Source organism: Cervus canadensis, chromosome 31, assembly GCF_019320065.1.
Source record: "Cervus canadensis isolate Bull #8, Minnesota chromosome 31, ASM1932006v1, whole genome shotgun sequence".
NCBI lineage: Eukaryota > Metazoa > Chordata > Mammalia > Artiodactyla > Cervidae > Cervus > Cervus canadensis.
In genome coordinates, this window is record NC_057416.1 from 15,551,080 (window position 1) to 15,808,551 (window position 257,472).

General features: G+C 38.8%; 4 long non-coding RNA genes across 6 annotated transcripts; 3 read left to right on the forward strand and 1 right to left on the reverse strand.

Moving 5' to 3' along the window:
• Positions 1 to 26,451: 26,451 nt before the first annotated feature.
• Positions 26,452 to 30,947, reverse strand: LOC122432571. The gene is made up of 3 exons (XR_006266881.1): positions 30,857 to 30,947; positions 29,805 to 29,899; positions 26,452 to 26,976 (listed from the first exon to the last, which is right to left on the reverse strand). It is a non-coding gene; the product is annotated as an uncharacterized LOC122432571 (long non-coding RNA).
• Positions 30,948 to 30,991: 44 nt separating this feature from the next.
• LOC122432570 lies at positions 30,992 to 100,065 on the forward strand. Its single transcript, XR_006266880.1, has 4 exons — positions 30,992 to 31,159; positions 72,369 to 72,501; positions 92,926 to 93,032; positions 99,913 to 100,065. It is a non-coding gene; the product is annotated as an uncharacterized LOC122432570 (long non-coding RNA).
• A 338-nt stretch (positions 100,066 to 100,403) lies between these two features.
• LOC122432516 lies at positions 100,404 to 211,127 on the forward strand. The gene is made up of 30 exons (XR_006266852.1): positions 100,404 to 100,455; positions 101,254 to 101,344; positions 102,917 to 103,074; positions 106,728 to 106,826; positions 107,940 to 108,177; positions 115,708 to 115,880; positions 129,204 to 129,485; positions 130,046 to 130,123; positions 131,115 to 131,181; positions 131,984 to 132,042; positions 145,392 to 145,583; positions 149,165 to 150,141; positions 156,731 to 156,823; positions 161,141 to 161,230; positions 161,567 to 161,847; positions 162,420 to 162,601; positions 162,839 to 162,912; positions 165,717 to 165,774; positions 166,135 to 166,258; positions 170,055 to 170,130; positions 170,673 to 170,799; positions 170,933 to 170,989; positions 171,435 to 172,131; positions 172,754 to 173,680; positions 174,611 to 174,687; positions 178,748 to 178,942; positions 204,577 to 204,662; positions 205,553 to 205,638; positions 206,087 to 206,187; positions 211,083 to 211,127. It is a non-coding gene; the product is annotated as an uncharacterized LOC122432516 (long non-coding RNA).
• Positions 211,128 to 214,017: 2,890 nt separating this feature from the next.
• On the forward strand, positions 214,018 to 230,536 carry LOC122432518. 3 transcript variants are annotated; one of them, XR_006266855.1, is made up of 6 exons: positions 214,018 to 214,141; positions 217,092 to 217,234; positions 218,291 to 218,396; positions 227,289 to 227,451; positions 229,425 to 229,560; positions 230,301 to 230,536. It is a non-coding gene; the product is annotated as an uncharacterized LOC122432518 (long non-coding RNA). The 3 variants fall into 3 exon arrangements; XR_006266853.1 differs by lacking the exon at positions 227,289 to 227,451; XR_006266854.1 differs by lacking the exon at positions 227,289 to 227,451 and having other exon boundaries at positions 230,331 to 230,536.
• Positions 230,537 to 257,472: the final 26,936 nt, after the last annotated feature.

A 257,472-nucleotide genomic window follows, 5' to 3' on the forward strand; every position in this document is an offset into this window, starting at 1 on the left:
TTTATATTATTTGAGATCAATTTGTTGATTTTTTTCTATTTTTAAGAAAGTGGCAACTTTCAGTAAAAATAAAATTTAAAAACACAGTAAATAGAAAGGTATGCAGATGTAAAATTTTAATTCCATCAGTAAGATAAAATAATTGTTTTTTTTTTTCCTGTCTTGTTTTCTTTGTTTAGCATTGAACAAAGCTGGCACTAGAGTAGACACTCAAAATTTTTTGATGGAGCATAAATACAAAATTCAGTGTTACATCAGCATACATAAACAGTGGCCAATATTTATGTGTATGAAATAAATAGTACATCCTAACCATGAATTTTTAAATAAACTGATGTGCACACTTAAATTTGTTTTGCAAAGTGACTGTTCCAATGGAAGCATAGGAAAGCATAGGAAAGTAAATCATGTGACAGACATAGGTTCCACAGAAGTGATATGAAATAGAAATTTATCAGGGATGCTGAAGGTAGATCTAGTTAACTTTGGTTGGTGGTTGAAGAGGATTTATTAAGCACTACTGCAGATGTAAAACTTTGTATGTAGCAGGGGAAATTCTTTCAGGTAACCCTCCATCTGGAGGGTCTTCTCTTCCAAAGTCTAAGATACTGAAATATTCTACAGGTAGGGAAAGTGTTTTGTGGACAGTATCAGAGAAAACTATCCCTTGTGCTTCCAGCAGTTGAAGGGATTTCAGCATTGCTATTAGAAAGAAAAAGAGTCTTGAGCTATTGGCAAATCATTGATTATGGTGTCTGAATATTTAGAAGAAGTTTACATGCTTTGAGTATTCACTGCAGCAATGCTTCAAAGCCCAATGTGAGGAAGGGATTGGCTGGTACACAAAGCTGTCGGTCATTGAATTACCCTAGGGTGAGAGCAGGATGAAATACAGGGAAGGGCACCAAATGCTGCCAAATTAAATAGAACAAAAAATGAAATGAATGCAAACCTGAGCAAAATCATTTTCCAGCCTGCTCCTAGCCAAGGGTTTAGAAGAAAACTTTTTAAAAAACATTAAGACCTTAAATGCTCATTGTTTCAGATTCTTCGTAATTTGTAATATGTGAATATATTTGTGCATATGTATATCATATATGCTTCCCTGGTGGCTCAGATGGTAAAGAATCTGCCTGTAATGCAGAAGACGCAGATTCGATCCCTGGGTCAGGAAGATTCCCTGGAGGAGGAAATGGCAACCTACTCTAGTATTTCTTGCCTGGAGAATTCCATGGATAGAGGAGCCTGGTGGGTTGTAGCCCATGGAGTCGTAAGAGTCAACTCTCAGTAAATTATTCATTGGATAATAATAGTGGTTCAGCTGATTTTATTGCAAAATTTTTTTGTTGTTTTTTCCCCCAGCTTTACTGAGATAGTTAACATATGCATGTTCAGTTGCTTAGTCATGTCCAACTCCTCCGCGGGCAGAGGAGCCTGGCGGCTACAGTCCATGGAATCTCAAGAGTCAGACATGACTTATATATATATTATCCTATTAACAACTGAAAGGTCTAGGCTGTTATGTTTGACTTGGGGACACATGTCAGACTCTTTTCTATTATGATGGAAAATGTGCAACATGGAAAGAAGGTTTGCTTTGGAATAGATTTATCTTAATCTAAATTGCAGAGTTTTTGTGAAGGTTACTGAACTGATGTTTTCAAAATTCTTTGACATCTTCAGACAAAAGTACAAATGGTTATTTTCACTATATTGATAGTATTATATTAAACAAATTTGCTTAGGTATTTTTCATTTTCAATCCCTACTTCCTCCAACAGAGCAGCTATGGTTAAAATGACACATCTTTCTTCAGTTGTGAGGTTATGAGAATATTTTGAAATATTGAAGATTTTTAAATATCAATTATACATGCATATAATGCCTAGTTAAATTTTAAATGTACTTCATAATTTGGAAGGGAGGGTAGAGTAAATACTTAATTCTGCCACTTTCTCTATGGTTCAACAAAGCATCTTCTTGGCCATTGTCCTAATTGAATCTGAGCTGGGATGTTCCATAACACTGAACTTATTATAATTCTGAAATGAGAATTCCAGTAGAATGGAATTGTTCCATTCTGTTGCCCCTCTAACCACTCCAAGGTTTCTTGATGTATCTGGCTCATGATAGTAAAGAGGGAAAGAGCTACTCAAAAAGCCAAAAGGCGACTTTAGAAAATTATGTACATTTTATCTTTTAAAGTCTTTCAACCTTTGGAGTTGAGAAAAATTGTTTTTTTGTGTGTTTCAAGCATGTGTTACGCAGTCACCTTGACTCACTCAGTAGACCTGGAACACATTATGCTGAGATAAGTCAGACAGAAAAAGATAAGTACTTTGTGATAGCACTTATATGTGGGATCTGAAAAAGCCAAACTCATAAAAACAGAAAGCCAAATGGTGGCTACTGCAGAATGAGGGATAGGGAGATAGGAACATTTAAAGGGACAAATTTGCAACAAGCAGTAAACACGTCCTAGAGATTTAATGTACAGCACAGTGAACATAGACAATGATATTGTATTATAATTATCAAACTTGCTAAGAGGCTAAAATTTAATATTATCCCACCACTAGAAAGAAAGGATCATCATGAAACGTGAAAGACGTGATCACTACAGTGACAATCATATTACAATATATAATGTATCAAATTAACATGTATACCTTAAATTTGTGTTATGTTATATGTCAAATATATTTCAATAAGAACACAGTAAAAGCGAAAGTGAAGCAACTGAAAGAAAGCAAAACAAGTCCCTCATGTAAGAGATACAGGAGAAACTTCAAAGAAAATTATGAATGTCCAGTACAACCACATACTAGAGTGAGAGGTAGGCTTTCTTGCGAACAGTTCAGTTCAGTTCAGTCGCTCAGCCGTGTCCGACTCTTTGCGACCCCATGAATCGCAGCATGCCAGGCCTTCCTGTCCATCACTAACTCCCAGAGTTTACTCAAATTCATGTCCATCGAGTCAGTGATGCCATCCAGCCATCTCATCCTCTGTCGTCCCCTTCTCCTCCCGCCCCCAATCCCTCCCAGCATCAGGGTCTTTTCCAGTGAGTCAACTCTTTGCATGAGGTGGCCATAGTACTGGAGTTTCAGCTTCAGCATCAGTCCTTCCAATGAACACCCAGGACTGATCTCCTTTAGGATGGACTGGTTGGATCTCCTTGTGAACAGTGGACCAGAACTTTCTTTGCTGGCATTATCCCATGACCCAGCTCAAGATATAAAATAGTTTAGTTGGAAAAGAAATAGTCACATCTTTTTGCTCTCAATTTTCATTGATATGGATGTACCTCCTAGAAGAATCTGGCATATTACCTACCCTGTGGGAGTTTATGATTTTGCTGTCAAGAAAATAGTTACATACAGGAATATGTTACTAAATATTAAGACACCATATCATATGAAATAGGCTATCTTTATAAAACATTATGCCAGTATTCTAACTCTAAATGGGACAAGACTTCAGAGAAAGAGGTGTTCAGAAAAAGGTTTCTTAGAGATGATAGTATTGTTCATGCCACAGTTTTCAAACTGATACAGAAGCATTGGGAATAGATCATCCAGGATGTGATGTGAACTGATCTGAACTGAACCTGAACTGATGTGTCTGAAAATTTTAAACATTATTAATTTTATATTTTAATCTGAGGAAAGACTTGACTTTTTTAATGGAAAAAATGCTGTTTTATAGAAAGAGTTTTTGAAGGTTATAAGCACTTCATAGAATCAGAGCCTGTGGCCAAATTATTAACACTAAAGATGCTGATTCAGTTGAGAGAGATTTAATGAGGTCTTATTAGATACAGAGCAGTGTTCTAGACTCTTGCAGTATATAAAAACGCACTTGGCTTGTACAATCAGATAACCTAGAAGTTAATATAGGTTGCTAATGATACAACAAATTAAGCTTATGATATGTGCAAATGAGGGGCCATAGAATAACAAAAGACATGGTAAGGAATTTGGCCCAGATATCTACTAAGATCCAGCCAACGTTCTGAGGGCTGCAGTACCTTGGGACCTGATTTGATTCTGAAAGTCGACCACATTAACTATTCTTGTGAACTTTAAAAGCTATGTTTATAAATGCACCCCGGACCCTGGGAATAAAAACTGAGAACTTTGTAAACTCCTGACAGTGACAGGAAACGTGTAAGTCCTTAGGATAATGGGTTTTATTTCACTCCACTACAGAATTGTTCATGATCTCAAGTCATGTGGTAGGTAAGCAAGACTGGACGAAAGACTTTTTTTTTTTGAATAAAAATAGTTGATTCCAGCTGGATTTCCCCTTTTAAGTAGCTTGTCCTGAGGGATACGTGCTTGCTGTGATGGGCACAATTTACTAATGCTGGGTAGGATCTGACTAGAGAAAGTTATTCTAAAGACAAGTAAGAGGGGATTTGGTGCTTTGTGGGAGACACTGCATTTTGAGACATACTGTCACACAGCATCTACTCCCATTGTTTCCAACTTCCATTGCCTCAGAGCCAAGAAGAGCCCCTGACTTTGAGATGTTCCTGCTGGGCAGATAAGGAAAGGAAAAGCCACTGAAATTCACTGTTTGGGTGGGAAATAAATATGTAACTGTCAAAGTAGTAAATGAGGGTATCTTAACAATAGAACCCAATCCAGTAGAAAAAAAATATTTTACAAGTCAAGTTTGAAAAGTTTATTTTTGGCTAGTTTTTGCAGCTGTGGGATCTTAATGCCCTGACCAAGGATGAAACCTGTGCCCCCTGCAGGGGAGGTGCAGAATCCTAACTGCTGGGACCACCAGGGAAGTCCCTAAAAGACTTGACTATAGTGAAGAATAAATTAGAAACATCTCAACTTCTCTCATACATAGACTGTACCTAAATAAACTTGATTATTCACCAAACTTTCTTGGTATACATTATTAAGATTTTTTTTTTTTGCTATATAGAGAGAAGGCATACACAACCTTTTGCAAATATCTAAAAGGTAGTTTTAGAAGAAATATGATGATTAACTATAGAATGAAATACATAGCTAATTCTCAAAGCATAAATTCTGCTTAACATAATGCTTTTTGCATTTGGTCAGTCTAAGGGAGAAGGACATCGAGTGTGACACATTCTCGGTAAAGGTTTGACTGTGGATTGTATGAATCAATAAATCTCTCTCTTTATGGTATATATACAAACACTTGATTGGCCAGTGATTGATAGATCCAATACTTCAAAAGAGGAGCATGTGGACGTATGCTACTCAAGAACCGTATTTTCTTCTTATTGCCAAAATTAGCTTTCAGATGTAATTGAGGTGCTTGGATATTTGCATTTTGTTCAGTCTGGATACCATTCTCCACTCTACTAGAGCAATGCTTTCCAGCACTAAAAAGAAAAAAAAAAATGTATTTTTGAAAAGGATTAGCTTGTGATCAGATCAAAGCTTGGAAAGTTTGAGTTCAAAATCCATTGTTGTCATACTTAGACATAAAAGGTGAAATGTCAGGCCCTAAAGTGTGGGTCTATGGTGGTGTGCTTTATCTGCCTTTGCCCTCTAGATGCACTCTCCACCCTTCTCCACCCTGCTCTGGGCTTTGTTGTTTAGTCGCTAAGTCATGTCTGACTCTTCATGACCCCGTGAACTATAGCCCGCCAGGCTCTTCTTCCATAGGATTTCCCAGGCAAGAGAATACTATAGTGGGTTGCCATTTCTGTCTCCAGGGGATCTTCCTGACCCAGGGATCAAACCGTTGTCTCCTGCACTGGCAGTCAGATTCTTTACCACCGAGTTACCAGGAAAGCCCAGAAAGAGACAGACTAAAGACTGAGCTTCAGACTGAGGGTAGGGTCAACACTACGACTGACCAGAGTAGGTTGTATACTTTCAGCTTTAGAGTTGACCCACAGGCTTCACATAGTGAAACTTGTCCTCAAGATTTGTGCTGTGTCCTACCTAAAGGCAGACTGGAAGGAACAGGCTAAGCTGGTTGCATTTTCTCTACAAAGCTCATCTCCTCCATCATTCTTATCTCCAGAATACTGCTCTTACCCTCACAGTTTCCAATAAGCCTGCCCTCCCTTTATAAATAGCCCTTTTATTACACTTTTGGCAAATGCCTTGCCTCCCCACTAACTACGTGATACATGCTTCAATCACAAAACACATACTATTTGACCGATGAGTTGATAACATTTGTTGGACATCCATTGACTTTGAGACACTACTCATTTGCAAGATAATCAAAAAACTCATCCCCCCTGTGAGACAGAGAAAGGAAAACAGTTGTTCAAAAGAGTGTAATTTAGGCATGGTTTTAAAAAAACTCAGTGTTCTCAACAAAAACATAGGCTTATGGTCTCACATACTATTTGTTTCCAGTTCTAAAAGCATCTTGAACATACCTGTGTTTCATGGTTCAGTTGAGTTCAGGAAAAGCTAATATTTATGTGACAGAACAACCTGAATCAAAGAAGCTGATGGGTGGTTCTGGAGAAAGGGCAATTAATATCTCTCTAAAACTATAAGCTTTTTCCAAACATCTATTCTATAATTGTCATATGGAGATATTAAACTCATAGTCAAAGTAATTCTACATAAAGTGATTACCATTCTTCACTTTTGGAGAAAGCAGTGGCACCCCACTCCAGTACTCTTGCCTGGCAAGTCCCATGGATGGAAGAGCCTGGTAGGCTGCAGCCCATGGGGTCGCTAAGAGTCAGACATGACTGAGTGACTTCACTTTCACTTTTCACTTTCATGCATTGGAGAAGGAAATGGCAACCCACTCCAGTGTTCTTGCCTGGAGAATCTCAGGGACGGGGGAGCCTGGTGGGCTGCCGTCTATGGGGTCGCACAGAGTCGGACACGAGTGAAGCAACTTAGCAGCAGCAGCAGCATTTTTCACTTTTACGTTGGTCTGGAAAAGATGATGAGAAATAGGGCTATACTTAAGCACATCAGATATATTTCTAGAATTTTGGAGTTTGCTAAAAACCTAGAAAATATTATACAGTGAGTTGGTTTGACGTGATGTTCCATACAAAGTAATTAGGTTTGTTATGTTTGAAATAACACAAACTTTCTAACACTGCTAAACTGACAGTCTTGATTTTTATACTGAATGCTGATTAAATTACATAACACATGAACTATAGATTTTAAAAATATATGAGTATGACATGCATAATGTATTTCTTCTTTAGAACCTAATGAATGGGAACATGGTCTTAGTCTGGTTTTCCCTATATTTTTGTGATAGGAAAAAAAATTCACCCAGCTCTCTCTGTGTGTTCATAGCACTGTTGCTTTTCAGCCAGCAAATGAAAATTTAACTTCTCATGTCCTCCTTTATGGAGGAAATTCAGCTGCATTTTCTTTCGAAAATGGAACTGGAATGGAAACAAATCTTTTTCCTCTACCGTATATCACAATGAGGCCTGATATTGTCTGGAGCTCAAATAAGTAGTAATAATTTGCTCTAGGGTATGCAACTTTACACATTTTAAAGTTTTCTTTTATCAGTGGTATGGAAATAAAAGATATGTATACTTTGCCAATATCCACTCTCTAGATGTAAACAGCTTTGGTAAGGACTACACTTGAACCTGCTACAGAACTGCCTTGTGGAAACATTCTTCCCTGGCCTGGACTCTCCCATTCTCTCGGACCATCACACAACCAGCTCCAGCATCTCAGGCTGTCCTGCGCTGTGCTTATTTGCTCAATCCTGTCCAACTCTTTGCAACCCCATGGACTGCAGGTCCCCAGGCCTCTCTGTCTCGGGGGACTCTCCAGGGAAGAATACAAGAATACTGAGTGAGTTGCCATGCCCTCCTCCAAGGGATCTTCGCAACTCAGGAATCGAACCCAGCTCTCCCGCATTGCAGGCAGAGTCTTTACTGACTGAGCCACCAGGGAAGCTGGAGGCAGACCTAACTTGATGCCCCTGCTGACAGAATTTGTCATTTGCTGCTTTGCCTCTGTATGGGCCACCGACATGTATCATCCTGCATATTATATGTTATTTCCAGACCACACTGCAAATTCATTTTGGCTTCCAAATCTAGTCTTTGATGATTAGCAGATCTTAAGAAACTCATTAGCAGGCAATCAGGCTGAACCTAGTCAATACTATTCTGCTACTCATTTATTTGCAGAGAAAATAGAATAAAATAACTTACTGGGTTTGTGAGAACCAGCAATTTAACTTGAGCATAGTTCTCAGATACAAGCTAAAGGAGAGAAACTGTCTTGTTTGTGATTGTATCCCCAGACAACTCTATGTCCATTAAGATCAGCAAGTATTGGTTAATGAAATTAGGAAATAACAAATAAACCCCAAACCTTTACTATATAGTTTGTTTCATTCCATAACAGCCATCAACTTATCCACTGTCCTCCCCCACCAGTTTTTAGCCATTTGCTGACTTGCTCTTACATTCAAGCTTGTGTCCCTAAAGACAGGCCCATTTTTCTTTCAATATATTTCTCCTTTTGTATTGGAAAAAAGGAAAGCTCCGTGTGTGTGTGTGTGTGTGTGTATGTAAACATGTAGTTTATCAGAAAGGAAAAGCCTTCTTCCTTGATCAGACTGAGTTCACCACACACACAGCCCTGACAGTGGCTTAATTGACATCTGTTTCATAGAAGTGAAAAGGTGAGCGAGGTTGTCCAGGCACCTTCCAGCACATCCTCTCTGCTCTGCAGAGAAGAGACAGCATCCTTGGCTTCCTGCTGCCCTTCCAGCGGGAGACCTGCCTTTCTGTCCAGTTGAAATATTTTCTTGGTGAAGGCCTCAGGGTGGAAAGGTTGGGGAGTGGAGGAGAGAGTTTGTTCTTGAATTTATGAACTGTGTGTGTGAGAAACTTAAGCGGCACAGTTCTCCCATCAACATTACAGATATGGGCAAAATAATAATCCTTTTTATCATCCCACAGTCCATAAAACCAATGCCTTTTAATGGTGTGGGCATAATGAAAGGAAATATTAAGTTAATTGGACAGGCACCAATGTTAAGGTCTCAGTAGTAACTTCCGTGCATTGCTTTAACTCTCTGAGCTCATATTTCAAATGACCATTGCTGAGAGAACTCCCAAGTATATTCTTGGCGAATGTGAGTTCTTTCTTTCCTTTTTAAAGTTCATCACCTCCGCTGGGCCTTAACAATCACATTATAAATGCTATTTTGTGTTTTCACATAATTTTTCCTTCACTGAAAAAAATGTTTGCTCTTCTTCTGCAAGGTTGCAACACTTGAAACCAGAACCAAGGACTATGGCTACTAAATTCCAAGTCTTGTTTTATGTACTTGCTTCAAAACAGACATATTTTTCTTAGTATCTTTTACGAGTATATCAGTCACCAATAAAATAGAAGAGGGTAATCCTGGCCAAATTAATAGCCATTTTTCATGGCACATCTGATAATACCGTTTATAGATAAAAAGAGTAGTATGCACTTAATATAATCTCTTAAAAATCTTTCTTCACAAACACTCTTTTGGGGGTCAGGTCTTCCATTATTTTTCCCCTCTAAGTGTCTAGATTGTGTATAATAGAGAGCATCAATTCTCTTTCCAGTGACTGCTATATTCACTCTTCTGTATTTTATTCCTTCTGTTTTATGGATTTTGCAAACTTGACTTTCAGTTAACCTTATGCCCCCTGAGGCTAAACTTTTGATTTAAAATTATTTGAAGCTTTGGACTCTCAGAATTTTGTCTGGGTAGAGATCCATCTAAGGCTTTAGGCGACTTAGAGCCGAGGAAGCACATCTTTCAGAGTTGTGCCGGGGACCATCTGTTGGCGCCAGATAGCACAAAGGCAGTCGCACTAGCTGGCTGGGAATTTGACAGTGTTCTCTGAAACTCAGTGATGCTGCCAGAGAATTCTTCTTTCAGGGTCAAGTGATGCTATAGACTCAGTTCTAGTAGTGTGAAGCCCATTTAGGCCTCTTGAGCATTTTCTAAGCCATTCACCAGAGACCTCACCATTTAGCCCAGCCTCCCTGTGTTCACACTACCTTGTTCCTCAGTTGCTCAGTCTTGTCCGACTCTTTGCAACCCCATGGACTGCAGCACGCCAGGCTTCCCTGTCCTTCACCATCTCCCGGAGTCTGCTCAAACTCATATCCATTGAGTCGGTGGGGCCATTCAGCCATCTCATCCTCTGTTGCCCCCTTCTCCTCCTGCCCTCTATCTTTCCCAGCATTAGCGTCTTCCAGTGAGTCGGCTCTTTGGATCAGGTAGCCAAAGTATTAGAACTTCATCTTCAGCATCAGTCCTTCCAATGATTATAAAGTGTTGATTTCCTTTAGGATTGCTGCTTGGTGGGGTGTTAATGTGTCTGGGTGCCATGCCCTGCCTGCTCTTCACACTCTAACTGTTCTACAACCATGCTTCCCTCTTTCCATTTCTCTCAACCCACTGGGCTCCTTAGAGCTTCTCTCCCAGGCTTTGCTTCTTAAATCAGAGAGAGTAGTTCTCACCAACACCGTAGACTTCTTTTTTCTGTTAACTTTTCTTCAATTGTGATCATTTATGGGGGGGGGGGCGGTGCTCACTAGTAATTGCTTTATTTGATAGATATAATTTAACATCAACCAGCAGTTGTAGCATTTACATTAAAAACTTTTTTTATTGAATGAAAGACTCTTTAAATTCTTTGGTCTTTCCAATTTTCAAAAGTACATGATCCCATATAATCCCTTAATAACCCTTTTCTTCACAAAATAACTCTCTTCTTCCCCCTACCCCTCCAAGGCCTCTCCCCACTGGTGAGCACTTGTTTACTGAGTCGGTTCAGTAATATCCCACTTCACCTCCCCATCAGTCCTCTTTGTTGTTACACCAGGCTTGAAAGGCTTGTGAACTTTCCAGAACTATGTGAATTGATTGGGCCCGGTAGCTCTGTCTCCCTCTCTAAATAAATAATGTGTTACCGTACTTCACTGTAAAGACTAATGACATCTCTGGAAACTGTTTTCCTAACTTGTCCTGAAATCTACATCTCTAGGTTTTAATTTTTTTCTGAGTTTTATCCCTGTTACTTACTAAATAAATGATACTCTGCTGATGTTCTGCTATCAGTTCACACTCAGACTCAAGTGTCAATTCAAGTTTATCTTCCCTTTTACCACGGTGTGTTTATAACAATACGGAGGTAGGAGTCCATCATTTGAAGCCACAACACTTGAGTTTGTGCACCTGGCGTAACTTCTTTCAAATTTATGTAAGTCCTTGAAGTGTGAATAGTATTAGCAGTATTACATGTGTTATCTTAATACTTTTATAATGCATTTTTCTTCCTTTTTATTCTTCCTATGAGTGCCCTAGCTCATCTACTCACAGAAATATCAGGCATCTCTTTGTAAAATACTTAGTAAACTACTTGCCCAAAGTCAAACTCTTTGGTGTGATGCTTTAGAACTACCTTATACTTATTCAAATATATGTTTTCTGATCTTCACTTTTGCTAGAAGTTCTCAGCTCTCACCAGCCCTGTTATCTCCTGAAGACAACAGAGCACTGTGTTAACTCCTCAGTCACATCACCACGACCCTTGTCTTTGCCTTTTTATTTCAACTTGTTCTTCAAGCCCTATCTCACCCTGATTTTCTGGGTATTAACCTATTAACTCCATTTAATACCTAAATGAAATAACCACACTACCTAACATTTGCCTTGTTCATGGTCTACAGGCCTGACTTGTATTATTATGATGATGTTAATTACTCTGTAGACCCTGATTATTGCTTAACAATTCATACCTAAGAAAGTATTTTCTTGGCCTTGGTTTTCTGACAAAATGAGGGACATTATATTTTCTCTTTATAGGTCTTTATGAGATTTTATAGGTTAATTAAAACATTCTGAAAAGCTTCTTGAATTAAGATTAATAAAGTTATATATCTTTATGCTTGGCTGTCGGTTCTATTTTTCTATTATTGATGGCAAGCAATTTTTGAAAAAAATTATTTTTTCTTAGCCTTTAAAAAACAGTTCTTAAAGTTCAAACTGTGACCAGTGACTGTTGTGTAGATGGATAAAACAAAACAAGACATGCTGTATAATTCCCTCCCACACAGGTATTTATATGCACTTCTTAAATATAATGAAGAAAAAAAGAAGAAAAAATAAAGAAAGCAAGAAAACGAAGGAAAGAAAACATGAAATCCTATAAAGCAAATGACTGAAAATTTCCTAGCAAGGTTTTAATGCAATTCGTTTATTCAAACTTTGATTTAAAGATGGAATATTTTGTAATGGAACCATATCCGAGTCAGAAATCTAATTGCATCCTTAATTTTGGAAGCAAGTGGATACAGTGTTATGTCTTTTTTAATGTGGTCTTGAGCAAAAGAGTAATTTGCAGCCAAGTAACAGCATCCAGTTTTTAAACCCTTATTTGTTTCCCCTGGGATGAAGATCTTTTCTGTGTCTGCCAACAGGTTTTTTCTTTTTTAATCTGGTGACCAATGAAGAAACTTGACAGTTTTCATAGACTGAAAAGTTATGGGGAGATATAAACTTCCAATTAAAGGACTATAAATGTGATTAGGTTTGTTTGAGTGAAAACAGCTTCCCTTTTCTGGTTTCCTCTCTCCTAGCCCTTGCGTTGATTTAACTAATGGATGTCAAGTGTAATCTCTTCATCTCTTGGGTCTCTGGTTCCTTCCGGAGATAAAGTTCTGTGATTCTATGCAAAAATGATTCTCAGTTTGGTTGGGTGATCAATACTTGAAAGACTCTGACAGAAGCCATAAATTATCTCCCCAGTAAAAAGTACAGATTCCTGAAAGACATGTACAGTTGACCCTTGAACAATATGGGTTTGAACTGCATGGGTCCGTTTAGACACAAACTTTTTCCACTAAACAGGCACTGCAATACTACACAGTCTGCACTTAGATATGGAAGGACTTCAAAAACAGACAACAGTAAATTTATGGATGAATTTTGGACTACACGGGGGTTGCTGCCCCTAACTCCTGCATTGCACAAGTATTAACTGTATATGTACATAATTATATTTATATGGCTTCCTTGGTGGCTCAGATGGTAAGGAATCTGCCTGCAATGCAGGAGACCCAGGTCTGATCCCTGAGTTGGGAAGCTCCCCCGGAGAAGGGCATGGCAATCCACTCCAGTATTCTTGCCTGGAGAATCCCAGGGACAGAGGAGCCTGGCAGGCTACCATCCATGGGGTTGCAAATGGTCAGACACGACTGAATAGCTAACACTTTTTTCATGAAATATGTGTATATACATATGCATATATGTGTGTGTGTGTGTAGATATATATAGTTTTCTTTTTTCTTAAATTGCCTAAAGTTAGCTGTTAGGTATGCAGCCATTATGCAGGTTTTCATAACAACCAAGCCCCCCCAGTAGTATGGACCCCAGAATCTGCAGAGCCCCACTGCAGTCTCTGAGATGGCAGATAGAAGGCTGGCACATGGCCTGAGCTCTTGCCAATTGAATCATCCTGTCTACTCCTGGGACTTTGAGTCTAGATCTAATGTTACAAAGAAACAGTGATTGCTATATATTTATTCTGGAGGCACAAGTGGGTTTAGTGCTCCAAACCAGCAAAAGCTGTGTTTCCAGCAGTGAAATACTATGTCTGCTAGCAGTGGGGTCCTAACCAGTCTCTTTTTGTGGTGTGATTTTCACTATTATTGCCTAGCTTCCTTTGGTTTCATAACTGATTTCTAGGTTCTACAGTATCTTTCCAGTAAATTTGTCAAACTAACCAATATCCTTCTAGTGAATTAACTTTCTGTTTAAGGTCACCAGAATGGGTTTCTGTTGTTTGTAAACAAAAGCCCTAATACACATAAAAGTAAGAAAATAGTTTCAGTATTTTATTATAATGAGTCCCTAAGTCCATCCGTGGATACTGCCTCTCAATCTAGCGGTTTGGTATTTTGGGGGAATTGGTGGTTGGTGCTGCTGCTTGCTGTGAAGTCGCTAAGTCATGTCTGACTCTGTGTGACCATGGACTGCAGCACGCCAGGCTTCCATGCCCTTCACTATCTCCCGGAGTTTGCTCAAACTCATGTCCATTGAGTCAGTGATGCCATCCAACCATCTCATCTTCTGTCACCCCCTTCTCCTCTGGCCCTCAGTCTTTCCTAGCATCAGGGTCTTTTCCAAAGGGTTGGCTCTTCGCATCAGGTGGCCAAAGCATTGGAACTTCAGCATCAGTCCTTCCAATGAATATTCAGGACTGGTTTCCTTTAGGATGGACTGGTTTGATCTCCTTGGAGTCCAAGGGACTCTCAAGAGTCTTCTCCAGCACCACAATTCGAAAGCATCAATTTGTAGCATTCAGCTTTCTTTATGGTCCAACTCTCACATCTGTACATGACTACTGGAAAAACCATAGCTTTGACTACATGGAACTTTGCTGGCAAAGTAATGTCTCTGCTTTTTAATATGCTGTCTAGGTTTGTCATAGCTTTTCTTCCAAGGAGCAAGCATGGTGGTGGTTAGGATGGGGAAGTAGCATAAAGGGATGGTTAAGGACATCTGCTCTAAAGAACATCAAGTTAATTGTTAAAAAATATTACGGGTTTGAAAACCTCAACTTTCTCACAGTATTAGTATGAGGTTAAAAGTCATGAATTTATGCTTATCATTTCTAGAAAGTCAAGTTTATTTTAAAAGCGTACATTAGTAATCTAAATTATTTACTTTAGGTCTTGGTACCTCTTATTTTTAAGCTGAGGAGTAAGTTAGATCTCTATCCTCTGACCAAAGTAAATTAAATAAGGCTCCTCATAAATTCATCTTCTGTAGTATATACCAAAGAGGCCTTTTTAGTGAAGGAAATAAAACAAAAGGGCTTATATCTGGGTTATAAGTGGGCTCACATTCATCTGACCCAGCAATTCTCTCACACTGAGTCTTTTCATAAAAAATTTCAGAGTCGAAATATAGGAGACTGTTCTATGTAAGTTAGTCTACCTAGTATATTCTGCAAAGACAAATTTTAAAAATTAACCTCAGAGTGTTTATAGAGTAACAGATGGCCTGCAATTGAATGTCTTAAGTTAATATATAATGAGCCTACTACATGTTTAAATGGCCTGTATGTATAGATTTTGTTAAAGTATAAATGATTGACACCTAAGCTATGAAGATTAAAACTGTGAAGAGTGTGTGTGTGTGTGTGTGTGTGTGTGAAATCTCTTTTCCAAGGTAATCAAGTTCTCTTAGAATTTATCACTTGTGAGGCAATTAATACTAAAATTTTAAATATAAGGAAACTAGAAAGTATGAGATCCAGAGTAAGTGAGCTGGGCAGGTCATGTGACTTCAGAAAATGAAAAGAAAGGCAAGCAAATCTGTTTTCTCCAATCCTTAGTGCTTTCTTTTGATTTGATTATGTGATCCCCATCTAGACAGTCAAAGAGAAGTTTAAAAGTAGGCTTTCCCTCTTCAGAGGTCAATTTCCTTTGAAACACAGAGATGAAATGTTTGTTATATAGTTTGTTTATTAAAATCCATTGTTTTCCCTCTTCTTGTAGCTAAGTCCAGGATGATCTTCGGTGTTTACTGTAGTCCTTGCCTGTAGCTAGCAAATCAGCATCAGCACAGGCAGCCAGAGAATGCTTCTTCTGTGAAAATTAGCGCTCTTCTTGGTAGGCAAAATTTATCTTCAGTGCTTATAAAAGTCTCCAGATAGCATCTTCTCCCCTGGTAGGCTTTACACGGAGCAGAGCAGACCTGTCCTACTCAGGCTGGAACTGAAGGATCATCTCCACAAGAAAGCACTTCTTGAGAATTGAATCTCTGGTTTCTCAGCTACCAAGGGAGTACCTTATGGTTTTTACACGTATTATATGTATAATAAGAACCCCCATATATAATATATATAATAGCACCTTATGTATAAGGACTTGTTGTTTACTTGCTAAGTCGTGTCTGACTCTTTTGTGACCCCATTTCCAACTCTCTTGTGACTCCCATGGACTCTAGCCCCCCAGGCTCCTCTGTCCATGGGATTTCTCAGGCAAGAATACTGGAGCGGGTTTCCTTCTCCAGGGCATCTTCCCAACCCAGGGTTTGAACCCTCATCTGCATTAGCAAGTGGATTCTTTACCATCTAAGCCACCAGGGAAGCTTATTCTAATAAGGACACCTGTTTGCTAATAACTAAACTGAGGGTATCAAAACACAGAGTGTTAAAAAGCAAAAAAAGCGTGGGAATACAGTGCAGATCACACATATACACAAATAAGTCCTTGTTCTTGGTAGCTTAACAGACCATAACTTTTTCTAAGTGGCTAAATAGGCTTACAGATTTTCTAGTATTTATTGCATTTCATTTTAATAAGCAGTTATTACAGTTAAATAACTAATTACTTTACAGCAGGTATAACAAATATCGTGGGGTGTCATCATTAAAATGCTTTATTGCCGGGTTTTCAGTGTCACAAAGTAATAATCAAAGGCCGACCTTAAAAGAAGTAAAATGAGTTCCATTAGAGAAGCAAATTAAGATTTCATTTTCAGGGAGACTCCGTATGCTTGACTGCTATATGAATAAATTAGCGTAGGCTAGAGACAATAGGTCTATTGAAATGGCTTGTGTTGAATGAGTGACTGGACGGAATATCCTCTGAGTCCACTCCAGGGTGTGTATTCCTCCTGCCAGGTGATTGGGATCCTTTTGTCTCTTACTGGTTGACAGACTATAGACGAGAAGGCATTTTTCAGTTTTAATTTGTGACTGTGCTACAGAAGACGTGACTGAGAAGTTAAGAGAGATTTAAAAAATAGGAAACTTCTCATTCTTCTATGGGTCTATAAGGGGGTAATGTTTAAAATTAAAGACTAAGATCAAGATGTGAAGGTATTGATTTTTATAATGTTGGTAGCTAGGGATGTTGATTCATCTCTTTTTCAGATCAGGAAGTCAAACTGTAATAGGAGCTTACTAGTTCTCCAGGGATATCACTAAATGTACAGTTGATATAAAATATCAAAAGTAAAAGTAACTAAGCAATCAAAGGATTTACTCCCAAATTATAAATCCTCTCTTTGATTATACATATATATAGAGTCATATATATTTGTACATAGAATCATATATATCTGAATGCATATGTATCTTTGAATATATATAATATTTGAAGTGGTTGACAGAATCATGGACTATTTGAAATATTGGAATTAATAGAAGATTTCACTGTTATGTTGTTTATCCCTTTATTTTTGTAATAAAAAACTGAGGCCAGAGAGTTGAACTGAGTTATTCAGTTTCCATAGTTAATGGTCAGAATAACACTTCCTTAAAGTATAATAATATTTGTATATAAATAATGATCTTTTGATGCCTCTACTTTAAAACTTCAATGTAACTCACTGGGAGAAAAAAGGATTTTGGTTCGGCCTGAAATTTCATCTTTTTATTTACCAGTACCCTGGAGAAGGAAATGGCACCCCACTCCAGTATTCTTGCCTGGAAAATCCCATGGACTGAGGAACCTGGTAGGCTACAGTCCATGGGGTCGCAAAGAGTCACACGACTGAACGACTTCACTTCACTTTCACTTCACAGAGGGTATCTGCATTATTATGTAGAGTAAGAAGTTAATCTGCATTGCTTTTGAAAGTCATTTGCTACTCAGTTTAAATATTCTGAACTTCATTATCTTGCAAGTAAAAATGTGATCAGTTTAACATCCACACCCAAATCTATTTAGCTCCAAATCCTGATCTACCCAGGCAGGACCTCAGGGCTAGTCCCTTTCCAAGTGATCTCAGGATTTCTGAGTGAACATGACTCACTCAGTAGTACAGCTCTTAAAATTTTCTTCCAGATTCAGATTCTTGGTGGTCTGCTCTCCCTAGGTCCTAAGCCAGTGCTTTAAGATGCTGCTGTTGTATTTGGTGCAGAACCAGGGAGACTATTTGTGGCTACTTGGTGACCAGTGCATTGGTAAAGAATCTGCCTGCAATGCAGGAGACCCTGGTTTGATAGCTGGGTCAGGAAGATCCCAGGAATTGAACCCTGGAGAAGGGATAGCCTCCCCACTCCAGTATTCATGGTCTTCCCTGAAGGCTCAGACAGTAAAGAATCTGCCTGCAATGTGGGAGACCTGGGTTGGGAAGATCCCCTGGAGGAGGGTATGGCCACCCACTCCTGTATTCTTGCCTGGAGAATCCCGTGGACAGAGGAGCCTGGTGGGCTACAGTCCATGGGGTCTCAAAGAGTCGGACACGACTGAGCGATTAAGCATGGCACAGGTGTCCAGTGGAGAACTTCAGAGCCCCAGAACATATTCATACGCTGCTACTGAATCCTCGAGCTTCAGTATGCAGGCATCATCCATTTTTCTACTTCTTCTCTACACTCTCCCCTAGCCTGCCAAAGCCTCTTCCTTTTCCAGAAAATATTAATAATATGAGGCAAAAGGAAACTTCCAGAGTGCTGTTCATGTCACTTTTGAAAAAGCATTTATGTTCATCTTCATCCAGCTAAGATAACATTTTAAGAAGATTTTGAGATACATTTTACTCTCTGAGAACTGGCGTGAGTGATGGATCATCATTACTGTAATTAATCACTTCTTGTAAGGATGATGAAGATTTGTGTGGTTTGGCCAAAATATTGAGCCTCCATTAAGACATATTTTCTCAATTATTCAACTAAAAACCCATCTCTGGAACAACTTCACAAAGGATAACTTCGTTTTAATCTGTATGTCTAGTGCCTTACTTTCTATGAGGTCCAAATGGATCTCAAGTCTTTTTCTGGGCCATTGACATGGAAAATGATAGTTGGCAGTCAACGGTCATTAAAACTACATTCTTAGGTTGATGCTATAGCATTGGGTAGCTGTTACTGTCATGTTGTGAGTGAAAAAGGTAGAATCATAGTATTTTAAAAATGGAAGGGAACTTAGAAATAATTTTGTTCAACTCCCTTGCCTTATAGATAAAAGCAATCATATAACAATTTGTCATTTTATACCCAATTTAGAAGTTTTCAATATTCTTCTATAAAAAGAAGACATACAATCAAATAAGGTACTATTCCTTGCAGAGACAGTTTATTTGAGCATTTAGTTTCTATTCCATTTAACCATTGCACTGGTGTATCTGGTGGTAATTCTTTTCCTTGATTTATAACGATCCCAGGTACATTTTATACTCCATCCATGAAATGACAGGAACGCCTAAAAAATAATTCACATTTTAGTAAAGAATTCCACCGAAATTCTTTCTTGGATGGGAATATTTTGCAATAAAATGAAATTAGGTAGATAAAGCAATTTCTAAAATAGTGGGATTGTTAGAGCACTGATAAAATTAGGTGAAGTCTGAATGAGTATCTTGAATGGCTGTGGAGGAGGGGCTCAAAGATAAGAAATTTAACTTTATGTTTTTTTGGATAAATGCAGTAACATTTAAGTTTCTGAAAACTCAATCAGAATGTTCAAATGTACTTCCTACTGATTGCCTTGTTTCTCCTGTATCATGTTAAACCAGCCTTGGCTCTTCATGACTCCCCAGGGATTTCCAATTCTTTGCCCTTCCTAAGAGCCATCTGTTGCATTGCTGTTCCCACTAGATCTGACATAAACATTTATGTGTGAGTTCATCTCCAGCAGAGACTGTGCCTAGTAAATTCCTGCAACTCTGTACCGCCCAATGCTTAGTTACTAAGTGTATTTTTTCTCAAGGTATCTTCTCTGAGAAAGGTTATATTGTGGAGCTAATTTAACTGAAGCTAGCACACAAACTTTTTCTAATTAATTAACACCTTGGTGATAAAGGTGGTGGTGGTCACTGAGCACCAAGGTAAGAGCTCTTTTCACAGATGTTGAAAATCTTCATCTAAACAAACAAAATGGTCATAAGAATTGAAAATATTCATACAGTATTCTTCCCATGAGTCAAACTCAGATAATGGAGATCTACCAAAGGGATTGTATTGACATAGTTTGTTTAAGGGCCGTCAAGGCACCATTGACTAGAAGCAAATTGGTTATAATTCACTTGAGAATGTTGTGGTGCCTGTGTTCATCGTCTTCTGAAGCTGGCTTATAAAATCAAACCAGCGTCCTCCTGGACATATTTAATAATGTATTCAAGCTGGCATTTTGCCAAATCCCTTTGAGACAGTATTAAATTGAAAGATATTTTAAACATTCATTTTTATGAATGTCACATAGGTAACGACCTTGTCCAATTCGCAGAGCCTAGTACACAATGAAGCATTGACTAACAGTTTATTAGAGTAAAATGGGATTCATTTTTCTACATTGGATATTTATTTGCCTCAGTGTGTTATTTCAATTTTATAGAGTTTTTTGTTCTGCTTAAGAAATTAATACATGTTCATTGTAGAAAATTAGAAAAATGCAAAAGAAATGAGGAATAATTTAAAAAAATAACTTGATTCAGAAAAATGACCACTATTTCTATTTTGGTCTCAATCTTTTAAAATGAAATGTAAAAATACATATTTATTTTTATATATTTTCATTTTTTATAGTTTTTAAATTTAATTTTATTTAAAATTTTGTATCAATTGTTATAAAATTAAACAATACATATTGCATAATTTAATATTTTTATACAATGCATTTAATGGAAATATTAATATAATGTGTGAGGTATTAATTTTATGTAAGCAACATAATTTATTTCTCTATAATTGGGTACTTATGTAATTTCTCTTTGTTGCTATTATGCAAATATTATTGAATATTTGTGTTCTTAAATTCTGGTCTTTTTGTAATTATACAAAATTTAAGCATAAGATTCTCTCTCATGCCAAATTCCTAGAAACAGACATTTGGATAAAAGGAGGGGAGAACTGTTAACTACTCTTGCCTTGCAGTGTCAAATTGCTGTCCACAAAATTTGATACAATTCTTTCTTCACATTATCAATTTAGGAGAATCTGTTTCCTCCTCCTTAATTAATGTTATCAATTTCTATAATATATTATCAGTTTATAACCCATGTGTTTCTATGAGAGAAAAATATTTTGCTCATGATATTATAATGTCTAAAACATTTTAATAAGCCTTTTACTTTCCCAATGTAGTATTTGTATGTATAATTTATAGGAAACTGTGATAGTTCCTACTTTTCTTTCTCATCTCATATTGGAATAATTTAACATCAAATATTTACTGAATGGCTACTATGTATAATGCCTCACTAGAATAATAATGAACAGAAACGCCAGATTCATGGAAAATTGGAAAAGGTGTGTATAATTAGGTATCAGGTTTGGCCCATGACCTGGAAGGCAGACCTCTGGATACAGACTGGGGACAGTAGTTGGCCCTCCTGTTAGCAGAAGTGGTATTTTATGACACAGCTGGGACGCACAGGTGTGGACAAATCAGAAGGGACAAGATTGTTAGATAGTAAACTAGGGAATTGGGCTTCCCTGGTGGCTCAGTGATAAAGGAATCCACCTGCCAATGCAGAAGACACGAGTGCAATTCCTGGGAAGATCCCCTGGAGAAGGAAATGGCAATCCACTCCGGTATTCTTGCCTAGGAAATCCCGTGGAGAGAGGAGCCTGGCAGGGCTACAGTCCATGGGGTCACAAAGTGTCGGACACGACTTAGCAGCTCAACAACAACAAAGCTTGGGGATTGCCTGAGGATACTCAGTGAGCTAATCCTTGAGAAATCATGGATGAAATCTTTCATCCATGATTTCATCCTTGAGAAATCTCTATCTCCTTGAGAAATACCTACATCTTGCCTAGAGAAATAACAGCCATATTTTTCAGGGTCAATGTTCAAATTCTCATTGTTATTAATTTTTCTTATTTTAGAAAATGCCATTGGATAGTCTGCCCACAAAATACATATTAAATTAAAGCACTATGTATGTATTAAATATAAATATCTTTAATACTACTTTAATACTGTAACTACTCCTCAGATCCCTTTTACACATAACAAAATAGCCAACTTTGGTATTATTTATCTTAGCCACTTTGGCATTATAATCATCTTCCTTGTTCTGAAGCTAATTTTATTTCTAGAATTTGGAATTTCTTTGTATGATGAAGTACTAATGGTAACTTTACCAACATGGAAAGTGTAGAGAATTCCTCTGGGGCTCCAAAAGAGTTTTGCTCTTTTAACCTTTAACTTTATAGACACCTAAACTACTTTAAAGTACCACAATATATAACATTAACAATGCATTTATTTGTAAATAGGCAAGAGTGCATGGTGGGCCCTTCAAAATAACATCTTTATTTTCTGTAGCAATTCACAAACCACTTGGCATACACTATTTCATATAGTTATGGCAAAATAATTCACAATTTATATATAAGGAAACTGAGGCTCAGAGAAATCAAACTATTTGTCATAAGTACACAGCCTATAAGTAGCATAATCATAGCCAACTACACACTCCTATGTATAAAATAGATGACTAATGAAAACCTACTGTATAGCATGGAGAACTCTCCTCATTGTTCGACTGTGACCTAAATAGGAAAGAAATCCAAAAAAGAGAGGCTTCCCTGGCAGCTCAGATGGTAAAAATCTGCCTGCAATGCGGGAGACCCGGGTTCGATCCCTGGAGCGGGAAGATCCTCTGGAGAAGAGACTGGCTACCCACTCCAGTATTATTGCCTAGAGAATTCTATGGACAGAGGAGCAGAGAGTCAGACACGACTGAGCAACTAACACCAACACAGGGAACTCTACTCATTGCTCTGTGGGGACCTAGATAGGAGAGAAATCCAAAAAAGTGGAGCTAGGTATACAAATAGTTGATTTACTTTGTTGTGAAGCAGAAACTAACACAACATTGTAAAGCAACTATAGTGAAAGTCGCTCAGTCCTGTCTGCTCCTGGAGACCCCGTGGAGCCTGCCAGGCTCCTCTGTCCATGGAATTATACAGGCCAGAATACTGGAGTAGATACTCCAATTTGAAAAAAAAAAAGATCCTCTTTCTAGATGTATGATTATAATGTATCAATACATGTATTGATTTTATTGTATTATAATTTATCAATACATATATTAAACATATAAATATTACATATTTATAAATATACATTTGTATATCATATAATTATGCTATCTAATGTATATGTAATATATATCTAGAAAGAGATTTAATATAAGGTATTAAGGTATTTAAAATGGTAATATGTATAAAATTATATCTATATCTGTATCTGTATTCTATTGGTTATGTTTCTTAGAGAACCCTGTCTCATATAACCGTAAACATCCTTATTTTCTGGTTGTGCTGGATGGGATGATGATCCTTCCACCAATATTCACATTTTAATCCTAGAAGCCTGTCAGTGTGACCTTATCAGGAAGGAGACTTTGCCAAAATGATAAATTTAAGTGTCTCCATATGGAGAGATTATCCTGGTAGTCCCTAAATGTAATCACAAGGTTCTATATAGGAGAGAGCAGGAAGGAGATTTGATTACAGGAGAAGATGATACTGTGATGACAGAAGCCAGACACTAGGCGCTGGATTTGATGATGGAGGAGGGCCCCCCTGCCAAGGAATGGAGCTGGCCTCTAAAAGAGGGGAAAGGCAAGGAAATGGATTTCCCCCTTGAGTCTCTAGAAGGAACCAGCCCTGCCTTCAGCCTGCCTTCAGTCCAGTGAGGCTGATTTTGGACTTTTGACTTCCAGAACTGTAAGAGAATCAACTTGTCTTGTTTGAAGCTGTTAAGTTTGTGACAATTTGTTGCAATAGTAATAGGAAAAAATTTGTAGGAAAATAGGAAATAAGAGGAAAATAACAGTAATAGGAAAGTAATTCCTATTACAATAGTAACAGGAAATGATAAGTGATGAAAACTATTCTGAACTTAGTTTTCCTCTCTCCTGATAAAATTCCTCTACTCTGTGTCTCTTAAGCATTTCACAAGATGCATTTGCTTCTGGAAATCCCAGTCCCATAATCTTGAGAGGTCATCCTTTACAGAAAGTCATGTGGATAGGGCCAGGTGTGAGTCCTGGGGCTTGATGAAAGTCTTACTCAAAGCTTCTGGAATGGACCCAGGAGAAGGCAGTTAAGGATCTGTAGGTCTGGTTGGGCTCCAGGCAAGTTTGCCTGTGTACACGTGACACGGTGTTCCTCTCAGTACACAGTGGTCAGTGGTCAGTCCTTAGGAGGGAATAAGACAGCCTGAATCTTGGCTCTTGGTCCCCTGCTCACTCATACATCAGCATACGCAAGTAGATGATGGATAAACCAAGACAGCAGGCCTTGTTCTCTGTGAAATATCCCTCCAAAGTGCAGTAAATTTCTAGAATAATTTGATCAAAAGAGAGACATCTGAAACGATGAAACCCAGAAATTGTCCAGGGAAAAAATTTAACATAATTCAAGAGTAAGTTTTTTGGTTCATTTTTAACAGACCAGAGGTAAAAAGAAAAAAAAAAAGTCTAACACCTGAAGCTTGGGAATCTATGCTTTATTCCCCCTGTGCGGCATCCCTAGGCTTTTCTCAAGTCAGAACTGACAAGAGAATGCTGACCATAAGCCAGCTGCTCTTTCCTGGCAGGTGAGCTGGCCACAACGAGGCAGACATATCAGGGAGGAAATACCAACTTTCACTTCTTTTTTGCTGGCTTAAGACTTGTTAGTTGCTTGATCAGCTAAGAAATCTAAATTGCAAAGCACAGAGTCTATACTTCTGGATAATAATCTGTTTACCCCTGGGAGCCCTGTCCTCTGCTTGACTCATTTGCTGCTCTTCTTTGAGTCACAATCTACTTGAGATGACATAGCCTCTTTAAAAATTGTTTTTAATTTATGTATTTATTAATTTTGGCCGTGCTGGGTCTTGGTTGCTGCTGTGTTGGGCTTTTCTCCAGTTGCAGTGAGTGGGGGCTGCTCTCCAGCTGTGGGGCATGGGCTTCTCATTGTGGTGGCTCCTCTTGTTGCGAGCACAGGCTTTAGGTGCACAGGCTTCAGTAGTTGTGGCTCATGGGCTCAGCAGTTGTGGCATATGGGCTTAGTTGCTCTATGGCATGTAGGATCTTCCTGAATCAGGGATCAAACCCATGTCTTCTGCATTGGCAGCCAGATTGTTTATCACTGAGCCACCAGGGAAGCCTGACATAGCCTCTTGAAGTGACTTTTCTGTGTTGCTCTGACTTGCAGGGATTTCAGGATGCAGAATTTTTACCTTTGACTCACAGCTCTCCTTTTTCCTTTGAACACGGACTAGGAGCAAACCTAACGATTACAGTAGTCAATCTTTACTCATTTTGAATCTCCTAAGAATTGTGGTCAGTCAGCTTATAAGTTGTAGGATGAGTTCTTTCTTGGAAGTCTCCTTGGAAGGAAATTGAAATAAGCCTTAGAAAGGCAGTTCTGGGCGTCTTCTATGGTTGAGATAAAGTATTTGAATCCTGCATAATTGAGTTATTTTCCCAGAAGATTATCAGCTGAATGGCTATAGACTTCTATTGGGCTCTGCTATTAGTTTATCAGGCTTGATCAGAAATAGACACGGAGGGGACATAGTCTGTGCTCAGGCTAGATTCTGACAACATGTGGAAGAAGAGTGGGTCACAGAAAGGATCTGAGGCTGCAACGTCTGCAGTGAGCACTGTTTAGTCTGTGATGGGGCAGCTGGAGAGAGTGAGGTCCCATGGAACACCTGGAAGAAGAGCTTTGAAGGAGAAGGTAGATCAACACCTCTATTTGATCTGCACTATGTGAGACATCACCTGATACTGGCTTTTTACTCAATGCCCTGATTTTTGGCTCTTTCTGGATCTCTGTCTCCTATCACTGTCTCTTGCTCCTTGGTATAGGAGGGGACAGGCAGGTAAGAGAAGGCACAGGAAAAAGGGGAATGAGAATGTGAGGATAAGGCTGACCTCTGGGAAAATTTCCTGTTACCCGCTATGTGTAGATAATTCAGGTTGTACACACAGTGGTGAGGGCAGCAACCCAAGTGGATTCACCAGACCTCCCCATTCTCAGCTCCCTGAGACATTTGGAATTATTGCCAGTGGTTGTCAATTGATATGTGCCATGAACATTGCCATTGTTTATAGACTGAATAAATAACGTTTGCCATCTACTAGTGCTACGTTTCAAATATAACAGAAAATAAATTTACTTTTAAATGCTAGTGAATTTATGTGAACTATTACTTTTTTATTCTTCATTTGTTCCCCAGTTTACCTTAGTAAAATAATAGTACCATTATGGGGACACCTGGAAAAGAAAGATTGTTTTTTTTCTTCAAATTTTATAAAAATACGAGTAGACAAATTCTGGCACCTTTGAAGGACCAAGTGTTTTGTTAGATAAACATAGCCATAACTTCCCCCAATACAGTGGCTATTCTGTCCACACAATATCCACTTGTCATTGGAGATGTTGGGGGGTGCATAATTTCCTCAGTTCTGCCTCACCACAGCGAAGATTTGAAATGATGGGCCAGTGTTACAGTTCGGTTACAGCTCAGAGTTTTATTTGGCAAGCAAAGGTAAGTACACCCTGGAGGCGTGAGGGCAGGCAACCCCAAAGGAGGGGCCTCAATCCATCTTGGCTTCCTCCTTTTGTTCATTTGTCTCCTCCCCGCTGAGCCTGCCCTGTGCAAATTGGGGATAGCCAAGAAGGGGGTGTGTTTCTTTTACCTGAAGTTCTCACTCTGGTCTGTGGGTTTTCTTTTGTTCTGTTTTCACGGGCTTTCCCTTTCTTTGTCTTTTAGCTACTGCCATTTTGGACTCCTTTTTCCTATTCTAACTACCTAACATTCACCCCTTAAGAGATGGGAGGCCCAATTCTTTGGGAGCAGGGTCGTTGAGGTCTCTCTGGCTACTTCCTGCTGAGCTGGGATGGCGAGGGGCATTGGTCCTCCCCTTCTTGCTTGTCTCAAGCCTCCAATTCCTTATAGCAGTGTCCATTTAAGGGTGAGTGGTATTTTCTGTGGTCAGGTATAGTTTTATATATCCTTGTTGAACTGGCACTGCATGTTGTGGCTTGTTGACCTGGGCAGAGACCAAACGGGTTAGACAGTTGATAATACATGGAACAATCATAAGCAGCATCAATATGGTGATAACAGAGACTAGTAGGGGCATTAGCCAACCAAATTCCCCTTCGCCAGGAGAAGGATCCCCAAAGAGAGATTGTAGCCACCCTGCGAACTCTCTGGCTCGTTCTTTGAGATCCTGTAGGATCTGAATGTTTTTCTTTTTCCTATCCTAACTACCTTACAGATGTGTTTTGTGTTCTTTCATTAAAATGTGCATTTGAGAGTTCACCTATTATCTTTCAAATTCAGTGGTTTTCCATCAGATAACTGTGTCATTTATAATTAAAATATAAACAAAATTTTTCTCTTTATAAAAAAGCATAGACTGAAAAGGGGGAAATGCTTCACTCTTCTGCCACTCAGCATATTTACTATTAATCTCTGGGTGTATTTCCTTCTATAACTTTTAAAATATCCATGATTATATATATTATTTTTTTTTATATATTATTTTTTAAAAGAGATTTTTTTCCTGGGTTCTCTGTATAGCTTTTTGTCTTTTTTTTCTTTGATTTATGAATTTAGGATTAACGTCTTTCCATGAGAAGACATCTTGTTAAAATTTGGAATTCCTTATTAATTCATTTGCAAAAGAATCTGTGATTGAGGTAAATCCAAGTTTCTAGAGAGCAGAAAGAAATTCTTGTTTTCCTTTGAAAGCATGCCTGGAAGGTATGACAAGTTAAGATGATGGCTCAGATTTTTTTCTAACATGTCTTTCTTCCAACTAAATAATTATGCTTTCTTTCCTTATGCTGCATGTTCTTTTATGCTTTTATTCTTGGTCTGTGATTAAAACCTCTTTAATTAGGAACTAGAGAAATCACTCTAATTTAGGATTCATTTAAAATTTACTGGCCTGCACTTAATTCTAATCTTTCACTGCTTGTGTCCATTTACTAGGGTGATTTTAGCATTACATATCTTCCTCTTCTAAAAATAAGTTTTTTTCTGAAGCCTATTTAAAAGGCCCTCAGGATTGCATAGATATCAAACAGCACATTAGTATTTCACATTTTAGTTTAAATGAGATAGAAACTTGCAAACCAAATTTCCTTTAATAAAAACACAAGCTTGAAAATTACACTCTATAATATTTCCCTGGCTATAACCTCAGGAAGGGCAAAATGCATCTTCATAGGATAAATGTTAGACTGTAAGAATAATAAAATGAGCTCAGAGGAGAATAACAGAATAATTAAAGGCTTAGACAATAATATCTGTAGAGCAAATAACAGAATTGTATTTATTGCCTTGGTAAAATGGCTGTTAGTGATTATAAATAGAATTTATAATGGCAAATTGAATATTGACCACTGTTCACCAATGTGAAGGATGAAACAAGAACTAGAAGCCTTAAAATAAAGATCTAAGTCCTATCCCTCTAAAAGATTTTTTTAAGAACAAAAAAGTCATTTATTAGAAAGATAGCAAAGTTGATGGAAAGTGTATTGAACCAGCAGTGAGGAGATCTGAGTTCTGTTTGGGCATTGCCTCTGACTCATCAGGCAATCCTTCATACATCCTATTATCTCCCTGGATGAGCATTTACCATCTTTTAGATAAAAAGATGGATCTAAGATATTGATAATATTCCATCAGCCCTGACCTGCTCCAATCATGGTAATATCATTCTTGTCCAGTGTGGCAGAGACCATCAGTTACCTTTCCCACCATCTGTCTTCCCCTTCCACCTCAGAAACAAATCCTAATCATTTTAGCTGGCATAATTTTTCTTAGAATAAAAGCTGTATATCTTCGTTTCCCTGTAGTGCAGTGTGGCTATGTAACTAAGGACTATAATAGTAAGTGAAGCGGAAGCAGATGAATTGCGTGGGAATCGTGGGAAGGTAGATTTAAGGGAGCTGACCTGGCTTCAAGGGGTTTCTTTTTTTGGTCTTCTCCTTTAGACACAAGACTCAGATGAGCTGGCTTAAACTTCAGAAATCACCTTAGACCATTAGGTAATCCTGAGAATGAAAGCAATTGTCTAGCTAATGGAACAAAGATAACATCCTGGGTCTCCTTAATGACACCATGGAGTCACCAAACATGTCCTGGTCTCTGATCTGTGCTTTTTTACATGTGACAGAAGTTTTATCTATTTTTGTTAGGCACTGCTAATTGTTTCCCTCTTAAAGCAGCTCTATTGAATTCTAACTGATGCAGTCAATAAAATGTGATTATTGTTGATTTTTTTTTTTATTGTTGATTTAAAATCACTACAGCTAGCAATTATTTTGCAAATGCCAAAATGTAGTAGATGCCAAACATTGTTCTAGAGGTTTTATGGACATTGCCTGACTTGATTTGTCCAATATAAATACTTAGGAGTTGGCTATTATTATCTATAATTTACAACTAAGAAAATGGAAACTTGGAAAGATTAAATAGTGGCTACAGGATCATCATGGAACTCAAAAATGACCCAGCCTGGATTCTAAACCAGTTTGGGATGATTCCGAAGCCTGTTCTCTCCATCGTTGTCACTAGTTTCATGCAGTCATTCTTTGTGAGTAAAAGATGTACAAGGAGCACCATGTTAGCTGATATTTTGAGAGAGCCTTATAGAATTATCTATATGTAGACAACATGGCATTCAGTCTATTTCCTGAACAAATGTAGGAAACAAAGATCCATTATGCCTGCAGTAATGCAGGTAACTGTCCCCAAACCTTACTTAGACAAACATTTTACCTTTGTAAGAGATTTCTTTAAATGGAAATAACATTCCTTGATATCAAAGACTATGTTGGGGATTAAATACAATGAAATACATACAGTTCATAGTGGAACACCAGGTACACAATAGGTGCTCAACGAATGACACCTGACACCATCATTATTTACGGAGTCCACAGCGATGTTGTGAAAATCTAAGGGAATCAGAAATATTAGGTGCAGATGTAACCTCTGCAACTTGGTAATTACATGAACAGTTTAGTCGTTTAACCTTGAGGCATTTAATTTTCTAAGGAATGGGTAACTTATTTTACAGAATTGTAATTAGAGGTGATGTTTTTCAAGTGCCCATTCCAATGCTTGACATGTCCTAGAATCCCAGCAAATGGAAGTATTCATATTAGCATTATTATGATTCTCAAAGGACTCTAATAAACTCATTTGCCAACAGTAATTTCTCATACGTTTATCAGCTCACATGGAAGAGTGCTTGCTTTGGGGTGTGGCTGAGTGACAGCAGTGTGTGTCTGCTTCAGAGGCTGCCGTGGGGAGGTTTCTGTCGGAGCAGACAGCTGAACTGCGTGCCGAGGCAGACAGTGCGCTGGGCCATTCTGCTGGCCCTGCCAAACTGCTGTGGAATTCAAGTTTGTCTCCCCCGATTATTGTTTCTGTGCATGCCTTGATCTCCTTTCTGCCTTTGCCCTGTAGCCAAAGTCGTCCCAATCTCAGGAGGCCAAAAGGAGACCGGTGCTTGCTGGAAACACAAGGCATATGTATCATGGGAGGGATGTACCCCCGGCTAGATGAGATGTCACAGAGTGGGTGTTCCCCGTGAGAACATTTTCATATATTTTTATTTATCATTCTTTTGGCAAATGTTCATTCTTTTGAAAAGTTTGTCTCATAAGAATCAAATAATAGAGAGTATAGAATGCAAACAAAGGTTTTTGTGTAAAAATATCACTTATTGAATTCTTTTCAACATTAACAGTGCATTGAGAACTCTATTGGAAGGTTGTCCCCAGCTATTTAGAGTGCATGACTCTCCAAGCCTCACTCAAAGTCCTAAACTAGTAGAAATGTTTCTCCATCTCTCCTGATTCCTTTCCCCTCCCTGTCAACTTTTATCTAAGATTAAAATATTTACATACCTTTTTTTTTTCTCATTTAAAAATTTCCAAATTTGACCACATCCTGCATGGAAAAAAGTGTGACTCTAAACTCTTGCTTCTAGGCTGCTCATGATGAAGAATCCACTGGAAGCTCTGGAGGACAGGTGCTCCTGGTCTAATGTTACATAGCTCTCCTCTCAACTTACCGCCCCAGGAAAGGAATTTTCGCCAGAGCGGGCGGGAGCTGAGGAAGTCTGGGCGATCCACGACGAACCATCTGAAATCATTTTCCCAGGCAGCGGAATAAACACCTAGCCAGACGTTACGTTGCTTTTCAGAGAGGTGAGTCCTTTCCTGTTTCCTAGATGCCATCTAGAAAACTCTAAACAAAAATTAAGCTGTTGGTGCATGCATGAAACCTTAAAGCAAGAAACAGTTCTTTAATTTTAAAGGAAGCCCTTTTTTGGGGTGGGGTGTGGAGTGGGGGTAGGTCTGGGTGAGTCATTAAATTGTGGTTTTGAAATCAAGGTCAGTTTTCTTTGATGATAAGGTATGTGTAAATCAGAAAGGCTGAGATTACTACAAAAGAAAAAAAAATGTGTAGAGGATTGAGTGGTTTAACTGTGCTTAGTTCTTTTTATAACTGCATTCTTTGAAGGCAAATGTCAAGTTCTGTTTAGATTTTGTAGAGAAAACTTTCAGAAAACCTAGCTTACTTGAAGTATTTCTCTCTCTCTGCTTTTTCTGTTACCATTACTCCTGCCACCTCTGCAAGGATGACATTAAAAACAGCAATGGTGTTAGCTTAAGGGCTGCTAGACTACAGGGGCCCTCGGAGTGCAAAGTATGCTTCTGACAATCAGTTCCACACCTGCCATTATTTCCAAAGGTGTTATTGTCATGTCTCTCTGATTACTTCTTCTTTTGGGCTCTCATAGCAATTTGTATGTAACACTATCAAATCACTATTTAACTAGCTGTTTATGTGTCTTCCGTACACATGATTTTTTTTTTTTTGTATCAGAGAGCACTATTTCAGCAAAATTTTTTGTTTCCGGGGACTGGACTAATGCTTGGTACATGCATGTATACTAAGTCACGTTAGTCATGTCTGACTCTTTGTGACTCGATGGACTGAAGCCCACTAGGCTCCTCTGTCCATGGGATTCTCCAGGCAAGAATGCTGGAGTGGGTTGCCATGCCCTCTAGGATCTTCCTGACCAAGGGATGGAACCCTTACATCTCCTGCTTTGGTAGATGGGTTCTTTACCTCTAGCGCCACCTGGGAAACCCAACTTGGTACATAGTAGGTGAGCAATAAATTTTTTATTGATTGAATGAAAGTTCTCTAGGCCATGCTCTTTACTTGTAGACAGAGAACCTTAGGGTGTAATTGGATTTAACATTTGATCTATGGAAAACATTTAGTGAAAGTGTTCTAGCAACACTCTTTAACAGAATAAATTTCAGTGTGACATGTAAGAATGTATCTAACCCTGAAATTAGCTTCTTAATCCATGATGAGCTATTACAGCAGGTTGTGTCTGGATGTACTGTATTGGCTCACTCTGGGTGTGATATCAAATCATTTTCCTGCTTTTCTCCCCATCTCAGATGTTCTATGGAGCCCCTGTCAGAAGTTCAGGGCCAAAGGGAGGGCCGGGCACAGTGTTCCACTTCCACAGAGCATCTCTAATTCGAGCAGAGACTGTAACCTTCATCAGGTCCACTAACCTATACCATTCAATCCTTGCTGGTGATTTTCTCTGTTTCCACATCTGGCTCTTTAATAAATATAGCACTTCATGTTCAGCTCTGCTTCTTGGAGCTAGTGAGTCTGGGTGAGTTAGGGCTGCTCCTGCCACTGCTGGTAGGCTGATCCCCCAGGGGGAGTCTACTGCTTGCTGAATTAGCCATGTCTGCTGAGTCAAGCTGGTGGTCAGCTGATGCATTGAAGGCATGCGTATGTGGCAATTGAGTGCTGCTTACCCACAAACAGAAGCATTTATTCTACCAACTTCTGAGAATGTTGGCAACTGAAGGGTTTGCAAGCTGTTGTTAGAACTGCATCACAGTTGAACTCTTTCATCCACCCAATCCTACTTCTTTCAATTCTCCCCGGGGTATTTGTCCCAGAAACTCCCTGAGGGCAAATCTCCATCTCAAGATAGGTTTCCCAGAGAACCTCACCTAAGACAGGTGGGAACTCAAACCTACATACCTGTTGAGACTTCATGGTAGATGTAGGGAATAAATGTGGGAGAAAGGGAATGAAGTCAGTACCTTATAGACACATGACAACTAGTTTTGCAGGCTCATATTCATCTGGGTCCCTGAATTCTCCCAGGCTCCAGTGGGAAAACTCTGACATCAGCTATGATCAAAGTCCTAGCCTTTCACGGCTGAGAGCCTGTGGTAATCATTACCACAGGGAATGTCCTGAGCTGAGAGTCATCAGGCATTCATAAAAATCCATCTTTGGAAATCACAATAGGGAAATAAAAAAGCAAAATTCTTAACATTGAGTAAACTTGAGCTCAAATCTTTACTCTTGTAATCATGAGGTCAATAATTCTAGGTTATTTATTTCATCATTCTAAGTTTCAGTGTATTTGTTAGATGGTGGTGTTGATGATCGTAATAATAATGGGCTTCCCAGGTGGTGCTAATGGTAAAGAATCTGCCTGCGAATGCAGGAGATGTTAAGAGATGTGGGTTTGATCCCTGGTTCGGGAAGATCCCCTGGAGGAGGAAATGGCACTCCGCTCCAATATGCTTGCTTGAAGAATCCCATGGACAGAGGAGTCTGGCAGGCTACAGTCCATGGGGTGGCAGAGTTGGACATGACTGAGCATACTAATACTACTAAAGACCATTTGAAATAATTCTTGTGATGTTTAAAACAGAAAGCTCATGCAAAGTATACAATTCCTGACATATTGAAATCACATGGGATTTTTAATTAAGAGATTCTAATTCTAGGCTTGAATGTATTATTTCAGTCAGTTCAGTCGCTTAGTCTTGTTGACTGTACTATTTATTCTCTATCTGAATGTACTATTTATACTCTGTTTAAAGACTTTGTGGGAGGACTTCCCTGGTGGTCCAATGGCCGAGACTCTGTGCTCCCAATGCAGGGAGCCTGGTTCGATCCCCGGTCAGGGAACTAGATCCAACATGCTTGACCTGAGATTCTGTGTGCCCCAACTAAGACCTGACACAGCTAAGTTAATTAATTAACTAAATATTTTTAAAAATACTTTGTAGGATGGGCTTAATAATCATCATTTCAAGATAAAGTATCGCAACTTTTGTTGTAGAAACCTCTTCTTTCCAACAGACTCAGAATCTTCTGCAGCAGTTTCTAGCCCCTTCTGCATATGGCTATCCATGTTTTATATGAATGTTCTAGCTTGTTGCATATTCTCCTTAACCTAGAGTTATGAAAATTTATTCAAATCCTCAGTGAGTTAACCAAACTTCAAAGAGAATATTTTCATCTCTGTTCAATAGGTTCTCTGTAAAGTAGGGGGCGGGGGGAGAAAGCCTTATGATGAAACCCATGAAAACTAATGTTTATCTCAGGCTTTCCTCAACTTTGAATGTTGTGCTACTTCTAAGGCAATCAAAGGTTTCCAAGCAAGTTTATACCCACACTGTTTTAGAACTCTGAAATTTCCTGTGTGGAATCTTTAGACTGGCCTGTGTACATAGTTTTTGTGCACATGCAAAGGGCATATGGTTGGATGGCATCACCGACTCCATGGACATGAGTCTGAGCAAGCTCCGGGAGTTGGTGATGGACAGGGAGGCCTGGCGTGGTGCAGTCCAAGAGGTTGCAAAGAGTTGGACACAACTGAGCGACTGAACTGAACTGAAAGGGCATATGAGCACCCAGGTCCTCGATGGCACATGCTTCTCATTTCACACGAACCTCCACCCAGTCCTGGGCAGATCCACGGCCCCTGGCGTTCCAAGTCAGCAGATGGCACCTGCTTTCTCTTCGCTCTTGGGCAGTAAGTGGTGTGGTCACTACCTCCTTACTGGGGCCCCCTTTTCCTGTCAGGACCCCATCCTCCGGTTTCCTCATTCCCTCTTAGAGGTGGGTTCATCTGGGTTTCTTCCTGATATAACTGTTACGAAGCAGAAGCCATCGGCTTGGTCTCAAAACTCTGGGCAGGCCCTTGCCAACCAATTCAGCTCCACAGACCCGCTGGTGTCTACCATTCCCAGCATACTCCTCCTCTTCTTAAAAACACCATGTACATGACTTACCAGGAAGTAAAATGACTAATATGTATGGGAATACCTTTTGAGTGTGATGGCAAATATGAGTGAGATAAGGGTTAAATATTTACCCTAGACAGAATTCGACTCTGCAGTTTTCATACTCTTGGGTTTAATGGGCGGATGGAGGTGAGGGAAAGGAAGTGAGGGAGCGGTGATGAAGAGAAGAAAGCAGGAAGCTCCTGCAGGTCTGCCTCCTGCAGGTGCTTGTGACCCAGATCAGGGCAGAGCTGGGCAGCAAACTGGGTCTTCGTTCAGACAGACAGGCTGTATCCTGGCTGGTTCTCTGCTCTTGCCCTTTCATTAGGTATGCACGGAATAAACTTTTTCTCTGGTGACCTGGGCATTTAGAAAGCTGGTTCAACCTCCACACCACGCCTCTGCCCTTCCCCCATTTATTTGTTTGTCTTTTTTAATCACGAACTGAAATGTAGAGAGAGATTCATTTTTATGGAAGTGAGTTCTTTTCACAAGGTCAGTTTTTGCCCATTACCCACCGAGAGGGGGACAATTTGAGCAAATGATCACCCTTAATTAGAAAAAGAATGAAGCTCATAATGACAACGGGCAATTTGAGTAATTAAAATTATTTTAGCCAAACATTGATTTCTTTTAAATTAAAATGTGCCCAGAAGCTTATTTATATTTTATATATATTCAAATGACTTTTTGGTTATTCAGTTTTTCTCATTTTAAACCACTTGTGAGCTGACTTTTCCATTTATGCTGGAGGATGTTCAGTATCTCAGAATAATAATTGAGAATGACCCATAAATACTTTAAATTTATGAACCTATCTCTTACTAGCTAAACCACGATTTCTTCAGTGTAATAGCTGGGGAAAAACATAGTAGAATTCTAGAGAAAACAGTTCTTGGCTTACGTTTTTATGTTCAGCAGCCTTATTATTGTTGAGAGTCCCTAAAATTAAAATGCAAAACTAAGCTTCTTGGCTCGGCTCGCTTACTTAACCTTAACAAAATAGAAGGGTCTGTTTCATTAATCAGAAGAACACCAGACATAGTGCATGAATTTTATCTTCCACTTTGTCCTCTGTATTTCAGAATGATGATAATAATAATAAAAGTCCTTGCATTTGGCAGCCAGACAATCATATTCTTTTTGTTTCTATCATGCTCCTATGTAAAATGAATTTCTCAGACAGACTAAATGCCTTAAGGGGCAAAAATTCCTATGATCCTCTCCCCAGGAAATCTTTAAAAATAGAATAAACTTTCATTTGTCTGGGTGTGGTTTTTTAAGCACAGTATGTCTTTGGCAGAGGGATAGTTGAGCTGACCTATGGATGTTGCCTGAAGCTGCACGATCACTTAGGTGGAGAATTTTCCCTTAATCTTTGCCAGGTTTAATTTATCACAACAACACATGTGCTTATAAATGTTGTGAAACAAAAACAGGGTGCAATCTTCTTTTCCATTGAAAAGTAATGAAACAGCTTATTTCTCAAATTTGGGAAAGTAAGATTACATCAGGAAAAAGTATGATTTTTTTTTTTCCTCTTCAAATCTCTCCTGAAAGATAGTGAAATATGATAAATAGCATGCTACTTAAGACAATGTGTTTTCAAACAACTGGACCAAATCAGCAAAATGGAACCACATGCTCCTTCAAGACCACCTTCATGTTCCTCACTTGAATCTGATGCTGGGTGTCTGGACAGACAGAGGGGCCTGACAGTGCTCAGATGTGCTGATGGGCGCTGACAGGGTGGGTACTGGGTGAGGGCCAGAGAAAGCGATTTCACAGATACGGTTACAACCTGTTATGCTTACATCATCTGTCCTCCTGCTGGCCTCCTAGACACGTTGCGGGCAGCCACAAGTTCCCTGCTGTCCAATCTCCCCTGCTGGGAGTGATTATGCTATGAAAGTGTTCACTTTAGCATAACTCCAAAAGAAAAGAATAATATTATCATTTCAGTATGTTGATCATTAACTCACATACACACGCATACACAGAAGGTGACGGTCGATTTTTAAAAACTATATTTGTCTATGGGCAAATTCCAAATCACATTTATTCTCATATTTACCAGTTCCTTTTTTTCCTCTCTTTCAAGAGGAAGTCCAAAGTTAGTCTGTTTTTTTTTAACAGCCAAGCTTTTTTAAGGTATTAGTTACATTATGTTAAAATGCAGGCATGCGTGAAAATTGATTTTTTTTTTAGTGGATTTATAGAACAGTGTAATTATCACTACATCCCAGTTTAAAAATGTTTCCATCACTCCAGTAAGTTCCCTGTGCCCATTTGCTGTCAATCTCATCTCCCACCTCTAGCCCAAGGCACACACCGATTACTTTCTGCCCCATAGATTCACTTTCCCTTTTTTTTTAACTTATTTTTTATTGAAGGATAATTGCTTTACGGAATTTTGTTGTTTTCTGTGAAACCTCAACATGAATCAGCTATAGGTACACATATATCCCCCCTTTTGGACCTCCCTCCCGTCTCCCTCCCCATCCCACCCCTCTGGGGTGACACAGAGCCCCTGTTTGAGTTTCCTGAGCCACACAGCAACTTCCTGTTGGCTCTCTATTTTACACATGGTAATGTAAGTTTCCATGTTACTCTTTCCATCTCACCCTCTCTTCCCCTCTCCACATGTCCATAAGTCTGTTCTCTATGTCTGTTTCTCCATTATTATCCTGTAAATAAATTCTTCAGTACCATTTTTCTGGATTCTATATATATGTGTTAGAATATAATATTTATCTTTCTCTTTCTGACTTACTTCACTCTGTATAATAGGTTATAGGTTCATCCACCTCATTAGAACTTACTCAAATGTGTTCCTTTTTATGGCTGAGTAATATTCCACTGTGTATATGTACCACAACGTCTTTATCCATTCATCTGCCGATGGACATCTAGGTTGCTTCCATGTTTTAGTTACTGTAAATAGTGCTTCAGTGAACAATGGGATACGTGTGTCTTTTTCAATTTTGGTTTCTTCAGGGTATATGCCTAGGATTGGGATTGCTGGGTCATATGGTGGTTTTATTCCTAGCTTTTAAAGGAATCTCCATACTGTCTTCCATAGTGGCTGTATCAATTTGTATTCCCGCCAACAGTGCAAGAGCATTCCCTTTTCTCCACACCCTCTACAGCATTTATTGTTTGTAGACTTTTTGATGATGGCCATTCCAACCAGGAGGCCTGGCATGCTGCAGTCCATGGGGTCGCAAAGAGTCGGACACCACTGAGTGACTGAACTGAACTGATTCGGACTGGTGTGAGGTGATATCTCATTGTAGTTTTGATGTGCATTTCTATAATAATGAGCGATGTTGAGCATCTTTTCATGTGTTTGTTAGCCATCTGTATGTCTTCTTTGGAGAAATGTCTTAGGTCTTTTCCCCACTTTTCGTTTGTTTTTCTGGTATTGAGTTGAGTTTTTCTGGTATTTGGTTTTTGTTTTTCTGGTATTGAGTTGTATGAGCTGCTTATATATTTTGGAAATTAATCCTTTGTCAGTTGTTTCATTTGCTATTATTTTCTCCCATTCTGAGGATTGTCTTTTCACCTTGCTTATAGTATCCTTTGCTGTGCAAAAGCTTTTAAGTTTTATCAGGTCCCACTTGTTTACTTTTGTTTTTATTTCTGTTACTCTAGGAGGTGGGTCATAGAGAATCTTGTTTTGATTTATGTCATCGAGTGTTCTGCCTATGTTTTCCTTTAAGAGTTTTATGGTTTCTGGTCTTATATGGAGGTCTTTAATCCATTTTGAGTTTATCTTTGTGTGTGGTGTTAGGAAGTGTTCTAATTTCATTCTTTTACATGTAGCTGTCCAGTTTTCCCAGCACCATTTATTGAAGACGCTGTCCTTGCCCCACTGTATATTCTTGCCTCCTTTGTCAAAAATAAAGTACCCATAGGTGCATGGGTTTGTTTCTGGGCTTTCTATCTTGTCCCATTGGTCTATATGTCTGTTTTTGTGCCAGTACCATACTGTCTCAATGACAGTAGCTTTATAGTATAATCTGAAGTCAGAAGGGTTGATTCCTCCAGCTCCATTCTTCTTTCTCAAGGCTGCTTTGGCTATTTGGGGTCTTTTGTGTTTCCATATGAATTGTGAAAATTTTTGTTCTAGTTCTGTGAAAAATGTCATTGGCAATTTGATAGGGATCACATTGAATCTGTAGATTGTATTTGGTAGTATAGTCATTTTCACAATATTGATTCTTCCTACCCAGGAACATGGAATATCTCTCCATCTGTTTATGTCATCTTTGATTTCTTTCATTAGTGTCTTATAATTTTCTGTGTACAGTTCTTTTGTCTCCTTAGGTAAGTTTATTCCTAGATATTTAATTATTTTTGTTGCAATGGTGAAGGGGACTGATTTCTCTTTTTGATTTTTCATTGTTGGTATATAGAAATGCAAGTGATTTCTGTGTATTGATTTTGTATCCTGCAACTTTTCTAAATCCACTGATTAGCTCTAGTAATTTTCTGATCCTATCGTTAAGGTTTTCTATGTACAGTATCATGTCATCTGTAAACAGTGAGACCTTTACTTCTTCTTTTCCAATCTGATTCCTTTTATTTCTTTTTCTCTTCTGATTGCTGTAGCTAGGACTTTCAGAACTATGTTGATAGTGGTGAAAGTGGACACCTTTGTCTTGTTCCTGATCTTAGGGGGAATGCTTTCAGTTTTTCACCATTGAGAATGATTTTTGCCATAGGCTTATCATATATGGCCTTTACTATGTTGAGGTAGGCTCATTCTATGCCCATTTTTTGAAAAGTTTTAATCATAAACGAGTGCTGAATTTTGTCAAAGGCTTTTTCTGCATCTATTGAGATGATCGTATAGTTTTTATCTTTCAATTTGTTAATATGGTGTATCACATTGATTGGTTTGCATATATTGAAGAATCCTTGCATCCCTGGAATAAACCTAACTTGATCATGGTGTGTGAGCTTTTTGATGTGTTGCTGAATTCTGTTTTCTAAATTTTGAGGATTTTTGCATCTATGTTTGTTGGTGATATTGGCCTGTAGTTTTCTTTTTTTGTGTTGTCTTTATCTGGTTTTGGTATCAGGGTGATGGTGGTCTCATAGAATGAGTTTGGAAGTATTCCCTCCTCTGTAGTTTTTTGAAAGAGTTTTAGAAGGATAGGCATTAGCTCTTCTCTAATGTTTGATAGAATTCTCCTGTGAAGCCATCTGGTCCTGGGCTTTTGTTTTTTGGGAGATTTTTTATTACAGCCTCAATTTCAGTGCATGTGATTGGATTGTTCATAATTTCTGCTTCTTCCTGTTTCAGTCTTGGAAGATTGAACTTTTCTAAGGATCTGCCCATTCCTTCCAGGTTATCTATTTTATTGCCATAGAGTTGTTCACAATAGTCTCTTATAATTCTTTGTATTTGTGCATTTTCTATTGTAACCTCTCCTTTTTCATTTCTAATTTTGTTGATTTGATTCTTCTCTCCCTTTATTTTTTGATGAGTCTGGCTAAAGGTTTGCCAATTCTGTTTATATTCTCAAAGAACCAACTTTTAGTTTTATTAATCTTTACTATTGTTTCTTTCATTTCTTTTTCATTTATTTCTCTCAGATCTTTATGATTTCTTTCCTTCTGCTAATTTTGGGTTTTTTTGTTCTTCTTTATCCAGTTGTTGTAGGTGTAAAGTTAGCTTGTCTATTTGATGTTTTTCTCATTTCTTGAGGTAGGATCATATTGCTATAAACTTCCCTCTTAGAACTGCTTTTGCTGTATCCCATAGGTTTTGAATTGTGTTTTCATTGTCATTTTTTTCTGGAAATTTTTTTATTTCCCTTTTTTTTCTTCAGTAACCTCACTTTTCCTCTTGATAAGGGTGAAAGAGGAGAGTGAAAAAGCTGGCTTAAAACTCAGCATTAAAAAAACTAAGATCCTGGCATCTTGTCTCCTCACTTCATGGCAAATAAGAGGGGAAAAAGTGGAAACAATGATAGATCTAATTTTCTTGGGCTCCAAAATCACTGCTGAAAATAAAAAAGACACTTGCTCGTTGGAAGAAAGGCTATGACATCCTAGGCTGTATTAAAAAGCAGAGTCATCACTTTGTGGGTGGTATAGGTCCATACAGTCAAAGCTATGGTTTTTCTAGTAGTCATGTATGGATGTGAGAATTGGATCGTAGAGAAGGCTAAGTACAAAAGAAATGATGCTTTTGAATTGTGGTGCTAGAGAAGACACCCTGAAGAGTGCCTTAGAAGGCAAGAGATCAAACCAGTCAGTCCTAAAGGAAATCAACCCTGAATATTCATTGGAAGGACTGATGATGAAGCTCCAATACTTTGGCCATCTGATGTGAAGAACTGACTAATTGGAAAAGATCCTGATGATGGGAAAGATTGAAGGCAAAAGAAGAAAGGGGTGGCAGAGGTTGACGTGGTTGGATGGCATCACTGACTCAATGGACATGAGTTTGAGCCAGCTCTGGGAGATGGTGAAGGACAGGAAAGCCTGGCATGCTGCAATCCATGGGGCTGCAAAGAGTCGGACATAACTGAGTGACTGAACAACAACAAAAAAGAAATTTATAGATATCATATAAGAGAATACAATGCCATTTTTTAAATGCTTCTTTTACTTAGCATATTATTTTTGAGGTTTACCTGTAGTGTTGTACCAGTAGCTTGTGTTTTTTAAATTATTATTGATGAATGCTATTCCATTGTATGGGAATACCACATTTTTTTTTTCAATCAGTTTACCAGTTGATAGACATTCAGATTGCTCACAATTTGGGACTATTGTGAATGTGCTGCTGTGAGCATTACAGGTACAAATCTTTGTACGAAAGTCAGTTTTCATTTGGATGAATGGCCAATATTCATTGGATGGATAGCCAATAAAGGAATTTTTGTGTCATAAGTTTGCGTTTAACCTTTTTTAAGAAACAAAAATAATTTTCCAAAGTGATTGCGTTATTTTTCATTTGCTTCAGCAATGGGCAGGGGGATCCAGATTTTCATCAGCAGTACTTTTTATTGTCTGAATTTTGATTATGGCCATCCTAGGGTGTGTGAAGTGGTATCTGTGATTTTGATTTGCATTTATCTAGTGATTTATGATGTTGAGCATCTTTTCAAATGCTTGTTGGTCATTTAGATTTATTTTTTGGACAAATGTCTATCTAGATCCTTTCCTTATTTTTCAACTGGAGGTTTTTATTATTGAGCTGTAGAAGCTCTTTATAGATTCAGGATGCAAGTCCTTTCTGAGATATATGATTTGCAATATTTTCTGTTAATCTGTGACTGGTATTTAATTTTAAAATTTAGAAAAAAGTTTTGAAATTTTGATGAAGTCCAATTCATCAATTTTTCTTTCATATATAATAATTTTAGTGTCATATCTAATAAATCTTTGCCTAACCTCTTTCAAAAACGCTTTTCTCTCATGTTTTCATTAGAATTCTTAAAAATTTTTCATTTACCTCTAGGTCTATGATCCATTTTAAGTTGATTTTTGTGTGTGGCATCTGATAAAGAGCTAAGATGATGATTACTGTTGCTATTTTTTTACATATGGGTATCAAATTATTTCAGCACCATTTGTTGGAAAAAAAGTATTCTTTCCCCCTAAATTTCTTTGGCTCTTTGTCAAAAATCAATTGACCATAAATATAAGGGTTTATTTCTGAATTTTCTATTCTATTCCATTGATTTATGTGTCGGTCCTTATGCTAATCACACTGCCTTGATTATTGTAGCTTTATAGGAAGTTTTGAGATTGAATAAAGTCCTCCTACTCTGCTCTTTTTTTCTAAGTGGAGCCAAATCTTACCTTAGTAATACTCCTTCCACCATAGGAAATAGTTTAATTTCTAGTCCTAAAAGAATTATAAAAAATCATGAAAAAGTGCTTTCATGTAAATTGATCTTTGCAACATAACAAGCCACCTCAAAACTAGTGGCTTAAAACACAACCGTTTGTTTGGCTTACAATTCTGAGTCAGCATTCTGAGATGTGCTTAACAGAACAGTTTTTCCCCTGATCTCGGTCATGTGTCTGTGGTCAGCTGCCAGTCACCGTGACTGTTCTGCTTCTGGAGGTTAACTGGGTGTCAGCTGGGGCAGTGTGGGTAAGTGGGCCATGTGTTTCTCATCATACATCTGACTAGACTGAGCTTGTTCCCATGGCAGCAGGGTAGCCACAACAGCAAGAGGAAAGACTTCTGAAATCTCTGTTCACATCACTTTTGCTAATGTCTTATTAGTTAAGCAAGTGACAAAGCCAAGATCAGCATCCTCTGTGAGGGCTCTACCAAAGGAGAATAGAAGATTATATAGGAACTAATTGAAGGTGTTACTGGGTCCATCCACCACAGTTTCTAGCAACCTGGAGGAATTAAATGCTTTGAATGTAAAGAGAATCACATTTCTGGATATGCCAAACCAGTTATTTCAAAGCAACAGTTTTTTGTCATTGGAACTGACTCTAACACAGCTTCCTAATCCATTGGGACCCATGTACCATCCAGTAGCTACTCCTAGAAAAGAATACAGAGAAATAAAATGGTTCCTTATAATTTTCCTTCAGATCACAAAGTTTTGAGGAATCCCAAAGGAACAAAAATGTTCCCTCAATAAGAACAATTAGGGATTTCCAATTCCATTCTTGCCTAACTTCACGTGATTTACGTTTAGAGCTATGTAGTTTCAAGAGATCCTAGTGGTCGTTGTTCAGGCATCCCCTGTGGCTCTGACGGTAAAGAATCTGCTGCAACGTGGGAGACCTGGATTCGATCCCTGGGTTGGGAAGAACCCTGAAGGAGGATGTGGCAACCCACTCTAGTATTCTTGCCTGGAGAATTCCATGGACAGAGGAGCCTGGTGTGCTACAGTCCATGGGGCCGCAAAGAGTCGGACATGGCTGAGTGGCTAAGCACAGCACAGTGGTCATTGCTGTTCAGTTGCTAAGTCTCGTCCAAGTCTTTGTGACCCCATGGACTGCAGCACGCCAGGCTCCCCTGTCCTTAACTACCTCCTGGAGTTTGCTCAGATTCATGCCCATTGAGTGGGTGATGCCATCCAACCATCTCATCCTCTGTCGTCCCCTTCTCCTCCTGCCTTCAATCTTTCCCAGCATCAGGGTCTTTTCCAATGAGTCAGCTCTTTGCATCAGGGGGCCTAATGGTCATATAGACCCAAACCCGAAGGTTGTACCTTATAGCTCCTTCAACAAGATAGACATCCTGACATTAGGATCCACTACTTTGCATAAATAACCAAGTCATACAATGTTTTCCTATACTCTTCTGGGAGACAGAAGCTACCAGTATTTTGGTGGGAAGACAGACCTTTATTTCCAAATTCACATTAGTCTAACTAATTCATTATTGTTTTTTTCTTTATATGCTATGGACCAACCATTAGCTTTAGTATTTCTGCTGACACTGCTTTTATGAAAAGACTTGAAATGTTTTGGCAAAGGGGAGGCTTGAAAGCAGATGAGAGGAAGGAAACTGAGTAGTCTGGACATAGCCCATCAAGTAGAGCTGCATGGCTTCAGTGAGCAGTTTTATGTTAAGAACAGTAGTTATGGATTAAATATACTCTTTGAGCCATCCAGGAAAACCAACTAGGAATGACGTTTATATGGGAAAAAAATAATTGAGCAAATAGTTTTACAAAACTGATCCATTTGTAAATTAAGGTCAACCTGAGGTGTGTTTACTTCAGAATATATAGATAACAGCAGGGTTTATATGAGATGTTGGATAGACTCTTTAGCTAATCTAACTAATTAATTCAGTTCCACATGGGCAATTCATACACAGGCTCCTTGATTTCATTTTTATCTGACAAGTTTGTTGATTAAAATGATTACTTAAGTGTATTATGTTGGGATTGTGAATATGGAATTGGACCAAAAAGTTTAAGCTATTACAAGGTTAGATCACTCGAGGTGCTTAGTGAGAGACTAGTTTCTTAGTGTTGATGGTCATGGCTATCATTATTTAAAGGAGTTTATGAAGAAATGTGGTCCACTGAAGAAGGGAATGGCAAACCACTTCAGTATTCTTGCCTTGAGAACCCCATGAACAGTATGAAAAGGCAAAAAGATAGGACACTGAAAGATGAACTCCCCAGGTCAATACGTGCCCGGTATGCTACTGGAGATCAGTGGAGAAATAACTTCAGAAAGAATGAAGGGATGGAGCCAAAGCAAAAACAACACCCAGTTGTGGCTGTGACTGGTGATAGAAGCAAGGTCCGATGCTGTAAAGAGCAATATTGCATAGGAACCTGGAATGTTAGGTCCATGAATCAAGGCAAACTGGAAGTGGTCAAACAGGAGGTGGCAAGAGTGAATGTCAACATTCTAGGAATCAGCGAACTAAAATGGACTGGAATGGGTGAATTTAACTCAGATGACCATTACACCTACTACTGTGGGCAGGAATCCCTTAGAAGAAATGGAGTAGCCATCATAGTCAACAAAAGAGTCTGAAATGCAGTACTTGGATGCAGTCTCAAAAACGACAGAATGATCTCTGTTTCTTTCCAAGGCAAACCATTCAATATCATGGTAATCCAAGTCTATGCCCCAACCAATAACACTGAAGAAGCTGAAGTTGAATGGTTCTATGAAGACCTACAGTACCTTTTAGAATACCCCAAAAAGATGTCCTTTTTATCATAGGAGACTGGAATGCAAAAGTAGGAAGTCAAGAAACACCTGGACTAACAGGCAAATTTGGCCCTGGAGTACAGAATGAAGCAGGGCAAAGGCTAATAGAGTTCTGCCAAGAGAACGCACTGATCATAGCAAACACCCTCTTCCAACAACACAAGATAAGACTCTACACATGGACATCACCAGATGGACAACACTGAAATCAGATTGATTATATTCTTTTCAGCCAAAGATGGAGAAGCTGTATACAGTCAGCAAAAACAAGACCGGGAGCTGACTGTGGCTCAGATCATGAACTCCTTATTGCCAAATTCAGACATAAATTGAAGAAAGTGGGAAAAACCATTAAACCATTCAGGTATGACCTAAATCAAATCCCTTATGACTATATCGTGGAAGTGAGAAATAGATTTAAGGGACTAGATCTGATAGAGTGCCTGATGAACTATGGACAGAGGTTCATGACATTGTACAGGAGACAGGGAGCAAGACCATCCCCAAGAAAAAGAAATGCAAGAAAGCAAAATGACTGTCTGAAGAAGCCTTACAAATAGCTGTGAAAAGAAGAGAAGTGAACGCAAGGAGAAAAGGAAAGATATACCCATTTGAATGCAGAGTTCCAAAGAATAGCAAGGAGAGATAAGAAGCCTTCTTCAGTGATCAGTGCAAAGAAATAGAGGAAAACAACAGAATGGGAAAGACTAGAGATCTCTTCAAGAAAATTAGAGATACCAAAGGAACATTTCATGCAAAGATGGGCTCAATAAAGGACAGAAATGGTATGGACCTGACAGAAGCAGAAGATATTAAGAGGTGGCAAGAATACACAGAAGAACTGTTCAAAAAAGATATTCATGACCCAGTTAATCACAATGGTGTGATCACTCACCTAGAGCCAGACATCCTGGAATGTGAAGTCAGGTGGGCCTTAGGAACAAAGCTAGTGGAGGTGATGGAATCCCAGTTGAGCCATTTCAAATCCTGAAAGATGATGCTGTGAAAGTGCTGCACTCAATATGCCAGCAAATTTGGAAAACTCAGCAGTGGCCACAGGACTGGAAAAGGTCAGTTTTCATTCCAATCCCAAAGAAGGGCAATGCCAAAGAATGCTCAAACTACTGCACAATTGCACTCATCTCACACACTAGCAAAGTAATGCTCAAAATTCTCCAAGCCAGACTTCAGCAATACATGAACCGTGAACCTCCAGATATTCAAGCTGGTTTTAGAAAAGGCAGAGGAACCAGAGATCAAATTGCCAACATCTGCTGCATCATCGAAAAAGCAAGAGAGTTCCAGAAAAACATCTATTTCTGCCTTACTGACTGTGCCAAAGCCTTTGACTGTGTGGATCACAACAAACTGTGGAAAATTCTGAAAGAGATAGGAATACCAGACCACCTGACTTGCCTCTTGAGAAACGTATGCAGGTCAGGAAGCAAGAGCTAGAACTGGACATGGAACAGCAGACTGGTTCCAAATAGGAAAAGGAGTAAGTCAAGGCTGTATATTGTCACCTTGCTTATTTAACTTACATGCAGACTGCATCATGAGAAACGCTGGGCTGGAGGAAGCACAAGCTGGAATCAAGATTGCCGGGAGAAATATCGATAACCTCAGATATGCAGATGACACCACCCTTATGGCAGAAAGTGAAGAAGCACTAAAGAGCCTCTTGATGAAAGTGAAAGAGGAGAGTGAAAAAGTTGGCTTAAAGATCAACATTCAGAAAACTAAGATCATGGCATCCGGTCCCATCATTTCATGGGAAATAGATGGGGAAACAGTGGCTGACTTTATTTTTTCTGGGCTCCAAAATCACTGCAGTTGGTGATTGCAGCCGTGAAATTAAAAGATGCTTACTCCTTGGAAGGAAAGTTATGACCAACCTAGACAACATATTAAAAAGCAGAGACATTACTTTGCCAACAAAGGTCCGTCTAGTCAAGGCTATGGTTTTTCCAGTAGTCATGTATGGGTGTGAGAGTTGGACTATAAAGAAAGCTGAACGCCAAAGAATTGATGCTTTTGAACTGTGGTGTTGGAAAAGACTCTTGAGAGTCCCTTGGACTGCAAGGAGATCCAACCAGTTCATCCTAAAGGAGATCAGTCCTGGGTGTTCACTGGAAGGACTGATGTTGAAGCTGAAACTCTGATACTTTGGCCACCTGATGCAAAAGCTGACTCATTTGAAAAGACCCTGATGTTGGGAAAGATTGAAGGTAGGAGGAGAAGGGGCTGACAGAGGATGAGATGGTTGGATGGCATCACCGACTCAACGGACATGAGTTTGGGTGGACTCCAGGAGTTGGTGATGGACAGGGAGGCCTGGTGTGCTGCAGTCATGGGCTCGCAAAGAGTCGGACACAACTGAGCGACTGAACTGAACTGATGAGGAAATGGAGGTGTGCCCTTGGTCAGAGATAGGCATTGTTGCTGCCATCTACAGTGGTGATAGATTAAATCACTTGCAGACTTCAGGCTCTGTTTAAATTTGTGGTTGAAGCAAGAAAGATGATATCTGTCAAAGATGAGTGCCTTCATTAATTAAATTAGCAGGACATTTTACTAGCTCTAATTAGTAGAAAATAAGCCACAGAAATATAGTGATTAAAGCATGCTAATCTGATTAGCATCACAGTATTGTTACAGGATACTTGAAAATGGAGAATCACCGGACTAAGACTGGAAAGATGCAGGGATCTGTTTGGAAGTAGAGTGTGTGTGTGTTCAGTTGCTTCAGTGAAGTCTGACTCTTTGCAACTCTCTGGACTGTAGTCTGCCATGTTCCTCTGTGCACGGGATTCTCTGCAAGAATACTAGAGTAGGTTGCCGTGCCCTTCTCCAGGGGATCTTCCCAACCCATGTATCAAACCAGTGTCTCCTGCATTGCAGGCAGATTCTTTACTATTGAGCCACCCAGGAAGACCCCTGAAAGACGAGGGTAGTTGCAAATGATAACTAAACCTGGAGCTGCTGTTGGATTGCCAGAATGTTTGAAGGAATATGCCTGAAAAACAGCCTGAAAATCATGAGATATTGTTGAATTGATAAAAAGCCTTCTTTCTAGAAGGAGGGCTATAAAATACAGGACCATCTGCAATAAAAGGAGCTAAATATTAAGTTTAGTGCTTTCACTAGCTGAGCAAGAATTTAGCCAGTAGAGGCCGAGCCTCTCAAAATTTCATATTTATGCAGTCTGTAGAGTAGAAAGGTTATGAGCTGCCTGTGCTTTTCTTTATCCAAACCTACACAATGAAGGCAGTGTCCATTTGAGACATTTAGACAAAGGGTATCCAAGTATATTGTGGTTTGGGAGAAATGCAGTTTTGTTCCATTCAATGCAGTACAAATCATACCATTAAATTATCATGTGCACCCTCTCCAGTGTTCTGTTTCTTGGTCTCACTTTGTATAGAACTAGTTTTAGTTTATGGATGTAGATAGATGGAAACTGTCCATTTTCTTTCCACCAGTTTCCAGTCCTCCCTCTCCCCCATTTTCTGGTTTGTAAAGATTCCAATCACCTCAAAAACTGAATGCTATACTAGATCATCTGTCTCCAGTATTTTCTGTATGTATATACGGTGCATTGTTTATGAGGCTTTCGTAATATTTAGATAACCATAAACCAGCAGAAACCATAACAAAGGTTCACTATTAAAACAAATCATAACTGAAGTTTTTAGAAGGTATTCAATTATAAATTAAATAAAAAATGGTATAGTTTATATTGACTTAGTCTTCTAATATCTGGCATCGACTATTTTAAATTTTTATTTTTGGTATGGGCTTATTATAAGAATAGATTTTCCTTCAGTTTGGCAAATGCTGAGACATAAGAAAATCATTTTAAGCGGCCAGTATTATAACAGAAGGTTATGGCTATTTCAAATCAAATCATTTTAAAAAAAATAGACATTTTATTGTCAAGTCAATGTCATAGATTTCAGCCACACTTGTGTCACCCTGCCTATTGAAATGATTTAGTTCAAAATAAAACAACATATTCAGTATAGATTTTTTATTAAAAATTTCTACTAAGAGCAAAGAATTGTTTTTGGTGCTCATGGCTAGAAAGCAAAATGATGCAGTGAACAATTTCTGGGATAGTCTCAAGTTAAATTTATTAATCTAGTTCCTTCTATGTATTTAATTCATCAATTATTATTCACAATATATAATTTATAGCTCTCACAAACTATGATATGAAATTTGATTTCAACTGAACTATTACGTGTTTGGTAAAGGAAATATATGTATTTTTAGCCAATGAATATTTGTTGAGAACCCCATAAGATGCATTATTCTGTCCTGTGCATTTGTTATCTTTTTCCAGGAATATATATGATCTGGTGAATAGATAGGATACTTGTCTTAGATTTTTAATGGAGATATGCTGATGTGTGTTCCACACAGACACTTAACGATACAAAGAATAACCAGGTAGAACACTGACTGTTTCAGTTCAAAGTCTGTTCTTCTTCCTTCTCTCCTTCCTTCTCTGTCTGGAAGCTTTTAGACAGGGCTGATCAAGGTGAGCCCCTGTTAGTGGGGAGGGCTGTGACACAGCAAAGGTGTTATTGCTTGAGCAAGTTGCAGGTGGTATCTGTGCCCTTGGAGGTGAAGTTTTAAAACTCAGTTGGTTGAGTGGGTTTCTGCACAGGAAGTGGTAGGTGGGAGCTTTTGGGAAACCCAGGGAGGGGTGTTGGAGTTACAGCAAGGGAAGAAGGTCTCTTTGAAAGGAATCAGAAGCTTTGGCAGTGATGGCTGTAAAAGGCCAGTTGGAGGAAAAGGAGAAAGTCCATGTGAGGAGTGTGGGGAAGCTAAAGTCCAATTTATCCATTTTTCTGTTATAGATCACAACTTTAGTGTTCCATCTAAAAAAAGTCTTTTGCCTAACCCAGTTTCAAAAATATTTTCTCTCATGTTTACATTAGAATATTTATAGTTTTATATCTTACATTCAGGTCATGATCCATCTTGAGTTGGTTTTTTTGTGTGATGTGTTATAAAGAACTAAGATGGTGATTACTATCGTGATTTTTTTTGCATGGATATCCAATTTTTCCATTTGTTTTCCATTATCCAGCACCATTTGTTGAAAAGAATTATCCTCTCCCCACTGAATTTCTCTGGCTCTTTTTCAAAAGTAAATTGATGATATACATATCGATATAAAGGTTTATTTCCGAACTTTCTATTCTGTTCCGTTAATCTATATGTCAATCTTTACGCTTGTCACACTGCTTTGATATCTGTGGCTTTATTGCCAGTTTTAAAATTGAGAGGCGAAAGTCCTCCTACTTTTGGGGGAGAGGTGGTGCTTCAGAGGGTACAAAGGGTGTGTGGATAGTCTGACAAGAAGCATCAGAGCCCAAAAGAGAGGAGGAGTTTGGCTCTGCGTGGGTATTGGTGATGAAACCCACCATGGGTCATGAAGGCTGAGATCAAGGTGATGAAAGCATCCTGGTGGGAGATAGAGGTAATGACAGTAACATCCATGCATAAGTGTTGGAGCCCAAGCCGTGTGTGCGGGGCATCTGTGCAGGCATTGTGCCCGGGGGTGGGGTGGAGAATAGGACATCTGCAGGAAGATTGGTGATGGGGATGGTTTGATGAGGAATTGGTTACCTTCTGGGGGACTGAGTGAATAAATAAGTATACTAAAGATAGAAACAGGTTTCTCATTATAGGAAATAAGGAAAAGGAAAACACTGGAATTAGCTCTGTGGTGTTAGTTTGGAATTGAGGTATAGGTTTGAACTCATGGTTTTCAATATATAGATAGATAGATATGCATGTGTGTATGAAGCTGATGCTCCAGTATTTTGGTTATCTGATGTGAACAGATGACTCATTGGAAAAGTCCCGGATGCTGGGAAAGATTGAGGGCAGAAGGAGAAGAGGGTGTCAGGGGATGAGCTAGCTGGACGGCATCACTGATGTAATGAACATGAACTTGGGCAAACTCTGGGAGATGGTGAGGGACAGGGAGGCCTGGCGTGTTCCAGTCCATGGGGTCACAGAGTCGGACATGACTGGGTGACTGAACAACAACAACAAATAATATAAGGTATAGTATGTGCATGCACATACATGCATATACTAACTAGCTCTGTCCAATGAGGGGACTTGAGACCAGTGACACACCAGTGCCATCCTGATGTTGCCATGTAAAATCCATGCTCCAGGAAAAGAACCAGGATTCCTCAGAGAAATGGCTGATCTAGGGTGGGATTTGGGAAGTTTGAAAATAAATGTAAGGCATCTCGTTATACTGGAAAATAAGAAAATACTGAAAGAACAATCGGGACATTTCAAAAGGACATAGAAGCCAGGCAGCCAAATAAGGGACAAGCTTAGCATCAGAATAAAAAAATGATAGTTGACCTTCTCCTAACAGTGGATTATTGACTGATTAATGTTTAAAAAAGAAGAACGTCATTTGACAGCCATCGTAGTAATAATGCAGGCCAGAAACACCCATGGCTATTCATTAGTGGTAGAAACTTTGATGAGGAATGGATATTGTCTTGAAGCACCTTCACAGAGGGACAAAGAGCGATTTTACAGTGAAGACACCTGGCAGACTACAGCTTAGTCAAGGGGAACATTACCAAGTGAGACAAAGCAAAATGATGCAGCACCTACAGGCTGTCCTGAGAACAGAGCATCACATTTGAGATTCCCACCAAAAATATATAGGGCTTTCCTGGTGGCTCAGATGGTAAAGAATCTGCCTGCAATGTGGGAGACCTGGGTTTGATCCCTGGGTTGGGAAGATCCCCTCGAGAAGGGAACAGCTACCCACTCCAGTATTCTGGCCTGGAGAATTCTGTGGATAGAGGAGCCTGGCAGGCTACAGTCCATGGGGTTGCAAAGGGTCTGATAAATAATCATGAGGAAGCATCAAACAGTCAGAGTGAAGAGCATCTTCTAAATAACTGGTCTATAGTCTTCCAAAGTCTCAGTGTCATGATAGGCAGGGAAACCTTGAGAAACTGTTTGAGACTGAAGGAGATTAAAAGACATGGTCACCAAAAAGAGTTTTAGATTGGAACCTTTTGCTGAAACACAATTTCTGGCCAACTGGAGAAATCTGAACATGGATGAGATGGTTGAGGGCTTCGCTGGTAGCTCAGCTGGTAAAGAATCTGTCTGCAATGTGGGAGACCTGGGTTCAATCCCTGGGTTGGGAAGATCCCCTGGAGGAGGGCATGGCAACCCACTCCAACATTCTTGTCTGGAGAATCCTGGCGGCCTGCAGTCCATGGGGTCACAGAGTCAGACAAGACTGAGTGACTAAGCACAGCACAGCACATAGATGGTTGAAATATATTAACACTAAATTATCTATTTTAATTACTGTATCAGAGATTTGTAGGAAAAGATATTACTTGTAGGAAACACATTCTATAATAATTGAGGGTAACAGGACGCCAAGGCAGCAAAAACTGTTGAAATTTGAAACTATTTTGAGAGAATAAAAAAAGAAAAAAACATCAGGAATCTGAAACAATCTGTTTTCTGGAGCAGGTTGTGCAGTGACCTGGCTCTTTGCAGGAGAACAAAGCACTTCATCCCCTTATGTTTCCATTTCTTTATCTCTTAAATGAAGGAGTTGGATTCACTTATCTTATATTCCCTATAGATCCAACGCTTAAGTTTCTCAAGTTCAAGAGCACTGCAGTTAGGGGTTAGATGAGACTGGGATAAGGGGTCAGAAGGTCTAGAAGAAGAAACACTGGTTGTGTTTTGTGAGAGGTGAGCTTCTCTGTGAGGCCAGGCAGAGGGTGAAGATGTCGGAGCAAGGAGAAGCCTGCAAACAAAGGATTTGAAGGAAGTTGCACAACGGGTAGAGACAAGGTTTTATTTTTCACTGGGAGGTTTCTTGATTCCTTTCTCTTTCTCTTCCCTCCCTTCCTTTCTTCCTCCCCCCTCTTCCTTCCTTGCTTTCTTTCTCCAGCAAACATTTATTAAGCATTTCTCACATTCAAGGCACTGAGTGAAACACTGCAGGGAGAACAGGCAAAAAAAGATAGTTTCTGTTCTCAGAGTGTTTACAGTCTAGCAGAGAGAAGCTCAGCCAGCACACAAACACACAGCCCTCTGCTCAGACTTCTTTGCGCTTCTCCCATTCTGATGGTCAGAGCTGAATAAGCCTCTTGACCTTGATGTCTTGAGAGATTCCTTCCCTCTTCCCTCCCCTGAGACACTGCTTCCCCTTTATTTGATTTCTTTATAGACGAGGTGATAGGTGCCCTTTTTTTCACTGATGGCTGCAAATTTTATCAGAGAAAGGAAATGCCTTAGTCAAGTGAGCAGTATTCCAGAGACTTTATCCACCTAATGACTCAAGGGATAAAATGGAAGTTATCTCTTTGATTTTTAAATCTCAGAGAAACTTGACTTTCCCTTTCCTATCACAGAGAAAACTGCAATTTAACAATTTATGTGTAGAATGGATAACTATATTAGGGTAAAAACTGTGAAATGCAACATGAATGAGGTTTCTCTTAAGGAGGTAAACCATGTTTTGAGCAGGTAAAATGATAGCACATATTAATTTACATACTATTGTTATATTATGATATTATACTATAATGTTGGAGAATTTTATATGTATGCCAGTGAAAATCAGTAAGAGAGTTCATCCTTAAAAATTCATATTATTTTCTTTATGAGTAGCTTTGGAAGAGACATGGAAAATGATATGGTTTGAATAAAATATGTTTTTAATGAATTTCCAAATAAATTTTCCCTAATGTTCATCCTTGTTCATTAAGCCTACATAAAAGAGACTGAAGCAGCCATTAAGTAGTGGTTCAATGGCTCTCTGTTTAAAGTGTGTGCTACTGTTCCAACCAATAATGTGTCTATTGTCTTGGAAAATGCTAATTGCTAAATTGATTGTGATATTCATGTTCCGACACTCCAGTCGAACACTGAACAATGTCCCACGTGATGATGGAAAATAGCTTGTTGTTTGATGCACAGTGATAGCCGGTCCACATCTATCACAATCATGAAAAGTGGTTTCTGTACCCTGATTGCTTTTCTAAATGAGAATGGCTCAGACCAGAGAAGGGTAGTACAAGATATTAAACGATGCTTATTCTTCTCATTGGTGAAGTTGCCCAAGATTAATAAATGCTGAGCAAGGAAACAACATGTTACATATCTGTGCTCGATCCTGTGAGTGGCTGAGGAAGCTAGCATGGCATGACAGAATGCATGGTGCTCCAGTGGTTTGAAACTTGGCCCTCCCAGTTTTGTAATGTTAGTAAGTGACTCTTTGAGATCTCATCAAAGAAATAAGAGTTTGGATGAAATAACTTCTGAGTCTCACTTTTTAAATGAAAAATATCACTGTCAAATTTTTGGCTTAGTACTTAATATGGGAAAAACTGACAAGTAGCTTCCAACAAGTCTTTCATAAAATAGTTACTAAGTCTCTTTATGTGGGACAACTGTGCTTATGCCAAAAGTACAAAGATGAAAATAAATATTAAAATATCGTATGTGTCATCAAGAGTTTATGATCTAGCCTAATACTGGGAGACTGGTGATAAAATTAGTAAAGCATTGTTACAATAAATAACAAAATATCACCAAATGTAATGCAAGATCCTGGATTGGATAGTGAATCAGATAAAAAGTTGCTGTAATGAACATTGTTGGGAAAATGTATTGAATGAGTATCAAACTTATAAAATGTGGTAATTGTGTTGTGGTTTTTAAGGAGAATATTCTTATTCTTAGGAGATGTGATAAAGTATTTGGGGTCATGAAATGTGTAACTTAGTCTCAAATGATTCAGCAAAATCACACACATATACACACACACACATATGTATGTGAGAGAAAGAAAATGTAGCAAAATGTTTACAGTTGATGAAAGTGGTATTTGGGTTATTTCTTTATTGTTTTTACAACTTAAAGTTTGAATAAATAATGAGTGATACAGTGCTACAGGAATGCAAGATAAGTGCATTCAAAATAATTGTAACAGCAAGTCCATTGAAACAGGATGTTGAATTATCTCATTTTGTGTCTGAGACCCCAAAGATGAGATACACTGGTGAAAAGTGTCCCGTGATTCTGAAGTAGCACTAGGCATGTACCAACATAGGTAAGAGATGGCCCACACCAAGCAAGGTAGCACTAGGCATGTACCAACATAGGTAAGAGATGGCCCACACCAAGCAAGGTCATCAGCCTCTCCCCGCTCATAGCAGAGAAGAGGAACAGTATTCTGAGGGACAGAGTGTTTAAGTAACTTGCTCAAGGACACACAGTAGTGAGTTGAGTTGAGGAATCAAAGTCACCCGCTTGCCCAGCACTTTACCTGCCTTACCTCTCCTCTATACCGCTTCTGATAACAGTGTTGAACTCAGTTCGGATGTTAGACTGTTTTTATTTATTTATTTTTCTCTCTACACTTTCATCTTTAGTTTGGAATGAAAATTTCCAAAAGAGCCCAAATTACAGTTGCATGATTATTAGTGAATTAGTCAAATTGAAACTTTGCTGATTTGATTACTTCCAAAGCCCTAGTTAATGTGATTTGTACTGTCATAATGATTATATGTGATTATAAATGGTTTGTCCAGGCACTGATTTTGAAGACTTTCAGAGCAATCAGCTCCACTATGCTGCAACTTGGGTCTTTAAAAATATTATATACTTTAATACATGTATCTAAAAGGAAGCACTTACCATCCAGCTCTTGATTAGTAGGACTGAGATTAAAATATGATGAAAGTGATATTGAGCAAACTTCCTCAAGTTCTCATCCAAGATGCTCTTCTCAAGGGAACAGTGTGTCACAAGAAAAACACTAGATCAAGCTGAGAGTAGACAAGACATTTTGAATTTGGGGGAATAGAAGGATTTCAGAAGATATTCAGGACCACAATCATGAAAATGTTTACATTTTAAAAAAAAAGGTACAGTCACCTGCTTAGTCAAAGATATTTTGGAAAGACAGTTGTGAAGAGTAACACCTTTAGAATAATTCTCTAAAACAGTAGAAGAAAATGGAGACAGCATAGGGAGAAAGAGGCTAGTCTTTTTACTGAAAGTAATGGTAACCTTTGGATTCTGCAATTTGGGGTAAAGTAGTCTTACATTTTATACCTCTGAAGTTTGTTTCTTTTCACTGTGAAGATTCAACCTTCGAAGCAAAACCTGACGGGATGTGCTTTGTTAATCTAGCTTTCTGGGAAACTGTCTTCCGTTGAATAATAGCCACAGGTCTGTGAGCTCATTCACATTTCAACCCAGTGGCAGCTGCGAACTTAAAAGAGCCATATTGAAGTGCTTCCCATAAATAACCTCAACTGGAATTTTGAATAATGTTACTTTTAGGTGTTTTTAAAAGCTTTAGTATGTTCATCATGAAGTCTAATGGAAGGTATTTGTGCACTTTGAGAGGAATTGTAGTGTGACTGTTTTCCAGAATCTAAATTATTTAAACGGTAACCCAAAGAAGTTACATCTCGGAAGTAACATTGTTTTACGCATGCCATGGATGAGGAGTCATTGTGCATCATCACAATTGGGAATGGTCAACAGTGGCTAGTGCAGTTAGAGAAGTTGTGCAATTAATTACTTACATGTAATATGTTCCTTTTTGGGGTATCTGATATTATTTTTAATAGTATTTCTGTAAATTCTCTTGGAATAACAGTTTCCCTGCATTAAGAAAATTTTTGTTTTTTATTCACAATTTATACTTTTTTTTTTTTTTTTACTTTTTCTTTATATTTTTATTTTTTTCAGTTTTGTTGTGATATAATTGACATACAGCACTGTAGAAGTTTGCTTACAGCATAATGACTTATGTGTTGTCTGAAATAATTACTGCAATAAGTTTAGTAGACATCTATCATCTTGTACAAGTACACAAAAAATTTTTTTCCCTTTGTGATGAGAATTTTTAGGATTTACTGTCTTAATAACTTTCAAGTATACCATACAACAGTGTTAACTATAGCCATCATGCTGTACATTACATTTCAGTACTTATTTATTTCATACCTAGAAGTTTGTACCTTTTGGCCACCTTTACCCATTTCTACCACTTACTACCCCTTGCCTGTGGTAACCACCAATCTGATCTTTGTCTGTGAATCTTTTTGTTTTTTTTTTTTTAAATTCCACATGTAGTTACAATCGTACAGTATTTGCCTTTCTCTGTCTAACTTACTTCACTTAGTATAATACTCTGCAGGTCCCTCCATGTTGTCACAAATAACAAGATTTCCTCCTTTTATGACTGAATAATAATCCATTATCCACTCATCCATTAATAGACAGTAGGTTGTTTTCATGTCCTAGCAATTGTAAGTACTGTTGAAATTAAATAGGTTCCATTTGATATTCTCCTTTGACATTTGAGGGCTGTACTGCATGAATTTTAGTCTTCAATTGTATTTACTTGGTCAAGTATTATAAAATGTTTGCTCTACATTCTGTTTTGTTGTATTGTTTTTTCTCAGTTGTGAGACATGCAGGGACCTCCACAGAGATGGGGAGGAAAAATAAAATAGAATCAGGCCAGTGGGTACCCCTTGTGGGGTGCTGATCTGTACATGGGGAAGGCTGGTGTTATATTTAACAGTGTCTGAGGAACAGGGGTGACTCTGATGATAGGCAGCATTGGGTTACTATTCCAGAGGTCCCCAATCTGTTGTCTAGGACGTGGAAGTAGGAAGTCACTAGATAGGGGTAATGAGGCTGTGAGGGAAATGCTCTCACCTAAGCTTTAGCGTGTTCTAGCTTTTTTTGGTCTTAAATCTATATTTTAAAAATTGAAGTATAGTTGATTTACAAGCTTGTGTTAGTTTCAGGTGCATAGCAAAGTGTTTCAGTTATGTGTATATATATACACAGACATATATATACACACACATATATATGTTCTTTTTCATATCCTTACAGGAGTGTTTGTCTAGCTTTAACTAAGGCCCCACCTGGCAATAATTACCAATCATTATCAAACAATATATACCTCAAGTCATGAAAAGTTACCAACTTTTATCTCTATCATTTTCTTTTTAGATGATAGTGTACTAACATACTCTGAAAACCCAAATTAACTTTATTTAAAATCATATTTTATATGACAACATAGCCAGTAATTGGCCATGTTTAAGCTTTTCTTTGAAAGAGATATTAAAATTGTCATAATTATCATTTGAGTTGAATTCAAGTTTATATCTTTAATTATGCCTCAGGGACTTATATTGCCTTAGGGTTTTATGATTTACTCTTATAAAGATAAGAAACAATTAGTTGAAAGTAATTGATGGGATTTCCCTGGTGGTTCAGTGTTTAAGACTCCCTGCTCCCAATGCAGGGGCACAAGTTCAATCCCTAGTGTGGGAACTAAGATCTCACATGCTAACCAGCACAGCCAAGAAAGAAAAAGTAATTAAACTTGTACTATGGTATATTAAATGATATTTAGCTTATTAACTATTCATTATATACATAAATATTACATATTTAATTGATCTAACTATATCTGTATATAGCTACTCATTTACATATACACACTCTTATTCATGTATTCAGCACATTTAACAGGAACTTACTTGATTCCAGGCATGTTGTTAGGACAGGAAATATAGCCTGAACAGGACAAGCATGAGGGTATCTGCCTTCCTAGATCCTGCCTGGCACAGGGATGTCCCTATTTTCTACTCCTGCTCCCTTTGCACACATCACTAATCAATAAAGGCATTCTCACCCTGGAGCCTAGATCTCCTCAATGCAGTGCTCCATGACTGGATCAGAGCCATCATGGGAGTTGAAATTGATTTGCCATCCCTGGCTCTATGTTTAATGACCAGGCAGACTATTAAATTGGAAGATACAAATGATTAAATAAAGTTCAAGCTTTTTATTTGAGAACCGGTTACATGATTTTGAGTCTCTTTCCAGGGACTCTTCACCAAGATAAAATATTGAAAGGCTGAGTAAGATTGGGACAGGATTTTGTCAAGTAATGATTGGGAAAATTTCTATGTCGAGACAGCATCAGGAACCACAGTCCCCTTAAGGAGTCACACTCCCTTCGCTCAAGATTATTAAGGGATATTTTCAGGGACAACTTGACGAGTCTGTGATTAAAAGGCCATAGCACCACAATCATGCTCAAGAAAGTCAAAGAGGTTTGCGTGGAAGAGAAGAAGTCTGTATCTGGGAAGAAAATGAATTCCCATCAGTGCAAGTCAACAGAGGTGTGGCTACTTGGCCAGAGGACGTCGTGATGATGTCATTTCAAAACGAATCTTGCCTGAGGGCTTTTACTGCCAGGGACCGAAGTGGTAACTGGCTGAGACGTGTACCACCAGGGGTGCAAGCTGATGTGTGATTTTCAAAGCTGAAGACTCAAGGAAAGACACTACCCATGTCACAGGAGTGGCAAGTGATGGGGCCCAGCAGAGGAATCAAGGGAACACACACAAGCACCCGCACAAGGGAATCAGCTTTAAAACATGTGCAAGGGCTGAAAAGCATGAGGCAGACCTGTGACAGCAATAGTCGTGTAAAGAACATGAGTATTCCTGTCACTTTTATATCCAACCTCCTCCAACCCCGTCTGGTAAAAACAGGAAAGGAATTTCACCCCCACTGCTAACTATAGGCTGCAGTTGAGGGAGGAACTGAGATTTAACTTGAATCAGCTCAGAATTTTTCAATATTACCTAGGAAAGGAAATTTACATTACTTGAGATAGTATTCATTACTTAAAGTTTTCATGGGCCTTTCTATTACCTACGTCACCTAAGGGTTGCACAAATGTCTTCGTTGTTCTGCCAAGGGCAGGGTTTGGATTATAAGTACCAGCTAGGTTTAATGGGACAGTTGGAAACAAAAGTAAAATTGCTTCTACAGTTTATTCATTCATTCACTCATCCATCCATTCATCCAGAATATACTGATACAGTGTTGTTCAGTCACTAAATCATGTCTAACTCTTTGCGACTCCATGGACTGCAGCATGCCAGGTTTCCCTGTCCTTCACCATCTCCTGGAGTTTGCTCAAACTCATTTCCATTGACTCAGTGATGCCATGCAACCATCTCATCCACTGTCAACCCCTTTTCCTCTTGCCCTCAATCCCAGCATCATGGTCTTTTCCAGTGAGTCAGCTCTTCACACCATGTGGGCAAAGTATTGGAGCTTCAGCATCAGTCCTTCTAATAAATATTCAGGGTTAATTTCCTTTAGGATGGACTGGTTGGATCTCCTTGCAGTCCAAGGGACTCTCAAGAGTCTTCTCCAACACCACAGTTCAAAAGCATCAGTTCTTTGGCACTCAGCCTTCTTGATGTTGATATATTTTACCACTTCTACTTATGATAATTAACCTCTTACCCACTGGTTTAAGTTAGTTTAGCAAGAACATTATTGCTTTCATACTCTGTGCCAGACATAGTCCCAGTTTCTATGTCAGATAAAATAGACTTGCTGTCTTTGAGGAGCTTATGATATCATCTAAAGAGCTGTGAAAAAAGAGACATGGAAATGTGTAATTTAAGCTTTTATAATGCCTAGAATATGAATTTATAATTTCAGGGAAATACGTCAAGAACTCTGGTAAAGATACACATTATTACCTCTTTCTTTTTAATTCTCGCTGTGCTGGCTTCTCTTGTTGTGAAACGTGACCTCCAGGGCGTGCGGGCTTCAGTAGTTGCGGGCACATGGGCTCAGTAGTTACGACTTCCGGGCTCTAGAGCGCAGGCTCAGTAGTGGCAGCACATGGGCTGAGTTGCTCCACGGCACGTGGGATCTTCCCAGATCAGGGATCGAACCCGCGACTCCTGCCCTGGCAGGTGGATTCTTTACCACTGAGCCACGGGGGAAGCCTGAGAAAAGAGCTTTTTAGTAAAGGTTACACATAATATGAATTGTGGGGTACCAGACAGATTGTAAATGCTGATGTTGTATGTGTTAATTGCAAAATGTGGACGTTAATCCTGAAGAAATATGTGTTAATAAACAATGTATATTGAATATACTGATTAAAATTGTCTGATTAATCCAACAGTAAGTGCTCTAGAGGCATTAAATTGAGCTTTTAAAGAGTTATTATCTACTAGAATCTTTTTAATTTCTCAAATGCTCCTCATATATTATTTAACACTTGCTAGTTTTTAAAATCATGAGACTAATGTCATTTGGATGCTGAAAAGTATATAACTAAAGTGATAAAATAATAAATCTTTCTTCTTCCAATAATCTACCTTACCTTTCTAACCTTACTTTGTAGTTAGCTGTTATACACAAATAAATCCCTGGAGACATTGTAATACTACAAGGCTTGGTTTCAAAGTGTATATTCATACAGAATCTCCTTTGCTTAGCACTTAGAGTTGGAATTATGAACATAATACATATATATATAAAAACCTAATTCAGAAAAGGAGAGTATGTCAACCTTCTATGGTAGAAGATAAATAGAATTCAAGTGCTTAAAGCTAGAGCATTCAAGGAAATAGACACTTATTTCTTATGGGGCAAGGAGAATTAGGCCTCGGCAGGACATGAACCTAGAATTTCCATCTGTATAAGCTGAATTCAGAAAAAGCCAAGGAACCAGAGATCAAATTGCCAACATCCATTGGACCATAAAGAAAGCAAGGAAATTTCAGAAAATGTCTACTTCTGCTTCACTGAGTATGCTAAAGCCTTTGACTGTGTGGATCACAACAAACTGGAAAATTCTTAAAGAGATGGAAATACAAGACCACCTTACTTGTCTTCTGAGAAACCTGTATGTGGGCCAAAAAGCAACAGTTAGAACCTTAAATGGAACAACTGACTGGTTCAAAATTGAGAAAGGAGTGTGGCAAGGTTGTATATTATCACTGTTTATTTAACTTATATGCAGAGTACATCATGTGAAATGCTGGGCTGGATAAATCTCAAGCTGGAATCAAGATTTCTGGGAGAAATATTAACAACCTCAGATATGCAGATGATACCACTCTAATGGCAGAAAGCAAAGAGGAACTAAAGAGCTGCTTGATGAGGCTGAAAGAAAGTGAAAAAAAAGCTGGCTTGGAACTCAACATTTACAAAATTGAGATCATGGCATCCAGTCCCACCACTTCATGGCAAGTAGAAGGGGAAACAGTGGAAACAGTGACAGATTTTATTTTCTTGAACTCCAAAATCACTGTAGATGGTGACTGTAGTCATGAAATTAAAAGATGCTTTTTCTTGAAGAAAAGCTATGACCAACCTAGACAGCATATTAAAAAGTAGAGACATCACTTTGCCAACAAAGGTCCCAATAGTCAAAATTATGGTTTTTCCAGTAGTCATGTACAGACATGAGAGTTGGACCATAAAGAAGGCTGAGGTCCGAAGAATTGATGCCTTTGAATTGTGATGCTTGAGTCTTCTCTTGAGAGTCCCTTGGACAGCAAGGAAATCAAACCAGTCAATCTTAAAGGAATCAACCCTGAATATTCATTGGAAGGACTGATGCTGAAGCAGAAGCTCCAATGCTTTGGCCATCTGATGCAAAGAGACAACTCATTGGAAAAACCCCTGATGCTGGGAAAGATTGAGGGCAAAAGGAGAAGGGGGTGGCAGAGGATGAAATGGTTGCATGGTATCACTGACTCAATGAACATGAATTTGAGCAAACTCTGGGAGATAGTGAAGGACTGGGAAGCCTGGCGTGCTGCAGTTTATGTGGTCACAAAGAGTGAGTCATGACCTAGTGACTAGACAACAACAAGGAGAATGAAGAACATAAGATATCCACAGAATTTGGCTTCCATGAAACAACAGAATTTTATAGAACATAATACTGCATGTTACCAGTTTTATGAGTAAAATTAAGAGAGTTTAGACAGCATGAGCCCACAGGGGCTAAACATCAATCACAGAGATTTGAAGACCAAGATGACTCTACCCATAGAGCATATGCAACAAGGGGATTTGCAGTTACTATGTATGAAATGCGGTGTGGCTCTGTTTCCGTGTCAATTACACTGGGTGGTGCAGAGTACAATATGTCTATTGCATATTGACATATCTTTGCCCTTTGTCACTTGCCATTTTTCTTTCCCCCAAGGAAATAATCTAGAACCGGGGACTCTCAAAGGTAATTGTATGTGCTTGGCATGGGGAACACAGAGAAGGAAGTGAAGCATAAGAGTGGACGTGGGAGCAAGTAGGACCCTAGTATAAACTATAGGAAAGTGGGGTCATACTCTTTTTAAAAACTTTTTATTTATTTGTGGCCGTGCTTGGTCTTCACTGCTGCGCGTGGGCTTTCTCTAGTCGTGGCAAGCAGGGGCTACTCTCTAGTTGAGATGTGCGGGCTTCTCATTGCGGGGGCTTCTCCCGTTGCAGAGCGCCGTCTCTAGATTGTGCACTGGCTTCAGTAGTTACGGCTTGTGGGCTTAGTTGCCCTGCAGTGTGTGGAATCTTCCCAGACCAGGTATTGACCCTGTGTGCCCTGCATTGGCAGGCGGATTCTTAACCACTGGACCACCACGGAAGTCCGAGTCATAGTCTTTATAGACATATTTAAGGGTAATCCTTAAGTTCTGTTTTTAGGAGCTTTTGTGGTATTTCTCAGGTCTGACCAAACTTGGGTCCTCTGGACCAAGAGGGCAACTCTTCTGAGGGATGTTCTATGTATGGCTTTCATGTGCGTGTGAACTTTCATTCTTATGCAGAGATTTCTAAAAGCACTGGTTTGTTGACAGTCTGGATCTTACAGTCACTGTTGTCATTTTCCCAGTGATGGGGAAAAATAAGGTTTCACTTGACCCCTGTTATCAAGACCTTGAGGCATCCTCTTTCTATGAGATATTTCCTAACACAGCTTATGAATTGAAAGCTGAACAAACTTTATTAAGTGGCTCCTAAATGGTTTTTAGGTAAAGTGGATCATAATAATTCAATTCCAGTCTTCCTCACCTGACCCTAAAAGACTTGGTTTTAGTTTATTTTTGTCAACAGTTTCTTATTCTATACAATATTTAAACAAAGGACTGTAAGAAGAAATGTAGAATTAGTTGTAGAGCTAAAGACTATTGCTGTGGTATCTTAGTGGGTTGGAAATTTGGGTGTTAAGGGCTAATCCTATCGGTAGAATTTTGTTGTTATTTAGTCACTAAGTCATGTCTGACTCTCTGCGACCCCGTGGACTGTAGCCCACCAGGCTCCTCTGTTCATGGGATTTCCTAGGCAAGAATATTAGAGTGGGTTGCCATTTCCTCTTAGAATTTTGTTAGATGATATCAAATATATCACAAATATGAGCCTATCCCTAGAAATGCCAGTTTTATATAGAAAAGTGGCTAGTTTTTGTTGAGATTCAGTTCCGTTTCTAATTTTGGTGCATTTCAACAATGAATCTTTTGTTATATGTGCATACATAAACTTGTCATCTGAATCGCATTCCAATACTAAGGCTATGGAGATGTGCTTAGAACATAGAGACATATTTTTAGAGAAAGTGTTCATTCTCCCTATTTAAATCATTCTTTTGAAAGCATTTTGTAGATTTTCTGAGTATGAAGGATGTTAGCTAGAAATCTAAATTATATTCCTTTGGAGTGTACCTACCTTTCATATACCATCATCACTGCAAAAGAGGTAATTCTTATTGCCTCATTTGTAATTCTGTCATATGACTTTTAAAGTTTCACAAATCGGCCATGACGGCTAATATGCTATTAACATGGCTACACATCTCTTTGGTTAGTTTACATGCTTAATTAATCACATTTCATTTTCTTTTTGGCTTTCATAGCAGCGTCTCTTAATTTTAAATCGAGATTTATAAAAGAGAATGTTTCCTGAGGACTCTTCAATTCTCCTATCTTTAAAGAAATTCCTTCTCAAAGGACCCCAATTAGTCAACATGGAAGCCAAGAGAAGAAAAAGCGGCACCTGATGTAGGAGGTGAATGCTGACGGGGACGCAAAAGCGAAACTTTTGAAGTATGCTTCTGTCACTGACCGTGTGGCCTGTGGGACTGTACTTCATCTTTCCTGGCTTCATTTCACTTGTCAGTTAAAAAGGGCATAATATTTATATCCACAGTGTCTTGTAAGTCATTCATTTTTCAATTTTTGTAATGAACACTTTGTTCATATTGAAGCGAGCCTGTACTATGAACAAATGATAGGCCACAATGAAAAACTCCCTTCCTTCACGAGAGCCCCAGGGACGGCTCCGTTTCCTATTCAGCGTCACACCTTCTCAGATGGATGAGCCCTGCCCTGCTGCCTAAAGGTCAGTGTGCAAAGTATTTGCTGACTCAGCTGAAAGGATAAAGCCTAAAGTTTCCATCTACCTGTGTTAAACACCTACTCTCTAGTACTTGTGTGTGTGCTCAGTCATGTCTGACTCTTTGCTGCCCCATGGACTGTAGCCCAGCAGGCTCCTCTGCCCATGGAATTTTCCAGACAAGAATACTAGCGTGGGGTGCCATTTTCTACTCCAGGGAATCTTCCCAATCCGGGGTCAAACCCGTGTCTTTAGCATCTCTTGGACTGGCTGGTGGTTTCTTTACCACTAGTGCTGCCTGGGAAGTCCCCTCTAGGACCTACTAGAATAAAATCTGGGAACACTTGGGGAAGAATAAAATCTTGTTTTTACTGAGAGCCAAAAGTTTTGTGTTCCAGGACACTATTGTTCCGTAGCCATACCAGAGAAATAAGATACTGGGTGTAACTCACTTGGCTTTCGAATGTTCTCAGACCCGCATGTGAACAGGCCTTGGCCAGGCCACATCTCTTGGGCTGCACTCGTCTGAGCAGACCTTGCCAACCGGACGCATGCCAGAGCAGCGCTTGGCTGAGTGGTCCTCACCAGCCGAGGAGTGACCTGGTTTCCAGAGGGCTCTGCTGTGGCCCCCAGTTAGTGAGGACTGAGGGGGCTGGAGGCACTGGCCTAGTCACTGCTAGCCGGTTTTCAACATTTTCCTCAGAATGTGCCATGGCGGCTAAAGCTATGAGGGTACATTAACGTAGCCTCAAGCATACCCCTGTTTCCTAATTTGGTTTTAGAGGGGAAACACGGTACCGTGGTATTTCTCATTAGGCAATAGACAGTGTAACACTTGGCAATTTGAGAAAATGGGATTGTTTTATAGTCCAATGGGCTCCAAATTGTTGTCCTCAGATCTTTATTGCTTGGTCCTTATTAATTCAATAAGCAATCTGTATCATTAATATAGAAGACGAATAAGTTTCACAAGTGAAGTTCAAAAAAACTAAAGTGATAATAATATAACTGAGAACAGAGTTTCATTTATTTTTTATCAGCAGCCGACTATATTTTTGGTAACTTCCATGCAAACAGACCAACATGGTCTTCTTCTGAAGGTGGTAATTGAGATGACAAAACTGTGGCGTCTCCATTGACTGTGCTACCATGGAAACACATATATGTTTGTGTGTGTGTGTATGTGTGTGTTTAGTCACTAAGTCACATCTGACTCTTTGTGATCCCATGGACTGTATCCCACCAGGCTTCTCTGTCGATGAGATTTCCCAGGCAAGCATACTGGAGTGGTTTGCCATTTCCTCCTCCAGGGAATCTTCCTGACGCATGGATCAAATTGAGGGCCACAGTAGTTTAATTATACCAAGAGTTACTATTGGAGTAAGCAAGCACAGACGCAAAGAATCTTCTGCAGTCCTTCTCACCACACCCTTTGCCCCCAAACACTGCTTCCGCTTTGGGGAAAAAAATCACTTTTCTACAATAGCAGTTAATTAAATAGCATCTGTCCCATTAAACAACTGTACATTGAATAATAACTACATTAACAGAAAAAAGCCTCTGAAGAATAACTCTTTGGCATCCTTTTCTTTGCCAAGGACTCTGGGAGCCATGCCAGGAAAATACAATAAAATTTCCTAGCCTAAAAGTTGTGTCCTTCCTCCCCCACTCTGTGTCTCCAGAGTCTATGCCATTAAAAAAAAAAAAAACACTTTATTATCTTACTAGAAATTTGAGGGCCTTTCTTTAGTTTCTTTGAAACTTGCCTTGTATTTTCAGTGTTGTGGTTCTGTTTCAGTGGGATGATACTATAACCTCTTCATAAGACTATCATCTCTGTAGCTGATTTCCCACATTTTCAGTGATCTGTAGTCTCCAGAGACAGATGCAAATGCTTCATCGCTGTACTTCATGGGGCTCTTATACCAGCCTTGCTACACTTCACATAGTCTCTTCCTTTCTCTGAATCTCAAAGCATAAGGAGGCAGGGCCATTTCTAAAATCAATTCCTGGCAGGAGAGAAAGGGCCTCCATGCATCAGGAAACCATTTCAAAGGTTAACAGTATATCCAAGGGCATTAATTAAACTTCTTTCTTAAATGAAGGCTCAGTGCTGTCAAAAGGTGGAGTGCATGAGGAGACAAGTCCAGAGCTATAGCTTCCTTCAGAAAAAAGAAATGAAGCTTTTCACAGACAAAGCCTATTAAGCACATTCACCTCCCGATTGTTAGATGTAACAAATAATAGGGAGAGATACAGCGGAACGGCCCTTAGCTCAGGGAACAAAGGGCGCCTTCTATATTCTCTGTCACTATGGTCTTGCCTCTAATTCAAAGAGCCCTGAAGATGGTGATAATTAAGCAAATGATTGATACCAAACCAGAGATGAATTTTAGATGCATTTTATATCGGTTTTCTTCAGGGAGAGTATCTGTTTATTCATTTTAGCACTGATCCCTGCATAGGAGATTAAAAATGACATAGCCTTTGTTAAACAGTTTAAAAGAATTGGAGAATTTTCTTTCTGAGGCTTTGACTGATGAGATCCTTTGCCAACTTATGAAAGGAGAAAAATGGGAAAAAATTACTGAATAACAATCACAGTCACTTTAGTTAGGGCATTTTCATATTTACATCTGCTATCAGCATTTGACAAAATGATGTCAAGGGCAAGGAAATAAACAGCCTGACTTTTGTTGTCACATGGGTACTAAGCCATATCAAGATGAAGTGCAGGCATTAGAAAATCGTAAGGGAACTTTGGACACACAGACAGCCAGAGAGGCTTATCCAGTTACCAGGCAGTACAGTATCTCATATTTCTTAGATGTGAGTGAGTGGCATGTCAGAGATTAGGTAGAAAGTACATGATGCAGAACGAAAAATCCGCTTAAAATATGTCAGAAAATTTCAAAAGATTGTTTCATTTAAAAATTTCATTTTTGTATTAAAATGATTCAACCTACTTTTAGGTAGAGACATACCATGCTCAGATGCTCAGTCGTGTCCAACTCTTTTGCAAGCCCGTGGATCCTTCTCCAGGGGATCTTCCTGACCCAGGAATGGAACCCATGTCTCTGACATTGGCAGGATTCTTTACCACTGAGCCACCTGGGAGGCCTAGTAGGGACATGATAGCTGCTAATGTTCCATGAGAAGATTGACATGAGAGAATAGTCAATCCCAAGTCTCATCCTCAGGCCTTTATTTTCAGTGTCAGGAGAACACTTTTCAAGCACCCATTCCCAGTGCCTGCCATTTCCCTTTTTCCTTCTGGAATCGTCTCATCTCTGTCTCAGTGGCTCACATCCCTTTACAGACACAAATAGTAGAAGAAGAGAATGGAGTGGACTATTTTTGAGGTGGAGGGTGTCAGGGGTGGCCAAGCCTGGATAATAGCTGAGTAGATGAAGGCCAGGAGGAAGCATGGGAGGGTCTGAACCTTGGCCAGGTGCAGGTGATGGCATCGTACAGAATTTAAAGCTCCAAAGGCAAGGCCACTGTGTGAGGTGCAGACGAGTCAGGAGAAGATGGAAAGTAGCTCCCAAGACTCAGAGACTTGCTTGGTTCCATCCTGAGTGTATGTTTTCTGACTGAGACAGGATTGGCTTAGAGCCTATTCCTGCAGTAGTGGGAAGTGTCTGATCCAAAATGAATCAGGGAAATCCCAGCTCAAGGAGGAAGTGAGATGGAGGACCATGCAGGATGCTGGTTTTCATAATCCAGAGGAGAGACTAGAATTGTGGATTATACTGTAGACACATGAAAGTCAGATGTGGGATCCAATAATCCAGAATTGGAATACATGAAAATAAAAATCCCACAAAGGAAATCAGGAGAAGGGAGAGACAAATAAATAATACTATGAGAGAAAAGAGGTCCCTCCTCTAAAGAGAAATTAAAAAGATAATAGCAACACTATCAACAACTATATTCTTATGATATAGTTGAAATGGCCAACTCTGAAATCTGAGTTTAAATGGCCAAATTCCTGAGAAAATATAATGTGTAGAAGAGACCTAAAGAGAATTAAAAGCTTGAATAATTCTGTAAGTATTAAAATAATTAAATCAGTCTTCAAAAAACAGGTAAGTAATAAAAATCTTCAATTAAAACCACAGAATCAGGTGATTATATAGGTGATTTCTACCAAATTGTTCAAAATGTAGAGTATCCTTAACTTAATTTTTAGTTTAACAAACTCTTCTTAATCGTCAGAAAAAGAGGGAATAGCCAACTCATTTTCTATCTAAAACCAAAAAAGTCATGTAAAAGGAAAATGTGCAGGTCAATTTTACTTTATAGTATAGGTGTAAAAATTCTAAAAATAATTTATATTCAAAAACTAGAAAATCAAATCCAATGTGTATTAAGAAAATGTACCCAGACAAGATTGGGTTTATTTACAGCAGGCAAAGAAGATTTATATTAAAAACTATAATTCCCGTTAATAAACATTTAGATAGTAAATAAAATTAACATTGAGCTTTAACATATTAGAGGCTCAGAGAAATCTTTCCATAGAAAAACCTATTTGAATTTGTTCAACTCAGATTTTTTTCAAATTTTCTTTGAACACAATTCTTGTTCTCCTTGTTCATTCTCTAAGTCGTGTCTGACTCTTTATGACCCCATGGACTGCAGCATGCCACGCTTCCCTGTCATTCACCATGTCCCTGTGTTTGCTTAAACTTATGTCCATTGAGTCAGTGATGCCATCCAACCATCTCATCATCTGTCGTCCCCTTCTCCTCCTGCCCTCAATCTTTCCCAGCATCAGAATCTTTTCCAATGCGTTGGCTCTTCACATCAGTTGGCCAAAGGATTGGAGCTTCAGCTTCAGCATCAGTCCTTCCAGTGAATATTCAGGACATGAAGAATTACTTAAGCATTTGTTACTGAATATTTAAGCTATAAATATATAAAAATGTTTGAGTCTCTCCAGATAGATTCTATATATGTAATTTTTCTTTTAGAACATCATGGTGTGATGCATTAGAAGTAACTCTGGGGCAAGAGGCAGGAAGGAGACTGTAGCCCTTTCATTGCTAAGTGAGCTAAGGACTCTTTGACTTGTTTGCATCACATCTTTCTAAAATACAAAATTATAATCTTTACCATTTACTTCACCTCCCTAGAGTTTTGAACTCTCTAGATTAGAAAAATATATCTTTTAACACTGAACAATTCGTGCACATTTTGTATTTGTGGTACTTTAATAAAACTCACCAACTAAAATTTCTTCTATCACTTTTGATAAATTGTGTGGTACCCATTGTCTAATAAAAGTTTCAAGGATTGAAGCCTCTAACTTCCATAATCAAGAGCCCACAAGGAACGACAAGGCCCTCCCTTCTGAGCATGTGGCATTTTTAAAAAAAATTTATTTATTTTAATTGGAGGCTAATTACTTTACAATATTGTAGTGGTTTTTGCCATACATTGACATGTATCAGACATGGGTTTACATGGAGCACATGGCATTTTGGTGTGGTCATTCTGTCATGCCTGCTCCAACATGAGCATGTTCACTTAAGAATTATTCGGACACTGTATTTTTTGCATGGAGTACATGATATTTATGCAGATGTCATGATGAAAAAATAGCAAACCATTAAATTTTTCACTACAAAACATTATAAAATTTTGTATGAAACATACAGCCTCCTCCAATCTCTGATTCTCAACTAGAACCTAAGCTCCAACTTCTCCCTGAGTGATAACTCTATCCTAGAGAATCAAAACGCCTTATGGCCAGAAGGGAACCTGAAAAATAGTGGGCACTAGTTGATGACTTTTAAAGGACTGAATGGATGATAACTAGAATTTTACTTTCCATACTGACTCCCCACACCCACTCTGGAATGCAGGACTTTTTTCTTCCTTTTTAAAACTGTGTGTGCCTAGTTCTCAAAACAGATCTACATCTAGTGGATGGATTAATAATTATGGCAGTTGTTAAAGTGAATGACTTAAGGCTGTTCAATCTAACACAATAGACATTTATTGAAGACATACCACATTTTCATATGAGATGTGTATGCCTTTTAAGGAAGGTTATCGAGTATGCATAGTACAAAGAATAAAAGTAATGAGGCCTAAGGCAAAGGGGAAATCTGTATAAAAAAATAAAAACAATAGCCTCTGAGTTGGCCCCCAAGGACCTCACCTCTTCGTCACCATGCTTTTGTGCAATTCCTTCCCTTTGAATGTAAGCTGGACCTGGTGGCTTCCTTTTAATTGAATAGAATGTACCAGAAGTGATCACTTCTGAGATTAGGTTACAGAAAGACAGTAACTTACATCTTCTCTGTTGCCCTCTCAGTCTGCCATGAGTGTGAGCTGACCTGTGGACAAAGCACCTCAACAAGGAACTGAGTGAGTCCTCTGACCAACAACGAGAAACTAATGACTTCAGTCCAACATCCTGTGAAGAGTCATATCCTGTCAGCAACCAGGTAAGGGATTCCAAGAAAGCAGATGCTCCTTTCCCTAAGCCTTTAGTTGACAAGACAGTCCTGGCCAAAATTTGATCACAGACATGTAGGGACCTTGGGACAGAGACACTCAGCTAAGTAGCACCCACAGAAACTATGAGATAATAAATGTTTATTGCTTTTTAAGCCCTAATGTTTTGGATAATTTATTATGCAGCAGTAAGAAACTAGTACTTCAGAAATAAAATTGACACATCAATACATATATTGTATTGTGTAAGTTAATGGCAAGCCAAAGCAGAGAGAGACACCACTATTTACAAGAAATAGTATCCAGACAATAAATACAACTCAATTGTTTGTAAGAATCATTGCTTTCCTACATGTTGGAGTCAGAAGAAATATTTCCCTTTAGTCCTTTTTAGGTGATCCCTGGTAGTATCTTTAATATCATCACTACAGTGAATAAATAGTGATCCATAGGTTTACTCTCAGTAGATAACATCTCTAAGTGTATGTCAGTGACAGAGTGCTGAAGCTTTGTTTGTGAGTATTTTTCTAAAAGACAACAAAAATAGTGTAAAATACATATTATTTTGATGGTCAGGGTTGATCTTAGGAGAAAATTTAGAATATGCAGATATATGTATGAATTCTAGCTCTTTTCTTAGTAAGAATTGGAGAGTGTAAGCTTTAAGGTTGTAATCAAAGCAAGAACCAAAAGTAAAGATATTTTGTTTGACAATTTTAATGGTTATTTAAAATTTTATTTTATTGAAGTATAGTTGATTGATAATGTTGTGTTAGTTTCTGGTGTATAGCAAAGTGATTCAGCTTCATATATTTTTTTTTATTTTTTTTTTCATTATGGTTTTTTACAGGATATTGAGTATAGTTCCCTGTGCTATACAGTGGGACCTTGTTGTTTATCTGTCCAATGTATAATAATTTGTATCTGCTAACCCCAAACTTCCAATCCCTCCTGCGCTCACCTCCCTGCCACCAGCAACTACAAGTCCCTATGCCTGTGAGTCTGTTTCTGTTTCATAGATAAGTTCATTTGTGTCATATTTCAGATTCCACATATAAGTGAAATCATATGGTCTTTATTTATCTTTCTCTTTCTGACTTACTTCACCTGGTATGATCACCACTAGATCCATCCATGCCATGTTACAATTTTAAAAGATCCAAAAATTTTTAAAAAATCAGTAGGGTAGAGGGTAGAATCAAGGTCCTTTTAATAAAATTAAGTACAATGGTTAATACTTTTGTAGTAAAGGTAGGCAAGCTACATTAGAAAGAAGTTGTTGAAAGTGAGGGTAAGACAAGTCGTCTCCTCCTCCAGCAGCTGTTCAGACCAAAGTCAACGAGACATAAGCTTGTCTGAAACAGCCCATGGATGGCGACCAGAGCTTTCTGGTCCTCATGGTCTCAGCTGTACTGAGTTCCTCTCTGTGAACCTGCTCACTTTATCCTGAACTAGGAAATAACTTTACAAGGTGTCCAGAAAGGAAGAGCATCTGTTTTCCTTTGCTCACTGGTTGTAGCATGTATTCTCTCAGAAGGACAATTTATGCTCTTTCAAACAGACAGGATCCTGTATTCCATGTGTTATTAATGACTGGGTCATAATTTTTTTGATTAAGAAGTTTTATTGACTTGACTCTTTACTACAAATATTATTTGTCAAATTTATATCCTTGATATAATTGTTCTCCTGGAGAACTTTAAAAACATACTTTCCACTTATGCAGCCTTCTAACAGAGCAAAAATCTCATTTTCTGCTCTGTCTTTTCCCCGATTTGATCAAAAGGAACATGAAATTGTGGAGATGTATGGAGGGAGATTTGTCAGTCTTTTCTTATTTACTTCGATGGTGAGGTATAAATTGAATTTGGGGCCCTCTCTTCAAGAATACACTATTTACTATCAAATAAGTTGATGTTAGTGGATTAGATATAGGTAAGGTTTTCTCTGATAACCTTGTAAGGTGGGTTAGAGTGCTTTGGGGTTCTGGAATAATGGCTTGCTTTCTTTCATGTGCACACTTGGCTTTTGTTTCTGACTGTCTCCTTTGAATACCTTTGGTCTGCTGGAAAGTGAGTATATTTTTTATGTAAAACTGGATGGTCTGGGGACAGCTGAATCATTTATTACTGCCATTTTAACAGACACAGCAGATGATCACATGATTGACTCAGTGATTGCGAAGATAGACTACAGGAAGCAATTAATACTGTTATGCCTACTTCTTTGTTGAACTCATGTGACTTTACTCATTGGTAATTGTGGCTTGCCCATGTTTGAGGCGTGACTAAAACTTGAAAGCTGAGAAGATAATGAAAACCATTTTAAAATAGGAATGTGGCATATGTTAATGTAAATCAGCCATCCAAATTTCTTAATGAACTCACTCATTCAGTACTTAGATAATTATTCAGATATGGAAATGGTGGAGCCATCCAATAATACCTCAAATGCATTAAAGAGCATCCATATATGTGGAATAGATTATCATCCAAAATAATTTAAATTCAGCTGCAATTATAGAATGAACATGCTGCTGCTGCTGCTGCTAAGTCACTTCAGTCGTGTCCGACTCTGTGTGATCCCATAGACGGCAGCCCACCAGGCTCCCCCGTCCCTGGGATTCTCCAGGCAAGAACACTGGAGTGGGTTGCCATTTCCTTCTCCAATGTTACCTCCTATATCTCAGCACTGTTATATTTCCTTTTTTAAAGTGGGACTTAGTTATTTACTGATTACTCTGGGATATTCAATTATTTGCTGTGGGGCTCCTCATCATTGCTGTGAATTAACGAAATGGCTCTGTTGTCCTTAGTAATTAGCTGAGTAGAAAGTGAGGGGAAGACAACACAATCTGAGGGCTGCTCGGCACTACCTTTGTCTTTCTTTAACATTTGTCAGCTAAATGTGGAATTTTAATTCCCTCCCTAATTACCAAGGACTCTTGCTTAATGGACATACCCCTTCAGGTACCTTGCTTACTTGTACTCTATCTTTTCACCTTATTCTTTTGAGATGTGTTATTTATAACCTGGCACAATAGTCCTCAAGCATTTCTATGGAAAACAAACAAACAAAAAAAGCTTCATCAATATTAAATAGCATCTGAGAGTTTTGAGCCTTCTCCTGGGCATCTTCTGGGCTTCCCTGATGCTCAGAGGGTGAAGAGTCTGCCTGCAATGTGGGAGACTGGGGTTCGATCCCTGGTTCGGGAAGATCCCCTGGAGAAGGAAATGGGCATCTTCAATGATGTTGTCTCATTTGATCCTCCAGGAAGCACTTGAGAAATAGCTATAAGGGAATGTGTTTTTCAAGGAGGAAATGAACTCGTTGGAGTAGCCTATGTGTAGGTGGGTAAACTGAGATTCAAACTTAGGTCTGGTTGTAAAGCCCACAGTTGTGACAATGCAGCGCGTTCTTTCATTTATCCTGCGTTGGCTTAGATTTGGCCATCTCATCAGCATTTCTCTTCCGTTTTACTACTCGGCAAGTGACAGTTAGAATTTTTCCGACCTTTACCTTGTCATGGAAGATCAGAGATGTTCAAGTTTATGTGCCTCTATTTTCCCTAGGCTTTGTGAATATTATGTAAGCTAATTCTGTGGTAAACAAAATTCTTATGTTAATATCAATGGGCATTTTCAACCCAAGTAGAAACATCGGAAATTTGAGCTAAAATTAACCCTGCTGTTCTTCCCTGGTGGCGTGGATGGTAAAGAATCTGCCTGCAATGTGGGAGACCTGGGCTCACTCCCTGAGTTGGGAAGATCCCCTGGAAGAGGGCATGGCAACCCACTCCAGTATTCTTGCCTGGAGAATCCCATGGATAGAGGAGCGTGGCGGGCTATAATCCCTGGGGTTGCAAAAAGTCAGACGTGACTGAACGACTAAGCACAGCATGTGTCTACAATCCAAAATATACTACCAAGCTAGGTAAAGACTTGTCATTTTGGTCAATTTCTACATTGCCAATGTAATATTAATAATACCAACAGTTACTGTAATAATGAACTCTATGTTTTACTGATTGTGAAATATAGTCTAGGCTTTCACCCACACCGAAACATTGCTAAGTAGGTTATGATTATCCAAGTTTATCAAAGGAGAAACAATACGGTATGTCATGGTTAAGAGATTCACCCAAAGTCTTAACAGCTAGTAAGTGATTGTGTTAAACTAATATTTCAAAACTTGCCCATCCCTGATTAACATTATATATTTCCCTGGTATTAGTTATATGTAACCTTTTCTCCTAAAACCTGCCCTTGGTATTGCGTTTATTGCATTTGAGTTTTGTTTCACCAAGAGTTATCAGGGTGACTGCTGAAATGATTTTGAAATCAGTAGTAATTACTTATAAAAGAGGATTTTGAAAATTCACAATTCTTCACCAAACATCTCATTGAGAAAGTAAAGATCTCACTCCTGCTTTTCACATGAGGGGAGAACAGAGCCTTATGCATTATAATCTGTCTTTCCCTGTTTGTTCCCACTACATACCTTGAGAGAGTTACCTGTGGATGCCAAGACAAGTTTTGTTCAGAAAATGCTTTACAGGTAGGGCTATGTCTTCTACAAATCCCACCAATTAGCAGATTGTGGTGCCATGCATATGGATAACTGACTCTGAGAATGATGAATTCAGATTAAAACAAATGAAAATGCCATCTGCTACATGGTTAGATTATTAACCTCACTATGATCAATAATCAGATATGGGGATCTATCTACAGCTTTCAAAAAAGACCTTGATAAAGCCCACATATTAATTATGACAAGTCTGAAAATAGTCAAAACTTAAGCCAAATTGAAAATTACCATTCAAAAATCTTGAAAAGAGAACATTATAAGAAGTCTTATTTGACATGGGTAAAAATGGGAAAGATTGAAGGTGGGAGGAGAAGGGGACAACAGAGGATGAGATGGTTGGATGGCATCACCGACTCGATGGACATGAGTTTGAGTAGACTCTGGGAGTTGGTGATGGACAGGGAAGCAAGGCGTGCTGCAGTCCATGGGGTTGCAAAGAGTTGGACGCAACTGACTAACTGAAGTGAACTGAAAAATAGTATTTTAGGTACAGAAAATACTCTTATCTAGAGGTCTTCCAAAACTTCAATTGCCTAATGCCAATTTATATATATATGTGTGTGTGTGTGTGTGTGTGTATTTACACATTTACATAATACATATAAGCTTCCCTGGTGGCTCAGACAGAAAAGAATCTGCCTGCAGTGCAGAATACTTGGGTCTGATCTCTGGATTGGGAAGATCCCCTGGAGAAGGGAATGACAACTTACTCCAGGATTCTTGCTAGAGAATTCCATGGACAGAGGAACCTGGTGGGCTACAGTCCATGGAGTCTCAAAGAGTCGGACATGACTGAGCAGCTAACATTTTCACTTTTCATAATGCATACACAAAAGTAAAAAGGAAAAGTTGTGAAATAAAATATATTCCTTCTGCACGTGTAATGGGTTATAAAAATTGTAAAAATCCTGGAATTCTGCATTGCATCATGGAGCCTAATCCAAACTTTCTCCCCCATAAATCAGTTCATATAAAGTTAGTCAGCTATAATTTGGTACTTTCTGTCCTACTCTTATCTTGTTAGGTAACCCATACGTTTTTCTAGCAAAGTTACAAGCAGTAGATAAGTCTCTCATTTTGTACACCCTCTAAACCATGATGTAAATGTGATTGGAGAAGAACATTCCTATTAATACCCTGTATCAACCATACAATCGCTGTTGAATGTGTATTTTACCCTCCACAAAGAGATGATACAGTCACAAACTGGAAGAAAGAAAGGCATTTGGATAGTATTTCTTTGTCAATTCATATTCACCACTTCTAAATCACATCCTCTTGTTTTTTGCTGCAAGGATGTAGACAGAGAGATATATTTAGGAAACAAGGAAACGGAAAAAATGAAAAGGAAAGGGACAGAAGAAGAGAGTGGAATGAAAACAGACCAGGCCATTTGTGAAGATGTTATCTACCCTGGGGTGGGGCAGAGTGAAGCCAATTTTTGTTGCTGTTCTGTCTTTAGTCGTGTCCAACTCTTTGCAACCTCATGGGCTGCAGCACGCCAGGCTTCACTGTCCTTCACCATCTCCCAGAGTTTGCTCAAACTCATGTCCATTGAGTTGGTGCTGCCATCCAACCATCTCATTCTCTGCCGCCCCCTTCTCTTTTTGCTTTAAATCTTTCTCAGCATCAGAGTGTTTTCTAATGAGTCAGCTCTTACCATCAGGTGGCCAAAGTATTGGAGCTTCAGCTTCAGCATCAGTCCTTCCAGTGACTATTCAGGATTGATTTCCTTTAAGATTCACTGGTTTGATCTCCTTGCAGTCCAGAGGACTCTGAAGAGTCTTCTCCAGCACCATGATTCAAAAGCATCGATTCTTCAGTGCTTAGCCTTTTTTATGATCCAGCTCTTACGTCTGTACATGACTGTTGGAGAAACCATAGCTTTGACTATATGGACCTTGGTCGGCAAAGCAGATGTCTCTGCTTTTTAACATGCTGTCTCAGTTTGTCATAACTTTTCTTCCAATGAGCAACTGTCTTTTAACTTCATGGCTGCAGTCACCATCCTCAGTAATTTTGGAGCCCAAGAAAATAAAGTCTGTCACTGTTTCCACCTTCCCCCTTGTATTTGCCATGAAGTGATGGGACCAGATGCTTGCCAATTAGGTTACCTAAAGATGCCCCTTCACTTTAGCAACCCGCAAAGAGCTGATGGCTTTTTTTCTAGCTGAGTGGGGAAGCCGGTTGTGTAAATTGCCCAAAGTGCTATTGAAATCCATCTCTTGGAGGATTCTGAAACATGTCTCTATTTGAAGAGTCTAATAATTGTGACGATGACAAGTATCACCTGCAGGACATTGAGTGATGATAGAAAACCAAAATTCAGGGTTTTGTGACTCACATACTGCAGAATATATGCCTACTGCTTTTTCTTTCCTTCTAAGAAAACACCCCTTTGATATGTTCTGGCTGCAAAATGTTCTAAAAAGTGTGGCTTGTTTTGTTTTGATTTTGTTTCCCTAAAGAGAAATGATCCATAGATTCTTGTGGGGATAGAAAGTTGTCATGTGAATTGTGATGTTCCTATAAATCATCTGGCCCTTAATTATTGGCATGTCTGACACTTGAGTGATATGTAGATTCCAAGGAGGGTTTACTCTTTTCTTTCCTCCAAGTTTCAGAAGGACAAAAATTACCAGGAAGTGGTGATAATAAACTTCACTGTATTTTTAAGATTCTTATTTTTATTAAAGATGAATAAAGCTCATGAAAATAATCCACATATTGATGTTCCTTACATCTTCTTCATCATCACTCTTTTGTGAGGCAGATTAATCTATCTCTGTATGTATAATCTATGTATAATCATAGATATATTTCTCTCTGTTATTCTTAGTCCTTTTGTGTTTTTTAGGATGAGAGGTTTTTTTTTTTTTTTTTCATTTATTTTATTAGTTGGAGGCTAATTACTTTACAATATTGTAGTGGTTTTTGTCATACATTGACATGAATCAGCCATGGATTTACATGTATTCCCCATCCCGATCCCCCCTCCCACCTCCCTCTCCACCCGATTCCTCTGGGTCTTCCCAGTGCACCAGGCCCGAGCACTTGTCTCATGCATCCAGCCTGGGCTGGTGATCTTTTTCACCCTAGATAATATACATGTTTCGATGATGTTCTCGAAACATCCCACCCTCGCCTTCTCCCACAGAGTCCCAATGTCTGTTCTGTACATCTGTGTCTCTTTTTCTGTTTTGCATATTGGGTTATTGTTACCATCTTTCTAAATTCCATATATATGCGTTAGTATACTGTATTGGTCTTGCTGAGAGGTTTTTTTAAATTAAATTTTATTTATGTATTTTTGGCTGTACTTGTCTTTGTGCTTTGCATAGGCTTTCTCTAGTTGCAAGTGTGGGATACTCTCTAGCTGTGGTATGTAGGCTGCTCATTACGGTGGCTTCTTGTGGTGTGGAGCATGGGCTCTGGGGTGCATGGGCTTCAGTAGTTGCGGCACGTGGACTCAGCAGTTGCATCTCCCGGATTGTAGAGCACAGATTTAGTTGTTGTGGCGCATGGGATTAGTTGCCCCATGGTATGGATCAGGGATTGAACCCGCGTCTCCTGCACTGGCAGGCAGATTCTTCACCACTGAGCCACCACAGAAGCCCTCTTAGTGCTTTTGTTAATGATTGGAAAAAGGTCAACAAATGGGTTTTTTGTTTTGTTTACTTAAATGCAGTTTTTAATGCAGCATAAATATATTTGACAAATACTACCTTCATGTACGTGATTTTTTGCATGAAAATCATCTTTAGCTAGCTGTTTTTAAATGTCTGTTGTTTCAATGTTAATTGAAATCTAAATGAGAAAATAACCGCCCCCCCCCCAAAATTGAGAATAGCGATCTTAAGACAAGTATTTGCAGCCACTGAAATCATTATCTACATGGGGAATTGCACAGAAAGGAGCAGAAGCCACTGAATGTGAAGTAAGAAGTTTCTGCAATGGTTACATTTTATAATTTCCCTTTGACACCTGTCTAATTCCTAGAGCAAAATAATTTTTGACTCATCACTGGCTAATTTGAATGTATTTTGTGGTCTACATGAAGTAAAGTCACCCAGGAATTTATAATCCAGAAAGCATTCTTGGTACTTTGAAATCTCTTTGGAGTGATGTATGGTTATTTCATCCAAGATTACCCTCTTAACAGGAGAATGTTACCAAGTTAACTGTGCCAGAAAGAGAATGAGAGCTAACTCAGCCAAGTGATAAGAAACTCGGAATAAATAATTTTATTTTAATCTCAGGTCTTCTAAAATATTTTTAGAAAGACCTTGGAAAAAGTCATTTAACATCCTTTCACCTCATGAATAGGCTATAATCATGGCTTCCCAGGTGGCATAGTGATAAAGAATCCTCCTGCCAATGCAGGAGATGCAAGAGACATGGGTTTGATTCCTGGGTTGGGAAGATCCCCTGTAGGAGGAAATGGCAAACCACTCCAGTAATCTTGCCCAGAAAATCCCATGGGGGTCTCAAAAGAGTCAGACATGACTGAGTGACTAAACAACAATAATGCTTTATTTACAGCATAAGAATTTTGTGAGATCCAGAAATATTGTTCATAAAATCAGGGTGAAAATAAAAACTGGCTCATGTGTTATACCTTACAAAGTTAGACTTTGTTGAAAACTAAGTAGGAAATTAATTTTTAAGTTTCCCCCCTTTGTATTACATGTGGATTTGTGGTTATGAAACAGTCATAAACTTCCAGAGCTGGAAAGATCCTAGGAATAATCTGTTTTACAAATGAGAGAATTAAGATGGAAACAAGTTAAAATGGCAGGCCCAAATCCCCACGTAGTTGAAATATACTGTAAGTGAGGTTGTTAATTTCCTGCTAATTCATTCTTTTTCACACTCAGATAAGATTGAAAATCATGATCACACAGTATCATGTCTTCTCTGAACGTGTTCCTCTCCAGCCTTATGATCTGGAGTTTAATGTGGCAGAAGCTTTGTGTTCTTATGTGACAAGGCCTCCCTGATGGTAGGGATGATGGTGATGATGGTGATGCTAAAAATAGCCATCACTTGTTCATGGGTTGCCACAAGCCACACACTCTTTGAGGCCCTTAAAATGCATACATTTTTTCAATCCCTATAACACTTTGGGATGGCTATCTTTTCCAGATTTTCTAAATGGAGAGACTGAAATAGAGGTTAGGTAGTTTATCAAAGATCACACATCCGGCAAGGGGCAGTGTGGTTCTGGAATCTGTGCACTATATAGAAGGCACTAAGGGTGGTCACCATACAAGACTGCTTAGAGGGTGCACCTCCGAGCAGTATTGCAAAAATGTCTTTTGCTTTCATTTATTTAACCAGTATTCACAACCACCTCCTCTGTGCCAGGCTCTGAGGCTTATAGTGACATGAAAGTCGCTCAGTCATGTCCGACTCTTTGCAACCCCGTAGACTATACAGTCCATGGAATTCTCCAGGCCAGAATACTGGAGTGGGTAGCCGTTCCCTTCTCCAGAGGATCTTCCCAACCCAGGGATCAAACCCAGGTTTCCTGCATTGCAGGTGGATTCTTTACCAGCTGACCCACAAGGGAAGATGTACTGAAGCTTACAAGTAGGGAACAAAAAATTAAATATAGGTCCCATCCCGAGAGAATGTACATTCTCATGGAGAGAAGCAGAAAGTGAAGAAACATACAAGTATGCTAGTCCTAAGTGCTCTGTGTTGTGGTGTGCAGTGCCACAGAGCTGATCTTTGGGAGGAAATGTGGAGGTTGAAGCTCGGATGGTGAGACAAACCAGACACGTGAAGATTTAGGGCAGAGTGTTCTTGGCCTGTGGCAAAGGCAGGGGGCAGAAAGGCACTTGTTCCATTGGAGGGACAGAAAGCGGACCCCAGTAGCTGTGGATAAAGCAGACCCCACTAGCTGGAAGGAGAGTTGGGGGCAGTGAGCGTGGAGAGGTTGGCTGGGCTCACAGATTTGGACTGCACTCCAGATTCACGTGATCACTGGCTATTTGACGTTGCCATCTCAATGTCTAAGAGCGAGCTCAAATCTAGCATGGCCCAATTCTTACTGATTCTTTTATCCCCAAGTTTATTCCTTCTCCTATCTTTTCATCCACACAGTTGCTCAAGACTGACACCTATAAATTATTCTTGATATTTCTTTTGCCCTTAGTTTCCACACTCAATCCAGCACAGAGTTTTGTAAATTTTATCTCCACAATTATCTGGTGTTGATCCACTTTTCACCTTTACTGAGATCTTTGTGTTTCTCATCACCATGATTACAGTATGGAATGCAAAGACCTTCTAATTGGTGTTCTGGTTTCTACTTTTGCCCCAGTTAATAATTTTTGAAAAGTAAGACAGCATGATTTTTCAGTAACCAGCAAATCACATTTTATTCCTGGTCAAAAATCTTTCAGTGACTACTATTACCTGTAGGTTCAAATGAATCAACTTGAAATCCTTCACCATCACCGGCAGGGCACCTATTTTCTCCCCATCTTCATCTCTGTTTTCCTCCTTCTCATTCACTACATTCTAGCCAACAGGTACTGACTTACACCATTGTCTTATCACGTTGTTGCCAAGGCCTCTTCATGACACCCAATCTAAAGTAATTCATTCTTAGGCACTTTTTTTAAGCATTATTACTTAGTCTTGTTTTCCTAGAAATCTCTGATCATACTTGAAATTATTTTGCTTACACAAGTACCCAAGAGGGACACTATACCTGTTTAGTTTCACCCCTGTATCCTAGCACCCAGAACTGTCAGCATAATGTAGAGACTCAGTCAACATTTGTTCAATATATGATCCCTTACCTCTTCAATTCTTCAACCCCGTGTTTCTTATTATACTGTTAGCCTGAACAATGAAGGCCCAGGAATTGGTCAGGTAGAGACTGATATGTTCTCTACATGCAGAAGATAGAAACAGCACATGATGATATTAATATTGTATGCCAGTAATTAATAATAAACCCATTTTGAGTTTTCTGATGTGCTTTGGTGTATCATCCAATTTAACCGGCCAACCACCTTGGAATATGTATTATAATAATGTTTTTTATAATGTTGTTTGCCTTTCTGTCATCTCCTCCTTATGGGAGCACCCTTTCCTTATTCTGCAGTTACTCTGCAGAAATCTTGTGGTTGGGTGGAACTGATCTTGCTCTCCAGGACCAAATGCTGGCTGAACCCCTGGCCTGGACGATCATAATTACTTTTCTTCTTGAAACCACCATTGGTTCAGGGCTGGTCACATGAGCCAAGCATGACTAATTGCACTGCCCTGGGAAAGTTGCTATTTTTTGTTTCTCTGTCAATTCCAGAATTACATAAGTCCTCTCAGCTCATGGTACCAAAAAACAAAACAAGACAGAAAGAAAGAATGAGCCAGCAACTTTCCCACCACGTATAGAGGCACTAGCTCCTGGCTGGGAATGAAGCCAACATGAAGAAAACAGTCACTAGCGATGGAGAGAGAGAGAGAGAAAGAACCATTATTTGAGCAAATGGACACCGCTCAAGTAAGTTAGCACTTAGCATCTTAACACTCTGGGTAACCTGCCGTAATAAACTCCTTTCTGCAGTGAAACTAACTTGAATTGCATTTTTAAAGCTTGCATCCTATGAAATCTTAACTAAGTCAATTGTTTTTCTCATTATACAATGTGATATAGCTCAGAGAGAAATTAAGACATTTGCCAGAAAGAAAAACTTTGAGGAAGCCTCTCTGACTTCAGGTCCTGTGCACTTTTACTTATCAGTAGATCATCACCCTCAGGAAATCTTCATGGATTACTCCGGGAAGTGTCATCTTCATGAAATACTCCTTTCGAAATTTTACTCTAATGGCAAATAGAATAGGTCTGATATGGACTAACATTACAATTGTTTTGATGATTTTTTTTCTCCTTTAAATAAAATATTTCTGCATTTTCTTTCTTTGATGTATATCCAAGTTTCCACATAGGAAAAAAACACATTACATTAGCATAATGCTTTGAATTTTATTTTTGTTCTGGTTTTCTCAAAACTTATTTTTTTAGTAACTGGAATGAAGCTAAGTGATGGAATTGAAAGCAATTGAAAATTATGTAGAATTATATAGATGTCAAGGGAAAGGTTCATAACACTTGGAAATTGATACAATTAAAGTAAATGTGTAAAACTGATTACCAAGAGAGTGAACCATCTTTTATGAAAGTAAAATATAAAAAATTATCCTCTCCTATATTGGTTGCATTTTGAATTACACAGAATGAACATGAAAGGCTAATGGACTAATGGGTAGAAAAAAAGATACGTTCTCATTTCACACTGTTGGTATTTCAGAATGCGCAAATAGTCAAAATTCACATTAGCAAATGCAGAAATGAGAATGAACAAACTCAAATATTCTTTGGCTTATAGGAAAGACTGACTGAATTCAAAGGTTATGAATGCTGAATTGCACATTAGCAGCCTCGTCATATATCATTTTGCTTTTTATAGATGGTTACACTGTCTATTCCATTAATCAAATCAGAAAATTTAATCATCTTAGATTCTTCCCTCTTTTCAGTTCACCTTCCCTGTCATTACCATTTCAACTTATCACTTTTGTCTTATCCATTGCTTTTTTCAGGTTTATTGAGATATAACTGACAAAATTTAAGGTATTTAAGTGTACTATATGATGATTTTATATACTTATACATTGTGAAAGGATTCCCCCCAATAAGTGAACACAGTCATCACTTCACTTATTTGCTTACCCTCTTTCCCCATTTTTGGTGAGAGCATTTCATTTTCACCCTTCTAGCAAATTTCAGTTATGAAATAGAGTGTTACCAGCTGAAATCCTCATATTTTAGATATTAGGTCCTTCAGTTCAGTTCAGTTGCTCCGCCGTGTCCGACTCTTAGACCTTTTTCATCTTATAACTGAAAGTTTGTGGCCTTTTACCAACAGGTCTGTATTTCCCTCACCGATAGTGGTTCTTAACTGGTCACTGCTCCTAGTTCAGCATCTCTTGTTCCATCACTGTCTCATTCTCTTATTAGGCTTTAATAGGCTCTGTCTGTTACAATCCAGCCTCCATATAGCTAAGTGATTATATAAAAGCACAGAATTGACTATGTCACACTTAATACTCTTGAATTCCTATTATTTAAAACATAAAGTTTAAAACTAAGGTTGCCCAAAGGTATCTATTTGTTAGGCACCCTACTTGGAGATGGACTACAAAGTAGAATAAGATGGGAGCCTTCCCCTAAAGGAGTATGAATATGGATATATGACTGGGGAGGTAGAAAGTCAGCCAAAAACAGATCATTTCAGTATAACAGGGAAAGTGTTATAGAGAGAACCCAGAGTGTCATGGGGCTCAATGGAGGAAGACTTAACATAGCCTAAGTTTTCAGGGAAGTTTCCTGGTGGGATTATCCCTGCTGCTGCTGCTGCTAAGTCACTTCAGTTGTGTCTGACTCTGTACGACCCCATAGATGGTAGCCCACCAGGCTCCGCCATCCCTGGGATTCTCCAGGCAAGAACACTGGAGTGGGTTGCCATTTCCTTCTCCAGTGCATGAAAGTGAAAAGTGAAAGTGAAGCCACTCAGTCATGTCCGACTCTTCCTGACCCCATGGACCACAGCCTACCAGGCTCCTCTGTCCATGGGATTTTCCAGGCAAGAGGACTGGAGTGGGGTGCCATTGCCTTCTCCAGATTATCCCTGAGTTGAGGCTTAATGGATCATGCAGGCTCAGAAGGAAGGGATGCATAGATGATTATCTAGACAGCTATAGGAGCAGGAGAAAATGTATTGAAGGGTTTTTGTTGTTCAGTCACCAAATTGTGTCTGATTCTTGACAACCCCATGGACTGTAGCATGCCAGGCTTCCCTATCCCTCACCATCTCCTGGAGTTTGCCCAAGTTCATGTCCATTGCATCGGTGATGCCATCCAACCATCTCATCCTCTGTTGCCCTCTTCTGCTTCTCCATACCCTGTCAGAGGGTGTGAGGTAGGAAATAGAGGTTCAGAAGGGTGGAAAAGGAGATAAGAAAGAGGTGTCGTGAGTATACAACTTACAACCATTCAACAACATTGAGTGCCTTTCTGACCGCCAGGCACTCTGCTGTGGATACAGAGTAAATCTGAGAAAAGCCGTCTCAGCTCTCTTGGAGCTCATATTGTACAGATTAGGAGTGAAACAAAACAAAACAAAAGCAAGTGTAAGTTCTGATGAGTGCTCTGAAGGAAAACATAAATGGCTGATATAAAAAAGTGAGAGAGCAGACATATTCAGACATTCTGATCAGGTCCCACTTAAATGCAAGAAGGAACTAACACATACAAAGTTGGAGGAAAGAGTCTCATTGCAAAGGACCTGAAGTAGGAAAGAGCTTGGCTTCTTTGAAGAACTGAAAAGAAGACCAACATGGTTATAGCAAGCAAGGGTGGCCCGGTGGCTAAAAATGAGATTGAGGAGATAGGGAGGGACCTCCTTGGCAAGGCACTCTGTCTTGATGAACTGTTTGATTTTTATTTTAAGTCTAATGGGAAACCTTTAGATGGTCTAAAACAAGCAAGAATATAGCATGAGATGGAGTTTGGCTGCATTTCTTGAGTAATGCGTAACTAATAGTAGGTTCTAATTAGGAAAACTTATAGTCGTGTTTAAGGTGAGTCATTTTAATGTTGGACAAAGAGTGGAATAAATGTGAAAAACGACGGAGGGAAAAGATCTTGACTGGAAGGATATTGTAGTCATGAAAGCCACAGATAACGAGGCTGGTATTTGTATAGAGGAAAGAAAAACTTTAAGATATACGTAGGAATAAAATCCCCAGAATATTGTGAGGGAGGGTATAATAGTGGAGATGAACTAGTCTAGCATGATGTGGTGACTGTGAGTGACATGAGCTGATACTGGAGGATACAAATAATAGGGATGGTTTGGAGGAGGTCCTTCCATTATTTCTTGGATTTTTAGAGTCTGAGATATTATAGGATGGCCAAGTGAAAGTTGGCCAAATAAAGAAATCTAAAGCAAAGGAAGACCAAGCCAGAGAGACCAGTTTCAGAGTCCTTATCAGATGTTTATTTGTCATTTCAAACCATGAGTGAATGTGAAATTACTCATGAACAGTGTGCAGAATGGGAAGAAAGGTAGAACAAAGGCTGAATCCTGAAGAATATCAACATTAAATGGTAGACAGAGAAATATCCTATGATTGAGAATGAATGGTTAAGATCTGAAAGAGACACGTGCACCCCAATGTTCGTCACAGCACTGTTTATAATTTCCAGGACATGGAAGCAACCTAGATGCCCATCAGCAGACGAATGGATAAGGAAGCTGTGGTACATATACACAATGGAATATTACTCAGCCATTAAAAAGAATTCATTTGAATCAGTTCTAATGAGATGGATGAAACTGGAGCCCATTATACAGAGTGAAGTAAGCCAGAAAGATAAAGACCAATATAGTATACTAACGCATATATGTGGAATTTAAAAAGACGATAACAATAACCCTATATGCAAAACAGAAAAAGAGACACAGATGTACAGAACAGACTTTTAGACTGTGGGAGAAGGCGAGGGTGGGATGTTCTGAGAGAATAGCATTGAAACAAGTATACTATCAAGGGTCAAACAGATCACCAGCCCAGGTTGGATGCATGAGACAAGTGCTCAGGGCTGGTGCACTGGGAAGACCCAGAGGGATCGGATGGGGAGGGAGGCGGGAGGGGGGATCGGGATGGGGAACACAGGTAAATCCATGGCTGATTCATGTCAATGTATGGCAAAAACCACTACAATATTGTAAAGTAATTAGCTTCCAACTAATAAAAATAAATGAAAAAAAAGAAAAAAGAGAATGAATGGTTACAAAAAAATAACTCAAGTGATGCCAAGATACTCGAAAGTATAGAGTACATGTATAACACTAACAAATGCAACAAAAGACCCCACTGAGGTCATTTTAAAATGTCCCTTAGAGTTGACAACAACAGGGTCAGTGATGATGTTTGTCTTGACTCAGGAGGTGTTCACTGGTGGAGCAGAATCCCAGTTGCAGAGTGGTATTAGGAGTAAAGCAATTATACTGATCAACCTTCAGAAGTAAAGGGTAGGAAAGAGAGCTTGGTGGCTGGCGAAGATCATTCAGATGTTTTATTTTTTTAGTTATGCAAAATACTTGAGGCTGTTCAAACACTAAAGAGAAAACACAAGAAAAAGGAGAGATTGATGCCGAAGGGGTCAGTTCATTAAGCGTGATCCCAGAGAAGAGGTAAAGAACTGAGATGAACATCTCTAGGTAGAACGGCAGAGGAGTCTGATTCGGAGGTAGAAGTTAATCAGAGAGCAGCATCAAGGGGATAGCCGTCCAAACTCCTCAACGTGGCTCCAAGAACCTTTACAAGCTGTCCCGGGTCTGCCTTCAAGTATCACTTTCCACCACTCTGTCTTCTGAAAATTTTCACCTCTTATCTTCACAGTCTGCTTTAACCACCGGAGAACTCAGACTCCATCATACACTTTCATGCCTTCATTATTCCATATACATCACCTTCTTTTTACTGCCTGCCCCCACCCCTATTTCTACTTGCCCTGTGTGCTGTGCTGTGTTTAGTCGCTCAGTCGTGTCTGACTCTTTGCGACCCCATGGACTGGAGCGCTTTAGGCTCCTCTGTCCATGGGATCCTCCAGGCAAGAATACTGGAGTGGGTTGCCTTGCTCTCCTCCAGGGGATCTTCCCAACCTGGGGATTGAACCTAGGTTTCCAGCACTGCAGGTGGACTTTTCACCGTCTGGGCCATGAGGGAAGCCCTATTTACCCTAGCTCTGCCTATTACCCATTTCTTTCCCACCCAAAGTTCACATGAAGAAATATCCTGATCAAGCTTCAAATCTCATAAAAATATCCCCCAAATTGCTCATCTAGACACATATAGAAAATTGATACTTCCTTTCCCACATTCTCAAACATCTGTAGACTATGCTTCCTCATGCTGCGTACATGGCTAAAATGGAATTTCTGTGAGACAGAGAGTTATTCCTTCTATATCTCTGAACCCTTGATGTCTAATGCAATCCCTGGAACCTAGTACTCTTGACATTTTGTTGAATGGCTGAATGAATATCTGCAGCATCCATGTTAAGGATAGATGCCTCCATATCTCATCTTAAAATCATTCCTGGAATTATTTAGACATATTCTATAGCTTGAAACTTTAAGACAGTCTTAGTAATACTCAAGTCCCCTTGGAATTCTTGATGATGCTCTTTTGTATCTTTTCATATTACTTCATGACTTGGAGCTGAATAGCAACAGCCATGTATGTGTAATTAATAAAATATGCAAATAGTTTGTATCATCATCTTTCAGCCTACAAACAAGAATGAATAATTGTTACATTTAATGTGTTTGGTTGCATATCTTTCTTCAAATGACTCTTTCCCTCCAAATTAATTATATATCTCATTACTCCATTCATTCATCAAACATTTTTAGCCAGACATACAGATATCAGGAAGAACAGACCTTCCTTATTATGCATTAAATCCTCAGGCCTTATTTATCTTATTGATGCAAGTTTCTACCCTTTTCCAACCTTCCCCTATTTTCCCTACACCCTCTTCCTATGACAACCAGTTTTCTATTGTCTTATTTTATGTTTGACATTTTTTCTTAGTTTCCACATATAAGTGATCCCATGCAGTATTTGTCTTTGTCTATCTGGCTAGTTTCACTTAGCATAATGACCTGAAGGCCTATCCATGTTGTCACAAATGTCAGGGTTTCCTCTTTTCTCATGGCTGAATAATAGTCTGTTGTATGTATATACCACATGTTTTGTCTATTTATCTGTTCATGGACACATGGTGACTATAGCTGATAACTCTGTGTTGTATAATTGAAAAGAACATGCAGTCCAGTAGACAGCACTAGGGAAGAATGTTGACGTTGTTCTGCTTAGTAGAACGTTTGCCTACAGAGTAAAGGATTCCAACTTTAGATCATTGGCCTGAAATTTCTTTTTTGGGGCAGCTTCCCCAGATGGTTGGGAGTTCTGTCTGGAGTTTCCTGATTCCTGATTTAGTTGTTGTAGAGAAGGCCTGTGAAACTTGGGCTCTGGCAGGAAATCCTGGAGGGAAGTTGATATTTCTATGTGGTTTTGTGGAGTACAGTCAGCCCTCTGTATCTGAGGGTACTAACTAGCTAACTGTAGATCAAAAATGTTTGAAAAAAATTCCAGAAAATTCTAAAGGGCGAAACTTGAATTTGCTACATGCTAGCAACTACTTGTGGCTTCCCAAATGGCTCAGTTGTAAAAAAAATATGCATGCACTGCAAGAGACATGGGTTCAATCCTTGGGTCAGAATGATCCCCTAGAGGAGGAAATGGCAAGCCACTCCAGTATTCTTGCCTGGGAAATCCCATGGACAGAGGAGCCTGGTGGGCTACAGTCTGTGGGGTCCCAAAAGAGTTAGACAGGACTTAGGGACTAAGCAACGATAACAGCAACTCTTTACATAGCATTTGCAGTGTATTAGGTGTTATAAGTAATCTACAGATGATTCAAAGAATGTGTATAGGTTACATGCAAATATATACCATTTTATACAAGGGACTTGAGTATCTCAGATTTTGGTATTCCTTGGAGTCCTGGAACTAATCCCTTGCAGATATCGAGAGAGGATTGTATCCTACTTACAGGGAAGAAAAAAGGCCTGAATTCAACACTCGAAGTCCTGCAAGAGAGGAGTTAAGCTTCCTGCCCCTCTACCCATCACTTTTTTTTTGTTCTTTGTCAAGTAGATTAAATACAGATCTGATTGGCCACATTTACTTATTGTTTGCTTTGAAAAATGAAAGTGTTAGTCATTCAGTTGTGTGCTATCTTTGTGACCCTGTGGACTGTAGCCGACCAGGTTAATTCTCCAGGCAAGAATACTGGAGTGGGTTGCTATTTTCTACTGCAGGGGATCTTCCCAACCCAGGGATCAAACTCAGGTCTCCTGCACTGCAGGCAGATTCTTTACCATCTGAGCCACTAGGGAAGGCTGATTTATTAGCTTCCTATTTCTTAGAGTTGGCTGGACAAGAAATCCAGCAGATATTAATATCTTTTCTCTTTTTTTAATATTTTATTTTCGTTTATTTGACTGTGTCAGCTCTTAGTTGTGGCACACAAGGTCTTCCATCTTCCTTGCGGCACGTAGGACCTTTAATTGTGGCATGTGAACTCCCAGTTGGGGCATATGGGATCCAGCCCCCTGATCAGGGATGGAACCCCAGACCCCTGCACGAGGAGTCTTAACCACTGGATCACCAAGGAGTCCATCTCTTTGTAGGTAAACACTGGTTGCTTTAGTTTCTTGTGGCCATCTGGTGGTAAGATTCATTCTTGGGAGGCGAATAGATTCCACTTGGGTCTAGTTTGAACCATCTGCTCAGTTTCACTTTACCAAATAATAACTGGGGTTTCTAGTTTAAATGACCTTTTGACTTCCTTTTTATACCTACCATTTAGATATCTCGTTGGAGAAGGGATGGCTGGGTCATGACAAGATTCAGGTGTCCTTTGAAACTCTGGACAAAATCGTATCTTATTGCCCTTAAAAGAATCTCTATAGCCATATATGCTCCTCAATCAATAGGAAATAATAAAATGATTCTTGGTTATAGATCTATGCACAGTGATAGAATTGCATAATCAGAACAACTAGACACATTCTACTTTTCATTTTTCAAATTGTTTCATGTTACTTGTGACTGATTTGATCATAATTTGCAATTTATATGAGATTCTTCCCTTTTCTCTACTGCAGCAGACTTATAGACATGACCCATTCGAACTGCATGGAGACCAGGCCATGATCCCAGAGATCTCCTCGCTTGTCAGAAGATAGAAACATTCATCCGAAAGCCTTTTAAGGTATTCAAAGAATGGGAATCAATTATTTCTCTTTAGGGAGGAACTGATAAAATTGGAGCAACTATTTTATTATATATAACAAAAGCTCTTGAACAGAGCTATTGTCAGACTGTAGGAATAATTATCAGGGGAAACGCTAAGCTTCCTTCATTAAAGACGTGTAGGAATTATCTCAGTTAGACAGAGTTCTTTCTGAAATAAACAGCATTACTTATATATAATGCTGTGTGTTTCCTTTCAAAATACTATGCCACGTTAATTCTTCTATGATTATATTTGATAATTACATTTACCATAAAAATTATAACTTAAAAAACCTGTTTTTCTCCAGTACATACAGTGATGGGAGTTTGTAACCTATGTACTCCTTTCCTAGTAGAGTTTAATGATGATACCATTACCCGAAATGCTCAATAAACCAACTGCTTCGTTATACTCATTACTTGATCAACAAAACTGCTAGCTTCACAAAATGTAAAGGTTTGTACATAAATGGAGAGAGACTATGGTTTCTAGATGTTTTAGCCTCTTTACCTCAATTAAGAAAAATCCTCATAGCCCCATACATTTCCTGAGAAAAAGCTGTGTATGTGTGTGTTTGGGGTAAGGGGGAGAAGAAGGGGACCAAAGGATGACAGCCATTAACTTCTACAAATCATTTTTACTGCTTCAAAAATGAGAGGTCAGTTTGTTTCTGTAATACAAATATACAAAACACACACTTCTGTTTTATCTTTGTTTTCTTGGAAAAGAGTATACCTACCTTAATTTTCCTTTCATCTTTGAAATCCCTTTTTTCAGATAGTTGATCACACATTATGACTGTGTGGTGGCTTTGCAAATTTGCAGGTGGTTATTACAAATTGTATACTTTATATTTCAGTTCCAAACCTTAAATGATACATAATTTCTTGGGTTATTATTATTTGGCAACTTAGCATTTTCTAAAGAGTTGCTGCTTAACAACTATTTGGGTACATAATATGTAAAACATTTTCAGTAAGTTAGATAAGAATATAAATAGTGTTAACACAACAATTTGCTCTCTGAACCTCTGCTGATTTTATGAGGTCCTTTGGTGTTCATAAGTAAAACACTATAGTGCCTATCAAAGATTCACTTAACTTTTTCCAGATTTTCTTTCACAGAAACTAAAACACTATTCATTGAAAGTATACAACTTTTTTTTACTTAATGTAATATTGCCCAAATAAAAAGCTTTTAAGCTTCAAATATTGTATTACAACTGATATGACTGATAAATAAATGTAAATAATTTATGTGCATGCATATATATGTATACATATGATAAACTTACAAAACAATATTAAAAATGTGAAGATTCTTTGTGCCCATCTGATGAGTAGGCATAGAGAGAAAAATGATTTAAGATAATATCTTTGCTAACACACTAAAGATTCAAACATGTACCCAAATCCAAATCCAGTATTTAGAATGTTGGAAGGAAAAACAGTCATTTGTTTTCTTACACTTGTACTCTATCCAGTTCAAGATTGGAAGCAAAAATTATAAACTACTGGGAAATTGCTATGTTGGGTCATGGAGTCTAACCCCAAATTACAGACTATCTTTATCCTGATCATCTCTTATTTACTAACTAAATTACTTCCAGAAGTCAAATCATTCTTCAGTAGTAAATGAGACCCTTAGGAAGATGCATATAGCGTTTAGAACCCCTGAAAGAATCCCATGCCCTAGGTGGGGGTGTTTTACTCTGCTTTGCTGCTCTCTGGGTCTTCACCAGACATCTTGGATGAAGATGTCCAACCGGAAGTGCAGTCATAGCCATGCTTCTGAATCTACTCAGTAATGGGGTCTCTCCACTTTCTAGTCCTGCAGTGCTGGGAGAATCTTAGTAATCTTAGGGTATAGTCTCGACTTTGTGCTCTGTACCTTTAGAGTCGTAGCAAGACTGTCTCTTATGACCACGTAATGATGTTAAACCAGTTCTGCAGCTTGGATCTCTAAAAGTAAACTATGAGATAACATATTTTCTGAAGAGGAAGCATGGTTTTTGCACTGCAGAGTTTTTCTCAAAATATACTTTTAGGTAACTGTACAAATGCTGTGTATTTGGATTAAAATAAGAAATATTCAGTTGACAAATTCCAGATGCCTATTTGCAGTCATGTAGATCTCTCCAAAAGTGAGGTTTTAATAAGAAAGACAGTTTTGAGGAATCATCTTCCTTTTTCGACCCTATTTTTCTATGCATATTAAAGTTTCATGAGTTTTTAGATGGAGATATATGGAGAGTTCTACAAAGATTTTGACTGTGATGTCATATGATAACATATTTTTGATTTCAAATATTATATTTTGATTAAAAAATTACAGTAACATCCTTGTAGTTTTGCTTCTTCCTTTGTTTCTTTCTAATTCCCATTTTCCATCAACTTGGAACATACCCAAAGTAGAGGAAATTGACATTAAGCTTTTCATTTTGTTCCAAGAATACCTTTCCTCTTTTTTTCCTTCCTCCCTTTCTTCCCTTCCTCCCTCCTTTTCTCTTTTCCCCTTTATCTTCTGTTTATTTTAACGTTCACAGGAGTAGAAAGCAAGCTCTCATGTCTGTATATAGAATTCACATTTTCTAATGTCGTGCTTGGGAAATAAATGGAACTTCTAAGGGTTAGACAGAGCTAAGCCTGAACCTTTAAAACATGTGAAAATGAAGAGTGCTAATTAATTCTGTTCAGGTGTGTGTGTGTGTGCGCGCGTGTGTAGAAAATGGCTTTATTGAGTCCAGCCTATTTGCTGGGCTTTTTGATCGAGGTTTTTTTTTTTTTTCCTTTCATATCAGGGTGATAGTTTCAGAAGTTCTTCTGCACCAATCAGTAACAGGCCACCACCGTAAAATGAACCTTTGGTTTGCTTCATCTGACTGCCCTGTTTGCCTTCCCTCAGATGCCATCAACACGAAAACTGAAACCCAGCCAACTCTGGGTCAAAACATACAGAATAATTCCTGTAACGGAAGCAAACATTCCCGTGCCCAGCTTGACCCTCTAACTTCTGATTTCTCTGGATCCACTCTAGCATTTTCTAGTGATGAAAAGGCAGTTCTTGTTAGGTTCTTATCACCGGTGCCTGCGGAGTTAAGAGGCGAGGAGAGGAATGCTCTTTACGTGCCTCTTGAGTCCAGCAGTCTTGGAGGGAGGTTGCAAGTTACCAAGAGCCTGAGTTCAACACCTTGCTTTACCCTTTTCAAAAAATGCTGTCTTTATGTAGCGTGACTGCGGAGCCTTCAGGCCAGTCAGCTGGTGTACGCATGCTGAGCAAAGGTCATGAAGGGGTGAGTGGGGGATAGGGAAACCTTTCAATACATTTTTTATATACTTCAAATCACTAATCGGAGCTCTACAAATATATCAACTTGCATATCTACCCCTGGGGCTATATTTCTGTTATTGAGTTTTCTGTTAAGAGCAGGAATCAAAAAATTAAGACTTTTTAAAAAAAATACACCTGACTGATAGAAAAATGCATAAGTATGGCACGTTGGTTTTGTATGTCTTAAGCTAGACGAAGAAAAATAAACTTGGTTCCATGTATGTCATCGAGAGAATAAGTAAATTATCAAGAAAGTGAAAAGGCAACAGAGAAAAGAAATGGTCCAAAAAGGAAAGAAATGCTATATATACACACAACTTGCCCTTAACTTTATGTTTGTGGCACATGTGGCTTCTTAGAACATTATTTTGAAACTGTTCAGGTTATGTCAAAGCTGCCATATTTAAATAAAAATTAAAAATTGCCTAATGTGACCACTTTTTAAAAAGCCCAAGGATATTCTCATACTTCAGTAAAATTCCAATACTTTAATATGTCCCTCCATTTTTACACATGTTATTTTATGTAATTATTATATATTGCTGGGGAATTCTTGTCAGTTTCCATTTTATATGAGAGTTACGTCTCAAAGAGGTTTTAGCCTTTGGTCCTAGTTAATAGTTTAGTCAAGAGTAGGCCCAGGGCTGAGGTAGCTCTCTTCATATCTCTGAAACTCTTGTATGTTTGGAATTTATTTTTTATTTTATTACGAACATATTTTTCTTACAGTTTTATTGAGATTTAATTGTCATACATCACTGTATAAGTTTAAGAAATACAGAATAATGACATGGCTTATCTACATCATGAACGATGACCACGGTGAGTTTAGTGAACATCCCTCATCTCATATAGATACAAGAGAGGAAAAAGAAAAAAAATTTCCCTCGTGATGAAAACTCTTAAGGTTTACTCCTTTAACTTTTATGTATAACCTACAGCATACTTGTAATGTATGAAAGTTACTCAGTGGACATAAGTTTGAGCAAATTCCAGGAGATATTGAAGGATAGGGAAGCCTGATGAACTGCAGTTCATGGGATTGCAGAATTGGACACGACTTAGCAACTGGACAATAACATAACATACAGCAGTGTTGTTAAATAATACAGTTAAAGACTTGAAATGATTTATATTTAACTTTATTAAAGATCAGTTATATTCATCATGTTGTACATTACATCCCTAGAGCTTATTTGTATTATAACTGGAAGTTTGTACCTTTTGATGGCCTTCCTCCAATTCCCCATCCCCAACTTTGCCCACTTATTTACCTTTTTTTCCCCACCACGCTGTCCCCCTCTGGAAACACTTGTTTGTTCTCTGACACTGTTTCTGTTTTGTTATGTTTGTTCATTTGTTTTGTTTTGTTTAGATTTCCACATATAGTGAAATCACAGGCTATTTGTCTTTGACATATTTCACTTGGTCCATGTTTAGAATTTGTTGATAGAATACAACTGTCCTTTTTTTCTTTTCATTGTAATATTGCCACAGTGACCACAAAAGAAGCAGATTGACTCAGAGCTCTTTAAGACTTTCTCCTTGACCACTGTGACATATCTGTGTGTCTCTGAGCTATGTCCGCAGTGAGCTCTAGCAACTCAATGAAATCAGAAGGATTATAAAGGGCCGTATCGGATGTGGAGCAAGGAATCCATGGGGCGTCAATTAGCTGCAATATGCCAGTAAAGAGGGATCCAGTGCTTCTCTGACTCTGCCAGCATCTGCAGCCTCTGGTGCCCATGAGAGGTGTGTTAGACACATTGAACTTGGCTCAGCCTTTATGCTCAGCTGGAAGCAAATTGTAACAGAGAGATACATACTGTGAGATCCATGACCTTCTACAGCAAGATGGTAAAGGTAAAAGGAGAGAAGTACTCTAGGCAGCTCATACCTTTCAAATGAATGCAAACTTTCTTTCAAATGAGAAGATGCTTGTAGGTAGTAGCATTTAAAAACAAAAAAATAGGTGTGCACAGGTGTACAACAATACAGGAAAAAAAAAAGACAAAACCAACTTAAGAAACTTTGCTATTTCTTTAATTCAAATTCACTCACTGACTCTAGTAAAAAATATGACTGAATTGGTAATGGAACGGAAATTAAAACTCATGACTTAGGTTTTGTGCATTTAGCCAAGTTTACCAAATATCAGTGACTCTTTGGATTGAACCATTTTGTCCCTTCTGCTGCAAAGTCCTGCATTTTGATTCTATGTAGGCATACCAGAAATAGAGGCAAAAATGAAATAAAACAAAAATAATCACAATCAAAGGTACTAATATCATCATCAAATGGAATTTCAAAACGTAGAAGCAAAAGAGAAATTCTTCCTCATTGTGTTCATGTCTGTGCATAATATTCTAATTGAAACATATTAAAACTGACAAACTATTTTTAAGAAGAAAGAGACAGAAACAACATGGTGAGTGGTTTAAAGAAAATGAAAAGACTTGTGTGCAAGTAAAACCATCCTTACTTGAGAGGTAAAGCTGTTATAATGCAGGCAGTCAACAAGATTTCCCGTGCATTGTAAATACTGCTGCCGTGAATACTGGGGTGCATGTGTGTTTTTGAATTATGGTTTTCGCTCAATATATGCCCAGTAGTGGGGTTGCTGGGTCATATATTAATTCTACTTTTAGTTTTTTAAGGAACTTTCATACTGTTCTCCATAGTGGCTACACCAACTTATATTCCCACCAGCAGTGTAGGAGGGTAGTGTTTTCTCCACACCCTCTCCAGCATTTATTGTCTGTAGGTTTTTTGATAATAACCATTCGGCAACCCTCTCCAGCACTCTTGCCTGGAAAATCCCATGGACGGAGGCGCCTGGTGGGCTGCAGTCCATGGGGTCGCTAAGAATCAGTCATGACTGAGCAACTTCATTTTCACTTTTCACTTTCATGCATTGGAGAAGGAAATGGCAACCCACTCTAGTGTTCTTGCCGGAGAATCCCAGGGATGGGAGAGCCTGGTGGGCTGCCATCTATGGGGTGGCACAGAGTCGGTCACAACTGATGTGACTTAGCAGCAGCATTCTGACCAGTGTGACGTGATACCTCATTGTAGGTTTGATTTGCATTTCCAATTAAAAATAAAAGACTGTCTAAGCCTTGGGATCTATAAGCTCTGCCCTTTTCTAAGTGACGTGGGGCAAAGTCACTAAAATTTTTTTTTTAATTAATTTTTACTGGAGTATAGTTGTCTTACAATGTAGTGTTAGTTTCAACTGCCCAGCAAAGTGAATCAGCTATACGTATACAAACAAGCTTCTTTGAACCTTGTTTTCAATATACATTAAAACGGTGGGAAATATTACACGTGAGTGTACACAGACTGGGAGGCAGTTTACAGGTGTGTGGTTCTATGGTTTATCAATAGATATCTGCACTCCCATATTCCAGTGACTAAAAAACCTAAAGACATTGAAACACTGGCATCATGGTTATTAGTATTTTTAGACAACTAGCTATAGTATTATTGCCCCCTAACATTGCAATTTCTTGCTCTATTTCTGCAGCTCAATGACAGAAGTTCAGAATTATTCCTGGCACCTTCTTGGAAGTATTTCCGAGTATTACAAAGCAGAGACATCACATTGCTGACAAAGGTCCATCTAGTCAAAGCTATGGTTTTCCCAGTAGTCATGTACAGATGTGAGAGTTGAACCATAAAGGCTCAGCACCAAAGAATTGATGCTTGCAAACTGCAGTGTTGGAGAAGACTCTTGAGAGTCCCTTGGACTGCACGGAGATCCAACCAGTCCATCCTAAAGGAGATCAGTCCTGAATATTCATTGGAAGGACTGATGCTGAAGCTGAAACTCCAGTGCTTTGGCCACCTGATGTGAAGAACTTACTCACTGGAAAAGACCCTGATGCTAGGAAAGATTGAGGGCTGGAGGAGAAGTGGCTGACAGAGGGCAAGATGGTTTAATGGCATCACAGACTCAATGGACATGAGTTTGAGCAAACTTCTGGAGATAGTGACGGACAGGGAAGCTTGGTGTGCTGCAGTCCATGGGATCACAAAGAGTCAGACACGGCTGAGCAACTGAACAACAGTGAGTGGAAAATGCTCCAAGAAACTACCCATCCTCACCCCATAAGCCTTTTCTAGGAGAGCAGTACATGCCTACAGCTTTCTCATACTCACAATCTCCCAACCACACCTACTACCTTTGTGGTCCCTTGGGAAGGCTTTGCTTCTTGGACCATGGTAGATCCCCACCCCATTATTCACTTCACTCTTTGGCATACTATGGGATTCTGACGTAGTTCTTTTTCTACAACCCAGATTCCAGAAAATAGAGATTTTCCAAGGGCCATTTCTCTTAGCTCTTATTGCTGTGCATATTCCAAATAGCAAAATTATCTCTGTGCAAATATCAGACATCTTTCTGTGTGTGTATAGCACATTAGAAATGCAAACAGTGATTGGTCAGAGTTTTTAAAAGAGCAACTAATATGAAAACAAGTTATTAAAGGCTGGTCGGAATTATGAAAGAGACCTGCAGAGGAAATTCTAATTCAAGGGGCTGCTGAGCCTCTCCATTCTTAGAGCCCTGGAAATGCATGTGTTTTCTGATTCCTCTGAATACATCTGCCCTGCCACCTACCTGCACCCCACACTCTGAGCTTGACCAGCAGCTGCTGACTCAGTCCTCAACTGGCTGCATGTGGTGGCAGGAATGTTAATTATTGCCTATAATCTACACATTATCCCAGAGAAAATAACAAGGTAACTACCCATGTTTAAGAAATACATTTATGGAGGTGAGTGCTGCAGTCAAGGGAATGGGTGTTTTGCAGGCAAGTATTTAGGCAGGAATGTGAACCCTTCTCTCTCACTCCCCACACAGGCACCCGAGACAGAGGTTCATCAAGCCAGAGAATGTCAAGGCTATGTTCTCATGCTGAAGGGATCTTAGCAAGTATCTGTTCCTTTCCCAGGTAAGGAATCTGAGGCTTGAAAAGACTTAAGTCATTTATTCAGTTTAACAGCAAGAGTAAAAGTTTAATGGAGGAGCAAAAGAAAAGAAAAAAAAAAAAAAGCTCTGAAATTACCTTAAGGAAAGTTCTTCCTTAATATTATTAATTCATTTTAATACTCCATTGACATTAACTTATATTTGTCTTTTTCTCCCGTTTCTTTGGGATGCGACACAGGATAAGATTCCATTCCCTGTATCTTGCAGATGCTGAAATACAGCTCCCTGTGTGCATTCTCTGTTCTCAGGGATGGCTGATCCTATCCTTGTAGTCCTGAACTTTTTAAGCTTTCCTTAAGACATGGTAAATTAGGGGCCAAAAGGATCTCCTTCTCTATGACAGCAGCACTTTGGGGAGGCTGAACCTGTACCTCTGACTCAAGGCTGAGTTATTACAAGAAAACCAGAAAAGGAAGGAAGAAGATTTGCATTTCCCACTGTTGAAGACAGTTTGTCAGGATGAGAGGCAGACACAGCAACGTGTAGCGACTTGCTCTTCTATTTGACGACGGCGAGGGCGAGGGTTTACCGGTGCTGTCTTCAAGGCATGACCTGGAATACAGACTGACCCGGTGTTTCTGGAATGCAATTCTGTCTGAAAGGCCAAGAAAAGATGATAGGTTTTCAAGGCACATTTGGGTGTTCTCAGGCTCTCCTTCTATAACCCAAATGGAGATATTCCTGAAAAGCTGTCTACAGAGATAAAGAAATCTGGTTAAAATTCCATTATGTTTTTCTTTGGCTGGCACTGTATAATTGAAGATGTCTTCAGAACAGAAACAGATCGTTGCTTTGTGTGGGGGAAGATAAAAGCACACATCACATTGCAGAGAATAGAAACAGAACCTTGCCACTCCCCAGTTAAGGAATACGTCACTCTCACCTGCAGAGTTCCGACCTCCTTCATCAAATCAATTCTTCTGTTCTGCTGCCACCAGAGACATCTTCCTAAATTGATCTGATCTTGCATCAATTCTCAAAATACTTTGGGTTGCTTTTTTCTTATTAGAAAATTCAAATTTAGTTCTGTTATCTTATCTCCCTTCCCTTCCCTTAAAAATCTCTTTTCCCTAGTAAGTCTCATTCAAAAGAAAAACTATTTGTAATTTCATGGAGTGGGGGAGGGGAGGCGCAACACAATTTTTTTCTTTTGCCCAGACCGTTCTATCCATTCTTCAAAGTTCTTTCCATTTTCCAAGGTCGAGTTGATCTGCTAGACCTCTCAACAAATAGATCTCTACTCTTCTTGCATGAAATGCATGTGCCCATCAGTCTGGACCCTCTGCATGGGTGTGGGATACACGCAGTCACTCGGGGCCCCAAGCTCAGAAGGGCCAGTGCTTGGCTTCATACTCTGCTCTTGAAATTTGAACAAGGGCCCCTGCATTCTCATTTTGCTCTGGACTGGAAAGTCATACAACCAGCCTTCTTCCTGAACTCCTGAAGTTAATTTAACAATGCTGTGTTTCTGCTCTAACGGTTATCATCAACACTGTTGTTCTGATCCACTTTTGTGCGTATTTAACCCCACTAGAGAGGGAGCTCTGGAGAGTCAAAGATCTCCTTTGCTGTGTTCCCACAATACCTGGGAGAGCAGTTTCCACGGAGTGAAGACATTGATGAGAAGGCAAGAAGACTGCTTCGAACTCTTCAGGAAAGAATGAATCAAACCAACATCTACAGAGAATAGAGGTAAGAAGTTTTGCAAACTTAAATGCACCAATCACTGTGCTTTGTACTGTTAGAAGGAAACCCAATCTCATCCCTACAACATGAAGAATAGGTACTACTATGGCATGATTTCTCCAGATGAGGAAACCAGGGCTTAAAGAGGGAAGGAGGCAGAGGTCACATCAGAAGTGACAAAGGGACTTCCCTGGTGATTCAGTGGTTAAGACTCCACACTTCACTGCAGGGGACACGGGCTCCATCCCTGGTCCGAGACCTAAGATCTCACATGCTCTGTGGTATGGCCAAAAAAAAAAAAAAAAATTGGCCAGATCAAGAGAGTCAGATCTGGCGCATATAAAGTCAATGAGCCCATGTTCTTAACTCCTAGAGGACTGTGAAAGTTTCAAGCAATTAAAAAAAAAAATCTAAGTAATTTTTTCTAGAACCAAGGCCAAAGCAACAAAATTGGTCTCTCTAGTAGTCCCAGCCCTGAGTTTATAAAATCTGCCTACAGACTCACAGATTTAAGTTGTCAAATGAGTTTCTAGTAAGAAAACATTTTTTAGTTTACACAAACATTTTGCTATCTGCAGCCCCTCAGATGATTCCTTCAACACACACACTATCTTTGTAGTTTAACGTTGTTGTGTTAGTTGCTCAGTTGTGTCAGACTCTTTGCAACCCCGTGAACTGTAGCCTACCAGGCTCGTTTAGTCCATGGAATTCTCCAGGCAAGAATACTGGAGTGGTTGGCCATTCTCTTCTCAGGGAGTCTTCCTAAACCAGGGATGGAACCCAGGTCTCTTGCATTGCAGTTGGATTCTTTACTGTCTGAGGTACCAGCAAAGCCCACTTACCTTTTGTAATAAAATTCTATATGTAGAGAGAAAAAGTGTTTCAGAACACAGAAAATCTAAGGAGAAGTATTACAAAATCACCTGAGCAAGCAAATCCAGCGAGAAGTCAAACCCATGTCAGCTATCATACCAAGGAAGGCTATGATTTTCCAACGTGGCATCACAGGCATAACAAATTCAGGGGAACTGACTACTGAGGGTTAGTGTAAAAAGACATTTTACTGAGTTGAGTCAATTAGCAGTTTTAACTCACTGATTATTAAATTATGTTTCATGTAATAAACCAGGCCTTCTGTTTTGCCCCTTAATCCGAGTTTAAACCATGGATGAGATGCATATAGTGCCTTGAATGTATTACTTTAGGTAATATATTGTGGTAAAGAATGGTAAAGAATCTGCCTGCCAAGCGGGAGACCTGGTTTGATCCCGGGATCTGGACGATTCCTTGGAGAAGGAAATGGCAACCCCCTCCAGTATTTTTGCCTGGGAAATCCTGTGGACAGAGGGGCCTGGTGGGCTACAGTCCATGGGGTTGCAAAAGAGTTAGACACAACCTAGTGACCAAACTTATCCTGCTGTGTTTAAGAATTTGCATTAAACATATCAGGATATTTCCAAACACAATATACATATGCCATAGCTCTGGATATGTATTAATTTCTTTAGCACAAGGTTTTCAATAAAAACCTCACAGCATTTGTCTTCCCACTTTTAAGGTACTGAAACGTCAAAATCCTCAGTCTTTTTATAGCTGTTGTCCACCCCAATCTTTTTCAGTAAAAGATACAGATTTTGCTGCCTTATTCTGGAGGTACAATTATTACCATGTCCTTGAGCTTCCTGGGGCTTTGTTTTCAAAGTTACTGTTTTAATTCTTAAGTAAATTGGTTTTCTCCTCCAATATTATGCCAGTCTCCAAAAGGCATAATAAAAAGAAATAGAAGTTTGGCTTTCTACTTGAGCAGGAGTAAATACTATGCTAATATAGCATGCGTCCACTTTCATAATGTTGCTTTAAGCTATCCAGAGGCATCTTTATTCTCAATCCATGAATATCAAAGTTTGTTTTACAAAGTAATTTCTAAGTAACTCTAGAATACATGTATCATGTTCCCATTTGGTCCTTGTTGGATATCTTTTTAATTCTAATTTTGGAAACTTAAAATCATGTGTACAAAGACTGATTATGGGTCGACATGGTTCTTACATCATATAAATGCTGATTTTGTTTGCAGCAGAGAATTTACAAGCAGTATCAGATCTCTTTCTCACCCAAGTCTTGAGTCAGGATATTTATCGTTTTTCTAGCTAACTAATTATTTAGAAATAAAGACTTTTTTAACTACAAAAATGAAATTTACTGGACTTTCACTCAAGATAGTGAACAGGTCACAAGGCACCAGTGAAAACTGCCATATAAAGAACAACTGCAATTGTTGCATATATTTTGATTAATGCCAAACCAGTTGTGATCCAACCTATATTCACGTTTTAAGATGACAATAAAATGTCCAGAGATCTATTTCTCAATCAGTCATTGGGTAACTCACCTGTAACCCAGTCAATATGAGATCTGAAGGAAATCTGTTGTAGCAAATGAGGATAAAACCTGAGATTCTTTAGACCCAGAAATGAAGAAACAATAACAACAATTGTACATATATTGTAAAAACCATTCCAAGAAAGAAGAGAACTCACATTTTACTCAACATTCACCTACTATTCTTCTAGGTGCTGCAGACGTTAAATAATTTAACCTTCACAGAACTAATGAGCAGGAATTCTTTGTTTTCTTGGCAGATAAAGAAACTGAAGACAGTAAGTCTGGTTTATCTAATTCTAAAACTTAACTTTCTTTCACCACACAATGGCAAGGATCATTTTGATTTTAAAATTGCTTCAAGATTTTTGGCATGTTGATCTTTACCTTCATAAGTAAGTGGGAAAATGTGATATTCTGTACATGTTCATCCCCACATAACAGTTAATAAAAGGTTTTAATCTGTCTATGAATTCCTTAATGACAACATTTATAATAGTCTGGACGTAGGGAGGGATAACTCTTTGTAGCTCTCTGTGCAAAAATCCAGACAATGATTTCTCTTCCATTTCTAATTCTTCATCTATATGTTATATTTAAATTGAAGTCATCAGCAGATCATAGTGGAAATCAGTTTGTGCCACAGGGCAAAATCAATTGACCGTATTAGAAGAAAGGTTAATAGTCACCTTCACTAACCCCAGCTTTTGTACCAAGTTTATTATCACCCTTGAAATAGAACCTGCACGATCAATTTCAGATATCAGAGCATAACACACACTCTACAGGGAACCCATAAAAGAAGGCAGAGGAGGCAATAACTCCACAGTTAGGAAAAACCACGGTTTTGATCGTGCGTGGAAAACATCAAATTAAACCTGGTACTTGGTATTGACTCAGCATACCAGCTTCTCCCAGCGTTTCAGCTGAAGTTTAATCTTGGGCTAACTCCCCGGAATGAGGCCTCTGCTCCTGCGGCACCCTTGCTGGCAGTACAGAATTGAACAGGTGCCGACTTCAGGGGAGGCTTATGATTAGTTTCTTCAAATGTGCAAAAATAATGCATATAGGCGAGCACTCATCAACAGCTTATCATTCAAACAAAATCAAGAGGAATGAGGTTTTCAAAATTTCTCCTTTTCCTATGATTTGATCTCAGATTTGATGAAAAGTTAGTTTCAGAAGGACTTTTTTTTTCTCTGCCCCCAGCTTGGTCTTCAGTCCTCTGTCAAAGACTTGTTCTCATCCACTTCCTTATCCCTTTTATTTCTGCACAGTTCTGCGTTACTGAGGCCACAGAGGTCTGCTTTCATGACATCCAGACCAAGGCCGTGATAGACTTCTCTCTGTGTGCAGAAAGGTTGGCAGCAGAGAAGGTAATGTTGAAAGGGTCAAAGTGATCAGAGTGGGCTAGAGAAGGTGGCCAACTTACTTACCGCCACCAGACCTCAGGTGTACCCTGGAAATCCAGGAGATAATGTCATTGCACAGATGCCAAGAAATAGTGTGTTCTCATACCATTGAGGGGCATTATTTCCCCTTGTGGTTGGTGTCAAGAATGTTTATTTTAGGTGAATAGGGTTGACACATTCTACAGTATTTGAGGAAGGCAGTCTTGTTGAATGAATGGATAAGAAAGAGAGTGAATTCCACAGATAAAGGCAGACGTCTACAGAAAACACTGAGAGAGAATTTTCTATCACTCTATATATTTTAAAAGCTCAGCAAAACCTGAGCACCCAAACAGAGCTGCTATTTCCTAATTACTGTGTACTTGGCACCATGCCAGGTACTTTACAGGTCTGATTTATTTAAATGCCAACCACCATCCTGCTAAATATCTTCTGGTGGCCAGACTTGAAGATGATGATTCCCCCGTGATCCTCACCTCCTGGTATTTGCGCCTCTGTGTCTCCTCTTAGCATGAACAGGGCTGACCTGTGTAACTAATAGGATACTGCAGAAAGGATGGTGTGTAGCTTTCGAGGCTAGATGACACAAGCCACGTGGCTTCTGCCTTGCTCACTCTTGGGTCGCTCTGAGGGAAGCCAGCTCCATGTCATTAGGACACTCCAGGCAGTTCTGTGAAAAGGACCGCAAAAACTGAGGAACTGAGGCTTCCGATCAACAACCTGCATTATTTGCCAGCAATGCAGAAATAAACCCAGAAATAAAGCTTCAGCCCCAGTTAAGCCTCCGATGACTGCAGCTCTAGCCAGTTTCGTAAATGCAACTTCATGAGAGACCTTGGCTGGTACACCCTGGTGCTAGGGACCCAGCGAAGCCAATCCCAGATTCCTGGCACCTAAAAATTATATGAAATAATACACTTTTATTGTTTTTTATGGTTATAAGCCACTAAATTGGGGGGTCATTTATTATACAGAAGTAGATAACCAGTAAAACCTTTATTGCCCTCATTTTACAGATGAAGAAATGAAAACTATGAGAGCTAAAATTACAAAATACTAGTACTTCTCTTGTTTCAGCATATGCCAATAAAGACAGATCATAGAGACTGGATAAAGTATGACAAGGGAGCCAAAGAGGAGAGTAACCAGGAATGGACCAAGAGGCAAAGTTCACTTATTTATTCATTCATTCAACAAATAAATTCTTGAGAATCTACTGTGTGCCAGACACTGTTCTGAGCCATGAAGATTGTGCTGTGACCAACATCAAGGAAATCCCCTGCCCACCATTTTGAAGCTTACATTCTAGTGATGAGTGAGTATGTCAAAGGGTACACCAAAAGGTAAATCACGAGGCACAATAGAAGTGGAAAGAGAAGCAGGCCTAGGGGAGAACAAGACCATGAGAAAGGCAGGCTGCCATTGTTTCCTTTCTGCGTTGTGGATTCTTATGACAAAGTCCTTCATTTCCCAACCCAGGGATCAAACCCAGGTCTCCCACGTTGCAGGTGGATTCTTTCCTGTCTGAGGCACCAGGGAAGCCCCTTATCTGAGGTGGCCTGAGTGTACTGCTCTGCTCTGTGACATGACACATGTTAGACGTGGGTCATTTTTCTCTTTCGTGTACTCATGTATCCCATGTGTCTAGAGCTGAGCCTGGCACATAATAGGCGTTTAGTAAATTTGCAATGATTTAATGCCTTAGAAGAATAAAATTTTTAGGGAATTTAGTTGCCTAAGAAGCTGTTTTAGGTTGAGCATGTTATTTAAGACAGAGTGAATTCTGCCAGTGTAACTTCTCTTCCATTTTCAATAGAACAAAACTCATTGCGCAATAAATATGATTTTCCTCTCAGTAGCCATGCCAGAAATTAATTTGAGTGTGCAAGATCTTACAATCTAAACCTGATACAAGGAAACACGCAGTTGGGATCCTAGGATCCTCCTAGAATCAAAATACAATTCCTCAGAATGTGAGTCTGCACTTAGAGGTGAACCAGGATGTGTGGTGTATGCCTCCTTTGAAAGGACACAGAGGACGCAGACTTTGCATGCAGGAGTAACCGCAGCCTTCTTAGAATTAGGCATCATGGGGTTAGAGTTCCAGGCTTCAGTCCTGGAAACATGGGAGTGGATTTCACAACAGAAACTGGAAGGCGAATCCTTGGAAATCAGGATGAAAAAGCTCTCCTTCCCTTAGATGGATTCAGAAACCTGATTAGGTGTGTGGGCGTGTGCTCATAAGTGGGTTTGTATGTGTACAAATGTGATTATATGCCTTTGTTTTTTGGAAGAGAGGTGGCTGGTGAACACCTTATTAGAACAAGCAGGTGGATAAAGTGTGACACAGTAGCCAAGGCAAAAACCAGGGAAGTGAAGCAGAAGAGCTTAGACTTAATTTTGCGGGTTTAACACATGACTTGTTTTGTTTAGAGATATTTATGAATTTGCCTGTGCATTTATTATACAAAGTGGTAATTACTTGCATACATAGGTTATATGGTGCTCAAATATGCATGGTTTATACATATTCAAATATGTCAAATCTTTGAGTGAAAATACTGGACTACTAAATGTTTATACTTCTAATTGTATTAGAGTGGGGTGTATCTGTGTCTATTTGTGGTTGGCAGAACAATGGCCTCTAAAAAAAATGCCCCTGTCCTAATACTTGGAACTTTTGCATATGTTAAATTACTTGGTAAATGGGAATTAAGGTAGCAGATGAAATCATATTTGCTAATCTGCTGGTTTTGAGGTAGATTATCCTGGATTGTCCATTTGGGCTCAGTGTAATCACCAAGGTCCATAATGCAGAGGAAGGCAGAAGAGTCAGTGCCAGAGGAATAGGCTATGAGTGGACTGGCCATTGCTTGTTCTGTAGATGGAAGGGAGCCAAGCTCTAAGGGCAGCTTGCAGAAGCTGGAAAAGGCAAGGAGACAGATTCTCCTTCAGAGAGGAGCGAAATCTTTCCAACACTTTGTCTCTAGCCCAGAAAGACCATTTCAGAACTTCTGACCTCCAGAATTCTTAAGATAATACATTATTTGTATGCAGTGAACCACCAAGCTTGTGGTAACTTTCTATAGTAGCAATGGAAAAGTAACTCAGTGCTATATGCATTTGTAAGTTTTATGAAAACACACAATTTCAAAAAGTGAAAGATTCAGAAGTTGCTTTGGCTTATAGGCTGAAAAGTTCCATCTGGAAGTCAGATCCCAGGAACAGTCCTTTTACTCCAATCAGCGTCATAATCAATAATAGTTACGCTATCTCTTGTGTACTTGTTGACGCCTTGCAAAGTTGCACATCACGCCATGTATTTCCTAAACAGCAGCATTTAGAGCAGTCGTTTCCATTTAAATGCTACTTTCTACAACCATTTGTTTCTTTTTTCTTTCTTTAATGCATTTTAATTAAAGGTAAGAAGAGAATAAAAAAAGATGAGAGAACTAAGTCAGCTGCAGTGTGTAGGTGTAAGATATTGCAGCCCTAAGCCTTCTGCTCAGTTTGAAGGTAGAAACACAGTGATTATAGATACATTTCTAAATGAAATTCTACATAAATCCTAGCTTTGAACATGAGACTTTATGGAAGGCAAAACCGACACTGCGTCTTTGTGAATGCACACTGATTTTTTTATGCCTAATTAATTCTAATGATGGAAATCTATGTTGCAAGTGCTCATTCAACAGAAAGGTATTTTAAAAAATATAAATAATTGCACAAATAATTGTTGGGTAAATCCTTACCATTACTAATAACAGTGCCAATTTCGAACATAGTACTTTAGCATACAGAATTACTTGCCCTTGCCAGGCAGTAAGAAAAATTGCAAAATCAAACAGTCAATGTGAGAATTTAAAGCCATACAAAGGAGAGTTAATTTAAATATGGCTTCCTTCAGGGACTCTGCTGTATTTAGACCAGTTGAGATGTGCTTAAAAAAAGGAAACTCACTTTAACATCAGCATAAGTAAAACAAGTCTGCCTCAAAAACATTCTACTGTGAGAGGTCTGTGGGTCGCCCACTGTCTTCAGTAGGTTGTGGTGTCTCATCACCATTTAGATGATCACAAGTGATACTGGAATCTGTTAAAATGTATCACTAGTAAAATGTAGAAGTCAATAGCAAAATTAGAACAAACAATATTGCTTCCTACATTGTCAAACTAACAGAAAAGACTATAGGAATCTCAGTCACTGCTGGTGTATTACTGTCATTCATTATTAATAGTAATAATTTTCTTGCCTTCTAACTAGTAGCTGGTTTTGTATTTTAAAACAAAATAAGCCCCATGGCTCTCTATCTACTCCGTATTCAAATCTACTGTTTCCTGATGTTCTATCCTCTTTCTATTGTAAATTCTACTTAAGCCTTTCAGGATCTTTATGGAAATTAATATCTTACCAGATAGAGTTGAGGGAGTTATTTTTATTTATACAATAAATTTGTACACATGCAAAGCTAGAACAAACGTACTCATTTCAGTTAAATTATTTAACAGTCAAAGGGGAGTTAATACGTGAACTTAATATTAAGAATGAAACTATTTCTAGTGAGAGAAACTTGAATTTCATTCCTGCTCCACTCCTATGTAGTCTTGTGGTCTAAGACAAGTTACTTATTGTATTTGAACCTCAGGGTTTTTGTTGCTGTTGTTAAAAAAAATTAAAATCTTCCCCTATCTTGTTGTATTAAGTATGTTCATCTAAATTAGGTACACTATATTGCCTATCTAAAATATCCTACCTCTGACCCCCTTCTTTCCCACTGGAATGCTGATTTGGTTCAGGTACTTTGATCTTAGGGTACAGAGGTATGTTCAAGAAGTAGGCATAACCTCCACTGGACAATGAGATAAGACAGGAAGACTTCTAGGGCCTCCCTGCAAAGACAGAAGGGAGGCGAGGAGACTCTTCCATTCTGTCACCTGCTTTGTACCTTTGCGCACTATTGCATGGAAATATGGTACTTAGGGTTGCTCCCCCATCTAGTGACAGACCAGGCAATGTCCTCAAGGCTGCTGGACTGATGGGACAATCCAGAGCACCCCAGTGCCAGGCTGAGCCCATACCGTCTTACAGGCCTGCCTCACACTGACTAAGGCGCATCTCGTTTCTCTTAGAAATGAGAGAAACACCAAGTCACCTTCAGGCCCAGCAACAGAGGTAGGGAATGTAAGGTCACATGAGCTGTCGAGTCCCTCCTATCCCCTGGCTGGCTCTGAACAAAACCAGAAATAGAAAAGACAGGACTTACTCACTGTCACATAGTATCTCATCATCATGTCATCTATTTTGGAACATTTCAATTCTTTGTCAGATTTTCCAAATGTTTATCTTTTTTGGGTTTTTCCCATCCACATTTTTAGAATTTTTCTATTTTTTGGTGGAAGTCTATTTTTGAAAAAAAGCACATCTTTGATTACCTTGGATAATTAGAAATTAAAAAAATATTGAAAAGAAATTACAGTGTACCGAAGAACAGGCAAAGACTGGGACAGTTGTTAAATATTATGATGATAGGTAGTATTATGATTTTGTTAGGTGATGTTATGAGGGAACAATATTAGATCCTATTATTTTGCAAATGGGAAATTTGCTCACAGTTACAGATGAGTAAGAAGTGAAGTTAGGATATACCTTCGTTCTGCCCTTTTCTGTATTGTACAACTCTGTATAGGTCGATACTTACCACATTGGGTGGAAGATAGAAAAAGTAAAAACAGAGAAAGGGGGAAAAAAACCTACAGTTTAAATTCAATCAAATATCTGATTTTTAATCAAAGAGATTCAAAAGAGGTCAAGAACAGAGTATCACTGGATTGCTGCCAAAGTAACTGATCCTATATTTTTTATTCTTCTTAAGCCTGTGCATTTTAAACACTCAGTGAAAGAGAAGTTTAGTGATATACTGGCATGAAAACAAAAAATATTCCAGATCTAATATATTTACCTTTAGATAGAAAATATGGGCAACAATTATTGGCTTCATGTCTACTATGAAACAGATATATTGTTAGACAAGAGGATAAAGATACGGTGCTTGCCTTTACTTGAGTATATCATGTCCCTACATTGTGAAGTATAATTTTTCACAGTATTTTGAAACAGGTGAAATAGGTATTAACACCGGAAAATATATGGGATCAATTCTCACTTGGTAACACTGACAATTAAGGCATGAGATAATTAATGATTTTAGAAGAATAATCAATGTTTAGTTTTAAAGGATTTTCGAATAAAGACTATTTTAGGCTTTAAAAATTATTGTTTAAATTTTTAAAATTAAATGTGAACAGTGTGCTTATGCTTGTAGTTTTAGGATTATATGATTTTTGAATAGCCCTAATAACCAAAAATCAATCTCAGCTGATTTTAAATATTTGTCATAGTTTTTAAAGCAGTCAGTCATTTCATGACTTCATAAAATGGAAGTCATCAGTTTTCAGTAGCATGGTTTCAGGGATGCAGTGTACATCTAAATTGCATTCACCCATGATTTACTATGTAAGTTTGATTAACTTAAGTGTGTGGTACATTCTTTTTGTTAAAGTAAATGCAACAAATTAGTGTTCTAAATAGAAAGGGAAATAGAATTAGGGGAAGCCACCCAAATATCTGAGGTTATCTGGGCTGTTTTTAAATGCTTTTTTCTTCTGTTTAAGTGAAATCTCATTTCTATAATTGAATTTAAAAAGGATGTACCTAAATAATTAAATTTCCCCCAGTTTGTATGTTCCTTTAGTAACATCTAAATGTTATAGTGTTTTATATATATCTATATCTATATATATATAGATATAACATCTAAATGTTATAGTGTTTTATATATATATATATATATATATATATACATATATAGTCAATGGGTGGTGTGAAAGTCTTTTAGAGCAAGTAAGATTTATGCGTTAATCCCCTCCCTCATCCCATAAGATTTTGTTGCCATAATATGGAAGCAGAATTTCAGATTGCTCAAATTTTTTTATACTGCACTTTTTCTACTTCTGGAGGATGAACTTGCATCATTTTTCTTTGTATTTTATGAACTCTGAACAGTTTAAATGTCAAACAGATCCTTTATAATCAGAAAAAAACTTCTTCAGTTTTGAAAATCATCATTTTATTATTAAAAACTTACCAGAGTGATGTAGAACACTTATCATTTTAATGTGGAGACACATTATTCATTGAGGATGACTTGTTAGGGAAAATTAAGTCCGTGATCCTCTAGGGTTAACCACAGTGGTGTACTGGGTGGATAAGTGGATAAGCTCACACACCCTTGCATGGAAACTCTCCAGCTCTGCCATCTGTTATCTGTTTTACCTGGGGCAAAACAGATACTCAGGGCTTTTTCTCCTTAGCTTCCTCTTCTGTAAATGATTATAAAAAGAGTAGCTTCTTGGTAGAGTTGGTGTGAGGATTCAGTGCATTAATCTATGCAAAGCCCTTAGAACGGAACCGGACATTGTATCATGCTTTTTCAGTGTCATGATGAGCCATAATAGAGGATGAGGCTTCTCGGTGGCGCAGTGGTAAAGAATCCACTTGCAATGCAGGAGACACGGGTTCAATTCCTGGTCAGGAAGACCCCCTGGAGAAGGGAATGGCAACTTATTCCAGTACTCTTGCTTGGGAAATCCCATGGACAGAGGATCCAGGTGGGCTACAATCCATGGGGTTGCAAAAGCGTCAGACACAACTTAGTGACTAAACAACAACAATAGACTATGAAACAGTCTTGAAAAATTAAGTCCAAAAAAAGGTTATTATGGAAATATTAAGAATAATTGAAAACATTCTGTGGCATTTTCTCAGGCCCTCTTTTCTGTGGGATCACACAGCTCCAGAAGAGAGGGCAATTGAGTGTTTGCCCTAAGGATGAAGATGGATAATGCCAATGGTCCATGAGCACCAGAAACATGCAGATAACTTAGGGGAAAGGAAATGCAAATGGCCAATTAACAATGAAAAGCCTTCAACCTTAATAATAACCAAGGAACTGCAAGTTAAAATAAGGACAAGATATGATTCACTTATCAAATTAGCAAAGATTATCAAATAACATCTAAAATTCAAGGTTTCAAGGGTAGGAAGCACATTTTTATACTCCACTGATGGAAGAAGTTAATCAGCCCTTTGAGACCTATTTAGCAATATACTGCTAAATAGGCTTCCCTGGTGGCTTATATGGTAAAGAATCCGCCTGCAGTGAAGGAGACCTGGGTTCGATCCCTGTGTTGGGAAGTTCCCCTGGAGAAGGGAATGATTACCCACTCCACTATTCTTGCCTGGAGAATCCCATGGACAGAGGAGCCTGGCTGGCTATAGCCCATGGGGTTGCATGGAGTCGGACAGGACTGAGCAACTAACACTAGAAATATACAGGGGAAACATTTAAATGCTCATAACCTGTGAATTAACAGTGCTCTTTCTGGGGACTTAACCTAAGGAAATAAGAAAGACAGTCACACCAGCAATACTTACAACACTAAAAACTTGAAATAATCTAAATTTCTAACAAGATGTGATTAGTTTAATAAATTGCAGTACAACCACATGATGAATATGGTAGACTGATTATGGTGATTTTCATAAGTAGTTTGTAAAGGCTAAAATCAGGCCAGGAGTGCTACTTAATCAATACTGATTAAGTTCTCTCTAGGTGCAGGGGACTCCATGGTTGTTGCCTCCTGGGTTTACTTGCCCTGTTCATTATTCATGCTGCCCCTAGTTAACTAGTACCTTTGAGTCGTAAAACTGAGCATGATCTACTCAATCCTTTTTCCCTTTGGGTATCTGGCTGCTGGAAGACTTCTGTTTTCTTGTTTCTCCCCAGGAGCAGAGTCTTTCTCCAGAGCCCTGTTCTTTCCAGCCACATGAAAAAGACTGTTTTATCCAGTGATGCCCAAGACAGGGTTCTCAGTCTGCCTACCTCTGTGATTCAGTTCAAAAGATTATGTGGCTATCATACCAAGCCACATACCAAAGCTCAGCTTTATTAATAAAAAGGTATGTTGATTTCCCATCTTCCAGTCCTATTTCCTATCTTTTTCAAAACTTCGTGGGGAAGAAAAGTGTTATCTTCCAGGGGACTCTCCACACTCTACTATATTGAAATTACATAACGACTTCCTTCAAATGTAGAAATTATTTTAAATCAACAAACACTTTTTAATGTCGTGGTTTCTGTGGATGAGGAAAGTGAAAGCGAAAGTGAAGTCGCTCAGTCATGCCCAGCTCTTTGTGACCGTAGCTCACCAGGCTCCTCTGGCTATGGGATTTTCCAGGCAAGAATACTGGGGTGGGTTGTCATTTCCTTCTCCAGGGGATCTTCCTGACTCAGGGATTGAACTCAGATCTCCTGCATTGCAGGCAGACTCTACCATCTCAGCCACCAGGGAATCCCCGTGGATGAGGAATCCAGTCACATTTAATCTGAATGCCATTGCAACAAGGTCTCTCAAAAGGTTGCAGTCCACTTGGACTGCGACTGTGGTCTTATGTGATGCAACAGGGGAGAATTCACTTTCAAGCTCATTCATGTTGTCATCAGAATTCAGTATATTGCTGGCTGTGGGCAAGAGGTCTCCCTCAGCTTCTTGTCACAAGGAACCTCACCTAGAACAGATCACATGTGGCAGGCAGCTGGCTTCACTCAGAGTTTAAGGAGAGAGCAAGAGAGTGGTCCCAGACAGAAGCTATAGTCTCTTTGTAACCAGTTCTCAGAAGTGGATTCTGATTACTTTTTGCTATATTCTTTTCTCTGGCAGTGAGTCGCTAGTCACTTCTCTAGCATTGAGTCATGGTCCACACTCAAAGCTAGGAGATTACACAGGATGCAAATACCTGGAGGCTAGGATCACTGCAGACCATTTTAGAGGCTTTCCACGCCCCAAACTAACATTCACATACCACCAGCCAAGCACAGAATTTTCTTGCTTAATCTTTGTAACAGCACAACGAGGCAGTTATGTGATTAGCCTGTTTTTAAAACCAGGAAGCTGAGGCTCAAAGATGTTAAGTATGTGACTTAAGAGCTCACATTTCAGTAAGTGGCAGATCAGGGATTGGAACTGTGGTTGTCTACTTTGAGATTGTGTTCATTTAACTACTTAGAAACTATTAAAGACAAACAAACTGCAGGCATAGGAGTACATTTCATGTTCTTATTTATGTTAAAAAAAACACAGAAAATGGTGGAAGAAAACATGTTAAAATGTTTTTAAAAAGCCATTTAACTTTTGGGTGAAGGGATTATGGGTGGCTATTTTTTAATGTCAATATTTATTTTCCAATGCTTATACAGCCCTTTAATTTATCTAATGTGGGGGAAAAGCCATGAAAAAAGCCAAAAGCTATCTCTGTTCTAGGGGGGTTTGCATTGAGGCACTAAGGGTGAAGCAGAGGGATGGGCCATCCTGAACACAGGTAATAAAGGGTGCACTGTCTGTAGAGAATTTAAAAAAACAAACAGCCCACCGAAAGTCAATCATTTTTAACATCACTCAATTCTGAACAATTTCAGTGATACTCTTTCTTCCTGGAGCATACTGCTGCCACCATCACTTCCCCCTTACCCATTCGATTAATCTGGGGATAAAGAAAATAAACACATACACACAATTAGGTCAGATAGAGGTAAGTTTTACAAAAAATAAAGCAGGGCCTAAGGAGAGAGCAGATGATGGGAAAGGGTACTTTTTAGCAAAGGCAATCAATGAAGACCTTCTCCAAAGGTAATAATATATGGAGACCTCAATAAGTTGAGGGATTATGCAATGTTTTTATAATCAGAGAAATAGAGAAAACACTGGCTGCTGCTGTTCAGTCACTAAGTCGTGTCTGACTCTTTGTGACTGCACCATGCCAGACTTCCCCGTCCTTCAGTGTCTCCTGGACTTTGCTCAGATTCACGTCCATTGAGTTGGTGATGCCATCCAACCATCTCATTGTCTGTCACCCTCTTCTTCTGTCCTCAGTCTTTCTCAGCATCAGGGTCTTTTCCAATGAGTCGGCTCTTTGCATCAGGTGGCCAAAGCATTGGAGCTTCAGCTTCAGCATCAGTCCTTTAATGAATATCAGGGTTGATTTCCTTTAGGATTGATTTTGCTGTCCTACAATCTGTGGAAATTTACTATTCATTCATTTCTACACTTAGTCCTTTAATCATTTCAGGTAATTCATTTTTACTGAGTGCCTACTATGTGGGAAGAACTCTGCTAGACAATGGGAATCTAAGAGTGAGTAAAACAAATATGGTTTCTTCGCCCACTAGTTTTGGAATAGAGTGGGGAGCACAGTTCACCAGTGGGTGACTGAGAGATAGCCACTGATGAATGAACACCAAAAAAAAAAAAAAAATGTCCTTTTCGTCATAGGGGACTGGAATGCAAAAATAGGAAGTCAAGAGATACCTGGAGTAACAGGCAAATTTGGCCATGGAGTGCAAAATGAAGCAGGACAAAGGCTAAAAGAGTTTTGTCAAGAGAACACACCAGTCATAGCAAACACCCTCTTCCAACAACACAAGAGAAGACTCTACACATGGACATCACCAGATGGTCAATACCAAAATCAGATTGCTTGTATTCTTTGCATCCAAAGATGGAGAAGCTCTATACAGTCAGCAAAAACAAGACCGGGAGATGACTCTGGCTCAGATCATGAACTCCTTATTGCAAAATTCAGACTTAAATTGAAGAAAGTGGGGAAAACCACTAGACCATTCATATAGGACCTAAATCAAATCCCTTATGATTATACAGTGGAAGTGACAAATAGATTCAAGGGATTAGATCTGATAGATGGAGTGCCTGAAGAACTATGGACAGAGGTTCATGACATTGTACAGGAGGCAGTGATCAAGACCATCCCCAAGAAAAAGAAATGCAACAAGGCAAAATGGCTGTCTGAGGAGGCCCTACAGATAACTGAGAAAGGAAGAGATGGTAAAGGCAATGGAGAAAAGGAAAGATATACCCACCTGAATGCAGAGTTCCAAAGAATAGCAAGGAGAGATAAGAAAGCCTTCCTCAGTGATCAGTGGGAAGAAATAGAGGAAAACAATAGAATGGGAAAGACTAGAGATCTCTTCAAGAAAATTAGAGATACCAAGGGAACATTTCACGCAAAGATGGGCACATTAAAAGATAGAAATGGTATGGACCTAACAGAAGCAGAAGATATTAAGAAGAGGTGGCAACAATATACAGAAGACTTATATAAAAAAGGAGAGTGAAAAAAAAACAAAAAAACAAGAGTGAAAAAGTTGTCTTAAAGCTCAACATTCAGAAAACTAAGATCATGGCATCCAGTCCCATCACTTCATGGCAAATAGATGGGGAAACAGTACAGTGACTGACTTTATTTTTGGGGGCTCCAAAATCACTGCAGATGGTGATTGCAGCCATGAAATTAAAAGACACTTACTCCTTGGAAGGAAAATTATGACAAACCTAGACAGCATATTAAAAAGAAGAGACATTACTTTGCCAACAAAGGTCTGTCTAGTCAAGGCTATGGTTTTTCCATATAGTAGTCATATATGGATATGAGAGTGGGACCATAAAGAAAATTGAGTGCCGAAGAATTGATGCTTTTGAACTGTGGTGTTAGAGAAGACTCTTGAATATCCCTTGGACTGCAAGGATAGCAAAACTGTCAATCCTAAAGGAAATCAGTCCTGAATATTCATTGGAAGGACTGACGCTGAAGCTGAAGTTCCAGTAATTTGGCTACCTGATCCGAAGAGCCAACTCATTGGAAAAGACCCCAGTGCTGGGAAAGAGTGAAGGCAGGAGGAAAAGGGGATGACAGAGGATGAGATGGCTGGATGGCATCACCAACTCGATGGACATGAGTTTGAGTAGGCTCCAGGAGTTGGTGATGGACAGGGAGGCCTGGCGTGCTGAGGTACATGGGGTCACAAAGATTCAGACATGACTGAGTGACTGGACTGAACTGAACTGAACTGAACCATGTGTTTCTTGACTTTTGTATTCTAGTCCCCTATAATAAAAAGGACATCTTTTGGGGGTGTTAGTTCTAGAATGTCTTGAAGTTCTAGAAGATCTCACTTTTTAAAACACTGTTATATAATTTCAGTATTTTTATCCCCACGACAAGCTGGTGAAGTTGTCAGGACAAACATTGATCAATTCCCGTGACTTATCTATGGCAACACAGTGTCAGTCATACTATTTCAGTTCAGTTCAGTTGCTCAGTTGTGTCTGACTCTTTGCTGCCCTATGGACTGCAGCATGCCATGCAGCATGGACCTCCCTGTCCCTCACCAATTCCCAGAGCTTACTCAAACTCATGTCCATTGAGTTGGTGATGCCATCAAACCATCTCTTCCTCTGTCGTCGCCTTCTCCTCCTGCCTTCAATCTTTCCCAGCATCAGGGTCTTTTCAAATGAGTCAGCTCTTCACATCAGGTGGCCAAAGTATTGGGGTTTCAGCTTCAGCATCAGTCCTTCCAATGAATATTCAGGACTGATTTCCTCTAGGATGGTCTGGTTGGATCTCCTTGCAGTCCAAGGGACTCTCAAAAGTCTCCTCCAACACCACAGTTCAAAAGCATCAATACTTTGCTACTCAGTTTTGTTTATGGTCCAACTCTCACATCCATACATGACTACTGGAAAAACCATAGCTTTGACTAGATGGACTTTGGTCGTCAAAGGTAATGTCTCTTCTTTTTAATATGTTGTCTAGGTTGGTTACAGCTTTTCTTCCAAGGAGCAAGTGTCTTTTAATTTCATGGCTGCAGTCACCATCTGCAGTGATTTTGGAGCCCCCTGCCCCCCAAAATAAAGTCTGTCACTGTTTTCATTGTTTCCCCATCTATTTGCCATGAAGTGATGGAACTGGATGCCAATGTCTTAGTTTTCTAAATGTTGAGTTTTAAGCCACTTTTTTCACTCTCCTCTTTCACTTTCATCTAGAGGCTCTTTAGCTCTTCTTCGCTTTCTGCCATCATGCTATTTAGAAAGTATCAAGAGACCAAGATCTCCTGACTATGGTGCCAGTGCATTATTTATATCACACTACATCTCCCTAGTCTCCTAAATCCACTAGGTGTAATGATGGAGTTCATAGCTTAAAAAAAGAGTTGAAGACAGTGAAAATACACCAAAGGCAAGATTTGGCTCTCTTACATCTTGAGACCCAGTCAGATGTTTTCTTTACAGTCGTGGAAAGGAAATTAAATATAATATACAAAGTATGCTCATAAAGTACACTTGCAATGTCTTTTACATGAATTGAAGCACACTGTAAATAGCTGTCTGCTCTTGAACTTTTTTTCACTGGTCTGCCTTCTAAGTACAGTTCCCCTAAACCAGCTCTGTTCATGGAATTCACTAGACAGCAAGGAAATCAAACCAGTCAGTCTTAAAGTAATCAACACTGAATATTCATTGGAAGGATTGATGCTAAAGCTGAAAGCCCAATACTTTAGCCACCTGATGCGAAGAGTTGACTCATTGGATAAGACCCTGATGCTGGGAAAGATTGAAATCAGGAGGAAATGGGGATGACGGAGGATGAGATGGTTGGATGGCATCACCAACTCGATGGACATGTGTTTGAGCAAACTCCTGGAGATGGTGAAGGACAGGGAAGCCTGGTGTACTGTAGTCCATGGGGTTGCAAAGAGTCAGACACGACTGAGTGACTGAATGACAACAAAGCGGCTGTGGATGTCAGAGCTTCTGGAATTCTGATACCTTCTGGCTCTGAATAGACCTCTGAGCCCTGCCATGCCTCTTGATCAGTAATATGAGCAGCACAGTTTAGACAGCATCTGCAGTTTGATGAAATTATGTGTATTTTTACTAGATGAGTATGTAAGAATATTCTGGAGAAAAAAGTGCCAAGCTATATGGAGGCAAGAACACAAAAATAAATATTAGCGCCTACTGAATTCCTACTATTTTCTGTTTTTAACAGGTTGAGATGGTCTCATCCCAGTGCTTTTATTTTTTAATACTTAGTCAAGAACACAGCACTAATTCTATTATCAAATACACACTGTGGTTGATCCATATGTGTAGATCTGGATTTCTTTGGAAGAGCAGGTAGTCTTTTTCCAGCAGATAACGAGTGTCCTAGAAGATAACTGCTCTTGTTTCCAGCTCACCACTTTGCTCAAAGACACATTGAGAAGCCAACCAGTTCTTCCCCATCCTCTTCTCCAGTCCTGCTGACCTGTGCTATGTTCTCTTTTCATTCTTGGTATTTGTAAATCCGTTTTGCTCTTCTTGAAAATCACTTCCTCTCTGCTCTGGCCTTCAAAACCCGTCTTGACCACCATTAATCTGCTTAACTCCAGTTTACCCCTCAGGTCTTTCCCCAGGAAGGTTCCTCTGACCACATCTCCTCCCAACTCCAAGGCAGCATGCAGAGTCTCCCGTGCCTTTCCATAGCGCTCTCTGTCTTCCTTCCATCCCCGTAGCTGGAAGTCAAAGTACTAAGAAGTTCTTAACAAAAATTATCTCAGGCTGTGTTCAATGTCCAGGGCCTAGAACAGTACCATTTAGCCTTTGAATCAGGACTGTTGTTGGGCCTTGGACTATTGTTTGTTCCATCTCACACTAATTGCATTTCCCTTTAAGATGAACTAATAGTATCTACTTTTGAAGGCCCTGTAAGAGTTAGATAGTGCTCATAAAACACCAACTTTTCATCATTTCATTTGGAAATTATTTTACTTAAACCAGTGGTTCTCAACCAGGACAGGGGCCTTTGGGCTGTGCCTGGAGATGTTTCTGATGGTGACAGTGGGGGAGTATTGGTATCAAGTGAGTGAAGGCCAGGATGCTATTGAATATCCCACAATGCACAGGACACTGGCTCACAACAAAAGACGTTAATTGTGACCCAAAGTGTTAATAGCGTAGAGTTTGAGGAACCCTGCTTTAAGACTGTTCTGAGCCTTCTTTTTTAATGTGAGCCCATCATTTTTTCTTTGCCACAACTCACCAGCTCTTTATGGCATGCACTGGCCTTATTTCACATTGCACCTACAAGGCTCGCCAGGGTAACAGGCCAGGTGTGGTTGGCAGTGAGATTTAGTGCATAAGACTAATGCACTTTGAGGCTGTAGATTCAGGTTTTTTTCTTTTTTTTTTTAATGGATGGAGTAATTGTTAAACATGACTATTCTAAAATAATCACATACAAAATGTTCCTGAAATTGATTGAAATAAACAGATGTTCTGTAAGAGTTGAGTTAAATCCTTTTCAGTTACCTTGGATTGGGTAGGAAACAGAAGCAGCAGAAATAATAAGATTCACTTTACACCTTCTTTCTATGCAGGCTGTAGGGTGGGGATTTACTTCTGACTGCTATTGCTGTGCTAAATTTCCCAAACAAGCATGAGGAGGGCTTCTCAAAGCGCTTGAAAAATATATTTTATTTGACTCCGTTGTATAAGGAATGCTGCTAACCCTTGTGCACTGGCGGATAGGTCACTCTGTAGTAGATATGTTTGAATCCTGCCTTTAAAAGGTTTGGCTCCTAATCATCTTGCAGTGATTTTACAGTTATTCTTGATTTTTTTTTTTCTGTTCTACTCTATGAATTGTATAGAACCTCTTTTTTTTTTTTTTTTTTTAAACAGAAGGCAGCATTCTACCGTTGAAGGTTGCTTATTCCATTTCCGTGTCCTACTTAAGATTCTCTTGCTACCATTTTTCTCTCCCCATGCTGATTCTTTTTTCTTCTATTAATACAACTAAATATCTTACAAGTGAATGTCTGGTAGTTCAAAGCAGGTTGAGTGTTTACCTGATGCCAAAACTACTGGTGGTTTGGTTAATTCCACCAGACCACTCTAGTATCTGAGTGTTCTTATTATAATTAATTTAAATGACTAGCCATATCGGTCAAAACAACAGCTTTATTAGCCAGTGCATATCGAGGAATAAATGAGATATAAATCTTGGAATCTGGATTATGTGCCCTCTTTCACATTTATAATTAATGGTTTTCAAATTTAAATAATGAAAAGTAGGGAGAAAACTAGGATAAGGGAAAATTCAATTATAAAGCCTATATGAGACACAGCTCTATTGATTCAGCAGTGCATCGCTGTGTACGAAGGAACTGGTTCTTTCTGCCTCTCCTCTTTGCCTTCTATTATGTTATACTTGCATAAGACTGGTTGCCTCCATGACAGCAAAATGCTGAAGCCCAGGCTTTTATGGGTACATCACACAGACAGACTAGAAGAGGAAATATTTCTCTTGAAAGCTCTAAAAGAATAAGATTCCTGCCTCAGAAATTCCAGCCAAACTCCCCGTGTGTCTTTTTGGCCCTAAAATATATCCTGTGCCCTTTTCTAAAGCAAGGTCTGATCAGGGTAATGTCAGAACTTTTTGACTTAAACCTGGGTAACAGAATCCGTTTTAAGAACAAGAGGATGGTATTACCCTGATTGACTCCATCAGTCAGTTCCCCTGGAAGTAGGAGTGTATTATCTTTATCTGTGTTCTATGACCATTGCCTATTTTGTGTGTCTATCTAACTACCTAGAGTGTGAATTCATTAGATCAGGGTTCCTGACTTATTCCTCTTTATATTTCCAGATCGTAGTTCACATCCTTTTGCATCATAGACATTCCAAAGGTTTGATCATCGTGAACAAAATAGCAGTTTCCAATGTAACCTGCTATTAGGGTTCTCTCTTTTCATCGACTCCAAGATCACTCACTTGGCACCTACATGATACCAGGTGTATGGAGGTCCCCTGGGAATAAATAGATGATCAACGACCCAGCCTCTGATCTTAAGGAACATACAGTCTTAAAGAGAAAAAAAAAAGATAAGTATATAAACAATTTCAATTAAATGCAACTGCGCCACTGCAGAGTGGAGCAGGGCTCACAGTCCAGGCTCCCTTGAGCTTGCTAGGCTTCCCTGGAGCTGAGGAGGCAGCCCTGAGGAAGTCACATTTGAATCTTGATCTGGGATATTTATGGAATTTCTCCAGGAGCAGAGGGGCTGGAGGAGGTGCAGGAGGAAGGATGGTTCACTTTGAGAAAGGATATGACAAGACCTGTTATGATGCTTATGAACTTTACAAAACCTCCCTGGAGCTGGTGAAGTATTACCTATGTTAGATGGGAATGGCCAGTTGCTTTAATGAGGAGCTCACACCTCAGGGTGTATCCAGTTGATGGGGAAGATCATTCTTCAGAAGCATCTCCTACAAGTGTTTCAGCTTGGTTATTTCCCATCAATAGCTGAGGGACTTGTTGTTGTTCAGTCACTGAGACGTGTCTGAATTGTTGCCACCTCATGAACTTCAGCACGCCAGGCTCCTCTGTTCTCCACTGTCATTTGAGTTCAGTTCAGTCCAGTCACCCAGTCACACCTGACTCTTTGCAACCCCATGGACTGTGGCACGCCAGGCTTTTCTGTCCATCACCAACTCCTGGAGTTTACTCAAACTCATGTCCATTGAGTCGGTAATGCACTGTCTCCTGAAGTTTCCTCAAATTGATGTCCATTGAGTGATGGTGATGCCATCCAACCATCTCATCCTCTGTCACCGCTTCGCCTTCTGCCCTCCATCTTTCCCAGCATCAGGGTCTTTTCCAGTGAGTCAGCTCTTTGCATCAAGTGGCCAGTGTTGGAACTTCAGCATCCATCCTTCCAGTGAATATTCAGGGCTGATCTCCTTGCAGTCCATGGATGGGACTCTTAAGAGTCTTCTCCATCACCACAATTTGAAAGCATCAATTCTTCAGCATTCAGCCTTCTTTATGGTTCAACTCTCACATCTGTACATGACTACTGGAGAAACCACAGCCTAGACTATATGGACATTTGTGGGCAAAGTGATGTCTCTGCTTTTCAATACACTGTCTAGGTTGATCATAGCTTTTCTTCCAAGGAGCAAGCATCTTTTCATTTCATGGTTACAGTCATTATTATTTAGCATAATTAACCTTAGAAATGAGTTTTCATTGGAAAAATTTGAGATGTGCAGGATAACATAGTGGGTGTTAGAAACTTGCATGGGTGACCTTAGTGGTATTCAGGAGTGAATGGGCAGAAGTGTGCTGGAGACATTCCCATCCTTGTAAGAACACAGTGTAGGTGTGATTCAGTCCACATTACCTTTTCCTTTAAGGATGATGCTTGAGGCCTGACTCATTAATGGTTCTGTGTTGGACTATTACTTAATAGGATATGAACTTTAATATGAACTGGCTCTTACCTCTAACACAGAGTGACCTTTAAGTAGGCGCTTTCCTGGCAGTGAACGTTTCATGGACAGAACAGTGACACCAAGCAGGACAGGAAGCTGGGAATTAGCTTACACAATGCATAGTAAGGATAGTTTTGAACCTGTTATCTGTCACTCACCTAACTCTATCTATTGACAACAATAAGAGCCCCAACATATTTTTTGTGAGCCAGTTGACTTAGGACATTTTGTCAAGGAGCCTGGAGTCAAGGAAGAACATGACATTATCAGACATACTAACCTTTTGTTTATTTTGTTTTTGTTTGTTTATTTTGGTTTCTTATTGCAATTTAACTTCTTTACAATGTTGCATTCATTTCTGATGTACAACATCCATCAGCTATCTGTATACATATATCCCCTCTGTCTGCACCCTCCATCCAGTGATCTAGGTCATCACAGAATATAGCCTGTGTTATACAGAAGCTTCCCACTAGCTATCTCTTTTGCACATAATAGTGTATATGGTATGTATGTAGTATGAGTGTGTGTATATCCACACACACTCTACTGGCTTTTCAGAATAGGAAGAACAGTATGTGAGGTTACAAGGAAATGAGGATGGTGTGGCAGGGAACTCAAAGGGAGGGGGAATTACCAGGATGCAGGGTTAGATGCTGCAGAAAAGTTTGAAAATGTCAAGACTGAAATATGCACATTAGATTTAGCAACTTGAGGATTGCTGGTGACCTGGGCAGGGGAGGGCAGTGAAGTGAAAAGTAATAATAGTTCATAGTGCATAACTGGTCATTGCTGTTTGCTATGTCTGGCACTTATCTAAGTGCTTTAGCTGTGTCAACCCCTTTATTAAGATAAGTAGGACTGTATTCCCCAGCTTTCAGATGAGGAAGCAGAGACACAGAGGGGTTGAGTCACTTGTCTAAGGTACAGACATAGTGAGAGACAGACCCCTGAACCTCAACCACAGCTCTCTGGCTCCAGAGCGACTACTGCAGACACTACTATTATTACTGCTACTATTGTGGGTGGGGAGGTTCCCTTCAGAAAGCCTGGCATGGTCCTAAGATCCAGAAAGACTATCATAGTAGGAGGGATGTAGGGGGCTAAGAGGTACTTTTTTCTAATTGGAGAAATTTGAGAATATTTACAAACTAATGAAAAGCTAGTATCGACACAGGAAAAAAAGAGATAACAGAAGTTTCTCAGGAGGCAGAAGAAGGTGAGATCCAGGTGAAAGGGGAAAACTTTGTACCAAGAAGGAAGAAGGAAAAGATCAGAATGGAAGGATGTGGGGAAATTACAGGGTACATATGACAGGATGGTGAGAGAACTGGGAGATGATGTAATTATTTCTTTATGAAATGTGACCAGAGTGAAGGAAGGACTAGAGTAAGAAGTTTGAGGAGAATGGATATTTTGGAAAATAATTCATGGAGAGTGGAGTGGAAGGTTGATGATGAAACTGAAAAGGATTATCTAGTAGAGAAGAGAACCCAGGTGCATATGGAGAGCAAAAAAGTGGCAGTGGTATGCTGGTACATTGGCTCTTTGGGGAAAAATGAATGTCTTGATCTGTGGCATTTGTCAGTTTCCCAACATGGGTGATGTCAATGGTGTAACAGTTCAGTTGCAAAATTTCTGAGTATTTAATCACTAGCTCTCAGGAAAAGAATTATCTGCTTCATGCTATTACTACACTGCATCTGTTTGCATGATTTCCTCCCCAACATGGTGTGGGAACAGAAGGCAGGTTTTGGGGTTGGTCCAAGATTGTGGTTTGGTCCCGGTGAATGGTACAAAAGGAAAAAGAAAAGGTAAAAATATTACTAAAAAGTGAGTGTTTACTGTCATTTGATTATAGGGAATTTAGACTGGATAAAGCAGCAGAAGTGCTGAGAGACTAAATTTTTAATGAAATTGAAAAACAAATGTACTAAAGAGTGAAAGTGTTAGTCACTCAGCTGCGTCCAACTCTTTGCGACCCCATGGACTGTAACCGACCAGTCTCCTCTGTCCATGGGATTTTCCAGGCAAGGGTAGTGGAGTGGGCAGCAGTTCCCTTCTCCAGGGTCTCTTCCCAACCCAGGGATAGAACCCAGGTCTCCTGCACGGCCAGCAGTCTCTACTGTCTGAGCCACCAGGCAGGAGATTGGGGGAAGGAGATTACTTGTTTAAGGAATAAAAATAATCTTCAGGTGATCAAGATCAAGCGTAAAAAAAAAAACAAAAAAAACACCAAAACCCCCCAAATCTCCTAGTGTACTTCTTTAGATTTCAGACTTTTCTTTTTATGATTTCTTTGATAAATTCATTGCTTTAATTTTTTTCTGTTTTCTTTGTATCTCTGAATCTAGCTGTCTTTAAGCTTTTTCGTTAAGCTTTTTCACATTTGTTTTTTAAATCCTTCTGTTGAGTCCTCGTCAGCTATTATATTTAAACATCTTTTATCCTCCATTTTTATAGTATCTTATTTTGTTTCAAGGATGTATTATATTTTAAAATTTGTCTCAGAATAGGAGCCCAACATTTTTAGTTATTTTTTTCTGGTGTCGTCTTGTCTAAATTAGGTCTTTGCTCCAGTGTGAGCTATTCTTTCATGTTGGTTTTTTACTTTTACTTTTATGTATAAAAGTAAGAGTAATCTATGAGTCTCTTCATATACCTCTGTGAACGGGACAAATTTCATTCAGAAAAGTGAGACAGGAGGTAAGTGAACAGAGGAAATTAGAAGTTTACAAAACCGTAGGAAGCACTGGAGGTGTGTTTTAGGTCCAGGAAGCTGGTCCTGATCTTTAGAAAGTCAGCGCGTTCAGGGACCAGAGCAGTGAGTGATTCACAAGAGGACCCGACAGCCATGTTGGCAGCCGCTCACTTCCGCCGTCTGCGGAAGCCATGCCTTGCCGTCTTCTCTCTGCCTTCCAGAGCTTGTGCAGGTGCCGCCTCTGAGTCAGTCTAGGAAATGTGCTTTCCAGGCTTCCTGCCCGGGCCTAAAGGGAAGCAGACACGTTTCTGAGATGCTCACAAGCAGCTCAAACAACTGCTGTTGAATTCGCATTCTAATAGGCAGGTGGGAATCTGGTGGGAACTTCACTTGCTGCTTGCTCTTTTCTAGCCTGTTCTCCCACCCGACTGGAAAACACAACCGGGGACCTATGAACAGAAGTGATGTCATGCTGATTAGTAAACCCTCTTTGCAGTGAATAGATAAGGAGCTAGCTGTCAAACTCCAAATCCCCCAGGAACAGAACAAAGAAAGATTTATTCTGGAATGTCAGCATCCATGCTGGGAGCAGTAGCTTTCCCCAGACACTTTCTATTTGTCCAGAGAAGAACTAGGGTTTGACATGAATAGCGCCTCTCAGCTGCTTCCCATATTGGATAAAGATGGAGGGAGGTAAGTGCTGATTCGATTCATTCTCTTTCTCTCTCTTCAGCTGCACCCCACCACCTAAGCCCTCAGCAGTCCCTGCAGACCCAAGCCTGCGACCTTCCAGAGCCTCATGGGTGGACAGCCCTTCCCCTGTTCTCAGCAGTAGAGTAGGCTGTGCACACCCTGCCCCTCAACAATTTTCGGCACACAGCAGTAGAGTAGGCTGTGCACACCCTGCCCCTCAACAATTTTCACAAGTCTGTTGGGATCACTCCTTATGGTTGATGCTCAATTGCATTGTTGTTTTCATAGTTTAGGTTTATTCCTTATTGTACTTCTGGACTTTTATATCATTGAGGCCCTAGTGCAACAGAGGGCAAAAGCAAATGACTAATCTGCCATTTATCTTAGTAAGTTTTGCCCACTTTGGAAGGTGTATTTGGCTCCTTGATATGGACCTCTGTCTCATATTTGTAACCTGTTTCCCACAGCCATACAGAGCATGTGCAAAGTCCCATGTCTCCAATAGAAACTGAATTGTCTTCTGAGCCGAGATGCTCACTTTTGACTCTGTTTTTTTGTAGACCTCCAAGACCCTCCTCCCCACTCTGTGTATGTGAACAGTCCGTCAAGGCCCATGAAATCTAATTTCCTTTGTCAAGGTGAATCCGGCTAATTGCAACTTTCTCCCTTTTTTGAATTTTAATTGAAGTATTATTACATGATAAAAACGTGTGCCTATACAGGACACAGATGTCTATATTACTTTTAGTGCCACATCTATACAAGATGAAAAGTGAAAGTGAAAGTCGCTCAGTTGTGTCCGACTCTTTGCAACACCTTGGACTATACAGTCCATGGAGTTCTCCAGGCCAGAATACTGGAGTAGGTAGCCTTTCCCTTCTCCAGGGAATCTTCCCAACCCAGGGATTGAACCCAGGTCTCCCACATTACAGGTGGATTCTTTGCCAGCTGAGCCACCTGGGAAGCCCAAGCATACTGCAGGAGGTAGCCTATGCCTTCTTCAGTGGATCTTCCTGCCCCAGAAATCCAACTGGGGTCTCCTTCATTTCATGCAAATTCTTTACCAACTGAGCTATGAGGGAATCTCAATGCAAGATGATATGTCACTAAATGTAATATACATTTTATGATATAATTATTCATAGAGTCTGATTAATTAAGTAATGCCCTAGTTGATTCCAAAAGTTATTTAGGGTAAACCATATAAAACTGCACTATAATTGGATTTAATGTGCTGAAGTCAGTGCCTTGTTTTAGGGCATAGCATGGTGCTGGAGATACAGTAAAATATCAATACACATATGGGGTGTGTGTGTGTTCATTTGCTCAATCATGTCTGACTCTTTGCGACCCCATGGACTGTAGCCTGCCAGGCTCCTCTGTCCATGGGATTCTCCAGACAAGAATACTGGAGTGTGTAGCCATTTCCTTCTCCAGGAGACCTTCCTGACCCAGGGATCAAACCCATGTCTCCTGCACTGTAGGCAAATTCTTTACCACTGAGCCACCGGGGAAGCCCACATATATGATCAATTTAAATTTACCCTGTAACCAATTTATATCTCCCCTACACATACCTCCTTTTTAATTATCTTGCTTATCTTTTTTTTTCTTTTCTGAATCTTCCAGGAAATATAGCTCAAGATGTCAAAGAAATCAGAAGACAGTGAAAAGAAAGTGGAAACAATTTTAAAAGGTATTAATAATTGGTACCTAGCTAGTCCCTCTCCTCTTCCTTATTACTTTTGTAAATTCCATTTATCTCTCTTTGTGTAACAATGAGCATTAGCCTTTTCCTATGGTAGTTTGGTGCAAGGTAGTTGAATGAGCATTCCTATAAGGCGGAGGAAATTTCATAGCCTGCTCTGTTAAATTCACATAACTTCAGTGAGCATTCCAACTTGAACATGGTGTGTGTCCTGTTTTTAATTTTTATAACAAAGAACTGTCCCCTGAGAAACAATGAAGTGAAACTTTTTGTTTCGATGACTGAGGAAAGAGATGGGAGTAGCATTTCCAGTGTTAGAGAGAGTACATCTCTCTGGCCAGACCACCAAAGGACATTGCTGTTGGGTTTTGACAGACTTGTTACATTATTAAAGTCCATCTCTTTCCTAGGAGCACACACCATTACAACAATAATCTCTGTAGGAAAACTTTCTTCCTGTTTTTGGCTGGAGGCACCCCTGCATCTTTGAAACGATTATTTTGGTTGTTACTCAGAAGTTCCCTGAAGAGCCAGCAGCTTTCCCTATGGTGTTTGAGCTTTGACCTTGAGCAATTTTTATGACATATTATTTAATGATCTTTAAAGCCGTGCATTTTTCATTTTTTCTTATTTAATATTCACATTGAAACTAAAACTTAGAAATGAATGACAGGAAGGGAAAATTTAAATGACGGCCCAAATTTAGCTTTTTCACTCTGCTTAAATATTTTTCATTAGCAGAGGTATTATTTTGTGTGAATTTTCTCAAGTTTTTCCTTCCTCTTTCCAGGCGTGGATTAAAACTTTGTATAAAAATTAAAGTACAATGTGAATTAACAGATAATAATGGTAAGTCATTATTTAAAAACTAATACATAGAATTTTAAGACATGAATGCTACCATATAAATTAAGTATATTGTATCCCTATATCCATCTAACATTCATCTATAACATGAATGATGTGACTGTATATAAAGCTCACATATTATATAGCTCATGTACCAGAAGATTTAGAATTAGACCTGGATAGTCTCAGAAAGCCAGCTAAATCCCTAATTGAAATGAACACTCTAAGCAACTAAGCATTATCACTCCCTGTGATAGGAAGCATGCAAATTACTGAAATAAGTGTAAAAAGTAGATCCTTTATTTTCCCTTTTCTTTTGGCCTTTGTTTTTAGAGTCTTAAAAATCTATTCTTTGTAATATGTAAGTAAGCCATAATCATATTCTTTTCAAATTTATTTTTTTAACTTTAAATGCTAAGTTTTAATGCTATAGGCCAGAACTCTCCATTGGAACTTTCTGCAATAATAGAAATCCTGTATAGCCACACTGTCTAATAAGGTAACCACTAGCCACATGTAGTTCGTGAACACCCCAGAAACGTGACTTCTGTGATTGAGGAACTGAATTTTCATCTCTGTCGAGTTTTAATTCATTTAAATTCAGTAGCCACCATATTAGCATAGCTGTAGACTATTGGAGAAGAGAATGGCAACCCATTCCAGTATTCCTGCCTGGAGAGTCCCATGGACAGAGGAGCTTGGCGGGCTACAGTCCATGGGGTCACAAAGAGTTGGACACGACTGAGCCACTAAACCACCACCATCAGACTATTGAAAGTATCAGTGTTTTAAGTACCAGTGTTCAAGAGTGGCTGAATGAAAAGATGCTCAACATCACTCATTATTAGAGAAATGCAAATAGAAACTACAATGAGATATCACCTCACACCAGTCAAAATGGCCATCATCAAAAAGTCTACAAACAAAAAATGCTGGAGAGGGTGTGGAGGAAAGGGAACACTCTTGCACGTTGGTGGGAGTATAAATTGATACCGCCACTATGGAAGACAGCATGGAGATTCCTTAAAAAATTAGGAATAAAACTACCATATGACCCAGCAATCTTACTCCTAGGCATGTTCCCTGAGGAAACTCAAATAGAAAAAGACACACGTATCCCATTGTTCACTGCAGCACTATTTACAATAGCTAGAACATGGAAGCAACGTAGATGTCCATTGACAGATGAATGGATAAAGAAGTGGTGGTACATATACACAGTGGAATATTACTCAGCCATAAAAAGGAATGCATCTGAGTCAGTTCTAATGAGGTGGATGAACTTAGAACCTGTTATACAGAGTGAAGTAAGTCAGAAAGAGAAAGATAAATATCTTATTCTAATGCATATATACGGAATCTAGAAAAATGGTATTGAAGAATTTATTTATAGGGCAGCAGTGGAGAAACAGACATAGAAAATAGACTAATGGACATGGGAAGAGGGGAGGAGAGGGTGAGATGTATGGAAAGAGTAACATGGAAACTTACATTACCATATGTAAAATAGAGAGCCAACAGGAATTTGCTCAGGAAACTCAAACAGGGGCTCTGTGTCAACCTAGAGGAGTGGCATGGTGAGGGAGATGGGAGGGAGGTTCAGAAGGAAGGGGCTATATGTATGCCTATGGCTGTTTCATGTTGGGGTCTGACAGAAAACAGCAAAATTCTGTAAAGCGATTATCCTTCAATTAAAAAAAAAAAAGTAGCTGAAGTGTAAGGTGATTCTTAATTATACAAGGATAATTTTTTAAAAAGATATTAAGAACTTTTTATCATGCATATGTTGAACTAATTTTAAAGCACTTTTATAATAGAGTAGCATATATAAATATGTATTGAATATACATATTCATGCATATATATTTATATATAAACCAGAAAGAATTTGCAAGACTTGGTTATGTAGTAATATTACACAAAAACTGAAAATGTTGTATGGCTGAAAAAAAAAATGTGCTGTTGTCAGTGAGTATTGGTACCTATCTAGCAATGAAGCAAAAAATTTAAAAATAAATCCCACCATACATGCAATACCAAAAAGCACAGGTGGTACTGAATTTTAATGAATCTTGATAACTAAAAATGTAAGGCACGGTAAAATAAGTTTGATTGAATTCTTCTGAAGGTAACCATAATTCTTGAAGACAGTTCACCAAAAAGAAGCTAACTATAAATAAAATAGTAATTTTGAAGAAAATTCAGTGTCATGCTCTGGCATTCAGAAAAGTAAATATTGTGTACCTACTAACAGGTGAATGAGGGTAATAACTTGTTTATCTAAATTGTTAATAAAATAACTGAAATTTTATCTCTGATCAGTCTTGTGAAATAAGATTTACTGTTCAGTTTTAAGAAAACAGAATGACCAACAAGCTCTGAAATCTCTGTTTTTGGAGTGATGGTGCTTCTTGACATCACCAAGGATAGCATATCCCCCCTCACCTTTTATCTTCGATGCTAAGCCTTGCCTTGTCAGTATTTGCTCTTTAGATAGATAATAATTTGGAGAGAAATAGGTCTTATTCACTGGGAAATATATAGATGTATAGATTTTTCACATACACCTAACACTTCAGTCAAGGTCTAAGCATTACTGTAGGTTTGCATGTTATGTGTGTGAGGGGTGCATTTAGGAAAAGGAAGGTAGAAGATGTTTATGTATATACATGTGTGTGTATATATATATATATATATAAAATTTTATTTATTTTTGGCTATGCTAGGTCTTCATTGCTGTGCTGGCGTTCTCTAGCTGTGGGGAGTGGGGCTCCTCTCTAGCTGCAGTGTGCAGGCTTCTCATTGCAGTGACTTCTCTTGTCAAGTACGGGCTCTAGGGAGTGTGGGACTCAGTAGTTGTGGGTCTGTCTTTGGATCACAGGCTCAGTACTTGTGGGGCGTGGGCTTAGTCACTCTGCGGCATGTGGGATCTTCCCGGATCAGAAATCTAAGCTGCATCTCTTGCAGTGGCAGGTGGATTCTTTACCACTGAGCCCCCTAGGAAGCCCCGGAAGGTAGAAAATGTTTAATCTGTGAGAGTCATGAGTTAAATGATGCAGGTCTGAATCCCATTGCATATGCTATTATGATAAGGAGCAAAATCCAAGACAGCGTGATAGGTTGTATTTAAAAATTATTTATTGAACCAAGCCAAATCTTAAGGTACATTTGGCACAGTGAGGCACTAGTTCTGTAGCTCTGAAGTATTTCTTCATTGCTGCTAAATCTATAACTGTGGTTTGACAGGATGATAAAGAATTATGTTTTTGTTCTTTCTACCATTTGTTTAAAATTTGTTTGCAAGTGTGTGCATTGGAAAGAAACACAAATCAAATAGTCAAGAGATTGTGTTATTCTTCTGCCTCTTCCCTTTTATCTCTCTGTGATCTGCAACAAATAATGTTCTTGGATCTCAGAAAATTAGATATATGTTTTCTATGAGGCATTTAATTAAGAAATAATTCCTTGAGATGAAAGAGACAAAGCATTATACAAGCAGTACTGTTTCCAGAAGAGACATATGTATTAGTTTCCTAAGTTTGATCTAACAAATTACCACAAACTGGATGGTTTAAACCACAAAAAAAAACTTATTCTCTCATATATTGTGTGTGTTAGTTGCTTAGTCATGCCTGACCCTTTGCGATCCCATGGACTATAGTCCACAAGGCTCGTCTGTCCATGAGATTTCCCAGGTAAGAATACTGGAGTGGGTAGTCATTCCCTTCTCCAGGAGATCTTCCTGACCCAGGGATCGAACCTGGGTCTCCTGCATTGCAGGCAGACTCTACTGGCTGAGCAACTAGGGAAGACCTCTCTCAAATACTGGCTTGGCCAAAAGGTTCGTTCAAGTTTTCCATAAGACATTATGGACAAATCCAAATGAGCTTCTTGGCCAACCCAACAGTTCTGGGAATTGGAAATAGAGATATTGATGGGGCCATGCTGACTCTGAAGGCTCTAGGGGAAGATCCTTTCTTGCCTCTCCCTCATCTCTGATATTGATGGCGATTCTTGGTGTTCTTTGGCTTATAGATGTGTCATTCCCATCTCTGTCTCTTTCTTCTTGTGATCTTCTCCCCTGGGTGTCAACGTCTCTGTGTCCACATTTCTCTCTTCTTATAAGGACACCATTCTAATCCCGCATGACCTTATCTTACCTTAGCACATCTGCAGAGACCCTGTTTGTGAATAAGTTGCCTTCACAGCTCTTGGGGTTTAAGAATTGAATGTATCTTTTAGGAGACACAGCTGAACCCACAGGAACACCAGAAGGCACAGTCTATTTCTGGGGAAGGAGGCACAAGTCTCAAATAAAGGAGTGATTAAATCCTGATATCTAGACACAATGAGGGAGGAATAATGGACACCCAATATGAACATATTTCATATCTATTGATATAAAAGTATGTACACATACTTTCATTGTAAATGCTAGAAATATAAACTAAAACAGAAAAGCCTATTTTAGTTTGAATGAAATCAACTCATTTCCATGGAAAGGCATGAAGGAGGTCTCAGCAGGGAGAAGTCAGCTTGAAGAGTCCCAGAGCCTCCATGAGCTGACCTTTAACTTGGACTCACCACAGGCCCATGACTGCCCTCAGTCTTGAATTCTCAGAGAATGGGATCTTAGTAGTATTTCCCAATTGTTGACTCCCCATGTGCAACCTCAGGTTAGTGTGGTTCAAGGGAAGTGAATATAGCAATGGAGTGTCCTGTCCATTTCCAGTAACACTCCTTAGAGCCAGGCTGAAAAGAACAGTACTTGTTTAAAGTTCAGTTCAGTCCAACTCAGCTCAGTTTAAAGTTCAGCTCAGTTGTGTCGAACTCCTTGCAACCCCATGGACTACAGCACTCCAGGCTTCCTTGTCCATCACCAACTCCTGGAGTTTGCTCAAACTCATGTCCCATCAAGCTGGTGATGCCATCCAATCATCTCATCGTCTGTCATCCCCTTTCCTTCCTGCCTTCAATCTTTCCCAGCATCGGGGTCTTTTCCAATGAGTCAGTTCTTCACATCAGGTGGCCAAAGGTTGGAGCTTCAGCTTCAGCATTAGTCCTTCCAATGAATATTCAGGACTGATTTCCTTTAGGGTTGACTGGTTTGATCTCCTTGCAGTCCACAGGACTCTCAAGAGTCTTCTCCAACGCCATAGTTCCAAAGCACCAATTCTTTGGTGCTCAGCTTTCTTTATAATCCAACTTTCACATCCATACATGACTACTGGAAAAACCATAGCTTTGACTAGACAGACCTTTGTCAGCAAAGTAATGTCTCTGCTTTTTAATATGCTATCTAGGTTGGTCATAACGTTTCTTCCAAGGAGCAAGCATCTTTTAATTTCATGGCTGCAGTCAACATCTGCAGTGATTTTGGAACCCCAAAAATAAAGTCTGCCACTGTTTCCACTGTTTCCCTATCCATTTGCCATGAAGTTATGGTGCCAGATGCCACAATCTTCATTTTATGAATGTTGAGTTTTAAGCCAGCTTTTTCACTCTGCTCTTTCACTTTCATCAAGAGGCTCTTTAGTTCTTCTTCACTTCTGCCATAAGGGTGGTGTCATTTCCATATCTGAGGTTATTGATATTTCTCCTGGCAATCTTGATTCCAGTTTGTGCTTCATCCAGTCTGCCATTTCGCATGTTGTACTCTGCATATAAATTAAATAAGCAGGGTTACAATATACAGCCTTGACATATTTCCCAATTTGGAACCAGTCCAGTTACTTCTTGACCTGTATACAAATTTCTCAGGAGGCAGGTATGGTGGCCTGTTATTCCCATCTCTTGAAGAATTTCCCACAGTTTGTTGTTATCCACAGAGTCAAAGGCTTTGGCGTAGTCAGTAAAGCAGAAGTAGATGTTTTCCTGGAACTCTCTTGCTTTACCTATGATCCAACAGATGTTGGCAATTTGATCTCTGGTTCTTCTGCCTTTTTAAAATCCACTTGAACAAGTTCTTGGTTCAGGTACTGTTGACGCCTCACTTGGAGAATTTTGAGCATTATTTTGCTAGCGTGTGAGATGAGTGCACTTGTGTGGTAGTTTGAATATTCTTTGGCATTGCCTTTCTTTGGGATTGGAATGAAAACTGACCTCCATTCCTGTGGCCACTGCTGAGTTTTCCAAATTTGCTGGCATATTGAGTGCAACAGTTTCACAGCATCATCTTTTAGGCTTTGAAAAAACTCAGCTGTAATTCTTTCACCTCCACTAACTTTGTTCACAGTGATGCTTCCTAAGGCCCACTTGACTTTGCATTCCAGGATGTCTGACTCTAGGTGAGTGATCACAGCTTTTGTTAGGTCCATACCATTTCTGTCCTTTATTGAGCCCATCTTTGCATGAAATGTGCCCTTGGTATCTGTAATTTTCTTGAAGAGATATCTAGTCTTTCCCGTTCTATTGTTTTCCTCTATTGCTTTTCATTGATCACTGAGGAAGGCTTTTCTTATCTCTCCTTGCTATTCTTTGGAACTCTGCATTCAGATGGGTGTATCTTTCCTTTTCTCTTTCTCCTTTTCGCTCTCTCTCACTTCTCTCCTCCTGTACAACATCAGGAACCTCCGTCCATAGTTATTCAGGCACTCTGTCTATTGGATCTAATCCCTTGAATCTATTTGTCACTTCCATTGTATAATCCTAAGGGATTTGATTTAGGTCCTATCTGAATGGTCTAGTGGTTTTCCCCACTTCCTTCAATTTAAGTCTGAATTTTGCAATAAGGAGTTCATGATCTGAGCCAGAGTCATCTCCCAGCCTTGTTTTTGCTGACTACATAGAGCTTCTCTATCTTCAGCTGCAAAGAATATAATCATCTGATTTTGGTATTGACCATCTGGTGATGTCCATGTGTAAAGTCATCTCTCGTGTTGTTGGAAGATGGTATTTGCTATGACCAGTGCTTTCTCTCAGCAAAACTCTTTTAGCCTTTGCCCTGCTTAATTTTGTACTCCAAGGCCAAAGTTGCCTGTTACTCCAGGTATCTCTTGACTTCCTACTTTTGCATTCCAGTCCTCTATCTTTTATGGGTGTTAGTTCTATAAGGTCTTATAGGTCTTCACAGAAACGTTTAACTTTAGCTTCTTTGGCATTAGTGATTGGGACATATACTTGGATTACTGTGCTATTGAATGGTTTGCCTTGGAAATGACAAAAGATCATTCGTGTTTTTGAGATTGCACCCAAGTACTACATTTTGGACTCTTTTGTTGACTATGAGGGTTACTCCATTTCTTCTAAGGGATTCTTGCCCACAGTAGTAGATATAATGGTTATCTGAATTAAATTCACCCATTCCAGTCCATTTTAGTTCACTGATTCCTAAAATGTCGATGTTCAGTCTTGCCAACTCCTGTTTGACCACTTGCAATTTACCTTGATTAATGGACCTAACATTCTAGGTTCCTATGCACTATTTTCCCTTGCTTATTTAGTATTTTTTTAGAGAGGGGTGTCTCCTCCTGTCAGAAGCTACACTGGAGCCAGATGAAGTTTCTGAGTCACCTGCTTAAGTGTTTTAGGACATTGGGTCTTGCTAAGTAAGGTGCATCTATCTCCCCAAGAGACAGGTATTTATTTACTTGAGTCAACCTGACCTGTCTTCAGAATAGTCAATGATTTGGATCAAACAACCACATATAGTATAATTTCAGAATTAGAATGAACATCTTTTTCTCAGTGCTTCCTGAAATGATGCTTGTGGGTAAGTTCTCTGGGGTGGGGGGGGGGGGGAGGAACCCAACTAAATTATATCAGAGCCCTTGATATGGGACCAAGACTAAGCATATACATATTATTCTCACAGCTTATGCATATCCAGTTCTTTCTTTCAACGGATGTCAGAGAAAGAAGGATTCCTGAAGCAAAGTCGAAAAACACATATTTGCACAGTCCTCATTATCCATGGATTCGATTTTTTCAAATTTGCCTACCCACTAAAATGTATTTACGTGTGTGTTTTAAAATTATTATTATTTTTGGCTGAGCTGGGCCTTTGTTGTGGTGCGTGGGCTTTCTCTAGTTGCCCGCAGCATGTGATTCCTGATCAGGGGTGGAACCCGTGTCCTCTGCATTGGGTGGCAGATTCTTAACCACTGGACCACTAGGGAAGTCCCACTAAAATGTATTTGTAATCCCCACATCAATACATGTGGGGATTTCATGGTCGTTTGCAGAAATAGGCAGAGTAGCAAAACACTTCAGTCAATCTGTACACGAGCGCCCAAGTGAAGTGGAACAAGGTGACACTCGGCCTTCGTGTTTCTGCTCTTGCACTGGGTACAGTGTCCTTTTCATGGTCCATTTAGTGCCACCTTTTTCTCATTTTTTATATTTTTCGTTGGTGATTTTCCTGTTTAAAGTCACCTCAAACATTGTGTTGAAGTGCATTCTAGTGTTCCTAAGAGCAGGGCTTATATTATAGAGAAAATCAGTATGTTAGATAAGCTTCATTCAGCCATGAGTCACAGTCCTGTTGGCTCTGAGCTCAACATTAATAAATCAACAATGTACATTGAATAGGGTATCTTTAAACAGAAACACACATAATACAAGATTATGTATTGATTAGTTGACAAAAATGTGACCACAGGCTCTCAGGAGACTGACCTTGTATTTCTCTAAGAGCAATGGATCAGTATTCCCTAATTCAGTGTTTATAATGACTGTGTAGAACAAAACTTCCATGAATAATGAGAATTGATGGCATATATACACACATGTATATATATCCACATGCAAAAAAATGAAGTTGAGTTCCTACCTTATATTATATACAGAAATTAACTCAAAATGCATAAAAACCTAAATGGGAGAGCTAAAATTATAAAACTTGGAATAAACCTTAGGTGAAAATCTTCATGACATTGGATTTGGCAGTGATTTTTTTCTATATAGCACCAAAAGCACAGGTAAGAAAATGAAAGATAATTGTGCTGCATCAAAAATTTAAAACTGCATCAAAGGACACAATCAAAAGGGTGAAAAGACAATGCGTGGATTGGGAGAAAATATTTGCACATCATTTGTATTTGATAGGGGTTAGCCTCCAGTGGCTCAGTTGGTAAAGAATCCATCTGCAATTCAGGAGACCTGGGTTCTATCCCTGAGTCGAGAAGATCCCCTGGAGAAAAAAATGGCAAAACACTCTGCTATCCTTGCCTGGGAAACCCCCTGGACAGAGGAGCCTAATGGGCTGTAGTCCATGGGGTCGCAAGAGTTGGGCACAACTGAAGCGACTCAGCACGCAATCCTATGATTCAGCAATTCTACTTCTTGGCACAGACCTAAAGAAGTGGAAGCAGGATCCTAAAGAGATGTCTGAACACACATGATTGTATCAGCATTACATACAGTAGCCGAAGAAGGCCACCCAAGTGTCCCTCAACAAACGGAGTGGATGAAACGTGGCATATACATACAATGAACATACATAACATACATACATACAATGAATTCAGCCTTAGGAAGAAAAGTCTGATGCATGCTGCAACATGAATGAAACTTAAGGACATTATGCTAAGTGAAATAATCCATCACAAAAAGATAAATATTGTACACTTCTACTTACATGAGGTACCTAGAGTAGGTCAAAATCATAGAGACAAAAAATGGAATGGTAGTTTCCAGGGACTGAGGGGAGGGGAAAACGGGGCATTATTGTTTAATAGGTACAGTTTCAGTTTTGAAAAATAAGTTCTAGAGATAATGGTGAGTCAGTACAATGTGAATGTAATTAGTACTACTTAACTGTACACTCAAAAATGGTTAACAGGGCAAATTTTATGTCACAGGTATTTTGCCACAATTAAAAAACATATAGCTTACTATAGAGGAATTTAACACTATAATACATTCTTTTTAAAAAATTTTTATTGGAGCAGAGTTGATTTACACTGTTTTACTTTCTGCTACACACCAAAGTGAGTCAGATATATATATATATATCTCCACTTTTTAAAAGATTCATTTTCAATATAGGTCATTACAGAGTATTGATACATTCTTATTCTATCGTTTTAACCAATACAGCTGCTCAGTCAGTTTCAATGGCATATAACTGATAAGAGTATGGAAAGGAAATTTTAAAAAATCTATAAAATCTAATGTTTTATACAAATGTTTTCCAGAGGCCAGTAAAATTACTTTAAAGGGAAAAACTTATGTTTGAAAGAAATGATACGTTTCTTTTTAAGAAGAAATGACACTTGCTTACCTCACTTCTAACACACTGGGTTCTGAGAATAAGGTTCAGTGTTTTAGGAAAGCTTTGGTGTTTGAGAAAAACATTTCTGCCACAACCTGCCATTTATAGAGAATTTTAAGAAAGGTAATACATTACTTTCAAAACACACACACAAAATATTCACGCACACATTAAGAGCAGCTGTGAAGTTCTTGGAGCAGAAGAGATAAAACAGGAATGTCCTAACGCTTATTTTACAGTTCATGCCTGTGTGACCTCAATTTGCATTTGCAAATGACTTGTTTTTGGAAAAAAAGTTTGTGTGCTCAACTATTTATTTTGCATATTTCAGTTCGTACCGGACACGCATAGTAGTCAGTGCATGGTACGTGACTGTTACTCGGCAGCTGATATCTGCAAGTCTTATCTGTTAGGTGAATGTCCCTTTGGTCCACTGGTTTCTCCTCTGCTCAGTCATGAAACTCTGGTAACAGTGAAGGGCTGACCTCTGTGGACTGAGTTAAGAGCAGCGTGGCGTATGGAATGCTTTCTTATCTTCGGTGATTGCAGGTGAAATGCCTCTGGGAAGACGTTTTCTCAGGTTACAGACTATGCTTTAGTAGTTGGTGGAATGATCTGAGGTGTGGGAGAAAAAAGCCAGTCAGGGCCGCTATGACTGTATTTGTGTTAATGTATTACTTCACAGCTTCAGTATGAGGCCCTGGAGGCACGTTTTCAGGAATGCACAGCGGAGTGGAAAGAACCCGGGCTTTGATGACAGACAGGTCAGGGTTTGAATCTGGCTCCTTTAAAGACGCTGTGACCTTAGTTCAGTGTGAGCTTAATTAACCTCACTGGGCTTCCCTGGTGGCTCAGATGGTTAAAAAAAAAAAATCTGCTTCCAATGTGTGAGACACGGGTTCTATCCCTGGGTCAGGAAGATCCCCTGAAAATGACTACCCACTCTAGTATTCTTGCCTGGGAAATGCCATGGACAGAGGAGCCTGGTGGGTTATAGTCCATGAGGTCGCAAAGCGTCGGACACGACTGAGCAACTAACACACATACATACACACTGATCTCTTCGGGCTCTTTAAGCTGGAAATAACAAGACCTATATGTGAAAGATTATGGTGTGGTAAGACAATATGTGAAAGGAACATGATATATGAAAGATGCTAATGATGTATGAGGAGAGATACTATATGAAAAGCAAGTCAAGTGTTTGGCATATAGTATGTGCTCAATAAGCGATGGCTGATATTGCCATTTAATTAGGTTCCTATTGCATTTGAGAAGGGTCTCTAGGAAAGGTAAGATGTTCTTTGAGAGTTCAAAGAAGACTCCTCACCCTTGAGGGATGAGAGAATCACGAAGGGAACTTCAGCTCTTTACTTCCTATAGCAGTGATCCCCCAAATAGTGATTTTGATTCCCAGATTTTTTAAAACATTATCTCCATAAATGTTAATTGAATAAACATTTTCTACTGTTTGATTTTTGGCTTTGCTGGGTCTTTGCTGTTGCTTGGGCTTCTCTCTAGCTGCGGCAAGTAGGGGCTACCCTTTATTGCAGTGTGCGAGCTTCTGCTTGCGGTGGCTTCTCTCATTGCTGAGCATGGGCTCCGGGGCCTGGGCTTCAGTAGTTGCTGCAAGTAGACTCAGTAGGTGCGGCTCCTGGGCTCTGGAGCACAGGCTTAATATCTGTGGCACACAGGCTTAGCTGTTCTGCAGCCTGTGGGATCTTCCCAGATCAGGGATCAAACCCATGTCTCCTGCATTGGCAGACGGACAGTTTACCTGAGCTACCAGGGAAGCCCTGATTTGGAGCTTTTAATTACAATCTGATAGTTTCAGAAGGATGCCAAAAATAAGATGGAAAAATTGAGAGACTACACTCTCTGACACTAGGTTCGTCTCAAAGATGAAACACAAATTTCTCGAGAGCAGACTCAAGGCAGTTGGTATCATTATTATTTTTTATTCACAACTTTCCTATGTTGAGTAAAATATACCCTGTTAATTGAACAGGCTTGAGTTCCCAGGGAAGACTCAGAATGAATTACTCATGTTTTTGCTACTAGAGTTGCATAGAGATGTAAACTTACTGCTTTACATGAAATCTGCTAGAGAGATTTAAAATTTATCAGTCCTCTTAGCTTTGCTGCTTTTAAGACCACAAAAAAATGACCTGTCTCAGAGAAACTTGCATATTACAATTCAGTTTTTAGACATGGCAGGAGCTCATCCACAGTGGAATTTATTTCACATTACATTTGGGGCATGCATGAGATTTAAAAGCAATGCTTTTTCTCTAAAGTACTCACTACAAAAGATATATCACACATACTCAGGCTATTTAAAACTCAGCAAGGGGAATATCAACAGATTTTTCTCCAAGAATGCTCTCTGATCAACCGAGGAAATAAAATCTTTCTTATGAAAAGCAAGGAATTGAAACAATTCCGGTGTATTAAAGCCTAGGGGTACCTATCCTGGTTGGTTGGAATTTTTGGCAGCTTCAGATATAGAGGTAGTATTTATATGGGTGTATGTGTATTGAATGCTATTTTTGCCTTTATGAATGGTTTTCTCACTTAGACACCTTCAGTGTTTTTAGGAATATTTATGTTCCCTGATAGTTCAGCTGGTAAAGAATCTGCCTGCAATGCAGGAGACCCCGGTTCGATTCCTGTGTTGGGAAGATACCCTGGAGAAGGGATAGGCTACCCACTCCAGAATTCTTAAGACTTCCCTCGTGACTCAGATGGTAAAGACTCTGCCTGCAATGTGGGAGATCTGGGTGCAGAAGATCACTTGGAGGAGGGCATGGCAACCCACTCCAGTATTCTTTCCTGGAGAATCCCCATGGGCAGAGGAGCTTGGTGGGTTACAGTTCATAGGGTCCCAAAGAGCAGGAGACGACTGAGTGACTAAGCACATAAAATAACAAAATAGCTTTAGTGATTTTTTTTTTTTAGCTTGAGTTACTTATGCATCAATCAATAATCCCTCAATCGTAAGTAACTGAAATCAAACTAGTGCTATTTTTCTATATAGAAATCTATAGGCTCTTCAATTGGGACATTCCAGGGATGACTAGCTTCAGATACGGTATGATCTGATTTAAAATTATCATAAAAAATGCCTTTTATCCAGGGAATCCTTGAGCACTGTTGATGGAACTGCTGCAGCCACTATGGAACACAGTGTGGCGGTTCCTCAAAAGACGAAAAATAGAACTACCTTACGCAAGTCGTTCCCGGGTATACATCCAAAGAAAATGAAAACAGGATACCAAAAGATATCTGCACTCCCACACTCATTGCAGCATTATTCACAACAGCTAAGGTATGGAAACAACCTGAGTGTCTCTCAATGGATGAGTAGATAAAGAAGATGTGGAATGTATAAATATATAGGTCACACAGTGGAATATGATTCAGCCAGGAGGCAAGAAGGAAATCTTGATATTTGTAACAACATAGGTGGGCCTTGAATGCATTATGCCAAGTGAAATAAGCCGGATAGAAAAAGACAAATCCTATATGTAGAATCTGAAAAAGATTAAAACAGTCAAATTCATAGAAACAGTAGAAAAGTGGTTGCCAGGAGCTGGGGTGAGGGTGCAATAAGGAGAGGTTGGTAAAAGGAGGGAACAGACTTTCAGCTATAAGAGAAATAAAACATGTTGGAAAAGGTAAATATGTAAATATATGCGGTGATGAGTGTGAATATTAACTAGATGGGAGCAATGCTTTCATGATGTATACTTTAAATAGCTCACAATTTTTTGTGACAATTAAGCCTCAGTAAAGTTGAACAAATACTTTTTCCCCTTCCACTCTTAATACATACATATATGTGTATGTATCTTATTGGTTTTATTTCTCAGAACAGTCAGGAGTAAAGGGAAAAGAGCATTGTTTATTTTTCCGTATTTGTTTTTATATATATTGAGAGAGAGAAGAGAGATGTGTTATGTTCCCCAGGAGACATTTGCAGTGTTTCCTACTTTCCAAATACCACGTTGTTTCACTCTTCCTTTCTTTGCCTGAATCCTGTTCACTTTTGTGATTTTTTCTACTGAGGGGCTTAGTCACAGAAAACTGCCTTGTTATAAAATCTTTTCTTAACTTGGCCTTCAGCATTATTTTTCCTCTTTGGGATAAATAAAATAAAATGGTAATAAATGAATAAAAATATTATCTGAAGGCTGTCAATAATAAAACCTGAAAAAGTAGACTGATTGGTTTCTTTAATTCAGTTTCTGAGCTGTAAAATAGGTCTAAACCAGCCATTGAGTTGGCTACCAAGATATAACTTCTACCTCTAGATCTATAACACTCTAGTTCTGTAGCACTAATTCAGTCCCCTGTATTATTACTATAACTAATCTTCTCTTATTCAGGAGCACTTTCCCAATTATAGAGCAATGTGTGTTTTTTTAGCACCAGTGTTTATGTGGTAACTTCCAAGAAAAAATTTTAAAAATTGCTCTAATTGGTGCATTTTAAAAATGGAGATATGGTAAGTAGGCCCTTATGATAACAATTGTGAATAGCTTTTTATAATTTTTAGAAATCTAAGTATAATTTTCCAAACACAGGATTTTTTATTTTTTTACTTCTCAAAAATTTGAAACATTAAAAAGGGCTTGTGTCTATTGGCACAAGGTCTTTAAATACACCAATTCATTTAAACATCCATTACCCTTCTCTGGAGACAAAAGTGATTCTCAGAACATCTGAAGACCTTTCCTTTAATCGCAGATCAAGTTAACTGGGATTCAAACTCAGGTCTTTCCAGACTAAAAGCACCTGCTCTTTAGGAATAACAGTCCCATGTTCTACTATCATACACAGAAAAGACTCTTAATTTGCCTTCAAAGTTAATACTTCTGAATACTCATATTAAAAATTCTGACATAAAGTACAAAACATGTTGAGTGTTTAGAACATGAAATTACTAAGTTCTGGGCAAGTCATTTAACCTTTTCTGAATTTCAGTCTATTATAAAAGGTAAAAAAAAAATAAAGCTTGCTTCACTAATTTGTGAAGATTAAATGAGATAAATAAAGTTAATTTCTTTGTTTCATTCCCTGTGGGAGTTTGGATGAATGGCACTCTGGTACCATAGAAACCACTGCTGAGACATACCATCTCCATATATTACAAATTAGAATTCCTCCTGGGAACAGAAGAAGTACTTTAGGATGTAAACATCTACCAGTTGGAAGGTTAAAGATCATTTTTCATATTCTCATGGGCAAATTATTGTAATCACATGAATATACATGCTGGCATAGGATCCCTGAATGGAATGTTTTTTAGTAAATAAGTAGAAGTGGATAATTAGGAGCCTGGGTTCCTGGTTGGGGTGGGGATGACTGACTTCCTTGGGACTGACGTCTGGGTGTTTTGTGTTGTTGAACGTGAAGAGGGAAGGGAACACAGAAAGAGGTCTTCGTGGAGGAAGATGAACACGGCCAGGTCAGAGCTCTGCCTACACTGCATTTGTGTAGGGCTTGCGGGGGCACTGGTCCCCTCAGAGCTGTGCCTGCAGTCCTTAACCCCCCTCTCTGCACAGCCGTGACCTCCTGGTTGTAACGGCAGTGGAAGGGACACAGTGCCTTCCACTTCTCTCAATCATGTCCTCTGTGCAGACTGGTCTAGGGGCCTGCTGTCCAGCCTCTTCACTTCAAGTCAGTGTTTGCTGTCTCCTCTCCTTTCCCCTTGTAGGATATTTGGTCCTGCCCCAAATGCCCCTCAGATGCTTAGTTCATGCCAATTGGTCTTTGATGTATGGTCCTATCCAGAGTGCCCAGAAGACATTTGATCCATTTACCGGATAAATTTGTTGCTGTTTAGTCCCTCAGTCATGTCCAACTCTGCAACCCCATGGACTGCAGCATGCCAGGCTTCCCTGTCCTGCACTATCTTCTGGAGCTTGCTCAAACTCATGTCCATTGAGTCAGTGATGTTATCCAACCATCTCATCCTCTGTCATCCCGTTCTCCTCCTGCCTTCAATCTTTCCCAGCACCGGGGTCTTTTCCAATGAGTCATTGGAATGAGTCATCCCAATGAGTCTTCGAATCAGGTGGCTAAAGTATTGGAGCTTTGGCATCAGCCCTCGAATGGAATCATCAGACCATGGAATGAAGTGAACGGTTCTGGACAGATTGGGGCCACAGTCCAGACCTGTTGGTCATTCCCATATGATGCTGCTTTGGTGGTGCTTCAGAACCAATAACGTGTCTCTCATGAAAAGGGCCAGATTGGATATGCTGAAATTTTATTTCAGTTTCCATTTGGCAAGAATTGTGAAGGTCTTAACTGAAACAGTACTATTAAACAAGGCTCCATCTCTTTCCATCCATCAAATCTGAAGCTATTTCATTAGGGCTACTACTGAACTTACTCAGGAAACCTAATCAGCAATAAAGAACCTGACTGATCAGTGGAATATGAATTTTACTGCTGTGTGGAGACATGGTTTTATGGTGCCATCAGGGAAAATCAGGTCTAATTGGGAAATGAGTGACTTACAGCCTTCCTTGCATCATTCCTGCTGTCCATGCAGGCGCCACGCCAGAGACTGCTTCCTCTTAGACTCAATCTGATTTTTAAACTTTCCCTGGATTTCTTGTTTCTCTTAGATCCTACATCCGACATAAATCTAATGCGTCTAGCATATTTTTTGGCTCCTTAACAGTTCCTGAGAAATCCTGTTCTGTTTTTTTTTTTTTTTTGGCTGAAGGTTGTGAAAAGACCAAAATGGGGTGGGGAGAGACATTTAGACCATGTACAGACTGTAATTCAGATTGTTAGGCTGGTCCATACATGCAGAAGGAAGAAAGCCATCCATCAATACTTCAACACTAAACATGTAATCCTATTTCAATTATATGATTTTTTTTTTTAATCCAGAGGAAATCTGGCTCGTAGATGAGGACTTCCAACTTTCCCTGTCCTGAGAGAAGTTGTTGATGAAGGTTCCACGGGAGTACACGGGATATTGCTGCTGCAGCCGTGAAAGGAGCCAGAGGAAACTGACCAGAGAACAGGTCCATTTCCGGCACTCTGTCCTCACATCAGAGTGGGTCTCCTATCAAAGTGGATGTGCTCCCGAGCAGGGCAGCATTATTAAAATGTCCCTTTCCTCTGGCACGCTACATCTTCAGATGGCTTCTTCCGTGCCTCATCCAAGTCCAGTCCCTCTCACACCAGTGGGTCAGAAAATTAGGCTCATTTCTTTTGGAACCGGTTGTTTCCCACTGCGTAGACATATGCTACATGATATTGCATTTTACAGTTTATTTTACATCAAGACATTTCTATGCCCTGATTCATATGTTTTGTGTTGGAAAAGTATGATGGCTGCATTATGTTGATGGAAATCATTGCTAAGAGGCACAAAACCTGATTTCAAATTTTGGACAACAAATCTATCTAATTAACCTTGGTGGATGCAAAAATCTTTGGGTAAAACAGAAATGTTTTCCTCTGGTGTGGAGCAGCTGAACATGTTTTTAAATGAAGTGGGAACAAAAGAGAGACTTCCAAATGCATCCAGAAAAGAAGCAGATTTGTTTTACACGATCAGACTCCAAGGAGAACCTCTGAGAACAAACTTGGTCATCCCCAGAGATTTTGAAGTTACTGGCAGCAGTCAGGTGGAAAACAGGACATCTTATTTGGGAAATGCACTTAAATATCTTCTAATGTAATAAACAGGCAGGGACATTTCTCCCAATCTGACATGTACCGTTGGAAACTGCAAAGGGAACCCCTGCAAAATGCAGGTGATGGGAGTCAAATCCAAATGAAATACCAAGTCTGGGAAACTGAAGTCAAGTGCCGAAATGTTTAGTCAATGGAAAGTGCACATGCAGACCCTTCATGAGGTTAGAACTGACTATTATAATTAGAGCTAAATGGAGATAAACCAAATGCTTTCTAAGAACTTTGCTATCATGTGATTTAAATATTTTTTTAAGTTTTTTTATACTACAGTATAAAAAGCAACAATAAAGGCAATGAAAGAACAGTTTCTTCCCTCTGTAGAATCATACCAGATTTAAAGCAAAAAAAGGTACTATCAAATTAAACTTCAAAACAAAGCAACTAGGAATACCATCCTGGACAGACGTGCATGTTCAGCTGTGTCTGACTCTCTGCGACTCCATGGGATTCTCCAGGGAAGAATAGTGGAGTGAGTTGCCATTTCCTCCTGCAGGGATCTTTCTGATCCAGGGATCTTGTGTCTCCTGTATTGGCAGGTGGATTCTTTACCACTGAGCCACCTGGGAAGCCCTAGGAAATAGAATTTTTAAGCTAGACATTAGTAGTATGAAACTAAATTGAAAAACAAAGTTGTCTGGTGTTGAAAAGCTCTTTCAGGGGTTGGAGGAACTTAACTCCAGTTTCCACTCTACTAAAGAAGTTATTCTGTGATCTTCATTATATCACTTAATCTTTTCAAGTCCAAGTTTCCCTATCTACAAAATTAGGGTATTAAGACCCAGTGCCATTTGGCACTAGTATTTTCCAGGTTTTTGAGATGTTATATCAAACAAATATTGGCTCAAATTTAGAAATCTCATAGAAGAACTTTTTATGAGAATGGGATAGGAAATTTGCCCTAAATTATTCAGAAATCTGACTTCATATTTATTACACATCATTTTGAAGGATAAAAACTCATGAAGAGAAAGAAATTGTTAGAAATTATTTAACTCATTTAATTTACATTAGTTATGAATTCATTTGTTTTGTGCTGGTATAAATGAACCACCAGCAGAACAAGTACCCCACATTTTATGAATATTTATTGATGGGAATATTTCTTCAAACAGACTAAAGAAGAATCAAAAGACCATCCAAAACTATGTGGATATGGCTGTCTTTCTGCAGTCTCTCAGTCTTCGTACACAATCAAGGACTTATGGTGAGGAATGTGTCCTCAAAGATACCTAAATTTAGGGCAAATTTTTACCCCAGAGATGGAGGAAACAAAAAGCAAGACTTTTTTTTTTTTTTAGTATAATAGAAATATCCTAATTATTAACTTCTCTGACACTGATAGCATTTATGTCACCTCAAACCCTTGACTTTCATATGTGCTTGATTCGTACATACTAAAAACATTGATACTAAATGATTTTCCACCTGAGGCTTTTCGTTTTCCTCTTCAGTGAACTGGTCTGTAAAAAAATGTGGGAGCTGTTTTGCTAGCCTTTGCTTCTTCCTTTAACTCAGCAAATAAAGTTTAACATTGGGTGTGTCCTTACACAATTTTATCAAGCATGTGAAAAACTTCCTGGTACAGTTTTCTGACCAGGAGAAGTACTTTTTTCTTTTTTTTAATTCTGATCCCGCCCCCCCACCCCGCCCCCATTTGAAGGGAGATCCATAGGTGTAGTTGTGCTGGACTTTCTCTACTGCCAGTGGAGCAACTTCTCTGATTGGTGAGTTTGGAGAAATCTAGAATTTTCTCTTTAAAGGAAGCCTGGCTACAGAAAGTATACATTTAACTCTGTTCCTTCAAACTTCCAGTGTTCTGAAGGCTGCCTGTACCTGGATGAATAAGTGTTTAAAACTGGAATTCAATGATAGGAAGCCCACTTTCCTCCTAAGTCATATCCTTCAGGCTAAACTTTGTCCACAATAAAGGCAAAAATTTGGTCCCCACCTACCTTAATCTTTTGTATTGTTTCTTAGTTGGCTAGGAAGACAGTATATTTTTAAAAACTGGATCCTCTTAATGATTCCTTAAAGTATCTATATACTCCTTTGTGAAAAATTGGAAAATAGGAAAGATGAAAAAGTCTTATTAGATACCCAATTGTTTAATCTTTATGGCCATGCTGTGAATACAGACTAATCCTCCAAATGAATTATTAAATGACATGCTTTTAAGGAATAAGAAAGATGCCTAATTCTCTATGGATTGTCCTGGTATAATGCAATTTGGCATATAGGAACTATGGAATCAGCCAGACTTGAGTTTTACATACTGATACTACAACTTAACAGCTGTACAGTGTTGGAGATTTCTCTTAATCTGATCTTCAATTTTTTTCAACAGTAAAATGAGAATAATACTAATCAGTCCATAATTAAATGGATATATATGAGGAGATCGATAAATGTTAGTTCAAACTTCTCTCATATATACTCCTTTTCATCAAAGAGATTGTACAAAATTTAATTATGAACTGTATGGTCATATTTTGGCAAACATTTTCTGAGGGAAGCATTCTCGAGGATGAGATGTGACAAATGTAAAAACAGGTAAATATTTACATGAAGGGTATATTGCAGAAAATAGAAGTTTGTCTAATTGAAAGAGTTATTCTTTTTTGTAAAATTTGCAAACAACAAAAATAAAAGTCACCTCCAAACTTAATTCTTGCAGAACAAAGTTGATTGGAATAATGCTTTCAAGTGTACAGTTCTTTGATGTTCAGAGACTTCTTACCATTAAAGAGGGTCCTTTCTCCTTTCTGTAACCAGTCGTGTTCATTAGAATATCTTGAATGATTTGAGTTCCCTTGAAAGGACTGCTGAGATGATCTGGAACAATCCCCTCAAGTCTTTAGACCCTCTACACTTAGAAGAGCTAGTTAGTTTCCTATGGGAAACTTAATCCCTTTCTGTTCACCTAAATTCAGAGATGCTTAACTTTGCTGTTCATCTGAAACTTTTATGAATATTTTTTTCAAAATACATACCACCAGAGATTCTGATTCAGACATTCTGGGATGGGCTCTAAGTATGGATAATTTTAAAAAATTCTCTACAGACAAGTTTGAGAAATAAAGGTTCTTTATTTCACCACTGCTGCAAATTTTTCAGTTTATATTGGATGGATTCAAGGCAGTCCAGGGGAATCCCACAGTGATCATCAAGCAGTACCCTGAATTCTTGGCGGAACCCAGAACTAATCTTATTTGACAAATTTCTATAGGGTATATGCCAAGATTCACTGCCATTTCTGCAAATTAGGGGGTGTGCCAGGCTAGACTTTCCCTATGTGGTATCCGAGAGACTAATCCAGAACTAATTTTTTTCCCCTGGTTTGTTAAAAGTATTGTAGTTTTACGTGATTCACTTATTTGATTCCATCAGTCACCATTGCCTTTTCTTTCTTTTTTTTTTTTCCCTGAAACTTCTCAGCAAAATGTTGAATGGAACTCAAGAATGCCATAAATATTCCTTGACGACTCACCGATAATACTGTGTTCTTTCAGTTACAGACAGAATTTAGTAAAGAATACGCCTGCAATGCAGGAGGCGCGGGTTCAATCCCTCTGGAAAATCTCCTGGAGGAGGAAATGGCAACCCACCCCAGTATTGTTGCCTGGGAAATCCCATAGATGGAGGAGGTTGGCAGGCTACAGTTCATGGGGTTGCAAAAGAGTCAGATGCAACTTAGCAACTACATAACTTCCCACCTGGTTTACTTTACATGTGGATAAAATCTGGTTGGAGGTGGTGGAGGCTTATTCAAAGTCTCTCCAGATTTGACTTATATCCTATAGGATTTAGACCTACAAGGAATTCACCAGGGTGGAGAAACAAGTAAAGAGCCAGCACATTTGGTGAGCTCACAAGATGGACCTGATGTTGCCTGGCAGTCTGGATTGAGGGACAATGAGGAGGGTTCACTTTTCAAGGTAGGATGTGGTCGCTCCATCTTGCTGCTGAACACAGACACCCTTCGAGGTGGCGGTTCTTCAGGGAGGTATGATTAACTGAGCAAGATCGTTCTCTGTTGTGGTTTTGGAAGAACAACTGGGTATGATCACTGTGTTTAAAGAGCACATTTGTTTGGTCTAAATACCAGTGTCTGTCCATAACTACACCCACAGTTTAGATTAGTAATTCATTTCATTTCTGATTTAAATGCATTCTCTGACTCTTATAGAGAACTATGTCCGGGGAGGAGAAAATTACCAGGGCATCCACCCTCCCCCAAAACCTTCCGGCAACAGAAGACTTTTACTTGCTTAGCATACGACTTTAGAGAACCACCCCCCCCCCCACCGCCCCCAGCTTGAAAATACTAATTTTTTCATTAAAGTGCCAGAAAATTCAAACCAAGAGTTTTAAGCCGTGGTTTTCACATACTATTAAAAGCTCTATAATAAGCAACTTTTGGAATCAGGATGAAAGCTAATTATAGAAGTTCTTTGCCATGGCTGTTTCTATTTACATCTTCAAAACCACAGAAGCAAATACTGTAGACTTTCCTAACACATCAGCGTCTTCTTGTCCTTAAGTTTCTGACTTCTTTGAAGCTGCTCTTAAATCTTCCCCTTGAAATCCCATTGTGGTTGACTATTTCCAGTTGAAGGACAATTTCAGTTTATAGTTTGTAGTTCAAGTGAAATATTCTTTCCCTATAATGCTGAATCTCAAGACACACTCAAATCAGACAAAAGAGCAAAGCCATTGCACCTACAGTCCATGTTATCCAGGCTGTTTCATGTGTGTTTAGTCTTTCTGGGATCATTTGCTTCATCAGTAACAGCAAAATACAGAAGAAATATAGTCAATAACATAAAATATCTGTTATGGTCTGATCTTTGCCACTAGGAAAATGCAAAGGTAACATTTGGGTTGATTTTTAAGAAAAAGAAAATTTTGAAAGTGAAAGTAACTGTACAGAGCAAAAAAAAAATCTCAAGATATTTCGACGTCCAGCTGAATTGGATGCTTTTGTTCCGGTCTTAGGAGGCTCTGTAGCCAGCTTACTTGGTGGCACGTGACTCGGTTGGCTTGGAGAGTCGACTGATGATGAAAGTCTTTCTCTCCAGTGCCCAGCCCCACAGACACACCCAACTGACCTTGAATTAAGCAGTACCCACCCACGCCATGATTCCCAGTCTTGCTTGCACATTAGAATCACCTAGGGAGCTCTTAACACTCCCTGTACCTGGTAATTAAATCAGACCAATTAAATTACCATCTCTGGGGGGCGTGGTCCGGTCATAAGCACCTTTTAAAATTTCCCAGGTGATTATAGTGGGCAGCCAAGATTGTAAAACCCCAACTCTTTGTCTAGAGAGCATCCATCCATGAGACTCTGATTCCTTTGGCATTTCTATTTTTTCATTTTACCAAAAATGGGGTAATAGGCTGCCTAGAACTCTGAGCAAGTGTTCCATTTAAAAAAAAAAAAAATTCTGACTTGGACAAACAGACTTATAGAAAATGAGCAAAAGACAAAACAAAATGTCTACCAAAGGTTTGTAATTTCATAAATCTTGATTTTGTAATTGTACAATTTTCTAAAGGCAAAAATTTTATGTACCAATTATATAATATGGCAATAATGATAAAGAATTTAATTCTCAATTCCTTTGGGATTGTAGGAAAAAAGATATTTCTAAAAAAGTTTTTAATTGAGTAGAGTTGATTTACAATGTTGTGTTATTTTCTGGTATACAGCGAAGTTATTCAGTTACATATATATTCTTTTTCATATTCTTTTCATTATTAAAGGATATTGAATATTGTTCCTTGTGCTATAAAGTAGCGCCTTGGTTTTTATCTATTTTTGTATATAATAGTTTATATCTGCTAATCCCAAACTCCTAATTTATCTCCCCATCCCCTTTTCCTGTTTGGTAACCATAAGTTTGTTTTCTGTGTGGGTCTGTTTCTGTTTTTTAAACAAGTTTATTCGTATCATATTTTAGATTGCACATATAAGTGATATCATATGATATCTTCTCACTTCACTTATTTCACACAAACAAAAATTTCTTTTCCTGATCCTTTTAAAAACACATGCAAATATCTATTCTAGTGTCTGGCTTACTAGATACCCCAAAATGTTACCATATAGGTAGTTATGCTATTATCTGCTAGGAACTCTTCTTTTCCTAGGAAATACTTCCATGTGCTAAACTGGGAGATTCCATGTTCTTACAGGATCCAAACTGGCCAATTAAAATTCTTTTTCCTTTTCATAATTAATTGGTATATGAATGGATATGTGATCCAAATCAAGCCAATTAGAAATCCTTTCTGGATTTTCTGTTTGCTTGGATTTTGGGGCATGTGTGTGTGTATTTTACTGAAACTGAATGATCCAGTCCCCTTTTAGTTTGGGAAGCTATGACACATAGTTTAGGAGATGTTAATGATCATGGGCCATGTCTCTATAAGAAAATAAGCTACTGTCATGTGAAAGAGACTGAAGCAGAAGCAAGATGTAAGGGATGTTCTGGCCTAAATTTATCCTGTCCCTTCTTCTAACTTTTAATAAATGTATTCTTTGGATTCCATGAGCCAGTGAGGTATTTCAATTTGCATCCTTGACTCTAAATTCACAAAATTTTTTTCTAGCTTTTCCTGTTCTTATGTATAGTCATAAAGTTATGAGAATCAAAAACCCTAACATATGAACAGAATCTGATGAAACCCGATAGATACAAAGTATTCTTCAGTAGTAACTTGATTTCTGTTTTCTTCTTTTCCCAGCCCACAGCAGAAGGAAAGCAGAAGGGAAGGAGTTTTCAAAGATGTTCAGGACAACAGCCTCCAGAAATAAGAGCTCCAGTCTGATCAGGAGAGGTACAAACAGAAAAAGCAGCTCAAGTGATCCTTGCTCACTTCTGAGGCCATCAGTGGGTCCCCAGAACCGGGAAAATGTGAGAATACCTGGTACATTTCTCCGAAGTTGGTCAGACATGCTAGAGACTGTAGAACTACACCTCCCCAAAATAAAGAAGATGAGGAGAATATATTAGGAGTAACTAATAAGACTTTGCTCAGGATAGAGAAAAGCCAAGGTGTTTACATGACAAGAAACGAAAGTATTTGAAGGCTCAAATTAAACTCCTTCCATGTAGCAGTCAGGGATCTCTTTCGGTACAGGGCCAGATAGTAAATATTTTCAACTTTGTGGGCCACATGAAGTCTTAGTCACATATTTTTCTTTTGTGTGTGTGTTTGTTTTGCCACACTTTAAAAATGTAGAAAACATCCTTAGCTCACGTGATGTACAAAAGCAAGTCTTGGCCCACAGACCACAGTCTGCTGACTTGGAGCAATGACGTACTGTAGGAGATGACAGCCAGGTGTCTTTTACAAAGTTACATAAATTTACATAAATTAATGGGACAGGTGTATATGTCTGCATTTCAAGTCATCTCAAAACTACACTCCCTGTCATTTTAAATAAATGCATTCGTTGGGGATGATTCATGTAAATGTGCCTCTACTTATAAACTGGATTTTTCACCAACCAAAGTGGTAAATGTTGAAAGTAGGACTCATATACACATTTGAGAGAAAAGTAAAAGCATATCACAAAATAAGAGCTGGTATTTATTGTGAAGTTACTATGTGCCAGACAGTGTATATGTAGTTGCTCTGAATTGTCTTCTCCCAAAATTCATATGCTGAAGCCCTAAACCCTACTATGACTGTATTTGGAGCAGGGCCACTAAGGAGTCCTGTATTTTTATAAATAGATCTTTACTGACTAGAAATATTTAAGAGGGTGTTAGTCGCTCAGTCATGTCCAACTCTTTGCGAGCCCATGGACAGGCTTTTCTGTCCATGGAATTCTCAAGGCAAGAATAGTGGAGTGGGTAGCCATTCTAGGGATTCACTATTCCAGGGATCAAACTCAGGTCTCTTGCATTGTAGGCAGATACTTTATTGTCTGGTCCACCAGGGAAGTAATTAAGTTTACAATGGGTGCACAAGAATGGAGCTCTAGTTCATTAAGACTGGGGTCCTTCTAAGAAGAGGAAGGTACCCCAGGAGTGTATGTACACAAAGAAGAGACCGGATGAGATTGCAACAGGAAGGCTGCTGTCTGCAAGCCAGGAAGAAAGTCCTCCCTGGAAACCAACTATGCTAACACATTATCCTTGGATTTCCAGCCTCCAGAATTGTAAGAAAATAAGTGTCTGTTGTTTAAGCTACGTGGTCTGCTGTATTTTATTGGGGCTGCCTAAGCAGATGAATACAGCATTATTTAAAATAAGTTAAATCCTAAGATAGCCTTGAAGGAAGGTGTTATTGTTATCCTTACAGAGAAAACCTAGAGGCAGAGAAAGGTTAAGTAACACACCCAGTCTTGTCTAGCTAGTCAGTGGCAGGGTTGGGATTTGAACCCAAGCAACATAATCCAGGGCTTAGGTTCTTTCAACCAAAGTGAGCCAGCTACACTGAGGCTCTTCTGTGTTTTACATTAAGGATGGCTTCCCACTTAAAGAAACAAAACCCAGAGGAATAGCTAGCTAATGCAGAACAGTGGTTCTTAAAGTACTCTAGCACATGACCACCTGAGGACTTCTCTACATCTTAATCATACAAATTTCACTGCTTCCAAAAGGAGCAAAACAAAGTAGAGATTAAATAGCCTATTGCTTGGTGGAATGGTTTTTGGAGTCTTCCCAAAGGTAGAAATACAAAGCAGATTTTATTTTTCTCCTTATACATAATATATGTGCACTTGTAATGTATACCATGGCAACTTTGGTATACATTTTTATATAAACCATTTTTTTTTCAAGATGTGATGTATAATAAAGATTGATTTTCCAGAATAAACTGGTCTTCCAGATTTTTATAGCTGTGAAGGGGATAAAGCAGACATATCCATGCAAGCCAACCTTTATTTTGGCAGTCCTTCCTTACGCTCCCTCTCTCCTCTGTTGCTCCTGATCTCCGAACTTAGAATCCAGCTTTGGCTAATCCTCAGTGGTACACTAGAGAAATGCTCAGACTTCTAGATTAATTCTGAACTGAATTAAAGTCTGATTACACAGTTGAAGATCATTGCAGTGATGGGAAAACCATGGCTAACATGGGCAGGAAGTATCATGATAGGATTCCCTTACTGTCAACACTTGCGCTTACCTGGCCTACAGTTGAATAATCAAACATGTAGCCTCCGTGGTCTCGAATGGGCTCATCTGAATATTCTGAATGAAAAATGCCAAAGCAGATTGCCTCAGGAGTGTGTGCAATGATTACACATACTAAACCAGCCCTCTTTGGAGCAGTAATAGATAAAATGACATTCATTTCACTGAGTCCCCGAGAGCCTGAAATTTTCGTCATACAGAAATGGCTTTCTGAAATGTCTAAGTAGGCATTTTTTATTACTTTTCTATAAAACATGCCCTGAATACTGATGATAAATGTCCATTTATCATCAAAGCCTGAACTGTAAACAAAGCCTGAAATGTAAATATTAGGCTTTATCATCTATTAGAAAAGGAGACATTTTTTGAGAAACCTTAATTACATAAGCCTGACTGACTCAGTACAAAAATAATTATTTTATTTTTCTTTCATTCTTTTCTTATAAGATTGATATTCAAAAGTGTCAAATGTGATGGGAGTCCTTTGTTTGATGCTAAAAAGAAATGAAGCTGTGTGACTGTTGTGTATGTGTGTAAAGACAGTTGTAGCTTGTGTGTAAAGACAATTGTAGCTTGTGTTATTAATAGTATCAACAATAACAGCCAATATTTTTTTCATTCAATGACCAATCCTTAAGTTCCAAAAATGTGTGGAGCTATTTAGCTAGCTACTTATCATATACTGGTAAATAAAGCAAAGAAATCTGCCCGTGGGGAGCTTAAATTCTACAGATGGGAAATAAAAATGAGCAGTGAGCATGACAAATAAGGAAATCCTATTGTGTAAGAAGTTTTGGAGGAAGATTCTAAACAATTGAAAATGGCCCATGCCGGGGCTTGGTGTTTTGAGAAAATATAAAGTGGTCAGTCTGATGCTGAAGTGCAGTGAGCAGGGGAAGTAGCAGGAAATGAAGCAGATGAGATGGAGGAGGTGGCAGGGAAGATTAGGTTGCGCATTGTAGGGTGAGTTTCAGCATAGGATTTGATTTATGGTGTGATGGAAGGAAGCTATTAAAGGGTGCTCAGTGAGGAGGGATGTAATGTAACTCACATTTTAACTGGATCACTCTGACTCGTTTGTGAGGAAGACCTTAAAGGGGCAATGAAGTGAGAAGGAGTGCCTTTAGGGGGGCTTTGGTGGGGTCTGGGGGACTGGAGGAGAGGTGGTGGAGATGTGGTCAATTTTGAGTATAGTTTGGAGAGAAGCCAGTGAGGAGTAAAAGGAAGAAATACTACTCAGCCCTTAAAAAAAGAAGAAATCTTGCCATCTGCAACCAACAGGACAAACCTTAAGGGTCACAGTGATCATTTTGTAATGTATAAAAATATTGAATCACTATGTAGTAACTTGAAACTTATATACTATTGTAGGTCAATTAATAATTAAAAAGGGGAAAAAGATGAATTTATCCATAATAAAATCACCTTCTCTTTGGCATAGGGAAGGGACATGAAGAGGAGAAATGTAGTAAGTCTTCTCACCCGTGTTAATTATGACCACAAGCCCAGGGAACTGCACACCCAAAGAAGCATTTGGGCAGCATTTTAGTTTTATGCTATTTTTTAATTCATAAAGAAACAGACCGAAAAGGCAGGGTGAGTGGTGGCATTCAGTATTGCTTTTTCAAGGAAAATAAAGCGTTTCCCCCCACTCCCAAAAAAATGTGTTGGTGGATGTGGGACTGGAGCCTATTTCAGGCCGCGAGCCCATATTCTGTCAACGATGACGTTATCCTAAATTATATTGACTTAAACACATGACGCCTTAGGAGAATGGAAAATAGACTTTTGCATTAGCCTAGCAGGGGAGTGACACAAATGAACCTAGAAAGACCAGTTGGAAAATTTGCAACTATAAGACATAGAGTTTTAATGCCATGGGTGCTAGATCACTGGAGGGTTTTAAACAGGAGACTAGCATGGAGAGATGTGCTTTCAAACAATCCCTCTACTGAAATGACAGATTACATTTTATACCGATGCTTTTCTTTCTCAACTTTCTTGCAAGTGATCTCCTATTTACTAGATGATGAGCGACAGCCAATTGCCTGCTAGAGGAGAGTTGCATCACTATACCAGAAATGTAAAGAGAAAAAAAGTAAGTATTGGTGTTTTGTTTTCTCCAAAATAGTTTCTTGAAGCTCACCTGGCCTCCCATCAACACTTTTGAAAGACAAAACAAGTTCCTTTGCAAAAGATGCATTTATGGAAAGAAGATAAGATTCTTGAGAATCAACAGCAGGACTTTAATAAAGAAAGGACTAAAGTTTATTTAAACACTTTAAACTGGGAAAAGAGCAGGCGCACACAGTGAGGGTCACTTCAATAAGATGAGGTATCCTGGGAGAGGAGACTTGGATGCATTTGCTATGTTGGAGGAGGGCAGGCCCAAAAGTTGCCATTTGCACTATGCTGTCTGGGCTTTTTCTTTCAGCAGATTAACACTCTCAGAGGCCCTTGGATGAAGAGTATGAAGACCTTGAGGAATTAGTGGCAGCGAAGGCAGTGAGCCTTCCCCCAACTCGGGCACCTCAGCTATGGGTGAGTCAGGACCACAGTGTGAAGCCAGCGTCACTTCCTTCTGCAGCCCCTGGGCTCCCTTTTGGCTGCAGGGCTGAAGAGGAGGAAGACAAAAGCAAGCCGTACTGGGGAGTCTGGTGAAGAGTCTGGGTAATGAAGGCTCAAACTGAGGCTCTGGACAGGCCTATGTTTCAGGTTTGTAGTTTACCAATTTCGTCAATTTTATCTTGAAGATTTTAAAACTTAGGCTGTTTTCTCCTACTATCCATGTAATACAAAATAGCTTTTTCATTGGCATGGGAATTAAAAAGAAAATTAGTCTAAGCAAAACATAATTAGAAAGATAAACATACTTCCTTCTTAAGCATATGATATATGCACAAGCCTAATGGAAAGTAGCCTGCCTTCTCTGCAATTCAGTATTATCTGTATCACAGCTACCCATTCCCACCCCTCCCTCTGAGACCCATTACAGAAGATGATAATGAGTTGACTAGATACAGCGAAGTCAAATTAAGCAGTGATAGAACCAGCAAGAGTTACATGAATTCTTTCCTTCCCACTCAGCAGATGATTCTCTCATAGGCTCTTCTGTAAGCTGGTGGTTGGACCAGTTTTGGAAATTAATTAGTCAATTAATTGCTGTGAACCTAGGCAAGAGTGCAGCCTAAAAAGGGATCACCAGTAGCCTTCTCTCATCCTTTCCCTCTAACTTTCCCTCCTGGGAGTCTGGCAGAGCATAAAGATGCCTGGCATTCTGATTCAAGGTTTTATGTCTGAGATCTTCCGAAGGACCCACTACTGGCACTAATGGAACACCTCATATTGGATGGAGAATCTGCAGAGCTTCATTACAGAACATCAGCATACTATTTCTGATCATCTGACAGCATTCTGGGTGCACTCACAATAATTGGCCCGTGTCAAACATTGTTCTCTTTCCACTTGTGTAAGTATGCAGAGATTTCTCTTGGATATCTTCTTTTCTAGTGTAAAAGTTGGAAAAAGCATGAGCAAAATTCCCATCTAAGCTTTTCCTAATTTTAGTTCTTTTAAAAAAAAGAATAATTTTAAGCATATTTAAGCCAATGTAAATTACATTTTTCCCTAAGCACATTTACATACCAAGCTATTCTGTAGTCCATCAAGAAAAATGACACAGTCTACATTTAAAATTATTTTCTAGGATTGGGAATGACTGCAAGTTGGCCCCACCCTTATTCTCTGCCAAATTCTGCTGGTTGCAAAGCTCTCATTTTTGTAAGTCTGTGGGTTGAGAAAATGGGGGATGTTGCTGAAGACGTGAGAATAGAGAAATTCAGTTATGTTAGCATAACGTTTTGTGATAATTTTTTGTCCAGGTGAACCTAATAGCTTCATCAGCAGTGCAACATGTAGTTTTTGTTCGCTTAATAAAGAGTATAGTGAAGCATCTGAAACAACCTGCATGCCCAATAATGAATAGATGATCTGTTAAAATAAATTATGGCACATGAATTTAGCAGCATATTATATAATTATAATGTGAAAATTATAAAGTTCTACAGAAACATAAAAATGCTACAATGTAGGAAAAGGAAGCAGAATAAAAAATTCTATCATTCTGTGTTACAAGTATGAAAAATTATGGAAATGTTCATAGAAAAAGAGAAACTAGCTTATTCATTGAGATGGCATAATTATTAAATTTTTTCTCTAAAATGTTTCCATTTATGGGTCTCCTGATACAATGCACTGAGAAGGGTGCATCACTTATGTCAGTACCCTTGCTAGAAAATGCATAAACTGACTCTAGTCATGAGAAAACATCAGACACACTCAAAATGAGGGCCAGTATACAGAACAGCTGACCTATACTCTTCAAAAATACCAAAGCCATGAAAGACAAAGGAGGAATGAAGCCCTGTTCTAGATTACAGAGACTAAAGGGACATCAAAAATGATGTGATCCTAAACCATAGAAAAAATTGTAACTGACTCTACTAGGACTGGTATACATTGGCTAATTTCAAAGGAAACTCATTTCTTAACAGAAATGATTGAACTTTTAGCTCACACTCACTTATAACAAAGCATTTATGTAGAAAATAATTAATGATCAGATATTTTGTCCTAAAAATTCAGTATTTAAGTATAATTTGTAGATAGTGGTATAATGGTAAAGTTTTAAATTTCAGTATTTTTAACTACTTTATTATAAAACTGTAATTTTATTCTAAGATTTTATTATATTTTTCCTTTGGCCTTTCTGACTTTTTATAGTCAAAATTTCCTGAAGTAAGTTACTCTGTGTTGCTTTATATTTTTCAGAAAGTTTAATAATCTTTATAGCCTTTGTCAATATTCCAGGAAAAAAATAGAATAGTAGTCGTCTAACAATGGCAAATAATTGGTCAGATTATTGCTCTTTCTTGGCTTAGGGATACCAAATTTGTAGCATGTTAAACTTTCAATGGCAGCAAGGATGTTCTTCTTTTGAATAAAATAACCAGAATTTAACATTTTCATGTTACTTGATGAGAATGATCTAGTTGCAGTTGAGCTAAAAACAAAAGAAAAAACAGCAGCAACAGGAACAAAAGCAAAGGAAATATACTCCTGTTGTTATTATTATTATTTCAGTGTTACATGAGGGCAAAAGAGAGAAAGACTCATTATATTGTAACTCTCTTCTTGGATTGAAATTTTCTGTATACATTGGGCTTGGGATCCAATTTATCCACCTAAATTACTCTTTGTCTTCTAGTCAATAATGTAGCTGCCATTTTCATTTTGTATATGAAAACTGACTCTATTTTACTTACCCTAACAGCAAATTTAATGGGTTAGAATTAGAATTTAACAAAGATGTCACTCTGCTCTGGTAGATTATTTTCAGATCAATGGTAACAAAGAAAAATCCTACCATAGTACCTTACCTTAAGGTTATTTAATGTTTCGTTTCGTTCTTTTGGATTAACCATGATTGCAGAAAAGTCTTTATAGCCCAGAATGACAATTGTTACAGCTGTGATTGATTCGACAAGTTGAAAACTGCACCCTGTTCTTACTCAGATCATCTTGAGACCACCAACTCAGATTTGTTGTTCAGAGTTAAGAGTTGGCCATGGTATACAGTGGAAATAATTTGATCACCACAGGAATTCAGCTTCTGATTGGGCCCTTGCTGTGTTCTAATCAACCAAACTAATGAACTATATACACCGTATGTTTATCTACTAGGAAGCCTTGGATTTTTCCAGAGCCAGTGGTAATCAAGTTTGCCACTATTGTTCATATTTGATCATAAGAAAATCAAGTCTATTTATGCCCATATTAAAAAAAAATCACTGATTCCATGTATATATATGCCTGTCATTTACTTGCTTAATGTAAATGGACCCCACAGAGTTATACAATATTAACCTCCTTCAACGCATAGTGTGAAGTGCAAAACTTTCCCTGGAATCCTTCTTCTCTTCGATGACATTTTTTTACACCTAAACTTGCATTTGTTCATGGTGGCATGAAGAAATTTATTACAGCTAATATTTATACATAATTCTGTAAAAACATACAAATTATTACTAGTTTTCTGGCTTGAGAGTATTTGACTTTCCCTGGTGGCTCAAAAGGTAAAGAATCTGGATACAGTGCAGGAGGCCCGGGTTCGATTCCCTCTGTCGGGAAGATCCCCTAGAGAAGGGAATGGCTACCCATTCCAGTATTCTTGCCTGGAGAATTCCATGGACAGAGGCGCCTGGTGGGTTAAAGTCCACAAAAAGTCACACATGACTGAGCGACTGAAAACAACAACAAACTCAACAACTCTTGGTTAAGAAGCTATTTTGTGCCAGGCATCATGTCATATACTAGAAGACAGGGAATGTGGAGATGGACAAAGGGGATGATTGCAGAGGGAAGGAGAATAACTTCATACTCAACATATATATTCTATTGATTTATCTTGTAGATAGAGTTATAGATGGGGTAAAGCTATTACCCTCAGAAGACAACAAATAGATATAAACATATATTTCTTGGTTTTATCAGTTAAGCTTTTCCTTCTCTCTTGGTTCACACAGACCACTCTGTGAGATGGATTGAAACTGTGAGAAAGTACCAAGTAATCCCTCCCCAACCGTAAGTACTACAAGAAACTCTAGCCCGTGGACTTAACTTATGTATATTTTTCCAGAGAACTAGAATTAGAAAGGATAGGAAACTGTGGGTTAAATGAGGCTAGAAATAGAAGGTAGAGTAGATTTCAACGTAGGAAGTGAGGTTTTTACATTAAGATCTTGGAAGAGACTCTTATAGACAAAGCAGACGACATCCTTTCTCTGGAAGATTTTACATTTGAGGTTTAATATTACAATCTGACTTTGCCATGAGACAGGGAGTGGCTTTGCAAATTGTTAGATATTCAGTAATACAATGGAAAATAACAGCTTTTGCAAAGTGAGAGGGTGACCATTGTAAAAGATGCAATATTTTGTGCAGTCAGTAAAAGTGATATGCAAGAACTGAGCAGATCACAACAGACTCAACGACAAATGAAAGCCCATCCGTCTAGACCAGCTAATAACTGAAGAAAAGGAAAGGAAACAAAGTTGATGAATAATAGGTAAGTAAAACAGAATGACTTAATCATCAAATAATTTTAAAAGATCATGGGAAAAAAACTGATAAAAACTAAGAATTCTTTTAAAAAATAATAAATGGTTAAATTTTGCTTTTAAATAAAAAATGAAGTATGAAATCCTGTATCTCTATAACATAATGAGAAAAAATAAAAGCCCAGTTCATCTAACTAACATTTGATTAATTTGATTCTTAGAACTAACATATTATAGTCTTATTTTTATTAAAAGTAAAATTAACTTATTTTATAATTTACAACTTTTTGACTTTTCATGAGAAAGTCTTAGTAAAACCATTCCCCAGCCCACTCCTCAGTAGTTACTGTTATATCAGACTCTGTTAAATGGATTTAAGTGGCTTTTATCTAATACCAGTGATCAAGAGCCTTCTTTGCATGAACAGCCCTCTCTGCCTTCTAATTTTGAGGTCCACCTAAGATAGAATTAACTTCACTTTCATTTTGGATAAGCAATTTGCAGAGTTACCTACATTTCCTATTATCATATTCATTTCACTGGATCCTAAGAATATCTTTTTATTTATGCTGCCTCTTTTGTAATTTATGCACAAAATTATTAGATAAAGTTAAACCTTTAGTATAAACATACTACTAATAGAACACTAGGACTAGAATAAAACATTTTTTTACATAAAAAGCTATGTTTACTGGAAATTTTCATATGTTAGATACATTTTTTTAGATTTAAGGAATAAGAAAGAAGACCCACTACCATTCCAATTGCCCAGCATTTATTCCCTCAATAGATTCCTGTCACCCACTATCCTCCCAGCACTCTCTTAGATGCTGAGGATTCCATTGGAACGAAAACAGACGACACAATCCAATCCTCACAGAACTTACATTCTAACAAGAAGTAGAAAATCAAATAATTGTCTATATTTGATTCTAACGGTAGATATAGTGTGTGTGTGCTTACTCACTCAGTTGTATCTGACTCTCTATGAGTCGATGGACTGTAGCCCTCCAGGCTCCTCTCTTCATGGGATTTCCCAGGTGAGAATACTGGAATGGGTTGCCATTTCCTCCTCCAGGGGATCTTCCCGACCCAGGGATCAAACCTGTTTCTCCTGCATTGGCAGGTAGATTTTTTACCACTGATCCACCTGGGAAGTCCAAGCAATAGTATTATGGAGAAAACACAAGAATGGGGTAAAAGAGTATTGGGTGGGAGTCACAAGCTTAAATAAATGGATTAAAAAAGGTAATATTTGAACTAGGAGTTGAAATAGGTAAGGTGATGCTGGAGATTCTGGCCAATGCAAAAAATAACTTTTAAAAAGGGACCAAGAGAGATAAGGGTAGAAGTGAAGAGGTACAAACTCTTGTCAGAAGATGCTCTGGTCACTGACATAGAAAATCGACACAAAATAATTCATGTTAATAAGAATTCAGCAAATTTCCAAGAATTAAAGCAAGCTAAAAATCTTTTAACACCTCTTTACATCAGTTAAAAACAAGTTAAAACACAATAGAAAATTACACAGCATTCATGTGAATATCTTGAATTTAACAGAGAATGCATAAGACTTACATGCACAATACATGCTTTAAAAGCTCTACTAAAGCACTTTAGATACCTAAATCAGTGGAAAGCAGCACTATTTTGTGTCAGTTCTCTCCAAATTAATGTAGATATTGATTATTCAATATTGCTAAAAAAATTCTAACAAGATTTTACTGGGGAATTTGAAAAACTGATCCTAAAAATTATATTGAAGATCAATGGCTCACAATTAGGAAAGGCACTTTTAATAAAAGAAACCCAAGCTATCGTATTAGGCTTCCCTGGTGGCTCAGAGGTAAAGAATTTGCCTGTGGTGCAGTAAGACATGGGTTTGATTCCCTGAGGGAAGATCCCCAGAGAAGGAAATGGCAACCCACTTCAATATTCTTGCCTGGGAAATCCCATGGACAGAAGGAGTCTGGTGGGCTCACTTCTATAGGGTTGTAAAGAGTTGGACACAATGTAGTGACTAAACAACAATAAAGCTATTAAGACATCACAAAAGTATATTAATTAAAAGAATATGGCATGAGCATAGAAACAGATAAAGAAACCCATTGAATTAAGAATAGATTTGTTCAGCAAATCCTTATATATGTGAGAATTTGGTATACACTTCAGCTGGCATGAAAACTCAGTGGTAAAGGAAAGAATATTTGTTAAATCACATTAGAAAAACTGACTACGTAGAGAAAAATGACTGAGACTACCTCAAAGCGTATTACAAAATAAACTCCAAATGGTCTATAGAGCTAAATTTGAAGAGCAAATTTATAATTTTAATGAGAGATATGACTCTTTCAGCTTTTGTAAAAAGATTTCTAAAAATCATCAACTAATTTCCAAAGCATCCAAGCTCTGAATTGAAGCTCTCTGTTTTTCTACCTTTTCTTGATAATGTTTACATCCAGGAGGAGGTTAGATTTTCTAAGAGAGGGTGTCCAACTCTGTAAAAATAGGGAGAGTTGGTTTAGAAGAGGCCATTAGATTTGGTATTCAGGAACTTGTCTGAAACTTTAGCCAGCTGGGGACATAGCCTTACAGGGAGGTCGGCTCAGTGCTCCGTGATGACCTAGATGGGTGGGATGGGGGTAAAGTTGGGAAGGAGATTCAGGAGGGAGGTGATGTATGTATACATATAGCTGATACATTTCATTGCACAGCATAAACTAACACAACATTGTAAAGCAATTATACTCCAAATAAAAGGAACCCAAAGCATTTTGGATGTTCTGTAGGTGGGCTCAGCTTGACTAAATATCTGGCAACAAACAAGTATTACTCAGCAAGCCATTGAGAAATACACAACTGTTGAGTTTATTTTTGTTTTATTTAGAGATGCAGACGAGCTCCTGCAGCCAAAGCAAAACTTGGATCCACTTTGGATTTTGGTCTCTGAGTTTAAATTCACTCTTTTGTTTTTATGAAAGATTTGACGGTACTTTTGACAATCACTGGTTTTCCCCAGGGTCCTAACTAACATTATCTCCCTTCACAAAATAGGCTCTCAAAGCCAGGCTGTGGTAAATAATTCCTGAAAACACAATATTCATGCGACTCCTGCCTCCTCGATTACTTCAATGTTATCTTTTAAACATTCTAGAGGGAAGGCTCTACAAACCCAAGATATCTGGTTCTATACGAGAAGGGATCATAAAGAAAAGGGTTTCATAAAACCATTGTTATTTATTTTGCCAAGGGAATTGATTGTATTCCTTTCTGTTCACGTAATTCATTCTTAATGGTAAGAGCTTTATTGTAGTAAGTATTTTTCAAGTCTTTGGAATTTAGGAGTAAGTACACAAAATAATCCATCCAGTGCTCCAAATCATGGGTCAGAGGGTAGGAAGCATTCTGTATGTATGTCACCCTGTAGAGAGAAAACTGCTGTTAATTTACATAAGGAGAATAGAGTTTATCTCTAGCAAAAGAGGATTTTCTCATTGCATGACTGCTTTTGGGAACAGAATTGGAGGGCAGAAGAAGAACAGGTTTCTTCTGAACATGTGAAAAGTAAATTTGTTTTCAGAAGGAAAAATAGACTCTCTTTAAAAGTAGTGAGTCTCATGCAACTAGAGGTATTTAAGCAGAGGATGGGTAATCAGAAAAGAAGAGAAAAACTGTAAAAGCTTTCAGAGGGCCCAACTGCCTTCCCAAAGCATCAGTGGATTGGCTTCAGTTTAAGCAGACAGCTTTGAGCGGCAGGGGAGTCGGGGGCACGTGGAAGCTTTCACATTCTCCTTGGCTCCATAGGACCCTGTCAAAGGTGGAGAACCAGAAGGAACAACATGAGAAATGAAAGGTATAACCATCAAGGGGAGCAATACAGGTATGGGAAACTTCTGTTGTTTTCCCTACATGAGAAACATGTGTGACTGTGTTCATACCATTCATCCTTGTTTGAGTCCCTCTCCTCTGACCCCATCTCCACCCATGAAAATTCAACCAGTGTTCCTGTCCCAAATCAAATGGAACTTCCCCATAAAATAACTCCCTGATTCAGAAAACAAAATTAATATAGTAATTTTCTGATTCAGGCTTCCCATAGATCTTTTCATTTATTCAGTTTTAGCACTTAACAGGGACTTCTCTTGCAGCCTTTAGCTTATTCTAAAAGTACCTTTCATCTACTGAAGTTTAAATTTTTGAAGACAGAGAATGTGTCTAGTAGATCCTTACACCTCAAATGTGTAATGACACCTCGATGTGTAACTCTCTACCTTGTAGCCAGTGCATTTCATAGATGGATACTAAATGAATGGGAGAATGAACGGAACATTCTGAAGAGAAGGAAAATGTCCAAGTGGCTTCCTGGTAGCAGGGTGCTTCTGTCTCCCTTTCCTTTGATCAGACTTCTTTCTTTTATTTCAGACTTTGGGCTGGAAAATGACAGGATCAAGAAAACAGTAGAGACACAAAGTTGGGAGGTTTGTTGAAAGCACGTGCAACTCCATGAAATAAGTTTCAGAGATCAAGGTGAAACTTCTTCCCCCTTCAGGTAAGGAAAAAACTGTGTGTGAGCAGAATTAGAAAGAGGCAAAAGACCAAGTGAAATATCATCACTCATCATAAATGGTATTAAAATAGAACCACTGAGAATATTATTGAGACAATGACTTTCTTTCCAAAAGGGTAAACCCTGTCAACAGCAGGAGATAAAAACCGCAGTCAACAGCACTGAGCGAAAGGTAAGATTTCAGGCAACTTAAAAAGAAAAAAAGTCTTTAAAGATATTAGTGACTCTTTTCCACATTTCCATGAAGGTTCTACCCATAAGGAAAATATTCCCCTGTATTCCATAGCAATATATCTTATTTTTTTAATATGCAGCAACACCAGCCAACTGTTGAGGTAGAGACACTGAACAGCTACCTTGGCAGTCGGGTCTTAATATCCATTCAGAGGGTTAACTTTCAGCAAAGCCAAAAAGATGACAGCCAGATAAAACAGTCAGTCCTCAGGGTGGAAAATCATGTTGCCAGTGCCAGGCCAGCCAAAATATAATTTCTCCTGTGTCTTCTCTCTCCAGGAAGTACTCCTGAAAAACACCTTTCCAGCACAATAGTCATGGAATCCAATTATATATTTTTAGACACCACTAACCCTTCTTTTTTTTATTTCTTCCATTTCAAGAAAACTCTCCACATCTGGAAAGAACAGCAACGAAGAACAGGAATTGGCGCGTTCATGCGCAGCTCCTACCGGGCATGTTTTGTTTAATTTCCTCCGTCTTTATGACATTTTCCTATGCTGCTACTCCAGACGTTCAATAAAACACCTCACCGCCGAGAAACCATAGGGGAAGGAAAACCTAAAGAAAATCTGATGGAAGATCTGAGAGTGAGATGACCTCAGCCACGAGCACAGGCCTCAGGAGCGTATGTTCCGGCCCCTAAGCACCGCTTCCCCGGGTCTCTCCTTGGTCTGTGCGCATCAACGCTGCCTCGGTGTGCACTCTGATCCGCCGCCAGACGAACGGGCATGCTGTCCTTCTGAGCTTGTTTTCTGCAGCCTGTCTTCCTTGCAGTGTCAGAAAGACCACAAAAGGCTGTATTGTCTATTCAGTTTTCCAAACTTCAGCCATCCAGTCCACGATCAGTTTTTCCCCCGGGGCAGTTGAGAAGTCATTTCTATCTTTTTGTTTATTAAGAAGCAAGAACCAGCTATGAATACAATCTAGAGCAAGAGTATGGTCTAGCGTAGACAGGGAAGAACCAGATATGAGATAAACAGGTCAAAACCCGAGCCATGACCTCAGCTGGAAGCATGATGGAGAAGCAGGCCAAACGCAGTGCCTAGGGAAAGCCATCTGTTTAGAAAAAGATGTCAGGTAGGTAAAGAACACTTAGCACCTAGTCTCTCTTCATTAAGGGAAAAAAAACAAACCTGGCTTTTGCTTACTTACAATATGTGAATGAGTTTTAGATCCTTGTCGAATAGGTTGGGAGAGTCCATGAGGGTGCTAGGTGTCCACAACATGTGAGACAGAAAGGCACAAAATGGGGAGTGTTGACCTTAGACTGCCGATCACTTCTCCAACAAAAACAAAAATGGGTTTAATCAGGAGCAGCAAAGAATTGCCATGGCGAGCCACTCACAAGTCTATTCATAGCAAGCAGAGAAGAACTTTTAAAGAGGGGGGAAGGAAGCTGAGAGATCTGTACTAAACAGAGAGTCTATTGGAGGAATTGAGAGTTCTAAGTATAATGGCTTTTCACCCGCTGAGCTGCCACAGTCTCTCATTGGCTGAGCTCTTGCCAGGCATGAAGAGGAAGTCTGTCTTCTTCCTGTTGAGATCTGCAATCTTTTAGGCTAGAGAGCACCCCCTTCTGGCTTCCTGACTCTATTTTAATTAAGATGGCTTTTAAAATATATCTGTGTTATGGTGAGTGAGGGCTCCTCCTTAGTTGCGGCGGGCAGGCTTCTCACTGCAGTGGCTTCTCTCGTTGCAGATCGCAGGCTCGGGGCACGCAGGCTTCAGCAGTGGTGGAGCGGGCTCAGCAGTTTGGGCTTCGAGACTTGGAGCACAGGCTCAACAGCTGTGGCGCCCGAGCTTAGCTGCTCCGCAGCATGTGGGATCTTCCTGGATCAGGAATTGAACCTGTGTCTCCTGCATTGGCAGGGGGATTCTTTACCACCCAGCCACCAGGAAAGCCCAAGATGTCTTTTCATTAATTTTTACAAGAGATTAAGAACTCTAAAGCCCAATTGTGATAATTCTCTAAACTTTCCTGGGGACAACTCTTTATTTAAATAGAGTTTTAAATAGCCTAAATTAACTTTTTCCTTCACTACTCTTTCTCCCTGCCAGTTAAAAGAGAATTTCTTGTCATCTCTCTATTGGGAATAAAGAAATTCCTTGGCTTTTTTCCTTATTCATCAAATACTTATTACCTGTATTCAATCAGTACAAGTCCTATGTTAGACACTGAGATCAGAATGGTTGTATTTTTAACTTTTAAAGTTTTATTATGGAAATAGCATTTAACATGAGATCCACCTCTTTACATTCTTTAAGTGTACAATATATTATCATTGACTATAGGTACAATATTGTACATCATAGATACCTCATATAAATGGAATCAAGCCATATCTGTCTTCTGTAGTTGGCTTGTTTCACTTAGTATCTCCTTCAGGATTGTTCACATGATTTAGTATTGCAGAATTCATATCTTTTTAAAGGCTACATAGTATTCCATTTGATGCACATACCACAGTTTCTTTATACATTTATCTGTTAATGGAGTTTTAATTTGTTTCCACAACTGGGCTATTATGAATGCTGCTGCAATGAACACAGAAGTGGTAAAACCTTTTTGGATCCTGATTTCAATTTTTGGGGGTAAATCCCAGACGTGGAATTGCTGGATCTCAAGGTAATTCTGCTTTTATTTACTTATTTTTAATTGCATAAAGTGGACAATATGATGTTTTCTTTCAGGAATTTTATGGTTTCAGGCCTTGTGTTTAAGTCTTTAATCCATTTAGTTGACTTTTATGTATAGTGTAAGATAGGGGCCTATAAACAAACCCTTGACTAATTATTCCCTTCCTTCTTTCTGTAAACCTTTTTTCCCCTTTACTTCCTCATTTTCTCCATTCCTTTCCTAATTTGATCAAGAAGCTGTTACGTAAAGATGTGAGAAAAGTGTCATCCATACAGTGTTATGGGCAGTACCTAAGGTGGGGGGCTTTTAGAATCTGAGTGAGGTAGGAGAGTTTCTGGGGGCTGGGGTGCATGGGGGTAGGGGGCAGCCTGGCCTGGTTACTCCGGGATGAGACAGTTGAGGACTGAAGACTGAGTGGGGTGAGGATGGCATCCATGTAGAGGAATGAAGCGGTAGCAACTGGTGCAGGGTATTCAGAAACCAAGCAACCTGGGAAGTTTGTCTGCCACAGTGGTGAGGAGATGGGGAGGATAAAGAGGAGGGTGATGGTGGCTCTGATATGAGTTCAGTACTTAAGCAGGTAAATAATCAAACAGTTATTTATCTTGAGAAAAGTTGAGTCTAATTTATTGCTGTTGGGAAAGAGAGTTACAGCATGGAAAAAAGAGAAAATGGGAATAAACCCTGGAGTGTTGGGTTAAATATGGAAATATTAATGTGAATTTAATTTTCAATAGATTAGAAGGAAAAAATGAAGGAGGGAACAAAGGAAGGAAGGGAGAAAGGGAGATGTGGGGATAGATGATGTAATTCTATATTGTATAGTTCTTACATACCCTAGGTCTGTCTGAGAGAGCTTGGGAGCAGAGATACCCCAATAGCAATGAGCATATTGTTCACTCAGATCTTCCTTTGTAGATATCATTCTCCACTAAAAGGAACTACAGCTCCTTGGAGGAATTTCTGATTCCTGGGCTGGGAAAGGGAAAAAACAGGTGAGTCAGGAAAAGCTTGATGTGCCAAAAAATAAAGAAATGTTCGTTCCCTTAGTGATGGAACCATGTCAAAAGGATACACAAACTACATTTAGATCCCCACTAGTCAAATCTGGAACAACCTGAGCATTAAAATAAGAAATACTAGCAATATATTAGAATCAATTGAATAAAATGGAAATCTACAAGTTCATGCAGACCTGAATACATGAATAAATGAATGAATAAATGGAAGAGTTGAAAGATTTTCATAACAGAGGAATGCCAAGTAATAGAGAACTATAGAATAAAATAATCACTTGTCAATCATCAGAGTAATAAGTAACTCAGCCAAAAACATCAATGCATGTAAAACATTTTGGTGAGAGTTAAATGATGTACAAAATATTACTATAGATTCAAAGCTCTTCTGCACAAAATACTTATCAATTACAAAGGCAAAAGAGAATCTTTACAACTGGGGAAACTGAAAGAAAATACCTTTTGTCAAGTGCTTATGTTTAATATCCCCAGTAATGGCATGCATTGAACTTACTTATAAGTTGACAGAATGCAATGAGAATAATTCAGTATTACTTTTCTGATACTTCTACCCAAAATACGTAATTTGAATCTAGTCATGAAGAAGAATCACACAAGCTCAAATTGAGGGACATTCTATAAAATAACTTAACTACAGTTTCTAAAAGCGTCAAATCATCTAAGTCAAGATGGAGGAACAGATCCAGTGTGAACTGAACTTAATGGATATGCCAACTAAACACAACTGGATCCTTTCCTAGAAAGGATATTATTGGAAAATGGTGAAATGTGAGTCAGGTCTGGAGATTAGATGGTAATAATGTATCCATGTTAAATTCCTGATTTTGATGGTAATTCTGTATATGTGAAACTGTCCTTGTTTGTTGGAAATTCATACTTAATATATTTGGGGTACCAGGTTGGCAAATGAAAATTATTTAGGAAATTAAATTAGGAAATTAAATTAAAATTATTTAGGAAAAAGAAAAAATGTTCCTGCTATTATTCTTTTTGTTTTTTTAAGTTTAAAGTTACTTAAAAATTTAAACACGTATACACACCACCCACACATAGTAGTACAGATAAACTGGGGAGATCTACACAAGACCTGTATGTAGATCCTATCAATGTTATATCCTGGCTGTGATATTGTACTATAGCTTTGAAAAATGCTTCTACTGGGGAAAACTGATTTAAAAGTAAGAAGAAATTTCTGTATCATTTTTTTACAACTCCATGTGAATCCCCTATTATCTCAAATTTTTATAATTATAAAGAAGCTTCAGCAAGTTAGATTAAGGAAAATAATATTTACTGAGCATAATCTCTCATTAATCTTTTTTTATCTTTATTTTTTATTGACTTTACAATATTAGTTTTAGGTATACAACATACAATATCTTTACCAGTTATATTCCACTTAAAAGTATTGTAAAATACTGACTATATTCCATGGGCTATTCATTACATCTCTGTATCTTATTTATTTTCTTAAGTTTTTTTTTTCAAAATTTAAAACAATTTTTTATTGTAATTGATTTACAATGTTGTATTGGTTTCTGCTATGCAGTAAAGTGAATCAGTTATACATATACATATATTCACTCTCTTTAAGATCCTTTTTCCATATAGGTCGTTACAGAGTATTGAATAGAGTTTCCTGTACTATACAGGTCTTTACTAGTTATCTATTTTATATTCAGTTATTGAATCTTTATAATGGCCTATGACAGTGATATTATGCTTACTATTCAGATCAAGGAAGCCAGGTTTAAGTAATGTTAAAAATTTGACTGTGAGTAAATAGAAGAAATGGGGATTGGAATAGAATTTTGTCTTGTTTTACATCTATAAAAAAAAAATTACTAGAAAAAAATCCAGAAAAAAGATTCTAAGTGCACCGTATCACTGCTACTGTTGGAAACTTGTTGGTAAATGCATACTTTTGTCAAATATAGAGTTAAAATGTAAAAATTAACACCCACTAAATTTTATAGTCAGGCCATGGAGTAAACACTTGATTTTTATGATTCCACAAAACTCAAAATTCATTATAAATCTACAAATAATATTTTCACAATTCAGCTACAAAGAGCATCCTAAGATCCTAAATGGAGCCTAAAGTGCATGAGAAATGTCTGGTATTTTCGTGCTTGACATTACAATTTATAAACCAGACAGCTAACAGTAAATATGAGAGAACTCAAGAGCAGTATGAGAATACAGGAATTGAAATGAGATGTGGGAGTGAAAGTACTGGTTATCTAAGTAGGAGGTTCTCTTCTTTAAAATTAGCACAGGTTTAGTGCTGGATGTATGCAATATGCTTTCTGAGGGAAGATTGATTCTTCTATAGAAGATGGAGCATAGCAAGGTGAATTAAATTGTTGCCAATACTAGAATCCAGATACAACCCTTTAGACATATCACTTTTTGGCTGAAACATTGTAAAAGAAGAATGGCTGTAAAATGGGGAAGTATTTCATGTCAATATGTGGAAGCAAATTGGGAGACCAATTACCGATACAGTGTGGCAGTAATAAACAGTATTAAAAATATTAATTCGAGGGAGTAGATCTTTTTCCTATCACGGTGAGCACATTTTTTACTTTCTCTCTGGCCCCAACAAGGAAAAAAATAGATTGTGACATCTGAGTTCATCTAGGAAAGTTCAAGCATTTAACTAACTTTCTCCTCCAACCTAATATAGAGCTTAGAATATTCTTCACTGAAAGAATGCTTCAAAGATGAGGAATCATAGTCATAAAAGCCTCTATTAGGTGTGTGCGTGTGTGTTAGTCACTTAGTTGTGTCCGGCTCTTTTTGACCCCACAGACTGTAGCCCACCAGGCTCCTCTGTCCATGGGATTCTCTAGGTAAGAATACTCAAGTGGGCTGCCATTTCCTTCTCCTCTATTAGATGGGTTTCCCAACATTTTCTAAAGTTAACAGCTAGCAAAACTGATCTAGCTGAAAATTTATAAAGACTTTGGATATATTTACACTAATATTTTTTAAAATATTTTTATTTTGTAGACTATAATGCAAGGATTTTAAAATTTTTTATCTTCTGGACATTATACTTCAAATGTCCATATTTATCCACCTGGTGTGTGGAGATAACTAAGTCCTCATATTAACCTCTAGACTTCCTATAAGGGTGATTAACTGAGAGATTTAAACCAAAGTCCCTTTTCCACTCTTTTAAAAAATGAAGACTGCTTAACAGAACTATACTTAGTGTCTGTGAGAATTACTATCTAGTGCTTTTAAATACTGTGAATTTAAATGAATAATATATAATTTAGGTCAGAATTTTCTTTTTTACAAAGTTAAGTGTATTAAATACATTTCCCTCTAATCTTCAATTATTATTCATGCCAATTTTTTTTTTTCTCATTCTTGAGTAAAATTAGCTCATTCCAAGTCTTTACTGGGTCCTCCTGATTTTATGGTAGTTGTCACTGGACTCTCAGCTGGGAATTAAAATACTTTATTCAAGTATCAAAAATTTTATAGCCTTTTTCTCTATCTTCTATAGACCTCCACTTCCCTTATTATCCCTCTATTAAGAAAGACATAATTAATTTCCTCTTAGAAACAATCAATGAGAAGTCATAACTTACCTTTCAAGTTCCAAGCTTCCCTGTTCTTGTCCACTTCCTTATGTTCCAACAAAAATTATGTAGTTGTGTGATATAATAGTTTGGGGAAAATGATAATCTTTTAAACTCTTTCATATAAATGCTATTTACAGATGTTCTTTACATTTTCTCTCTAAGTGCCCTTCCCAAGCAGATAATTCACAAATTGTGTTTATCTCCTCTTGCTACTCAAGTTGAAGAAAATTTTTCAGATAACTTGGAGTATGTTAAGCAACTTTGCAAGTCTTTTTAAACAATTTTTTTTAAGGGGGGAAAGTAACAAACTTAAAAGAAAAAAATTAGAGATGCTATGAGGCCAGCATAGACATTATTAAGCAAATATTTGGAAAATAATCTTCAGACTGGTAAACACTAATGATGCTTTTTCTCCCCAGATCTATCTTCACTTGATTTGCTGGCCCTATCATTAGAATTTGCTGAGCCTCCCCCTGCCTTAGGACCTTTGAACTTGCTCTTTTTGTACCTGGAATGATCTTCTCTCAAGTTTGCACATGGCTCTCTGCATCTTGTTACTTGGTTCTCTTATGAAAATATCCTCAGAGGGTCCTTTCCTGACCACCCTAACACAGGTAACTGCATTCTTAGAAATTACTAGTTATGGTTTCTTTACAAACTTCAGCTCCTAGAGCATTGTAAACAACTGCAAAACATCATTTGGTCCTAGTCCTTTATCTTAACATAGGATTTTTCTGCACTTTCTCCTATCTTTAACTACTGTGAATTTTTATGAATTTTTTCCTCTGACGATTAAAATCAGATCCTTTATGCTACTATCACAGGCACTGTTTGAGCTTTTGGAACTGAGATAAAAGTAAAGAAGAGAGAGGATACAGGCACTGTCAAATGGGCACATGTACTACGTACCAACATTGTCCTATGTGCCAGGAATGTAGCTGTGAACAAAACAGGTATTTTTAGGGGAAACATGAACTTAAGGACAACTTTCATATGACAGGATGTTGCAAATGAAATAAGGGCAAACATAAAGATATGCTTCTGAGGAGTCGTAACAGACAGCAGTAACCAGGGAAGTGAGAGATACGGGGGGTTTACAAAGTAGGTCCAGATGAGTTCTCAAGGGTAGCCTTATACTATGGTAGGTTTCTTTTGAAAATATGTGCAAAAATCCTGCTGCCACGGTCACAGCACTTGAACCTAACATCTAATATATTTACAGGGCTGTTCCCATCCCAATGCTGCCAGAGTGAGTTCTGGTCCCCTTTGGCATGGGAGTGATAAAAGGACGCCATAAGGTATGCAGAGATTTGTAGATTTCTCAGATTTTCTCTCCAGAGCAATGCAATTTCCTAAACACTGCAGCGAGTCATGTTCCAGCAAGACTTCAGTATTGCTCAGATGACAGATTTGTGTTCCATTCTCAAGTGAGATGCTGAGTGTGATGTGGTTAGGCTGAAAGGGATTAATGCAAAATAGGATATGGGCTGATTATAGAGCTGAGAGAAATCTGAGTTGGAATGTAGTTGGTGATTGTTGTGCAAATTTCTATTAGATGGTTGAAGCAAAAACGATGGCAAGGGAGCCAGACTTGCCCCTTGGTATTAGAGTGATCCCTGGGAATTTGTCTTCAAGTGGAGGATGGTTTTTAATTCTAATTTTACCTGTGTGAGAGTGGTCAGGACATGTTATTCTGCTCTTGACCAGGTGATGATATTTATAAGCCATGTCTACACATGATCCAGTCTCTCAAAATCATGTTAAAAGGAAACACTAATCTCACTCCAGAAGCTCTGCGGCATCGTTTTTGCTTTTCACCTTCTTAACAAGTCCAGCCAGGCCATTTCACTCTGTCCATGACACAGGAGGTTTTACCACAAATGCTTTCAAACAGAATCTCCTCTTTCAATATTACACATTCATGAAAACCACACATCACAAAAGTAAAAATGTCCTGTTCCTTCATGCCACTTTGCTCCTGTGTTTCACTTGTTCCCTCCTACCTCATAAGCCTCACTCAACACGCTCTCAGGCACCGTGTCCGCCACACCTCACTCACCAGACCCTCTGCCCTGGGACACTTCCCCATTCTCTTGCTCTTGGTACAGCTACTGGGAAAATGTAGTCTCATAGGCAGCCTGCTGTTTGGATTGGAGCTACAGAGAAGAAGTCAAGAGATGGCCTTTCAAACAAGAATCTTTGGAATTCAGGAGAGAAAGGCTGTGAATACTGGCATAGTGATCATTATTTTCTCTATTGCATTGTTATTACGGCAGTAACATTGTGCAGACAGCTTTGGGAACTGGAGGATGAAGCCAGAAGAGGGGGGAATAGAGTGTTCTTGGTCTACGTGGAAAGCGTGTGCTATTGTAAAATGCTCCAGTGAGTGACAGAGTAGCCTAGTTGATTTGTTCGTTGGTTATACAGCACCACATGTTTTATTCAGGAGTTCACTTAAAATATTTAGTCTTCATCTTTTTTTGCTTAAAGGGTCTTTAAAACATTTATTTATTTATGGCTGCACCGAGTCTTTGATGCTGACCTGGGCCTTCTCTAGTTGCGGCGAGCGGGGCTACTCTTCGTGGTGGTGCCTGGCTTCACACTGCGGGGCTTCTCGTTGCAGAGCACCAGCTTGAGGTGCACAGGTTTCGGTAGCTGCAGCCGACGGGCTTTAGTAGTGGTGATGCACAGGCTTCGTTGCTCTGCGGCATGAGGGATCTTCCTGGACCAGGAATCAAACCTGTGTCCCCTGCATTGGCAGGCAGAGTCTCATCCACTGGACCACCAGGAAAGCCCTGGTCTTTATCTTATAAGGAGAGAAAACAACATGAGCATGAAATTTCATTTGAAAAAGGACTGAAGGGAACATCCTAAAACTAGGTGGGTTAAGATATTCTGTGGTTAAAAAGCCATAACTCAAAGAGTATTTCTGAAGGTCTGGTATGAAGAAGATCCTCTTTCAAATGACATTTATATTCACAGGAAGAATCTCATGGTCTGGGGATAGAAATTGATCAATGATGAAATCTGAGGATAAAGATGATCAGAGACAGAGAGATGCAGAGATAGAGAAAAGAACTAAGCATGGGAAAAAATGGCTTCTAGATTCCTAATTCTGTCCCGATAGCAACATATAATTTGGCCATTAAAAAATAATAATAAAAAAAAGCTCAGAAAAAGCAGTGTGGACAAATGCAATTTTATAGAACATAATTTCGCTGAAAGCAATTTAGTTAAAAGCAAGTTGGTCAGCAGGTCATTTTGGCTGAAATGATGATGGGCTTTAAATGAGAATTCCTAGACACTGCTTTTTTTTTCTTTTTTAGTATTAGTTATATTTGGTGCACCTTGGGACATTTTGCAGACCTTCAAACATCATTACATGTTCTTTTCCATTTATAGGTATTTTTCTACTTTTTTGTCTTTTAATATTTAATATCATTTCAGTCATGTTCTTTCATATTTAACCAATCAATTCATCTTAGTCTCAATCTTTTTGTTTTCATATTTCAAATTCATAATAAAATTATTTCTGTACACTCTGTTTAAGCTAGGAAGATGTTGGAATACGGTAAATATCATTTGGTAAATTGCCTGAATAAATTATTGTAGGTTACAAAATAATGGTATGATCCCAATTTTGCTAACAACTGAGATACAAATATTTAAATAATATATAATAAACATATTTTGTATTTAGGAAGCAATTTGTACAGATAATTAAAAGGTTAATAGATAGTTTGGATAGGTAACATTATACGGCATTGTGCTCCCTTTTATATTTTTCTATTTTTAAATGCTTAAAAATGTTTATTTTTGAAATAGAAAAATTATGTTTTTCTACTTTAAAATAAAACATACATTTTTCTTTAAATATGGAAAAATAGGAAAAGAAGCCAATAATGAACCATTAATTTAAAAAGAACTAAAATTTGAAGGATAGAATTTTTCTACTTTGAAAATAACAATTTAAAGACAGTTATGCCTATACTGTTTATCTGAGTCTGTTTTCCTTTTTGTACAAGGGAAAAAAAAATTAAGCAGTTTTTTGTTTTTTTTTTTTTAAAGTAAGCCACTTTTGTTTGCTATTTGAGTTAATATAATGTCAGTAAAGAATCTGCCTGCCAGTACAGGAGACAGGAGTTCAATCCCTGGGTTGGGAAGATCCCCTGGAGGAGGAAATGGCAACCCACTCCAGTATTTTTGCTTGGAATATCCCATGGACAGAGGAGCCTGGTGGGCTACAGTCCATGGGGTCGCAAAAGATTCAGAGATGGCTGAGTGACTGAACAACAACAGTGTTTCTCCATGAAAGCTGAAAGAGAGTGGGCATTATCTAAGAATGGATTAGAAATATAGGTAAAAAATAATGAAATAAGCAGATAATGCCTAATAATTGCTATTGCAAAATTAGAGAAAGATTTTGCTTAGAAAACTAACATACAGGAAAAATTCAAACTTCTAGCGACATGAAACAAAATAGCCTAAATAAATTATGGTAAGGTAAAAAACAATGCTATATAAATTCTACTGACAAAACATCAATATTTACATATGCTATAATAGACACTGCATTTTAGAAAATGATCTGTACAATATTACAAAGGTCAACAGGTGGTTGCACAATATTTAACAAAATATTTAACAGAGTTCTTATATGTATTAATTTTTGCACAAATTGTTGAGTTAAATAGCTTATTTTCAGCTAATCTGAATTCAGCCAGATTTAAGCAGTTTTTTCCTACTAGCCACATTATTGATTATATCACACATTAGACAGTCCTGGGATACTAGAAATCATAGCTAAAGTTTTAATCTAGAAAACAAATCTTCCACAATCTGATAGAGCTAATTGAACTGGGAAAAGACAGAGTACATGGGCATGAGAATTGACTAGAGGGACATATTGAGAAACACATAACTGAATTTAAAGGAATCTTCTGGATGTGTTCTGTAGATTGAAGGATGGCGTATGTAATTTCTAGGCCTTTCTTTCCCTTAGGGAAAATATAATGTCCAAGTATCTTTAGTACATACTTGCTCGCTTTTGTTATAGGAGGCATCTATAAGGATATTCACACCAGGATGATCTAAAACATATTCATAGATTGATGTAAATATTATAAATTTTCATCAGTAAGTGAATGGTTAGATAATATCCTAAACTATACATAAAAAACTACTCTGTGGCAGCTGAAAAAGCAATGTTTCCATATTTATATTTTCCAAATAAAACATGGAAACATTTTAAAACCTATTATTATGAGAAAATAATTTTGCATAAATATTTATGATTCCATTTACATTGAAACAAAATTATTCTAAATTATGTAACATTTTATCCATTTATGAATAAATCTGTTGTTGTTCAGTCGCTAAGTCCTGTCCAACTCTTTGCAACCCCATGGACAGCAGCACTCCAGGCTCCTCTGTCCTCCACTATCTCCTGGAGTTTGCTCAGATTCAGATCCATTGAGTTGGTGATGCTATCTAACCATCTCATCCTCTGCCACCCCTTTCTCTTGCCTTCAATCTTTCCCAGCATCACGGTCATTTCCAGTGAGTTGGCTCTTTGCATCAGGTGGCCAAAGTATTGGAGCTTCAACAACAGTCCTTCCAATGAATCCATCTATGTAAATGCATAGAAAAACATTCTAAAGTTACAAAGTACACTGCTTTTATTCCTTCTGGGGAGGGAAATGAGATTGGTAGCAACAGTGGAGGGTTTGCAATTTTACCAAATATATTTCAGTATTGTTTGCATTGATTCTAAATATATTTTTGTATTGCTAGCAGATGTAGCAAGTATAGAAGACTTGAGTAGCTCAAATAAATGAACTAAATGGAAGAGCATTAAATCTTTTAAATCTTTTAAATACTTAACATTTACTTGAGTCTTCAAAGTCCTCTTCTGAAAGATATAACCTCCCTACTACCCTACAACACACAGCACAAGGAGGAAAAGGAGAAAATAACATTTATGGAAAAATCTACAGCATGCTCAGAAATTTCTTATGCTTGCAAAGTGTTTGTTTTCTTGCTACTAGAAATTATGTCCCTAAAACTATATAGGTTAAGGATCCTGGCTGCCACAGCAGGAGCTGTAAGAGACGTAGGTTCAATCCCTGAGTTGGAAAGATTCTCTGGAGGGAGGGTATGGCAACGCACTCCAGTATTAATGCCTGGAGAATCCCATGGACAGAGGAGCCTGGCGGGCTAGGTCCATAGTGTTGCAAAGAGTCGGGAAGATCCCCTGGAAAAGGGAATGGTTACTCACTCCAGTATTCTTGCCTGGAGAATTCCATGGACAGAGGAGCCTGGTGGGCTACAGTTCATGGGGTCACAGAGTTGGACACAACTGAGCAACTAACACTTTTCAGGTTAAATATTACCATAGTATTTCCATGTTTTAGACATGAATTGAAAAATGTTAGAATTTTCATTGAGTCAGAGAAAAAATTCTCATAAGCATTTCAATTGTATGACTTTTCTCTAGAAAGTGTTGAGTGATGACCATCGCTAATGAATTAGGGTGTAATGGTTAGCTAGTTGGAATTTTCTTTTAATGATGAATACATTTAAGTATCTCAGGTTGATGAATTCTTGTCTACATATGCAAGATGGATTAGGCAATTATCCAATAAATCAGGGTGATAAACCTATTACAGAGTAAAGATGGGGGTGAGCATTATTTCTATTTCTGAGATTGATGGCTTATATTAGTAAAATTTACTATCTTTTTTATTTTTCCTGGCACAGGATAACCAAACAAATACTTTTCTTAATGGGTCAGAGTCTTGCCTATAGGAAGCCCTCAATGAATATTTGTTGCAAAAAATTGAACTTGACATAGAGATGTTTTCAAAACATGCTGTGTTCACCTAAAATGCTATCATTTTGTCTATTTTATAACATTTGTTCCATGTACTACTATATTTAATTTACTCTTTAAAAGGTAAAAAATTTTTAATGAATCAGTCAACAATTTTTGAACCAAAAGATAGCAGAGAGTAACAAATCTATGGAGGAGGTTCTTGAATGGTTTGATTCAAAGTTGAACAATGAATGGACAACTTTAAAAAAAAAAAAAAAATCCCTAGGCATCTTCTACACAAGCTCCTCAGAGACTCTGCAGTTGAGGCTGCCTGAGTGGCTTTCGCATTGTTCACATTTTCCTCTATATCAGGGTTATACAGGTAATCACATGCATCTCAGATCTAAAGGGGATATTCTTTTCTCCCAGCCTTTTCCAGGGTGCACCCCTATACCATCCTTACCTTAAAGGGAAGAGAAACCCAAAGTCTTCCCCAAATCAATGGGATTCATGAGAGATTTAACAGGGTTGCTGAATAGAAGATTCAAGGTATTAAAGTCAATTTTATTTTTATATAGTAGCAAATTAATGCTTAGGATTTGCTAAATAAAAGATAGCACAAACAAATACAGCAAAAATTTGTCATAAGAGTAAAATTAAAAGCAATGTATGAGTCTCATACGAAGAATAGAATGATATTAGCTGAAAGAAATCAAAGAAGATTAAAATAAATGAAAAATTAGACCATGTATATTGATAGGGAGAGCTCAGTATCATAAACTTGTTAGTTTTCCAGATTGATCCAGAGATTCTTGGTACTGCCAGTAAAATTTTCAAAATGGTTCTTTGGAACCAATATGACTTAACTGTAAGATTAAAATCGAGCAAGAAAACAAGCAAACTGGACACAATACCAGCCACACATTAAAACTGTAGCTAATAAAACTTAGTGTAAAGAACATATAAAACTGAATATATAAGCAAACAACCCAATAGAAAAATATGTAAAAGTGTGAACAGGCAGTTCAGGATAGAGGACTCATTAATGGCTAATAGGATACAAAAAAAATGTTCCTTAGGAATCTGCTGAATAATGATAAAATCACAATTAGTTGCCATTTGACACCCAACCTTCTGGAATAATTTTTAAATCTAAGATTATAGGTGTTCAGAAGATTAGGTTCTCATTAATCTTGTTAATCTCATTAATCAGTAGTTCTTTGGGAAAATTTTTGACCGTACCTAGTTAAAGTATATATTTATATTACCTAAAAACAGCAATTCCACTCTTTGGAATATACTTTAAAGAGACTTCTTGCTACATGTACCAGAAAGTGAAAGTGAAGTTGCTCAGTCGTGTCCGACTCTTTGGGGCCCCGTGGACTGTAGCCTATCAGGCTCCTCCATCCATGGGACTCTCCAGGCAAGAATACTGGAGTGGGTTACCATTTCCTTCTCCAGGGGATCTTCCCAACCCAGAGATTGAACCCGGCTCTCCCGCATTGGAGGCAGATGCTTTAACCTCTGAGCCACCAGGGAAGCCCATATGTACCAGAAGGTACGTACAATGATGGTCATGGCTGCGTTTGCACAAAAGCAATAACCTGGAAGCAACTCTTTGTCATCTAAGAACAGAATAAACAAATTAGATTCACAGATTTATGCATGCATCTCAAAAGGTTAATATTGAGCAATAAAAGAAAATCACACAAACTTACACATATATTGTGTGATTCCATCATTATAAAAGAGGAGTTAGGACAAACCAAATAGCATACTGTTTAGTATTGTTAATGTTTTTACGTAACTGTAAAAATCCAACAGAATAACAAGGCTATTGATAACGTACAATGGTAGCTAAGTAGATATTTGTCTTACCACTCTTTAAATATCATATATATTTTGGACATATATTTAAAAACAATATGAAATAATGTTAAAAAAAATTAATGAATTTTTGTTCAATAAAAGAACATGAATTCTTTTATTGGCAAGTTTACATTGAGAGAGTTGAGACCTTTCCTCCTGTCTGTATTTAATGTTTAATGTTAAATATAGACTCACGAGGGCTTCCCTGGTGGCTCAGATGGTAAAGAATCTGCCTGCAATGTGGGAGACATGGGTTTAATCCCTGGGTGGGAAGATCCCCTAGAGAAGGGAATGGCTACCCGCTCCAGTATTCTAGCCTGGGAAATTCTATGGACAGAGGAGCCTGGTGGGCCATAGTCCATGGGGTCACAAAGAGCTGAACACAACTGAGTGACTAACATACAAACACACACACACAGATTCATGCAGTTTTGGTTAAATTAGTTAAATATTGTTTGGTTAAATTACTTAAATATTGTGTTTTCAAGCTTCCTTGCTTGCTTGTTGTTAGAGAAAAACTCAACAAATTTCTATTTTTATGTCATTTCAATGCTGCATATTAGCATATTCCGAAAAACGGTGAGTTACAGTTGGACTTACACTTGGTTTTCCTGTTTTAAAAAATACTTTCTTATTTAAAAGAAAGCATACCGTAGTGTAATAAAGTCATTTCGGGCAGATGAGAGGTGCACGGTGGGTTAGTGGCTGGACTTCCTGGGAATGAGCAGATCTAGCGTATGTTAGGTAAAGATGTTGTTCTTCACAGAGGAAGCCTGTGAGCTGTGTGGCTTCCCTGTTACTCCTTGAAACAGTGAGGAAGACCCGCTCTGGGTGGCCTGGGGTGGTGGAGGGGTAGGGCAGAGAGCAGACCATCAGCCAGAGGGACACTGTTCAGTATAAACTGAGCCACTGACTCCAGGCACCAGCCTGGATGGGCCATTATCCCACCTCATGTTACAATTTATCCAGCCCAAAGAGGGAGGGTTCCTTGGTGGCTTAGACGGTAAAGCAACTGCCTGTAATGAGGGAGACCTGGGTTCAATCCCTGAGTCGGGAAGATCCCCTGGAGAAGGAAATGGCACCCCACTCCAGTATTCTTGCCTGGAAAATTCCATGGATGGAGGAGCCTGGTAGGCTACAGTTCACGGGGCCACAAAGAGTCGGACACGACTGAGCAACTTCACTGGTTCAAAGAGGGAGGACAAAGCATAGTAACTAAAGAATAGACACTGAGATCTTTGAGGCTCAATCCTTCTTAATGTGGAGAATCAGTGGTTGGGTAAAGCCACCCTGAGAAGCCTGGGTCATCGGACATCAGCAAGCTTGTTTTTAAGTCATTATTATTATTTTTTTCACTGTGACTCATCTGCCTGGAAATCACTGCTTGGCAGAACAGCAAGTCACATATTGAGCTACAAGTAAAATATGCTAATCTTTTTTTTTTTTTAACTATTTTATAAAGAATTTCACAGCAGAAGAAATTATTATCACTGATTTGGAGGAAGAATGATAGAGAAAACATGTATGTTGTGGATTGACTAATCTTGACAGCTCTTTTAAAATCAAGAAGAAAGCATTATTGCTGAGACAGCTTCAAGGAGGTCTTTAGCATGTAAAGAAAGCATGCGAGAATTAACAGCAGTTGGGCTAAGACTTGGGAGAACCAAGGAATTATGAGAATAAAAAAGAAAAACAGGTAAGAAGTCTCTCCTATTTCATCTGAGAAGCTCGGAATGAAATACCTTCTCTTAGATAATGGGAGAGAGCAGTTTGATGCCGGCAGAAAAGGGTACTAAGTGCTCATTACTTTTAACTATGCAATTTAAATACTCATGTGCATCAATGGAAGGAAGATTTAAATAGCAAGCTTCATTGCTATTTGCTCCTAAAAGAGACTGATCCCAACAGATTACTGCTTTTCATTTAAGTCACCATGGGGATGAACAGCAGTTTTGCAGTTTGAGAAGAGGGGCATGTGGGAAAACTGAAATGTGAGCAAAACAACAGTTGGGCTTTCTTTTCTTGTTCATTGGTGCTCTGGGAATCCTCTGCAGCTTTGTCTCTTCGTGATTGCTTAATAAATAAAAATACAGTACATACCCTACACATTTGGGGGGCGATTCACAGAATGGCATTGATTCACCTAAGGGACCCTGTCTAGCTTAGTCCAGGGAGCACATCTTCCGAGCATCTGGAACCACACTGGCAATTTCCACAAAGGCCATGGGCTTGAGTTGTTTTGCTCATCATTTACACAGACCAGCTGAAATTATGTAGCCATCTGTATTCTTACGCACTGAGATTGAGTAAAATGAATTTGAAAAGCATTGATCTTGAAAGCATTAATCCCTGATATCCCCTTCACACTGATTTTTATCCTTTCAACCATGCAGCCTGGGACACACTCAACACTGCTCATCCAGGAAGCCCATCCATTCTCATTTGCTTTGCTGCCCACCACTCCGCCTTCTCAGAACGGACCCTGCAAACTACCATGGCCACTCTAACATTGCTGGGCAAGCAGGCTCCAGAGTGAGGCTGCCTGGGTTAAAATCTCCACTTTGTTATCTGCTGGTAATGGTAGGCAAGGGACTTTGTGTCTTGGTGCCTAATTCCTCACCTTGACAATTTCTAAGGAAAAGAATATATTCTTTTTTAAAAAAAATTATTTATTCGGCCATCCCAGGTATTAGTTGCAGCATGTGGGATCTAGTTTTCAAACCAGGGATTGAGCCCTGGCTCCCTGTATTGGGAGCATAGAATCTTAGCCACTGTGACCATCAGGAAAGCCCCAAGAATACATTCTCATAAGATCACCATGAGGAAGAAATGAACTCAGCAGGTTGCTTTGCATGTAGCAAGTACTCAGTAAGTGGTGGGTATAATTAGCAACATAGTTATTTTATTCCATCCTAAATGGAATCACTTAAGTCTTGCAGGTAGGACTCCCTCCATCAGGATGAGTGTCAGCTATTAGTGATGTAAGAAACTAGAACTTGGAGGCCAAAGTGTTTCCTGGAGATGGGAGGTAATCTCCAGGTGAGGTGCAGAATATGGAAACTCTTTAGATGGCATTCACAATATCACGATCATGGCAATGTCATATGAATGCCAGGTGATATTTAACTGAAACTAGAGTGGGAGAAAAACTGACAAAGGAAATTAAAAACAGATGACTCAAAAGCATGCATTACCTCAAAGGGCAATTTTAGGTAAAAGATACATGATGTTTTAGGAACCTGGAGGTTTTGGTAGCAAAGGGTAGAAGGCAGCATGTCACAGGGTGAAAGGATTTTTGCCTTTGGCAGAAAGGCAGTAAGTATTCTATGAAGAAAAACAGTTGAGTCAATAAGTTATTTGAGGTCATGAGGAAAAATCACTCAAGTAAAATATATTTTGCAAACAATATTTATAAGAGTTCTAAAGGTGTCAGTTCTTTTCTGGACATCAGGTAATGAAATGGCTGAAACAAGACAACTGCATTTTTTTGATGATGCTTTGAGAAAGATGGTTTATTTGATTGCTGGAAATTAAATTTGTTAATAGGAGATTTGCCTGTCTTGAAACATACATGCTATTCTCTACATAATTTTTAAAAAGATTTTAGTTGAGTTTTACTTACTAATAGGGATGTTAAATGAAAATGTTCAACAGTTATGTAGGAAGAGTTTTCTCTTCAATGCTGTTGCCTATCATTGTCATCATTATCCGTCCAGAATATTTATCTTTGTGCAAATTACAGTTGTGAGACAGGAGAGGGACCCCAGGAGAAGCTGGTCTTCCCTTCCACTTTGGTGATCTAGTTCCCAGTACTTCCCCTGCCCGTTGGCTCTAATGCATCCAGATAGAAAATTATTTGATAGAATTAGGCTTTGCCCTTCTAAAAATTTAGAAACTTCTTTAAAAATGCAATTTACTAGGTGGGCAGCAGAAGTTGGCCAAACTAAGAACAGAAAGTGTAGTGAGTATTGATTTAAAAGAACACTTCCCTTTGGACAGGTAGAGCTACGGAAGCATTGAGGATGAGAAGCCAGCTCCAAAGGAAGAGAAAATAAAGAGCCATGGTGTTTTGAGCATGCATCCTGAGTGAAGACAGACATGTATATATTCAATTTCTGACTTTGACATTTTCCAGTTGGGTAAATGGCTGTGGGGGAGTTCATTGAACAAACTAAACTTCCTAGTTTTCCATGTGAAAAATGAGGATTTCAGTTTTTGTTGTGAGCATCCTGAAATAAATACTTAGCAATCATCATTATTAAATAACTCATTGAGTTACTTATAACATGGCTTACTTTGTAAGAAGTACTGTAGACAGCAATAGGCTGACAGTATGTATGGCATGGATATAAATACTTTGATAATGTGAAGACAGTGGAAAGGAAATTCAAATTCACAGCAGTAGTCAAATAACAGAAGACCCCTGGAAGATGCATGTGCAGCCTTCATCCAGACCTGCAGTTTTCTTGGCCCACTTGCTGCTGCGCAGGGGTCTTGACTGGCTACATCCTGGCCCTGGTTGATATGTGCTCCGCTTCCCTGGGCTATGTTGTCACTTCTCAAGCTCTAGAGGACAAATGTGCTCACATTAGTATCTGACTAGTTTTACATTTCTCCTAGAAACTGTTCTGAATTTTCAATTTGGTGTCAACAATTAAAAATCAATTGGGCTTTCTTTCTCTTCATGCATTTGTTTCTGGTAAGGCCATGAGTAGGCACATCTTAAGGCTTTTTAAATGAGAAAGCAAAGAAAAATTATAGAAAGAGATTAAAAGTCCACTTTAATTTTCTTCTGATCTTCTTGTCTTTCGCTAGTCCTCTTCCTGCTCTTCTCCTCCCCTCTGCAGTTAACAAATCCCTTATCAATTTACTTCTCAGTATCTTGAATGTTTTCAATGAACAAACGTGTTCTCTCAATCACAGTACTTGGATAACCAAATGTCCTTTTTATTGTCACATTAACCATAGCTTTGGATTTAATTGTACTGGAAAATCCTATCCCACTGAATTAAATATCACACTTCAATATCAACCCTGCCCTGAAAGCTCCGATCTTGAATTGGTGTAATTTTAACCTTCTGAGAGAACTGGCTGGAGTGGAGTCTCTAACCAGCCAGTACATGCTTTGACTTTCAGAAACCTTCTTTGAAGAGTGTCGGATTACTTTCAGGGGTTAGAGCTGTCCTTTTGTCCTGACAAAGCTCACTTCTCCATTCTTGCTGCCAAAATTTTTGACCATTGTGGGATTTTCCAAACTATTGCTTGGAATTTAAATTAAAGGTCTTAGGCAATTTCAGCTTCACAATGCCATGTAACAGATAGAATGGAGGTTGAGACTGAATTCTGCCAGTGAGCGAGCAAGTTAGGTCAGATCTTCTATGGGTGAATATGGATAAAACTGAAACCTTTGGGTTTTTCCACTTCACTGTTACTTTCTAAGTCTGCAAAAAAGGCAGAATCTGTCTTCCTATTGCTGGGAGAAAAGTTATTCTAGAATTTTTTTAACAGCTTCACAGATCCTCAGAGTTTTTAGGAAATACAGTGGATGTTTAATTAATTTGTGGGGGCTTCCCAGGTGGCCCAGTAGAAAAGAATCTGCCTGCTAATGCAGCAGATGAAGGTTCAACTCCTGGGTGGGGAAGATCTCCTGGAGTAGGATATGGCAAACCACTCCAGTATTCTTGCCTGGAAAAGTCCATGGAGAGAGGAGCCTGGAGGGCTGCAGTCCATGGAATCTCAGAGTCAGACACGACTGGGTGACCAAGCATGCATCACTTGAGTTTAAAACTTGAGTCACAGTATTTCCTTCTTAATACGCCGAGTGGAAATAACTCTATAGGGACAATCGAAACTTCCTTTCTAATTCTTGCCTCCTCAATGTCTCATCTCAAAATATCTTTCTACAGTTCTTTTCCCCCTGCTCAAAGGCTGAGTTGACGGATGACTAGGATAAGGTGGGAATAAGATTATAGAGGGTTTAACTACTTTTCTTCCTGCCCTGCCCCCACTCCCCATAGCCTTGAGGAGCATGAAGAGGATTGCTGGAGTTCAACCTCTGAAATGTGAAAGGCTAAGGGAGGACTGAGGGACCAGAAGAGAGGAAATTACAAGTCAGGAGAGCCCTCTAATGAACAGAGGGCGGGGTGGGGCACGGAAGGGAGGCTCCGGAAAAACCTCATCACATGCAAACTTCCAGACTCAAGAGAATGAAACCTGCCCACCAAAGCAAAAAAGAGTTTCCAGATCCCTCTTCTTACCCTCCAATCCTTCCTGCCCCAAACCTGGAAGAGCAGAATTAGCAGCTGCTGAGAAAGGGAGGGGGAGGGATAAATGGGAGAGGCTGGTCATTTCCCTTCCCTTAGCTGTATGGCAGAGGAAAAGGACTGAAGGACTATCTCTGAATGAAGATCAAAGTGTTGATTATTTCATGTAACTAAACGTTTTATTTGTTAAAAAAAATTTAGTTTGTATTTTGTGTCTTAAAAGTCACCACTGGATACCGTATTACCTAAGAATGTTCAGGAAATAATGAGACTGCTTTTGGGTTTTTTTTTGTTTTTTTTTTTTGGTTAATACAAAAGTAGGATAAAATAGGATCCTAGAAAACCTAATGAAAATAAGAATTTGAATGTTTGCTTTGTGATAAGCATGTCACACTCATCAGGTTTGTTCACTGAACGAGTTACATCTCCAGAGTTACATCAGGGAATCTGGAGATGCCATGGATCCTAGAAATCTAGTCTTTCCATGAAATACTCCGAAAGTATAGAAAATCCAAACCATTTGGAATAGTTTATGTTCAGGGATAAGTATTTGATCAGCTGGAGTACATTGGTCAACAATCAGCAGCAGATAAGTAAGGCTAGGAGAGTTAGAAAAAGTATATCATGAGGGTTGAATCTTCACTAGTTTATGCGGTATCTCAAGTGATATCATCTTTCATCAGAAACACAGGAAATCCTGATGGAGACACAGAAGGATTTTGTGGCATCTTGCTGCTGACTCTTAAATATGGTACAACTTCTCAGTGATGTAGTTACCTGGATATTCAAGGTCACTTGATACATAAAGTAACAGGTCATATTATAGTTCTTGACCTCTGCTTTTAATTTTAAAATTTTATTTTTTAATTGAATGAGCTCTGCTTTTAAATATCATGCTTCTTTTTACTGACTCTGCATGTAACATCATTAAATCAGGAAGAAGTGCAGGGGTAATTATTTTCACACCTTAGAGCATCACGTCTTCCAGTCTATGATTGCAGTTCTTCCCCAAAAAGTGTCCAGTTCCATCACAAATTAGAGAAAAGGTGATTGTCACCATGTAGGCAGGTAAAAAGTTATTTGAAGCATGTGTCACATGGAGTATCACTGATTTAAAAAGGAAGATAAGGAATTAAAAAGTATACTGGCATTTAAATTCATTTTTAAGTGAAAATAACACTACTTTTGAATTGTAATGTTGACTAGGCAGTTGGAGATATTTGGAGCTTGGAGAAAACAACTGTGCTTGAAATTAAGATTTAGAATTGGCCAACATAAATGTAATTTGAGTTGAAACTATAAGAAAGATGCTCACTTTGAGGTTAACCACAAGATGCCATTGCCAAAGCTGAGCTGTGAGACAAAACAAAGATAGAAAACCTCAAAGTTAAGAAAAAGAAAACTTTATTTTGATGACCTGAAATCTTAGGAACCCCTCCCAAAAAATCTTGTGAAAATTCATTAATTATGAATGAACTTGATCATTATTAGCACAAATATTGGTCTTTATATTACTTCTTTTTAAGTTAAGATTAAAGTATTTGAATAGTGATGGAATGGTTTCACATCTGGGGAAAAATTGTTAATTGTTCATAAACAGTAACTATACTTAAACATATCTAATTTAGAGGATATCAAACATCTTTGTAAAATATTAGAATGTGAAAACCAGAAAATATTTCTGTAACATTAACTTATCCCTGAGATAAAGTATTTACCCTCAGGTCTCAATTTTTCTAAAAGTAAATTTTATCCAGAAGCACTGAAATAATTTTAATGATCTAATTGCAAAAATCAGAATCTTTTATAATATCCTTGCCTAGCTACAATAAGCTTATGTTTAATTTTTTAGAATGTATAAAGTAATTAATAAAAACATCCAAAAGTGGGTATCCCTCTTTCCTTCTCTCCCTTCCTCCTCCTTCCAACCTTTCCATCAACAAATAGGTGCATATCTATGTTCAATGTATTATACTAGGTGTTTTGGCTGATGACAGATAGAGTAATACAAGACATATACAAAGATAATTATAACACAAGGGAAAATATTTTCTGGTTCATTAGATATGAATTATTGAATGGTGGTTATAAATGTTGAATGAACAAGTTCTCTGTTCATTTCTGATTGATTATGTTTTGGTAGTAATGTAAGACAAATCAGGATGGAATGATGGTTAATTTAAAAAAATCACAATGCTATAATTTAAAAAAAGGTACATAGGTATATTATGAAGCAAATAAGCTTGCTGTGCACTTTTGAATTTCATATTGATTTAGCTTCCTGCCGAATATTTGCAGCACTGTAATTAGTTTTGAACGTTCAGGTAATGTTATTGTCAGGCCATGCAGACTTAATTCATAGCGAGCTCTTAGCAGCAAGAAGTACATAAAATCCAAGCTGTTGACTGTTAGTTTCGCTAAGCGCATTAGGGCCATTTCTAACAAGCGCTCTTTTTTATGTATTTGGGCTGTCCTGGATCTTTGCTGCCGCACGGCTTTCCTCTAGCTGCCGTGAGCAGGGGCTCCTCTCCAGCTGTTGTGCGCAGGCGTCTCGCTGCAGGGCCTTCCCCTGTCGCGGAGCGCGGGCCGGGGGTGTGCGGGCTTCAGTCCTGCGGCCTGGGGGCCCGGTGGCTGCCGCTGTCAGGCCGTGGAGCGCAGACTCAGAGGCCGTGCTGCCGGGGCTTAGCTGCTCTGCGGCCTGCGTCTCCTCAATTGGCAGGTGGGTTCTTTGCCGCTGAGCCACCGGGGGAGGCCAGCAAGTGCTCTTTAGGTAATTCAGATTTTCAGGCTTGATTATGGACCCTTCTAGAGCATTTCTAGGCCAATTAAAATTTAAACAGGGAGATTTGTAGGCCAGTATGTCAATAATGTCTAGCTGGACATGTCAAGGGAAAAAAACAACAAAACTTATTTTTGAGATTTTAAAGGTTAAAACATGGCTTATGATGCCCTAGTCATAATTGAAAAGAATTTCCTCAAGATTATGCATTCACTTAGCAGTGCACACGAATCTTAATTACATAATTACTTGAAGCAACCACTCTAATCCATCTTGTTCGTTTTACACTGTGTAAAGGAAACAAACTAATTATGGCTTTTCATTCAAGAAAAGTACCAACTGGTGCCACGTTTACTGGGTTCGTTCGGCCTAGTGCACTCTGCTGCTCAGACAGGAAACAGGAGGGAAAGAGTGGTCATTATGCCGCTTGCTATAACAGCATTCCTAAAACTGAACCAACCCTCAGGGAATGACGAAGGCATGATGATATTCTTCTACATTAGAAACCGGCAGCAAGCAACATGTTGACCAGGGAGCCACAGTCAAGGAGAATAACTTGAAATGGGCCAGTTTTAACTGGGCGAAGGTGGATGTGCAGTGACAGGAGAATGAAGGACTCGTCAGCACAAGGGACAGGCCAGCCTGACGACAAGTGAGACGCTCGCGTGTTGACGTTCAGGTGCATGGCCGCATATACAAACAAGGAGCCTAATGGAGAGGAAATATCTGAACATCTCCTTATGCTGGTTCACTCTGAAGAAGGGCAACTTTGCCTCCCCAAAGACTTTCAGTTCTTTATTGTAATGACCTGGTGTATGGTCCCTGAAACACATGCTTGGAAAGGACAGAGAAATCAGGAGCAAAGGAGCCAAAGGCAACTATTTAAGAGTTTGGACGTTTTAGAGCCTTGGAACCATGGATACAGTCACAGATAATAGCATGGAGCCCAGATGGCCCAAAAGGTTCACTCTAGTCTGAAACCCACCAGATGTGGTCTTGGAACAAGTTCATGCCCAATTACTGCCTATGCAAGATACCAATGAAGAAAAAAAAAAAAAAGACCTTGAAGTTATCAGGAAAGGTGGGCTCAATCTGTGCCTGAAGTGAGAGGTGAGCACAAAAAGCTTGGAAGTGGGGTCACTGCCTGTTCCACAGTCATGAGCAGAGCTTCTATGTGAGTTACATTCATGGTCATGGCATTTTACAAACCTGACAAGTTTACAGTAAAAATACTGGGATTATTTCAATCATTTGATTAAGTATTATAGGGTAGTGTGTATCAAATTTTATTTCTAGTTAGCAATACCATACTTTTAAACTACTATTTAATATAGATTTAGATTATAAAATCTGAAGTGGACCATCATTTGAGGGCATATATGTTCTTTATTCAGAGAAGGCAATGGCACCCCACTCCAGTACTCTTGCCTGGAAAATCCCATGGCCGGACGAGCCTGGTGGGCTGCAGTCCATGGGGTCGCTAAGAGTCAGACACGCCTGAGCGACTGCACTTTCACTTGTCACTTTCATGCACTGGAGATGGAAATGGCAACCCCCTCCAGTGTTCTTGCCTGGAGAATCCCAGGGACAGGGGAGCTTGGTGGGCTGCCGTCTATGGGGTCGCACAGAGTCGGACGCAACTGAAGCGACTTAGCAGCATCAGCATGTTGCTTATTTTACTCAATTACATACTTTATCTAAGATAAAGCTGGCTTTCTGGATCAAACACAATTAATATCCATTATTTCTTACACATTTGTCATAAAAGGAAACCAGTGCCCAATATGCACTATGTGTGAAAGCGCAGTGTGCAAGTGATAGTTGCTTAGTTGTGTCTGACTCTTTGCAACCCCATGGACTGTAGCCTGCCAGGCTCTTCTGTCTGTGAGATTCTCCAGGCAAGAATACTGGAGTGGGTTGTCATTCCCTTCTCCAGGGGATCTTCCCAACCCAGGGATTGAACCCAAGTCTCCCACATTGCAGGCGGATTCTTTACTGTCTGAGCCACCAGGAAAGCCCCAGTATGTACTATATCATCTTTAAATGGTTGATTTTAGATTGATGAAGCTGTTTCTCTAATTATAAAATTCTCCCACGACTGTTTTCAATGTGTTTTCCACTCTTGGATTAAGGTAGGGATAAAATGGCCACTATTTCCTTTTGAAATTTGGTATTTTTTGAATTTATACAATGCCAGTATTTCTCCTAGCATCACATTACAGTAATGAGCTAATATTACATTCAAAAGTTCTCAATGAGAACATTCTTCATGAAATCTATTGATCATTATTAATTGGAACTTTTGACTTTCAATATACCCAACCCATACTGACTAACAAAAAAGAATCTGTTGTACATATCTGTCGAAAGATAATTTTCTGTGTGTCTTTCATTTTTACACGTCTTATAAGCAGAGGCACTGTGTGCTTCTTGTACCATGTTTTTAAGGATTTTTTAAAATAGCAAACAGCCTTAGAAGATAGAGATGGTGTCACTAAAACAAAAGGCAGATGTGTTTATAATAATAAATTTTTATACTATACCATACTAATATTATACTATATCATGTTACATTATACCATACCATACTATATTATACTATATTATGTTTCTCTAGAACAAATGATCAGGCATATTTACTGCCCATTATAAAAGACTTGAACTCCTAAGTCCAAGGATGCTCTCCTTTAATGCAACCCTCTAATACAGGTACAAGGGTCACCTCTCCTTTAATACAGGTCCAGGGGTCACCCCTCCTCTAGTACAGATCCAGGGGTCACCCCTCCTCTAGTACAGGTCCAGGGGTCACCCCTCCTCTAGTACAGGTCCAGGGGTCACCCCTCCTCTAGTACAGGTCCAGGGGTCACCCCGTCCTCTAGTACAGGTCCAGGGGTCACCCCTCCTCTAGTACAGGTCCAGGGGTCACCCCTCCTCTAGTACAGGTCCAGGGGTCGTACAGGTCCAGGGGTCACCCCTCCTCTAGTACAGGTCCAGGGGTCACCCCTCCTCTAGTACAGGTCCAGGGGTCACCCCTCCTCTAGTACAGGTCCAGGGGTCACCCCTCCTCTAGTTCAGGTCCAGGGGTCACCCCTCCTCTAGTACAGGTCCAGGGGTCACCCCTCCTCTAGTACAGGTCCAGGGGTCACCCCTCCTCTAGTACAGGTCCAGGGGTCACCCCTCCTCTAGTACAGGTCCAGGGGTCACCCCTCCTCTAGTACAGGTACAGGGGTCACCTCTCCTCTAATACAGGTACAGGGGTCACCTCTCCTCTAATACAGGTCCAGGGGTCACCCCTCCTCTAGTACAGGTCCAGGGGTCACCCCTCCTCTAATACAGGTACAGGGGTCACCTCTCCTCTAATACAGGTACAGGGGTCACCTCTCCTCTAATACAGGTACAGGGGTCACCCCTCCTTTAATACAGGTACAGGGGTCACCTCTCCTTTAATACAGGTACAGGGGTCCCCTGACCCTCTCTGAGTCGCCCTTTTGGGAACCGGGCTTGGGGAGCAGGAAGATGCTGACATTCTGGCCACTGTTATTTCTTGAATAGTAATGTTTGTCACTGACTTTTGACAGAATCCATGAAACTTCAATGAGCTACTTAATTTGCTTCTAGTCAGGATAAAATCTCAGACCCTTCATTGTTCTTGACATCATGAAAAAGACGAAGAATGGGACTTCTTTAGGACACTTTCACTCTATGCTCGCTTTGTGGATTTCCACCTGTGATGTAAATGTGTTATGTAAATGTCTGACTTTTTGCGACCCTATGGACTGTAGCTCACCAGGCTCCTCTGTCCATGGAATTCTCCAGGCAAGAATAGTGGAGTAGGTTGCCATTACCTTCTCCAGGGGAATCTTCCCTCCCCAGGGATCCAACCCAGGTCTCCGACATTGCAGACAGATTCTTTACCATCTGAGCCACCAGGGATATAAATGTGGGTGAAAGGGAAAGTGAAAGTTGCTTAGTCATGTCTGACTCTTTGCAACCCCATGGACTATACAGTCCATGGAATTCTCCAGGCCAGAATACCGGAGTGTGTAGCTGTTCCCCTCTCCAGGGGATCTTCCCAACCCAGGGACTGAACTCAGGTCTCCCACATTGCAGGTGGATTCTTTACCAGCTGAGCCACAGGGAAGCCCATAAATGTGGGTACATGCATTAAATTAATATGATTTCCTTAGTTGGTCATAGTCTCCTGTGCGCGTGTGTGTGTGTTTATAAGAGAACAGGCTCCTGACAGTTGTTGCAAAGGATTCAGGAGCTTAGCTTTTAAAGACAGCTGGTTGATATCCCCCTTCCCTTGGCTAAGAGAAATCAGTGAATCTACCAGGGGGAAAGAATATATGTCATTTTTAACTTAAGGTCTATAGAATATTGAGGGTTTTGAAATAAAATTTGACAGATTTCTGAACTAATCTATAAAATGAATTGAAGGCAGTTTATTTAATGAACCAGGTCAGACGCTCTCAAATTCTCTTTGTCTACAGTGAGGCCGGTGGGTGCAATATAGGCGGTATGACTTCCAAAAAGGGGGGATTAGCCCCAAACACATGGTGGGCTCCCGGAAGCTCTGTGAAAAAGTCCTCCTGAAATAACTCTTCCATTTGCTTTCAGATGCCTGAAATTCTTTATCACCGAAAGGAAATCCTTTCATCCAGTGTTTGTAGTAAAGGATTAAAATGCACCCACACAGGGCGAGGTGACTCTGCTGTGGCATACATGAATAATAGATGGCCTAAAAGCAGGCTTTCTGTCTTAAACTGGTAGAAGGGCTTAACTTTATAGAGAAGAGGGAAAAGAGGTCATAATGATTTTATTAAGATAATTATCAGTAACCTTATCCACACTGGCAAGTAGATTTGAACATGCATGCAAACTCTACTTAACTGTCAGTGGCTTCCTAGTGGGCTGCTCATGAAGAACTCGAGGGCGCAGCCAGGTTTAGTAAAATTCTGTTGTCAGCCAGTCATGGCGACCAAGAGTTTGGCGGGAGACCTGACACGTGCTAGGTTTTTGGTATCTCTGACCTACATTTTTAGTTGTAAGTGGCTTTCCAAGAGAAAATGTGTCCATTTAGGATATAATAACATCTATCAGCCAGGAAATGATGTTAAAAATTGATAAAAATTCTTCCTTACTTCATTTTTTAAGTTCCCCTACCACAGCACACGCATTGTTCTTACTTCCGAGTTTAATAACCAGGTTCTAGCTAAACCAGGTCATAGATATCAGGTGAAGTGAAAGTCACTCAGTTGTGTCCGACTTTTTGCAACCCCATGGACTATACAGTCCATGGAATTCTCCAGGCCAGAATACTCAAGTGGGTAGCCTTTCTCTTCTCCAGGGGATCTTCCCAACCCAGGGATTGAATCCAGGTCTCCCGCATTGCAGGTGGATTCTTTTACCAGCTGAGCCACAGGGAAGCTGAAGAATACTAGAGTGGGTAGCTTATCCCTTCTCCAGTGGAGCTTCCCAACCCAGGAATTGAACCAGAATCTCCTGCATTGCAGGCAAATATCAGGTAATTGATACATTATGGTGCATCAACCAGGATCTCCTGCATTGCAGGCAAATATCAGGTAATTGATACATCAAATAGGCCAGCAAGAATCTACTGGTGACTGATTCAACTTCCTAGCTCTATTGCTGTTAGAAATATTTTGACACAAGTGACAGAAATTCAACTTTAATCAGCTTAACCCCAAAGAGGAAATCAATGGCTCCCATTACCAAGGGCTGGGGTGTGGACTGGGAGACTTCTAGAACTGTGGTTCGGAATACCATCAGGGTGTCCTCAGTTTATCACTCCTGCCACTTTTCATAAACAGACAACCTCTATGACACTGGCACCAACAAAATCAGTGACTTTGGTTTTACCGTCAAACAGAAAGGGGATCTCATTTTTCAGTCCCAACTGGAGAATAAAATAAAAGGTGACAAACGACCAAAGACTTCAGACAGTGTCGCAGTTACTATTGAGTTTACTCGGATCTAGGATGTCCCTGGATGTACTTGAGGCCAGGAAGGGGTGTCTGCAAGATTGCATCAGTTCCCTCTGAACCACAAAGTTAAAAGAAAATCTTTCCCAGAATGTGGGAGAGTTCTGCTGCTCCTACTGATAACTCCTTACCAGTCAGAATGAGGTAAGTATCTTACTGATTCCTGGATTCCATGGACAATTTTGATCAGAGATGTAAATCTTACCTGAAAGAGTTGTGTTTCATTTCTATAAAGCAAAAAGCAGCATGCTAATTTTCTTAAGAAAAACTTTAATAGTTTCTGTCAACTTCAGAGGAGCATATCACTGTTTTTCAGCAAAGCCTAAAGGGTCTTTAACCACTCTTGTTTTCTCCCTGTCTTCTTAGTCTTGTTTTCTACCATTCTCTGTCACTTCCAAGCACCTTTCCTAAGTCCATCCATCCTCCCACTACTCAAGCATTTATCAAATTAACTGATTTTTCCTGTATCTGTGCTTTAGCCTCTCTGTCAAACATGATGAATTTTCTCAACTTAGAGAAATTTCTACTTATTTTTCAAGATGTAGCTTAAAAGTTTCCTCTTCCAGGAAACCGCTAATATTCCATTTCCTTACTTGCCCTACCACACAAGGAATTACTTATTCTCTTTTCCATCCTTCAGGACTACTTAACTTTTTGTTTTATCACGTCTTGTATCTTAATAGCTTTACTGATACATGGTCTATATGCCGTAACATCATTTTAGTATAGTCACAGACTTGTACAACCGCGTCGTCTAGTTTGAGAACATTATTACTAGCCCGAAACCCCGGTGCTCATTATCAGTTACTCTGTGTCTTCTCTAGCTCCACATACCTCTTCCTCCCTCTAGACAACCGCTCATCTACTTTCTCTACAGATTTGTCTGTTCTTGGCATTTCATATAAACAGATATGTGATCTCTTGTCACTCATTGGCTTTTTTCAGTTAGAATGTTTTTGAGGTTTATCTATGCTATAGCATGTTATCAGTGATTCATTTTTTTTCCTGATGAATAATACTCCATACTCCATAGTATGAATATAACACATTTAACCTATTCATTTCTTAATAGATGAACATATGGATTGTTTCCATTTTCAGCTATTATGAATAAAGGTGCTATGAATATTTGTGTACACGTTTTTGTGTAGATAGAAGTTTTCATTTCTCTTGGGTGATACCCAGGAGTGGAATTACTGGATAGTGTGGTAATTCTGCCTTTTTTTTGTTTTTTTTTTTTTTTTGGCTTCACTGTGTAGCATGTGAGGTCTTAGTTCTCAGACCAGAGATCAGACTCCTGCCCCCTCAATTGGAAATGTGGAATCTTAACCACTGGACTGCCAGAGAAGTCCCTGGTGTGGTAATTCTATGTTTCACATTTTGAGGAACTGCCAAAATCTTTTCCAGTGTGGCTCTACCATCTTATATTTCCACCAGCAATGTATAAGGGCTATAATTTCTACACATCATGACTTGTATCTTAATTATTGTTCACATATATATCTCTTCCAATAGACTGAAGAATGGGCTCTATTATGAGTTGATTTTCATTCATCGTTATACAATCAGCATTCTCTAAAATTACGTAAAAATTTGAGGAGAGAGGAAAGATTGAGTTTGTATATAAATTTATAATTAATAATTAAGATTTTTTGTTTTCCATAAACTAATTTTTTCTGACATTCTTAACAGGTGGGTTTTAATGTGCTTTTTAGCCAGATTGCCACACTTATTACTACTGGTACTTAACATCTTAAAATAATAACTTTGCCAATATTTTCTCAGGATTATGACCAAAGTGCCATGAGAATGTGAAGTAGCAATATCATTTCTGGATTTTTTTCTTAAAGAAGTCATATTCAAATGATTATGTCCTTAGCAGTGATTTCATGAATGGAAAGGCAAATTTATGTTCAGCAATAGTTGTGAGCAAGAAACAAAGGAGAATTTAGAAAATAGTCTAAGCTCAAAATCATTTAAACTAAAAATGAAACTATAAAATGATTTTTTCTCAAATAAAAGCTATTAAACAATATACTTTTGCACAATGTACATTGAACTTAGCCACGGCATTGTCTGTTTTACAGAACAATTTCAAAATTTACATAGATGATACGAATTACACAGAAATTCAGAGGGATGACTTTATAATATGTATAGTTCCATACTGTAATCTTCATCTCACAAGAAGGCATGGGTGACTTAGAAACTCTTCTGTCTAGGACCAAGACATCCATCAATGAACCATCAGCATTTATTGATCACATCCCAGAGCATCAGTGTTCTTTCATAGGCATCTTTGGATTAATGACTAAAACAAAATATTAGTGCAGCAAGAAAAGAGGCTCAGAAATTGTTCTGACTACAAATTTGGATTTTAAAAATATTTCAAAATGCTTTAACATTATAATGACAGGATATCTGGCTATACTACTTGTATATCTGTGAGTCTCCATATTGTTTCACAATAAATTCTTCTAATTTGTGTCATTGATTTTTTGACTTTTAACTCTTACAGATTTAATATTTCCCCAGACCATCAGCTATATAAGGGCATGATCTTAATAGTAAATCTTCAATGTAATCATACGGATTCCAGCACAGGTATGTTAGATTTTTAGAACCAATTTTTCTTGGTGGTCTGGCTTGAAAGATATTACATATAGAAAGAGAATCAATTATCCTTACAAAGATAAAAAAAAGATTCTAGGTTAGCAAATCCACATTTCCTCACATATATTAACAGTAAAATAAACCCTAATTCTGAAATTCCCTTATATTTTTATTAACTTTTTTATGAATACAGATATTGAAATGGATCATATAACTGTTTATCACTGGGTTTTATTAACGAAAAACAAAAATCTTTCCAGTGGCAAGACCAAGGAAAGGTATATAGTTTACAAAACACAATTTTTACATATAGTTTTTCTCTTAATACAATAAGGAATGAATTCAGAGGGGTCCATTCTATTCAAAATGTAAGAAAATGCCTACTGTGAACTGTAACTTAATTTTTCTAGTTTGCTACCCAAAGTTCTGGCTTATAGCAGATCTGACACTTTAAAAATACGAAGAAAAATAAAGTGTCATAGGAAAGTACTCTTGAAACATAATTTAATTAAAATCCTTTCAAATGATCATTTCCTTCAGTTATATTATGGTTTTGAATCACATAATAATTTATCACATTTTTTAACAGCAAAAAGAAGATTAGCCAGGAAAAGTACTTTAAAACTCATGCAACTCAGATTTTTATTTTCACGGCAAGAAAATACTGTCCATATTTTTAAGGTCTTATTTTCAATGAAAACTCAAAATCAAATTGTGCAACAGCGTTTAACACAATAAGAACATAAACTAAAAAGAATAATTCCTGTTGTTTTGTGTTACATTGTTTGATGGGGGACCTGCCTATGAGGGAGCTAGGTTATGAACTTTTATTGCTACTTTATAATTTGTGTCATTGATTTTTTGACTTTTAACTCTTACAGGTTTAATATTTCCCCAGACCATCAGCTATATAAGGGCATGCTCTTGACAGTAAATCTTCAATGTAATCATACGGATTCCAGCACAGGTATGTTAGATTTTTAGAACCAATTTTTCTTGGTGGTCTGACTGCTATGTTTCATGAGTTTACAGTGTGGATAGAGTCAGTGTGTCTCAATCTACAAATTGATTAAAGAGAAACAGATAATGATTCTAATTGCTTAGAAATTTAACTTTGAGTCCATTGTCACATGGATAAGCCATTTTACTTCACTGTAATACTGTGCATTTGCCATTATTGTGGGGTTTTTTTGTGTGTGTGCATATTCTCTACACTTACATAAGATGGCTATTATATGTAAAATTTCAGGTAGATTAATACAGGTCTAAAAATTCAAGTGCTGGTATAAGTATAAGTACAGTATAAGTACTGTCTGGTAAACTACAAGTACTTCTAAGTAAAATTAGTCTTGAGTTTGGTTTGCAGTTGTTCACCCTTTCCTACGTAATCTTTTCCTTTACAACAAAAACATGAGCATTTCATTTGTTCATCTGTTCACCAACTGGATATTCATGCACACCTACTGTACACCGAGCATGATTCTGGGCACTGGAAACAGCACGGTGAATCAGAGAGGTGAGTCCCCAGCTCTCAGGGAGCTTACAGGCTCCCTGTAAGGAGAGGCAGCCAGCCAGTTAAATAACAAAAGAACAATAAAGTAACAATCAAAGTGCTATAAAAATCAAACAAGGTAATATGGAACAGGGAGTTTGGGGTATTTCATGAAATGGGATAGTTAAGAATGACCATTCTCAGTAGATGGCATCAGAGCTGAACCCTCCATAATGAGAAGTAAGAAGGAAGGCAAAGATCTTAGAACGCTCCCTTCCTGGCAGAGGAAACAGCAAAGTAAGGGGTCTGTGCCTGTGATCTACCATCATTTGCATTCACTTAGCTAAGGTTCTTTGCATAAACATTTTACTCATGCTAATAGAGCATAATTGTGTCTGTAATTATTAATTTTACTCAGAGGATTGTGTAATTTGGAGAAAAGATTGATTGATGATCTTTACCTTTACTTGCAAGGATAGCATACTGTGTTTTACTGGTGCAAGTAGCAGTTAGGGTAGAACTTCCCTGAATTTTCAGACTAGATCCTCCCTTGAGACTTGGGGTGCTGAGAGTCATTATATAGAAAGTAGTAGGGGAAAATGGCCTTGGGCGATGAGAGAAGAAACCAGAAGAAATGTTAGCTTCTGGTCTAAAACAGCAACAAAACTCTGTCATGTTTCCGGTTTTGTTTTGTAAGGAAAATCAAGGAGTTTATTTTCTGAACTGTCATCGTTATCATGCTGAACTGTCATGTTCATTTCTGTCCTTAAGAGGTGTGCAGTTGCATGAATGAATTCTTTAAAAGTAGAAATTTCTGACTATTGTTCCAAGGATTTTCAAATTAGCCTCTGCTCTTGGTCACAGTACAATAAACAATGTGATTATAAAGCTACCTTTTATAAAGTTTCACACACATTATGTGTAATATATACACACATAACACATAGGCATAGATATATGTATATTTATATCAGAATTACTGAAATCATCTAACACCACTGATTAAAACAGAAAAACAAAATTAAAATGATACACCCCAAAGAAGTCAAACCCATCAGGTGTCTGATTAGCCATACCCAGACGCTTGCACTCAAAACACGCAATCACACACAACCAGTCTCCTCTCTGAAAAACGAAAGGCTGGTGAGATCAAAGAGCTTGGCTGAGCTCACATGGAATCATAGTGGCTGGTGTGAGAACAGAACCTAAGACTTTGGGCAGTCAATTCAGTTCAGAGCTCCCTCTCAGGGAAACGGGCCAGCTTGGAAGGCAACTGCACAGACAATGGCCTTATCCTTTCTTTACTTTCCTAATTTGATGATTTTTTTCTTGCCATGATAGTTAAGTAGGATACTTTGGCAGGCACTTAAAAAGAGGGGTGCCAGCTAAAAACGTGGGAGTCAGTGGGTGATTCTGCTGCAGGATTGAGGAAGAAGTAAGTGTTGATCAATGTTTAGAGGCAGAAAGGGCCGTGGCTTCAGGAGTGTCCAGTGTTGCTGAGTTGCTGCTAACCCTGACCTCTGTGTTTCTCTGTTGGAAAATAATTACAGGGCTGAATTGCCCTTAACCATGATCAAACAGGGAAAAAAAGACTATGTTTGAAGCACTGCATTTTTTTTTTTTTTGCTTTATTTAAAAAATTTTCCTTATCAGTACAGCTTTTTTTTAACATCATGGTTGTGAAAACTGTTCCATAATGTCAGGCTACTCTGTATGTTTTCTTATCTTGAAACATAGTAACGAATAATGACTGTTTTTTTCCAGTTTCTTATCACCCTAGTACAACCAGTTATACCTAATCACAAACCACTGTTTTTAATACATAATATTTTTGAATAGTGTTAGTCTTAAGCTGGATATTTGTTCTATAGCTACAGCTGTAGGGACTGTTTCTGAATATTCTCTGAAACATTTTTTACAAGTCAGATAAGACTAGCCAACATCATTGTTCTACCAAATCTTCCTTATTCCTGACAAAATGCCTTTGTCAGCCTCCTGAACTTCAATATCTGTGTGTGTGTGTGTGCACACGCATGCGTGTGCTCAGTCATGTCCGACTCTTTGCGACCCCATGGGCTTCTCTGTCCATGAGGATTCTCTAGGCAAGAATACTGGAGTGGGTAGCCAGGCCCTCCTCCAGGGGATCTTCCCAACCCAGGGATCAAGCCCAGGTCTCCCGCATTGCAGGCGGATTCTTTACTGTCTGGGCCACCAGGGAAGCCCTCCAGGGGGTAGTAACTGGCAAATTCTAAGAGGTATAAAAATATATGTGTGCTGTGTATGAAGGACCTGAGAGGATTACACATGCATTTTCAAATCTCACATCCTCTAAAGTATTTCTTTGTTATAGGGTTCCGTACTCTAGGTGATTATTTATTAATCAGTATAAACTCCTGGAGAAAGGGGCTGTGGGTTATTCATCTTTCAATGCCCAGTGGATCACCCAGATCCTGGCCCAAGGGCAGATTTTAATAAATGTTTATGTGATTCAGAATCATTCATGTTCTATCATCTCACGGAACAAGTTTCATCAACCAAAGTATGTATATCTTTGTAAGTGAAGTATCTCATAAAATCAGTTATCTGATGCACAATTTTATGTGTATATTCCTCTTTTTTAGCTGAACTGTTGCAAGTGCTAAGCACTAAAATCAGTTAAGTGATACTAGATAATGATTTTCTCAATGTTTCAGTTATATAGTCTCCAATACGTGCACCTTTATTTATAACAACATTCATGGGTCTTATAATAATTGGCAAAAGACCAGAAATATGCTTTCCATCACTCTGAGTATCTTCTAGATCTCACCTTGTGAGTGACTTCTTGAACCTGGATCTTCCTCTGCCTTTTCCCCACCAGCTATAGCTCTGTTTCATCTAGACTAATTTTACAAAAACAAAACAAAACCTCAGAATCAATTGGCAAGTGATTACAAGTCATTAGCTTCTTGCTGGGTTAATTAGAAGTCATTAACTTTAAGGGTTAAGACACTGAATATCTGTGTCTTGAGTTTCTGAACTTAATTTGAAACTATACATGAAAGAGAACATCTAAATAATTTTATGAAAATATATTTAAAATGTAATACAAGCTTACATCCTGAAAACCCCAGTAGAGTTCCAAAATAAACACACATACAAAACTAAAAACTCAATTTTGAAAAATGTGACCTCCTATTGAGTTGGATGCTAGCCAAAAAGACTGTTGGATCGATTCCTGTTAACCAAGGTAGTTTTCCCAGAGGCAACCAGGAACTGAAGTTCCAGCTCCTTTGTCCTAGAAATGTATTGGCTACTATAGAGCACTTGTGTTATCCAGCATTACCTGCAGAACACACACATATTCACACAAATACCCATACATAACTAATTTCTTGATAACATGAAAATAAAAGGCAGAATAGAGCTAAAGATGGAAAGACAAGCTTTAGAAAGTATTTGCCTCCTTCACAGTACTTAAGTCTATACCTGGCATTTGATAACTTATATATTTATTCCTAGCATAGTTAAGCTAACTTTGTTCGGCATTCATTGGGCATTTAAATTATTATATTTAATAGTTCTGTAACAGTATACTAAGTCTGCATAAGAAGAAACTTATTCAAAGTAGTTTGTATGAAAATTTGATAAATTTTAAACTGTAATTATTTCAGATGTTAAAAGCATGTTATAATAATTTACAATTTTGGTTCAAAGCTTACCTGCACTTAGAATTTTGAATCTCACTCTCACTCAATATCTGCACCTATCTCCAAAAATGTGTATGTATTAAACACATGCTGTTTTCTCATTAATTGAAAATACATTATCAATTATTAATTAAAATAATAAACTAGAGAATTGGACAATCTTGGCTTTGAAGACGATCTCCACCAAGCATTGGATTTTCTATAATCTTGCCATGATTTCAGTTTGTTTTCTTTCCAGTCTTTATAATTTTATTTTTCTTGATTAAGTGAATTGGGTAATGCCTCTGGTACTATGCTAACTGGTACTGCTGTTAATGAGCATCTTAGTCTTACTCCCAAATGCATGGAGAACGCGTTTAAGCTTTCTCCAATAAATATGATGTTAAGCATAGTTTTTTTGTGGATGTCCTTTTTCAGACTGAGGAAGATAACTAAAAGAGTAACTAGACTAGAAGGCACCAGAGTGTATTGCTATTGGTGTGGTACCGTTTTGTAAAAGTTCTTTCACTTTTTATACATACCTAAATAAGTATAAATACACACACACATAATGTGAGTTTTGGGCTTGAAAGCTGTTTGAAAGCTGTTGCCCTAGAAACACCCAATTCAAAACAATTCTCTTTATAACCTTGTTGTTGTTGCTCTTTCTTGTCAATTCATCATTGTACCTACACCTTCTGTTCTACCAAACTGCGTGTTTAATAGGCTGCTTCTTGTATCAAAGCGCAGTATGCTTATATACAAACATACAAACCACAAAGTAGGGCTCAAGGACTGTTTGTGTGAAACGCTTCTGTACCCTTTATTCAGGTCAAAAATATCAGAACCTTAGCTGTTTCCTTCATGCTTTTCCCCAGTCTCTGATTCTCTTCCCAAATAACCACTACTCTCCTGACCTCAAACATCATGGATTACTTTTGCCTGTTTCGATCTGCATATAAATTAATATAAATAAATGCTCTTTATTCTCGATTTTCTCTGTCATCTTTGCTCATTATTATGTTTATGAGATTTATCCATGTTATAGCGAATGGTATGATTTTGCTCATTTTCTTTGTTGGATGGCATTCTTTTGTATAACTTTGAAAATCTAATTATCTATTAGACGACTGATGTGCATCTGGTTGATTTTTGGCTATTACAAATAATATAAATACTCTTTTTGAAGATTGTTTGATGTGGATCATTTTTAAAGTCTTGTTACAATATTGCTTCTGTTTTATGTTTTAGTTTTTCTGCTATGAGGCAAGCACCCCTACCAGGGATTGAACCTGCAACCCCAGCATTTGAAGATGAAGTTGTAACCATTGGACCTCCAGGCAAGTCCAACTATATATATATTCTTGTACATACCTTTTAATAAACATACTTTTTTAAGGCATATATTAGAAATGGAATTTCTGAGTTTTATGTGTTTCACTAATATTTGCTTTCTATTTATTTGTTCCTTTGTATCTTATCCCTCTGAGTTCTCCCACCCAACTCCCATCCTCTCTCAAGGCAGCATTGCTTCGTGGCTTCCAGGCACTTCCATGCCATTTAGCTCTGGATCATTCAGGCTAGGAGAAGTGAGGCAGAGCCACCCAGCTCATTCTTGCAAGCAGCCCCTCAGCCTCTCTTATTACTTGTTTATTTTGTATGGACGAGGTTGTTTGCTGCTTTAGTTTTTTAAGACTGGAGCATTGTGGGTTGTGATTAGTGTTGTAGATGGTTTCCACAACACTGATTTACTCTCCTATCAAAAATATGGGAGATATTGTTGCTACATAACCTCGACAACACTTACTACTGCAGTTTCTTATATTAAATTTAAATACATTATATTTATTCTGGTAAGTGTTAAGTCCTATCTCTATCCTTAACTGTGGCAAAAACAAAGCAAAAACCAAAGACAATTTTTACTCTGTGGCTTCATTTTTATTGGCGTTGAACAGAATAGTGTAATTCTAAAATATCTTCCTGTCTATTTAATGCATTTCATGTTTAGTTTAAGTAGTCTTTGCCTAAACCAAGATAATTCAAATATGCTCCTATGTTTACTTCAAGAAACCTTACTATTTTACAGTTAACATTTAGATCTATAATTTACCTAAGTTGCTTCTTGCATATAATGTGAATTAGGTATAGAGATTTTATATATGTTATATATATATTTCCAATTTCCCCTATATCAGTTTTCAAAAGGTCTGTACATTTCCTCTGAGATGAAGTGCCATCTTTGTCGTAAATTTAATTCCATCTACATGTGTCTATTCTGGACTCTTACGTTCCATTTGTGTATTTTTTTCTCCTTGCATTGTCATATTGCTTTAATTGCTATAACTTCATGTCTTGAAATACAGAGGTAAGGTTGTTAGCTTTGGTTTTCTCCTTAAAGATTGCTTGGCTGACATTGTTTTAGCCATGACTGAGTAGCTTATAAGGTTAACCCTCCTGCTGATAAGGATATGAAACCTTGAGAAAAGAAAAAGAAATCAGGAATTACCTTGGTTTATTCCCTCAGGGCAACAGCCGAAGCAGACAGTAAGACCTTCACGGTACTCTGAAGACCAGGGTGTAGGTAACCAGAATTATCAAAATTTGAGGGGCAGAGACAGAGAATGCCATGACAGTGAGTCCCTGAATTTGAACACAAACTTATCTTAAATCTTTTATATTTACCCATATATTTATCATTTCATGTATTTGCTATTCTTTCCTTCCTAGTTTGGGTGTTATTTCTCTTTATTCTGAAAAATCCCTTTACTATTTCTTATAGTGAAGATTCACCAGCTGTAAGTTCTCTCTGGTTTTGTTTATCTGAATCTATTTAACTCATACTTGAAGGATACTTCTGCTAGAAAAAAAGAGTATTATAATTCTGGCTGGTAGTTTTTTTTTTTTTCTTAAAACCCTTTAAAAATGCCATTTGTCTTCCAGACTTTATTGTTTTTGTAATTATTCTCAATTAAATAGTTTTTCCTCTGTATAAGGAAATATATAGTCTTCTGACTACTTTTAAGATACTTTATTTTTGATATGCAGCAGCTTGATTAGATGCGCCTAGTTGTGGTTGTCTTTGCATTAATCTTGTTCTGGGTTTGCTGAAATTCTTGGATCTGGATTGATGGTTTTTAACAAATATGAAGAAATACTCTCTCTGGCATAAAACATACATGAAATGTTATACTGCTTAATGTCATTCCACAAGTAACTGCATTAAAAAAAAAATTCTCTGTTCTTCAGATTGGATAATTTCTAATTTTTTATCTTTAATTTCATTGTCCTTTCTTCTGTAGTTGTCAATCTGCTGTCAAAGTCATCTGATGAATTTTTATTTCAGATTGCATACTTTTCAATTCTAGACTTTTTCCATTTGATTCTTTATAATAGATTTAATTGTTATGCTAAGACTCCCTATATATTTACTTATTAGGTCACCTTTTCCTTTAAATTCTTAAAGATATTTATTATAGTTTTAAAATTTTTGTCTGGTAATTTCATCATTTCATATTAAATATTACCTATGAAAGGACAGCCTACTATTTATATTCATTTTATGCATTCATATCATACTTAACTTTTTCTTAAATTTTTTGATATTTCTAAGCCACAAGGCTCATCTGAGAATTTTTTCAAATTGTCATAAATCAAAAATTTTTCCAATATACTTATTGAAAAAAATCTGTAATATAAGTGGACCTGCACAGTTCAAACACATGCTGTCCAAGGGTCAACTGTATATTAAACATGTTGGCTTCTTGGTAGACTTAGAATCCTTGCTTCTCAGATTTCCTTCTCCAGGGAATCTTCTGGACCCAGGGATGGCAGGTTCTTTACCATCTGAGCCACCAGCGAAGCCTGCAAATGTGCATAAAGACCCCATATCATCAAATGAAAATGAAAAGCAATGTTCTAGAGCTTTGTTAAAAAATTTGAAGTGTCTTCCTCTTCAAAGATAATGATTTAGCGAGCAGACAGACAATAAATTTCCAAAACTAATTTGATGTAATGAAAATATAAGTGAGCTGTGGATCAGAAGTTTTGATTTCTACTAAAAATGAAGTATAATTCTATAAGCTTCAGTTTTCTTATCTATAAAGTGAATGGATCAGATAAAATTATTTTGAAGGTATAATTTAGACTCAAAATATCATGACACTAATAACTATATTTTCATTTTTTTAGTTGGGTTTAAAGATAGGTGAAAAACAGGATGGAATCACTGGAAGCAAGAATGGAGATATCACAGTGAGTTTTGGAGGCCAGGGGAGAGCCTGCAACCCATGGGTATTTTTTCTTGCCTAAAGGTAAGACATGTGGATGAATCAGAACAGAGTATCTTAATTCCTAATTTATACTGAATACACGATCTGTGAATAGAAACACATATACTGTTTTCTGTGTAGTTCCTGTGGTTGCCTCCTGATTGGTAGCATGTGTGGATTAGCATAAAGGGATTTTGTGTTTTGAGAGCTCAGAGACATTATCTGATTATTTAATACTTCTTTGACTGATGCTGAAACCAGATAACAGTAACCTGGTATTTGTCACTATTCAAATCTTACCTCAAGTGCTCAGTGTAATCCTCGTAATCTTAGCAAAGAGTTACAATAAAGATCAAGCTAACACCTGACAACTGTTCAACATTTCATTTGTTTTTAAAATACAAAGCAAACATTCAGATTGAATTATTGCCTTAATCCACACGGATCACTTTAGTCATGGGCAAACTAGATGAAAGTCAGCAAGACTCAATACTATAGCTCTAAAAAGATTTTGCCACTCCAATGTTTAATAATACAAACTCAGACTGCATATTTTTAATGCACAAACTTTGAAAAAAGCCACTGCTAACATGTGGACCCTTCAGTCATTCTGTAAAGGTAATTGGGAAGAATGTATCAGATGCAGATTAAGTATTTGTCCTGGAGTCTCTCATTGACAGAAAAGTGAAATTCCCAAGGAGTTATTTTGACTCCACGATAGGTTGTTTTTAGCAATTACCACAGAGCTAGCTGCACTTGGCCCCAAGTAGGCCAATTAATTGTCATGACCCAGAAGGGAGCATAGAAAGGGAAATATTAGAAAGCAAACCCCTCAATTTTCACATCCTAATCACAGCAGTCTGATCTCTAGAAAGACTTTCATGAAAGCAGTTTTGTATTTCTCCAGATCCTTTCAGGCAAATAACCCCAGGGCTCTGATTTCTGCATTCATTCTCTGTAGCCACTGTGGAATGCACACAGCCTTTTAACAAGCCCAAGCAGAGCTGCACTGCTTCTTTTTTTTTTCTTTAATAAAATAAACTTTCATTTGTAAAACAAAATATAAATCTTAGAAGTGGGGAGTTTGCAGAACACCCAGATCACAGCCTTGCAACTTTCCGCATAATGGAGAGCTTTCCAGGGTTGTGTTCACACACCCACCTGAAACAGAAAGTAACAGTTTACCTTCCTTTGTGACACTAGGCCCTGGAGTTACTCTAACGTGCTTGGAGAATTAAAGGAGAGTAATTAGGGCCTCTTTAGTCTGTCTACTCCTATGGGCTGGACTCATGGTACAGTGAACTGGGCCTTGAAATATAGTTCAAATAACTTTAGGATCAAAAGTATCAGGGTAATGGGACTTCCCTGGTGGTCCAGTGGTTAAGACTCCATCTTCCAATGCAGGGGGTGTGGGTTCGATCCCTGTTTGGGGAGCTAAGATCCCACATGCCTCATGGCCAAAAAAACAAAGCATAAAACAGAAGAAATATTGTAACAAATTCAATAAAGACTTTAAAAATGGTCCACGTTAAAAAAAAAAATACCATGATACTTTTTTAAAAAGATTTTTTAAGTGCATCTATGAAAACAGCATATGGCAAAATGGCATATAAATTGCTTATAAAAGAAAGATGACTGCCAAAGAATTTATGCTTTTGCACTGTGGTGTTGAAGAAGACTCTTGAGAATCCCTTGGACGGCAAGGAGATCACATCAGTCAATCCTAAAGGAAATCAACCCTGAATATTCTTTGGAAGGACTGATGCTGGAGCTGAAACTCCAATACTTTGGCCACCTGATGTGAAGAACTGACTCATTTGAAAGGACCCTGATGCTGGGAAAGATTGAAGGCAGGAGGAGAGGGGACGACAGAGGATGGGATGGTTGGATGGTATCACCGACTCAATGAACATGAGTTTGAGCAAGCTCCAGGAGCTGGTAATGGACAGGGAAGCCTGGCGTGCTGAAGTCTATGGGTTTGGAAAGAGTCAAACATGACTGAGTGACTGAACTGATCCATAAGTGGACAAAGTATTGTAGAAGTTAAATATTTCTAGAGAGAATGGGCTAACATGGTGACTTCCCCACTATCTTCTGGGTTTATCATAACTGTATGAGCCAAAGCTAGTGTTTGAGACAATTTGTTGTATAGACTGACATCAACTCTAGGGAAAGAAGTCTACAATTATTCCAATCTGGTTACACCTTTTTAGAGAGATCATTTTAAAGGCTCTATTGTTTTTCTTGTTTTGTTTGCTGAAAAATTGCTAGATTTAATTTTCTTTGAACATATGGATTTATAATAATCAAATAAAATGTTTTTATAATGTTATGTAGTGACTCATGATGAATTAATGATTAAATTTGTGGCAAGAGAAATAGTTAATCAGCATAGATTGACTTTTTAAAAAAATCAATTAAAGCTTATAGTGAACCTGGGTTAGTTCACTATATAATAGAAATCACTTATATATAAATGTATGAAGTACAAGGCAAAATCTACCCTCCCTCTGTAAACCAAGCTGGCCCTGAGCATATGGTTTTCCTTTTAATTATCACTTAATAGTAATTCTGGGCCTTACTTTTAAAGAGCATTGGCAGCATAACTTGGCACAGAAGTTGACATATTTTGCTTATTGGCAAGCTCTCTTTAGCTTCTTTCCTGTATTATTGTGTTTCTTTAAACAAATCTGTCAATATTCACAGAATTAGATAAATTAGAATTGGAAAAATTGTTGTGGAGGATGGAGACTTTCCTCTGACTCAGGCCAAATTACTGTTTACAGACTTTTTTCTTATTGTTTGGCCTGGCTTTGTGACAACACAAAGAGTGACGTATGTGATATCACTTTCTTTTTTCAATATTCATGTCTATCTAGGATTCCCTAGTTGAGTTCTAACTATTTTCAATATTTTTGCTTCTCATTACATATTTTTTCCAAATTGAATCCTTTTAAAATTACATCTAATAACTTTGCTTTTTATTTTCTAGGCTTTCACATTCCACCAAAGAAATCACATATTGGGGAGCCCATTCAACAGACTTATGGAAAAATCTATGAATCATTCTATTGGAAATTATTCAGTTGCCAGAATTCCTTTCTAGAACAAAGTGGAACAGAAATGCATAAACAGGTAAAACTGTTTTTACCTATAAGGTGAACCACATGTATGCTATGTACATACCTGTGAGAGGGTGGCGTGAGTTGTAATTGAAAAGACCAAGCCTTTACCTGGAATAGATGCAGTTAGTGCAGTTGCTCTAGAAGTATTGGAAGAATGAAATGCATTCTTCACGAACAAGTGTAAATATCCTTTTCTTCTACTTCCCAGGTGAATGATGTGGAAGAAATGTTAGACCTATTACAGAAGAAATTTATCTGTACTTCTAAACATGCATAACTATGGTTGTCCCCCTGCAGCCCTGAGGTTAAATATACAATTTATTTTGGGAAAGAAGAGCAAAGGTATATTAAAAATTTTAACGTGCTTTTTCTAAAAATGGAATCCATTACTAAGGCCACATCCACCCAGCTTTCTGTTAGGATATTCCAGCTCTTTCTGTAGAAACAGCCATCAGTGTCTGAGAAGGAAAGACGCGGGCATCTCTCTGAGACGTGGTTTTGTTTTCTGCGGGCGGTGCTACGGTGGCTGCAGCTTACCTGACCACCGCAGGTCCTCCTTCGGGATCTATCACACTTTGAAGGAGACAGGTTGAATAAGACGGGGTCCTTGTGCTCAAGAATCTTATGCCTTATTAAGGGAAGTAAGACAGACACAGACAAATCTATAAAGTCAGGGAATGAGGCAGTATGTGCCAGGTGCGAGGTGAACAGAGCGAATGCAGTATATGCCTCAGGCAGGGGAGACTGAGTCTCACTCAATTTATTTTCACTTAAGTTATACTCCAAGCACTCCAGCTGTGTATCATGGGGAGAAAAATACATGATAAAGGAAGACTTCTAAGGCTGGATGATTTAACAGACCCTTTAAAAGAATTAGCAGAAAATGCATTTTGGTTCACAGCAATAGCTGTATAGAGAAGTTAAGTTTTCCTAGTTTTTCTATATTTGATTTTGCACGCTCCAGAATAGATGGGTTTTCTTTTGACTTTCACTTTCATTTTCTTCTCTGTTCTTTCCACTCCTGCTGACCTCTGCAAACACCGCTTCGTTCTATCCAATTCACAAGGCCTCTGGGTCACCTCGGACAAAGAGTGGCATTCAGGGCAGCATCAAGTCACCGACTTCCCTCAAAGGAGAAGCAGCAAGCTGGCGTGGGACTACAGACCCTGGGGGTGAGATGTGTGACCCTGGGATTCCCAGAGTCGTAAAATTCTTATTTGGGGAATACTACGTAGCTATTTCAAGAGCAGGCCAAGTTCTTTCTAGGAGTTGTAATACACAGCATTGCTTTTTCCGTGAGAAAGTTAAGCTAAGCCCCTCAGGGATGCTGTGGGAATAAGAGCCACAGTGTTGTAACTAATCTGCTTTAAAAGCTGAATTCTTAAAAGATGCATTTTACAATTTTTAAGTCATATTATTTTCACAGTTGAAGCACTCAGGGTAAAGGGCCATCCAGGGTATTTTGGAAAGATTATACACTGTATTTTGTCAGAACATTTTTTCCCTATGATTTCATAGGCTTTCCTTCATGGAAGGGAAAAAAAATGTTTCTCTTTCTCCCCCTTCTCTTGCTCTTGTAACTGTACTCAGAATTCTTGGGGAGATAAAAGAGTTTAAAGATGCTCCAACAACTTGCTGGTCTATAGTTAGATTTTGTTTTTCCTATTTAAAGTGTGCAGTACTCTGTAACTGGACTGATATCCGGGCTGGTTGCCCAGTGGAAATTTCAGAAACAGAGGACAGTGTGTTTCTGTACGTTGTTTCAAATAACTCTCCTTGCTTCTTTAGGGAGATATAATAGGCATTCACATTAGGCCAGAAGGTTATTAGATCTCCATGAGGCTCCGTCCGGCTACATGCCATGAATATTACTCTGTCAACACAAACGTCATTAGAATCTGCTAAAATTGAATTACTCTTAACAGCTTTACAGCTGTCTCACAACATTTGACAACTACCAAGAAATGCATCTTGGCATCAATGAGAATTCTTCACTAGGCCGATTTATATCTAAGAACAGTGGGAAATGTAGGGGAATAACGGTATCACTGTTTCAATGTATAATGTTTACAAAATCGGTACTGAGTTTTTTCTCTCACAGGCTGGGATTGATTTTTCCACCCCCCTTCTCCCGGTACCTTTATAGCCCCGGCGACTATAAATAAGTTGCAGGAAAATGACTTCTCTGCTGTTTCACGATGCTTTTCTTATCTGACTGCAGCAGCTGTCACGTACCCACATGCTCTCATTTAAGATGTCTCTGGCTGGAAGCATTACTGCTTCTGTTCTTCAGTAGCTGAGGAACATGATGATAGTATTTTGTGAATTTAATTCATTTCTTCTCTTTTGCTTTACTACACTGTTAATGTCTAGTTCTCTCTGTGATCTTCAGTCTCCTCCATAGGGTTCCTCTGTCTACAGTTAATATTTATCCCAAAGAAAAACTGAATTTCAGATTTTAAAAAGAATCTGTGAGTCTGAGCTTCACAACTTGCTCTTAGATTTCAGTATTACTAATGTGAACCTACAAATAATGCTGATCATTTTCATTAGTAACAAATCTTCAAGGTCAGTGTTAAGAGCTTCATAACACCCAGCACTAAACATTTCTATATGTTCTTCTCCACGGTATTCTGTTTGCTTTCTTTAAAATTAGATGCCCTTAAAATGCACATAGGAAGTGAAATATTGCATAGGATGAAACACAACAATATCCATTTGAAAACCAGTAGGGTTAAAGATTTTGCATACAGATAAATTCTGTATACTTACATTTCCTTGCAAACTTATTGCAATTCAGTTTCTTTTCAGTTAATATTATTTATTGTCTGAGGTAAATTACATTCTCAGGTGAATTAAAATCATTTTTAACATCATTTTATCTTGTTACTGAGTCTTAGAATGAAGTAAAAAGTAGATTTGTCACAAGAATCAGGACAGACTACTAGTGGAGTTTATGGAAATAGCAGAACTTTACGTGGAGCACTGCAAAATTTCTGCTTCATAAAATTTCCCCCTAAATCATTGTGTGAGAAATAGATCATTTATTAAGTAAACAATAAATATTGGGACAGGGTCAAAGTTATTACAGAAAGAAATACCCAAAGTCATGGTGAAAAACACTGCAGATCTTCTAATGCGCAAAAATGCATCATGAAATTATTTCCCACAATGCCCGAAGACTGCAAAAAAGAGCAGAGTGCTGGGCAGAAAGAAACAGAGGCCAGGAAGTATTTCGGGGGTCTGATCAAACTAGACACTCAACTGGGATAATTTTAGCCAAATTCCTCCCATTTTCTCCACTGTAGAACTATTACTAAACAGCATAAAAGTATGATCAAGTGTCTTTCAAACTATATAATTGGTGGTATTACTGGAGAAGACCCTGTTAATTTTAGAGGAAGATGATGGATTAGTTCTGAAAGTGAGGAAGTAATCAAAGGAACTGGCATCCGGATTGGAGTGTCAGAGAACAAAAGTTTTCTTTTGTTGGAGGGAGGACTCTTGGTTTACAGGTAATGAGAGAGATGATAGAAATAGAGGGAAAAAGGTGAGAAGAACCAAATTCAATCAGATTTCAAACTAGAGGTTAACTGGAAGCTACTAAAAGGGCTGCACTAAAACAAGAGAAAAGAAGTATAAAAAGATGGTTTTTACAGGACGAATGAAAAATACGTAGCACTGAGAAGCTTTTTGAAATACAAGTATTCACATCAGAATGATTTTAGAACATGCTGCATATTCTGTTTGCTCTTAGAGATATAGTCTAAGGTTAAAAATGCTGAGGAATCTTAAAATTATCTCAGTTTCTTTGTCTTCATAGTAATTATTGTATTGTTTAAGATCCAAGAGTTGCAATAATATAGAAAAAGAGATATATGCATACACATTTTTTAAAAGTTAAAACCATGTAATGTTAAAAAGTTGAAAATATCAAATATAATCTTACCAGATATATTTTCAGGCTCGCTCCATCCAAAAACATTCAGAAACAATAATATTCCTTGTGGAAATCAGTACTCCTCACACCCAGTTTTCATTTTCTAATTATTATTCACACTGAAGGAATCAGAGACACTTAGGAAATGGCTGATTCTAAAGGAAGAAGAAAAGAAGTGGAAGGGAATGGTGACTGCCAAACCTCTAACACCGTTGAGTGCCCTCCATATTCTCAGAAGGAAAGTATTCAAGGATGAACAGATTGTGTTAAAAGGACACAAGTTGCCAGCCTAGAGTGACTCCTCCTGATCCAAACTGGGAGAGTTCAAACACCAATAAAAATAATAACTATAATTCATTGGAATCCATTGCATAAATATATATCATTGAGTTAACAGTAAGAATAAGGAAAGAGACTATAAATCAAACAAACTCATTGATCACCTCTGGAGATGACTAACATACCAATTCCTTACTTTTGAAAACTGGTAATTAAAAGATGAGAACAGTTCAGGAGACCATGTTTGATCCTGGCCCATGGAGCTCCTACATGCCATGGAGCAACTGAGCCCCTAAGCGCTACTACTGAGCCTGTGCTCTGGAGCCCGGGGGCCACAGCTACTGAAGTCTGAATGCTCCAGAGCCCGTGCTCCACAACAAAAGAAGAACATACCTCAAAGCCTGCACACTGTGACTGAGAGAGTAGCCCCTGCTAACCGCAACTAGAGAAAAGCCCTCGAAACAACGACGATCCAGCACAGTCCAAAAAAGAGATGAGAACAAGATATAATATCTTGTTTTTTCAACAGGAACTATAGATTCAAGGATTTTAAAAAAGGGGCCCTAGTTGATAAAAATTTTTTTTTTACTTATTTATATGATAATAATATATGTAAAAAAAAAATAAGAAAATCACTGCTAATCTCAGTCAAACAGCTAAGGGAAGAAACTTCAATGGCTGTAAACGTTTTTGGTGAAATGTTGGTAAACAAAATATTCACATAATGTTAAGTATCTCCCCACAGATTATTTGTTAATTGAAAAAGAGAAAACATACCTTTGTGGTGAAAGATCTGACTAATGGAATTAATCCAGAGGCACTACTTACTTGTGAACAACACAGACATTCTGTAAATTAAATGCAACAAGAAATACTGATTTTTCCATGAACTATTTTTCACAAAAGTGTTTAACTTGTATCTAATCATGACGTTAGTTTTAAATTTCAGCTTATAGAAAATATAGGTGATAGAGAAATATAAATTATGTGATGAAAACACACCCAGACAAATGCAGAATGTAAAACATTCTATAGGACATCTGGTCTGATATCTTAAAGAAGTTAGTAGCAGGGGCAGAAATAAAAAGTGGTAAAAACAACTTAGAAAGACTTAGAGACACAACAAATGTATTGAGTGCCTTATGATCGAATCCTCATGAACAGGTATATGGGAGAATTGGAATGTAGACCAATAGACTGGGTATCTGATTTTATTAGGGAACTATTGTTGATGTTAGGTATAATCATGCTACTGTGATCATATGGAGAGCATTTCTTCTCACACTAAAGAATTTGGAGGAAAGAATCATGATATATACAAATTAAGTGTTATAGTCAAAAAGATAAGTATAAGCAATGATGCAGGTATAAATTATATAGAGAGTATATATCTAGATTGGGCTTCCCAGGTGGCTCAGTGGAAAAGAATATGCCTGCAATGCAGGAGATGCAGGTTCCATCCCTGGTTTGGGAAGATGATCTGGAGAAGGAAATGGCAACCCATGGCAGCATTCTTGTTTGGAGAATGCCCATGGACCAAGGAGCCTGGTGGGCTACAGTCCCTGGGGTTGCAAGAGAGTTGGACATGACTTAGTGACTAAAACAGCACAAATACAACCTATATCTAGATTAACAGAAAAGGCAAAATGTTTACAGGTGTTGAATCTGGATGGTAAAGTATACAAATCTTTGTGGTATTCTTTCTGTTTTTCTGTATATTTTAAAACTGTCATGATACAATAGTTTTTAATTTTAAAGAATATTTGTTGTTCAGTCTCTGTCATGTCCGACTCTTTGCAACCCCATAGACTGCAGGATGCCAGGCTTCCCTGTTCTTCAGTATCTCCCAGAGTTTGCTCAAACTCATGTCCATTGAGTTGATGATGCCATATTTAAAGAATATGTATAACTATAAAGCCCCAGAAGTTATAATAAAAAGTACAGTAGCTCCATTCTCTTAAAGCCTTTGCATTAGAATTCAAATAGCCTGCTTCTAGGATTCAAGTTCAAAGGGATAAATATTTAATTTGGGGAAATCAGTAGCTTTAAAGGGAGCTCTGAAGGAGAAAATCATATGATATCCCTGATATACAGAGTTTAAAAAAAAAATAACTCAAATGAACTTATTTCCAAAACATAAATGGACTCGCAGACTTAGAGAATGAACTTATGGTCATCAGGGAAGAAGAGATAGGGAGTTTGGGATGGACATGTACACACGGCTCTATTTAAAATGGATAACCAACAAGGGCCTACTGCATAGCACAGCGAACTCTGCTCAATGTTATGTGGCAGCCTGGGTGGGAGGGGAGTTTGGATACATGTGTGTGTGTGGCTGAGTCCCTTCACTGACCACCTGAAACTATCACGACACCGTTAGTCAGCTATACTCCACTGTAAAAGTTTAAAAAAATAAAGGGAGCTCTGCTATTGGAAACACTGGAATGCATACCTGTAAAATGTAAAGTATGTAACTGCTTCAGCACTTCCCTGGAGAATTCTTGACCCTGGAAGCTCCGTGGGTGTAGCTGAAGAGTGGCATGGCCCCAAATGGGCCCGCACCCTCTCCCTGAGCCTTGGAGCCAAGCTGTCCTGCTGCAAGTCCTCCAGGCCAGTACACGTCTGAGATCCCAGCTTCCAATGCAGATATTCCTAAACCAAGGGAAACGAACTAACAGTTTCCAAATTTGCTTTTGCTTCCGGGAGAGCTGGACAAGAGGTCCTAAAGATGTCAACGCCAGGCTACCCAGTGCCCCCACATCAGAATTCCCTGGAATGTCAGGTCAGTCAGATTCTTCAACTCAGTAACACTTGGCTAGTCTGCAAATGCCCCATCACTGTGAAAATACATGACAGAAAGGGTCCTGTCCATAAACTTCCACCTCGAGTCCAAGCATTATAAATCAATTGTCCTTTCAACAGCCTCTTTTTAACAATTCCAGTCTTATGACTGATTCTCTGCTTCCTAGGTCTTTGAATGGTAATTTCCATGAGAGTCAATTATTTTATGCAGAAACATGTTTTTCACTAGAAAGGAAATTCTTTTTATCTTACTAAAGTTGGAACATAATAATTTAGACATTTCCGTTCTCTAAAACATAAAACATCTAGTGCATGGCTGTTACCTGAAGTACTAAATCAAAGTGTTCTTCTAAGGTAGGATGTATGGCCTTAGAAAATTCACTAGGTCAGAAAGTACTCACTGACCTCCTACAGCCTGAAAAGGAAAGTGTGGGACCACTTATGGGAAATGTCAATATTAGCCTGACTGCATGTCTGCAGAGAGTTACAAATATTTATGGGAGAGAAGGTAATTAAAAAATAATCTAAGGAAGCATATTTTCATACTTTTCTAAGTATTTTCTAAATGACCCAAATCAGGTAACAAATACTTCACCTTCCACTCAGGTCATTTCCTGGGTAAATATGACCACTTCACTTACAGTTTTTCTTTTTTTTTTTAAAGGAATCAAAGCATCTTTCAGATGTATATTAGTCTCATAAAATGGATATCTGGATATTTTATATAGCAAGGCCTCGTAGTCTTGTAGTTTTGTATAAAAGGTGTGTTAATATGTGTGTGTGCGCGTGTGCATGTATTGAAAATTCCACAGATTCTTGATTTTCACAAAGAGGCAATATACTCCCAATCCTCTTGAAATTAATGGTGAACTTCAGTAGAATGAACTATGTAACTGGCCGAATCCTAGCCATCATGAAAAAGGAGTTTAGTCAAGTGGTAGAGGAGGAAGAGGGTCTCACTTTGGTCCAGAGATATGCCTTCAGCTTTGGAGATCACTGGTCATTCTACCATTGGAAAAACAAATGGAAAGGCAGGGGTCATCTTAGCATTGTGCGGAAGTAAGGAATATACTCACCAACAGGGGAATCTTGGTTCCTAAGTTGTGGACTAGGGGCATTGACTCTGATGGAAATAATCCCTGAGGATATGACAGTAGTCTTTAATCAAGAGGATTCACTTTCCTAGTATTACTTAAATAGGCTTTTATGTCATGTGACAGACTCAAAGACCCAGCAGAGTGACTAAAACTGACTTCTCCTAATGCAAATGTATTAGTTTAAAGCAAGGTTTTTCAACCCCAGAACTGCTGACATTTGGGACCAGAAGTTGTTTGTTGTGGGTCCTGTCCTGTGCCTTATGGGATGTTTATCAGCATCCCTGGCCTCTGCCCGACGGATGCTGATGGCACACCATCAGTTACAATGACCAAAAATATCTTCAGACACTGCAAAATGTCCCCTTTTGGGGAAGATGCTCCCAACTGAGAATCACTGCACTAGGAATTCAAATCTATACACTGATACCATGTATTATAGCTACTTTGGGGAAGTGAATACTTAGTATAGTTTATATTCTTAAGAAGATCCTGACTCATTCATTTTTTTAAAAAAATGTCTATTTATTTGGCTGTGCTGGGTTTTAGATGTGGCATGTGGGATCTTTAGCTACAGCATGTGAAGTCTTAGTGACAGCATGTGGGATCTAGTTCCCTGACCATGGATTGAACCCAGGCCCCCTGCACTGGGAGCATGGAGTCTTAGCTACTGGACCACCAGGGACATCCTTGACTCATTCATTCATTCAGCAAATATTATACTGTTGATATGTCTCTCCTAGGAAGAATGAATAGCATCTTCCAAGGCCTTGGGGCAGGACAAGGCCTGGGTATTAGAGGCAAGTTCAAGGTATTAGACCGATTGGTCTTTCTTGAATTTATCCTTAAAAGACTAATTTTGCTCATATAGATTTTATATTTGGTTTCATCAAAACCTTAAATCTGAAAGTTAAAATAATGATTGTCACTTTTGATAATGGTATGTACACGTATACTTTCTGGGATCTTTTATTCTTAAATATCATGAATAAAAATCTTGGGTCATATTTAGTCACTAAAAAAAAAACAAAACTGAATAAACCATCAGAGTTTTAGGTATGTGGGTATATCTATCAAGACGTAAAATCTGATTCTTCTGGCCAAAGAAGTTGAATTTGAAATATATAATTTGAAAAGCAACATGTAATGACTAGGAAATCCATTTTCTACTAAACATTGATATATATATATATATCTATATAATTTGAAATATATGTATATATCTATCTGTGTATCAGCATTTGGTAGTTCATGTTTATCAAAGCTTCTAGGCAATCTCTATTCAGTATCCAGTGTGATAATTTCTGAATGAAAACATTTGACCCTGCCCACTCCCCCATTAAAATGCTTTCATGGATCTGTACTGACAGTGGGATAAAACAGATCTAAGCATGATCCACAGATTTACCACCACAGCTACATCCCAGACCGCACGTGCTCTCCTTCCTCGCTCTAGCTATCCAGACTCCTTTTGACCAAGACTTGCCCCCGGGTCTGCACACAACCCCCGGGTTTATCTGTCTGGAAGGTACAACTCTCCTCTCACATACTGAGTTCCTGCTCATTCTTTAGCTCTCAGCTGAGCTCTCTTTCCTTCCAAGGTCTGACCACTCTGGCTAGATCAGTCTCCCTGATACATACTCTTAGAGTACCTTTATCTTTTTGTCATACCATTATTCATATCTGGAGTTTTTCAGATCTACCATGTGATTATCAATGTATCTTTCTTCCCCACTAGAGCACACACACAGTACTTTCTTGCGTACAGAGCCCGTGTCCAATTGGTTCAGCATTATACCCAGCATCCAGCATCAGTGTGGCACACATAAGACCTTCATAAGTCCCTGCTGAATGAATGAATGATAAACCCTCCCAGCTCCTTAAACACACTGTGCTAATATGTGCTCCACACTTATGCCCTGAGCGTGTGCCTTGCTTCCTTCTTTTAGGTCTGCAGCCATCTCCCCAGAAGGAAGTTGCGGTGGTGGTGATGGTTCACAGATGCAGGATTTGTGCTAGGTGCAAAGTGACGTCACGCAATTCCTATGGGCTAGAAGGAGAGAAACCTCTGAGTCTCCTAAAACCTCATGTTGTTAGAAACAAATTTTTTTTGTGAGTCTGCTTCTTTTATGGTTTATTCCAATTTCGATACATTCAGATTCCCCTATATCTCATTCAGGGTAAATTTAAAATTCCGTATCTCACCCAATCTACAACCTTGCTACAATGTACTGAATGTTTGTCTATCAGAAATGTACATGTTGAAATCCTAACCCCCCGAGGTTATGGTATTAGGAGGTGGGGGCTTTGGGAGGTGGTGAGGTCATGAGGGTAGAGTCTCCATAAATGGGATTAGTGCCCTTATAAGAAAAATAAAAACAAGAGCTCCACCACCTTTCCACCATGTGAGGTTACAGCATGAAGATGGCCATCCACCATCTGGGAAGGGTCCTCACTAGATACCAAATTCATCAGTGTTTTCATCCTGCACTTACCAGCTTGCAGAACTGTGAGAAACTGTCTATGGCATTTTTGCCATAGCAATCCAAATGAACCAAGAAACTTATATGATATACATAATCTCTCATCCATTCAAGTCATTAAAATCAAGCTCAGTGGCTTTGGGATAGGTGGTTAAAAAGCATTTAAAGATTTTTTCAAAAAATATTTTTCAGTTGGTCTTATATTTTTGGTAATAAAGGTTTCTGAGAAGCTTTTCATTGCTAGTGAAAGTCTCTCAGTTGTGTCTGACTCTTTGCAACCCCATGGACTATACAGTCCATGGAATTCTCCAGGCCAGAATACTGGAGTGGGTAGCCTTTCCCTTCTCCAGGGGATCTTCCCAACCCAGGGATCGAATCCAGGTCTCTTGCATCGTAGGCAGATTCTTTACCAGCTGAGTCACAAGGGAAACCCAAGAATATTGGAGTGGGTAGCCTATCCCTGCTCCAACGGATCTTCCCAACCCAGGAATTGAACTAGGGTCTCCTGCATTGCAGGCGGATTCTTTACCAGCTGAGCTACCAGGGAAACCCTTTTCATTGCTAAGCACAAATCAAAAATCTTGAATTCTTTTAGTGAAGAGACTGTTAAATATCTCTTATTTGTACTAGAAGAGCCACTGCGGTGAAAAACATTCTGAAATAGACTTCGTTTTGGTGTTACTTATTTTGATGCCTTTTTAATCTGTATAAGCAATGTGTATCTCCCAGAATTTCTTATAAAAAATCTGAAACTGACTTACCATGTAGTTGCTAACTTTGTTTTAGATGCATCAATAATTAAAAGTAAAAAAAAAAAAACAAACAAAAAAAACAGTTCTGAGTGATTATGTAATACACATGAATCCACCACACCACCTGGAAAAACTGTCAATGGAAATTTCATTTGTAGGGGTTTGGGGCATAAGGTGACTGCATAAAGTGTCTACTTTTTAAATAAATAGTACTGTTTTGGGAAGAATTTTTCAGGCAGTGTCTAGAATGTCCCATAAGGAGGTACAGAGATAGGAGTTGATATGAGCTCCTTTGAGATTCTGTCACTAGATGGAAGAACTTGTACTATCCATACCATAATTCCTAAATCCCTCCCTGCGCCTTCCCTTGAGTCTTAGAGTGGCTGTTCAGAGTCATTATGGACGAGTTGAGGGTCACCTCCTGCTAAAATGCTGATTTATGGATCTGCTTCTGTTTCTGCTGCTGTTTAAAGGCTCCTTGTCCCCCTCCTTGCCTCCTTCCACTGTGATAAAATGGGGACTTTTAGGTCTAGTCCAAGAGTATAAATAATGATCAGGATAACTATTTTTCGGATTCAGAATTCCTAAAGTACCTAGTGAGAACTTAATGAGAAACAAAATTATTCTTGTTTATAAATAAAATCATATTGTGAGTATCTAACTGGGTACATATATAAGAGGGTATTTAATAAGATACCCTCAAGATGATTTTAACTGTATCAAGAGAAGAGAAAGAAGGAAGAGGAGAGAGAGAAAAAGAAAGAGGGGTTACTTTTGATCTCTGATTACTATAGAACTAATGATAATATTAACATTTAATTTTAAAATCTACATGTACTTTTTTTTTAAGATGAAAGGAAAACTTCAGCACCCATCAGATAAGTTTCTCAAAGAAGAAGTCAATGAAGAGGTATAAGATGAATGCTCTGGACTAATTGGATAAAATAAAATACGTGCAACAGCATGCTTCTCCAGTGTCTTAAAAGGTATTCTACACTTAAAAGCAAATATTCAGTGCTCTGCATGCATTTAAAATATGAATAATTACTATAGAAGAATGTTTGATTTTTATGTCATGAGATTTTATAATATTTTAAAAATGTTTACAGGATTTTTAAAATAATTTGATTGCTTTAATCACTAAAAACTGAACTGAAACACAAAAATTGTATCAATGATTTGCAAATAATAGTGGAAAATATTTTTTCCTAAATGTTGACATTTAACTATCTCATTCTTGTAGTTTGACTGTGAATTTCCTGGTTTGTCCTCTCATTTGTCATTAGATATTGGAATTCCTCTTTAAGCTATATAATTGTAAATAAGGGAATTCTCCCTAAAATCAAAAGGATGCCCTTGACTATTATTTTATTGCTGGTTCTGATACTTTCACAAGTAGACTGTATCAATTGAGTTCAGTTGCTCAGTCGCGTCCGACTCGTTGCAACGCTGTGGACTGCAGCGCGCCAGGCTTCCCTGTCAACTCCCGGAGCTTGAGTAAACTCATGTCCACTGAGTCGGTGATACCATCCAACCCTCTCAGCCTCTGTTGTCCCTTTCTCCTACCACCTTCAATCTTTCCCAGCATCAGGGTAGACTATATAGCACAATCTTAATATTGTAAAGCTTACTGACATATTAGCATTTTCATGTTAATTGGTCTGATAAGCTCTTTTGATACAACAGACTCTACTTATAAACTGATCAAAGTATGTTTTAATAAAAGCCTTCTGGGGCTTCCCTGGTGGCCTGGCAGATAAGAATCTGCCTGCCAATGCAGGAGACATGGGTTCCATTCCTGACCCACGAAGATCCTCCATGCTAAAGAACGGCTAAGCGTGTGTGCACCACAACTACTGAGGCTGTGTTCTAGAGCCTGTGCTCCACAACAAGAGACGCCACCGCAATGAGAAGCTCACACCGCACCTAGGGCAGCCCCTGCTCACCCCAACTGGAGAAAAGCCCAAGCAGTAACGAAGACCCAGAACTGCCAATAAAACATAAGTTAAAAGAAAAAGCTTTCTGGCACATTTTTTGCTTATTCATTTTCTTCTCATGATGATTGATAGATATTCTAAGTAAAGAAGTATAGGTATTGCTTTACATCTATACGCTATCACGTGTTTTTTTTTTAAAGCGTAGTCACTTAGTCATGTCCGACTCTTTGCAACCCCATGGACTGTAGTCCGCCAGGCTCCTCTGCTCATGGGATTCTCCAGGCAAGAGTACTGGAGTGGGTTGCCAGTCCCTTCTCCAGGGGATCCTTCCCAACCCAGGGATCAAACCTGGGTCTCTCCCATTGCAGGCAGATTCTTTACCATCTGAGCCACAGGGAATATTTTTAACACTTTAACACTTTATTGAGTGTCAGGTCCTTAATATGCTAAGGGTACTACATAGAATATTCAGTTAATTCTTACCAGAACCAAGTATGTTGGGCATTAACAGGTCCTTTGTGCAGAAGCAGAGACAAAGCCTCAGAAAGGCATTTTAATTCCCTGCATCTCAACAAAGCCAGAGGTGACGACAGAACCAGAATTTAAACCTATGTTGGCCTGACTTCAAAAAGTGTATTCCCTCAAATAAAGCAGTTAATAATAAAATGATACCAAAAACTGGAAAATACGAAAAGTACTTAAATAAATATTCTTATCTATTTAAATAAAATTTATATAACATGCACAGGATAGTACAGGTGTACCTCAGAGATATTGTGGGTTAAGTTCCAGATCACCAAACTAAAATGAATATCAAAATAAAGTGAGTCACACACATGTTTTGGTTTCCCAGTGCATATAAAAGTTATGTTTACACTATACTGTAGTCTATTAAGTATGCAATAGCATTATGCCTTAAAAAGAACAAGTACAAGCTTAAATATACTCACTTTGCTTAAGTCAGACAGAGAAGGAGAAATATCGTATGACATCCTGTATGCAGACTCTAAAAAGAAGAGATACAAATGAACTTGTTTGCAAAATAGAAACAGACTCACAGACTTAAGAGAATGAAAATATGGTTGCTAGTAGGGGTAAAGATGAGGGGAAGGGATAGGTAGGGAGTTTGGGATGGAATTGTACACACTGCTACGTTTTAAATGGATAACCAACAAGGACCCACTGTATAGCACAGGGAACTTTGTTACCTGCCATCCTGGATGGGAGGTGAGTTTGGGGGAGAATGGATACATGTAGATGTATGGCTGAGTCCCTTTGTTGTTCACCTGAAACTATCACAACATTGCTAATCGGCTACACTCCATATAAAATAAAAAGTTAAAAAATAAAAATACTTCATTGCCAAAAAATGCTACCATCATCTCAGCCTTCATCAAACTGTAACACAGTAACATCAAAGATCACCAATCACAGATCATAATAACAAATACAATGAAAATTTAAAGTTTGAAGTACTCAAGAATAATCAAAATTTGACAGACATGAAGTGAGAAAATGTTGTTCGAAAAATTGCACACTTAGACTGCCTGATGCAAGGTTATCATAAATCTTCAATTTGCAGGGGGGGAAAAAAGCAGTATCTTTGAAGCACAATAAAGCAAAGTACAATAAAATAAGGTATGCCTGTACCTAACATAATCATATAGTTAAAACAACAGGTGGCCACAACTTTTAACCAATAGTAGAAAATTGGGGTTTTATACATGTATTAGTTAGGAAAGGCTAAGTTTTATAAAGACACTGAACCAAAAATCTCAGTTATTTAACAAAATACAGATTTGATTCTTGCATCTGTCATAGTCCAATCAGTAGGGTCAAGATGAAGTTTTGGAAATGAAATGCTAGTGAAAAGGAATAATGTCAGAGGTGAGAATAAAATTCCTCCCTTTAAGAAAAAACCTAGACTTGTCTCCAAAATGAGCTACCAAAGATTAGTCACTTATTTAATATTAAAAATACATCTCACTAGTTTGTCCTCTTTTACAATGCCAGGGTAAGCTAAGCCTGGGTGTTTTAATTGTAACAGTGATTTTGTGGTAAATTTAAATATTAAACTGGTGTGTTTAATAAATGTCCAAATTATGACATCATTTTAAGGGACTATTAATTCACACCTTATTAAATTGTGAAGATTATAAAATTAGAGCTTATTTTTAGAAATAAAAAACAAGTTTTCTTGTAAATTGTGTTATTCTTGAAAGGAAGAAAAAGACTAATGATACTATCTTGAGCCCAAATACAGTAGAAGCAGCAGATGAAAAACTGCCTTCCTCCAACTCTGCCAATGTACACAATTTCCGAGATATATCACCACACCCTATTTACTATCCTTGGCTTGGCTTCAACTGGAGACTGCCAATTCCTTCTGAAACAGCCAGAAATTTGTGGCAACCTTGTTACACATGGTCTATTTTTTTTCCCATGGAAATATTTTACTCCCTTTATTTTTCCAGACTATGACTTTGAGAAGAACTCCATCCCAGGACTGTGGCTGTTGAAAGTTCCACCATTACACTTACATACTAAGCACGAAGAAAATAATTTCTACAAGGAGATTTGTGATTTTAGTACTGTTGATATTTTAGTTCAAATTTCAAATTTCATTCTTCCATGCATTTATTAATTCACTCCAGAATATTTCTGGCTTATCATCTATATGACAGGCAGTGTGTTTAGTATTAGGAATCCAATTTGAACAGATCCTCACTCTTGATTCACACACTCATGGGGAAGACAAGCAAGTAATCACATAAATAAAATAAAATCCAGACTGTGAAAAGAGCTACAAAGAACACAATGGTGTTTCTGGGTCCTTATTTTATAATAATCATGTCTTTAAAAATACAGGGAAAAAAACACACACACTAAAGGACTTACTTTAAGATGATTTGGATAGCTTCCGTGGTGGCTCAGGGGATAAGAATCTGCCTGCCAAGGCAGGAGATAAGGGTTCGATCCCTGGTCTGAGAAGATCCCACATACCGAGGAGCAGCTGAGCCTGTGTGGTGCAACTACTGAGCCTACACCCTAGAACCTGTAAGCCGAACTACTGAGCCCATCTGCTGCAACTACCGAAGCCTGCATGCCATAGAGCCTGTGCCCCACAGCAAGAGAAGCGACCACAATGAGAAGCCCAAGCACCGCAACTAGAGTAGCCCCACTTGTTGCAACTGCAGAAAAGCCCGTGCATAATACAAACCCAGCACAGCCATAAATGGCGGTGGTGGTGGTTTAGTTGCTAAGTCGTGTCTGACTCTTGCGACCCCATGGACTGTAACCCGCCAGGGTCCTCTGTCCATGGGATTCTCCAGGCAAGAACACTGGAGTGGGTTGCCATTTCCTTCGCCATAAATAAGTAAAATTATTTTTTTTTTTAAGATTACATTTCAGATGATGTGGAGAGCCTTTTATAGAGCTTAGGGTTCAACTGAGACAGTGGATGAGGAAGATACAGTCATATGAAAAGACAATAGAAACTATGAAGGTCCTAAGATTGCAAAGTGTGGTGTATGGGTGGAACAGAGTTCAGTGGCCGGGGAAACGGGGTGACTAGAAAGGAAAGCAGGGCCATGCAGGGCTCTCCCAGTCACAGAAAGCCACTGAAAGACTTCAGTGGGAAGGGTATTGCTCCTAAGGTAGGATTTACATTTAAAAAAATTATTTTTGTGCCTTCATGGTTGAGAAGGTTAAAAAGGGTAAACGTGGTAAACGTGGACAACAAGAGAGAAGTGTATGAATAATCCAGGCAAAACATAACTGTGGTTTGGATCAGGGTGATGAGAGGAGAGGTGGAGGAAAGTAGCTAGACCTAGAGAGTGTCATACTGAGTGAAGGCAGTCAGACACAGAGACAAATATCAGATGATATTGCTTATGGGCAGACTCTTTAAAAAATGGTACAAATAAATTTATTTACAAAGCAACTGTTAATATGTACATGATATATTATTAAGTGAAAAAATGGTTACAAACATTATGCATAATGTGCTCAGTTTTCATTCCAATCCCAAAGAAGAACAGTGCCAAAGAATGTTCAAATGACCACATAATTGCATTCATTTCACATGCTAGCAAGATAATGCTCAGAATCCTTGAAGCTAGGCTTCAGCAGTATGTGAACCGAAAACTTCCAGATGTACAATCTGGATTCAGAAAAGACAGAGAAACCAGAGATCAAATTACCAGCATTAGCTGGATCATAGAAAATCAAGGGAATTCCAGAAAAACATCTAATTCTGCTTCATTGCCTATGTGAAAGTCTTTGACTATGTGGATCACAACAAACTATGGAAAATTCTTCAAGAAATGAGAATACCAGACCACCTACCTGCCTCCTGAGAAACCGGTATGCAGGTCAAGAAGCAACAGTTAGAACCAGACATGGAACAACGGACTGGTTCCAAATCGGGAAAGGGGTACATCAAGGCTGTATTTTGTCCCCCTGCTTCTTTAACTTATATGCAGAGTATATCGTGAGATTCTAGGCTAGATAAAATCACAAGCTAGAATCAAGATGGCTAGGAGAAATATCAACAACCTCAAATATGCAGATGATAAAACTCTAATGGCAGAAAGTGAAGAGGAAATAAACAGCCTCTTAATGAGGGTGAAAGAGGAGAGTGAAAAAAGCCAGCTTAAAACTCAATGTTAAAAAAAACTAAGATCATGGCATCCAGACCCATCACTTCATGGCAAATAGATGGGAAAAAGGTAGAAGCAGTGTCAGATTTCCCTTTCTTGGGTTCTAAAATCACTAAAGATGGTGATGCTGCCATGAAATTAGATGATTGCTACTTGGCAGGAAGGCTATGACAAACCTAGACAGTGTATTGAAAAGCAAAGACATCACTGCCAACAAAAGTCTGTATAGTCAAGGCTATGGTCTTTCTAGTAGACATGCATGGATGTGAGAGTTGGACCATAAAGAAGGCAGAGCACCAAAGAATGGATGCTTTTGAACTGTGGTGCTGAAGAAGACTCTTGAACAGTAGAAGACTCCTTTGGACAGTAAGGAGAGCAAACCAGTCAATCCTAAAGGAAATCAACCCTGAATATTCACTGGAAGGACTGATGCTGAAGCTGAAGCTCCAATTCTTTGGCCACCTGATGCGAAGCGCCAACTCACTGGAAAAGACCGTAATGCTGGGATAGATTGAGAGCAAGAGGAAAAGTGGGTGACAGAGGATGAGATGGTTGGATAGCATCACTGGCTCAATGGCCATGAGTTTGAGCAAACTCTGGGAGATAGTGAAGGACAGGGAAGCTTGGCATACTGCAGTCCATGGGATCACAGAGAGTCAGACATGATTTAGCAACTGGGAACAACAACAAAGCAGAAACAGAGTCACAGATGTAGAAGACAAACTTACAGTTTCCCAGGGATAAGGATGGGGGAGGGGTAAACTGGAAGATTGGGACTGACATATACACACTATTGTATATAAAACAGATAACTAAAAAGGACCCACTGTATAGCACAGGGAACCCTACTCAATACCCTGTAATGGCCTATCTGGAGAAAGAGTCTAAGAAATGGATAGATGTCTATGTATAACTGGTTCTCTTTGCTATAGACCCGAAACTAACACAACACTGTAAATCAACTATACTCCAATAAAAAAAACTTTTTTAAAGATCTATACGGAAAAAAGCATCAAGACAGGCTGATGAGTGGATGTGAGAGAAAAGAGGGAGCAGTCAAAGGTGAATCACCATGCTAGGAACATGTCTGGGAAGGTCAAACAACACACCAGGCAATCTAGCTAGCTGACACGCCTAAGAGGCATTTATTGTAGATTTCAAATGGATATAAGCCTAGATCTAGAGGGCATTTGAGGTTAAAGGTATTCCTATAATTTGTATTTCTCAGCTTATATTTAGTACTTACATTCATGGGGATGGTTGAGATTAACTGGGACAGAGTGTATATGAGTAAGAAAAGAATGCTTAGCACCTAGCCATGGATGCTAAGAAATGTCAATATTTAAAAGCTAGGTAGAAGAAGACATTCGTGCAGAGTCTATATCCAAATGGCAGTGACTGAAAGAAAATGGCATTAAAATCAATCAAATATTCTCTTTACTAGGAACTGTCTAAACTGTAGATGGTTGAGAAAATAGAAGAGATGTGATCATGCATACCCACCAGATATTTGGGTCAGGTTCTTTATTGCAGAAATCATATATAAGATGCTGTTTTAATGTTCATAACAGATTTCCTATCTAACATATCTTATAATGTTCATGTGTATAAAGATTTCAACAAAACCATTACCATTTGTATTTATTTTGTCTAGATGTAAAGCAGGCAGCATGTCACATTACACATACTGTTAAAATTCCTGCAGCATAATGTATACAGATTTGTGAATTTCAATGATTTGAAGTTCACAAATATCTCAAGGTTGGTTTGTTTTGTCTTGTTCAAACCCTGGATATCATATTTTTGCAGTTTAATATATTTCTTGACTGGAAAGAAATGTTTAGATTTCTAGCTAGATGTAAGACTGTCAGAATAGAAGTAAAACATATAGAGAAACAAAGGTAACACATTTTGTAAAATATTAGGAAAACTTTCAAATAGTCTAGACAAATGCACTCAAAGTGTTAGAGAAAAAAAGGTTAGCTTTGGGGAAAATTAATGTATTTTCTGGGGTGAGACATAAAACGATGGCTCAGTACTCTATTCTTTAGAAAACACATAATGAAATTTTTTGAACAGTAATACAATAGAAATATACTACAGGGATGAAATGTATACAGGTGTTTAAATTTGATAATTTTTATCTCATATTCGATTTTCATAAAAACTGATTTTCCATACCTGTCAAGCTGACAGGCGAGAAAGTCAACTTGCCCTTGAATGCCAAAGACTATTCTCAGACCCTTGAGTTGTCCTATTAATCCAATTTGTTTTGCATGCTTCTTACAGGCCTTTTAGAAGGCCAATTGGCTTATATTCCTTCCTTAAAGCCTATTTACTACAGTCCTCATTTACTAGCTCAGGATTCAAGGCCATCTACAGTCTTGCTATATCTCGCTTTAGATCTATTTTGCTTACTACCCACGATTCCCAAAGGAATCTCTATATTATTGGGTTGGCCAAAAAGTTCTTTCTGGCTTTTTTGTTACACAGAAAACCCAAATTAATTTTCGGCCAACTCAATATGATATGCCTGTTGCATTCATAGCTTTTCATTCATGTGATTCCCGTTTCAAATACTGTCCATGTGTCTCTACCTCTGTGTGCAGTCACTTGCGTCATCCAATCAGTGGCATGTGCTTCCTTCTTTTACGTAAGAGAAGGGTAAGATTGGGTTTTACAATTCTCTGTCTTCTCCACATTGCCTGGACTAGTGCCATGTTGTAGACAGGAGGTTACCTGTAAATGTTTCTTGGTTAATTAGATAATTTATATGCAGAATCCCCTTCATGGATCACTGCCTTGTTTTGGTGAAGGGGCTTGAATAACTCAATGAATAACTCAAGTCATGCCTTGCAGGGCCACACAAGATGGATGGGTCATAGTGGAGAGTTCTGACAAAATATGATTCACTAGAGGGAATGACAAACCACTCCAGTATTCTGGCCACAAGAACCCCATGAACTGTATAAAAAGGCAAAAGATATAACACCAAAAGTTGAGCCCCTCAGGTCAGAAGGTATCCAATGTACTACTGGGGAAGAGTGGAGGACAATTACTAATACCTCCAGAAAGAATGAAGCGGCTGGGCCAAAGTGGAAATGATGCTCAATTGTGGATGTGTCTGGTGATGAAAGTAAAATCTGATGCTGTAAAGAAGAGTATTGTGTAGGAATCTGGGTCCATTCCTATGTTAGGTCCATGAATCAAGGTAAATTGGATGTGGTCAAGCAGGAGATGGCAAGAATAAACATTGATATCTTAGGAATCAGTGAATTAAAATGGACGGGAATGGGTGGGTTTAATTCAGATGACCATTATATCTACTACTATAGATATGGGCAAGAATCCCATAAAAGAAATGGAGTAGCCCTTGTAATCAACAAAAGAGTCTGAAATGCAGTCCTTGGGTGCAACCTCAAAAATGACAGAATGATCTCAGTTTGTTTCCAAAGAAAACCATTCAACATCACAGTAACCCAAGTCTATGCCTGTACCACCAATGGCAAAGAAGCTTAAGTTGATCAGTTCTATGAAGACCTACAAGACCTCCTAGAACTAACATCCAAAAAATGCTGTCCTATTCATTATAGGAGATTGGAATGCACAAGTAGAAACTTAAGAGATACCTGGAGTAAAAGGCAAGTTTGGCCTAGGAATACAAAATGAAGCAGGGTGAAGGCTAACAAAATTATGCCAAGAGAATGCACTGGTCATAGCAAACACCCTTGTTAAACAACACAAGAGACAACTTTACGCATGGACATCGCCAAACAGTCAATATCAAAATCAGATTGATTACATTCTTTGTAGCTGAGGATGGATAAACTATATGCAGTCAGCAAAAGCAAGACCTGGAGCTGACTGTGGCTCAGATCATCAGCTCCTTATAGCAAAATTCAGGCTTAAAACTAAAGAAAGTAATAAAACCACAAGGCCATTCAGGTACTAGCTATATCAAATCCCCTATGATTATACAGTAGAGGTTACAAATAGATTCAAGGGATTATATCTAGTAAACAGAGTGCCCGAAGAACTATGGACAGATGTTTATAACATTGTACAGTAGGCAGTGAACAAAATCATCCCAAAGAGAAAGAAACGCAAGAAGGCAAAGTGATTGTCTGAGGAGGCTTTACAAATAGCTGAAGAAAGAAGAGAAGTGAAAAGCAAAGGAGAAAGGGAAAGATATATCCAACTGAATGTAGAGTTCCAGAGACTAGCAAGAAGGGACAAGATGGCCTTCTTCAATGAACAATGCAAAGAAATAGAGGAAAACAACAGAAAGGGAAAGACTAGAGATCTCTTCAAGAAAACTGGAGATATCAAAGGAACATTTCATGCAAAGATGGGTACAATAAAGGACAGAAATGGTAAAGACCTAATAGAAGCAGGAGAGATCAAGAAGAGATGGCAAGAATACATAGAACTATACAGAAAAGATCTTAATGACCTAGATGACCATGACGGTATGTCACCCAGAGCCAGACATTGTGGAGTGTGAAGTCAAGTGGGTCTTAGGAAGCACTGCTGCCAATAAAGCTAGTGGAGATGATGGAATTCCAGCAAAGCTATTTAAAATCCTACAAGATGATGCTATTGAAGTGCTGCACTCATTATGTCACAAATTTGGAAAACCTCAACAGTGGCCACAGGACTGGAAAAGGTCAATATTCATCCCAATTCCCAAGAAGGGCAGTGCTAAAGAACGTTCAAACACCAGACAACTGCACTCATCTCCTATGCTAGAATGGTTATGCTCAAAAGCCCAGCTCAAGCTAGGCTTCAGAAGTACATGAACCAAAAACTTACAGATGTTCAAGCTGGGTTTAGAAAAGGCAGAGGAACCAGAGATCAAATTGTCAATATTTGCTGGATCCTAGAGAAAGCAAGGGAATTCCAGAAAAACATCAACTTGTGTTTCATTGACTATGCTAAAGCTTTTGATGGTGAGGATCATAACAAACTGTGGAAAACTCTTAAATAAATGGGAATATCAGACTGTCTTATCTGTCTCCTGAGAAACCTATATGTGGGTCAAGAAGCAACAGTTAGAATCTGACATGGAACAATGGACTGGTTCAAGATTGGGAAAGGAGTATGTCAAGGCTGTGTATTATCACCCTGTTTATTTAACTTATACATAGAGCACATCATGTGAAATGCCAGATTGGATGAGTTACAAGCTGGAATTAAGACTAAGAAATATCAACAACCTCAGATATGCAGATGATACCACTCTAATGGCAGAAAGTGAAGAGGAACTAAAAAGCCTCTTGATGAGTGTTAAAGAGGAGAGTGAAAAAGCCAGCTTAAAACTCATTATTAAAAAAAAATTGTCAAATTTAAATATTTAAATAATATTCAAATAAAATTAAATTTAAATAAATATTTTAAAACTCAATATTTTAAAACATATATATATGTATGTGAAGTGAAGTCACTCAGTCGTGTCAGACTTTTTGCAACCCCGTGGACTGTAGCCCACCAGGCTCCTCCATCCATGGGATTCTCCAGGCAAGAATACTGGAGTGGGTTGCCATTTCCTTCTCCAGGGGATCTTCCCGACCCAGGGATCGAACCCAGGTCTCCTGCATTGCAGGCAGACACTTTAACTTCCGAGTCACCAGGGAAGCCCATATATATGTATATATATATACACAAAAACTAAGATCATGACATCTGGACCCATCACTTTATGGCAAATAGAAGGGGAAAAGATAGAAGCAGTGCCAGATTTCCTTTTCTGGGGCTCTAAACTCACTGCAGATGGTGACTGCTGCCATGAAATTAGATGATTGTTACTTGGCTGGAAAACTATGACAAACCTAGACAGTGTATTGAAAAGTAAAGACACCACTTTGCCAAAAAAAGTCTGTATAGTCAAGGCTATGGTCTTTCCTGTAGTCATGCATGGATGTGAGAGTTGGACCATAAAGAAGGCAGAGCACCAAACAATCGATGCTTTCAAACTGTGGTGCTGCAGAGACTCTTTGGATAGCAAGAAGATCAAACCAGTCAATCCTTAAGGAAATCAACCCTGAATACTCATTGGAAGGGCTGATACTGAAGCTGAAGCTCTAATACTTTGGCTACTGATGCAAACAACTGAGTCACTGGAAAAGACCCTGATGCTGGGCAAGATTTAAGGAAGGAGGAGAAGGGGATGACAGAATATGAGATGGCTGGATAGCATCACCGATTCAATGGACATGAACTTGGGCAAACTCCAGGAGATGGTGAGGGTCAGGGAGGCCTGGCGTGCTACAGTCCACAGGGTCAGAGAGAGTCAGGCATGACTTGAGGACTGAATACACACACACACACACACAGAATGTTTTTGATGAGAAGGATAAATAAACATGATCAAGGAATCTAATAGATTTAAATTTGCCTTCAAAATTTACATCTTTTGGACTATTTCACACTAATTCCCACAAAGAAAGAAAGCAGTGTCAGCAGTCACCTCCTAGATTCCTTTTTTTTTTTTTCCCTCAAATAACTTCATGAGTAAAAATGTCCTGGTCAGTCCCTGGTGTTTTCCAGAAAGAAGGATCTCCTAACATTTGCAGCACGCATGAAGGGAATCTTATGTGAGAATTTAAGGAGTTGGCAATCATAGATAGATGATAGATTTTCAGGAGATGTTTCTTTTTTCCTCCAATTTTTCCAGATGTTTTTTAGACGGAACTTCTAGTGGCAAGGTAAAAATGGAGTCCACTTAACCAAGAGATGGGATGTGTAGTGGATGGAGAGAACTGAATACCTTCGCTGCTCGGACCACTGGGTACTGACATCTCATAGCTGAGTCCTTATGTGCAAATCACCCTTGGCTGAAGGGAATCACTTGGTTCAGTGTTATGTCTGCATCCCAAGGGAAGCCTGCCTCCAGTGCTGATCAAAGACGGCATGTACAGGACTGTTCCCCTCGCCTCAATGAGGGACAGCTCTGTAGGAATCTCCGTTTAAGAACCCCCGGAAGCATCAGTTTGAGGTCTGTGCTGCAACTGCATCATGGTTCAGCCTTGCCCGGTGCTCAATCCTGCTTCGTTTACTCCCTTGCATGTGTAATTCACAGGACCAATCCCCAGTAAATCTCAAGCACACAAATCTCCAACTTAGAGACAGCATACATCCATAACCGACATTAATACCAGCCTGCTCTCACTCTTGCTCCTGCAAACTGCAGAGATTTGTATGTGTGAAACTGTGAACCTTTTGGAGCTCAGTTTCTTTTCTGTTTTCAGCTATCTGCCTCGAATTTACTGAAATTAATCTCAGTATTTTAGGGATGTATTCAATAGTTCTCTAAAAAGTTATTTATGTCTTTTGTACTTTTGGAGCAGTAGCTTGGCTTAAAAGAATAAGCAAGGATTCAGAAAACTCGGGATTATACTTTATACATGATACTTTTTACTCTTAATGTTTCCATGTCTCTGTTTACACTTAAAAGTCAGCTTAGTAGCATCTACCCTGTGGATTTCTGATGATATTCCAAATGAGATTAGATATAAAAATAAACCAATAAATTAGAAATAGGTTATCACTTATAAACTTGATAATATTTTTAAAAGAAAATACCAATTACTAAAAATAATAGGTGAATTTTTCACGATCATGCATTTTTAAATGAACCTTATCTGATTTTTCTCAATCTGAATTTGTATATGGCTTAAAAGTATATAAACTGAGTGTCAGAAGACTTTCAGTTCAGTTCAGTTACTCAGTCACGTCTGACTCTTTGCAACCCCATGGACTGCAGCACTCCAGGCCTCCCTGTTCATCACCAACTCCCGGAGTTTACTCAAACTCATGTTCATTGAGTTGGTGATACCATCCAACCATCTCATCCTCTGTCATCCCCTTCTCCTTCTCCCTTCAATCTTTCCCAGCATTGGGGTCTTTTCCAATGAAAGAAGACTTTAGAGATCGTCTATTCAAATTCTCTTTCTCACAGATGAAATGGAGGTAGCATAAAGGCCTATTGTTATATGATTAGTTAGAAAAATGTTCGCAACCAGACATGGGGGTGTCCCCATTTCCCTACTTCTTTGTAGTTATTTTTTTAACTTACAGTGATCATAGAAATTTGGCAATTATGTTTGACTTGTAATCCTTATCTACCAGTATTTACTGCTTTGCAAAAATTATTCCATTCTTTCTATTTTGAATAATTTTCAGCTTTGTTCTCTTTTTCATTTCCATCTTTCCCTTCCAATTGAAATAGAGCCTATCAAAATGAGCTTACACAGGACTGTACTGAATATTTTCTCTAAAAAGAGCATGCAAGCCCTTTAATATATAATTGACATAGTACTAAATATAGACTTAATTCAGTAAACTGACATCTTGGCAAATACTCTTTTTACCTCTGTGGACAAGCTGGTACATGTGTGTGAGTGCATGTCTTTGCATTTTAAAGAATGGAAGTTTTACCTTGCCACAAAAGCACTCTGAATAAGAAAATAAGTCACACTTGCCATGTAGAAGCAGGAGCGATGGGACTGGTTATAGCTGACTTCTGTCTCTGATTTCTCCATTCCCATTATTCTGTTTGACATTTCTGAAGCCAGTTTTAACATTTTAGTAGAGTCATAAATAATGGCAATAACCCGGAAAGGTTGGAATATACAACACTGGAGAAGAGAGATAAATAACATATGTATATTCTTACATTAAAAGGGCAAGGGGGCATTAAACATTGGGCGAACCCAATTCCAAGCAGAACACACTGAGAGACTGGGAGAAAATACAGGACAGGCTCTAGCCCTCAATTCAGTAGGAGGCTGGGTCCTTCCTAGTCTTGAGGGTTTTTGCATTAAATGACAATGAATGCCATTCAGGCAAGTTTGCGGTGATGAGGGGTCTGTCAGTGACCTGCCTCCTATTCTAAAGCTGGGGCCACCGCATGGAACAACTCCAGGAACAACCTTCACAAGGAACAACCTTCACACAGCTATACTGCAGCCCCGCATTAGACCTGGTAGAAAAAAAAAAAAAGATTTCCACCTGTCCTCATTTTGTCTTGATTATCCTTTCTCCTGTTTATTTTTAAGGAGCAGATACTTAAAATTTAGATTTTCCTCTTCCACGACAATGCAAAACATTCGCGACTCATTCACAATTTATAAACTCAGCAAATGTAGGCACTTGTGGGCATTGCCTGTTTTTTTGTTGGTTGTTTGTTTTCAAATCTGGTTAAGAAAATGGCTCTGGATGGTTTCTGTGGAGCTTGAAGGGCAGCAGGGTCTTGCCTCTGTTCCCAGGCAGTGTAACTAAAGATTCTAAGACGATTCAATACTCTTATTCCACGAAGTGAGTGATTTCTGGGCAAGTTACTGTTTCCCTGTGAGAAATAATAGTCAGCATAGATAAAGCTAAAGTCAGGCAGCAATGGAGCCTCCGATTCCCTTGGAATCTAAAAATCTCACCTGAAGGTTGTTTACTAAGGGTCTGGAACCCAGACGAGGACTGATTTAAGAATGGCCCGAGGAAGCAAGACTGCCCAGGTGACAGCACACGGTTGGGAAGCCTAAGACAAGCCCTGTCTGATAAGGATGATGATCTGATTGGTAAATCTGGAGATGGAACTGTCAGGATTGAGAGGAGATTAGAAGTAAATGATGATAAAGATTACAGAGAACAAAACACTGCTTTCCTGTCTGAGTAATGACAAGAATACGAAACCAGGAGCCTCAATTGACATTCTCGTCCTGGTGCAGAGAAGAGGACAGGGACTCAAGTTCATACTAAGCTATCCAGCGCATCTCCATGTCACTGGGCCCAAAACCAGATAATTACATTCCTTTTTTTCTTTCCAATTCATCTTTCATCAAAAAGCTGTGTGACCCATCATCAGTAAAACCAACAAAGATGGCTGGGAAGTAAGTCTCCAGACATCTCAAGCCTTCCCAAACCAAGGAAATAATGCATTTCAACCACTCATACTGATTTTTTATTTTTTTGGAATGTCAAGCTTTGCAGCTCAGCTGTCAGAGCAGTGAAGTGAAAAATAAAATTAGGGGCCAAATGCCTAAACCCTCAAGAAATGTCATGGAGAAGAAGCAAAACAAGTAAAAGGCTTTCCTTATTATTATTTTCTTAATGTTTAAATATATGGATTTTGTTATCAGTGCTCTGAAAATGGAATCAGTGACCCATTGGACCAAATGCTTATGTTTAAGAAATGCCTTGAACTTTAAATAAACACCATTTTCTTTTCTCTTGGATTAATTTACTTGCAGATGTGTGACTCAGTTCAGGAATATATACCCAGCTGAGACATATAGACAAGGGCAGGGCAGAACCTAATTTTCTTACTATTCAGACTTTATTGAACAGACAACATAGCTTTCAAAAGAAACATGAACTTCTTTCTTATTCACTTCAGGGACAGAGGGATGGAATTGAAGGCAGAATTTAGTTTCCTCCAGTGACCACAAAATAGCATTTTAAAATCTTGTAGTGTTTTGCATTTGCTCGTTTTTATTTTTTTTTCTTCTTTAAGGCAGTCTTGTGCATTTCTAAGCAGCCCTGTCTTGCAGCCTCCTTGGTCCTGCACTTAGTAGCAGTCAGAATGCATTAAGTGGATTGTGCAACTACAAGGAATTCACAGCACCTCTCTGGGCCTTACATTTTTTCTTTAAACTGAGTGAGTTTCACTAAATCATGTCCTGTTCCAGTGTCTGGTCTATTTTCTAGGTCTTTGTAGGTTTGCATGTCTCCCTGTGGGAAGATGGAATCTCTTACTACAGTCCCAAATACTAGAGGATCAGCTAATTAACGGGCCATAGCTGAAGAGAACAGTCCTGTTGATTTGTGAAAGAGACTGAGGGTGGTGAGTTTAGTCTAGAGAACTTGGAATCTAATGGCTCTTTTCCCCCCTTTCTCATTAGATGGTTTTTTCCTGTTTGAAGTTTAGTGCTCTATAGATCTGTACTTCACTGTGATCAGTAACTAAAGAAAAAGGCATTATCATTTCCATGAATAATTAGAAGACAAACTGAAAAATCAAATGCATGCCAGGATCTTCCCATCTTAGAACAGCAGGGAAAATATTTACATTGGATGCTGAGCCCGTGTCAAATGGACAAACTATGACTACAGGGTAGTCATTGTCCTCACTATCCATTATCTCCTTGTTTTGATGCAATGGTTTGTTAAACTGTTGTTGTTCAGTCACTAAGTTGTGTCCGGCTCTTTGAGACCCCCATGGACTACAGCTGTTTATAAAAACAGTCTCTCTTCAATGTGACTGAGAAACCATTTAAGTTTTTAAAACTATTCCCGAAATAACTCAAAGCCATCTAAAATGGTTTCTAGATTTAGAGTTCCCAGACACATAAAACCTACATCATGATCTAACAAGTAAAGAATCCATCTGCAATGCAGAAGACCCTGGTTCAATTCCTGGGTCGGGAAGATCCCCTGCAGAAGGGATAGGCTACCCACTCCAGTATTCTTGGGCTTCCCTGGTGGCTCAGATGGTGAAGAATCTGCCTGCAAGGTGGGAGACCTGGGTTCGATTCCTGGGTTGGGAAGATTCCCTGGAGAAAGGCATGGCAACCCACTCTAGTATTCTTGTCTGGATAATCCCCATGGACAGAGGAACCTGAGGGGACAGTCACAAAGAGGGGTCACAAAGATCTGGACATGACTGAGTGACTAAGCACAGCATGGACTGCAGTGCAGTTTGTTAAATATGTTAACATTATTTTAAATAATATTTTGCTGTCCTACAATAAGTATAATTTTAAATAGTGTTTGTCAAGAAATTGTTATTTATAAATAAACCTCTGTCTTAGTGAAATAACTTTTGCTTATTAGTAAAGCTAAACATTGTCCCTGTTAGTTTAAATAGAACAAAGTAAAAGATTTAAGAGGTGTGTCCGTCTCGTAAGGCTGCTGCAACAAATTGCCACACACCAGTTGACCTAAAACAATAGAAATTTATTCTCTCATGGTTCTGGAGTCAGAAAGTCCAGAATCAAGCAGTGGCAGGACCGCTGGCTCTGAAGACTCTTGGGGAGAATCATCTCCCAGTTCTCATGTAGCCTCCCGTGGCTGCCCAGCCATCCTGGCCATTCCTTGGCTTGTCTATGCATCATTCCAAGCTGTGTCTCCATCCTTCATCACTGCTTTTACACCATCATCTCCTCTACGTCTCTGTCTTCCCCTTTTCAGCCTCTTAAAAGGACATCCATCACTGAATTTAAGCCCCACCTAGTCCAAAAATTATTTCGGCTCAAGATCTTGACTTATATCTGCATAGACCCTTATTCCACACAGGGTCAATTCTGAAGTTTTAGGTTGACATATCTCTTGGGAGGTCACCCTATACTTTGGTTTGAGCTGATATAACAAATAACAATAGACTGGGTGGCTTAAACGATGCACATTTCTCTCTCATAGTTCTAGAGGCTGGGAAGCCCAAAGTCAAGGTGTCAGCAGATCCAGGCCTGCTTCCTGGTTCGCTGACAGCCTCTTCCTGCTGTGTCCACACATGATGAGGAGCCAAGACAGGAGGCAAGTGCTGTAATGTTCCTGCTTATAAGGGCACCAGTCCCATGCATGAGGCTCCAGCCTCATGACTTAACTGCTCCCCCCCTCCCCCAAATACGATCACATTGGAGATGAAGCTTTCAACACACACATTTAGGGGGGCAGACATGAACATTCAGACCATAACACCATTCAACTCATTATATAAGGGAAGGTCATGGAACTCAGATGAAGAACTAGCAGCTGGGCCTCAGAAACCACGGGAGACAGCAGCTGGCAGTTCCCTTGGAAACCTAGCTCATTCTCTCAGTCATCCTTTGTCTCCCTCTGGGGCTGCCTGGGTCCTTACTCTCTTTCTCTCTGCCCGTCAGCTTCCATCATTTTTCTCTGTGGCTCAGCTCTCTTTCATGGCAGAAGAGGACCTTGCAGATCTTAGTTTTACATGCCTTGAGCTCAAGAGGCCCGTGGAGAGTGACTGGCCTCTCTCAATCCTACTTTTCTAAAACAAAACGGTGTCAGGGCCAGTGTAGATCAAGCACCTCTCATGGGTCCCTTCAGCTAGAGCTAGGGGCGTGGTTAGGTAAGTGAAGTTCGGGAAGGGAAAGGCCTTAAATCAAGTCACAATGGCCTGGAGATTAATCATAAATAATAAGTTTTATACTCTGATGTGACTGAGAAACCATTTAAGTTTTTAAAACTATTCCCCAAATAATTCAAAGCCATCTAAAATGGTTTCTAGATTTAGACTTCCCAGACACATAAAACCTACATCGTAATCTAACTATAGAGTGGAGTGTCTGGGCCTGCAAGGACTGTCAAGGTAGTTGCAGTGACTTTTCATAAAAATCTTTAAGAAAACCCCAGTCTGGGAAATAGACACAAACTATTACATTTAGAATGGATAAATAGCTAGTCCTACTGTATAGAACAGGTAACTATATACAATCTCCTGGGATAAACCATAATGAAAAAGAATATAAAAAAGAATGTATATATGTGTATAACTGAGTCACTTTGCTCTATAGCAGAAATTAACACAACACTGCAAATCAGATATACTTCAGTAAAAAATTAATTTAAAAAAAAAAGAGAGAAAATTCTAAGCTGTGTTGCCTGCCAACTAGGAAACACATTAAGCTTTGATCCAAAGGCTTTTTTGAGTTCCATGAAAATTTCTGGGTATATATTTGAGTGGTGGGCTAAGGGGCCAATGAGATGCAATCTCTTTCTTTTGAAAAGAGGTTTCTACTTGGCAGTAATGGAAGAACATACCCTGAGAAAGAGGGTGTACACGTGCTTGGAGGTGCGGTGGCCGGGGGTGCATGTGCTAATTGCCGTGGCAGGACGGGGGTTACTCAGAAAACTGGTGAGAGAGGAAAATGAGAAGTGATAAACTGGTTGGAAATTGATAAATCTCACGGAGACAGAGTTAAATATGATGATTGCAATTGAATACGTTCTCCTTTCCTTTGACAAATCAGTGAGCCTTCAGAACAGTGTGAAGCTTGACTTGCAGACATGAAATGCAAACACTTACAAGCGTGAGGGGGCTGGCACTTAGGTATAGCTTCCAGATCTCAGAAGGCTGGGAGGATAAACAACTTTAGGAATCTTAGCATGAAATTTAGGTACTGGAGAAATCTGAAGAACAAAAGCACTACAAGTTCAGGTCTCATAAACGAGAACTGGCGCGGATGATGTAGGAAACTGGCTGGCATGGGAAAAGACGGGTTGTTGATTTCAAACACCAAGTGCTGAAATAATGCTATGTGTGTTAACTGAACTTACCAGGAGAAGATGCGATGAGAAAAGCTATCCTGTTACTGAGATAGGACCAGAAATGAAAGACACAGGGTTTGGTAAGGTCTGCAGAGTAACCTTAGATGTTATAAGACCTGACAATTAATTATAATAGATTGTTTACTTTTCTGAATAAATCTGTACAACAATGGTTTACAGCACTGGTTCCATAGTATGGGCTGAATTGTTCACCACCACCCTCCCCCAATTTCTATAATTAAGCCCAGCCTTAACCTCCAATGTGGACTGTATTTGGAGACTGAGTTTTCAGGAGGTAATTCACGGCTTCTCAGGTGGCTCAGTGGTAGAGAATCTGCCTGCCAATGCAGGAGCCTCAGGAGACATGAGTTCAATCCCTGGGGTTGGGAGGATTTCCTGGAGGAGGAAATGGCAACCCACTCCAGTATTCTTGCCTGAACAATCCCGGGAACAGAGGAGTCTGGCAGGCTACAGGAGATGGGGTTGCAAAGAGTCGGACACAACTGAGCATGCACGCACACACAAGTTAAATGAGATCATGAATGTGTGGCATAATCTGATAGGATTGGTGGCTTTATAAGAAGAGTCTCTCTCACTCTTTCTCTCTCTCCATTCACCAAGGAAAGGTCTTGTTAGGCCACAGTTGTACAGGCCAGCAAGACGGTGCTCCTGACCCTGTGGGACTTTGATCAGGAACTTATAGCCTCTAGAAGTATAAGAAAATAAATTTCTGTTGTTTAGCCCACCCAGTCCATGGTATTTTGTTACAGCAGCTAACAAAGACCAAGACATACAGCCATAAACATCATATTTGTATACATATACATGTTTACATATTTTTTCTTTATGCTATCAAGTTACTGTTGCATAAGGCTCATATTTGGAGTAAAAACATCACCTACCATTATTTTCTTTTTTGGATGAGTGTAGCATTTTGTGTGTGACTGGATTTCAGTCGACAAAATTCCAAATCAAACTGCCATTACAATGGCAGGGTAAGAGACAAAGGCTGGGGAGTGGAGATGGACAGGGGATCCTGCGTGCTTAGAGATACAGATCAGCAATGCCACGCTAACAACTCTTGGCTCTTCTCCTAACTGAATGTGTAGGCTTGTTGATTGTTGATTTCCACTAAGAATTCAGAGCGGCACTGACGTCTGCCCATATCTGTGTAAATTTTTGGCATGTCTATCCTGAACGGGTACAAAAAAAGCTGTGCAACACCAGGAAACTGAGATGCTCTATCCGAGCAAGACCCCACCTGGCGAGAACCACGCCTACATCTATAGCTAAACATCAGGGACTTCATCTCATTTTGCAGTGGTTGTTTATGTGCGGTTTCTTACAGCTGAACTCTAGCCCACCTTAAATAATACATTTTCCAAATTCTTTGTCCATGATGGGTTCTACACTGGGGCCAAGTGAGTGCTGTTTCAATACAGATAATGTGGGGAATTTTCTGAGGATTCTGAAATATTTGTTTTGAAGTTTTGGGAGATATTCTTTCGCATCTTAGCAAAGATGTAGGAAGAAGGTGGGGACAGCACTTACAGATCAAAGAAGGGTGGTAGGTACTATAGACTTGGTATGTATGGGAAGTTTGAGGATAAGAGACCAAAAACCAAGTGTGCAAAAGCGGCTTCAGGGGCTTCCCTGGTGGCTCAGTGGTAAAGAATCCACTTGCCAATGTAGAAGACATGGGTTCTATCCCTGATCTGGGAAGATCCCACATGCCATGGGGCAACTAAGCCCATTTGCCACAACTACTGAGCCTGTGCTCTAGAACCCGGGAGCCACAACTACTGAAGCCCACGCATCTGAGAGCCCGTGTGCCGCATCAAGAGAAGCCACTGCAATGAGAAGCTCGTACACCACAACTACAGAGTAGCCCCCACTTGCCACAACTAGAGAAAAGACCGCACAGCAATGGAGGCCCAGCACAGCCAAAAATAATATAGGTAAGTAAATAAATAAAATTATATTTAAAAAAAACCCTTCAGTGGTTAAATATTTAGAATACGTTTAACAATGAAGCCACTTAGAAGGGACGGCTTAAATCAGTCAGATACTAGAAAGCTGGGTAGAACATAACTGTGTTGAATTTGCATTTTCTATATGTACGTTAACCGTATCTGCCAGCTCCTTATCTGTTATGAAGGCAGAGTGGATGTGCTTTTCTTTCAGCATGCGTTTCACTTGCCTTTCATTGAGTCAAAGTTCTCTTGCAAACAGGGATCCATTCAAACGTTACTGCCTGATCCAACAACAGTAACAGGTAGGACTTCTTGAGTCTTGTTTAATCACGTAATAATTCACGAAATCCTCACAACAATCACAGGAGACAATCAACATTAGCATTTCGCATCTGGGGACACTGAGGCTTGGAGAAGCTCAGAAACTTGTCCAAACTGCACACACATCGTAAAAGTGACAGAGCTAGGATGTAAATCTGATTAGCTCCACTCCTGGTGCCACCTTAGCAAACCAACTAGCATAGCACATTGTTCTACTGAAACTACACATGATATTCTAGCCTTTGCAACTTAAATCCAAAATAACACTTTTTTCCCCCTTATATTCTGAGGCTGTAGTCATCTAATTCATTTCTACAGATCAGTATATTTCTATCATAAATATACTGATGCCAGTGTAGCATCTAGGCATGAAAATGGAATATATTGATATTACCTTGAACCACCCAAATTTGGCCAATGGATTAAAGAGTACCATGGCTACTTCCTGTCCTCCTGACACTCTATAAGAAAATATCCATGACGACATATATCCAACTCATAGATGTCTTACCTATTCTTGAAAACTCTCTGGTGCCTCACGCTTGAACACACAGAAGCCACACGATGCTGACAACAAATCATAAGAAGAGGGCTGGAGTGTGAGAGGGCTATGCATACGGGAGACGTGCGCTGAGAACAAGGAGGCTGGGTCCCAGTGGGCGTCTGGGGTGGGAGCTCATCACAGCACCTAGAGACAACCAGACGGCAACTGTGTGTCAGAACTGAAGTCTGCTGAGCCTGTTACACGGACTGCAGCCTGTCACACGAGCCTGTTACTCCAAACATACTTTGGAGTCAGAAGGTCTGCTGCGTGGGCCAGCCATGGGGCACTCTTGGGAGAGGGCAGTCTTCTTAATTCATCCAAATCTCATCTCCAGCTATCCTCCAGAGAGCCTGTGTGCTACCCTGAGTTAGAATCCCGAGTTCCCAGTAATGAAAACAGGATGAAACGATTGAGGGGCTTGGCTTTTCGGAAGCAAGCAGACTTCCCTGTATCCACCTGCATGTTGCTCTCCTCCGAGTCAGGAAAGCTAAAGGATCAGTGTTCAAAGCAATGTCTCCTGTGCCTGCCCTTCGGAGGACACACCACAGCTTCCTTTCGAAGCATCTATGCCGTCTGACATCCAAAGTTTAATGTGGACAGAATAGGTAAAGATGTAAACAGTGGAAGTTTTGATCTGAAGCCTGGGAATGGGGCTTCACAGCTTTGTTTCCTATTTAGGAGTATTTTCAATATACTCCTACTCCTAGTTAGGAGTATATTCAAAGTTGCCACGTGAATGCCTATGGAGGGAAGAGAAAAAAGGGGGGTGTTGAAGAAGAAATGACAGGGGCAAATCTCGATAAAAGCGTGATTCACTCACAATCAATAGGAGAAAAGACATTACCAGCTGCATATATTAGCACGTTATTAACACGCCCACTCAGGTTTTGAAATATCCATTTAAAATAACTTAATTAAAACTCAATTATAGAAACTTTCCACCCTAACAATGAAACATCTATTTTATGATCATTCTGCATGTCAGTGGACTCTAATTTTTAAAGGTGAATTGCAACTTTTAAAAGGAGCACTAAAAGGGCAGACTCACATAATAATCATACTGTCTCAAAGATATTTTTGCCCTGATTTGAGAACACGAATTCTGGTTGTCCTCTCTAATACGGGAAAACAGAAAGCATTCTAAGCATTTTAATCTCAGGTGTATTAAGCAAGTAAGCTACAAAAATTTGTGTTTTAACAACTGTATAAGAAATTAATAAAAAAAAAATATATAGTATGCATGATGTTTTTATAACATGCCATCCAATTGTAACTTTTTAAATGTATTTATACGTAAAAAATTTATTGAGCATTTTAGAAACCCTGAGAGATGCAGTAATATGAACATAAAGCAAGACTTCCAGAAAATCACTTCCGTTTTTGTATTTTGGGCCAGAGTCCTCATTCATCAACATAGTGGTGAGCCAGACCTCACGATGTGATAACGGTGCCTTTTGTTGCCGGCCTGCAAATAACTTGGTGCCTCATAATCCTCTGCTTGGCATAGTCCTGAATCTGGTTCAGCATCCGTGAGTGTGCTGTCCAGCCTCCCCTCTGGGAAGCCAGCATCTGCCACAGCTTCCGTGATAGCAAGTTATCCAACACTGCCTAGTGAATCCTACTAGGTGGTAGGCCCCTTTCTATTTCTTTAGCTTGTGCATTTTAGGACTTCAGAATTAAGAACAGAATCTAAACCCAAAGCCAAGTCGTGCCAGTGTCTATTTCACCTGCCTTCTCGGTTACAGTAGCTCCTGTGCTGTTTACCTTTGCTGTTTTCATGCGTAGATGGAGCTGTCATTGCTGTTGCCAGAACTAACACGCAAATGGAAGGATTATAAGCAAACTTCGAAAAGAAGGGTTTATGCTTTTAATGTTAATGCCGACTGAGATTCTCACTAAGAACGTCAATAACGCGTTTGTTTATTTCCTCCCTCAAACACATTTTTCCTCGCATGATATATTTGTAATATGTGAATACACAAACATATCAATGTTTACACATTAGAAAACTGAGATTTTGAGAGTTAATGCTGCCATTCAGCTCTTTGTCAGGGTTATTCCACTCAAAAACATCTGAGTGTTTCATACTTTCTGCATTATCAAACCCAAACGCCTCTGTCTGGTTGTCGATCCACACCCTCTCCAGTCTGGCTCCGTCCTATGCATCAAACCACTCAGTATTAGAGTTCTAGGTGTGCACGCTCCTGTTCGCCTATGTTCACCTTCACCAATCTCCAGGCAACTCTCAATTCAAAGATCCAGCATTCTCTCAAACACCTTGGTCCTTACACACTCAACTTCCTAATTCAGCGCTTATTCTGGTATTTAGTTATATACTGCATCAGTTTGTAATACGATGCTGTTTTTTAATTATTTTCGATGTGCCACTTTATTTCCCTCAACTCTTCTGGAAGCATAAACAATTAAGTCATGAAGAGGTAAGTGTGAAGCTCAAAAACCAAGTGTTAGCAGTGCCATTTCCTGGCTTGGATGCCGAGTGGGTTAGGATGCTTGAAGGCAGAAGGTGACTCCAGAACCTGCTGGTTCCTGGCAAGGACAGCAGTGGTCACTTCCCCTCTTAGCGGCGGCCCCATCCTACAGATAGGTAAACCCTCACCCCACCAAGGGGCCTCCCTGCTGGCTCAGCAGTAAAGACTCCACCTGCAGTTCAGGAGACCTAAGACAGGTGAGTTCAGTCCCTGGGTCAGGAAGATGCCCTGGAGGAGGGCACGGCAACCCGCGCCAGTATTCTTGCCTGGAGAACTCCACAGACAGAGGAGCCTGGGGGGCTACAGTCCACGGAGTCGCAGAGAGTCAGACACGACTGAACAACTAACCCTTTCACAAGACTGAAAATATAAACAAATTAAGAAAAGCTTTAGATTTTTTAAAACTTAGGACTGGCAGGTTGCAAAGAGTTAGACACAAACAACTGAAGCGATTTAGCAGGCAGGCAGGCATCCTACCAAGGAAGTAACTTTCTGCTCTGGCTGGGTCCTGAGAAATCCAGGCTGACGAAAAAGAGAGAACAACAGGAGTCTCTGATCAATGGAGGATTTTCCACTGTTATAATCTCATTGCTCGAGAAGTTGTTTTAAAGATACAGCCAAAAGAAACTAAGTCTGCCCTTACTTTTCAACCCAGATGGGAAAAAAAAAAGGGAAGCATTCATGAAATACAAATCTAAGATAATGTTTTTGCAACTGTATTTGCTTCCTGGAAATGGGATAGCAAAGGCTACAATACAATGTTTATAAAACTTTAATTTATTAAGTTGTAAATAAAATGCATGCCTTTGAAATGCATTTATCATCATTTTATAAAGTTTCATAGAGTTCACCTCTATATTTATTCAGATTTCTTTGCCTATATCTATCTAAACACCTTTAAACTTTCATATATTTTAACCTTCAGTGAGAAATACTGAAGTGAAATAGGTCATTTCTTTCCATGGTGGAGCTGATGGCTGACTCCAAGCTGTGACCAAATGATCACTCTTTGAGGCCAGATGAGAAATATGTACATGGACTTATTTTTCCTTATGTGTATCCTCAAGAGTCCATTAATAATTCTACTTTCATAATAATGAGAGTTAACTTTTAGAACCATTTTAGCAAAAAAGAAAAAAAACAAAAGACTACGAGAGAGGTCTTTATCTCTTCAAGCTGACAACTTTGGCTGTGGAATTTTTAAAAATATTAGAGGACAATTGTGTGTTTGGGAGGAAAAATGTGGGCTGACTCAGAATCCTGTGGCTAAAACATCTCCATTTGTCTTTATAAAGTCTATATTCTGAAGACACAAAATAGATTCCAACTGTTGGAAACTTTTAGTTCAAATAAATTTGAGTTTTTCTGCTCAAAGTCATTAATTCAGTTTGTTAGATCGTCTCTTTCTTAACAAAGTGGAACATAAAGAACTCAGATTTTCTGAAGAAAATTAAAGAGTGGTAGATAAGGTCCTTATACATAATTTCTAATATATATTTATGCTCACTCTACATCCTGTACTGTGCCAAATTCTTTGCCTCCATCATCTCATTTTATCTTCATAGCCATCTCATGAGGTAAATATAATTAGCATGACCATTTTCTGAGGAGAGGACTAAAGTTTGGAGGGTTTTAGTTCCTTAATGTCATAGAATTTTGTCAGGTCCAAAATTTATACCTGGACATTCTAACTCTGAAGCTAGAGCCTCTAATCACTATTCTATTTTGCTTCCCAGACAAAAATCAGCCTTAACTTTTAGCTTATTTTCAGCTGAAGATGAGAATCTTCTTGAGAACACGGTTCTATAATGAGAGCCCAAAAGAAGCCTAAGACCTCACACCCAATTCCGACGTGCGGGTCTCTGCCCCACACCCAGCAGTTCCCTGACGCCAGCCGGGTGTCATACAATCCAACTCAATTGTGACACCACCTGTACCAGCCAACAGCGCTGAAGCTCCAGGTCCAGGGCTCAGTCCTACAAGGCTGCCCTCCACTCCAGATGTCCGTGGCAAATCCAAGTTGTCACCCGTGCTTCTGACCCATCGGGCTACAGATGGGAAGGTCCAACAATTAATTTGCCAGAGGGGCTCATAGAACCCAGGGAATCATCTTACCTACCAGATGATCAATAATAAAATAACTCAGGAACGGCCAAACTGAAGACATATATAGAGCAAGTGTGGAAAAAGGCACGGAGCTTCCGTCCTCTCTGCAAGAGCATCACTGTCCCCAAGCCTCCATGCTCTCTCCCAGCCAAGAGCCCGCCAAACTCCAGCGATCTTTTTAAGGAGGTTTCATTGCAGACAGGATTGATTAAATTATTGGCCATGGCCGATCAGCTCAAGCTTCAGCCCTTCTCCTCCTTCTGGGAATTCAGGGGATGAGACTGAAAGTTCCAACCCTCCAGTCACAAGACTAGTCTCTTGGAAACCAGCTCCTATCCTCAGAGTATCCAGTCACTTCATGTCCATAACAAAAGAGATCTTTGCTGCTGTCAACACTTTGGAATTTTCAAAGATTTTAAGAGCTCCGTGCCAGAAACTAAGACTAAATGTGCTTTTTTTTTTTTTTTTTTTAACTATAAATCAGATATCACAAAGCCCTGTGAACAAAGGAAGAACTTTTCCACTTAAAAATGAGGGGCAGCTGGTAGATACACTTTGTATCCCTCCCTTTCCCAAGCACACAGTCC